Source organism: Dendrobates tinctorius, unplaced genomic scaffold (assembly GCF_039654945.1).
Source record: "Dendrobates tinctorius isolate UK_male_01 unplaced genomic scaffold, ASM3965494v1 ptg000014l, whole genome shotgun sequence".
Classification (NCBI taxonomy): Eukaryota; Metazoa; Chordata; class Amphibia; order Anura; family Dendrobatidae; genus Dendrobates; species Dendrobates tinctorius.
This window is the reverse complement of record NW_027361682.1, coordinates 30,102,522-30,348,983: the sequence shown is the minus strand read 5'-3', so window position 1 is coordinate 30,348,983 and position 246,462 is coordinate 30,102,522. Positions and strand designations below refer to the sequence as shown.

The 246,462-nt window shown below is 44.5% G+C and overlaps 4 protein-coding genes and 1 long non-coding RNA gene across 6 annotated transcripts; 3 read left to right on the top strand and 2 right to left on the bottom strand.

Annotated features, from left to right (window-relative positions):
* Nucleotides 1–45,661: 45,661 nt before the first annotated feature.
* On the top strand, nt 45,662–55,380 carry BTBD17 (BTB domain containing 17). Its single transcript, XM_073560434.1, has 3 exons — nt 45,662–45,799; nt 52,380–52,656; nt 53,130–55,380. The coding sequence occupies exons 1-3, from the start codon at nt 45,673–45,675 to the stop codon at nt 54,208–54,210; spliced, it is 1,485 nt and encodes a 494-aa protein (XP_073416535.1). The 5' UTR covers nt 45,662–45,672; the 3' UTR covers nt 54,211–55,380.
* On the bottom strand, nt 55,144–158,110 carry KIF19 (kinesin family member 19). The gene is made up of 20 exons (XM_073560421.1): nt 157,859–158,110; nt 153,113–153,193; nt 146,907–147,017; nt 115,778–115,865; nt 114,705–114,841; nt 103,295–103,420; nt 102,358–102,552; nt 68,981–69,127; nt 68,748–68,870; nt 66,239–66,395; nt 65,979–66,153; nt 65,626–65,824; nt 64,282–64,552; nt 63,820–63,941; nt 63,450–63,619; nt 62,349–62,454; nt 61,124–61,208; nt 60,194–60,594; nt 59,713–59,863; nt 55,144–57,859 (listed from the first exon to the last, which is right to left on the bottom strand). Exons 1-20 carry the CDS (start codon nt 157,895–157,897, stop codon nt 57,705–57,707), a joined length of 3,039 nt encoding a protein of 1,012 aa, XP_073416522.1. The 5' UTR covers nt 157,898–158,110; the 3' UTR covers nt 55,144–57,704.
* LOC141073079 (uncharacterized) lies at nt 89,280–93,686 on the top strand. Its single transcript, XM_073560409.1, has 2 exons — nt 89,280–89,432; nt 89,764–93,686. Exon 2 carries the CDS (start codon nt 90,916–90,918, stop codon nt 93,334–93,336), a length of 2,421 nt encoding a protein of 806 aa, XP_073416510.1. The 5' UTR covers nt 89,280–89,432; nt 89,764–90,915; the 3' UTR covers nt 93,337–93,686.
* Nucleotides 158,111–175,992: 17,882 nt separating the features above from the next.
* LOC141073072 (uncharacterized) lies at nt 175,993–177,161 on the top strand. The gene is made up of 3 exons (XR_012226939.1): nt 175,993–176,363; nt 176,457–176,557; nt 177,058–177,161. It is a non-coding gene; the product is annotated as an uncharacterized lncRNA (long non-coding RNA).
* A 36,217-nt stretch (nt 177,162–213,378) lies between these two features.
* DNAI2 (dynein axonemal intermediate chain 2) lies at nt 213,379–244,337 on the bottom strand. 2 transcript variants are annotated; one of them, XM_073560391.1, is made up of 14 exons: nt 244,215–244,337; nt 239,744–239,931; nt 233,849–234,010; nt 231,181–231,302; nt 230,577–230,719; nt 230,365–230,478; nt 219,322–219,461; nt 218,880–219,002; nt 218,374–218,597; nt 217,710–217,845; nt 215,955–216,101; nt 214,866–215,102; nt 213,714–213,752; nt 213,379–213,508 (listed from the first exon to the last, which is right to left on the bottom strand). In XM_073560391.1, exons 2-14 carry the CDS (start codon nt 239,924–239,926, stop codon nt 213,503–213,505), a joined length of 1,776 nt encoding a protein of 591 aa, XP_073416492.1. In that variant the 5' UTR covers nt 239,927–239,931; nt 244,215–244,337; the 3' UTR covers nt 213,379–213,502. The 2 variants fall into 2 exon arrangements, with proteins under 2 accessions (XP_073416492.1, XP_073416482.1); XM_073560381.1 differs by lacking the exon at nt 213,379–213,508 and having other exon boundaries at nt 213,696–213,752.
* Nucleotides 244,338–246,462: the final 2,125 nt, after the last annotated feature.

Here is a 246,462-nt window from a genome sequence, read left to right as displayed (position 1 = left end):
TTGGCACTGTTATGGACATCGTTGACTGGCTGACACTGTTACGGGCATCGCTGGCTGGCACTGTTATGGGCATCGCTGGCTGGCTGGCACTGTTATGGGCTTCTCTGGCTGGCTGGCTGGCTGGCATTGTTATGGGCATCACTGTGTCTCAGGAATTGTAATGGGGGAGTCACTGTGTGGATGGCACCATTCTGGGCATTGATCTGTGGTTGGCAATGTAATGGGTGTCACTGTGCAGCTTGTATTATTATGGGGCGTCACTGGTGTTATAAAGGGGCACTGTGTGGTTGCCAACATTCTGGGCTTCGTAGCTTGGCTAGCACTGTTATTTTTGGGCTTGCTGTGTGTCTACTGACCAACTACTGAGAAGCGAAACCGGAGAGATTCTGAAGGTATAAAGAGGCATGCAAAACTTTTGTTTCTGCCTAATAGCCTTCATGTTTGGAATTCAAAATAGTGCATAGAACTCACTTTATGACCCTCCTAAAATTAAAATGTCCTGCCTAAATAAATACAGGCCCTTTAATAAATGGAGACTCTAGACCAGACCAAGAAATAAATAGAGTCCCTAAACTAATACAGACCCCATATTGTACTCCCCTCAATAAAAGCCCCAGACCAGACTACCCTTTAATAATGCTATATTTTACCCCTGGTTCTTTAGCTACCCCAGTCTCCTTCGCACACTCATCATTCAGGCCTTACCGCTGATGACATCACCAGTAGACCTACCCCCAGATTATAACATTATGGCGCTGTGTGACTTCACAGCGCCATGCCCAGCGTTCTGTGTTGGGGAGCTCTGGAGTCATTTGAGGCTTAGTTGTTCAAAATTATGGTGGGACGAAGGATGATTTTGGATCATACCTTTATCTCTGGCTGAGAAAGTCAAAGAGACAATGGCAGTCAATTGATATGGTTATACACCCTTGACTATGTTCGACAATCGGATTTCCCAGTCTAGTTACAGCCACCTCTTGTGTATCAGCTGTATACAGTCAGGACCATTAAGAGCTGATAAGACTCAGACTGATAGGCACGGCGATGGCAGATGTCCGGCACCTTATCTGCCACCATCTGTACAAAAAATATTTAGGTCATATTAGACTTAAGAGCATTTTTCATACTACTTTCTGTTTAGACCTTTAACTGCGCTATCAATATACGTGTTTCTAACTGACAACCTTTAGGGCTTGGATTACAGCTCCTATGGGGTTGTCACCGGGTTTTCACAGACTCTAGAATGCCCTTAGTTATATACTTAAACATTAGAGTGGGATAATGGCCACACTAGGCAGGAGAATTGGGTGACAACTCATGTGGTGGTCACATTAGTTGTCACCCAGATTTCTAAGAAACGGATTTATTTCTTCCCCAAAAAATAAAAAAACAAACTCCTTTCAGCCAATATTTACTTAAAGGGGACTTATCACTCGTAATTAATGTGTAATTTTTTTTGATGTGTAAATACATCTGTTCTCCGTTTCGAAGATATGGCCCTGTCTTCCCTGTTTATAAATCTACTGATTTTAGTAAGCTGGACGTGGCTTGAAGAAGATTCCCATATATGAGTTGGAGACCACGCCCACTTAGAAAAAAAAGACTAAATTTGCAAACAGAGAATAGGAGGCCATATCTCAGGAAAAGAGAGGCACAGGAGCAAAAGGAAAACAGCGCCAGATTCAGGAGAACAGCTGCATTTACATCTGGTTAAAAAAGTACATATTAACGTCGAGTGATAGGTCCCCTTTAAGTAAATATTTTGCTGATTGGAATTTAAAAAAAATTGAGCAAGGAGACTTTTGCTTTGGAAATTGCCACCAAAGTGGACATGCCCTTTAAATTAATGCTAAGTAGATAAGACCTGACACCCAGCTTTTTACTGCTCCAAAATGACGAAAATACCCCAGAATGCAATGATTCGTCCACTGCTCATGACTTTGGTTGTCATGAAAGCCCTGATGTCCTAATTTGCTCAGTATAATGAATGCACAACCCCATTACCTGCTTAGTATTTTCATGCTGTTTTGATACACCCCACCCGCCCACTGGATCATATTCTACATCTGTGTGTTGACATTGGGTTGATAATTGCCTTGATGACCGTGTGCTTAACACAGAATCATCTGTAATTACTTTTCTTCTACCAATAGTTCCCAGATGAAGTGCTCATCTCCTGAATTCACATATTAGCAAACTGGAAAATGAATCAACTTTGCAAATAGTTTTCATATGTCTTCTGTTTTGTGTCTGGCACTTCCATGCAGATCTAGACATCTCCCTTGTTACAGGCTACACACAAAGCTTTTGTAGTCTGATACCAAATATATGTAATAAGCAACTTTGCATACTTTAATACAGCACTTCCAGGCTATTTTGTCTTACAACATAGCACCCACTCCTAAAAGGAGCTTGTCAGCAGGATTGTGCACAGTAACGTCAACAAAGGGCGGCGCTGTTATACTGATTACAATGATACCTTGGTTGATGAAATCCATCTTATGGTTGTAGTTTAATCTTTATTTTTGTGGAAATGAAATTTCCACAATCAGTGATGGTTTGGGGAGCCATGTCATCTGCTAGTGTAGGTCCACTGTGTTTTATCAAGACCATAGAATCATAGAATCGTAGAGTTGGAAGGGACCTCCTGGGCCATCTGGTCCAACCCCCTGCTCAAAGCAGGATTCGCTAAATCATCCCAGTCAGATGTCTGTCCAGCCTCTGTTTGAAGACTTCCATTGAAGGAGAACTCACCACTTCTCGTGGCAGCCTGTTCCACTCATTGATCACTCTAACTGTCAAAAAGTTTTTTCTAATATCTAATCTGTGTCTCCTCCCATTCAGTTTCATCCCATTGCTTCTAGTCTTTCCTTGTGCAAATGAGAATAAAGTTGAGCCTTCTACAATGTAACAGCCCTTTAGATATTTGTAGACAGCAATTAAGTCTCCTCTCAGTCTTCTCTTTTGCAAACTAAACATTCCCAAATCCTGCAACCTTTCCTCATAAGACAGGGTTTGCAGACCGGTCACCATTCTGGTCGCTCTTTTCTGAACTTGCTCCAGTTTGTTGATGTCTTTTTTAAAATGTGGTGCCCAAAACTGGACACAATATTCCAGATGAGGTCTGACCAAAGAGGAGTAGAGGGAAATAATGACTTCACGTGATCTAGACTGTATGCTTCTGTTAATACATCCTAGAACTGCATTTGCCTTTTTTGCTGCTGCATCACACTGTTGACTCATATTCAGTCTGTGATCTATTAGTATACCCAAGTCTTTTTCACATGTGCTGTCATTTAGCCCTATTCCTCCCATTCTATATATGCTTTTTTCATTTTTATTGCCCAGATGTAGTACTTTGCATTTCTCCCTGTTAAAAACCATTATGTTAGTTACTGCCCACTTCTCCAGTTTATTTAAATCTTTTTGAATCCTATCTCTCTCTTCTCTAGTATTAGCTATCCCTCCTAGCTTTGTGTCATCAGCAAATTTAATCAGTTTACCCTCAATTCCTTCATCTAAATCGTTGATAAAGATGTTGAACAATACAGGGCCCAGGACAGAGCCCTGTGGTACCCCACTTGAGACATTCTTCCAACTGGATGTGCAGCCATTTACGACCACTCTTTGGGTCCGATCACTAAGCCAGCTATGAATCCACCTAACAGTTGCCTTGTCCATTCCATACTTAGTCATTTTTTCAATAAGGATTGTATGAGAGACTTTGTCAAATGCTTTGCTGAAGTCAAGATATACTATATCTACAGCATTTCCTTGATCCACCCAATCAGTGATACCGTCATAGAAGGAAATTAAGTTAGTCTGACATGACTTATTAGTTACAAACCCATGCTGACTCTGTTTGATCACTTCATTCTTATCCAGGTATTGACTTACATGTTGTTTAATAATTTGTTCAAAGATCTTTCCTGGTATAGAAGTCAGACTCACCGGCCTATAGTTGCCTGGGTCCACCTTCTTCCCCTTTTTGAAGATAGGAACAACATTTGCTCTTCTCCAGTCTTCTGGCACTTCTCCTGTTCTCCAAGAATTTTCAAAGATTATGGAGAGTGGTTCAGAAATTTCTTCTGCTATCTCCTTCAGTACTCTGGGGTGTAATTCATCTGGACCTGGAGACTTGAATTCATTTAGGTTAGCTAAGTGTTTCCTCACTATCTTTCTGTTTATAGATATCCTGGATTCTTCTATTCCCTTAATAGGACAGTGAATAACAGTTGGTGTTACATTTCCTTTCTGAGAGAAAACAGATGCAAAATAGGAATTTAAAAGTTCAGCCTTCTCAACATCCTGTCTTACCATTTCATCATTTTCATCCTGTAAAAATCCTATAGCATCTTTGACTTTTCTTTTACTTTTGACATATCCCCAAAATCCTTTATTATTGCTTTTGACATCTCTTGCAAGCCTCAATTCATTTTCAGCTTTAGCTAATCTGATTTGTGCCCTGCAGATTCTGCAGACAGCATTATATTCTTCTTTAGATATGCCTCCCTCTTTCCATTTTATAAACATTTTTTTCTTCCTTTTTAGCATGTGCTTAAGTTCTGTGTTCACCCATCCTGGTTTCCTTAAATGCTTCCTATTCTTCCCTCTTTTCGGAATTGTTAACAACTGTGCTTTGAGAATTTCATTTTTCAAGATTTCCCATCCTTCCTGGACATTTTTGTCTTTAAGGATATCCAGCCATTGGATTCCTCCAATTATCTTTCTGAATCCCTTAAAATCTGCCTTTCTGAAATCTAACCTTGACGTCTGAGTCTTCACAGGTCTTCCGCCTCTAGTTATCCAAAATTCTAAAATAGCATGGTCGCTACCTCCTAGGGTTCCAGCCACTTTTACCTCCTCAACCATTTCCTCCCTGTTTATAAGGATTAGATCCAAGGTAGCAGTTCCCCTTGTTTTCTCCCCTACCTTTTGGAAGATAAAGTTGTCAGCAAGAGAGGATAAGAATTTCCTTGACCTGTTAGTTTTGCCTGAGAGAGATTCCCAACAAATGTCTGGATAGTTGAAATCTCCCATGACAACTATGTCATATTTTTTGGAGAACTTGGCCATTTGATGCATAAAGAGTTCATCCATATCTTCAGCTTGCACAGGCGGCCTGTAGTAAATGCCTACAATGGTGTCCTTTCCATTGTTCTGTCCTTGTATTCTTACCCAAACAGTTTCCACAGAACTCCCAGTCTCTGAAGCTTCAATCTCTGTGCAGATATATGCGTTTCTAACATACAATGCAACACCCCCTCCTCGTTTATCAAGTCTGTTTCTTGCAAATAAGTTGTATCCTTCTAGTCTTGTATTCCAATCATGTGTATCGTCCCACCAAGTTTCAGTGATTCCAATGACATCATATTTCTTTTCCTGTGTTAGTAGTTCCAATTCTCCTTGTTTGTTGCCCATGCTTTGTGCATTAGTATAGAAACATTTTAGTTTGTGATTGGTTTCTCTTTCTCCAATATTTTTATTAATTAGATTCTTTCGTCTTTGTTCTTCCTTTCCACTTCTATTAGCAGAGTTCTCAATAGCATTTGTCAGGTGTATGGCTTTTTCTGGTCTTTTGCTTCCCTTCCCATGTTGTTCTAGTTTAAAGCTCTCCTGATGAGTGTAGCAAGGCGACTTCCAAATACATGCTTTCCAGTCTTCGTAAGGTGCACCCCATCTCTAGCAAGTAGTCCATCGTATAAGTAGTTCACTCCGTGATCCAGAAATCCAAATCGTTGCTGACGGCACCATCGACGTAGCCAGTTGTTCACCTGCAGAATCTTATTCCACCTCCTTGTTCCATGGCCATCCACTGGGAGGATGGAAGAGAAGACCACCTGCGCTCCCAGTTCTTTCACTTTCTTGCCTAAGTCTTCAAAGTCTCTGCAGATGGTTTCCAGGTCGTTTCTTGCGGTGTCATTTGTCCCCACATGTAGTAGCAGGAATGGGTAGTCATCTGTAGGTCTGAAGAGTCCTGATATCCTGTCAGACACATCTTTAATTTTTGCACCTGGAAGACAGCACATTTCTCTTGAAGTTATATCCGGTCTGCAGATAGCGGCCTCTGTTCCTCTCAACAGGGAATCCCCCATGACCACCACTCTCCGTTTCTTCTTCACAACATTTTTCTTTCTCCATCCAGGAGGACTCTGAAGGCGTACAAGGTTGCTGTTTGTTGGCAAAGTCTTATCCTGATGTATTTCTTCATCATTTTCCTGCGTGAGAGCCTGGTACTGGTTCCTGAGCAGTATGGGTGCTGACTGCCTCCTGATCCTCCTGCTTCTCTGGGTCACATGTCTCCATTCCTCTGTTTCTTCAGGTGCACTTCGAATTTCTTCTCTTTCTGTAACATGAAGAGATAATTCTGCTCTGTCCAAGAACTCTTCACCTTCCTTAATGATCTTCAACGTAGCTAACCTCTCTTCGAGATTTTGCAACTTTTCCTCCAACAGGGACACAAGCTTGCATTTGTGGCATGTGAAGTTTGGCTTTTCCACTGGTAAGTCTGTGAACATGTAGCAAGAAATGCAGCTCACCAAATGGCTCCTGGCCTCTTCCATCTTGAGATTTCTTAAAAACGATGAAATATGAGCCAAAATTATATATATATATATCGGCGCGCGGTTTTTCCGATTTCCTCTTTTCAGCTGCAACGGCCAAAACCCAGTGATCGTTGAGCTCGCGGAGACTCTTCACTTATCCCAGAAGGCACTGGGAATATGCAAATGATCTCCTCAAGACTCTTCCCCTGGTTTTCCGATTTCCTCTTTTCAGCTGCAACGGCCAAAACCCAGTGATCGTTGAGCTCGCGGAGACTCTTCACTTATCCCAGAAGGCACTGGGAATATGCAAATGATCTCCTCAAGACTCTTCCCCTGGTTTTCCGATTTCCTCTTTTCAGCTGCAACGGCCAAAACCCAGTGATCGTTGAGCTCGCGGAGACTCTTCACTTATCCCAGAAGGCACTGGGAATATGCAAATGATCTCCTCAAGACTCTTCCCCTGGTTTTCCGATTTCCTCTTTTCAGCTGCAACGGCCAAAACCCAGTGATCGTTGAGCTCGCGGAGACTCTTCACTTATCCCAGAAGGCACTGGGAATATGCAAATGATCTCCTCAAGACTCTTCCCCTGGTTTTCCGATTTCCTCTTTTCAGCTGCAACGGCCAAAACCCAGTGATCGTTGAGCTCGCGGAGACTCTTCACTTATCCCAGAAGGCACTGGGAATATGCAAATGATCTCCTCAAGACTCTTCCCCTGGTTTTCCGATTTCCTCTTTTCAGCTGCAACGGCCAAAACCCAGTGATCGTTGAGCTCGCGGAGACTCTTCACTTATCCCAGAAGGCACTGGGAATATGCAAATGATCTCCTCAAGACTCTTCCCCTGGTTTTCCGATTTCCTCTTTTCAGCTGCAACGGCCAAAACCCAGTGATCGTTGAGCTCTCGGAGACTCTTCACTTATCCCAGAAGGCACTGGGAATATGCAAATGATCTCCTCAAGACTCTTCCCCTGACCAAAGTCAGCGCAGCCGTCTACCAGGAAATTTTAGAGCACTTCATGCTTCCCTCTGCCGACAAGCTTTTTAGAGATGGAAATTTCATTCTCTAGCAGGACTTGGCACCTGTCCACACTGCCAAACGTACCAATACCTGGTTTAATAACAACAGTATCACTGTGCTTGATTGGCCAGCAAACTCACCTGACCTTAACCCCATAGAGAATCTATAGGGTATTGTCAAGAGGAATATGAGAGACACCAGACCCAACAATGCAGACGAGCTGAAGGCTGCTATCAAAGCAACCTGGGCTTCCATAACACCTCAGCAGTGCCACAGGCTGATCGCCTCCATGCTACGCTGCATTGATGCAGTAAATGATGCAAAAAGAGCCCCAACCAAGTATTGAGTGCATTTACTGAACATACATTTCAGTAGGCCAACATTTCGGATTTTAAAAATAATTTTTCAAGCTGGTGTTATAAAGTATTCTAATTTACTGAGATAATGACTTTTGGGTTTTCATTGGCTGTAAGCCATAATCAACATTAACAGAAATAACCACTTGAATTACATCACTCTCTCTGTAATGACTCTAGCTAATATATGACTTTTACTTTTTGTATTGAAGAACTGAAATAAATTAACTTTTTGATGATATTCTATTTTTGTGAGAAGCAGCTGTATATATAATATTTATTATGTAAACTAGGGGGCAGGTCAGTGAGGGATCAGTGACCTGTCAGAAACCATACTGATGAATACCTAACCAGAGCACCACATGACTCAAAGCTGAAAATAAACATTAAACAACAACCACAAGACGGATTTCATCATCCAGGTATCATTGTAATCAGTATAACAGTGCGAATCTGACAGTTTCTGTAGGTTACTCTGCACACTCCTGCTGACAGGTTCCCTTTAATTGTTTATCACACTCTGCACTTCTTTTATATACAAAGTACTTATTTTCATGCAATTCCACTTCCAGTTTTCTTATCTACAGCCTCCATCTTGAGCCTTAGTTTTCATCACACACTTTATTCCTCTATGTACAGCAGTGTTCAAAATTATAGTAGTGTCTTCAAAAACCTGAGTTATTCACTAAATCTTTATACTAGTTCTTATTTCCATGCATTGGGAACATTGCACACTGTTTTCTGATTCAAAACATGAAGAGAAATATATATTATTTTTAACTATTTTATGGAAAATAATAAAAAATGAGCATTGGTCTATTAAAAAAAAATAGCAGTATCTGCATTTGTCTTTACAAACTCACATTATGTACTATTTTTGATGACTATTTAGAATTCCTGTGTATCACTAACCTAATATTTAGTTGTATACCCTCAGTTCTTTAGAACTGCTTTACATCTATGTTGCATAGAGGCAATCCACAATAGACTACCTCAAAAGTCGCAAGCTGAAGGTTTTACAATGGCCCTCACAGTCCCTTAATCTGAACATCATTGAAAATCTGTGGCTAGACCTCAAAATAGCAGTGCATGGAAGACAGCCCAGGAATCTCACAGAACTGGAAGAATTTTCCAAGGAAGAATGGATGAAAATCCCTCAAACAAGAAATAATCTTGTCTTGGCTACCAAAAGCGTTTAAAAGCTGTGATACTTTCAAAAGGGATGCTACTAGGGACTAACCATGCAGGGTGCCCAAACTTTTTCATCAGCCCATTTTCCTTTTTGTAATTTTTAAAATGTAAAAGATGAGGTGTGCACTTTTTATTCAGTTTCTAGCATAATTAGGGTTACACACAAATATATGCATCATGGCACTATTTATCTGGGTTTTGCATGGAACTATGAATCTGGATAATGTTTAATTTTAATTATGCAGATAATTTATAATTTATTATTTATCTGGATGTTGCACCCACTATGTGCCTGGATTCTTTTTATGATATTTATCCAACTACACATGGATATCTCTATGTATAATTTATCTGGCCAATGTGTTGTGTGCACTATTTATCTGGGTATGAGCCATGTATCTGATCTTTGCATATACTAATTTATCCAGATGCCTGAATGTACTGTAGACTTTACTACTGTGTGTGTTACTTTTCCCTAGCTGGTTTATGTATTTTACTGGATACTGTTTGTGCACTTTATCTGATCACTGTATTATCTGATTTGTGTATACTATTTATCTGATCTTAGCAAGATGTTGTATAATGCAATTCATCTGGATGTGATAGGAGCTGTGTCACGAATACCACCCACTCGCCGCACACGTGACTCGGATGCGACTGTAAACGGGGAACTCTGCTTTTTACACTCACTGGCCCACTCACCTAAAAGGCTGATAATGAACTAGGCACACTACATAGCCAATTCACACCATCATCACATTTCTTGCTGTTGCCACTCACTGTTTGGTTAGGCCAGCAAGACGCCTGCCCTGACTAACACATGCACAACGGGTACTGATATTTAACCGTCATCTTGTTAAGGGAACGCAATACACGGTCTTATTGAACCATCTTTCTTGCCCACAAAAAACCCCCCAGCACCTAAAGGTGACGAGGATGGTCTAATATGACCCTTCTCCAATGACTCCTTAATATAGGATCGCATAGCATCATGTTCGGGTACTGATAAGTTGAAAAGCCGAACCTTGGGAAATTTACACCCAGGCATCAACTCAATTGCACAGTCATAACTCCTATGAGGAGGCAAAGACGCAGACTTGCTCTCACTAAATACATCAGAAAAATCGGCTAGATAATCAGGAATATCATGAGACTGAGGAGAGGTGGAGAAAACAGGAGCGTCCCTAAGAACACACTGACAACCCCAACTCACCACAGACCCAGATTTCCAATCCAAAACTGGATTATGACTTTGCAACCAAGGAAAACCCAGAACAATAGTATCATGCAAATTATGCAGTACCAAAAATTTACAATTTTCTTGGTGGTCTGGGGCGACCCGGATTATCACCTGGGTCCAAAACTGAGGTTTATTCTCAGCCAAAGGAGAAGCATCAATACTCCTCAAAGGAATAGGTGTCCGCAGAGGTATCATGGGAAAACCACAACGCTTAACAAAATCCAAATCCATCAGATTCAAAGCCGCTCCTGAATCCACAAAAGCCTTGGCGGAAAAGGTGGATAAGGAACAGATCAGAGTAATTGCCAAAAGAAACTTAGGTTGTACGCCACCCACAGCAAATGTGTGTGCAAAACGTTTCTCTCATTTAGGGCAGACAGAAATAATATGAGAGGCATCTCCACAAAAAAAACACAGCTTATTACGCCTTCTATACTCCTGACGTTGCACCCTAGACAAAACTCTATCACATTGCATAGGTTCAGACATTTGTCCAAAAGGTGTCAGCGCCTCCCGTGTAGTTTTGCGTTCACGTAAATGCCGATCAATTTGAATGGCTAATGACATAGAATCGTCAAGACCAGAGGGAACAGGAAATCCCACCATAGTATCTTTTATGGTTTCTGACAGACCATTCCGAAAGAGAGCTGCCAAGGCACCATCATTCCAGGTAGTAAGGACTGCCCACTTTTGGAATTTTTGACAGTATAACTCTGCAGAATCCTGACCCTGGTTCAATGCCAATAGGGCTTTCTCAGCTTGATCAATAGCATTAGGTTCATCATACAACAACCCCAAGGCTTGAAAAAATGCATCCACATTAGTCAGAATGGGATCTTCAGGTGTCAAAGAAAACGCCCAATCCTGGGGATCGCCGCTTCCAAGCGGAGGACCGCCATATCGGGACACCCAGGTGATGAGTGTCTCAATATGGAAACTGCTGCTGGTACCAACCTATTGCGCGGAACCACCAGCGTAACACTGTTGCATCACGCACACACTCCATACGCCGTATGCACCACACACACACACACTCACACACACACTCACACACTCAGGCTGGGGTCACACTTGTGTTGTGAGTTCATTCTCCCCTTCACCTTTGATGTCTGATGAACTCCCTCTGCTGGTGAAGAGAGGTAGTGAAATTGATTGGGATGGGAAGAACCTGTCATCTGAACAGGCGGAGTGTGATTGGACATCTGGAGTTTCTGAGTGGATATAAGGCAGCCGACGCCCTGCAGGGCTGCTGGTGATCCTTTCTGCTCTGAGCTCTTGCATCCAGCTTAGTTCCTGTCTACTAAAAGCTAAGTTTTTGCCTTGCTATTATTCCATGAGATTTTGTCTGGTTTCCTTAGTGTTTGTATTCAGCCAGTCCTGGTTGGGACTGGCTGAATTCCATTTTTGTCTCTGATCAGTTGATCTCTTTGCTCTGTTTTCAGAATATGCCTGAGTGCTGATATAGTGATTTTGAAGTCTAGCGACTTCAGGGCCTTTTTTCCTATCAGACGGTTGGGACATTTTTGGTAGGGTTTTTTGTGGATTGCAGCCAGCATCTTTTCTGTCCTGCCCTATCTAGTTAGTTGGGCCCCATCATTTGCTCAGCCTGTCTTTCTGTCTGTGTTTGTGTTTTCATCTGTTTTTCACCAACAATACATGTTGGGGGCTGTCTATTGCTTTGGGGTCTGCTCTGGGGCAGTTTAGATTTCCCCTTTCCATCTTTAGGCTTATGTAGTTCTCCGGCTGTGACGAGGGGTCTAGGGCACCATAGGAACCCCCCACGGCTACTGTTAGTTGTGGTGTATAGGATCAGGGGTCTGCAATCCGATAGCTACCAACCTCTCCGGTTTTCTGGACTTAGCTTGTATTTTTGTTTTCTCCTCCTCCGGTGACTCATTCATAACACACTTGCAAGTGTGATGCGAGAATCTCGCGCATCAATACCCAGCACTGCCGCCAGCACTCGGGACCAGAGAGTGTAGGAGGAGGAGTCCCCGCTGTGTAGCCAGGCCGGAACCAAGGGGACTGTCACCAAGGTTCCTAGGGGGACTGTTTCTGGGGGACATAATTAGAGGATGGATCAGAGAGAGTTCTAGAAGGGATGGGGGCGGAGCAAGTATAAAAGGGGCTGAGGACGCCAGCAAGGGGCATTCGGCCGAGCAGGAGAGAAGGAGCAGGAAGGCTAGAGAGAAAATAGAGAAAATAGGCTGAGCAAATGATGGGGCCCAAACTAACTAGACAGGAAAGGAAAGGCAAGTCACTCTGCAACCTGCAAAAAAACCTACAAAAATAATGTCCAACACTTCTGATAGCAAAATTAACCCTGAAGTCACTAGACTTCTCCCACTATATCAGCACTCTGGAATATTCTGAGACAGAGCAAAAAGAGACCGAACTAGTAAGGGACAAAAAGCCAATTGGCAAAATACTGATAAATAAGAGAGGAAATTCAGCTCAGCCCCCAGCCGGGGCTGGTAGACCACACAAAAAACTGAATAGACCAACAAAATCAAGTGTGAACATTAGCAGAAAAACTTAGCTTTAGATGACTGGAACAGAGCTGAAAACCAAGAGCTGACAAGCCAGAAGGAATCACCAGCAACTGAATAGGGCGTCGGCTGTCTTAAATCCAATCTGAGAATCCCGAGATCCAATCATTATCCTCGTTCTCAGGTGGCAGATTTCCACCGATCAAACCATCCGCACCACCTCCCGTCACCACCAGGGGGAGTCCAGAAGGGGAACTCACAACTGGCGAGCATGAACTCACAACAGGTAACCTTTTTTTTTTCTTAAGCTGTGCTTAAGTTTGGTTTTTGCCCCCGGTGGCAATTAGGATTATTGTACTGTGGTGTCTTTTGTTCTAAGTTTGCCCCCGGTGGTGGTGAGCGTCATTGCACTCTGGTTTCTTTAGTTAAGTGCACATGATTATAATGCAGGTGTGATTGCTCTGGCTGCTATAAAAGCGTCATAGGTGTTGCAATCAGTGTTGGTGATAGTGTTCATTTCAACCATCCTTGGTGGAGGAAGGAGCTGTGAGCGTTCCTTGCAGCACTGTCTTAGCCCTGGTGTGGAAGGAGTCATAGGGGATTTCCTTGTAGCTCTGACAGAGCTTGATGGCAGCGATTCAGGAGGAGAGCTGCATTCTGTTGGTGGACTCTGTTGCCAGGAGCAAATGCAACAGAGTAAAGCTAAGTGGTGTTTCCCTGTTTGTGTTTTTCCTTAGTGTGTATTAGTACAGCGGTGGGGCCAGTGCCTGCGCCACCCAGCTCCCTAGCAAGGGATAGGTGTAGGGTGTGCTAGGGAGACAGGTTCGTGATCGGCGCCCGGTGCGGAACCGGCATAGGGAACGTTAGAAGCATTGGGGACACTGACTCAGGGGAGTGCAGGAGGTCTCCACGTCCCCTTTCCCTATCGCAGGGCCCACCATTGTAACTGTTTCCCCTTTCCCCGTGTCTTGTTGTTTTAGTTACCGGCATGCGGGCCGTGTCACACAGGACAGTATCACGTGCCGCGTCTTGTTGTTTTAGTTACCGGCCTGCGGGTCGTATCACACAGGACGGGTCATCGTGACAACTCCTTGCTAATTTAATTTTCTACTCAAGGAGGTGCTGCCAGGTGTTCAGTGTTAAATTTCTATTTATGAGACCTGTAAAACAATCCATAACAAGCTATTTATATTATCCCAATACATAATAATTATCTAATGTTATACAGTATTTATGTGTTTACTGTATACACTTTTGATCTAATTAAATTTATCTGAATGCAGTATGATCTATTTACTGTATATGGCCACTTTACGACCCATAAACTTCTCTGGACTATAAATACAAATTATCTGTGCATATAAAATGCATATCTGTACAGTGAATGCAGACTCTGCCTAGTACCACATAATTAGATTTGTGGCACTGTGTAGCATTATATTTTACTATATAGAATTTGTAGCAATTTGAATGGAAATTTATATTTGACTTATCTATTTATATAATTGCCTTGTAATGTTTTCATTTCCTGTTCTCTTTAGATGTCACCGTATCCCATAATTCCAAGCGGAGGACCGCCATATCGGGACACCCAGGTGATGAGTGTCTCAATATGGAAACTGCTGCTGGTACCAACCTATTGCGCGGAACCACCAGCGGAACACCGTTGCATCACGCACACACTCCATACGCCGTATGCACCACACACACACACACTCACACACACACTCACACACTCAGGCTGGGGTCACACTTGTGTTGTGAGTTCATTCTCCCCTTCACCTTTGATGTCTGATGAACTCCCTCTGCTGGTGAAGAGAGGTAGTGAAATTGATTGGGATGGGAAGAACCTGTCATCTGAACAGGCGGAGTGTGATTGGACATCTGGAGTTTCTGAGTGGATATAAGGCAGCCGACGCCCTGCAGGGCTGCTGGTGATCCTTTCTGCTCTGAGCTCTTGCATCCAGCTTAGTTCCTGTCTACTAAAAGCTAAGTTTTTGCCTTGCTATTATTCCATGAGATTTTGTCTGGTTTCCTTAGTGTTTGTATTCAGCCAGTCCTGGTTGGGACTGGCTGAATTCCATTTTTGTCTCTGATCAGTTGATCTCTTTGCTCTGTTTTCAGAATATGCCTGAGTGCTGATATAGTGATTTTGAAGTCTAGCGACTTCAGGGCCTTTTTTCCTATCAGACGGTTGGGACATTTTTGGTAGGGTTTTTTGCGGATTGCAGCCAGCATCTTTTCTGTCCTGCCCTATCTAGTTAGTTGGGCCCCATCGTTTGCTCAGCCTGTCTTTCTGTCTGTGTTTGTGTTTTCATCTGTTTTTCACCAACAATACATGTTGGGGGCTGTCTATTGCTTTGGGGTCTGCTCTGGGGCAGTTTAGATTTCCCCTTTCCATCTTTAGGCTTATGTAGTTCTCCGGCTGTGACGAGGGGTCTAGGGCACCGTAGGAACCCCCCACGGCTACTGTTAGTTGTGGTGTATAGGATCAGGGGTCTGCAATCCGATAGCTACCAACCTCTCCGGTTTTCTGGACTTAGCTTGTATTTTTGTTTTCTCCTCCTCCGGTGACTCATTCATAACACACTTGCAAGTGTGATGCGAGAATCTCGCGCATCAATACCCAGCACTGCCGCCAGCACTCGGGACCAGAGAGTGTAGGAGGAGGAGTCCCCGCTGTGTAGCCAGGCCGGAACCAAGGGGACTGTCACCAAGGTTCCTAGGGGGACTGTTTCTGGGGGACATAATTAGAGGATGGATCAGAGAGAGTTCTAGAAGGGATGGGGGCGGAGCAAGTATAAAAGGGGCTGAGGACGCCAGCAAGGGGCATTCGGCCGAGCAGGAGAGAAGGAGCAGGAAGGCTAGAGGGCGCCAGAGAGCCAGAGCAAGAGCCAGAGCCAGAAGAAGAGAGCAGCAACTGGAGGGACTGGAGAGAGACTCCCCGCAGACAGGAGAGGGATGGCACCGAGCCGTCCAGCAGAGAGTCACCGACCGCCCGACCGCGCTCCTCGCAGCCACCACCGCCTGACTCCAGCCCGCGGCTGCGGCCTGCCTTCGGCTGCGGCCTGCCCGCTGCCACCCGTGGCTGCCGCTGCTCCACTCAAGCCCGCAGCTGTGGCCTGCCTGCTGCCACATGCGGCCGCCACAGCTGGGAGGCGCAACGCAGAGGAACTCTTCAGGGGCCTGCTGATCCCCCGCTTCGCCTGGGCGTAGGAACGCCCGAAGTCTCCGCCAGATCCTTGTCGGCTGGGCCCAGCGGCTGAAACGCCGAAGCAGCACCAACCAACACTCTGCCGGACGTAAGAGAGGATAACGTTGTAGTTAATACCCTGGACCCATAGTCGGCCATACCGCGGACCTATAGTGATTGGTCTTGACCGGGTAGTCCTGTTCATGTTACCAGTGTATTCTTGTTTTGATCCCTGCGAGGATAACTGTTGCTAGCTTGTTGGTTACTCAAGATAGCCCCTATAGGTATACATATATATAAAAGTTACATCTTAAGTTCATCCCGTCTCCCGTCTTGTCACTGAATCCCGCGTACCTGCGATTACTACATTTGGCGTAGTTGGCAAGATGCAGTCTCTGAGTGTGAGCGGAGATGCTGCAGACCAAGGAGGAGCCGTGGACTCGGGGGGGGCCACGGTGGCCCCCGGTACAGTATATCCTTGAGGGCTATACTGAGCAACCTGCCTAGGTTCTCCGGCACCAATACCATGCTGTGGAGCTGGACGGAAAGGATGCGAGGGCTATTTAGAATGCATCCGATAACCCCCGATTTGGAAGCAGAGGTAGCCCTTATGGCATTGGACGGGGAGGCCCAGGATTCCGTAATGTTGAGACCCCCAGGACAGCGCAACACCTTTGTTAGGGTCTTATAGATATTGGAGGAGACTCATGGGGACCCGATGAATGTGGGGGAGCTGAGAACCCGGTTGTTCAGTCGTATGCAAGCGGAAGAGGAGACGGTCACCCAGTACATGAACGTCCTTCAGGAATTTTACATGGCCAACGAACGGAAGGATGGCATAGGTGTGGGACCCATCGACATCACCCTGCGTGACCTTTTTGTGACTGGCATTACGGGAGCAAGTCCTGGTAAACCCGCGTATGGCTTTCTCTGAGGTAGGGAGTCAGGCACACGCGCGGGAGCAGGAACAGGGGCTGACAGTCCCCGTGGGGAAGGTCCGGAGCATGGAAGTCTCTGTGAATGCCATTGGAGAGCCCCAATGGGTGGAAGAAATGAAACGAGAACTGAAGAACATCAGAGGTGAACTGGCCGAAGTGGAAGGAAGGTCCGAGGCCACGAGTGAATGGCCTGGTGCAAGCCCGGGTCCGTAGGATCCTCGCAATCCCAGGGTCGGTCAGCCCCCGCGGCCTTGGGATTGCTATGAATGTGGAGAACCTGGCCACATCGCCCGAGAGTGCCCGCGGCGTGGGAGATACCCACCCCGGCGGCCATTAACTAGAGGTCTCTGAGCTGGGGGGACGCTGCTCGGAGCCAGAAACCACGAAGTGGGGTGGTGGAAGTCCCGAATATCTGATTGCGAAGTGTCCAGTGATATGGGCAGAGTTCGAAGGCAGTGCCGTACGATCCCCGCGCACCAGGGGTATGAACACTGTCTCGTCATGGTGGCATGGTGGAACCATTTCACACCAAATTCGCCATGGTGACCCCTACCCGAGATCAAACCGTGGAGTCGGCCGCCTACGAGATTTGTAAAAACTTTATCCAAGTATACGGCTGCCCCCAACAGATCCATTCAGACCAGGGTGCGTGCTTCCTGGGAAAAGTAATGCAAGAACTACACCCAGTGGCGGATTATAATGAGGTCAATCTGGGCGGTAGCCCAGGGCCCAGTGGTGTGGGGGGGACCCAGAAGCCCAGGGAAAATTGCCCCATTATAATCCGCCACCATAGCACCACGCACCCCCCATGTACTGACCCTTTCCTCCCCCTCTCAGACCCACCGACCACCGCAGCGCCAGCCCCTCACTGATAAATCCCTGCTTTGTGCGCACAGGACCTGTGATGAGGTCACAGGAGGGGAGGAGTCAGGGGTTACATGATCAGGGGTTTCAGGTAGAGGCCCCTGATCATGTGACCCCTGACTCCTCCCCTCCTGTGACCTCATCACAGGTCCTGTGCACACAGCCATCAATGTATTGTATGCGGGACTCTGCTGTACTCATTGTAATGGTGCTGGAATCTGGATGAGGGAAGTATGTGTGAGGTCAGGAGGGGTTTACAGGATGGATGTAGCTGCGTGTGTGTGCGAGGTGTACAGAGCAGAGCTGCGAATGTGTGAGGTGTATGGAGTGGAGCCGTGTGTGTACGAGGTGTACGGAGCGGAGCTGCGAATGTGCGAAGTGTACGGAGAGGAGCCGCGAATGTGCGAGGTGTACAGAGCGGAGCTGTGAATGTGCAAGGTGTACGGAGCGGAGCTGTGTGTGTACGAGGTGTGTGGAGCGGAGCCGTGTGTGTACGAGGTGTACGGAGTGGAGCCGCGTGTGTACGAGGTGTACGGAGCGGAGCCGCATGTGTGTATTGAGCGAGGCCGCATGTGTGTGTACGAGGTGTACGGAGCGAAGCCGCGTGTGTGTACGAGGTGTACGGAGCGGAGCTGTGTGTGTACGAGGTGTGTGGAGCGGAGCCGTGTGTGTACGAGGTGTACGGAGCGGAGTCGCGCGCGGTGTATGGAGCGGAGCCATGCACGCGAGAGGTGTACGGAGTGGAGCCGCACGCGCAAGGTTTACGAGTTGTACGGAGCGGAGCCCTGTGTGTGCGAGGTGTACGGAGCGGAGCCGCATGTGTGTACAAGGTATACGGAGTGGAGCTGCATGTGTCTACGTAGCGAAGCCGTGTGTGTGTACGCGGTGTATGGAACGGAGCCCTGTGTGTACAGAGCTGAGCTACACGTGTGCGAGGTGTACGGAGCGGGGCTGCACGTGTGCGAGGTGTACGGAGCGGAGCCGCGTGTGTGTACGAGGTGTAAGGAGTGGAGCCACGTGTGTACGAGGTGTACTGAGCGAGGCCGCGTGTGTGTGTACTGAGCGAGGCCGCGTGTGTGTGTACTGAGCGAGGCCGCGTGTGTGTACGAGGTGTACAGAACGGAGCACTGTGTGTACAGAGCAGAGCTGCACGTGTGCGAGGTGTACGGAGCGGAGCCGCGTGTGTGTACGAGGTGTACGGAGGGGAGCCATGTGTGTATGAGGTGTACGGAGTGGAGCCGCGTGTGTACGAGGTGTACGGAGCGGAGCCATGTTTGTACGGAGCGGAGCCGCGTGTGTGTACGAGGGGTACGGAGCGAAGCCGCGTGTGTGTACGGAGCGGTGCCGCATATGTACGAGGTGTACAGAACAGAGCCCTGTGTGTACAAAGTGTACAAAGCTGAGCCATGTGTTTACGGAGTGGAGCCGCGTGTGTACGAGGTGTATGGAGCAAAGCCGCATGTGTACAAGGTATACAGAGCAGAGCCATGTGTGTACAAGGTGTACAGAGCGTGGCCGCGTGTGTATAAGGTGTACGGAGCAGAGCCGCATGTGTACGAGGTTTACGGATTGGAGCCATGATTGTACTGAGTGGAGCCGTGTGTGTGCGAGATGTACGGAGCGAAGCCGTGTGTACGAGGCATACAAAACGGAACAGTGTGTGGATGAGGTGTGCAGAGCCATGCGTGTACAAGGTGTATGATGTGGAGCATTCATACCTCCCAACCGTCCCAGATTTTGAGTGTCTGCCTCACTGCCCCGACCGGGAGCTTACTTTTCCAGCGGACACAGGAGTATACGGCAGAGCCCCGAGGAGCACTAGAAAACTTGCACGTGACATTCCATCGGAAGTGACGTGCTGGAAGCTGACCAGAGGAGATTGTTATGGAACCATGGAGGCACTTCAGGGAATGCTTCAGATCATCACATCCTCCTCCGACAACGCGGACAGCGGGATCGCCTTCGACTCGGGGATGTCGGCCATGTTAGTGGATCATAATATGTCCTGCACCAGGAGGCTCAGGTGGACACTACAATGTGAGCCGGGCTGGTATAGTATCTTTATAGAATCTTTCTTTCCCCTCTTTCCTTGTCTTTCTTTCTTTCTTTCATTCACTTTCTGTTCTTTCTTTCCCCTCTTTGTTTCTCTCTCCCTTTCTGTTCTTTCTTTCCCATTTCTTTCTTTTTTTTCTCTCTCTGTTATTTCTTTCCCTTTCTTTCTTTCTTTCTTTCTTTCTTTCTTTCTCTCTCTGCTCTTTCTTTCTCCTCTTTCTTTCTCTCTCCCTCTGTTCTTTCTTTCTTTCTTCTCTTTATTTTTTCTCTCTCTGTTCTTTTTTTTCTGTCCCCTCTTTCTTGCTCTCTGTTCTTTTTTCCTTTCTCTCTCTGTTTCTTCTTTCTTTCTCTCTGTTCTTTCTTTCTCTCTCCTTTTTTTCTCTCTTTTTCTTTTTTCTCTCTCCCTGTTGTTTCTTTCTTTTCCTCAGTACCAGTCAATATGCCCACAGTACCAGCCACTGTGCCCATAATGCTAGCCACTGTGCCCTCAGTACCAGTCAGTGTGATCAGCAGTGCTAAATGGGTGTGGTTGGGGCATGGACATGGGTGTGACTAATTGTGAAATGGGTGTGGTCGGGCGGCCGGTAACCAATCATCATAGTGGCTGTCATGTTTCCATCAACTTTGTTATATGTGGGCAGCGGGCACCTCTAGTAAGGTGGGCACGAGATGGCGGGTCTTGTCGCCTCTGACTCACACATAAGTTACTATGAGGTGTACTTTATTCCTGCCACATTTCTTTCTTGGCCTACTGAGAGAAATGTTTTGACCAGTTGAAAGTTATACAACCTGAGGATTGTGCATGTGTACGCTGCCCGCATGTAGTAATATGTGTCTGTATATATATATATATATATATATATATATATATACTTACTCCGATCCCTATATAAACCCTGCCCCTCCGACCGCCATCCACTTTCCCATGCTCCTGTTCCAATCCTGGGGTCTTTTTTGTCCCCCCTTGGTCCTCCACATGCTGAACATCTGGGACATGACTAACATTGCGCATTGTGCGCTTGTTTGTCACCAGATGCAGCGTCGTGTCCAGTGTGTGAGGAGACGGCGACTTTTCTGTGGCATTAACCTCTTTGCTGCCATGTTGGGCACAGCCTGTGACGAGGAGCGTCTCTTCCTGTGTATCCGGCCACAGGCTGCACATTGGAGGCTGCTTCTTCTATCTGGGAAAGTTCATGAAGCAGAAGCCTCTGTGTGACTCATGTGAAGTAACTTGTCTGACAGGTCATGGGTCCAGGTCAGTAGGTGATTGCAGACTATTAGCTGGTTTCGATGTTAGGTACAGGTGAGTCAGGACTAGATGTTGGGTGGAAGCCTTCCAGTATTTGTAAGGCCTCGTGCACATGCTGAGTATTTGGTGAGTTTTTACCTCAGTATTTATAAGGCCTCGTGCACACGCTGAGTATTTGGTGAGTTTTTACTTCAGTATTTATAAGGCCTTGTGCACATGCTGAGTATTTGGTGAGGTTTTACCTTAGTATTTATAAGGCCTCGTGCACATGCTGAGTATTTGGTGAGTTTTTACCTCAGTGTTTATAAGGCCTCGTGCACACGCTGAGTATTTGTTGAGTTTTTCACTCAGTATTTGTAAGGCCTCATGGACACACTGAGCATTTGTTGTTTTTTACCTCAGTATTTGTGAGGCCTCGTGCACACGTTGCGTATTTGCAAAGTTTTTTTACCTCAGTATTTAACCCCTTCCCTCCCCTTGACGCACCGTATGCGTCATGAAAACTAGTGACTTCCCGACCCCGTCACATGATCGGGGGCCCACAGAGTCTGAACAGCCCGGGGCCCTGACTACCCTTAATCCACCCCTGACTACACCGCCTATATGGTATCGATAAATCCCGAACCACTCTGTACCACCCTCAAGGAAATGGGGCCTGCGAACGATTTAATTGGACATTGATCCAAATGCTACGCACCCTGGAAAGTGACTGAAAGGCCCGCTGGCACGAATACATCCCTGAACTGGTGTGGGTTTATAACAACCGGGTACATTGAGTCGCCGGCTACACTCCATACTCGCTGCTATTCGGCCGGGAAGGCAAGGGAATCACAGAGGTGGAGTTAAATCCGGAGGAGAAACAACCATGGACGGGGGTCTCCTTGTGGGTCCGGAATCACCGGTATCGGCTGCAAACCCTGCACCGAATCGTCCACACAAAACTTCAGGACCTGGAACACCCGGGGGGACTCCGCCTCGATCCATCGACCTCCAGGCAGGAGATCGGGTACTCATACGAGATCAGCGCCCCCAAAGCAAGTTGGAACCCTGCTGGGAAGAAAGGCTCTGTGGTGTTGCGCCAAGTAATCCCTGATGGACAAGTGTACGAAATACAATCTGAAAAGATGGGGACCACCCTACCCGTACCGTACACCGCAATATGTTACGACCCTGTACTTCCACCGACCCCGCACGACCCGAGGCCCCTCCTCAGGTCTCAGAACCTCAGCCAGCAGTATGGGATGAGGACGACGAGGAAGACCCTCCAGTGGTACAGACAGACACTTCAAGAAATAATATTCCAGTGGACCCAGTTGACCCACCACCTTCCACCACCCCAGAGGACTCAACCACAGTCGAACCACGACGCTCCGAGCGGTCAACAGCTTGCAAACCCCCGAACGCTACGAACAGGATCAGTTCGTGTGGCAGAAAAAACTTTCATCTTAAGAAACCGGTCCAGGACTATCCAAGCCCTCGCCCGAGGACTGGCGAGCATACAGGAAGGAGGAGTGTAGGAGGAGGAGTCACCGCTGTGTAGCCGGGCCCGAACCAAGGGGACTGTCACCAAGGTTCCTAGGGGGACTGTTTCCGGGAGACATAATTAGAGTTCAGACCAGAGAGACTTCTAGAAGGGATGGGGGCGGAGCAAATATAAAAGGGGCTGAGGACGTCAGCAGGGGGCACTCGACCAAGCAGGAGAGAAGGAGCAGGAAGGCTAGAGGGCGTCAGAGAGCCAGAGTAAGAGCCATTGCTAGAAGAAGAGAGCAGCGACTGGCCGCCACCGCCTGACTCCAACCCGTGGCCACTTGCGGCCGCCACAGCCCAACTCCGGCCCATGGCTGCAGCCTGCCCGCTGCCGCCCGCGGCCGCCGCAGCTCCTCTCCAGCCCCCGGCTGAGGCCTGCCCGCTGCCGCTTTCAGCCGCCACAGCCCGACTCCAGCCCGCGGCTGCGGCCTGCCCGCTGCCACCCGCGGCCGCCGATGCCCGTCCCCAGCTTGTGGCTGTGGCCTACACCCCCTGTCCCCGGGCAACGCCGTCCCGCCTCTGCCGGGAGGTGCAACGCAGAAGAACTGTTTAGGGGCCTGCTGTGCCCCGCTTCGCCTGGGCGTAGAAACGCCCAAAGTCTCCGCCAGATCCTCGTCGCCTGGACCCAGTGGCTGAAACGCCAAAGAAGCACCGACCACCACTCTGCCGGACGTCAGAGAGAATAATTGACACGTTGTAGTTAATACCCTGGACCTGTAGTCGGCCATACCACGGCCCTATAGTGACCGGTCTTGACCGGGTAGTCGTGTTCGTGTTACCAGTGTATTCTTGTTTTGATCCCTGCGAGGATAACTGTTGTTAGCTTGTTGGTTACTCAAGATAGCCCCTATAGGTATACATATATATAAAAGTTACATCTTAAGTTCATCCCATCTCCTGTCTCGTCACTGCATCCCGCGTACCTGCGATTACATTTGTGCGGCTGCATAGAAATACATGCAGCCACACCCTCCGGTCCGAGTGCCGGCAGCAGTGTCGGGCATTGATGCGGGAGACTCGCGAGAGATTCTCGCGTTGCAGTTGCAAGTGTGTCCCCGGCCTCACACACTCACACTCACACACTCACAAACTCGCACTATCACACTCACACACGCAACCACTTGCGCGGTACCACCAGCGGAACACTGTTGCACTGAGCCTGCACGAATTCTGCGCAGGCGCAGTGAATCATTCAGCTGATCCCGGCGGCAGATGTGCGACGTGTCAACAAGCAGAGGTAGCTGGTCACATTAAAGGTGTTTTTCCACAAACAAAAGTTCATTTTCAAAATTGTCTGTGTCTTATCGTTTACTGAGCATACCACATCTCCTGGGAAGGGGAGGAAGCAAAAAACAATACTGACATTACAGCAGGGGATCACAGAGGATTCATTTTGTGAGGTAAAATATTTTACTGACTGTTTTTAAACAATATTTTACCTCACAAAATGTATCCTCTGCGATCTCCTGCTGTGATGTCAGTATTGTCTTTTGCTTCCTCCCCTGCCTAGGATCTGTGGTATATTCTGTGCATGGTCAGACACAAGGGTGAGAGAGTCAGAGCACAGGGGGGAGACAGCTCAAACGGGACAGCACATGAGGGGAGAACACAGCACAGGAAGGAGAGAGACAGCAGACAAGGGGGATAGCACATGGGGTGGACAGGTCAAATAATAGAGCACAGACGGGAGAAGTCAGCACATGGGGAAAGAGAGAGTGGATAGGTGGGTGAGCACATGGGGGGGGATTCTCAATGCTGCCCCCATCGTGACTTTACCGCCCACCCGATGCGATAGCACCGGACCTCCATCTAGTTATTCATATTTAAAGAAGTTGTCACACAAAGCAATATTATTGTGTTAGAATCATTTATTAAAAAAAATAAAATGTCCCTGTTTCTAGATGTTGCAGTTATACGATTGTTTATGGCTCCCCAGCTGTTCTTTCAATTCCCACTTTGGTCCCTCGTTGGTCTCTGTACTTACTGGTCTGTCCAGAATTGTGAACACTGCAGCCAATCAGTGTTTTGTCGTTCACCACTGCACTTAGTGATTGACTAGAGCGGTCATATGTCTGCATGGGTCATACAGGAAGTGCAGAGACTGTGGGGGGCTCGGATAACATTTGAACATTAGGGCGTTCGTTAGGTATAAATTATTTTATTACTGTAAAACCCCTTAAAATGGATGCTCTTAGAGGAATTGGAAAGAAAAGGAGGGAAAACTAATACAGTATGTATCTGCACACAGGCAAATTGGTTTAATCATTCCCATAAAAAAACAAATTGTGTGGATGATCTACTCAATAAGAACAATCTTTTAATGGGACAACCACTTTACCATTTTATAGTACTGTACACCACACATAGAATAATGACTAAACTTGTCACAGTTCTGATTAGATGTTAGGATACAATTGTGGCGCCCCCAGGAGTACGGTTGCCACAGTGACCTTACCTCCCTCCTAGGGAGAGTGGTGTCATGCTTGGAAGCAACGAAAGGATCTCTTTATCAGGTAGTTCCAGCACACAACACAGTTCCCACTCCAGGACAGCAGAGTGAGCTCTGAACCTAACTGCAGAGGAGCTGCTCTCTGTGGACAGGAATAGGAAGTTAGCTTTTGTTAGAGCATAGACAGGGAAGAATGAGGACGTGGGAAAAGAGCTGGGGGCTTGGAGCTATAGAGGAGCTCGCCCCTAAGATGAAGCGCAGAGGCCGGACGCCAGAGTCCGAGGCTGTGTGGATACTAAGGGTCCCACAGCTGAAACCGGAGGAATAGAGGCTGTAAATGCTCTGTTCCCAACTGAGACTTGACGACACAGCAGCACGTGTGAGCCAGAGACGCCAATAAGGGCAGTTCATGAAGAAGGCTACAGCTACCTGTCATGCGAGTGGAGTTCTAAGTAACAGACACAAAGAGGAACTTGAGTGGAGTTCAGAACCGCAAGTACTTCAGAAAAGCGCTAGAAAAGGAGACCTCACAACCCACCTGTATAGAGAGAATCCTAAATTGCTTCCAGGCTGATCAACTACTGTACCATCTGTAATCTGAATCCTGGACTGTACCTACAAAGCACAGTAAAAGGTAAAGACTGCACTCTGTTGTGTCCTTTGAATTCTTCCTGCATCACCTTCTCAACACTGCTACATCTCTTGCTACCTACTACTTCCCCATCTATTCCTCAACATCTTCCACCTGCCCTGGGACTCAGCTCTGCCTGTGGAGAGTTATTCCAACACTGCTGCATCACACCATCAGTCCCAGACGATCTGCACTGCAGCGCTGGTCACTATTGATCAGATACCAGAGGTGGCGTCACAAACACTTACCATGGTACAAAAACTCTTTATTTTATTATCCCCTGTAAATACACCCCTTTTATTGGACACCCAGGGCCACAGGCTGGGTCACCGCTGCTGTGACACTGCCCCTTTAAGAAGCGGCCCGGTACTGAGTACACCACTGCCCTTCCGGGTGCTCTGCAATGATCCAGCCATTCAGGGCTCAAATAATACTAACATACAATGCCTAAATAATGCCTCAATACATTTTCCATATACTACCATATAGTTCCATATAATACTGCTATATGTTGCCCAGATAATACTGTCTTTTTGATCTCTAATAAAACAATGTCATGCAAAACCTAAATATTACTCCCATATAATGTCTACATAATAGTGCATACATACCCCACATAATATCGCCAGTTAATTCCAAAATAATACTTCCATAGACAGAACATATAATTCTATGGTATTGTTAAAATATAATATGCAGCATCCAAAAAATATAACCATATAACGTAATTCTTAAATAATACTATGATTGGAATCCTAAATAATACCGCCATGCAATACAATACATAGAATCATAGAGTTGGAAGGGACCTCCTGGGCCATCTGGTCCAACCCCCTGCTCAAAGCAGGATTCGCTAAATCATCCCAGTCAGATGTCTGTCCAGCCTCTGTTTGAAGACTTCCATTGAAGGAGAACTCACAACTTCTCTTGGCAGCCTGTTCCACTCATTGATCACTCTAACTGTCAAAAAGTTTTTTCTAATATCTAATCTGTGTCTCCTCCCATTCAGTTTCATCCCATTACTTCTAGTCTTTCCTTGTGCAAATGAGAATAACGATGATCCTTCTACAATGTGACAGCCCTTTAGATATTTGTAGACAGCTATTAAGTCTCCTCTCAGTCTTCTCTTTTGCAAACTAAACATTCCCAAATCCTGCAACCTTTCCTCATAAGACAGGGTTTGCAGACCGGTCACCATTCTGGTCGCTCTTTTCTGAACTTGCTCCAGTTTGTTGATGTCTTTTTTAAAATGTGGTGCCCAAAACTGGACACAATATTCCAGATGAGGACTGACAAAAGAGGAGTAGAGGGCAATAATGACTTCACGTGATCTAGACTGTATGCTTCTGTTAATACATCCTAGAATTGCATTTGTCTTTTTTGCTGCTGCATCACACTGTTGACTCATATTCAGTCTGTGATCTATTAGTATACCCAAGTCTTTTTCACATGTGCTGTTGCTTAGCCCTATTCCTCCCATTCTGTATATGCTTTTTTCATTTTTATTGCCCAGATGTAGTACTTTGCATTTCTCCCTGTTAAAAACCATTCTGTTAGTTGCTGCCCACTGCTCCAGTTTATTTATATCTTTTTGAATCCTCTCTCTCTCTTCTCTAGTATTAGCTATCCCACCTAGCTTTGTGTCATCAGCAAATTTAATCAGTTTACCCTCAATTCCTTCATCTAAATCGTTGATAAAGATGTTGAATAATACAGGGCCCAGGACAGAGCCCTGTGGTACCCCACTTGAGACATTCTTCCAACTGGATGTGCAGCCATTTACGACCACTCTTTGGGTCCGATCACTAAACCAGTTATGAATCCACCTAACAGTTGCCTTGTCCATTCCATACTTAGTCATTTTTTCAATAAGGATTGTATGAGATACTTTGTCAAATGCTTTGCTGAAGTCAAGATATACTATATCTACAGCATTTCCTTGATCCACCCAATCAGTGATTCCATCATAGAAGGAAATTAAGTTAGTCTGACATGACTTATTAGTTACAAACCCATGCTGACTCTTTTTAATCACTTCATTCTTATCTAGGTACTGACATACATGTTGTTTAATAATTTGTTCAAAGATCTTTCCTGGTATAGAAGTCAGGCTCACCGGCCTATAGTTACCAGGGTCCACCTTCTTCCCCTTTTTGAAGATAGGAACAACATTTGCTCTTCTCCAGTCTTCTGGGACTTCTCCTGTTCTCCAAGAATTTTCAAAGATTATGGAGAGGGTTTCAAAAATTTCTTCTGCTATCTCCTTCAGTACTCTGGGGTGTAATTCATCTGGACCTGGAGACTTGAATTCATTTAGGTTAGCTAAGTGTTTCCTCACTATCTTTCTGTTTATAGATATCCTGGATTCTTCTATTCCCTTAATAGGACAGTGAAGAACAGCTGAGGTTACATTTCCTTTCTGAGAGAAAACAGATGCAAAATAGGAATTTAAAAGTTCGGCCTTCTCAACATCCTGTCTTACCATTTCATCATTTTCATCCTGTAAAAATCCTATAGCATCTTTGACTTTTCTTTTACTTTTGACATATCCCCAAAATCCTTTATGATTGCTTTTGACATCTCTTGCAAGCCTCAATTCATTGTCAGCTTTAGATAATCTGACTTGTGCCCTGCAGGTTCTGCAGACAGCATTATATTCTTCTTTAGATATGCCTCCCTCTTTCCATTTTATAAACATTTCTTTCTTCCTTTTTAGCATGTGCTTAAGTTCTGTGTTCATCCATCCTGGCTTCCTTAAATGCTTCCTATTCTTCCCTCTTTTTGGAATTGTTAACAATTGTGCTTTGAGAATTTCATTTTTCAAGATTTCCCATCCTTCCTGGACATTTTTGTCTTTCAGGAAGGATGGGAAATCTTGAAAAATGAAATTCTCAAAGCACAATTGTTAACTATTGAATTTAATAGTTGTTACTATTGAATTCATAAATAATACTGTCATTCAAAATCTAAATATGTCCACATAGTAGTGCAAGTATATCATTTGACACTCACATAACAACTTAATATTGTAATAATATAATATGCAGCATCCAAATACTGGGTCCATAAAGTTAGCACATAGTACTACAATTAAAATCCTAAATAAATAATACCACCATACAATACAATTGAATTCTTTAATAATACTGCCATACAATATCTAAATAATATCCCAGTTCGGTTTCTACATGATAGTATATAATAGCGCCATTTATAGACAATATAATACTACCATATACATAATGCCTTCATATTGTAATAATATGATATGCAGCATCCAAATACTAGGGCCATATAGTTCCCTTCCCACATAATGAAACAAATGAAATCCTAAATAATACCGCCATACAATAAAATCATACTCCCTCATAATACACATAGCCTAAATAGTTATAATAATTGTATTATATTTTATCAAAATAATAAAATAATGTAATATAATGAATAATGTAGTAATAGAATAAAAATAATACTGCCATACAGTTCCACATAGTAACGATTTATTTCCCACCCCGGACCATCTGACCTGTGATCTTCCAATTACAGATTATAAAAGATGTTTACTCAAGTTAAACACAAGATCATGTTCTTCCCCCAAAGATTTAATAACTTACCAAGGATCCAGTGCGGCATCAACGGAAAGGTCTCCAAAATGATGGAAGCAATATTTACTTGCCATTGTGTTAATTCTGAACCTCCATTCTGGTCACATATTAGGGTCATCAGGGCTGTAGGAAGCTCTAATGTACCTAAGCCTCATATACAGCCTCCAGCATATTTTAGTAATTCACATCTGGCTCTGCAGTCCCCAAATCTGGCATCTCTGGGCATGAGGCACATATGTGACATCATGGTGGTATGATTGGCAGCTGTGCCCGGCATCAGATAAATGCTTCTGGCAGTTCATTTACATTCCATTCCCTTTAGGCAAATATTATTGCTTAGCACAACAATGCTGAATATGGAAAGTTTTACTGGAAATTAATGCGATGATAAAAATAATGATATTTTACTACTGCAAAAATCACATTACCTACAGTACAATATAAGGCCCCTCTCACAAACCATGGTGATTCTGGTACTGGAAAAACCAGTACTGGTGAGATCCATGGTCTGTTTGCTATCCGTGTGTACGTAAGTGACATCCGTGTGTCCGTGTGCTGTCAGTGTGACACGTATGGAATTAAATGCAGCATAGAAATTAAAAAGTGCAATGTATTAAAGATTCTCAAAGACAGAGATAGTGATGAGGAACATGATAGATAGAAATATGTCAGTGTGATATATAATCAGTGCTTTGCGTTTGTAGTTTTCTGTACTTGTATTTATTGAATAAATAAATAAATAAGTACATTTAAAAAAAAATGGCATGGGGTCCTCCTTATTTTTATTAACCAGCTGAGGGAAAGCAGACAGCTGGGGGCTGGAGTCATTATTCTGGGAAGGGGGCAATAAATATGGAGCTTCCCCGGCTAGTAATATCAGTTCACAGCATCTGTCTAGCCTTTACTGGTTATTAAAAAGGAGGGACCCCCCAAAAAATTATGTGGGGTACCACCTATTTTTAGTAACCAGCAAAGGCTAAACAGACAGTTGCAAGCTGATCTTAATAGGCTGGGAAGGAGCCATGAATATAGTCCACCTCCCAGAATAATAACACCAGTCCTCAGCCGCCCATTCATTCATTAGATGATGCTTAGCCTCGGCTCTTCCCGATTGCCCTGGTGTGTTGGCTAGCGGGGTAATGGTTTTGCAGTTGAAGTCAGCTGTGTAATTGTGAGGGAGGGCAAGGGCTGTAGTCATGGCCGAGGACACTGGGGCTTCTAGGCCCTGGCCTCCCATCACATGAAAATAATGTCCATTAGTCAGCATACCTGTGACTTCAGGTCCACCATCATCAGGATCTCTTCTGCGCCACTGAAGACCGTCTGCAAGCGATTTAGCATGAATTGAAACACAGTCCATTTCAACTTGAAACTGAACAACTTTACTGTTTTCATTTCTCAACACATCCAAGTATTTCACAGCATTAATCACATGTTCAAAGTTACACTTTTCTTCCTCTTTCCCTGTACTTCTCTCACTGTCACACAGCAAGTTCCCGGGTTGGACCGTATCATACAGTTCCTCAGTCTGTTTCGCCCCAGACATCAGATCATCTGTTCCTGGAGTCAGTTGCCACATGGCAAGTGACCTGCCCTTCTGCACTGTCATAGCTTCTCCTGTGGTACTTCCTATGGCCTGCTGCACATTACAGGGACCTACCACCTTTAACGGTAACGTAGCATTCTTGCTGCTTACACTCACTGTGGTTGGGGATTCCCTCGGTCGTTTCACACCGGATCTGAGAGCATCAGCCCATGCAATGACCTGCCACATATTGGACAACCTGCGCCCTGTAATCTTCTTGGACCGCTTTCTTCCTTCTCCAAAGTTCTGCAACAATGCTGCTTAATACTCTTCTTCTGTCCTAAGGACCCTGAATGGCTGGACTTCACTGCTTTACTAATGTTACGTGACTGCTGCGGTGTCCTGGGCTTATAACACTTGTGGATGGTTTGGGTGCCTGGGCCCTTCTGACTCTACCTACACTATGCTACCCCTTCCCACTCAGCAGCCCCTCCTTCAGTTAACTATATGCTATGCTAAAGCTATATACGCTATGATGCCCCCATCTATTGGTCAAACTTATGACTGCACTTACCCTATCACTATACATAGTAGCACCAAGGTTTATAACGTTAAATATAATACATGGACATACATACTCATATAACGTGCGGTACCGGGGTGAGCAAGAAAACGGCGAGAGCAGCAAAGACATATCATACCCCCTATCCGCTGACATCAAACCCAGGGGTTACTAATGGAGAGTTGTCTGTCAGATACCCACATTACTAATCCTACAGTCAAAAGTAATAAACAGTTCCTTAATTGTAAAAATCACTCCCTGACAATTACCCATTTAATCTCATAAATGTAAAAGTAATCCAGTAATTTATTTATTTAATGTCCACTATTCCCAGACCACTTTTGCTGACTACAACTGTCATCACCGTCGCCTTGTCTTGCTGATCACAGGAAGACCAGGCGAGGATGATGATAGTTGTAATCAGCAACCAGTTGACTGGGAAAAGCGCTAACTGTACTGCTTCCCCAGCCGCCGAAGGATTTCATACGGATATGTGTCACACAGATGTCGCATGGACGTCATCCGTGTGTCATCAGTGTGCTATCAGTGTGCACGTGTGTGGCAAGCATTTGTTCCGTGGTGCCTGAAAAAAAGGATATGCCTGCGGGTTTTTCACACGGACACACGGTATGTGTGAAAAACCTGACAATGTGCGCACCACCAATTAGTACAATGGACATGTGTGTGTCCATGTTTTCGGTCCATAAAAAGTGAACTTGTGAAGCAGGCCTAAAACTCACAAAGGTCCAGGAAGCTGAGACATATGGAGCGGTTTGATGGGGTCCTCATGCTGTGGGGCTCCTCTAATCTGCCCATGTGCTGCCTTTAATTGCAAAATGGTATCAGACATAGAAATATACTGTTATAAAAGGCACTGTATGGCGGTATTATATAAGCACTATATGGCGGTATTTACTCAGAAATTGTATGGAAATGTTATTTCTCTGTTTTTATTGTGCACTATGCAATTAATTAGACCTTTATGGCACAATTATATTGTACGCCAGTGTAAAAATATTTTTTTTGCTGGTGTTATTCTTTGCAGATTTGCTGCCATTTTTCCCTATTGCTGTTTATGGAAATCTCTGCAGCCTTAAATAAAAAAGTGCCTTCATGACACAAATTTCTTTAGAATCAATTTTAGGTAATAAAGCAGTCTTATTGTTTAGATATTATAATTTTAGGATACTTCACCTTTAAGTTTCTGCTGCAACTGGGCAGAATATTTTTTTTCATGCAGTTATTGCCATCTAGTGGTCACATGTGTATTAACTCATTTTTAGATCATAACATAGTTTTGAAGGCTGAAGGAAGACCTTATGTCCATCTAGTTCAGCCTATTTTTAGTGCAGCTGTTCTGCATTGTTGATCCTGGGGAAGGCAAAAAAACCCACAGAGTAGAAGCCAATTTTCTCCATAGGGAAAAAAATTCCTTCCCCTAAGCTGGGTCAATCATCTACCTATAATATTCTGTTATTCGTAACCTTCTATACTGTTACTCACAAGAAAAGTATCCATTCCTTTCTTAAATTCATTCAGTGAGTTGGCCATCACCACTTCCTCAGTAAGAGAATTCCAGAGCCTCACTGCTCTTACCGTGAAGAACCCTCTTCTATGCTGGTGCAGAAATTGTCTTTCCTCCAAACGAAGAGAATGCCCCCTTGTTCTTGTCACAGTCCTTGGTACAAACAGTTCATTGGAGAGATCTCTGTATTGCTCTCTGATATACTTGTACATATATATTAAGTCTCCCCTAAGTCTTCTCTTTTCTAGAGTAAATAGACCTAATTTTGATAACCTTTCTGGGTATTGTAGTGAACCAACTCCATTTATCATTTTAGCAGCCCGCCTTTGAACCCTTTCAAGTTCAGTAATGTCTTTCTTGAGCACCGGCGTCCAAAATTGCACACAATACTCCAAGTGTGGTCTGACGAGTGATTTGTACAGAGGGAGAATTATGTTTTCATCTCGTGTCCCCAGACCTCTTCTAATGCATCCCATGACCCTATTTGCTTTGGTGGCAGCTGCCTGACACTGGGCACTCCAATTTAGCTTCTTATTGACTAAGATGCCTAAGTCTTTTTCCATGTCTGATTTCCCCAGCAGTTTCCCATTTAGTAAGTAATTATAGCATCTGTTTCTCCTTCCCATGTGCATAACCTTACACTTATCTGTGTTAAACTTCATTTGCCATTTTTCAGCCCAATTCTTAAAATTCACTCAAATCAGATCATGAAGTGGTGTAGTTAGGGATTGTCCAGTGAAAACAATTACCTATCCAGTAGTATAGCTAGAGTCAGATGGGCCTGGGACAAAATATGGACCTGCCACCCCCACCTCATCCCCAACATGTTTGTCAGATGTATGGGTCCTTGTTGCATTCTGAATCCTATAAAGACACACGTGATGCCCCCCCCCCCTTCATTATGTAGTAATGTTCCCCATCCTGGGCCCCTTACAGTTATTATTATTATTATTATTATTTATTGTTATAGCGCCATTTATTCCATGGCGCTTTACATGTGAGGAGGGGTATACATAAAAACAAGTACAATAATCTTAAACAATACAAGTCATAACTGGTACAGGAGGAGAGAGGACCCTGCCCGCGAGGGCTCACAATCTTCAAGGGATGGGTGATAATACAGTAGGCGAGGGTAGAGCTGGTCGTGCAGCGGTTTGGTCGATCGGTGGTTACTGCAGGTTATAGGCTTGTCGGAAGAGGTGGGTCTTCAGGCTCTTTTTGAAGGTTTCGATGGTAGGTGAGAGTCTGATATGTTGTGGTAGAGAGTTCCAGAGTAGGGGTGATGCGCGAGAGAAATCTTGTATGCGATTGTGGGAAGAGGAGTTATATATGTCACCCTTTCTGGACACCTTCCTGAAACATATGTCCCCTATCCTGGCCCCCTCCCTGGTATATATGTCCCCCATACTGATATACAGTTGTGTGAAAAAAGTGTTTGCCCCCTTCCTGACTTCCAATTCTTTTGCATGTTTCTCATAGAATCATAGAAACATAGAATGGTAGAATTGGAAGGGACCTTCTGAGCCATCTGGTCCAACCCCCTGCTCAAAGCAGGATTCACTAAATCATCCCAGACAGATGTCTGTCCAGCCTCTGTTTGAAGACTTCCATTGAAGGAGAACTCACCACCTCTCGTGGCAGCCTGTTCCACTCATTGATCACCCTCACGATCAAAAAGTTTTTTCTAATATCTAATCTGTGTCTCCTCCCATTCAGTTTCATCCCGTTACTTCTAGTCTTTCCTTATGCAAATGAAAATAAAGATGATCCTTCTACAGTGTGACAGCCCTTGAGATATTTGTAGACAGCTATTAAGTCTCCTCTCAGTCTTCTCTTATGCAAGCTAAACATTCCCAAATCCTGCAACCTTTCCTCATAAGACAGGGTTTGCAGACCGGTCACCATTCTGGTCGCTCTTCTCTGAACTTGCTCCAATTTGTTGATGTCTTTTTTAAAATGTGGCACCCAAAACTGGACACAGCATTCCAGATGAGGTCTGACCAAAGAGGAGTAGAGGGGGATAGTGACTTCACGTTATCTAGACTGTATGCTTCTGTTAATACATCCTAAAATTATATTTGCCTTTTTTGCTGCTGCATCACACTTGCTGACTCATATTCAGTCTGTGATCTATTAGTATACCCAAGTCTTTTTCACATGTGCTGTTTCTTAGCCCTATTCCTCCCATTCTGTATATGCTTTTTTTCATTTTTATTGCCCAGATGTAGTACTTTGCATTTTTCCCTGTTAAAAACCATTCTGTTAGTTGCTGCCCACTGCTCCAGTTTATTTATATCTTTTTGAATCCTCTCTCTCTTCTCTAGTATTAGCTATCCCTCCTAGCTTTGTGTCATCAGCAAATGTACATCAGTTTACCCTCAATTCCTTCATCTACATCATTGATAAAGATGATGAACAATACAGGGCCCAGGACAGAGCCCTGTGGTACCCCACTTGAGACATTCTTCCAACTGGATGTGCAGCCATTTACGACCACTCTTTGGGTCCGATCACTAAGCCAGTTATGAATCCACCTAACAGTTGCCTTGTCCATTCCATACTTAGTCATTTTTTCAATAAGGATTGTGTGAGATACTTTGTCAAATGCTTTGCTGAAGTCAAGATATATCTACAGCATTACCCCAATCCACCCAGTCAGTGATACTGTCATAGAAGGAAATTAAGTTCTCACACTTAAATGTTTTAGATCACCAAACAAATATAAATATTAGACAAAGGTAACACAAGTAACACAAAATGGCTTGGATTTCTTTTTCCCTTAACCCCTTCCCGCCATGCGCCGGACATATACTGCTCTGCGGGAGCTGCGTTCAGCAGTACAGGTATGGCGCCCGATTGTGTGGCCTCACGCTGAGCTCCGTGGCAATCGGGTGCGGGTGTCAGCTCTGTGTCAAAGCTGACACACCGCAGTTACGCCCACGATCAGCGCTAGCACCGATTGCTGGCATTTAACCCCTCTGATGCCGCTGTTAGTAGTGACAGCGACATAAAGGGGCTTCGCGCAGGGGGGGGCTCACTGAGCGCTTCCATCAGGACAACATGATGCGATCGCGTTATTCTGATGGTCTCCATGGAGACCCCCGGCCGCAAGATGGCCGCATCCTTCAAGGAAGGTGGCATGTCAGTGCCTGCAGAGAGCAGAATCTGAGACGCCTCCTTCCCTGCCTGTCAGATGCTGCTCCGATGTTCTGCATTGCACAACATCAGATCAGTAATTTGATGTAATACAGTAATGTCCCATCCTGAGACAATGTAAAAAAGTTTAAAAAATATATTAGAAAGTGTAAAAATATATATATATATATATATATATATAAAATCCCAAATAAAGAAAAAAAAGAAACAAATATTTTTCCAAAAAATACATTTATTTAAATAAAAAAATAAACAATAAAAGTACACATATTTGGTATAGCCGCATCCGCAATGACCCGCTCTATAAAACTGTCCCACTAGTTAACCCTTTCAGTGAACACCGTAAAAAACCCCAGAAAGAGCAAGGCTAAAAACAATGCTTTATCGTCATACCGCCGAACAAAAAGTGCAATAAAACGCGATCAAAAAGATAGATATAAATAAAAATGGTACCACTGAAAACGTCATCTTGTCCCGCAAAAAAAGCAGTAAAATAAAAAAGTTATAGCTCTCAGAATAAAGCGATGCAACAAATAATTATTTTTTCTATAAAATAGTTTTTATTGTGTAATAGCGCCAAAGCAAAAAAATGATATAAATTGGGTATCGCTGTAATCGTACTGACCCAAAGAATAAAGCTGTCTTACCAATTTTACCACACGCGGAATGGTATAAAAAAAAAACAAAAAGCAATTCCTAAATTGCTGGTTTTTGTTCACTCTGTCTCCCAAAAATCGGAAGAGAAAGCTATAAAAAAATGTCATGTGCCTGAAAATGGTACCAATAGAAACGTCAGCACGTCCCGCAAAAAACAAGCCATAAAATGACTATGTTGAATGAAATATGGAAAAATTATAGCTCTCAAAATATGATGATGCAAAAACTGGTTTTCGCAATAAAAAGTGTGTGACAGCAAACAAACATAAAAACCTGATATGAATCCGGTATCACTGTAATCGCACTGACCCGAAGAATAAAGTCACCATATCACTTATACCGCATGAGGAATGGCGTAAAAAATAAAACCAATTCTTCACATGCTGTTGATTTTTTAATTTTGCCTCCCAAAGATCGTAGTAAGGCTCAGCACACTTTTATCCTGCTCTCTGTGCTGAGCGCTTACAAAAGGGTTTCTGTGTAAATCTCTGACATTTGTGATTCAGATGGAACTCGCAGTGGAGGATTCCCTATAATGAGGCAGGCTGTCCATGTGGTACTGATGCGGCACATGGGTGGCACACAGTTGCCACACGTGTGCCACACGTAGTACACACACATACACGGTACCATAAATATACGGACGTGTGAAAGAGGCCTTACTCTGCTGCCTCAGTATAGTGAATGGATCCATCAGGGGTTTCATTTGTCACGTCACTTAGAGATTTAGATGGAAACCCTAATGTAAGTGCTCAGCGTAGAGCGCCAGATAAATGTGATCATAAATGTTATGTAAAATGTTCCCAGTAAAAGATAACACACAAATGGTAAAAATGTAAATTATTTTACCTTCACTGCTCAATGGTATAAAAGTTTGCGACACCCCTGTGGTGTCAATATAATCAATGCACCTCTAAATGTATTCATTGAGAGCTTTATTTTCTAAAATGTGTTCACTTATGGGGGTTTCTGCAATGTTGGCACCTCAGGGGCTCTGCCAATGTAACATGGCACCCTCAAACAAGTGCAGCAAAATCAGCACTGTAATATAGCGTTTCTTCCCTTCTGAGCATTGCTTGTGCCTCAAAACTAGTTCTCGATGACATATTGGCTATTAGTGAACTCAGGAGAAATTGGCACAACAAATTTTGGGGTCCATTTTCTCCTGTTACCCTTGTGAAAATACAAAATTTGGAGCTAAAAAATTATTTGAGGGAAAAATTTGACTTTTTTTTCACGGCTTAACGTCATAAACTTCTGTGAAGCACCTGGGGATTCAAGGTGCTTAATACACATCTACATAAGTTCCCTAAGGGGTCTAGTTTCCAAAATGGTGTCACTAGTTGGGGTTTTCCACAGTTTAGGCACATCAGGGACTTTCCAAGCATTACATGGTGTCTGCTAATTATGCCAGCAAATTTTACATTCAAAAAGTGAAATGGCGCTCCTTCCCTTCAAAGCCCTGCAGTGCACCCAAACAGTAGATTTCTACCACATATGGGGTATTGGCATGCTTATAAAAAATTGCACAACAAAATGTATGGTCCATTTTCTCCTTTTACCTTTGCGAAACTAAATAAAATTAGGTCTAAAGGAAAGTTTTTGTGAAAGAAAAATAAATGTGTATTTTTTCCTTCCACATTCCAAAAATTCCTATGAAGCACCTGAAGGGTTAATAAACTTCATGAATGTGGTTTTGAGTATCTTGAGGGGTGCAGTTTTTAGAATGGTGTCACTTTTTCATATAAGGCCCCTCAAAGTCACCTCAAATGTGGGGTGGTCCCTAAAAAAGTGGTTTTGTAAATTTTGTTGGAAAAATGATAAATCGCTGGTCAACTTTTAACCCTTATAACTTCCTAACCCAAAAAAATGTTTCCAAAATTGTGCTGATGTAAAGTAGACATGTGTGAAATGCTATTTATGAACTATTTTGTGAGATACGACTCTAAGGTTTAAGGGTATACAAAATTAAAAGTTGGAAAATTGCGAAGTTTTCAAAATTTTCGCCAAATTTTCATTTTTTCACAAATAAACACAAGTCATGTCAAAGAAATTTTACCACTAACATGAAGTACAATATGTCACGAAAACACAGTCTCAGAATCAGTGGGATCAGCGTTCCGGAGCTATAACCTCATAAAGGGACAGTGGTCAGAATTGTAAAAATTGGCCTGGTCAGGAAGGTGAAAACAGGCTGGGGGGCAAAGGGGTTAATAATAAAAACCTTCATGTAAAAACTGCATTTTGTGATTACTTCTGTTATCTTTGTCTAATATTTACATATGATTGGTGATCTGAAACATTCAAATGTGACAAATATGCATAAATAGAAATCAGGAAGGGGCAAACACTTTTTCACACCATTCTATATATCCTCCATCCTGGGCCCCTTCCTGGTATACAGTGTATGCCCCCCATTCTGCCTCTGCGTAAAAAAAAACCATATTCTACTCACCTTCCTCTGCTCCCACGTCGTACATCCTGACATTGGCATGGCTGCCACGGTGACGCATGATGTCACTCCCATGCAACGTCAATGCCTGGCACACCAACGTCAGCTGCCGGCTTCTGATTGGGTGGCTGCGTGTATTGCAGTGCAGGGACCCGATGGTTCTCTGCACCACAATACATTTCAGCTGAATGTGTGTCCTTGGATGACTGACAGAACAGGGAACTTGTATTCCCGTTAGAATGGATCGACCGTGCACACGTTTGGCATGTGCTACATCCATTCTCTATGGGGCTGCTTTTTCTTTCAGCCCTATAGAGAATGAATGGAGTGGTGGTTGGACATCCAACCTGCTGTGCCATATTCTGTCCGTCAGGGATTAAAGTTCCTCGATCTACCGATTGATGCGGGTCCCCACGGTGGGACACCCACTGATTAGCAAGTTATCACCTCTGCACACAGATGATAATATGTTTTCACTGAACATCCCTTTTTAATCCCAATATCTCAACCATTTGACACCAATGATCATCTAGGAAGTTGAGATACTGGATTCTGTTTTATATCATACCGACATTTTAATGATAAAATTGGGCTGATCCCATTCTGCTGAGTACGTACACCGCCAAAATGTCTAGTAATTTGTTATTTTCAGACAAAGTAAAATTCTCCCCATACAATTATTGGATCATTTCACTGGACAGTCTTGTGAAAATTGGGATTATGGACAAGTACATTATGCAGTTTCTGCACCAATTGTGGGGGCCCTAACACCCCCAGCTACTAAAGCTATGAGTTAGCACCCAAGTGGCAGATAGTTTTAGCCACAAAAATTCTGACTTTTCAGGGTAAGGACCACAATTTCTGACTCTTTCAGGAGTCTGGTAGGTCTCCCTTTTTTTCAGTCTCTTGGATGTTCAAGGAGAGTTTGGTATCTATCCTGATTCTTAAAGGAGTCAAAAGCCCCTCTGCTACATAAAGTGACACAAAGATTAAAATATGGGCCTGCCAACTTTGCTCTGTTTTAGGTAAATGGCTGTCACTGTCATACATGGACTCCTTTAAGGGTGATTGGTCACTTGTCATAAATATCTATTTTTTTTTACCCTCTATAAATGCCGCTGTTCTCCTGAGTCCAGTGATGTTTTTCTTTTCTTCTTGCGCCTCTCCATTCCTGAGATATGGCCTCCTCTTCACGGTATGTAAATCTAGTCTTTTTTACAAAAGGGGTGTGGTCCTGAAAACACTCCCACAGACAAGAGCTGAGGACCACACCCACTTGGCTTAAAAGAAGAGATTTTTATACAGTGAAGAAGGGGCCATATCTCAGGAATGGAGAGGCGCAGGAAGAAAAGAAAAACAATGCCGGAATCAGGAGAACAGCAGCATTTACACCATGTAAAAAAGTACATATTTGTGATGAGTGATAAATCATTTTTAATCCAGCTCTTCAGTGTGACGGGAAAAAAGCTCCCCATATCTTAGCTTTCCTGATCACTTTGAGTATATTAGTGTATTAGGTGAGTCCCACAGGCCAGAAGCATTACCTTGTCTCTCCCTATCTGACACTGTGCAGGATACCCGGCTCGCCAGCTGGCATCTAGTAAAGCCCTTACATATAGGCACAGAGAGCAGCTGTCTGCTATGGGCTGCGCTGCTGCTGGCATAGCAAACACTGCCCGCAGGATGGCCACATCTGACAGCGCCTGATCAATGGAAAGCTGGATGCTGAGAGTTTGAGGGCAGCAGAGGACACAGCCGTTAATATTTTATGCAAGACAGGAACTGGAACAGAGAATTTAAGGATGTGGGGTTAAATATGAAACATCATCTTCATGCTCTTCAAGTCATTTTTAAAATTGATTGTGGGAGATATTTTTCTTTCCTAAACGGTCCAATTCTTGTATACTGGCAGCTCTGGAGTACAATACAGGATGTAACTCAGGATCAGTACAAGTAATGTGTGTACACAGTGACTCCACCAGCAGAATAGTGAGTGCAGCTCTGGAGTATAATACAGGATGTAACTCAGGATCAGTACAAGTAATGTAATGTATGTACGCAGTGACTGCACTAGCAGAATAGTGAGTGCAGCTCCAGGGTATAATACAGGATGTAACTCAGGATCAGTACAGGATCAGTAATGTAATGTATGTACACAGTGACTGCACCAGCAGAATAGTGAGTGCAGCTCTGGGGTATAATACAGGATGTAACTCAGGATCAGTACAGGATCAGTAATGTAATGTATGTACACAGTGACTGCACCAGCAGAATAGTGAGTGCAGCTCTGGAGTATAATACAGGATGTAACTCAGGATCAGTACAGGATAAGTAATGTAATGTATGTACACAGTGACTGCACCAGCAGAATAGTGAGTGCCGCTCTGGGGTATAATACAGAATGTAACTCAGGATCAGTACAGGATAAGTAATGTATGTATGTGGCGCCCCCAGGAGTATAGTCGCCACAGTGGCATTACCTTCCTCCTAGGGAGTGTGATGTCATGCTTGGAAGCAATGAAGGATCTCTCTGTCAGGTAAAACCAGCACACAGCACAGTTCCCACTCCAGGCCAGCAGAGGGAGCTCTGAACCAAACGGGGGAGGAGCTGCTCTCTGGGGCCAGGAAAGGGAAGTTGGAGGTGTTCTATGGAGAGGGAAAAGAGTGCAGACGTGGAGAGAGGAGCTAGAGGATTGAGCAGAATTCAGGCTCACTTCTAGCTGTAGCGCATGTTCCGGAGTCCGGTATCCAAGGTTGTATGGATGCTGATGGTCCTGCAGCAGAAACCGGAGGAACAAGAGGCTGTAAATGCTCTGTTCCCAGCTAAGACTCGGAGGCACAGCAGCAACTTGTGTGAGCCAGAATTAGGAGGCTACGGCTGTCTGCCATACGAGGGGAGTTCTAAAGAGAGCAAGGGGAACTTCAGTGTAACTCAGTACTGCAAGTGCCTCAGATAAGCGCTAGAAAGGAGACTACACAACCCGTCTGCATAGAGAGATTCCTAAGTTGCTCTCACGCTGATCAACTCCTGTTCCATCTGTAAACTGGATCCTGGACTGCAATTACAAAGCAAAGTAAAAAGGTAAAGGAAACTGCACCCTGTTGTGTCATTGCCTTCTTCCTGCAACTCCTTCAGCACTGCTACATCTCTGTGCCCAACACTGCATCCTCTTCCTCAACACCTATTACTACTGCCCTGGGACTACAGCTCTACCTGTGGGGAGCTCTTACATCTTGCTGCCTTATATCATCTGTCTCAGAGGATCTGCCTGCAGCGTCGGCTTAACCCCTTCATTGCCGAGCACCACAGGTGGCGTCATGTATCATCCACCTATAAACTTTATTCAGCTACGTTTCACCCCTTTTGCATGGACGCCCAGTGCCACGGACCAGGTCACCGCCACTGTAACACCTTCCTCTGAGACACTGGCCCGGTACCGAGTAACCCCACTGCCCTGGCGGGCGATCCATGTACACAGTGACTGCACCAGCAGAATAGTGAGTGCAGCTCTGGAGTATAATACAGGATGTAACTCAGGATCAGTATAGGATCAGTAATGTAATGTATGAACACAGTGACTGCACCAGCAGAATAGTGAGTGCAGCGCTGGCGTATAATACAGGATGTAATTCTGGATTAGTACTATGAAGTTATATTACAGTATGAATGTACATAATATATTTATGTGGCGCCCCTGAGGCTCAGTCGCCACAGAGGTACTGCACCTTCTCCTAAGGTGTAGTGCCCCACCAACTAGATAAGTTGGGAACTCCTTTCCATACTCCAACACCTGCATCCCACACACAGGATAGTTCAGTAGGTCCGCCTAGCAGCTTCAGGCTGGGGGTAGCAGAACACCCTTCGTGGAACCCTGCTTCGTAACACGAGATGTGCCGGGAGGTGGGTGGAGTTAGTATAAAAGAAGGGGAAAGTAGAGAATAGTAGGTCAGTCTGACAGATGGTCAGTCTGGGGTGAGTCCCAGAGAAGTTCAGTTCTGAAGTTCAGTTTTGAGTTCAGTTTGAGTTCAGTTTAGAAAGAGAGTGCTGCAGCTGCCTCAGTGATCTGAGCCAGCTGGCACGGGAAAGAGAAGAGAAGGACGTAGACCTGCAACCTCAGCTTCCATAAGAGAGAGAAGGAACAGCGCGGAACGAAGGAGTAGGAGAACAGAGAGGAGTTGTGGGTTGGAAGAGGAACCCTGCATATAGGTTCTCAGCGCAAGGCCGGGGCCCGGTCCCCGAGGTTGTATGGACACTTATGGTTCTGCAGCAGACACCGGTGGAGTAGTTGGCTGTAAATGCACTACTGCCATCAAAGACTTGGGACACAACAGCAACTGGATAGAGAGCCAGGACTTCTGAGAGGGAGTCCTCGATAGAGGCTACAGCTGTCTGTCATGTTCTAGGAACATCTGACAGGAGGAATTCCAGAGAACTACGGTACTGGAGTTCTTCACACTAAAAGGCGCAATATTGGAGTCGTTCAGGAAAGGCACATGTTGGTGGAGTGTTGGAGAGGAGAACCCTGACTTGCCCGGGAGGTTGAATGAGTCTCTACCCCGGAGGACACGTCACGGAGGCAGGCACCAGTGGGTACCACGAACTGTGAGTAAAGCTTTGAAACTGCAAGCCCTGGTGTCCTCCATTCATTCGCCGTTAACACCTTCAGCACCGCTACGTCTGGGTACCAGCATCTATACCATTCTGCGCCTCTCCTCATCCATTGCACCTACACTGCCCTGGGACTACAGCTCCACCTGTGGGGAGCTACACCATCTTTGCTGCACCACACCATCGGTCCCAGCGGATCTGCACGCATTGGCTCAACATCTTACTTGCCAAATACCACGGGTGGGGTCACAAACTATTCAAATAAACTTTAACACCATTAACATCACCGCCATTGATATTGGGCACCCAGGGCCACAGACCAGGTCACTGCTGCTGTGACACCTTCCCCCCTGACACCGGCCCGCTACCCGGTACCCTGCTGCCCTGGGTGTGAGGGCGACCCATTTACAAAGTGGATAAACTTTCATTCAGATTAATTATATACATAATCTCTTAAAGAGAATTAGATGTGCAGAACATTTGCTATAATGTGATATTTCCAATTCAGAGCTTTTTGGCAAATCCATAGAACAGGGGTGCCTGTTGTGTCACAGTTGGGGCCTCTACGCCTCAGACATTTCTAGCTAGGGACTTTATGGCAAACATTTGAGCCTCCATTGCAAGTTGTAAACATCAGCTTGTGAAGGTTGAAGGACACTGCAGCACTAAAGTTGGGATATCCCTTGAAGGATGGAATATTAACCGTATACTATACCGACATATGAATGGTCCTCCAGTGATTTCTCTCTCTCTTTACATTACTAGTCCTGCTCATGTAGGGGAAATTGATTAAATCTTCACGCCCTGCTGGAGAGCAGAATTAATGGCAGAGCAAATATCTGTCGTTCAGTAACATTGCCCCTGGCTAGAGACATGGGACGCGGCGGCACCCCTGAGCACACTGTCCGCTCAGTCCCAGGAGACAGTGATCCTAAACTGACCCAGACTGTCCCCCTGGGGTGTGGGCTCCATCTGCTGTAGGCTCCTATGTGCAGCTGCGCCTCACTATACGCATCCGGCCACTGTGGCATTATGCCAAATTCCATCCACCATTCATGTAGGGTGAGCCCGCACCATACAGCGCACAGCATGACCTTGTGATACAGCCGGTACCGAGTCTAAGTGCGGCCATGTCTGCACCCGAGACTGGACTCCATAGGAGATTGCAGTATTGCAGTATATTGTAAAGGCGATTAAGTGATCGCAGGTTCAAATCCCCTAAAGACACCAGATAAAAAATATATATATATTTTTTTAAAAAGTTCATCTTATCCCACCCTTCTTTAACAAGACGTAAATAAAATCTAAAACAATTTGAAAAAATGTACATATTTGATATCGCTGTCCGAACCAATAATCTGTAGAGTATGTTCACACTATGCGTTTTTGCAGCGATTTTTATGCAATTAATTTTTTTTTTTTACATGACAAGTAACAGTTATGAGATTTCAGAATAGTCTCTTTGCTGACTGAATTGGAAAACTGCAGCATGTCAATTTTGACAGCATTTTTACAGCATTATGTCACCATAGAAGGCAATGAGAAAAAAATGCAACAATGTGAAAAGTTACATACATAGGTTTAAATGATTCGGGTTACTACGCCTTTAAATGGACTCTCTTGGGACTGTCTCTTTAATTGCAAATAGGTCTTAATCTCCCCAAAGGGAAGGGTGAGCTTCTGCTCCATCCATTATATCCCATTAGTGGATGTGAGAATGGAACTTTCATGGCATTCTGAACACAAACACTGGTTCCCATGACAACGGGAAGATGCGCACCAATGACTGTGACTGACAACTGACAACCCGAGAGGACCAGCGCCCAGTATAAATAGGGAATGCCCAATTCACTGCCAGAAAATGAGCAGAGAAGAGGTGTCAGGATGGAGAGGGGGAATCGCCTTGTCCTAGGAGGGCGGCGGTGGCTGGTCCTGGTGCCTCTGCTTTTCATCACTGCAGAAGGAGGTAAGAGGATTCTACTCCACTCATATGTTATGCCCTGGGGGGACTACAAGTCACAGCAATCCAAAACAATAGGTCTACCTACGTTAAAAGACATTTCGCCCGGATCCCTTGTTTATAATCACATGGCAGGCATTTTATTAAAAAAAAGGATGATTTTATTTAGCAAAAAAAAAATTGCGCATTTCTTGCATGTGATTTTTCTTTTCATGATTATTTTTCACTTTTCTATTTTAGTTTAATTTATATAAATAACAGGAAAAAAAATGTACCGTTAGATCGTGTTTAATGGGCTTTTTTTATTTTTTAGATTTTTTTTTCCTTTACACAGGTCGAGTCACTTTTATTAAGATAAGAAAAAGTGGTAGAATTTTTGTGTTAATATTTGTATTATTATATTATAATATATGATAGTGATTAAATTATTATTATTATATATTTTTATTATTAGTTTGGTTGTTTATTTTTGCTTTTAGAAGAAAGTTGAGGTTGTGGAAGTTCTTTTATAAACCCTGACTAATTATATTTTTTTTCTTCTGGACTACAAAAAAAATATTTAACAGAATGCCCATTTTGTTATATATATATATCTTGGTTTTGCTGTTTTAAACTGTAGTTTATTTGGAGAAGGAGGAGGAAGATTTTACTTTTTTCTCTTTTTCATTTTTTTAAATCTTTTTTTTAAGTTATATTTTAAATGATATTTTATCATTGTTTATTCTTTTTATTTAAGATATACAGCTCTAACAAAAATTAAGAGACCACTGCAACATTTTCACTTTGTCTGATTTTTCTCTTTATAGATATATTTTTGAGTAAAATGTAAATTGCTTTTATATTCTATAAACTACTGACAACATGTCTTCGAATTTCCAAGCACTAAATTTTGTATTTATTTTCAGAAAATAAGAAAAGGTCAAAATAACAAAAAAATGCAGTCCTTGCAGACCTCAAATAATGCTAAGAAAACAAGTTCGTTTAGAAACAGCAATACTAATGTTTTAACTCAGGAAGAGTTCAGAAATCAATATTTTGTGGAATAACCATGATTTTTAATCACAGCTTTCATGCGTCTTGGCATGCTTTCCACCAGTCTTTCACACTGCTTTTGGGTGACCTTATGCCACTTCTGGTACAAAATGTAAGCAGTTCTTCTTTGTTTGATGGCTTGTGACTATCCATCTTCCTCTTGATTACATGCCAGAGGTTTTCAATGGGGTTCAGGTCTAGAGATTGGGCTGGCCATGACAGAGATTTGATGTGGTGGTCCTTCTTCCACACACTGATTGATCTAGCTGTGTGGCATGGCGCATTGTCCTGCTAGAAAAACCTGTCCTCAGAGTTGGGGAACATTGCCTGAGCAGAAGGAATCAACTGTTTTTCCAGGATAACCTTGTAATCGGCTTGATTCATACGTCCTTCGCAACGATTAACCTGCCCAATTCCAGCCTTGCTGAAGCATCCCCAGATCATCACCCATCCTCCACCAAATTTCACAGTGGGTCAGTAGCGTAGCTACTGGGGGGGCAGAGGGGGCGGTGGCCCGTGGCCCCATGCTCTGAAGGGCCCACCCAGAGCTACGCTACTGTAACTCTATCGGCGTGCGCAGCGAAAAATACATTGCGCAATAGGATGCATTGAGGGTGTGCTGGCCAGCCTTCCTAATCGAATAGTAGGAGCGTGACTAATAGGCTGTGAACCAGGCACTGTGCAGTACCCTTATGTGAACAGCGCCCTATGCGGGCATTCATTGTGCAAATGTATACTAAGCAGTCGCCCCCTCCAGGAATGGGTAGGTGGAGAGTGGCTGTTAATTTAGTATTTTGCACCTGTGTTGATAACATCTTGCTACATGGGCTTGCTGCACCTGTAGTGCATTTGTTCTAAGATCTGGGCAGGTAAGCAGTGCTGCCTTTTTTTCTGCTGTGTAATTTAAATTTTTGGAGGCTTTAGTCTTCTTTTGTGTCTTTGCTACTAGTTTAAAGCTGAAAATTAGACTCATCAGAGAAGATTACATCACTTCAGTCCTCTATGGTCCAATCCTTATGGTCTTTGGCAAACTTCAGCCTGGCTCTCTTTTGCTTCTCATTGATGAAAGGCTTTTTTTCTAGCTTTACATGACTTGAGCCCTGCCTCTAGGAGCTTGTTATGAACTGCTCTTGCTGTGCACATCAACCCAGCTGCCATTTGCCATTCCTTTTAAAGGTCACTTGATGTCATCCTGCAGTTGCTGAGTGACATTCGAATAAGATGACGGTCATCCCGGTCAGTGGAGCTTCGTTTTCGCCCTCTGCTGGTCTGTTGCTTTGTTGTCCTCAATATTTGTTGCTTGACCTTGTTGTAATGGACTGCCGATTTAGAAATTTTATGGATGGAGGCAACATGAGACTCACTGTATCCCTCTGCTAGTAAAGCCAGCATTGAGCCCTTCTTTTCCTCACTCAAGACTTTTCTTTTCAACTCCTGTGGCATGGTTAAAAGTTATTTTTTCATTCCTATTACTTTTGGGATATTACTAGCACTTGTTTTGCCATCCAGCTTGTCCTATTGCAAGAGGATTGTGAACACCACAGCAGGGTTTTTATACTTCCCTTCGTTAAATAAGATTTGGTTCAGATGATCACCTAATCAGAAGCACATTAAGTAGAATGAGATGTACTCTGATTGGAATTCAACTGACACTAGAATGGAATGGCTGTCAGACATGTAGACATGAACACACACTCAGCATACTACATACACATATATGTACACACAGCATACATACACATATATGAACACACAACATACACATACGTACACATGCACAGCATACATACACATATATGTACACACAGCATACATACACATATATGTACACACAGCATACATACACATATATGTACACAGCATACATACACACATATATACACACAGCATACATACTCATATATGTACACACAGCACACATACACATATGTACACACACAGCATACATATACATATGTACACACAACATACATACACATATATGTAAACACAACATACATACACACATATATACACACACAGCATACATACACATATGTACACACACAGTATACATACACATATGTACACACAGCATACATACACATACAGTGGGGCAAAAAAGTATTTAGTCAGTCAGCAATAGTGCAAGTTCCACCACTTAAAAAGATGAGAGGCGTCTGTAATTTACATCATAGGTAGACCTCAACTATGGGAGACAAACTGAGAAAAAAAAATCCAGAAAATCACATTGTCTGTTTTTTTTCATTTTATTTGCATATTATGGTGGAAAATAAGTATTTGGTCAGAAACAAAATTTCATCTCAATACTTTGTGATATATCCTTTGTTGGCAATGACAGAGGTCAAACGTTTTCTGTAAGTCTTCACAAGGTTGCCACACACTGTTGTTGGTATGTTGGCCCATTCCTCCATGCAGATCTCCTCTAGAGCAGTGATGTTTTTGGCTTTTCGCTTGGCAACACGGACTTTCAACTCCCTCCAAAGGTTTTCTATAGGGTTGAGATCTGGAGACTGGCTAGGCCACTCCAGGACCTTGAAATGCTTCTTACGAAGCCACTCCTTCGTTGCCCTGGCGGTGTGCTTTGGATCATTGTCATGTTGAAAGACCCAGCCACGTTTCATATTCAATGCCCTTGCTGATGGAAGGAGGTTTGCACTCAAAATCTCACGATACATGGCCCCATTCATTCTTTCATGTACCCGGATCAGTCGTCCTGGCCCCTTTGCAGAGAAACAGCCCCAAAGCATGATGTTTCCACCACCATGCTTTACAGTAGGTATGGTGTTTGATGGATGCAACTCAGTATTCTTTTTCGTCCAAACACGACAAGTTGTGTTTCTACCAAACAGTTCCAGTTTGGTTTCATCAGACCATAGGACATTCTCCCAAAACTCCTCTGGATCATCAAAATGCTCTCTAGCAAACTTCAGACGGGCCCGGACATGTACAGGCTTAAGCAGTGGGACACGTCTGGCACTGCAGGATCTGAGTCCATGGTGGCGTAGTGTGTTACTTATGGTAGGCCTTGTTACATTGGTCCCAGCTCTCTGCAGTTCATTCACTAGGTCCCCCCGCGTGGTTCTGGGATTTTTGCTCACCGTTCTTGTGATCCTTCTGACCCCACGGGGTGGGATTTTGCGTGGAGCACCAGATCGAGGAAGATTATCAGTGGTCTTGTATGTCTTCCATTTTCTAATTATTGCTCCCACAGTTGATTTCTTCACTCCAAGCTGGTTGGCTATTGCAGATTCAGTCTTCCCAGCCTGGTGCAGGGCTACAATTTTGTTTCTGGTGTCCTCTGACAGCTCTTTGGTCTTCACCATAGTGGAGTTTGGAGTCAGACTGTTTGAGGGTGTGCACAGGTGTCTTTTTATACTGATAACAAGTTTAAACAGGTGCCATTACTACAGGTAATGAGTGGAGGAAAGAGGAGACTCTTAAAGAAGAAGTTACAGGTCCGTGAGAGCCAGAAATCTTGATTGCTTGTTTCTGACCAAATACTTATTTTCCACCATAATATGCAAATAAAATGAAAAAAAAAACAGACAATGTGATTTTCTGGATTTTTTTTTCTCAGTTTGTCTCCCATAGTTGAGGTCTACCTATGATGTAAATTACAGACGCCTCTCATCTTTTTAAGTGGTGGAACTTGCACTATTGCTGACTGACTAAATACTTTTTTGCCCCACTGTATGTACACACAGCATATATACACATATATGTACACACACAGCATACATACACATATATATACACACACAGCATACATACACATATATGTACGCCCCCAGCATACATACACATATATATACGCACACAGCATACATACACATATATGTACACACACAGCATACATACACATATATGTACACACACAGCATACATACACATATATGTACGCACACAACATACATACACATATATATACACACACAGCATACATACACATATGTACACACATAGCATACATACACATACTGTATATGTACACACACAGCATACATACACATAAATGTACATACACATATATATATACACACACAGCATACATACACATATATGTACACACACAGCATACATACACATATATGTACACACACAGCATACATACACATATACACACACAGCATGCATACACATATATGTACACACACAGCATACATACACATATATGTACACAGCATACATACACACATATATACACACACATCATACATACATATACAGTATATACATATATTCCACTCTTCTGATAACATGGCATTTGAAGGGCTCCCATATGGTGTTTGTTTTAATGGGTGACTGTTTCCACTCTTTATGGAAAGAGAAGAGTTAAGAGGGGGTAATCCCTTCGGTAGCCATTGTGCCATCTGTCCTCCGGTCTGAATGGGATGTGGGACAGGCTGGCTGGGCCGCTCCGGAGTTTGTGCTGCCGCATGTGAATAGAACGTCAATGAGCTTTTGTACGTTGTCCAGTTGACTCTTAAAGCCAAATTGTGAGGGAGCGGAACAAGGCCAGGGGTGGTGGGCAAGAGGGAGGGTGCCCGTTCCTCCGCTGTTGCTGTGGTGGACTCATTCTGTGCAATGGGTTACTGGGTTGGGAACCTCTTTTGTGCTGTCACGAGATGTAAATGAGTTTCTGGCAGAGACCGAGCTGAAGAGCGGACTGTGCTGCCTGGAATATTGTCCAGCCATCAAAATAAGTATTCAATCCCCTGGGAACATGTGGTCATGGGGCAGCTTCCTCCTTATTTTAGATGGCAGTATAAAGGGAATGGAGTTCTAATTTTACTGTGTTTTTTACGTTGTTGAATGCTATCTGCTGTTCTCTGTTATCAGCTATCAGTTTGTGGAGAGCCTGACTGTAATGGTTGTCAGTGAGATGATTAACAGTAAGTCAGTGATCGACTGTAGGAATCAGTCACATCGACCATCTTGTATCACTCGACCATGTTTAATTATGTACTACTACTCACTATAGCCAACAAATGTAATATCTACCATCACCCTCAGAAATAAATAATAAAAAACAACTGCTACCTGGAAACCATTAACAAGTAGGTCGGCTGCCGCTTACAGATCTTAATATGTCTTTATATCAATTGCATGTCAGCTTAGCACAATATCACATGGATGCTGTTGGTCCTTCACATTGTATTCAGAGGTTAATAATGCATACACAAAAAAGCAAACCATTACATCCACTGTAAATAATATTTGTCTGACAAATAAAAATCTGACAACAGCAGCTTAATGATGGTTTGCTGGAAACTTTTGCTGGGTACATCCTGCGATACCTACAAGAGAGAGCAAGACAGGGATTCTCTTGTTGATGTTCCTTGATTCCGTTTATCATGCCCCATCCCTTGGATATAAATGCACTGTAATACTTTATTTTTCCTGCGGGTGTGCTGTAGGGAAACTCTGCATCTCAAAAGTTGCAAAAAGGTCCATTTCGAGCATCTTTTTTTATCAGATGGTATATTAATAGGGGTCACTAGAGTGTCACAGAACTTGTTAACATGCATTTCCTATTGTCTTCTTCTTGCAGCTCACAAATCTGATTTGGGGGGTGATGCCGCAGCCACTCTCATTAATCACTCCTCCATGGTCATCCAACGGCTGCAGGAGCTGCTACAGAATGGCAACGGCAGTGACAGCACGCTGCGCATACACACCACCAACTCTGATGAAGTGAAGATCATCCACACTCATCAGCTGCTGCTTGTCCTCCAAAGTGACGTCTTTGAAGGACTCCTAGAGAACAAGAGCGTGGTGACGCTTCTGGAGGCCCCGGAGTGCGCTGTTCTGTTTGAGAAATTCATAAGGTAAATTAAATAGCACTTCAGTAAAACGTATACCGCATATATTATGTGGTAGAGTGCTAAAGTTATACTTTTGTAAGTGTAAATCAATGGAAACCATCAACAAGTTGCTATTGATGAATATTATTCACCTGGCAGTCATTCAGTTGTATGACTGTCCATGTAATACATAGAATTCTCAGATATTTCATAGTCAGCCAGAATTGCAACTGCTCTTACAGTTCTCATAGAGAGGGCTCCTTTAACAGGTCACTTCTCCTCTATGACAGTCCCATTAATAACCCCATAGCCTGAATCTCACATATACCTAAATATGAATGTTCATGTGCAGTGAACCAGGCTGTCATGATATGTAGTCAAACTGAACACAAAAAGATCCATCAACAGTATCCACCATGCTTGTTGATGGTTTCCAGGGACAGACTGACTGAGGTCTGTCACTAGTAAAACTTTCCATATGCTTACTATTCTTGCAGGTACTTCTATTGTGGGGAGATCTCGGTCCAGTTAAATCAAGCCATACCCCTTCACCGATTGGCCAGCAAGTACCATGTTTTGGCGCTACAGAAAGGCGTTGCCGATTATATGAAGACCCATTTAGCCAGTGAGTCAACTCAAGGCCATGTAGTGAGCTGGTACCATTACGCTTTAGGGATTGGTGATGAAACCTTGCAGGAAAGTTGTCTGAAGTTTTTAGCCTGGAACCTTTCCACCGTGATGAGTAGCAATGAGTGGGCAACTGTGAGTGAAGACCTAATGGTCTCTCTTCTACAACGATCTGACTTGGTGTTGCAGAGCGAGCTAGAACTGTTCAGTTCGGTTGAAGAATGGGTGAATCGGAACAACCCAAATGTGTCCATCGTTGAGAAAATCCTGAGGTCTATCAGGTACCCCATGATTCCTCCGAGTCATCTTTTTCAAATCCAGAAGCAGTCCATGTTATTGGTGTCCTACCAACATTTTCTCCAGGATCTCCTGTTCCAAGCCTTCCAGTTTCACTCTGCTTCTCCCCTTCACCTCGCAAAGTATTTTGATGTCAACTGCAGCATGTTCATTCCTCGGAATTATCTTTCTTCATCATGGGGGTCCCAGTGGATCATCAATAACCCTGCCAGAGATGATCGAAGCCTCAGCTTTCAAACTCAACTTGGCCCAAGTAACTTTGACTCCACTAAGAAGATCACTTGGAACGCAATCTTTTCTCCACGTTGGCTTCCCGTCAGTCTCCGTCCTGTCTACTCAGAGTCCGTGTCTGGTGGTTCCCCATCGAATCGTCTTGAAGAAGGAAGGCCACGACTGGTGGTCACTTCGGCCATGAGTGGTCTAGATTTCGCAGGAGTCACATTCCAGAAGACCGTACTGGTTGGAGTGAGGAGACAGCAAGGCAAGGTGTTTGTGAAGCACGTCTACAGCGTCCACCAGAGCACGGATGAAGTGTCTGACTTCTTGGCCCAGGCCGATCTGCAGAAACGAACCTCAGAGTATCTGATCGATAACTCCCTTCATCTACATATTATTATCAAGCCTATCTACCATTCTCTAATCAAGGCCAAGTGATATGGATTCTCCATAGCAGTCAGCTACTCTTGGGCCGTCATGCTCAGTGCAGACATTACTGTGGACGCACTTTTCTACAAAAAGTTGGATATTTTACTATAACGGTTGCTTAAGATCTAGTAGTTTTAATCAAGATCACATGAACAGTTGTCAGGGTATGTAGACCCTTGAAATATCTGCTGGTGCGCTCCACGGATATTCTGGGTCAAAGGCAGAAAGCTGAGACCTTCATCAATTTATTCGTCGGCATTGGCTTCATTGAGGTTTTCATGGGTGAAGCTGATGGTGTTTGTAGCCCCGCTAATTTTATTGGGCGCATAGTTGCCTTCATTTAGGGACAAGACACCCAGCAGTAGTTTAGGTCTCAGCTTCTAGGCCTACATGAATGTCAGATATTGTAGAAAACTTGTACATTCTCTTCAAGACAAAGGACATAGGTTTGGTCTGTAGATCAGTGGTTTCCAACCTGTGGTTCCCCAGTGGTTGTGAAACTACAACTGCCAGCATGCTCTGATAACGTGGGAGTTATACAGCAGAAATACCACAGGATGGACACCAGTGTGATAGTTTTTAATTTTTTTTACATTATTTTTCACCATACAGACACTGAACTTGCAGGGACTGCCATGAAGAAAGCTAGCAGAGTTTCAATAGTTCAGCAAAGATGAGTATTTTAAGGTAAGGCATTAAAGAGGGAAAAAGAAAATGACTTTTGTCTTCCAAAAACAGCGCCACACCTTTCTGCAGGCTGGGTGTGGTATTGCAGATCAGCTCCATTCACTTCAACAGACCTGAGCTGTAAAACCTTGACCCACGGCATGGATCACTGTGGGAGTGCTTTTTCTGGAAGGAAGCAGCCATGTTATTTTAAACCAGGACAACACTTTTAAGGAATGTAGAGTTAAGAATTAAAAAAAAATGTTCCGTCCAGTCTTGTGACCGAGATTATTTTATTCCAATTTAATTTACCATATATAAAAACAGTCAACAGAAAAATAATCAGTACAAAGTTTACAAAGTTCTGATCCAGACGCAGAAGAAAAACCTTTATTTCCCTCCCGACTAGAAAGGATAATAAAAGTGCTAGAACTGTAAGAATTTCTGGCCTTGAATAATATAGATCCTGATTATGATTTTTTTTAGTTGTTTATAATAAAATACATTGATTTATGATGGTGTCAAATTCTTTAGCAATTTTTACTAATCGAGTCTTATTTTAATGAATATTATCCCAGGTGGTCTAGTGGGGCCTGGAGGTAATAATTAATAGAATGTATGGTCTAAATGTGATGGAGATGTTAATTTCAAAAGAAATTAAGAAAATCTCTTTTGTGCCAGCTCAGTCCATCCATTTATACAGCCGGACTACTCATTTTAATGAGTACCATGTAATACGTCATTGAAGGTTATCTGTGTAGGGATCCAGCCTCAAGGCTAAACTCAACAACATCTTTGTATGGTTCTTTAAGTGATTTAGGCTAATTCTGGTGTTTATTTTGCTACTTCAGGTAGTGTAGGACATTTTAGGAGCTACGGTAATTCAGAAAATCCTTGGTGGTATGGGGTGATTTTTGGTGTTTATATTCATACTTGTAGTGGCATTGGGTGGTATAACTGCTTTGCTATATTATCCCTTGTTATCTAGGGTGGTTTTCGTGTTAGTTGTCATACTTCTGGTGGCATGGGGTGGTTTAAAGCCAATCCAGAAAAACCCTGGTGGCATAGAGTTGTTTAGGTATTAATATTCATACTCCAGGTGGGATTGGGTGGATTGGATGTTACATTATATTATTTCTGCTGATATAGGATGGAGTAAAGGTTAATCCAGACAATTTATGGTGATATAGAGTGGTTTAGGTATTGATATTAATACTCCTGGTGGTATAGAGTGTTAAAGGAACTAAGCCAAGAAATCCCTGGTAGTATAGGTAATAATATTAATAGGTAGTTTACAGCTAAAACACAAAATCCCATGAAATCCCTTGTGGTATAAGGTGGTTTGGTGATAATATTAATACTTATGGTGGCATAAAATGGTTTAGGGCTAAACTAAAAAACATCCTGGTGGTATAGAGTAGTTTAGGTATCAATATTAATACTCTTAGGTATAGGTTGATATAAGGGCTAATCCAGGAAATCCCTGGTGGTATAGTGTAGTTCATATATTAATACTCCTAGTCATATAGGGTGGTTTTGAAGCTAATCCAGGAATTCCTTGTGGTATAGAGTGCTTTTTAAGATACCATAACAGTTGCATTATATACCACCATACTTTTGATGTTTGTCCCCCTCCCATACCAAGATCAATACTGACCAACTCTCCACCTAAATACTTTCACTCCTAGATATTAATGTAAGGTGGTTTAGGGGTTAATCCAGAATATCTATGGTGGTATAGAGTGGTTTAGTCTTAAATATTAATATCCCTGGTAGTCTAGGGTAGTGTAGGCCTGATAAATGCTCCAAGCATTGTCATTGTCATAGTCATACTCAAGTACTCATTGCCAAACCATACCAACTGAAGTACATGCTGCCATATTGGGGGCTTTCGCCCCTTGGCCCCTTCCCTCCTGGGCCAATATTTCCACTTAAGTAGCTTCAAAATTTGTGTGTAAAAAAAAAAAAAGACCACATATAATTATATACCAGCAAATTGGGTCAAAATGAGCATAATCCTATACCGGACCACCCGACTGGTATTGTGATCTATTATTTCAGCGTCTGCCTAAAGAAACTTTGCTCTAAAAAGTAAACGTTTCACAGACAAGTTCTAGTAAATTTGCATAGTACCAAGGTTTAATAGACCCTGTGGAGGTATGAGGCCCATGATTGCCCGCACCTTACCCAACGGTTCAATCGTCATCTCCTTTGGACATTAGTCCATTGCATAAGTAAGATGCTCCGTGGCATCATCTTGGGATCGCATGCTCTCCGACTCGGAGGAAGGCACAAGTTCCTTTGCGTAGTAATACCAATAATGCCCATTGTGTCCAATATTTAAGGTCAATGCCATGGCCCTTGTCAGGTCTAGGGCTGGCGGAAATACAACAGTCGAGAATAATCCAGTGATAATACAAACAGGCGCACAAGTTTTATGAGACATCTACAAGAATTTGATACAATTTTTCGAAGGTGTTTGGATAAATTATCCACCTTGCCTGGAGATTATTGAGAAATCCCATGAGGCGCAGGCACTCTATGGAACAGAACGGTATGTCAATTCTACATAGCAGCGAGGAAGAGTCTCCACCGGTACCCAAGTGATAATTGGTATCCCCATAGCAGAAGACAAGAGACGTAATACAGTTCTGTCTGGGGAAGTAACGATGAAAATACCTTCCAGAATCCAAAAAAAAGTCTGTACTGGTGACAAAATGCCCTTTTGACACTTTTTTTCAACACTTCCATAAAATTCTGTGGTCAAAAATGTCCAGAGATTCCATGTCTTTATAATGGGATAGCTTGTTTGGCTTTATAGGATCATTCCAAACCCACTAATATTTCCGCACCCGAATCTCCTTTCCATTGATGCCACCAGCGTTTCCAGTGTTGTAGTTGAATCGTGGTCGCTGATTGGTGGAAATTTGTTTCTTGGCATTGCCAGGTTGGGATCCTGCCCCTTGATGGTCTCCGACTTTGGCCAAGTTTCCTGTGTAGATTGGAATGAGCGTTAAAGGGGGTTTTCATGCTATGGCATATTGTCTGATCCAGGACAAGCAAACAGCTGAACCCAAAAATGGGGTTACCCATACTAGCCACAATTATACAGCCGGTATAATAATCATGCCCCACCTAGTGCCCTAATTAATGTAGACTGCAAAAATTGTGACAGGGCAACTTAACACGACGTCTTCTTCCCTGGTGCAAAGCCCCCCTTGGGCAGCTGGGCTGGGGTGCAACTGTGAGTTGTACACCCCTAGAGCTTTGCGTTTATGTTCCCCTTTCTGCAAAGTCTCCTTATTACTCATGTTGTATTAGCAATATAGGATTGGGGTGTCAAGGGTCCTCCACTAACCTATTCCAGGGCCCCACTTTTCACCTATAAACAAATGTGACATTATCCTCAATCACAAATTTCTATAACAATGAACTGGGTAGATTGGTAAATGAATAAGATGCTGGCTTTTTCTGTACACAGTGATTCAAGTATATTGTGCCAAGTACTGCTGATATAAGAGGGTGGCGGCCCACCGGAGGATTCTCCTGTTCTCCTATGGGCCAGTCCAAGCCTGTGTATTAGACAGTCATAATGCTGGAGGAGTAAAGTGCCTGTTACAGGATCTGCAGGTCCTGGATCCTGCACACACAACTAGTGCTCCATTTACTCAGATAATACATCTTCTTTCTTCCCAATTAGTATAGGGATCCTGATCCTGTCCATGTTTACCTTTCTCCAGGGTTTGAAACAGGCAGGAAACTAATCTGACGCCCCCTTAAAAGTGAAATTCTCCTTTTTACCCCATTCCCGAACAGACACATTTTCAGGGTTTTTTTGTACATGCGGTTTAAACAGCTGTAAAAAATGTTTTCTCGTTCAGATAGACAAATAATTTTTGCATCTTTTTTATGTCATGACTTGTGGAGTCTAATTTTTATGTTACTTTCATACTCTTTTTTTTAAGTAAGAAAATAAAGGAAATACGTGTCTGTTTTTCACTTTTTTATGACCACAAAGAACCACTAAAAAAAGTTTTAAATTTTGTTAAATTATTTTTATATATTGTCACATGTTATTTTTTCCAAAGGGGCAGGGCTAGTAACATCGATTTCAATTGGCTTCAGCTTTTATTTATTTATCCTGCTTTTTATTTATTTTTCATTTGTGCCACCCTATAAGATCATAAAACCTTTGTGGGGCATTTCAACATTTCAATAATTTTTTATCTGATTTCCCCTGTAACTGGGGATAGTATATTAGCTCCAGTTATAGAGGAAATTCAGCCTCATTTATAGCAGAGCTGACTGGGTCTCTTAGGACCCAGCAGGTCCTGCTCCCTCCCTACACCCAGTGATTACATGATCATTGGGTCCAGAAGAGGATGCGCCAGTAGTGCTTCCTATACTGTATACAGCGATCGGGAAGGCAGAGACGTTAAATAACAATTGTTGCCTTTTCTATAGGGAGTCTTGCTGTGTCTGACAGCTGGCTCCCCGCTCCCACTATGCAATGATGTTTTAGAATGTCACTGCAGAGAAGAACATGGACCGCCTGGACGTTTAGTTTATAGTGTATGGGCGGTCCGTAAGGATTTAACCTAGGCACCAAAATGTGCAAGTACAGTTACATGACCTTACAAGTCAATCAACAGGATCTCGGCATACACCAACATAGTGGAAGGGGTCCAAAGCTTGCCCTCTCACCCATGGAAAAGATGAGGACCCACTTTTGAATTAGTTAACAAAGCATATTACTCATCTGTGAATTCTGGCTTAAAGAAGGGGGTTCTAGGGTCCACTGTATGGCAGCCATATATCTGTACCTGGCCTTTACATGAAACCTACCAGCTTGATTCTGAGGAAGCTTGACCTGTGCTATAGGTAGCACAATTTTTCCGCGGCTGTTGACGTTCTGAGGGATGCTACTCTGGATCTTGTGATCCGAGTTACTCTCAAGAGCTCTGTTACGAGAAAGATGGTTCTTTGGTCGTCCAAGCTAAATGAAAAGGAATAAGAAATAAAAGAGTAATTTCCAATTTCATCTTCATGTTTGGACCCCTTAGCTGTAGTCAATCATTTAGATACTATGTGTTAAATAGGGCTGGTTAGTGACAAACTAGGAAATTAGTCAGGGTCCCGATCACTTCATAGCATGGAATCATGAGAACATGTCCAATTTATCACTGATTTCTTTAGTGCCCTAGACCATTAGGGCAATTATCAATAAACTTCTCTACTCTAGACACCAGGGATTTTGAAATTCTGAAAAAAACAGGGGTTGGGTTACTTTGTAATTTTATATAAAACTGGCCCTGTTATATCTTACCCCTTGGCCAGTGACTTCAAAAGACCTTGACCTCGTCTTTCTGCGCTTAACTTCTAAAGACTCCTCTCTTTTTTCCAACTTCTGGGCTCCTTTCTTTTGTGCTTGGTTCCAAAATCCCGGGGAGTCTCTCTGCTGGTTACCTCCTCTGACTAGGGTGGCCAACATCTCACCGGTGCTGGTGGAAAGGTTGTCTTCACTGGCTGCATGGTGGAGTGGAGAGCTTGTTATTGGTTGATCTCTAAAAGGATTGTCCTCACTCTCGCTCAGAGAATGGACCGACATGTTACTTCTCTCTTTCATAGGTTGAAGTAGCTGTAGACGATCACCCTCTACAACACGGGAACGTCTTCGGGCTGCTTTTACCGAAATACTTTTAATGCTGCTTAGAATTTCTTTTTTCTCTGAATGGAAAAACAAACAAAAGTTTTCTCAATAGGTGACCACCAACGTGTGCCTATTACCCAAATCTCCCAGAGACTGCCAATTGCACCTTATTCACATATTGCAAACTCCATCCAAACCTCAGAACATCCATTTTTGGTAGATCTTTAGCTATCGCTAACATCATTGGAGTTTTTCTTATTGGTTATACTTAAATTTCGAGCTTTCTCCCATATCGACCAACTGAAAGTGACCATAATTGTAATAATTACAAGTTCCTTGGGTCAAGATGGTCCTGAGTAATCATGTTTTTGGTTTTACAGCGGGGTACAAAATGTGCAGGTGCTGCACCATGTACTAATGTAGGTGGCTTTCTGGTGAAGTTGAGGGTTCAGGTGGTGAGATGATAATTTAGAGGAAATGTTATTGAGGGTGTAAGGAATTGAAGGCAGGAACATGTACCTTTATCATAGGTATTGTACAGAGAGTAAATACTGTATGTATACTGGAGTTTTTCTAAAACTCAATTCGCCATCTAATGCCACTCACCTTTCCGTGTTAATGCAACCTTGTCGCTGTTGTCAGGAGAGGAGTTGATGTAGCTGGTCCTTACTCTATTGTCACGTGGAAAAGACTGTAGAAAAACACCTTTTTTTTAGAATGGTTTCTCAATAACAAGATAATCATACTGTTGAGATCACCAGTGATCAGCTCTGATCAGCAAGTGTTACATTTCGCTGCAGCGCCACCACAGGAGAAATTGAGCATTACATGATTCTTATTAAAATCAATGGCTTGTTCTTGTCCGGTACTGAAGTTCTAGGACCTCTAGAATGAGGGAAACGTCTTGCGGCCACTTGCCTGTGTGGCTATTAAATAAGGGTCCTAAATGAAAGACCTCACTAACTCAAAGTTCCCTTCCCAAGTTAGTATATGGGCGGCACGGTGGCTGGGGTCCTGGGTTCGTATCCCACCAAGGACAACATCTGCAAGGAGTTTGTATGTTCTCCCCGTGTTTGCGTGGGTTTCCTCCGGGTACTCCGGTTTCCTCCCACATTCTAAAGACATACTAATAGGGAATTTAGATTGTGAGCCCCATTGGGACAGTGATGATAATGTGTGTGCAAAACTGTAAAGCGCTGCGGAATATGTTAGCGCTATATAAAAATAAAGATTATTATTATTAGTATGAAAGGAGTATTCCTATCAGAAGAATTTACGGACCAACTTTGTGGAACAATTATAAAAAAGGAGGTCTTTCACCCTCCATGTGAACCACCCTCTTCATTGTAGTCTTTGGTAGTAGAACAAAAAGCTTTCCATGGAAGTCACTGCATATGACGGTCGCTTTGCTTTGGAGTCCCGTGTTTATGCCGTAAAAGCTGTAAATGGCAAAATCCTTTAAAATGGGTTGCCAGCAAGACAACCCCTGTCCTTATGTCTTCAGGGGGACTTCTCTGCTCAGGACCTTCAGAGAGATATTGAGTAAAAGAGGCTCTCAGACAAGCAGACCTGTCCACTCCTTGTACAAGATGGTCAGCAAAACATAATGGACACCTGATCATTCACTAATCTCATCATGAGCATTGATAGAGGTGTATATGAGATGCTTTTCCTGACTACTGAAATAACAAGTTAATTGTTTGGCTGGGACAACTTTGCGATGTGATGGGAGAAGGAGTTGTGTAGTTATCTAAAATCTATGGTCAGCTAGGAAAATAAACCCTGATGTCTCTCTAACATACAGAAGCAGAGGTAAAACCTTCCTACCTACCTCTTTGCTGACCATCCCATTCACATGTATTGGAGGTGGGGTCACCACTGTGGAGTTTTTAAAGTGCCGGGCACGGGGACTGGTTTTAAATACTTTGTTTACATCACTGGTGAAAAAAAGAGAAGACATAACATAAAGGGTTAAATCTCGTCATTTCCAATATGAATCAGTGGCAGATCCTGCAAATACAAAAAATAAAATTATTGGGTTTCTCAAAACTACAAATATCAAACAAAAAAAATATTAACTGTTACTTTAAAAGGATTGGCCTCTACTTGGACAACCCCTTCTTACTATATTCCACAGGGTAAAATAAAAATAGGAGATACCCACCTATCGCACCGGTACCATTCCAGCAACATCGACGTCGGACCTCTCAGGGCTTGTGTGACAGTGTTATGCCACACTTTCCTCTGACATCTATTGGTGGCCTCTGATTGTTATCCATATGAGCACAGCCGCCAATGTCACGCAAGTCCTAGGAGATCTAGCGCCAACGTAGCTGGAATGGCACCGATTGCTGGAGGTGAGCATTGGTTGTTTTTATTTTACACTGAGGTAGATAGTATTGGAGAATGGATTGTCCGAGAGTAGTGAACAACTCTTTTAAGAGGGGCCCCTTAATGTGAAATATTCTTAAAAGGGTTCTACAAAATAAAAAAAAAAGTTTGCTTTCTTTCAAAAATAGTGCCACACCTGTCCACAGGTTGTGTGTGGTATTGAAGCTCATCTCCATTTACCTGAACAATACAACCCAGTGACAGGTGTGCTGCTGTTTCTAGACGAAGGCAGCAATGTTTTTCTAACCTTCCTTAAAACATAACAGAAGGAAAGGAGGACTTCATAGATTCATAGACATTACTTATCCCCCCTCCCCCTCTAATAACCTATTGGTATATTAGAAGAGTCAGAGCATCAGGTGGGTGCGCGGTGGGAAGCAGTGATATTAAACATCAAGTGAGAACTTCAAGATCCGAATAACTTGGTCCATCTCCTACATGATGAAGATCTCAGAGAGGTCTTAGTTACTGGTCCCTCAGGGAATACTACACTGTACTAGAACCTTATTATTATGGTTAGGGCAAATTTTGAGTCTTCAACCTTTCCGACTCTGAGAGTAGTCGTGGAAGGATTGTTCTGTAGGACTCTATTTGGTTCAGATTCTTGTTATCTGATCCAAACGTACGGACGCTCTCTTGGTCTGAGTCTGGTTCCTGGGACGTCTCTTCTGCTGTGATTTGAAGGATTTTAGGCAATGAGTTCTGGCTGTCCTGCAAAATATCAACAAACTGAATTAGAGTCGAGAAGAAACATCGAACATCTTACAAATAGAGCTTTTCATAAGATGAAGAACTTCACATCTCTTCACTAATGGTGGATAGACAAGCTAGGAAGAAAGGAAGGAGCTGGTGCCCTTGGGGTTTTACCCAATTAATGTCCTATGGGAAATACAGGCGTTAACTTTACTTACTTTTAGGGCTAAAACAGAAGTTTTGTCAATAATAGTTATTCGGTCCAATGTGCCATCTTCCAGCTCTCGAAGGTAGAGCTCGTACAAATCCTCCAGGCAGGGAGGGACAGTCAGGTTGTGGTCTACAAACAGAGGAACCATGTAAGAGAAACCATGACCCCAACATGGACTCATCATCTATGAACTATAGGACTACTAGCATTGCTCAGAAAAATTAATTTAGTCAACCTGTTCATTGCCTTCAAAATTTCTCAACCATTTGCTCAAAGTTTCCCATTCTTGAGCCAACTAGATGCACCATCACTTCCATTTGTCAAATGAGATTGTCCAGCCTAGATAGACGATCCACCCACCACAAAGAGTCCTCAATAGTCCCTACTTAGCTCTGGTTGACCAAAGGAGAACCTACACAATGAGGAAATGGTTCTTCGTTTGTATTTCGACCCCAATATTAATACTTACCGGCGATGATGCGTCTCTGCTGCTTGATGATCTCATCACACAGACACCGATGTTGCACAAACTTCTGCACCATGTAATTCTTCTGCCTGATCATATTGTCTTTGAGCAATGCGTGAGACTGCATCTCTGTATTTTCTATCTCCAGTTCATGGACTTTACACAAGAGGCTTAAGACCTCTCTCTGTTCCTCTGAGCTGATTCGTTTTGGTAAAATCTCTTCCAGTCTTCTTGCTCGCTGCCGTATTTCTTTAAATCGCTTCTCCAATTCCATCTGAAGAAAAGATGACAGAGAGTGAAGGACTAACTTGATCATGACATACTCATAATATTACTCCACCTGCTGGCAGTGTAAATCTTCACAGAGCGGGGTTGTCTTATGAAAACAACCCCTGTCTATATGTCCTATTGTACACTCCATGGAGGGGATCCTCAGGTTGGGTCGCCTTCTGATCAGAGGGAAGGGCTTCCATAAGTGCAGCTCTCACTAAGATGGATACAAGCCGCCCATGTATTCCATATATTTATCTGAATGGCAGCCACTACATTTCCTGTGGAACAGATGATGCATTGGAAGTGTCTTGTGCAACCACTTTTAAGTGCATTAAACAGAAATAGTCAACTTAGCAGATCTTAAGGGGGTAGTCCATGGAAGTGAATGAGAGTTACGGATACAGAGTATTATAGCGAGCTTTGGGTCCTTTGGGATCACATTATTGTCACAGGACCTCCAATTGTATGAAGTAGCCAAACCCTGTTCATCAGGTGGGTCAAATACTTAGCTTTACTTTTGTGCTGTTTTTGACACATATTGGGTATCTGTTGCACTCTAGCTAATATAGTGCACTGTTGTTAACTCTCAGGTTCTCTTTCACTTCATCTCAGATCGTATTCTGGGCAATGCCCCTCTACGGTACATTGTGGAATATGTACAAGCAATGCATAGGGTTAGACGTGTCTGTCAGCAAACTGCAGACAGATTCCAGGTAGAACCACCAGTTTCAGTGCATCTTCAGATGTGACTGGAGTTGGGCAAAGTTGGTGCAAATCGACATCAGTAATCTATCTCCACTGGACGGGAGCTGTGAGAATCGCCTTTTACCTGGCGACATCTGCGGCTCTAGTTATGATTAGCCGGCCTGGCTCAATATCATGACAAACATGTGATGTCACTCCAGGCTGGCTAATCAAAAGAAGAGAACTGGAAGCAGTTGTAATTGACAGTTCCCTTTGCTCCTGTACAGTGGCCAAAGATTACTGACGTGGCTGATGGCCTGGGTCATGTGAATTGAGTTGTACCAACTCTAGGGTCGGGTCAAGTTACTAAATTCATGTTTCTACTGATACCTTTTGGCGGCGCAGCTTGCTTTGATCTACTACCAGGGCGTGAACGTTCTCTCTGGCCGCTGTCACTTCCGACGGTTCCACAATGTCGGACTGGTCATCTCCAGTGTCCGAGTCCTTTTCGCTATCATCTTTGCCATAAGATTCTCTCCTCAGCTCTTCTTGCCACTTGCGGACTCGACGAGTTTTTTCTTGCTCCCAGCTGTAATCATAAGGAGGAAAAAAGTGATTGCTAGTGGCCTGTAGAGCTAGATCACTAACATCCCGCAGTTGGTCAAAGCTGTTGAAATGCTGGTTGCGAACAAGGAACCTCACAATGTTACCCGACCAATGTGATGGTATAGTTCTCCACCTACTCGGCAATGATGAGGAAGTGACGAGAAGTCTCCATCTGTATCTCCATGTGGTTGTTCTCCAGGTCCATCAGCTGTTTGCGGATGTCCATCTGTTCTCTAAAAGCCTTTATTAGCTGCTCCCGGAGCTGGTCCATCTCCCGTTTGTCATAGGGTAATGTATGGAGCTGGACCTCAGCTGTTGGTCAGAGTATTGTAGGTATTAGGGTGTATATTACTTGGGAGTCTATGGGATTTGCCTATCAAAAGATGTCAAATATCACCTTGGATGTTGCGAATATCGCTCTTCTCATTCCTCATCTGCTTCAAACCTTGCTCGTCAATCTTCTCCTTGAGTCTCTGTATCTCGTTTCTTAGGTCTGAAATTATACTGGTGTACTGGGCGATGTGGTAAGAGACATTGAGAAGGTTTCGCTTCACCTGGAGGATAGAAGAAGAACTGATGTAATGGAAAGGAATGGCATGGAATGATTTTGAATTGCATTGTAAGGTGTGGTTCACACTGCATTAGGGGCCATGCGTTGAGCGCATCTGTTACATAGCGGCACCCATTGGCCGCAATTAGAGTAACACATCCTAACGCATGCCAAAATCGGCATGCGTTAGCGATGATGCGTTACTTTGATGCACCCTCGAACGCGGTCTACCGCGTTTTTGGGTGCGTCGGGTATAGCGCACAGCGAACGGACGCGTTCGCTGTGCATAGACCTGTATGGCTAACGCATGGTAGTGCATGGTAACAAACTGCTACCATGCGTTTGCACATACGTTACCGCTATGGGCAAAAATGATATAAAAAATTACATCTGCGTTAGAGCATCCGTTTAACGGATCCATTAAATGGACGCCCCTAACGCAATGTGAACCTAGCCTTAGATACAGTTGAAACTAGAAGTTTACATACACTATATAAAAAACCACATATGCATGTTTTTCTCAATATCTGACAAGAAATCAGTATAAACCTTTCCCGTTTTAGGTCAGTTAGGATTACCATAATTATTAATGTTTGCCAAATGCCAGAATAATGAGAGAGACAGGAAGTTTTAAGGCATTTTATAACTTACTGAAAAGTCAAAAGTTTACATACATTTCATTAGTATTTGGTATCATTGCCCTTAAACGGAATGACTTGGGTCAAACATTTGTGATATCCTTCCACAAACTTCTCACAATAGTTGGTCGGAATTTGGGCCCATTCCTCCTGACAAAACTGGTGTAACTGATCCAGGTTTGTAGGTCGCCTTGCTCGCACCGGCCTTTTCAGCTTTGCAAATAAATTTTCAATAGGATTGGGATCAGTACTTTGTGATGGCCACTCCAAAACATTGACTTTGTTATCCTTAAACCACTTTATTACCATTTTGGCAGTATGCTTCGGGTCATTGTCCATATGGAAGACCCATTTATGCCCAAGCTTTAACTTCCTGGCTGATGTCTTCAGCTGTTGCTTCAGTATTGCCACATAATCGTCTTTTCTCAAGATGCCATCCATTTTGTGAAGTGCACCAGTCCATCCTGCAGCAAAACAACCCCACAACATGATGCCACCCCCGTGTTTCACAGTCGGGATGGTGTTCTTAGGCCTCCAAGCTTCTCCCTTTTTCCTCCAAACGTAACGATGGTCATTATGCCCAAAAAGTTCAATTTTAGTTTCATCAGACCACAGGACATGTTTCCAAAAATTAAGGTCTGTGTTCCTGTGTGCATTTGCAAACATTAATCTGTCTTTTTTATGTTTATTTTGGAGTAATGGCTTAGTCCTGGCAGAGTGGTCTTTCAAGTATCTTAAAATTGTACCCAATTATGAGCCAGAATTGTTAAACTCCACAATTTTCTTGATAATAACTTGGCTGATTTCTTTAGACTTTCCCATGATGCTGCACAAAGAATTAGTGTGTTTTAGGTGTTCATTAAAATACATCCAGAGGTGTGTCTCCAGTTAACTCAGACGTTGGCAGAAGCTTTCAAACACATGACATCATCATATGGGCAGTGCAGAACTGTTTAATGGCATAGTAATCTTAGTGTATGTAAACTTTTGACTTTGCAGTTAGTAATAAAAATACCTTAAAACATTCTCTCTCTCAATATTCTGACATTTGGCAAATATTGATAATTGTGGTAATCCTACTTGACCTAAAACGGGAAAGGTTTATTCTGATATCATGTCAGATATTGAGAAAATCATGCATATGTGTCTTTTTATATACTGTATGTAAACTTATGGTTTCAACTTTATTACCTAAAAACCACCCTTTTCCTTAGAAATTGGTGACCGTGATCCTTACCTGTCCCTGATCCAGTTGGAAGTCAATTTTCACGTCTTCTGCAGCAAATGTAAGTGTCAGGCAATGCCATCTAGCATACTACCTGCTGAAACACCACACCAGTCTGTAGGTGCTACCCTATAGTGCCAACCACTGTGTCCACCACACTTTGCTTCAGCTCTTACTCATCATTAATCCTTGAGTGCCATTCAAGAGTGCCAGCCGCTGCCACCTGTGATTCTCTCTACATTGCAGCTAGTATGTCTTACCAGTCTGCGAGTGACACTCTTGAGTGCCCAATTTGCTGTCTGTCTCTTACAATACGAACTTGGTACATAGTACTACAGACTTAGCCCTACCTCTGGTAGATCTTACTAGTAGTCACTACCTGAGTGGGTACATAGGAATTTCCATCTGTCAGTGACTAAATCCTGGTAAAACAAAGCAGCAATTCTGAGAATCGGTAATAGCAGTTATCCTTACGGGAGGGCAGTGCACATACCCGGGTCTTGATATTTTTGGCACGGTCAGCGTAGGTGAGGGTATTTCGGGATTCCTCAAAGGCACTGCTGGCCGGACTTATGTGAGCGATCATCACAGTGCGACTATTCCCACCCAATGAGTCCTGATGATACAAACGAGGGTAAGTAAAGCCATATTTGGACCACAGAGCTGACAATCTGAGAAAACACTGGAGGTCAGTGGAATGTGTTTGTATTATTGGGTTAACGGTACCTTCAGGAGTCTGGTCAGCTTGCTGTCTCGGTAGTTGACGTACTTATTGCCTCCTCTTTCACTGAGGGCATTAATACAGTTGCCCAGCGCTAGCAGGGAGCGATTGATGTGTGCCCCTTCCTTCATCCTCTGACCTCGGTTCTGAGTCTACAGCGAGGATAAAAAGGTCACTTGTTAAAGAAAATGGCAAAATTGTGGGTGCACTATGGCTGTCACTGATAACAACACTGCCGTGGGGGCACTATGGCTGTCACTTATAACAACACTGCCACGGGGAACTATGGCTGTCACTAATAATAACACTGCCATGGGGGAAATATGGCTGTCACTGATAACACTGCCATGGGGGAACTATGGCTGTCACTAACAATAGTACTACCACGGGGGCATTATGGCTGCCACTGATAACAGCACTGTCATGGGGGCACTATGGCTGTCACTGATAATAACAGTGGCAAGGGAGCACTATGTAAAAAGTAGGAAGCCAGCTCACCTGCTGCGGCATGTGGTGTGGGGAAGCATGGAACTTGTGTAGTCTCACGTGCAATAGAGCAAAGCTTTGAGAAAGAACGTTTAATTAAAACTGTTAAAATTGTTAACCCTTGCTCTGCCTCCTGTCTGTCACTGCATCCCGCAACCTGCTCACACTTGATTTAGTTGATAGGATGCAGTGTACAGACACAGAGGTGGCAGACCAAGCGGTTAGGGGAGCTCCAAGGGCCAGAATCTCATTGGGGACAATATTGAGTAACCTCCCAAAATTTACAGGGAACTTTGCCCTACTATGGGACTGGACTGAACGGGTCAGGGGTATGTTGAGGATGCACCCCATGACCCCCGCAATGGAGGCAGAGATTGCCATGATGTCCCTGGATGGAGAAGCAAGTTGCTCCGTCATGCTACGGCCGTAGCATGAGCGAAACACCTTTACCAAGGTGCTACAAATCCTAGAAGAGAAGCACGGGGACCCCACAGACGTTGGGGAGTTACGCATGCGCTTGTTTAGTCATGTTCAAAGGAGACTGTGACCCAATACATGAACGCGCTGCAAGAAATCCACGCTGCGATTGTGAGGCGGGATGATGTAGGCGTAGGACCCCTTGACCTAATTCTAATAGACCAGTTTGTGGCTGGCCTCAGAGATGTGCCGCTTAAGCAAGCTTTGTAGGAGCGCCTGTGTGCTAGGCCACATATGACTTTTGTAGAAGTTGGGGCGGAAACATGCTAAAGGGAAAAGGAGCAGGGGACCGCAGACTTGGCAGGGATGGTCCGGAGCCGCGAAGTAGCTACCCCGATGGAGGAAGAGCCGGAGTGGTCCCACGAATTACGGCAGGGAATGCAAAAAATTAGGGCAGAAATCGAGAGCCTAAAGGAAGCCTTTGATGCTGCCATGGAGTTCGATCCCATACCTTGGGGTAACTCACGGCAAGAGTTAAGAGAAGTCAGAGGAGAGAAACGGAGCGTAAGAGCAACCCCAGCAACAGCCCCAGAATCTAATTCGATATCCTGGGATGAAAAGTAATTACAGAGGGGGAATACCTCTCGTGGAGGACAGCAATTCTGACGGACGCACCCAACAGATAGGTGCAGAAGTGAGTGTTGGACGTGTGGAAGAATGGGACACCTGTCAAGAAGTTGCCCTACAAGAGATAGCCGACGGCGAAGATTCGTTCACCCTTCCGAAGGTCATGCCCATTGGAGAGAGAGCTGCCCCTGGAAGAAGTGGTACGGTGAGAGGAGGGAAACCTCACTCAGAGCAAGGCAGAGCCCTGGCGTCGGACACTGAGAAGAGAGGGAGAAGATGTTGACTGTCTACAGTGAGATGTCTGCACTGCTCAGTCGCGTGGAGGCGAATCAGGTGGAATGACCCAGCCTGACTTTACCACTCAACCTGAGCAAATTCAAGAGGAGTCTCAAAGTACTCAGTGTGAGCACGCTTGTGTTCCGCCTCTGCGGTATGCGCAGAACAATTTTCTTCAGCAAAATGTAGGGCAAAGAAAGGCAGAAAAGGGTGCAAAAATTGTGGGCATGTGAAGAACATAAAGGAGCACAAAGAGTTCTTGCCTGTGCAATGGCGAGCTAAAGGAGAGGAGGAGTGTAAGGAGGAAGACCATGCTGCAAGTACCTGCATTGAGCCGGGTCCGGAACTGCTGAGGCTGCATCCCCTGTTTCGTGGGGGAAGGCATAGGGGACAGGACAGGCCCCATGACCCACGAAGAGGGGGCGTGTTTAAAGGGGAAACCCAGCCGGAAGCTGAGGGAGAAAGCGCGCAAAGCTGCAGAGAGGCCCCCGCCGTCAGCGTGCAAGCAGCAAGGCAGGCAGCGTGCTCCGCACCCGACCCGTCGGTGCTGAGACAGACTGCAGCAGACAGACCCGGTGGCCTAAAGAGAGCTTGGCGGGAACAGACAGCGCGCAGCTGGGACCAGTGAGTGCTTCGGCCCCGGAGCATTCGTACAGCGCAGGCCTGCGACCAAGCACCGCCACCGCTGACAGAAACTTTGAGGAGAGACGTGCAGTGTGCCCGTTGGTCACCATGGAGCGAGGTGTTGAACGTTCCGGGCTAGTGAGTACTGCGTGCATGCTGCCAGAGAGCCATAGGGTGTGCAGGACTGCCATCTGCTCCCCGATTAACCAGGGTATATCTGCCGGGCCACGCTGGGCTCAGACAGTGCCGTGGCCCACGCTCCTCTGGCCACATCAGTATAAGGACTAGGGGCCCAGTGGAAGGTACCGGACACCGATCACTGCCGCCAGAAGACAAGACCACCGTTACCAGCAGGAACTTCTTGGACAAGCACCGTGCCAGCTGTTGTCGGCGCTACAGACTTTCAAGGAGCAACTACAGTCGGAGAAACTTCTGTATCCAGATGATGGATTTTAATCCGAAACGCGCGTCGGGGCGCGTTTTTAGTCCACATCGCCATTCTTTCCAGGTAATTTCATGATCAGTGCCCTGTACAATATTAACTATGTGTGGTCCAGTGCTTGTATATGTCATACTGTGACCCAGATACAGGGTATATGGCACAAGCTTAAACATTGTCCTGATTCAATATTACTTTTCACAAGATAAAAATTATATTTTCGATATATCATTAACTTTTTGGTCACTATTTATTATTATTTATTTATATATAGTCACCTTGTGCAGTAGTATTTATTATGTGTGGTCCAGCACTTTTATGCATTAGGCTGTGACCCAGATATAGGTTATGTGCACCAGATCTATTATTTATTTATAATTATTAATCTAATATATAAAGCTCAATGTGGGTGTGTATGTATGTATGTATGTATGTGTATGTGTGTATGTCCAGGATAGGCATCCGCACCGCCGCAGCTACAGCCATAAAATTTGGCACAGTCACACGTCTGGACCCCAAGAGCGTCCTAAGCTATGTTGTGAAGTGAAATTTCAACCCCGCGCGTTCCAATTCACCAAACAATTTTGCCCCTATCTACATAATGGGGAAAAAGTGTGTGTGTATCAAGCCCCGCCCCTTATTATGATGTCACAATGGTTGCCATGGCAACGCTGATGTCATCATAGGTTGCAAGCCCCGCCGCTCATTATGATGTCATAATGGTTGACTATGGGTTAGAGGATGTGTGATGGGTATATAGGCATGGGACTATGGGGTGGAGGATGTGTGATGGGTATATGGGCACTCGACTATGGGATGGAGGATATGTATGATGGGTATATGGGCACGGGCCTATGGGATCGTGGATATGTATGATGGGTATATGGGCACGGGACTATGGGATGGAGGATATGTATGATGGGTATATGGGCATGGGACTATGAGATGAAGGATGTGTGATGGGTATATGGGCACTTGACTATGGGATGGCGAATATGTATGATGGGTATATGGGCATGGGACTATGGGATGGAGAATATGTATGATGGGTATATGGACATGGGACTATGGGATGGAGGATGTGTGAAGGGAATATGGGCACTCGACTATGGGATGGAGGATAGGTATGTTGGGTATATGGGCACGGGTCTATGGGATGGAGGATAATTATAATCTATTATATAAAGCTCAAGTGTGTGTGTGTGTGTATGTCCGGGATTGGCATCCGCACCGTCGCAGCTACAGTCACAAAATTTGGTACAGTCACACGTCTGGACCCCGAGAGTGTACTAGGCTATGTTGTGAGGCGAAGTTTTAACCCCGCTCGTTCCAATTCACCAAACAATTTTGCCCCTATCTACATAATGGGGAAAAAGCGTGTGTGCATCAAGCCCCGCTCTTCATTATGATGTCACAATGGTTGCCATGGCGACGCTGATTCATCATAGGTTGCAATGGTGACGGTTATGTCATAACGGTTGCCATGGTGATGATAATGTCATAATGGGTATATGGGCACGGGACTATGGGATGGAGGATGTGTGATGGGTATATGGGCACTGGACTATGGGATAGAGGATATGTACAACGGGTATATGGGCACGGGACTATGGGATGGCGGATATGTATGATGGGTATATGGACACGGGACTATGGGATGGAGGATGTGTGATGGGTATATGGGCATGGGACTATGGGATGGAGGATGTGTGATGGGTATATGGGCACTCGACTATGGGATCGTGGATATGCATGATGGGTATATGGGCACGGGACTATGGGATGGAGGATAATTATAATTTGCTATAACTAACCACAGTTAGTTACTATGCCCTGGCAGCGCCGGGCTCTTCAGCTAGTATTTATATAAAATGAGAACTAATTTATTATGTATTTTTTATACGCTAGTATTTTTCAGGTCACATTATTATTATTTATATAAAATGAGAACTAATTTATTATATATTTTTGATGCACCTGTATTTTCAAGCCACATTATTGATTATTACATATACTTACCTGGTTGTATTATCAATAATATATATTGCCATATTTATTCATTTTTATATGCCACTACAAGATATATTGATTTTTTTTCTGCATATTTTTATGACGCTATATTGAGCGTTGCATATTTATATATTTATATTTGGCTGTATTTTATATCAGTTGTTATGTGTTTTTATGCATGTGTGATTTATGGATTTATATCTAATATATTAAGCTCAATATGTGTGTGTGTATGTCCGGGATTGGCATCCGCACCGTCGTAGCTACAGCCACAAAATTTGGCAGAGTCACACATCTGGACCCTGAGAGCGTCATAGGCTATGTTGTGAGGCGAAATTTTAACCCCGCGCGTTCCAATTCACCAATCAATTTTGCCCCTATCTACATAATGGGGCAAAAGTGTACCGTATATATATTGACATCTGCACCGTTGTAGCTACAGCCACAAAATTTTGCACAGTCACACGTCTGGATCCCGAGAGCGTCATAGGCTATGTTGTGAGGCGAAATTTTAAACCCGCGTGTTGCAATTCACCAAACAATTTTGCCCCTATCTACATAATGGGGAAAAAGTGTACCGTATATATATTGGCATCTGCACCGTCGCAGCTACAGCCACAAAATTTTGCACAGTCACACGTCTGGACCCCGAGAACGTCATAGGCTATGTTTTGAGGCGAAATTTTAACCCCGCGCATTCCAATTCAAACAATTTTGCCCCTATCTACATAATGGGGAAAAAGTGAAAGGAAAAGTGTTGGAGGCAAATTGACAGCTGCCAGATGTGAACAAGGGGGACTTAAAGAATGAGAGCGATGGCGCCAAGAGTATATACCATACAGTTGCTAAGTTGGGGCCTGACATGGGATACTCACCACACACGGGGATATGAACACACACACAAAATGCACCACACACTACCACGTGCTTCAACACATATACCACCATCAGCACACATATCACCACACATACACCACCCTCGTCACATAAAAGTCGAAACAAAAAAATCGCCACTCAAAACTCGCCACGCTGTCCCAGAGCTGTTTAAAAGATGAAAAATGAGCAACAGTTTTCTTTGTAGACAGTTGTGGTAACTGAGGCCTATTATTCTTATCATTTCTATGGTGTTATCGTCTATTAGATACATGGCTCAACAGACAGTATCACACAGAATAGGCTTAGATACACAACTCAGCAGACAGTATCACACAGGATAGGATTAGATACACGGCTCAGCAGTCAGTATCACACAGGATAGGATTAGATACACGGCTCAGCAGACAGTATCACACAGAATAGGATTATATACACGGCTCAGCAGTCAGTATCACACAGGATAGGGTTAGATACACGGCTCAGCAGACGGTATCACACAGGATAGCATTAGATACACTGCTCAGCAGTCAGTATCACACACGATAGGATTAGATACACAGCTCAGCAGAAAGTATCACACAGGAGAGGATACTTGGGTAATCATTTAGTTAATTTGTGTTGCAAATCTGTAGTGTTGAATATATGATGTGAAATGTTTTTATGTGCAAAATAATCATTATAATTTGTTATAACTAACCACAGTTGGTTACTATGCCCAGGCAATGCCGGGCTCTTCAGCTAGTCTATATATATAAGACTGAATGTATGTATGTGTGTATCACCAACCAATCGCGAAGCATCTTTCATTTCACCAGAGCTGTTCAAAAGAATCTGAGCTGTGAATGGATGCTATGAGCAACAGTTTTCCTTGCAACAAATCACTAAGCACCTCTCATTTCACCAGAGCTGGTTAAAAGTAGCTCAGCTGTGATTGGTTGCTATGAGCAAGATGTCCCACTTGACAACACCTCAGCAGACACTGACATGGTGGGAGAAAGCTCCCAGCCATTGTCTGCCCCCCAGAAAGGAGCAGAGAGCACATGAAAGAAATGAATCCCCCCCTGCCCATATCCCCATCACACATCCTCCATCCATAGGCACATCTTCCCTCTTAAAGGGATCATTGGTATGGAAGTCAGAGCAAATCCATCCAGCGCTGTGGTTTTGACCCCAGGCCTTTCTTAAAAGGATCTCCGGTATGGAAGTCAGGACTGTTCCACTCAGCTATGTGGTTCTGACCCCAGGGTCTCTTAAAGGGATCATTGGTATGGAAGTTAGGGCAAATCCACTCAGCGCTCTGGTACTGACCCCAGGCCCCTCTTAAAGGGATCTCCAGTATGGAAGTCAGGGAAAATCCACTCAGCACTCAGGTTCTGACCCCAGGCCTCTTTTAAAGGGATCTCCGGTATGGAAGTTAGGGCAAATCCACTCTGTGCTTTGGTACTGACCCCAGGCTCTCTTGAAGGGATCTCCTGCATGGAAGTTAGGGCAAATCCCTTAGCACTTTGATTCTGACCACAGGGTTCTATTAAAGGGATCATTGGTATGGAAGTGAGGGCAAATCCACTCTGTGTTCTGATTCTGACCCCAGGCCTCTCTTAAAGGGATCTCCAGTATGGAAGTTCGGGCAAATCCACTTTGCGCTTTGGTAGTGACCCCAGGCCTCTCTTAAAGGAGCATTGGGCAGCAACTAACAGAATGGTTTTTAACAGGGAAAAATGCAAAGTACTACATCTGGGCAATAAAAATGAAAAAAGCATATACAGAATGGGAGGAATAGGGCTAAGCAACAGCACATGTGAAAAAGACTTGGGTATACTAATAGATCACAGACTGAATATGAGTCAACAGTGTGATGCAGCAGCAAAAAAAGGCAAATGCAATTCTAGGATGTATTAACAGAAGCATACAGTCTAGATCACGTGAAGTCATTATTGGCCTCTACTCCTCTTTGGTCAGACCTTATCTGGAAAACTGTGCTATTTGCCTCCTGGAGCGCAGATTTTCCTAGAATAGTTTGCAGACTCCATAAATGCTAGAAGAGCAGAATCCCCCTTCAAGTGACCCCATTTTGGAAATTATACCCCTTTGGTAATTTATCTACAAATTGCAAACTGCCGTTGTAGTGACCAGCACTTAGTAGTCACCAATAAGTTGCAGTGACCAGTGCATTGTAGTGCTCAGTACGTTGTAGTCCCCAGTACGTTGTAGTGACCAGTATGTGGTAAAGTAAATTATGCGAACACTCATTGCTACAGAAATGCCAAACATGTGGACACTAAATGTGGTTTAGGTATACTGGGGCTCAGAAGGGAGGGGGGCAATTGTATTTAAGAGCGCAGAACTTGATGAATTTCTAATGAAGGCGACAAGCCTTTAAGCTTTCCCAGAGCCTTTATGCTACCAGTATCGTGGAAGATGGCGGACCTGAGTGGGGACTTGCTCTTTTTGTGTATTGAGTTGAAGCTTTTATTGGGAAAATTTTACATAACATTTTTGATCATGATTATTTTGTGTTCTACGCTGACCACTTACATTGGAGTTTACATCTAAATCTCTAAGTGACGTGATTCTGATGAAACCCCCGATGGATCCATTCACTATTGTGAGGCAGCAGAGCTACTCTGGACTCTGTCTGGCCTCTGTTCTTTTCAGACGGACACCACCGGATCACAAGTCAGACGGCATCCATAGTGCCTCCATTTGCCTCATTTTAGGGAATTTTCCACCGGGTCTTCTGTCTGAGTCACGTAATTTAGAGATTTACACGGAAGCCCCGGTGTAAGCGATCAGCGCAAAGCGCAGGATAAATGTGTGCTGAGCCTTACTGCGATCTTTGGGAGCCAGAATGAAAAAATCAACAGCATGTGAAGAATTGGTTTTATTTTTTTTATGCCGTTCCTCATGCAGTATATGTGATTCAAAAACATTATTCCTCGGGTCGCTGCGATTACAGAGATACCAGATTTATATATTTTTTATGTTTAGCTTCTGTCACACACTAAAAGACCCTTTTTTTTTGCAAAAATTAGTTTTTGCATCACCATATTTTGTTAGGTATAATTTTTTTCATATTTTGGCCCACAGAGTCATGTTATGGCTTGATTTTTGCGGGACGAGCTGACGATTTTATTGGTAGCATTTTCGGCAACATGACATTTTTTAATCGCTTTCTATTCCGATTTTTGGGAGGCAGAATGAACAAAAAACAACAATTAAGAACTTGTCTTTTTTAAGCCATTCCACATGTGGTAAAATTGATAAGGCAGCTTTATTTTTCAGGTCAGCACGATTGCCGCGATACCCAATTTATATATTTTTTTATTATTTGGCACTTTCACACTTTTACACAATAAAAACTATTTTATAGAAAAACATTTTTTTGCATCACTTTATTCTGAGAGCTGTAACTTTTTTATTTTTTGGCTGATGGAGCTGCATGGTGGGGTTTTTTTGCAGCACAAGATGACTTTTTCAGAAATACCATTTTTATTTACATTCGTCTTTTTGATCGCGCTTTATTATACTTTTTGTTCAGCGGTACAGTTTTTTGCCTCTTTTTTTTTAATGGTGTTTACTGAAGGAGTTAACTAGTGTGACATTTTTATAGGGCCGGAGCCTGTTTAGCTCACAGAGCCCGGCCAAAAGAGCGCACAGTGTATGGCCACAGAACTCTACCCCAAGGACACAGGGTTAGAGTCCCTCTAGGCCCACTGAGTGCGCAGCGTCGCTGCCACGGGCGCCGCTATAGGCGCTGGCTATGGAGTGTGGAGCACATGCACAGAGGCGTGCGGAGTCACTGGTGAGGACTGATGCCGGACTCAACCTCTGGCCTACCTACGCCTAAGCCTGGGCGCTAGCAGGCTAGGCTGCACAACACATGCGTACCAAGGGTAGGGGTTTCTTAATGAGTCATTCACCAGAGACATTCATACGTGCATACATCACTCACTCCACATAGTCTGTAAATACAGTCTATCCTAGCGCATAGCCGAGCGGCCATGCAAACCTTTTATAGCCGCGAGCATCCAGGACCTTCCTGGCTTCTCGGATGGGCCAATCCGAACAGGAGCAGGACCTGAGCATGTGACCTTCGATCTCCAATGGGAGATCTCTCCACGGGCATGCTTAGTGGCCCGACATGGGGACTTAGTCCCTGGAGAATCTTGCTGCTGAGCAGCATGTATTGCCATAGCTGTGCTAGAGGTGGAAGCAGCAAACAAACCCACGGAGCTGGTCTGGGCAGAGCACCTGGACTGACGAGTTTGCTGAGCAACCTCCTCTGTGGCTGGAGAGGAATGGGAGACTGCTGGAAGTAAGGCTCGGGATTCTCGCTCTGCAGCGACAGAAATCCAACGCCTAACATTACCCCCCCTCTCTGAGCCTCACTCTGCTCAAATTCCACAATGAGAAGAGGCACGTGGATGTTCTCCACATGTCCGCGCCTCTGGACCATGACCCTTCCAATCCATCAAGCAAATTGTTTTGCCCCGCACTATCTTGCATCCCACGATGGCATTGACCTCAAACTCGTCTGACGACAGGTCTGATGTCCCGGCAGATGGCTCAGAAAACCGGGACATGTGCACCGGCTTAAGGAGAGACACATGAAACGTGTCCGAGATTGCCAAGTGTGGTGGAAGAGCCAGGCGGTACACCACAGGGTTGATCTGCTCGAGGACCATGAAAGGGCCAATATAGCGTGGTGCAAACTTTGCAGACTCCACCCGCAGCCTGATGTTCGCCAGGGGCGAAGGTCAGAGCCGGGCGCCAGTGAGTGTCAGCGGAGGACCTCATTCTCTGCTCTGAATCCACTCCTGTGTCTCCATTCAATGTCAGCAAGCAGTTAATCCTGAATGCTATCTCTGTGTTTTCAACTCTGCAAGCTTATATCTGGTATATAGTTTTTTCAACTTACTCTGCTTGTCCCCTTATGTTGTGAGGTCAAGAAACTTTATGATCCATGTAGTGCTGGACATGTGTTTATTTGACCACAACATTTTATTGGGTCCTGGTGTCTCAATTTAGTGTGATTGATTAACGAGAAGAGAGAGAGACAAAAAAAAACAAACTTAGCCTTAACCTCCTATATATTCAGACCTAGCTAGGGGGAGCATTTATGCAGGGGTGACATTTATGCACATGTAATCGAAATACATGTATCAAAGTACTACTGGCAGTTATAACATGGATGAATGTGACACGCATCTCTATTCTCTTCATACAGGTAACCAGCTTTTCCAATCTCTGCTCTGAATCCACTCCTGTGTCTCCATTCAATGTCAGCAAGCAGTTAATCCTGAATGCTATCTCTGTGTTTTCAACTCTGCAAGCTTATATCTGGTATATAGTTTTTTCAACTTACTCTGCTTGTCCCCTTATGTTGTGAGGTCAAGAAACTTTATGATCCATGTAGTGCTGGACATGTGTTTATTTGACCACAACATTTTATTGGGTCCTGGTGTCTCAATTTAGTGTGATTGATTAACGAGAAGAGAGAGAGACAAAAAAAAAAACTTAGCCTTAACCTCCTATATATTCAGACCTAGCTAGGGGGAGCATTTATGCAGGGGTGGCATTTATGCACATGTAATCGAAGTACATGTATCAAAGTACTACTGGCAGTTATAACATGGATGAATGTGACACGCCTCTCTATTCTCTTCATACAGGTAACCAGCTTTTCCAATCTCTGCTCTGAATCCACTCCTGTGTCTCCATTCAATGTCAGCAAGCAGTTAATCCTGAATGCTATCTCTGTGTTTTCAACTCTGCAAGCTTATATCTGATATATAGTTTTTTCAACTTACTCTGCTTGTCCCCTTATGTTGTGAGGTCAAGAAACTTTATGATCCATGTAGTGCTGGACATGTGTTTATTTGACCACAACATTTTATTGGGTCCTGGTGTCTCAATTTAGTGTGATTGATTAACGAGAAGAGAGACAAAAAACAAACAAACTTAGCCTTAACCTCCTATATATTCAGACCTAGCTAGGGGGAGCATTTATGCAGGGGTGGCATTTATGCACATGTAATCGAAGTACATGTATCAAAGTACTACTGGCAGTTATAACATGGATGAATGTGACACGCATCTCTATTCTCTTCATACAGGTAACCAGCTTTTCCAATCTCTGCTCTGAATCCACTCCTGTGTCTCCATTCAATGTCAGCAAGCAGTTAATCCTGAATGCTATCTCTGTGTTTTCAACTCTGCAAGCTTATATCTGGTATATAGTTTTTTCAACTTACTCTGCTTGTCCCCTTATGTTGTGAGGTCAAGAAACTTTATGATCCATGTAGTGCTGGACATGTGTTTATTTGACCACAACATTTTATTGGGTCCTGGTGTCTCAATTTAGTGTGATTGATTAACGAGAAGAGAGAGAGACAAAAAAAAAAAACTTAGCCTTAACCTCCTATATATTCAGACCTAGCTAGGGGGAGCATTTATGCAGGGGTGGCATTTATGCACATGTAATCGAAGTACATGTATCAAAGTACTGCTGGCAGTTATAACATGGATGAATGTGACACGCCTCTCTATTCTCTTCATACAGGTAACCAGCTTTTCCAATCTCTGCTCTGAATCCACTCCTGTGTCTCCATTCAATGTCAGCAAGCAGTTAATCCTGAATGCTATCTCTGTGTTTTCAACTCTGCAAGCTTATATCTGGTATATAGTTTTTTCAACTTACTCTGCTTGTCCCCTTATGTTGTGAGGTCAAGAAACTTTATGATCCATGTAGTGCTGGACATGTGTTTATTTGACCACAACATTTTATTGGGTCCTGGTGTCTCAATTTAGTGTGATTGATTAACGAGAAGAGAGACAAAAAACAAACAAACTTAGCCTTAACCTCCTATATATTCAGACCTAGCTAGGGGGAGCATTTATGCAGGGGTGGCATTTATGCACATGTAATCGAAGTACATGTATCAAAGTACTACTGGCAGTTATAACATGGATGAATGTGACACGCATCTCTATTCTCTTCATACAGGTAACCAGCTTTTCCAATCTCTGCTCTGAATCCACTCCTGTGTCTCCATTCAATGTCAGCAAGCAGTTAATCCTGAATGCTATCTCTGTGTTTTCAACTCTGCAAGCTTATATCTGGTATATAGTTTTTTCAACTTATTCTGCTTGTCCCCTTATGTTGTGAGGTCAAGAAACTTTATGATCCATGTAGTGCTGGACATGTGTTTATTTGACCACAACATTTTATTGGGTCCTGGTGTCTCAATTTAGTGTGATTGATTAACGAGAAGAGAGAGAGACAAAAAAAAACAAACTTAGCCTTAACCTCCTATATATTCAGACCTAGCTAGGGGGAGCATTTATGCAGGGGTGGCATTTATGCACATGTAATCAAAGTACATGTATCAAAGTACTACTGGCAATTATAACATGGATGAATGTGACACGCCTCTCTATTCTCTTCATACAGGTAACCAGCTTTTCCAATCTCTGCTCTGAATCCACTCCTGTGTCTCCATTCAATGTCAGCAAGCAGTTAATCCTGAATGCTATCTCTGTGTTTTCAACTCTGCAAGCTTATATCTGGTATATAGTTTTTTCAACTTACTCTGCTTGTCCCCTTATGTTGTGAGGTCAAGAAACTTTATGATCCATGTAGTGCTGGACATGTGTTTATTTGACCACAACATTTTATTGGGTCCTGGTGTCTCAATTTAGTGTGATTGATTAACGAGAAGAGAGAGAGACAAAAAAAAAAACAAACTTAGCCTTAACCTCCTATATATTCAGACCTAGCTAGGGGGAGCATTTATGCAGGGGTGGCATTTATGCACATGTAATCGAAGTACATGTATCAAAGTACTACTGGCAGTTATAACATGGATGAATGTGACACGCATCTCTATTCTCTTCATACAGGTAACCAGCTTTTCCAATCTCTGCTCTGAATCCACTCCTGTGTCTCCATTCAATGTCAGCAAGCAGTTAATCCTGAATGCTATCTCTGTGTTTTCAACTCTGCAAGCTTATATCTGGTATATAGTTTTTTCAACTTACTCTGCTTGTCCCCTTATGTTGTGAGGTCAAGAAACTTTATGATCCATGTAGTGCTGGACGTGTTTATTTCACCACAACATTTTATTGGGTCCTGGTGTCTCAACTTAGTGTGATTGATTAACGAGAAGAGAGAGAGACAAAAAAAAACAAACTTAGCCTTAACCTCCTATATATTCAGACCTAGCTAGGGGGAGCATTTATGCAGGGGTGGCATTTATGCACATGTAATCGAAGTACATGTATGAAAGTACTACTGGCAGTTATAACATGGATGAATGTGACACGCCTCTCTATTCTCTTCATACAGGTAACCAGCTTTTCCAATCTCTGCTCTGAATCCACTCCTGTGTCTCCATTCAATGTCAGCAAGCAGTTAATCCTGAATGCTATCTCTGTGTTTTCAACTCTGCAAGCTTATATCTGGTATATAGTTTTTTCAACTTACTCTGCTTGTCCCCTTATGTTGTGAGGTCAAGAAACTTTATGATCCATGTAGTGCTGGACATGTGTTTATTTGACCACAACATTTTATTGGGTCCTGGTGTCTCAATTTAGTGTGATTGATTAACGAGAAGAGAGAGAGACAAAAAAAAACAAACTTAGCCTTAACCTCCTATATATTCAGACCTAGCTAGGGGGAACATTTATGCAGGGGTGACATTTATGCACATGTAATCGAAGTACATGTTTCAAAGTACTACTGGCAGTTATAACATGGATGAATGTGACACGCATCTCTATTCTCTTCATACAGGTAACCAGCTTTTCCAATCTCTGCTCTGAATCCACTCCTGTGTCTCCATTCAATGTCAGCAAGCAGTTAATCCTGAATGCTATCTCTGTGTTTTCAACTCTGCAAGCTTATATCTGGTATATAGTTTTTTCAACTTACTCTGCTTGTCCCCTTATGTTGTGAGGTCAAGAAACTTTATGATCCATGTAGTGCTGGACATGTGTTTATTTGACCACAACATTTTATTGGGTCCTGGTGTCTCAATTTAGTGTGATTGATTAACGAGAAGAGAGAGAGACAAAAAAAAAAAACTTAGCCTTAACCTCCTATATATTCAGACCTAGCTAGGGGGAGCATTTATGCAGGGGTGGCATTTATACACATGTAATCGAAGTACATGTATCAAAGTACTACTGGCAGTTATAACATGGATGAATGTGACACGCCTCTCTATTCTCTTCATACAGGTAACCAGCTTTTCCAATCTCTGCTCTGAATCCACTCCTGTGTCTCCATTCAATGTCAGCAAGCAGTTAATCCTGAATGCTATCTCTGTGTTTTCAACTCTGCAAGCTTATATCTGATATATAGTTTTTTCAACTTACTCTGCTTGTCCCCTTATGTTGTGAGGTCAAGAAACTTTATGATCCATGTAGTGCTGGACATGTGTTTATTTGACCACAACATTTTATTGGGTCGTGGTGTCTCAATTTAGTGTGATTGATTAACGAGAAGAGAGACAAAAAACAAACAAACTTAGCCTTAACCTCCTATATATTCAGACCTAGCTAGGGGGAGCATTTATGCAGGGGTGGCATTTATGCACATGTAATCGAAGTACATGTTTCAAAGTACTACTGGCAGTTATAACATGGATGAATGTGACACGCATCTCTATTCTCTTCATACAGGTAACCAGCTTTTCCAATCTCTGCTCTGAATCCACTCCTGTGTCTCCATTCAATGTCAGCAAGCAGTTAATCCTGAATGCTATCTCTGTGTTTTCAACTCTGCAAGCTTATATCTGGTATATAGTTTTTTCAACTTACTCTGCTTGTCCCCTTATGTTGTGAGGTCAAGAAACTTTATGATCCATGTAGTGCTGGACATGTGTTTATTTGACCACAACATTTTATTGGGTCCTGGTGTCTCAATTTAGTGTGATTGATTAACGAGAAGAGAGAGAGACAAAAAAAAAAAACTTAGCCTTAACCTCCTATATATTCAGACCTAGCTAGGGGGAGCATTTATGCAGGGGTGGCATTTATACACATGTAATCGAAGTACATGTATCAAAGTACTACTGGCAGTTATAACATGGATGAATGTGACACGCCTCTCTATTCTCTTCATACAGGTAACCAGCTTTTCCAATCTCTGCTCTGAATCCACTCCTGTGTCTCCATTCAATGTCAGCAAGCAGTTAATCCTGAATGCTATCTCTGTGTTTTCAACTCTGCAAGCTTATATCTGATATATAGTTTTTTCAACTTACTCTGCTTGTCCCCTTATGTTGTGAGGTCAAGAAACTTTATGATCCATGTAGTGCTGGACATGTGTTTATTTGACCACAACATTTTATTGGGTCGTGGTGTCTCAATTTAGTGTGATTGATTAACGAGAAGAGAGACAAAAAACAAACAAACTTAGCCTTAACCTCCTATATATTCAGACCTAGCTAGGGGGAGCATTTATGCAGGGGTGGCATTTATGCACATGTAATCGAAGTACATGTATCAAAGTACTACTGGCAGTTATAACATGGATGAATGTGACACGCATCTCTATTCTCTTCATACAGGTAACCAGCTTTTCCAATCTCTGCTCTGAATCCACTCCTGTGTCTCCATTCAATGTCAGCAAGCAGTTAATCCTGAATGCTATCTCTGTGTTTTCAACTCTGCAAGCTTATATCTGGTATATAGTTTTTTCAACTTACTCTGCTTGTCCCCTTATGTTGTGAGGTCAAGAAACTTTATGATCCATGTAGTGCTGGACATGTGTTTATTTGACCACAACATTTTATTGGGTCCTGGTGTCTCAATTTAGTGTGATTGATTAACGAGAAGAGAGAGAGACAAAAAAAAAAAACTTAGCCTTAACCTCCTATATATTCAGACCTAGCTAGGGGGAGCATTTATGCAGGGGTGGCATTTATGCACATGTAATCGAAGTACATGTATCAAAGTATTGCTGGCAGTTATAACATGGATGAATGTGACACGCCTCTCTATTCTCTTCATACAGGTAACCAGCTTTTCCAATCTCTGCTCTGAATCCACTCCTGTGTCTCCATTCAATGTCAGCAAGCAGTTAATCCTGAATGCTATCTCTGTGTTTTCAACTCTGCAAGCTTATATCTGGTATATAGTTTTTTCAACTTACTCTGCTTGTCCCCTTATGTTGTGAGGTCAAGAAACTTTATGATCCATGTAGTGCTGGACATGTGTTTATTTGACCACAACATTTTATTGGGTCCTGGTGTCTCAATTTAGTGTGATTGATTAACGAGAAGAGAGACAAAAAACAAACAAACTTAGCCTTAACCTCCTATATATTCAGACCTAGCTAGGGGGAGCATTTATGCAGGGGTGGCATTTATGCACATGTAATCGAAGTACATGTATCAAAGTACTACTGGCAGTTATAACATGGATGAATGTGACACGCATCTCTATTCTCTTCATACAGGTAACCAGCTTTTCCAATCTCTGCTCTGAATCCACTCCTGTGTCTCCATTCAATGTCAGCAAGCAGTTAATCCTGAATGCTATCTCTGTGTTTTCAACTCTGCAAGCTTATATCTGGTATATAGTTTTTTCAACTTATTCTGCTTGTCCCCTTATGTTGTGAGGTCAAGAAACTTTATGATCCATGTAGTGCTGGACATGTGTTTATTTGACCACAACATTTTATTGGGTCCTGGTGTCTCAATTTAGTGTGATTGATTAACGAGAAGAGAGAGAGACAAAAAAAAACAAACTTAGCCTTAACCTCCTATATATTCAGACCTAGCTAGGGGGAGCATTTATGCAGGGGTGGCATTTATGCACATGTAATCAAAGTACATGTATCAAAGTACTACTGGCAGTTATAACATGGATGAATGTGACACGCCTCTCTATTCTCTTCATACAGGTAACCAGCTTTTCCAATCTCTGCTCTGAATCCACTCCTGTGTCTCCATTCAATGTCAGCAAGCAGTTAATCCTGAATGCTATCTCTGTGTTTTCAACTCTGCAAGCTTATATCTGGTATATAGTTTTTTCAACTTACTCTGCTTGTCCCCTTATGTTGTGAGGTCAAGAAACTTTATGATCCATGTAGTGCTGGACATGTGTTTATTTGACCACAACATTTTATTGGGTCCTGGTGTCTCAATTTAGTGTGATTGATTAACGAGAAGAGAGAGAGACAAAAAAAAAAACAAACTTAGCCTTAACCTCCTATATATTCAGACCTAGCTAGGGGGAGCATTTATGCAGGGGTGGCATTTATGCACATGTAATCGAAGTACATGTATCAAAGTACTACTGGCAGTTATAACATGGATGAATGTGACACGCATCTCTATTCTCTTCATACAGGTAACCAGCTTTTCCAATCTCTGCTCTGAATCCACTCCTGTGTCTCCATTCAATGTCAGCAAGCAGTTAATCCTGAATGCTATCTCTGTGTTTTCAACTCTGCAAGCTTATATCTGGTATATAGTTTTTTCAACTTACTCTGCTTGTCCCCTTATGTTGTGAGGTCAAGAAACTTTATGATCCATGTAGTGCTGGACATGTGTTTATTTGACCACATTTTATTGGGTCCTGGTGTCTCAATTTAGTGTGATTGATTAACGAGAAGAGAGAGAGACAAAAAAAAACAAACTTAGCCTTAGCCTCCTATATATTCAGACCTAGCTAGGGGGAACATTTATGCAGGGGTGACATTTATGCACATGTAATCGAAGTACATGTTTCAAAGTACTACTGGCAGTTATAACATGGATGAATGTGACACGCATCTCTATTCTCTTCATACAGGTAACCAGCTTTTCCAATCTCTGCTCTGAATCCACTCCTGTGTCTCCATTCAATGTCAGCAAGCAGTTAATCCTGAATGCTATCTCTGTGTTTTCAACTCTGCAAGCTTATATCTGATATATAGTTTTTTCAACTTACTCTGCTTGTCCCCTTATGTTGTGAGGTCAAGAAACTTTATGATCCATGTAGTGCTGGACATGTGTTTATTTGACCACAACATTTTATTGGGTCCTGGTGTCTCAATTTAGTGTGATTGATTAACGAGAAGAGAGAGACAAAAAAAAACAAACTTAGCCTTAACCTCCTATATATTCAGACCTAGCTAGGGGGAGCATTTATGCAGGGGTGGCATTTATGCACATGTAATCGAAGTACATGTATCAAAGTACTACTGGCAGTTATAACATGGATGAATGTGACACGCCTCTCTATTCTCTTCATACAGGTAACCAGCTTTTCCAATCTCTGCTCTGAATCCACTCCTGTGTCTCCATTCAATGTCAGCAAGCAGTTAATCCTGAATGCTATCTCTGTGTTTTCAACTCTGCAAGCTTATATCTGGTATATAGTTTTTTCAACTTACTCTGCTTGTCCCCTTATGTTGTGAGGTCAAGAAACTTTATGATCCATGTAGTGCTGGACATGTGTTTATTTGACCACAACATTTTATTGGGTCCTGGTGTCTCAATTTAGTGTGATTGATTAACGAGAAGAGAGAGAGACAAAAAAAAACAACTTAGCCTTAACCTCCTATATATTCAGACCTAGCTAGGGGGAGCATTTATGCAGGGGTGGCATTTATACACATGTAATCGAAGTACATGTATCAAAGTACTACTGGCAGTTATAACATGGATGAATGTGACACGCCTCTCTATTCTCTTCATACAGGTAACCAGCTTTTCCAATCTCTGCTCTGAATCCACTCCTGTGTCTCCATTCAATGTCAGCAAGCAGTTAATCCTGAATGCTATCTCTGTGTTTTCAACTCTGCAAGCTTATATCTGATATATAGTTTTTTCAACTTACTCTGCTTGTCCCCTTATGTTGTGAGGTCAAGAAACTTTATGATCCATGTAGTGCTGGACATGTGTTTATTTGACCACAACATTTTATTGGGTCCCGGTGTCTCAATTTAGTGTGATTGATTAACGAGAAGAGAGACAAAAAACAAACAAACTTAGCCTTAACCTCCTATATATTCAGACCTAGCTAGGGGGAGCATTTATGCAGGGGTGGCATTTATGCACATGTAATCGAAGTACATGTATCAAAGTACTACTGGCAGTTATAACATGGATGAATGTGACACGCATCTCTATTCTCTTCATACAGGTAACCAGCTTTTCCAATCTCTGCTCTGAATCCACTCCTGTGTCTCCATTCAATGTCAGCAAGCAGTTAATCCTGAATGCTATCTCTGTGTTTTCAACTCTGCAAGCTTATATCTGGTATATAGTTTTTTCAACTTACTCTGCTTGTCCCCTTATGTTGTGAGGTCAAGAAACTTTATGATCCATGTAGTGCTGGACATGTGTTTATTTGACCACAACATTTTATTGGGTCCTGGTGTCTCAATTTAGTGTGTTTGATTAACGAGAAGAGAGAGAGACAAAAAAAAAAAAACTTAGCCTTAACCTCCTATATATTCAGACCTAGCTAGGGGGAGCATTTATGCAGGGGTGGCATTTATGCACATGTAATCGAAGTACATGTTTCAAAGTACTACTGGCAGTTATAACATGGATGAATGTGACACGCATCTCTATTCTCTTCATACAGGTAACCAGCTTTTCCAATCTCTGCTCTGAATCCACTCCTGTGTCTCCATTCAATGTCAGCAAGCAGTTAATCCTGAATGCTATCTCTGTGTTTTCAACTCTGCAAGCTTATATCTGGTATATAGTTTTTTCAACTTACTCTGCTTGTCCCCTTATGTTGTGAGGTCAAGAAACTTTATGATCCATGTAGTGCTGGACATGTGTTTATTTGACCACAACATTTTATTGGGTCCTGGTGTCTCAATTTAGTGTGATTGATTAACGAGAAGAGAGAGAGACAAAAAAAAACAAACTTAGCCTTAACCTCCTATATATTCAGACCTAGCTAGGGGGAACATTTATGCAGGGGTGACATTTATGCACATGTAATCGAAGTACATGTTTCAAAGTACTACTGGCAGTTATAACATGGATGAATGTGACACTCATCTCTATTCTCTTCATACAGGTAACCAGCTTTTCCAATCTCTGCTCTGAATCCACCCCTGTGTCTCCATTCAATGTCAGCAAGCAGTTAATCCTGAATGCTATCTCTGTGTTTTCAACTCTGCAAGCTTATATCTGGTATATAGTTTTTCCAACTTACTCTGCTTGTCCCCTTATGTTGTGAGGTCAAGAAACTTTATGATCCATGTAGTGCTGGACATGTGTTTATTTGACCACAACATTTTATTGGGTCCTGGTGTCTCAATTTAGTGTGATTGATTAACGAGAAGAGAGAGAGACAAAAAAAAACAACTTAGCCTTAACCTCCTATATATTCAGACCTAGCTAGGGGGAGCATTTATGCAGGGGTGGCATTTATGCACATGTAATCGAAGTACATGTATCAAAGTACTACTGGCAGTTATAACATGGCAGTTAGACAGGTAAGACATTTATATACATCTACTCCCTGTACATTAGGAGTACAACAAATATATACCATATGCATTTGTGTAATTTTAATCCTGGCCACTGCATTCACACACATCCACCGCCCTGGCATTAACTCTCTACACTCCATCCATATCGGCCCCTCGCTCCTTTCCTCTCCTATGTATAGCACTCATGCTCTTTTCACATTGTTAAATTGCACAGATCCAGTCTGTCCCACCATTCAACATCAGAGACGCTCTCACAAATCACTTAACCATCTGCTCACTCTTTCTATCCTCCTTCTCCTAGTCACAGGAGACATTGCTCCCAACCCTGGTCCCCCATTTTATAGAAAGTCAACCCCCCGACTGTTACACTTAGAAACCCCTCTAATCTTATTAATATTCCCTGCCTGCCATCTGTCTCTCTTAATTGTGCACTTTGGAATTCTCGCTCAGTGTGTAACAAACTCTCCTTCATCCATGACTTCTTCCTTTCTAATTCTCTTAACCTCCTGGCTCTTACTGAAACCTGGATCCAGCAGTCAGACACTACCGCTGCTGCTGCTCTTTCATACGGGGGGCTACACTTCTCTCATACCCCAAGATCAGACAGTAGAGCTGGTGGAGGTGTTGGTCTGCTCCTATCACCAAAATGTACCTTTCAGGTTATCCCTCAAGTACCCTCACTTGTCTTCCCTTCTTTTGATGTCCATGCCGTCAGACTCTACACCCCCTTCTCCATGCGAGTGGCGGTGGTGTATCGTCCTCCCGGCCCCTCCCATCAGTTCCTGGATCATTTTGCCACTTGGCTTCCACATTTTCTCTCCTGTGACATCCCTACCCTCATCATGGGAGATTTCAACATCCCCATTGCTCTTCCCCTCTCACCATCTGCTACTCACCTTTTATCTCTAACCTTCTCGTTTGGCCTTTCGCAGCTTACTAATTCTCCAACGCATGAAGACGGAAACTCCCTCAACTTGGTCTTCTCTCGGCTTTGTGCAGTGGATGATTTTGCAAACTCCCCTCTCCCGCTCTCTGACCACAATCTTCTTTCATTCTCTATAAAGAACTGCCAGGCCGCTCAGGTCACCCCCACTGTCCAGACTTATAGAAACATACAGGCCACTAACACCCAGAAACTTATGAAGAACTTGCAGTCTTCATTGGCCCCTATCTCCTCCCTCTCATGTTCTGATTCTGCATTGAAGCATTACAATGAAACACTTCAAAGTGCCCTGGATGAATTTGCACCCCCTATAAATAGAACACCACAACGCAGACGGCGACAACCCTGGCACACGGTGCAAACACATTTCCTGCAGCGGTGCTCCAGGTGCGCCGAACGTCTGTGGAGAAAATCCAATCTACACGAAGATTTCATCCATTTTAAGTTTATGCTTAGAACATACAACACTGCCCTTCACCTCTCCAAACAAACCTATTTCAACACCCTCATCACCTCACTGTCCAATAACCCGAAACGTCTCTTTGACACTTTTCATTCTCTACTCAATCCAAGAGTACAGGCCCCAACCACGGAGCTCCGAGCTGACGATCTGGCCAATTACTTCAAAGAAAAAATTGACCAGATTCGACAGGAAATTATCTCCCAATCACCTCATACCATGCACTGTCCTCCCTCCCCCACTGCATCTAGCTCACTCTCTGATTTTGAACCAGTCACAGAAGAAGAAGTAAGCAGGCTCCTTGCATCTTCTCGCCCAACTACTTGCACCAGTGACCCATTTCTGTCACATCTCCTCCAGTCCCTTTCCCCTGCTGTCACCCCTCACCTAACTAAAATATTTAACCTCTCTCTCTCTTCTGGTATTTTTCCCTCTTCATTTAAGCATGCCATCATACATCCACTACTTAAAAAACCATCCCTCGACCAAAACTGTGCCGCTAACTATAGACCTGTCTCTAATCTTCCCTTCATCTCTAAACTCCTGGAACGTCTGGTCCACTCCCGTCTTATCCGCTATCTCTCAGAAAACTCTGTTCTCGACCCTCTCCAATCCGGTTTCCGCTCTTTACACTCCACTGAAACTGCCCTCACTAAAGTCTCTAATGATCTGCTAACAGCTAAATCAAATGGTCATTACTCCATGCTAATTCTCTTGGATCTCTCTGCAGCATTCGACACTGTGGATCATCAGCTCCTCCTCACTATGCTCCGTTCCATTGGCCTCAAACACACCGTTCTCTCCTGGTTCTCCTCCTATCTCTCCGACCGCTCCTTTACTGTATCTTTTGCCGGTTCCTCCTCCTCTCACCTTCCCCTTACTGTTGGGGTCCCTCAAGGATCGGTTCTAGGCCCCCTCCTCTTCTCCTTGTACACTGCCCCTATTGGTCAAACAATCAGTAGATTTGGTTTCCAGTACCATCTCTATGCTGATGACACCCAATTATACGCTTCTTCTCCTGAAATCACGCCAGCCTTTCTAGAAAACACCGGCGATTGTCTAAACGCTGTGTCTAATATCATGTCCTCACTATATCTGAAACTGAACCTGTCAAAGACTGAACTCCTGGTGTTTCCTCCCTCTACTAATGTACCTATACCCGACATTGCTATTTCTGTGTGTGGTTCCACTATTACTCCCCAGCAACAGGCCCGCTGTCTTGGAGTCATACTTGATTCCGAGCTTTCCTTTGCCCCCCACATTCGATCAGTGGCTCGCTCTTGTCATCTGCACCTCAAAAACATTTCTAGAATTCGACCTTTTCTTACTTTTGACTCCGCAAAAACTCTTACTGTTTCTCTTATTCATTCTCGTCTCGACTATTGTAACTCTCTTCTAATCGGTTTCCCTCTTACCAAACTCTCCCCTCTCCAATCTGTCTTGAATGCTGCAGCCAGGATCATATTCCTCACCAATCGTTACACCGATGCCTCTACCTTGTGCCAGTCATTACACTGGCTACCCATCCACTCCAGAATTCAGTATAAACTTATTACCCTCACCCACAAAGCCCTCCATGGCTCAGCACCACCCTACATCTCCTCCCTTGTTTCAGTATACCACCCTACCCGCGCCCTCCGTTCTGCTGATGACCTGAGGTTAGCATCCTCAGAACCTCCCACTCCCGTCTCCAAGACTTTACACGTGCCACGCCAATTCTTTGGAATGCACTTCCCAGGTCAATACGACTAGTCCCCAATCCCAACAAATTTAAGCGTGCCCTAAAAACGCATTTATTCAGACTGGCCTATCGCCTCAACACATTAACCTAATCTATCCCTGTGTGGCACAGCCAAAAGTTTTACCATAACCAGATTTCCCGCATCATGTTCCCACATGCTTTATGCATCCATTAGCCCTCTGTGTCTGTACTGTCACACACTTAACATTACGGCTGGTACATACAATCAGGGCAACTGTTACCAACCACCTTTCGTGTCTATCTCTTTCCTCATAGACTGTAAGCTTGCGAGCAGGGCCCTCTTTCCTCTTGGTATTTGTTATAATCTACTGTATGTGATTATTGTTATGCTGTAATGTCTATTGTCTGTACAAATCCCCTCTGAAATGTAAAGTGCTGCGGAATATGTCGGCGCTATAAAAATAAAATTTATTATTATTATTATTATTATTATTATTATTATCCGGCATGCCATGCAGGCGGAAAACATGTTTAATAAACAACGCTGCCAGGCCCCGTGCCGAAGGTAGCCGAGAGAGTGGTACCAGATGCACCATCTTGGAGAAATGATCGGTGACCACCCAAATGACGGTGCTGCCACTGGACTTGGGCAGACCCACCATAAAGTCCATACCAACCATCTCCCAGGGCCTGTCAGCAACCGGCAGAGGATAGAGTAACCCAGCGGGCTGCTGCCGAGAGGGCCGATTCTGGGCGCAAGAAACACACGCCCGTATATAGTCCCCGACGTCACGGGCTATATGCGGCCACCAGTACGTCCTCGCCAGAAGCTCAGAGGTCCGTTTGGTCCCAAAATGTCCACCCAGCCTGGACGAATGAGCCCAAGAGAGGACCTCAGGTCGCATATGGGCAGGGACAAAAGTCTTGCCCGGAGGTACAGACTCGAGGGCAACCGGAGCCATGGTCCTCAGGCTCTCAGACGGGACTATCAGCCGAGGCTCCTCCTCCTCCGATGACACCACGGAGCGGGAGAGAGCATCGGCCCGGACGTTCTTCTCCCCGGAGAGAAAATGCAAGGTGAAGTGGAATTGGGAGAAGAACAAGGACCATCTGGCCTGGCGAGAATTCAGCCGCTGGGCTGTTTGTAAATAGACCAAATTCTTGTTGTCGTTGAACACCTGGAAAGGGTGGCGAGCCCCCTCCAGGAGGTGTCTCCACTCTGAAAAGGCCAACTTCATTGCTAGTAACTCCCTGTCCCCGATGGAATAATTCCTCTCTGCCGGTGTGAAGGTCTTGGAGAAGAAGAAGCATGGGTGCTTCCGACCTTGCGAGTCCTTCTGGAACAGGACCACTCCAGCACCGACGGAAGAGGCATCCACCTCCAGAATTAAGGGTTTATCCACATCGGGGCGATGTAGAATGGGAGCGCTAGCGAAATGGGATTTAATAGAGAAGGCCTTGGAGACAGGTTCTGACCACAACTTGGAATTTGTACCCGTCTTGGTGAGGGCAACCAAAGGCGCTACCAAAGTTGAGAAGTGGGGAATGAATTGGCGATAGTAATTAATGAACCCCATAAAGCGCTGCACCGCTTTGAGAGAATGGGGTTCCTGCCAATCCATCACCTCCTGTAGCTTGGCAGGATCCATGGCCAAACCCTGGGCAGAGATGATATAGCCCAAGAAAGGCAAGGACTCCTGCTCAAACACACACTTCTACAACTTGGCATAGAGGGAATTTGCCCGCAGGAGGTCGAAAACTTTGCAAACATCTCTCCGGTGGGAGTCAATATCTGGAGAGTAGATGAGAATATCATCCAGATAGACTACTACCGAGGTGGTAAGCATATCCTGGAAGATATCGTTCACAAAGTCTTGGAAGACGGCTGGGGCATTACAGAGCCCGAAGGGCATCACCAGATATTCATAGTGCCCGTCTCTGGTGTTAAATGCCGTTTTCCATTCGTCCCCATCACGGATGCGAATCAGGTTGTAGAGGATACTTATTCTTAACGGTGATGGCGTTAAGACCCCTGTAATCGATGCAAGGACGTAGTTCCCCACTCTTCTTCAGGACGAAGAAGAATCCCGATCCCGCTGGTGACACTGACTTCCTAATGAATCCTCTTGCCAGATTCTCCCTGATGTATTGAGACATGTCCTCTGTCTCCGGGAGAGATAGGGGATAGACTCGACCCCGAGGAGGCTCAGCACCAGGCAAGAGGTCAATAGGACAGTCATAGAGGCGATGCGGTGGAAGTGTCTCCCCCGCCTTTTTGGAGAACACGTCCGCATACTGTCGATAGTGTTTGGGAAGCGAGGAAAGATCTGCGGGGACCTCGGTGGAGGCAACCTGGACGCATTCCCTCAGACATCTACCCTCACATGACTTACTCCAACCAAGAATTCTCCCCGAGGACCACTCTATATGGGGAGAGTGATACCGCAACCAGGGTACCCCTAGAAGGACCTGGTCGATACCCTCGGGCATGACGAGGATGGATATCGTCTCCTGATGAGATGGAGACATCGAGAGTAACAGTGGAGCGGTTTGGTGGGTAATCTGTGAGGGCAGAGTCACGCCATTCACTACGCTGACTGGTTTGGACATCATAAGCAGTGGTATCGCGTGCCTTTGAGCGAAGCCAGATGACATAAAATTGCCCTCCGCTCCGGAATACACGCAAACCTCCACCGCCAGAGTGGAAGAAACAAACGCAAGAGTCCCCTTAAAGGACAGCTAGGAGGAAAACGCCGCTGATTCTAGTGAGCCGCCTCCTACGGCCACTAGAGGCGAGCGTCTTCCCAGCCGCTGTGGGCACTGGTTGGCAAAGTGACCGGACTGCTGGCAACCATGACAGATCACAGGGGCTCGAGCGGGCCGGGGCCTGGATCCCTCGCGGGAAGCCCCCTGACACTCGGACGCCCGATCGAGAGATTCCAGAGGTTTAGCAAAACTGGGTGCCAACCTAAACCTCTGCCTACACTGGGACTGCTCCAACCCTCGCTCGGCAAAGCGAAGGTCTATACGGGTGGAGACGGTGATAAGCTTCTCCAGTGTAGCAGGAATCTCCCTGGTGGCCAGAGCGTCCTTCACATGGCCAGCCAAACCTCTCCAGAATGCCGGAATGAGGACCTTATCTGGCCACTCTAACTCCGAGGCCAGTGTCCGGAACTGGATGGCAAAGTGGCTGACCATGGATGAACCCTGTGACAATGCCAGCAGCCGGAGCGCGGTGTCATGGGTGACTCGCGGTCCCAGGAAGACATGCGTCAGAGTGTCCAAGAACCGAGAGGCACTCTGCACCACATGATCACCACGCTCCCACAGCGGTGTGGCCCACTCCAAAGCCCTGCCCGACAAGAGGGAAATAATAAATCCCACTTTGGCCCACTCGGAGGGGAATCGTGCTGCCAGCAGCTCCAGCTGTATCGAGCACTGGCTCACAAAACCCCTACAAGAGGCACTATCACCCGAGAACTTCTCGGGCAGTGGGAGGCGGGACAAAGTCGGGGCAGGGATGGCAGTGGTCACACGGGAGACAGCCTCTGTGGCTGCCTGAACAGCGACCGCAGTAACATCCGCAGCTGAGACTGGACGCTCGAGAGCCGCCAACCTGCCCTGCAGCTGCCGGATGTACTGCAGAAGTCACTGTTCGTCCGCCATTACTAGCCAGACCCTGGCGCTAGGATAATGTTAGGACTGGCGGAACGCACCAAATTATAAAATAATAGTAGGTGCGTTCGCAGCCTGGGGTCCACCGTGCAGAGGTGGTACACTGCCGCTAGGTAATGGCGGAAGAATTAAGCGGTGTGAAAACAGTCACATGTGGGTTACGTCACCCAGTGTGAACAGAAGCGAACTCTGTTAATGCACAGAGCCGCACAACCGCTGAACGTAGATGCCGGAGCCTGTTTAGCTCACAGAGCTCGGCCAAAAGAGCGCACAGTGTACGACAACAGAACTCTACCCCAAGGACACGGGGTTAGAGTCCCTCTAGGCCCACTGAGTGCGCTGCGTCGCTGCCGCGGGTGCCGCTATAGGCGCTGGCTATGGAGTGTGGAGCACATGCACAGAGGCGTGCGGAGACACTGGTGAGGACTGATGCCTGACTCAACCTCTGGCCTACCTACGCCTATGCCTGGGCGCTAGCAGGCTAGGCTGCACAACACATGTGTACCAAGGGTATAGGTTTCTTAATGTCATTCACCAGAGACATTCATACGTGCATACATCACTCACTCCACATAGTCTGTAAATACAGTCTATCCTAGCGCATGGCCGAGTGGCCATGCGAACCTTTTATAGCCGCGAGCGTCCGGGACCTTCCTGGCTTCTCTGATGGGCCAATCCGAACAGGAGCAGGACCTGAGCACGTGACCTTCGATCTCCAATGGGCGATCTCTCCATGGGCATGCTCAGTGGCCCGACATGAGGACTTAGTCCCTGGAGAATCTCGCTGCTGAGCAGCATGTATTGCCATAGCTGTGCCAGAGGTGGCGGCAGCAGCAAGCAGACCCACAGAGCTGGTCTGGGCAGAGTGCCTGGAATGACAAGTTTGCTGAGTAACCTCCTCTGCGGCTGCAGAGGAATGGGAGACCGCTGGAAGTAAGGCTCGGGATTCTCGCTGTGCAGCGACAGAAATCTGACGCCCAACAATATGTATCCGTTTATATAATTGCCTTGTAATGTTTTCATTTCCTGTTCTGTCCAGATGTCACCGTATCCCAGAATTCCAAGCGGAGTAAGTTCACTGACCTCCATAGTGGGACACCCAAGTGATGGGAGTCTCAATATGGAAACTGCTGCTGGTACCAACCTAATGCGCGGTATGGGTCGCCCCTCACACCCAGGGCTGTGGAGTACTCGTTACCGGGCCGGTGTCAGGGAGAATGTGTCACAGCAGCGGTGACCCGGTCTGTGGCCCTGGGTGCCCAATATCAATGGTGGTGGTGTTAAAGTTTATTGGAATAGTTTGTGACGCCACCCGTGGTGTTTGGCAAGATGTTGAGCCAACGCTGCATGCAGATCTGCTGGGACTGATGGTGTGGTGCAGCAAAGATGGTGTAGCTCCCCACAGGTGGAGCTGTAGTCCCAGGGCAGTGTAGGTGCAATGGATGAGGAGAGGCGCAGAATGGGATAGAGGCTGGTACCCAGGTGTAGCGCTGCTGGAATAATTGGAGGACACCCAGAGTATGCGGTTCCAAAGCTTTACTCACTGTTTGCAGTTCACACAAAGGCCTTCCTCCACACTGTGTTCTTCAGGTCAGGGCCCCAGTCAACCTCCAGGCAGGATAGGATTCTCCTCTCCACACTCCGCCAATATGTACCTCACTGAACGACTCCTCCAATGCGCCTTTAGGTGCGAAGCACTCCAGTACTTAGTTACCCTGGAATGCCTCTTTCTAGGTGTTCCTAGTCTCTACTTGTATGACAGACAGCTGTAGCCTGCTTCGGGGACTCCTCTATGCGTCCCGGCTCACTATCCAGTTGCTGTTGTGTCCCAAGTCTATAATGGGAGTAAGGCGTTAGTGGCTCACTACTCCTCCGGTGTCTGTTGCCGGACATAAAGATCCAATCAACCTCGGGGACCGGGCCCCGGCCTTTGCGCTCTGGACTGGAAGGATTCTCTCTTTCTCAACCTGCTTCCCACCGTCCTTCTATTCTCCTTCGTTCCGATCTGTTCTATCGCTCTTATAGAATCTGTAGTCTCCCGTCTACGTCTCTTTCTCCTTCTCTTCCTTCCCGTGCCAGCTGGCTCAGGTCACTGAGGCAGCTGCAGCACTCCTTCCTCCATCCCTCTTCCAGGGATCCTCACTCCTCACTCCTGTCTGAGTGACTTCCTTTCTCTCTCCCTCTGTCAGACTGACCTGAAATCCTACACCTTCTCTCTCTTTTATAGCTAACTCCACCCGCCTCCCCAGCACCTCTCATGTTACGAAGCCAGGGACCACAAAAGACACCCTATGATCTTTCCAGCATAAAGCATGGATGGGTCCCTGCTGAACTATTCTGTATGTGGGGTGCAGGTGTTGGAATGTTAAAGGGAGTTCCCACCCTACCTGGATGTTGGGGTACCACACCTTAGGAGAAGGTGCAGTACCTCTGTGGCGACTGAAGCCTCAGGGGCGCCACACGGTACCACCAGCGGAACACCGTCGCACCACACTCTATACGCCGTACGCACCACACACACTCACACTCCCACACACTCACACTCAAACACATTCTTACTATCACACTCTCACTCGTTCACAGACATTCACATACTCAGACTCACACACTCACGCAGCCTCTTGCACGGTACCACCAGCGGAACACTGTCAAACTGCACCGGCGCGAATTCCGCGCAGGCGCAGTGAATCATTCGGCTGATCTCGACGGCAGATGCGCGGAGAAGCAAAAGACAATACTAACATTACAGCAAGTAATCACAGAGGATTCATTTTGGGAGGTAAAATATTTCACTGACTGTTTTAAAACAATATTTTACCTCACAAAATGTATCGTCTGCGATCTCCTGCTGTAATGTCGGTATTGTCTTTTGCTTCCTCCCCTGTCCAGGAGCTGTGGTATGTTCAGCACACAGTCAGATACAGGGTTGAGAGAGACAGAGCACAGGGGGGAGACAGCTCAAACCGGACAGCACATGAGGGGAGAACACAGCACAGGAAGGAGAGAGACAGCATACAAGGGGGATAGCACATGGGGTAGAAAGATCAAAGTAGAGAGCACAGACGAGAGAAGTCAGCACATGGGGAAAGAGAGAGTGGATAGGTGGGTGAGCACATGGGGGGGAGAGAATCTCAACCCTGCAAAGCCTGCCCCCATCGTGACATTACCGCTTTCCCGATTGCGATAGCATGGCAACATGACACTCACTGTATCCCTCTGCTATTAGAGCCGGAATTGAGCCCTTCTTTTCCTCACTCAAGACTTTTCTTTTCAACTCCTTTGGCATGGTTAAAAGTTATTTTTTCTTTCCTATTACCTTTTGTGATATTACTAGCACTTGTTTTGCCATCCAGCTTGTCCTATTGCAAGAGGATTGTGAACACCACAGCAGGGTTTTTACACTTTCCTTCGTTAAGTAAGATTTGGTTCAGGTGATCACCTAATCAGAAGCACATTAAGTAGAATGAGGTGTACTCTAGTTAGAATTCAACTGACACTGGAATGGAATTGCTGTCAGACAAGCTGATTTTCATAAAACTGTGATGTGGTCTCTTAATTTTTGCCAAAGCTGTGTGTATATATATATATATATATATATATATATACATACATTATTCTTATTTTTTGATTTTTTTAAAAATATTTTTACAACTTTTTTTTCACTTTTTTACTTGGTCCCACTATGGGACTGGTACTTTCACTTTCTGCAGTCTGATCGCAGTTATAAAGCATAGCAGTGCAGGTGCACTGCTATGCTTCATAAGCTGTCAGTGCTGCAGACACAAGTTAGGCAGGGGTTAGACTTGCGAGAACCTCGCACGAGTCTTGCGCCTCAATACCCGGCACTGCCGCCGGCACTTGGGACCGGAGTGTGTGGCTGCATCTATTTCTATGCAGCTGAGCGCTCCGGTCCCAGTGCTGGCGGCAGTGCCGGTTATTGAGATGCGAGACTCATGCGAGTTTCTCTTTAAGTGTGACCCCGGCCTTAGTTATATCATGCACTGTGCATGATCTAACTAACTTGCTAGAGTCTGGTGACATCAGGTCACCATGGCAACGACATGGCTTCAACAATAGAACCTGAGGCCTTTAGTATTTAGTGACCTCGACGTTTGGATACGTCAAAGGTCGCGAATGGCTTAAAGAGGTCGTTTCACCATTTTGACATACTAGACTATATATATATATATATATATATGTTTTAATTTCTACTCTCCATTGTGCGGATGCTACCTTACATCTCAATCCCCACACATGGGCCTCATTCAGATGTCAGTGATTTTTCACGTACTCAAATATGGTCCGAGTTTAATCCGTGTTTCAGTTTTTACCATCAATCTTTTATTAGTGATTTTCTCAGATCTGTGATTTTTTTGGGGGGTGACACTGTCTGCAAAAAATCACTGGCATATGAACAGCACCAGAGACTGTAATGGACAAGAAATCATGAAAATCACATATATGTGAGAAACAGACGTCTGGATGAGACCTGAGTGTCATTACATGTGCCAGGAGTAGGATATGACGACGCGCAGCCGCAGTTGTAGGCTCCCCGGGTCGTTATAACATGGAAATCACCACCGATCAGCTAGATACAGTTAGTCAGCGTCATATACGGCCTATTAACTTCTCCGTGCACATATGGTCTGTGTACACAGAATGTCATGTTCTCCATGTCCTGTGAACCGGGAGAAATTTGCTACCAAGAACCATAATTTTTAAGCCAGCTAAAAATGGTCGTACACGACTAATAATCATTTTGCTTTTACATCAGATAATTACTGACCTATTGAAATGACACAATAACTAGGAAGGTGCGCTCCTACACACATTTCATGATTATTGGCTCACCTAAATTGGTCATAATTCAGTGTCCGGTAGCTATGCAGGTCCGCAGCACAAACCAGTTTCATTGTATGGTAGTGACCTGTAGTTAGACTGCAGAGAGCATCAAGTGGGTCAGTGTTCTTAAAACTGCCAGTGATGAATTTCAGTTAGTCCCTGTCCGGCCTTGCATTCTGTGCACGGTATGGCGGTATATTATTACTAATACACTCATACAACTCAAAGAAATACCATCTAGACCCAGCAGGTGGCGCTGTTAGTCAGCATAAATCACATCTCTGGGTTGCGGATTACACTGAGCCTGGAGAGAGGCTTTGTCCTCAGGAAGGTGTCAGGTTACAAATAAAAGGGCACGATCATTAAAAGCCTCGAAGAACACACGTAACAAATTCTCTAAAGCCTTTTGTCCATCCAAGACAACTATTTTATTAGAAGTCATCTGGTCGGGTTTTTGCTCCCTACTGGACTTCATTCTACCATACGTATGACTGTTTATGATTTTATTATATTGGTTTGAAATTAATACCATAATCTTGGGTTACATGAATTACCTGGGAGGCCCGTTCTGACCCGGCCAGGTCTATCATGAAGAGTCGTCCCACGCGGACCTCCTGTGTGATGTTCTTGACGCGGCTCTTCTGCCGTACCGTGACCTGGAGGATGGCGTGAGAGCGGGAAGAGGTCTTATTGGCCGCCGTGGGCTCCTGGGTCCTCTGCTTGTTTCCTTTCATTAGCAGTTGCATGATCTATAAGTGGCCATAGATCAGTATAGCAGGGTTAAAGGGGCACACATAATTGGGACATTATGAGAAAATTACAGGTCTCTAAAACACATTCTATACAGCACTTTTTTTTGGGCACCGTATGGCGGTATTATTAAATACACAGCATTTTGATCACATTAGACAATTTCCCTAAAATAACATATTGTGTATATCAATACAATATGTCCTATCTGGGTACACACTCAGGAGGGGGTGAAATAGGCACAAAATAGCAGTACTGGTGTAAAGTATTTGCAACAGTTGTAAAGTGAAACAGTGGGGCAGATGCAAATTATGGTATATGCGTCCCCTGCAAGTCAAAAATATTCATTTGAAAATGAGAAAATTAAGGCTGTGTTCACACACAGCGTTTTTTTAGCGGTTTTTACAGCGGTTTTCACTATAAAACCACTATAAAACCGCTAAAAATAAGGTGCACAGTCATTTCTATGCATTTTGCACTTTTTGTGCACATTGATGCGTTTTTTACAGCGAAAAAACCACATCGCGGTAAAAACCGCAGCATGCACATTAATTTTGCGTTTTTTTCCGCGGTTTAGGCTTCTACCATGCTTTTAGAAACCGCTACGGTAAAAAACGCATCAAAAACGCGCAAAAAACGCACAAAAACCGCCGCGGAAAAATAGGTGCGGTTTCTGAGAAGGGATTCAGGTTTTTGTGCAGAAATTTTCTGCAACGTGTGCACTTAGCCTTATACTGTCACCTCTTTGGCGTTAATGGTGGACACCTCCGTTATCCCAGCTACTTGAATCACCCCCTTTGAGTCTTCTCGTAGATCCAGGTAGCCCAGGGCCGGATTCAATAAGTCTCGGATCATTTCATTGTATATCTGTAAAATGAAGAAGATAGTTTAGATATGACTATGACTAAACACGGAGATGTCATCTGATTGTGTGTATGTCTATAGATGCATATGAATATCTGCTTTGTATGAACACGTGTCTGTACTTGTGCTGAGTATGTGTGCGCATGTATGAATGACTATGCCTGTTCAATTCAATTCAATTCAAAGAAGCTTTATTGGCAGGACCAAATAAATATTAGTTTTGCCAAAGCATTTGTCCACTAGGGAAAAGGGAGTAGGGACTTTGGGGATAATGGAGGGGACTGTAGGAACGATGGATGGGCTACAGGGTGGGGGTCAGGAAGTCCATGGCATATCATGGTTGTCTTTCTCGCAGCCTATGGCATGTGCTCACATATTGCGCTGCTATCTCCACCGTGCTTTCTTCTTCCCCCAGCAGGATATATGTTTTCTCTTACTCCTTCATGGAGCTGAAATCCTGGAAAAGATTGGATAGTCTCCTGAGGAGAGTGTCCCTCACTGCTGAGAATTTGGTGCAGTGTAGCAGGAAGTGGGTCTCATCCTCCAGGGCCTCCAGGTCACAGTGTAGGCACAGTCTGTGTTCCCTGGGCTTGTAGCTCTGTCTGTACCGGCCAACCTCGATGGCCAGATTGTGGGCACTGAGTCTATACCGGCTCAGGATCTGTTGGTCTCTGGGGTCTGAGAGTTTCTCCAGATATGGAGCCAGTCTGTAGTCTCTCTGTAGACTCCGGTAAATGGTCAGTTTCTGAGAGCTGCTGATCTCGTACTTCCAGTCACTTACGTACCTCTCCTGGCCCTCATCTACCATCTTCCTGATTCTGGCTTTTGTCAGGTTCCTATGGTTGAACGTTCGGTCAGGTTGGGTTTGGGTGAGCTGTTCCAGGGGTCCTGGTTTGTGGAGACCACCTATATGTAGCATGGCTTTATGGTGATGGGAGCTTGGGTTGCTACTCTGTAGGTGAGCCTGGAAGGACAGTGCCCTCTTCAGAACCGCTAGGTGCAGTGGGAATCTGCCCAGCTCAGCCCGGCAGGCACTGTTGGAGGTGCTCTGATGGACCTGGAGAAGGTGTTTACAGAATTCCAGGTGGAATATTTCTGTTGGACTGGAATCCCACTTTGACCAGTCTGGGTATGTGTGAGGGCCCCTGTTTATGTATGTATGTGCATGTATATGAATGACTGGGTGCATGTTTGTTTATGTGCATGTATGACTGTGCGTATTAAATACTAAATGATGTCTTATGTATGTATAAATCTGTATACATATGTGTGTGCACGGCTATATTTGTATATGAATGCATGTATGTGCATTTGAGTGTGCAAATGCTTACTAGTGTTAAGTATTGTATGTATATACATGTACGTATGAATGCATTTCTGCTTGTGTATGTACATGCATATATGAATTATGTATTCTATATCTGTATATGAATAAGTGTATGTTTTTATGTTTACTTGGGTGTATGTGTATTTGGGTATGTATTTCTGTGTATGGACGAATGTACTGTATATATATGAACACTGTACATACATATGTGAGTATATATTCTATATCTGTGTATGAATATGTGTATGTTTTTATGTGTATTTGGGTGTGTACATCTAAATGCATGAATGTACAGTGGGGAAAAAAAGTATTTAGTCAGTCAGCAATAGTGCAAGTTCCACCACTTAAAAAGATGAGAGGCGTCTGTAATTTACATCATAGGTAGACCTCAACTATGGGAGACAAACTGAGAAAAAAAAATCCAGAAAATCACATTGTCTGTTTTTTTTTCATTTTATTTGCATATTATGGTGGAAAATAAGTATTTGGTCAGAAACAAGCAATCAAGATTTCTGGCTCTCACAGACCTGTAACTTCTTCTTTAAGAGTCTCCTCTTTCCTCCACTCATTACCTGTAGTAATGGCACCTGTTTAAACTTGTTATCAGTATAAAAAGACACCTGTGCACACCCTCAAACAGTCTGACTCCAAACTCCACTATGGTGAAGACCAAAGAGCTGTCAAAGGACACCAGAAACAAAATTGTAGCCCTGCACCAGGCTGGGAAGACTGAATCTGCAATAGGCAACCAGCTTGGAGTGAAGAAATCAACTGTGGGAGCAATAATTAGAAAATGGAAGACATACAAGACCACTGATGATCTCCCTCGATCTGGTGCTCCACGCAAAATCCCACCCCGTGGGGTCAGAATGATCACAAGAACGGTGAGCAAAATCCCAGAACCACGCGGGGGGACCTAGTGAATGAACTGCAGAGAGCTGGGACCAATGTAACAAGGCCTACCATAAGTAACACACTACGCCACCATGGACTCAGATCCTGCAGTGCCAGACGTGTCCCACTGCTTAAGCCTGTACATGTCCGGGCCCGTCTGAAGTTTGCTAGAGAGCATTTGGATGATCCAGAGGAGTTTTGGGAGAATGTCCTATGGTCTGATGAAACCAAACTGGAACTGTTTGGTAGAAACACAACTTGTCGTGTTTGGAGGAAAAAGAATACTGAGTTGCATCCATCAAACACCATACCTACTGTAAAGCATGGTGGTGGAAACATCATGCTTTGGGGCTGTTTCTCTGCAAAGGGGCCAGGACAACTGATCCGGGTACATGAAAGAATGAATGGGGCCATGTATCGTGAGATTTTGAGTGCAAACCTCCTTCCATCAGCAAGGGCATTGAAGATGAAACGTGGCTGGGTCTTTCAACATGACAATGATCCAAAGCACACCGCCAGGGCAATGAAGGAGTGGCTTCGTAAGAAGCATTTCAAGGTCCTGGAGTGGCCTAGCCAGTCTCCAGATCTCAACCCTATAGAAAACCTTTGGAGGGAGTTGAAAGTCCGTGTTGCCAAGCGAAAAGCCAAAAACATCACTGCTCTAGAGGAGATCTGCATGGAGGAATGGGCCAACATACCAACAACAGTGTGTGGCAACCTTGTGAAGACTTACAGAAAACGTTTGACCTCTGTCATTGCCAACAAAGGATATATCACAAAGTATTGAGTATTTTCCACCATAATATGCAAATAAAATGAAAAAAAAAACAGACAATGTGATTTTCTGGATTTTTTTTTCTCAGTTTGTCTCCCATAGTTGAGGTCTATCTATGATGTAAATTACAGATGCCTCTCATCTTTTTAAGTGGTGGAACTTGCACTATTGCTGACTGACTAAATACTTTTTTTCCCCACTGTATATATATATAGATGTGTATATGTATATGGGCATGTGCAGTATGTATATCTGTGCATGGATACATGATGTGACAAAGTAGTGATATGTGTCACTACACTTAATGGAGTGAGCCGATACATCACAATTCACATATGGGTATGTATATATATATATATATATATATATATATATATATGTGTATGAATACATTGTAAGATGGCCGCTGGACTAGTCCTTAAGAGGAGATATGTGTCATCGCGGCTGTTAGCTGTGGTGATATGAGCTCAGAAGCATGCTCCAGCACTTATAGTGCTGAGAGGGTTATTTGGCCACCCGTTAACCGCCCGTTGCCCTATGACCACCGAGAAACTGGACTGCAGCCTAGGATGGCGCTGCTCATATTTTTCATACCCCGCCTGCAGTGCTGTTCCTCAACCAGGTGAGGGACCGCAGGCATGCCCCGTGACAGTAAACGGGGTGCAAGTGACTGGTCTGCTGGACTCAAGAAGTTTGGTAACATTAGTGAGGGCCACAATTCCTCATCGGCTGATTCCTGGAAAGAGGGTGGGATTCCGCTGTATCCATGGCGACGCAAAGAACTACCCTGTGGCCCAAGTGGTCATCAACACAAATTGTGGCACCGAGTCCTATGAGGTTGGCGTGGTCAAGGACCTATTGCACCCTATTATAATAGGGAAGGACTTTGTGTTATTTTGGGACTTGTGGGGAAAAGGGAGGACGTCTGGTTGACCGGACAACAGCCAGGTTGCTCCCGAAGAAACCTTGTCGCAGGCTGCGGATGACAGGTTTCCATTTTGTGTACTTGCTGGCGATGGGGATGAGGCAGCATCCCCTTAGGCCAACGACCCTGAGCTGGAGGTGTCCTGGGAAACGTTGGAACCGCCCAACTCAGGGACCTAACTCTTAAAGGGGCATTTAACAATGTAACTGTGTTAAATGGTGTGCCTGAGGAGCCGGAAGCCGACAGTCGGTTCCCTCATTTTGCTGTGATTGGAGATCTGTTGTATAGGGTAACCAAGCCAAAAGGGGAGGTAATAGAGCAACTATTGGTACCAGGGCCCTATAGACGCAGGGTGGGGACAGAGAAGACCCAGGAACGCATTCTACAGAGATTCTACTGGCCTGGGTGTTACAGAGAAATTGTGAACTATTGTCATTCCTGCCCCCTGTGCCAGCTGACCTCCCCAGTAGCCCACGTCCGCATTCCTCTGGTACTGTTGCCCATCATCGAGGTGCCATTTGAGCGAATAGCGATGGACCTGGTGGGATCCCTGGTAAAATCCACAAGAAGGCCTCAATATATATTGGTGGTCCTGGATTATGCTACCCGGTAGCCAGAGGCGGTATCCTTAAGAAATGCATCTGCCAAGTCTATCTCTAAAGGGGGCTTTACAAATAGCGATATCGCTAGCAATATCGCTAAAGCGTCACCGATTTTGTGACGCAGCAGCGATATTGCTAGCGATATCGCTACATGTGACACTTACCTCCGACCGGTTCCCCCGCTGGCTATTGCTGATGGCGCGAGATCGGCCTGGTCCATTTCTCGTCGTCGGCTTCCTGCTGGCGCCGACGAGCGAGCCATGGACGCAGGCGGAAGACTGACACTCTCGCCGCGTCTGAAAGGTAAGTGCGACGGCCGACCGCTGCTGCATCGCTAGTGAGATCTGCCTGTTTGGCAGCTCACTAGCGACCATTTAGCAATGCACCTGGGTCGCCCTCCCAGGGCTGTGGGGTACTCGGTACCGGGCCGGTGTCAGGGGGAATGTGTCACAGCAGCGGTGACCCGGTCTGCGGCCCTGGGCGTCCAATATCAATGGCGCTGATATTGCAGCCTAGATGGTGTAGCTCCCCACAGGTGAAGCTGTAGCCCCAGGGCAGCGTGGATGCAATGGAAGAGGAGAGGTGCAGCCGGTGTGGAGAATGGTACCCAGCTATAGCGGTGCTGAATGTGTTAGCGCACAAATGAATAGAGGATACCGGGGCTTGTAGTTCCAAAGCTTTACTCACAGTCCATTGTACACACACACAGGTGCCTGCCTCCGGGCCGTGTCCTCCGGGTCAGAAACTCAATCAACCTCCGGGCAAGTTAGGATTCTCCTCTCCAACACTCCGCGAACATGTACCTTTCTGAACGACTCCTCTATAGCGCCTTAAAGTGTGAAGATCTCCTACTACTAAGTTACACTGGAGATCCTCCTGTCAGATGTTCCCAAGAACTCTACTTGTACGGCAGACAGCTGTAGCCTACTTCGGGGACTCCCTTCTCCTGAGTCCCGGCTCTCTATCCAATAGCTGTTGTGCCCCAAGTCTTAAATGGGAGTAGTGCATTTACAGCCTCCTACTCCACCGGTGTCTGCTGCAGAACCATAAGTGTCCATACAACCTCGGGGACCGGGCCCCGGCCTTGCGCTGAGAACCTATAGGCAGGGTTCCTCCTCTAACCTACGTCCTCTCTGTTCTCTCTACTCCTTTGTTCCGTACTTGTCTTTCTTTCTTATGGAAGCTTAGATTTCAGTTCTACGTCTTTCTCCTTCTTTTCCTTTCCCGTGCCAGCTGGCTCAGATCATTGAGGCAGCTGCAGCACTCCTTCCTCCATCCCTTCTTCCAGGGATCCTCATTCCTGTCTGAGTGACTTCCTACCTGACTGACCTTCTGTCAGACTGACCTGTCCTCCTACACTTTCCCACTCTTTTATGTATCTTAACTCCACCCACCTCCCAGCTTGTCCAGTGTTCCAAGCAGGGAACCACCAAAGGTGCTCTGCTACCCTCTGAGTTAGGAGCCGCAATGTGGTTGTGCAAAACTACCCTGTTGTGTGGGGTGCGAGTGTTGGAGCGTGGAAAGGAGTTCCCACCTTACCCGGATGGTGGGGCACTACACCTTAGGAGAAGGTGCAGTACCTCTGTGGCGACTGAGCCTCAGGGACGCCACACACCAGCGATCCTGACCGGGTCGTATAAGGAGCTGATCCATATCTTCTCCCGAACCGGGCTGCCGAAGGAGATACTAATGGACCAAGGGACGCCCTTCATGTCGAAGGTCATGAGTGAGCTGTGCAAGTCCCTGCAAATTTTCCACTTCAGAACCTCAGTATACCATCCTCAGACGGATGGACTGGTGGAGAGGTTTAACAAAACCTTGAAGGCAATGCTAAAAAAAGCAGTGGAGAAGGACAGCCGAGACTGGGACTGTCTGCTGCCTTACCTGTTGATCTCCCACAGGGAAGTTCCCCAAGCAAGAGTGGCTGGTCCAGTCCAATAGTCTTCATGCCGAAACCAGATGGAGAATGGTGGTTTTGCAATGATTATAGAAAGCTGAACGAAGTTTCTAAGTGTGACACATACCAGATGCCATGCGTCGATGAATTTATTGAGAGGCTAGAGCCAGCTAGCTCATTGCTACCCTTGACATCACAAAAGGGTACTGGCAAATCCCCATGTCCCAAGACGCCAAAGAGAAGACTGCCTTTTCCACGCCAGATGGATGCTTCCATTACACAGGGATGTCGTTTGGGTTACAAGGCGCACCAGCAACATTCCAGAGAGGCATGGACCGAATTTTAGCTCCCCACAAGAGTTAAGCAGCGACCTACCTGGACGATATTGTGATCTTCAGCCAGGATTGGGGAAGCTACCAAGGTCAGGGCAATATTTGAGGTTCTACGGAAGGCGGGGTTTCCATAAACCCGAAGAAGTGTGCCTTGGGCATGGATGAAGTGAGTTATTTAGGTTATGTTGTAGGCAGGGGCGAAATAAAACTCCAGATAAATGAGGTTGAGGCAATCCAGGGCTGGCCACAACCCCTCTCAAAGAAGCAGGTCAGGGCATTCCTAGGCATTGTGGGCTATTATCACCGGTTTATCCCAAACCTCGCCATGGTAGCTGCCTCTCTGACAGACTTCCTTAAAGGGACAAAGTCGGCTATGGCTAAGTGGTCTCCAGAAGCTGAGACGGCCTTCCAGGAACTGAAGCTGGCCCTGTGCAAACAGCCGGAAGCGTCGGATGTCGGGCTTGGCGCTTTCTTATCTGAAGATGTAAACGGGAATGAGCAGCCCATAATGTACCTTAGCCAGAAGTTATCATTGTGAGAAAAACTATTCTGCAGTGGAGAAGGAATATTTAGCCATCAAGTGGGTGTTAGACTCCCTAAGGTACTATCTCTTAAGCCCCCGTTACACACTGCGATATCGCTAGCAATATCACTGTAAAGTCACCGATTTTGTGACGTAGCAGCGATATTGCTAGCGATATCGCTACATGTGATACTTACCTCCGACCCGCTCCCCCGCTGCTCATCGTTGGTCGCGCGAGAAGCTCCTGGACCATTTCTCGTCGTCAGCTTCCTGCTGGGCTTCCTGTGGCGCCGACGAGCGAGGCGTGGACGCGGCGGGAGGACGTCAGGATCGCCTCGTCTGACAGGTAAGTAGCGACCCCCGACCGCTGCGATGCCGCTGGTCAGATCTGCCTGTGTGGCAGCTCACTAGCGACCACTTAGTGATGCACCAGCGATCCATATCGTTGTCGGGATCGCTGGTGCATCGCTACGTGTAACGGTACCCTTAGGCAGGAGGGTCAGACTAGTGTCAGACCATGCCCCCACTGAAGTGAATGAGGGAGAAGAAAGGGAACAATGCGCACATGACCAGGTGGTTCCTGGCACTTCAGGATTTTATCTTCCATGTGAAGCATAGGCTAGGGAAACTGCATGGCAATGCTGATGCTCTGTCGAGTATCCACTGCCTGGTGCCAAGCCTCTTCACAGAGGAGGAAGGTATGTAAGATGGCCGCCGGACGAGTCCTTGAGGGGAGATATGTGTCATCTCGGCTGTTAGCTGCGGTGATGTGAGCTTGGAAGCATGCTCCAGCACATACAGTGCTGAGAGAGTTATTTGGCCATTCCAGGGCCGGGTTTTACGAGCGATCATAAGAGATGGGTGGGAATGACCGCTCACATATCCCAACCCCAGGGCCGTGGTTTGGTAGATAAAATGGAGGCCGAGTCTCTCATTCAGTGTCGGTGGCTGGACGTGAGGAGACCTCCAGTGTGTGTTGTTAAAGACACTGACATGAGTGGGTGGACCCACAGGGCTATATGGATTATTTACTTTCAGTTCGTGTTAACCTTCAGTGTGTGATGCTAAAGGCACTGACCTGAGCGGGCAGATCCGCAATACCATAGGGACTAATTGTATTCAGTTTCTTTTCACTTCGTGCCAGAAAAGGCTCTGTCTTGTTTTGCCACCCGGCGTGGTTTATGAAGTTAAATAAACTTGCCTGGACTATTACATGGAAACCGCTTCCTGTGCCTACCTCAAGAGCTGAGTGAGCACCGATCCCTACAACATGTACGCATGCATGTGTGTCTGTAAAAATGTGTATACTAAGGAGCATCATTTCTGCGTTTTCATTTTATTTTATATAATCCCCATCTAAGGCCGGTTTCACATTAGTGCTTTTTCAGCGCGCGCACGGCCGGGGGTAGCTCCGCCCCCGATCCGGCTCTCTGCCCGGCGTGCCCGCCCCTTCCTTGTAGCGCCGCCTCCTAGCGGACAGCGGCGCCTGCGATCGGCGCACCCTATCTTTAGCATAGGGTGCGCCGATCGTGCGCAGGCCGTGCGCTAGTTGCGCTTTGACCTGCGCTGCGCACTTTTGACGGTGTGCCGTGCGCGCCAAAATCCGAAAAGTTTGATTTTGGCGCGCACGGCGCACCGTCAAAAGTGCGCAGCGCAGGTCAAAGCGCAACTAGCGCACGGCCTGCGCACGATCGGCGCACCCTATGCTAAAGATAGGGTGCGCCGATCGCAGGCGCCGCTGTCCGCTAGGAGGCGGCACTACAAGGAAGGGGCGGGCACGCCGGGCAGAGAGCCGGATCGGGGGCGGAGCTACCCCCGGCCGTGCGCGCGCTGAAAAAGCGCTAATGTGAAACCGGCCTTAGATGGCAAAAAGCAGAGATAGAGACCATCATGGCCTTCAGGAAAGAGTGTTTGTATGTTGTCGCTCATGCCTCGCTTAGCGTCCATACTTAAGTGTCAGCCACTGAAGTGGTAACAGGATCCGCCATCTATGTCATTTACTTCTCACTTTACACTAATTTCTTGCGGTTTCACAGACCCGTGTTTGTCTTCTTGGTTGCTGCAGACAATGTAATGTGCAAATATTGCGCAGGCCATAAAGTCATCTCTGCCACAGGAGATGGAGCACAAATGCAGGCCGGGCCCATCCATCACCATGGGAATTATCTGTCCTCCTCACAGGGAGGATACAGACAAACAAGCAGCAAATGTTATCAGCGCTTCTTGTGTAATAAGAGCAGCAGAAGGCGCAGGAAGGAGGCAGATAGCAGCTTCATGAGCCATGGGGATGGCTGTTTATCTAGTAAATCTGATCTTGTGTTCTTACTACTACAGTACATTATGTTATGTGCTTAGCACACATCCTGATATAGCAAGTGCCCTGCCTTAAAGAGGAACTGTCACTAGGTCAGCACAGGGCAAGATTGGCTCTCATTTTATTCCCGCTGCTCCCCTGAGAATTGCGTTCTTTTTTTTGTGTTAAATCTGCCATACGGTTCAAGAGATAATGGACCTTTATATTATGAGCTCATTTTTATGGTATTTACTCATGGGCGGAGCTTACAGGTTAATTCGCAAGCTACCGACACGCCCCCAGGGAACCCGATGAGACACATCCACCTGATAAAGACTAAAAAAATAGTACTAGGTAATAAGGCCCATATTCCTGCAACCTGATGACGGATGTAAAAAAAAAAACTGGAATACTCAGTGGAGTAAAAGGAATGAAATTAGAAACTAGCCACTTTTCATGGTGACAGATCCTCTTTAAAGAAGTCACAATATGTCAAAATATGGCAATATATTATTTTTACCATAAACTACAGCTTTGTTCACATGAGTCGAATATGACACAGATTTTGCTGCAGATTCCGCACCGAAATCCGAACGAAATTTGACGAGATTCAACTCATGTGAATGGGTGTCGAGGTAGCTATTTTGGGAGGGCTAAATTAACCCTTCACGGTTGAGCCAGTGATTTCCAAATTATTCCAGTGTTGCTAGCAACTCAAATGACCACACGGAGACGGGGATCTCTGCACGGGAGGATCGAGGCAGATCACTAAGCCCCTTTATTTTAGTCACATCTTTTATAATCTTTTGCTTAATTATGCAAGGTTCTCAAGTACCAATAGCATCATTTCACTTTGTAAGCCAATAATATTGCAAGAAAACCAGAAAACTACATATATGTCCGTACCTAGATAGCGTAGAAAGTAGTATAATGGCATATTCTTCAGAGTTTTACACCCCCGCCTCCCTTATCTTTGTACCTGATGACAACAGTCTGGTTTCATGACAGCCCATGCCAATTATAAAAATCTATCTTACAACAACAAAAATTAAGAAACAAAACCTACAGAGGAATGGAGAAGTGAAACTTAAGCTCTGATTTTAGTATTAACCCTTCACATGGGAATTCCGAAAATCTTTTCACATGGAGAAAAAATTGGTCATGAAAATAAGTACTAATTTTGGGCAGCTTGAATGATAATGTCCTTGTGATATTGACCCGGAGATCCATCCTTGTATTGATCCCAGGGTCAGCCTCAGATTTCTGCCACAGAAATACACATTTAAATTTTATTCCATAGCGAGATGTTCTGGAAAAATCTGTGGATTTACCACAAATACACAAGATATCTACAGCCATTCCACCCCCCAAACCGTAACATGCACATAATTTCTCCCCTATTCCTTATACACAGGGCAGAGGTTAATTTACTATCTATGGTAGCCGACAGATTAGATCCCAGTAATCCAAACAAGGGGGCTCTACAAAGTCCCGTATTGAATAATATGGTTGTGTGCATGTTCGACTTCTGATAAATTCATTGTCTGAGAATGCTGGAGAAAGCTGAGTACCGAGCTCTAGAGCCCCATTTTTTGGGATCACTGTGGGTCCTTAATGAGATCGCATCTATGGGGCCCCAATCCCATCCATACATGTAATTTGCCAGCTGTTCCAAATTTTACATTTTTTTTTATTTTTATTTGATCAGTCACTACTGACCTCTAAGTAGGACATGAGGACTTCATACTCCATATCATCACTGGTCTCCTCAATAGCTTTAAAGAGATCATTCAAGGTCCTGATGTATATCCCAGGCTCCCGGTCCGTGCCCAGCATAGTGTATGTCTTGCCACATCCTTATGATAAAGGAATTGAACAGCAAATATGAGCTTTGGCAAGTGTATGGCAAGAATAAAAAATACATCAGGAACATAAAAACATGGTCCTCGCTGAAGCTGTTCGTATCCACGAGATAGCTGTCTGCTGAACGATCGTTCTGCCATCACCATTCTCTCCCAACTCCACCATAGACACCAAAGCTCAGCCAAACTTTCCTGTGTTTTCAATGAGGAAAGAGTAGTCTGACAGAGCCTTATCTTCCCTAAATTGTCTTCACATGCATTTAAGTAAGAAGAGGACAACCCAGGCTGTTATGCATATCAGATTATGGTTTGCGGGATTGGCCAACCATCTAATGTGTATAGGGCTTCTCCACTCAGCACCCCCTCTTCAAAAAGGGTATTTGGAGGGCATTCCTTGGTTGTCATGAAGTTGAGCTTAAATGTACCAAACATTGTGGTGTAATTGCACTCGGATGTGACAGATCATTTAAGGATCGGGCATGTGGCATTTCAATGCCCAATCGTTTTGTTTCCTTGGAGATAAATTTTAGAATATGTGTTTTGGAACTTCATGCAGATCCTTCAATCTGTCTCTAGGACCCCATTTTAAATTTTTTCCCCAGGGATCTCCCTACTCCTCTAGCTAAGAATATTTGATGACTACTTGGTTTTTGTAGTGGACTGCAGAATAAGATCCTCAGTTTCCTCTTTGTTTAGTCCCCAAAAAATAGAACCTTCGGGAATTGTCTTTTTTGTTGCCTTAGTAACAGAACTCTCAGGTAATCTGAGGGAGAACACAACCTGATCACACATGAATGAGCTTCTTGGTTAACCTCTGCTGTTCCAGCCGAGCAGCGATCCAGCCAGTACACCCCCACTGAGGCCTAAATGTAGCACCAAAAACTTTTTTACCCATAAGAAATTAGGTATCGTTAAATTCATGAAACTCACCAGTGGGGCCATAGGCGAACACGGTGGCATTATAACCAGAGATGACTCCTTCAATCAACCCTTTGGTGGTGAGGCGGTACACTGTGTCCTATCAGAAAGCAAAATAATAGACATATAGTGGATCATGATATAATTAAAATGCATTTTCCACAAAAAAATTGTTTTCAAAGTTGACCAAAGGAAATGTCAGTATTAGAAGAAGATGTCCCAAAAAACTCCAAAATGGCCAATGTGTCCAATAAGAAAGAGAGAAAAATAAAGCCCTGACCATAATTGCCTGGCTAGCATCGGTCTACTAGGGCCCGTGTTCCTACCTTGTGCTTACTCCCTGCAGGACTGAGGCCGATTGGGGTAGCTTTTTCATTGCTCCAACCAGTGGCATCATTGGTGGCACTATCTGTGGGACACTTTACCCTTTTGGGGGTACTATTTATGTCTTCTTAGGTAAATGTTGGGAACTAAGGGCCCGATTCATCATTGCTTTTGGGCATTTCTTTTAACCACTCTTGTGTATTTTGATCCTCTTCATTTGTTTGCGCCACATTCACCTTTCCATTTGCACCTTTTTTGTCTTTTATTTCATGCGTGGGCAAAGTTTATGGTTTCCACATATTTTCGCCTGACCTGATAACTTGGGAATTTTTTTTGAAAAGTCACAAGCCTTGTCACAAATGTGCTCCAGTCCCCCTCTTCTCTTCTTCCCCTGGAGTGATTTAATACCTGAAATGTTGGCACAAATTTTTGTGATATTTTAGTGGAACGGTTGTGCAGAATTCATGAACCGTGTGCGCCATTTTGATGAATTTGACGCAAGAAACATCAGCAAATACCACAAGATTAATAAAAAGAAAAGTTACGGTACTTCCAAAAAATAGCAAATTATGATTCGGACAATTTGATGGGTACTATATTCCTTTTTGGTGCACTTTATAGCTATTAGAATGAATAAGACGCACTCTCTGCCATTTGGAGGACACTTTATATGGGACTCTATTTTTGAGGAACTATACTTTGGGTACTATAACCCTTTTAGGAGCACTGTATAGCTTGGGGGATAAATTAGAGGCACTATATCTCTTTTGGAGGCAACATCTGTTAGGTACTCTACTGTATTTCTATAAGGCTATGTGCACACAATATCTTTTTCAGGTGGATTCTGCCTGGAACCCACCTGATAAAGCACCCAAACCACTCCTTCCCCAAAACAAATATAATGAGTAGTAATCTAATAACGACATTGATGTGTTCATGTTCAGTCTTCAGTCACTTCTTTTAACCGATTTATGGTTTGGAAACCTTCGAGCAGTTAAAAGAAGCAGAATGTTCATTCTTCGGTTCATTAGTTATAGTATAAATTACAGAAAAAAGATGCCGGCGGAGATTTGCTTCAAGAACGATGGCAAGACTGTCGGCTATTTCCTGAAGTGGCTTCATCTAGGAAAATCTCGGCAGATGTGTCAGCGTCTTAAAGATATTGTGTGTACAGACTCTTATATAAGGTGCTATGTATACAGCTTCAGTGGGAGGCACTATATCCCTTTTATGGGACCCCGTTGGTCACTTTTTGGAGGGCACTATCTGTGAGGCATAAAATCTTATTTTCAGAAAACATTTTCTATAGAGGCACTACCTGTGATACATTGTAGCCATTTTAAAAAGGACCTGCCACTTGCTATTAATATGTAATTTTTTCACCCAGTGTAAATGCCACTGTTCTTCTGAATCCGGCGTTCTTTTTCTTTTGTCCCTACGCCTCTCTGTTCTTGAGATATGTCCTCCTCTTTCCTGCATGTCTCAGTCTAGTCTGTTTAGCCAATTGGGCGTAGCCCTTAAGAAGACTCCCATGAAGACCACACCCATTTGCTAACAAGACTAGATTTACATACAGGGAAGCGCAGGTCATATCTCAGGATTGGAGAGGCGCAGGAACAAAAGAAAAACATCGCCGGATTCAGGAGAATAGTAGCATTTACGCCTGGGAATTACATATTTATGAGAAATGACAGATTCCCTTTAAGTATAATATATCTTTTTGGAGCACTGTATAACGCTCATTGAGGCTACAATGTTCATTATTCAGCATTTTCAGAAGAGCATTTTCAACAAGAAAGGAATAGCTTCATTTGGTACAATGGCATTACGTCCATTAGCAGCTCAGTCCACGTATGAGAATTTTTCAGTGTAAGATTACACTTCAGACACACGGCATAAGGAAGCAATCTCATGGCAATTATGTACTTAAGATATTATTATAGCTTGTTCAGTTTGTATGTAAGGGCCATTAACGCTCACTAGAGTGTTGATGAGTAATATTTACTACAGGTTTCCAATTACAATGTTTTAGTAAAATCATACAAATGTCAGGAACCTATTGATTTTACTAAATATTAATTTCCCCAAAAAATTCAAAATCAGGTTTTTCATGATTTTACCTCCTTCATGCAAATTTGGCCACTAGAGGGCAAACACATGAGAAATATGTCCCACTGAAATGATAGAGGATCAAAAGCCCTACATTTATCTGAAAGCCAGGGCTGCCAATCATTCTGTATGAAAATCCCATTTGTACTGTAATATTGTACTGTATTAAAGATCGGGGAGGAAATAATAAAGGGGTTGTTCATTTTTGACAATCCCTTTTGGCTTGAAGGATAACATGATCATAGATTTCTGCACCCTCCAGTAATCAGTGGTGTGCCGATGCATGACATCATGTTTTTGTCTATATTTTTTAAGGTGGTCTAATAAAAGTTATTTTTTAGTCACCTCCGCCCATAGCTTCCTGGTTCATGTTCATTGTGGCGACTCACCACGATCCGTGCTGGGCGTTGGTTGGCTCGGAGGAATTACACACACATCGGTAAGCTGACTTTCCTTCATTTTTCTCCTGTAATCAGTTCTAACATTGCAAAATAACCTGTGTCCAATTTTTTGGCACCGTCCCCACAGGATAAATGAAGCATTACCCAGTTTCTGCACTGTCTAGTCCAGGGAATAAAATTATTTTCTAGCCCTCAAGAGATGGAGACACTCTTATAGGCAGCATTGAAGGAAAGGCCAATTTTTCTTTTATTAGAAATGGGTTTTCAAAACTAGAAATCCTCTTTTAGGTCAATGCCCACTTTTTAAACAGGAACTGCGAGTAGACAAAGAGGTTAGATCAAGATCCGTGTAGATTCTTGGCCATATATAAGATGGACCCTCTAGCATTTTAGTACCTATATAATTGTAATCATCCAAAGAGCACATTACACTGCCGTGTAAAGCCAATATATACAGTGGCATGTAGAAATTTGGGAACCCCTGGTCAAAACTACTGTTATTGTGAACAATTAAGCAAGCTGAAGATGAAATGATCTCTAAATGGGCTAAAAATAAAGATGATACATTTCCATTGTATTTTAGGCAAAAAAAAAAAATATGTATTTTCATATTTTACATTTTAAAAATTACAAAAAGGAAAATGGGCCAACACAAAAGTTTGGGCACCCTGCATGGTGAGTACCTAGTAGCACTCCCTTTTGCAAGTATCACATCTTGTAAACGTTTTCAATTCTTGTTTGAGGGATTTTTATCCATTCGTTCTTCCAAAATTCTTCCAGTTCTGGGAGATTCCTGGATCGCCTTCCATGCACTGCTATTTTGAGGTCTAGCCACAGATTTTCAATGATGTTCAGACCAGGGGACTGTGAGGGCCATTGTAAAACCTTCAGCTTGCGCCTTTTCAGGTAGTCTATTGTGGATTTTGCCGGGTGTTTCGGATCATTATCCATTTGTAGAAGCCATCCTCTTTTCAACTTCAGCTTTTTTACAGATGGTGTTATGTTTGCATCAAGAATTTGTTGAAATGTAATTAAATCCATTCTTCCTTTTAACCATGAAATGTTCCCCGTGCCACTGGCTGCAACACAACCCCAAATGTTTTTGCGAGATGCTTTTTTCTTGAAATTCTGTGCCCTTTTTTCTCCACGCATACCTTTGATCATTGTGGCCAAAGAGTTCTATTTTAACCTTATCACTTAACAGGACTTGTTTCCAAAATGCATGAGGAATGTTTAGATATTCTTTTGCATACTTTTGACTCTGAATTTTATGGTGAGGATGCAGGAGAGGTTTTCTTCTGATGTCTCTTCCATGAAGGCCATATTTGTGAAAGTGTCTCTGAACACTAGGACAGTGTATCACAACTCCAGAGTCTGGTAAATCTTTCTGAAGGTCTTTTGCAGTCAACGATGGTTCTGCTATCTTCTTATAGCCTTCTCCTGCTTTGTGGGCTTCCACTATTTTCATTTTCAGAGTGCTAGGCAGCTGCTTCTATGGCTGCTGTTTTTTTGGCACAAGGTTAGAGGAGGCTGGGTTTTTATAAAGCTGAGAATTTTGCACAAAAATGATAGTGAACAAGCCATAACCCTAACAGGTTAAATAAGGTCTGAAACCTTGGTAAAATTTATATGAGCACACAAACCTCCAAGGGTCCCCAACTTTTGCATAGACCGATCTTCCTTTTTGTAATTTTTAAAATGTAAAACATGTCTAATATATATACAGTGTATATATATATATATATATTTACTATGTACAGTGTATATATACTCTATACAATTTTTTTGCCTAAAATACAAGGGAAATATGTCATCTTTAACCTTAGGTTTTTCAGAGATAATTTCATTTTCAAGTTGCTTAGTTGTTCACAATAACAGTCATTTTGGCCAGAGGAGCCCAAATGTTTACACGCCACTGTATATATATTTATATTTTTTATGGCCTTTGGCTTGATCGATCTTGTGCAAGCCTATATAGGTCCACCAGGGTCTTCTCCGCTGTTATCCTGTTATCTTGGTGTTTTTGATCTTCCTCTTTGCCTTGTTCCTTTTATTCATCTGACCATAATGTCCTTGTCCAGTGATTGCTCTCTTCATATGATGTGTCCAAAGAAGGCATGTAATATAGCTTGGTGACCCTTGCGTCAAGTGACATGTCTGGTTTGATTTGTTTCAAGATTGATTTGTTTTGTTTTTCTTACCATCTATGGTATTGATAAAATCCTTCTCCAGCACCATATTTCAAAGGTGTCAATTCTTCCTCTGCCTTGTTTCTTTATAGTCAAGGTTTCGCATCTGTATGTTACTACAGAACAGACCAAACTATGTAAGAACTGTGTCTTCGTTGCCAGTGAAATGTTCCTTGATTTGAGGAACATACTATGCCAAAATAATTCCATGACCATCAGCCTGTCATGCATTTTCAACAAGATGTTAGGGAGGAAATTTACAATGATGATAAGTGGTGAGGGAATTGGTGAAGGCCCAGTGGCAATTGCCTCTTTTGCTCAAATATTCCAGGCATGGCAAGAAAACCAAGTTGGTGATCTAAGCATTAGAAGCTACTAATGATAGCTTGGTCTACGAAAACTTGCTTGCTTGGAGGGAGCAGTAAAAGTAATGGCGTCACAGCAGTAATCTTAGGACTAACAGATTTGTTTGCATTCTTAGTTAACCATTAATACTCAATACGAAACTCGGGAGTCACACATACTGTACATCAAGGAGAAGAGGTAACACAACCCAAAGCACAAAGAGGCAACATGATCCCATCAAGGAGGTAACATTATCTCCGAGCGGTCTTGTATTTCCACTGTCCTTATTCTTTGTTTAGAGGCTTCTATTAAGGGCAAAAATGCCTCGAGAAGACGGCTAGGAAAGCAAAAGTGTAACAGAATAGGAAGCGAAGTTAAAAAATGAGAGTAGACAGGAATGAAGGAAAGCTGGGCAAGCCAGTACTAGAAAGACAAAAAATAATAAGAAGAGGACAATGACCAACCAGGGGGTGCTAGGGGAATGTGTAACTTTACATAAGACAACAGGAGGTAAAGCTATAACTCAATACATCCCCTCCACACATGAATGAGAGAACAGAAAAACAAATGAAACCTCTAGATTACAAGCAGACCTCTTTAGAGATTCTTTACACGTTCAGTCATTTATGAGATTCTCCCAACGCTCGTAAAGGTGACTTTAGAAGGACTCAATATAAGTTTGAGAGAGACAAAAATATATATATATTTTTTTTCCAAATTGCCTACAGTAACTCAGGGTCAACTGACGATACAATATTTGCAACAATTTTCCAAGTTTACATTAGAGGAATGACCAAAAAGATCTGTTATCTGCAAGCTAAAACATCTATAATCCTTCACATTCCATCAAAACAAAAGGAGTTAGCTCGTGCGGAATGTGAAGGCTGCAGCAGAAGTCGTTGATTGGCTGCAGTGGTCATGTGTTGTCTTCTTTGGAAGTTGGTGACCACAGACCATCAAATGGCACTGTAGTAAGTGTGGAGGAGTAGTGTCATTTCAGGAGGGGAGTGTTCTTCAAGAGGAGGTCTTTTGTAGAGGTATCATTGAACTTGGTCTACAAGACTCTGATGATGAATTTCATTGATATCAATGTCTGATTGGTGCCAGTGCAACTATTGTGTCAGGAAAGTGCCAGGGCTATTGAGTTTCTGTTGGCTCAATTTGCCTTTCTTTATAGGCTTCATAGCTGGTCATGCGTAATGTTTGGTCAATTATGTAGCCTCCAAGAAAATTAGGGCAATTAAATTAATCACAATTTAGAACTTATATCAGCAATTTTGGGCTATTCTGTGGATGATCCAGAACAGTGTTCCCCAACTCCAGTCTTCAAGGCCCACCAACAGGTCATGTTTTCAGGATTTCCTTTGTATTGCACAGGTGACGGAATTATCACCTTGGCAATTCTAAGGAAATCCTGAAAACATGACCTGTTGTTGGGTCTTGAGGACTGGAGTTGGGAACCCTGATCTAGAAGACAGAAGCATTGATTTCCAGGCTTCATTATGATAAGGAGTGAATTGATTAGTGCTCACATGACCAGGTAGAGCCGCCCTCGCATGCTTGTGTGTTGCCTCATGCTGAGTGAGTATAATGCTCCCAAAAAGAAGAAATCGCAACCCACAGCATCATCACTTAATAAAATATATTAAAATACAGGGTAAATGCGATGCACAAACGTATGTCCTTAATCATTGCATACTAAAAAGTGAACCAACTGCTTTTGGTAGTGTGCTGCTATGAATTGTTCTTTTAGGAATTTTTTCTCAAATAAAATTTAGAATTTTATGGAAGAACTTGATGTTAGATTATTCATCTCTATTATAATACTGCCCCTATGTACAAGAATATAACTACTGTAATACCGTTCTTATGGACAAGAATATAACTGCTAGAATACTGTCCCCTATGCACTAAAATATATCTACTATACATATACATCTCAATATGTCTAAAAATATAACCACTATAATACTGCCCCAATGTACAATAATACAACTACCATAATACTTCTCCTATGTACAAGAATATAATTACTATAATACTGTCCCCTATGTATAAGAATATAAATACTATAATACTTACTGCCCCTATGTCCAAGAATATAACTACTATAATACTTCCCCTATGTACAAGAATGTAACTACTATAATACTGTCCCTATGTACAATAATACAACTACTATAATACTTTTCATATGTACAAGAATATAACTACTATAATACTGTTCCTATGCACAAGAATATAGCTACTATAATACTGCTCCTATGTACAAGAATATAACTACTATAGTACTGCTCCTTATGTACAAGAATATAACTACTATAATACCGCTCCTATGTACAAGAATATAACTACTATAATACTGCTCCAATGTACAAGAATATAACTACTATAATACTGCTCCAATGTACAATATAACTACAGTGCTGTGCAAATTAATTGGGACAAAGCATTTTTTTAAGTAAAATCGTAAGTTGGTTACCAGTCAGTGGTTCAAACCAGTTTTAACTGCTTTGAACAGGTGTGAGTGCCTGTTCAAAGCAGTTAAAACTGGTTTGAATCACAGACTGGTAACCAACTTATGATTTTACTTAAAAAAATGCTTTGTCCCAATTAATTTGCACAGCACTGTACTATAATACTGCTCCTATGTACAAGAATATAGCTACTATAATACTGCTCCTATGTATACAAATATAACTACTATAATACTGCCCCCTATGTGCAAGAATATAACTACTATAATAGTGCCCCTATGTACAAGAATATAGCTACTATAATACTGCTACTATGTATACAAATATAACTACTATAATACTGACTCCTATGTGCAAGAATATAACTACTATACTACTGCTCCTATGTACAAGAATATAATTACTATAATTCTGCCCTATGTATAAGAATATAACTACTATAATACTGCCCTCTATCTGCAAGAATATAACTATTATAATGCTGCTCCTATGTACATGAACATAACTACTATACACTGCTCCTATGTACACTGTACTATAATACTGCTCCTATGTACAAGAATATAACTACTATAATACTGCTCATATGTATACAAATATAACTACTATAATACTGACTCCTTTGTGCAAGAATATAACTACTACAATACTGCCCCTATGTACAAGAATATAATTACTATAATTCTGCCCTATGTACAAGAATATAACTACTATAATACTGCCCTCTATCTGCAAGAATATAACTATTATAATGCTGCTCCTATGTACATGAACATACTTACTATACACTGCTCCTATGTACACTGTACTATACACTACTCCTATGTACGCTGTGCTATAATACTGCTCCTATGTACAAGAATATAACTACTATACTACTGCTCCTATGTATACAAATATAACTACTATAACACTGACTCCTATGTGCAAGAAAATAACTACTATAATACTGCCCCTATGTACAAGAATATAACTACTGTGAGGTGCCAAGGGGAGAGGTACTAGAAAACAGGTATGTTTCTCCCCGTTTCATTTCATATGTCTCCCTGTACTGATGATGAAGCCAGTTTATTTCACTGTAATCCAGTCCTGGTTTCCTTAGTGATCAGCATGGAAATGACTGGTAGTTCCCCCTCCACTAATTCAATCCAGGTTTTGGTTTCCTGACTGGTCCAGCTGATGTAATCAGGAGGAGCTGGGATCTCTCAGTCTATCTCGTCTGCTGAGCTGGGAGCTGACACAGTAAGATTACATGGACTTCTTTGCTGTTATATAGGTTTATTTTGTAGTTAGCCTGCTATTGTTAGTTAGTGGCCAGACGGCCTTAGACGTTTTATTTCATGTTTGGCATGTGTAACATTGGATAACAAGTGTGCACAATAAATATGCCGTGTCCATATTGCTAGTCTGCTGAAGTGACTTCATAGCCACACGCTTGTGCCAAAGCAAAGATCCTAGCTGAGCTATCTATTCCCCACAAATGGTGTTTCGAATGCGGGTACTTGTGGCTGCTGGACTGTGACTGCAGAGAAAACGCTGTGTATGTCCTGGCTGAAAGCTTCTGCGCTTTTGAAGAGCCAAGAGTCCAGTAATATGGAGGAACTAGTGAAGCAGTTATTGCAAGCAAATGTGCAACAACAGCAGACTAATACTTGCTTCCAGAAGGCTCTGGAGCAGCAACACCAGATGCAGCAAGAGCAGTTGGAGGCAATAAAACGGGCCTTGGTTCGGCAACCCCGAGATGAGGGAGACCGTGCACAAAGCGCTGCTAGTGCGCAGAAAGCCGTACAGAAGACTTTGCTTAAAATGACCGCAGACGATGATGTGGAAGCATACCTCACCGTGTTTGAACGTATTGCAGAACGTGAGCACTTACCACTGGACAGATGGGCTGAGGTAGTGGCTCCATTTCTGAGCGGAGATCCACAAAAAGCCTATTACGATCTGAGTGGAGCGGATGCTATGGACTATATCAAACTCAAAGGCGAAATCCTGGCAAGGCTGGGAGTAAACATGTATGTACGTGCACAGAGGGTGCATTTATGGAATTTTGTGGAGCATCAGCCAGCCCGCTCACAAATGCATGATCTCATCCATCTAGTAAAAAAATGGCTGCAACCGGAGGCTTTGACGTCCGCACAGATGGTGGAGCGTGTTGTTCTAGACAAGTACCTGCGGTCCTTATCCGCTAAGATCCAGAGGTGGGTTGGACAGGGTGACCCAACTACCGCTGACCAGTTGGTGAATATGGTCGAACGCTACAATGCTTCTGAAAGCCTACTCCAAGGGACGTTAGCACCCCACTGGCCCCCCAAGAAATCGCTGGAGAGTCCTGCGAAACCTACTCCATCTTCAAAAGAAGAGAACGTCACAATGAAGGGTAGCAGACCTACAAAGGACTATGGAGGTGGTACGGGCTCACATCAAGCCAGCAGACCTCGTCTGGGATCTCCATCGAGGAGACAAGGGCCTATACAATGTTGGCGATGTCGCGGGCTTGGCCATGTAGCAGCTAACTGCCCAATGACTACAGAGCCAATGGACTGTAATGCTATGAGGCGTCTTTCATTATATGTGCAGTCAGTCTGTGTGGCGGAGACCCTCACGGGAAATGAACAACACGTGTGCCATGTCGAGGTTGATGGTTATAGTGTGAATGCCGTCTTGGATTCCGGCAGTCAAGTAACTTTGGTACATGCCAGTTTGGTGGACTCTAGCGCCCTAACGAACTTAACCGTGGGCATTAGTTGCATCCATGGGGATACTAAGAACTACCCCACTGCCTGGGTTACTCTTGCCACGCCAGTAGGGACCAAAAGACATCAGGCGGCAGTCATAAAGTCTATGGGACACAGTGTAATCCTGGGGAGAGACTTTTTTGGGACTTGTGGAACTTCAAAAGTGGCATGAACCCTCTAGTTGAAGACGGTGCTCCGGAGCTAGCCCCTGAACCATTGCAGCAAGACGACGGAGAACTCATCTCAGAGGAAGTACTAGAATCTGTGGACTCTCCTCTGGCTGTGTATGCAGGCGAGGCAGACCAGCTAGAGGATGTTTTAGAAATGCCTGACCTTGAGGTGGCCCGTGGTAAGTTCGGGACCGCTCAGCACCAGGATCCTACTCTAGCAAGGGCGTGGGAAAACATAAAGGTCTCCGAGGGAAGACCATTGTACCCAGGGGCTCAAAACGAGTTCCCACACGTGGCGGTGCAGCAGGATATGTTGTATCACATAGACAAGGTGCGAGGGGTGGTGGTAGAACAACTAGTGGTACCTAAGTCCTTTCGCCAGGTAGTTTTGGAGTTGGCACATAAACATCCCTTGGGAGGACACCTGGCGGTAGAAAAGACAAAACACCGTATTCTGCAACGTTTCTTTTGGCCGGGTCTAGTGGGAGACGTGACCCAGTACTGTCGGTCATGTCCTACGTGTCAATTGACCACACCTATGTCACATTTTAGAAGCCCCTTAGTGCCCTTACCAATAATAGAGGTGCCCTTCGAGAGGATAGCAATGGATATAGTCGGTCCATTAGTTAAATCTGCCAGGGGTCATCAGTACATTTTGGTAGTATTGGATTACGCCACGCGTTATCCCGAAGCAGTGCCCTTGCGGAATGCCAATGCGAAATCAATTTCAAAGGAGCTGGTTAATATGTTTTCCCGCACCGGCATTCCGAAAGAGATACTTACGGATCAAGGGACCCCCTTTATGTCTCGTATACGTAAGGATTTATGTAAACTGCTAAAAATCTCCCATTTGCGTACCTCAGTATATCACCCTCAGACTGATGGTTTGGTGGAGCGCTTTAACAAAACCCTAAAGGGAATGTTGAAAAGGGTGGTGGATAAGGACGGGAGAGATTGGGATGCCCTACTACCATACCTCCTGTTCGCTATACGTGAGGTACCCCAATCCTCCACAGGCTTTTCACCTTTTGAGTTGGTTTATGGGCGGTGTCCTAGAGGCCTGTTAGATATTGCCAAGGAGACTTGGGAACAAGAGGTGACTCCTTATCGCAGTGTAATTGAACACATAACACTTATGCAGGACCGAATTGCAGCAGTTATGCCAATAGTTAAAGAGTGTTTAGAGCGCGCACAACATGCCCAAAGCACGGTATACAACCGAGCGGCAAAAACACGAGTCTTTCAACCCGGAGACAGGGTGTTGGTATTGGTGCCTACCATAGAGAATAAATTTCTTGCGAAATGGCAGGGACCATACGAAGTGCTGGAACGAGTAGGTGAAGTAAATTATAAGATACACCAACCAGACAAGAGAAAGCCCGAACAAATATACCACATAAACTTGCTTAAGGCCTGGCGGGACAGGGAGAGTCTGGTGGCAGGAGCTGCCCTTGAGGATGGGCCTCGAGGGGCACCACCTTCTAAGGTAAAGGACCCCCAGGTAGCTCCGCCAGAAGTGGGTATTGCAGACACGCTATCTGAAAGCCAAAAACGAGAGACCAGGGAGTTCATACAGAGGAACACAGATATTTTCTCGGAACTTCCTGGCCGGACTCACCTAATTAAACATGACATTATTACTGATCCACAGGCGCGGGTACGGCTTAAACCATATCGAATTCCGGAGGCTCGGAGACAAGCCATTGCCCAGGAAGTGAAGAAGATGTTAGAGCTCGGGGTCATTGAGGAGTCCCGGAGTGATTGGGCTAACCCTATCGTACTGGTGCCCAAACCCGATGGGACTATCCGATTTTGTAACGATTTTTGGAAAGTAAACGAAGTATCGAAATTCGATGCCTACCCGATGCCAAGAGTCGATGAACTGATAGAGAGACTGGGTTCGGCTAGGTACATATCCACTATTGACTTAACAAAAGGTTATTGGCAGATTCCCCTCACGGAATCAGCCAAAGAGAAAACTGCCTTTGTTACACCCCAGGGATTATTCCAGTACCGAGATATGCCATTTGGGTTGCATGGTGCCGCAGCCACCTTCCAACGTCTAATGGATATTGTCCTAAAACCCCATGGCCAGTATGCATCTGCGTACTTGGACGACATTATTATCTTTAGCAATGACTGGGACACGCATTTGTCAAAAGTACAAGCCGTCTTAGACTCCTTAAAAACAGCTGGGTTGACTGCCAATCCCAAGAAATGTACGTTGGGATTGGAAGAGGCTCGCTATCTGGGATATAGCATAGGGAGAGGCGTCGTGAAGCCTCAAGCCAATAAAGTGGATGCTATTCAAAATTGGCCACGACCGGTAACCAAAAAACAGGTTGGAGCTTTTTTAGGGATCGTTGGTTATTATAGGCGGTTCATCAAACATTTTGCGACCATCGCAGCTCCTCTCACAGATCTTACTAAGGGGTCAAAATCTGTCACAATAAAGTGGAACGCAGAAGCAGAGGAGGCCTTTCTGTGATTGAAAACAGTCCTCTGTGACCAACCAGTGTTGGTTGCACCAGACTTTAAACGGGAGTTTATTGTCCAAACAGACGCCTCTGGGGTGGGCCTCGGCGCGGTTTTGTCTCAAGAAGTAAATGGCGAGGAACACCCAGTGGCCTATCTAAGCAGAAAGCTTACGAGAGCAGAAAAGAACTACAGTGTAGTTGAGCGGGAAGCCCTGGCTGTGAAATGGGCCCTGTGCACCTTGCGCTATTATTTACTAGGTCGCCAGTTTAGGCTAGTGACGGACCATTCGCTCCTAACATGGATGTCCCGGGCAAAAGAAGGCAATGCACGGGTGACACGATGGTTCTTAGCATTACAAGGGTTTAAATTTTCCGTTGAGCACAGGGCGGGCACAGCGCACAGAAATGCAGATGCGTTGTCTAGAACGCACTGCTTGGTGACTCGTCGTGTCCGACCCCACGGGCTCGAACAGAGGAGGGGGGTGTGTGAGGTGCCAAGGGGAGAGGTACTAGAAAACAGGTATGTTTCTCCCCGTTTCATTTCATATGTCTCCCTGTACTGATGATGAAGCCAGTTTATTTCACTGTAATCCAGTCCTGGTTTCCTTAGTGATCAGCATGGAAAGGACTGGTAGTTCCCCCTCCACTAATTCAATCCAGGTTTTGGTTTCCTGACTGGTCCAGCTGATATAATCAGGAGGAGCTGGAATCTCTCAGTCTATCGTCTGCTGAGCTGGGAGCTGACACAGTAAGATAACATGGACTTTTTTGCTGTTATATAGGTTTATTTTGTAGTTAGCCTGCTATTGTTAGTTAGTGGCCAGACGGCCTTAGACGTTTTATTTCATGTTTGGCATGTGTAACATTGGATAACAAGTGTGCACAATAAATATGCCGTGTCCATATTGCTAGTCTGCTGAAGTGACTTCATAGCCACACGCTTGTGCCAAAGCAAAGATCCTAGCTGAGCTATCTATTCCCCACACTACTATAATACTGCCCTTTATCTGCAAGAATATAACTATTATAATGCTGCTCCTATGTACATGAACATAACTACCATACACTGCTCCTATGTACACTGTACTATACACTGCTCCTATGTACACTGTACTATAATACTGCTCCTATGTACAAAAATATAACTACTATAATACTGCTCATATGTATACAAATATTACTACTATAATACTGACTCCTTTGTGCAAGAATATAACAACTACAATACTGCCCCTATGTACAAGAATATAATTACTATAATTCTGCCCTATGTACAAGAATATAACTACTATAATACTGCCCTCTATCTGCAAGAATATAACTATTATAATGCTGCTCCTATGTACATGAACATACTTACTATACACTGCTCCTATGTACACTGTACTATACACTACTCCTAAGTACACTGTACTATAATACTGCTCCTATGTACAAGAATATAACTGCTATAATACTGCTCCTATGTAAACAAATATAACTACTATAATACTGCCCGTATGTACAAGAATATAATTAATATAATTCTGCCCTATGTACAAGAATATAACTACTATAATACTGCCCATTATCTGCAAGAATATTTCTATTATAATGCTGCTCCTATGTACATGAACATAACTACTATACACTGCTCCTATGTACAAGAATATACAGTTGTGGCCAAAAGTATTGACACCCCTGCAATTTTGTCAGATAATACTCAGTTTCTTCCCGAAAATGATTGCAAACACAAATTCTTTGGTATTATTATGTTCACTTAATTTGTCTTAAATGAAAAAACACAAAAGAGAATGAAGCAAAAAGCAAAACATTGATCATTTCACACAAAACTCCAAAAATGGGCCAGACAAAAGTATTGACACCCTCAGCCTAATACTTGGTTGCACAACCTTTAGCCAAAATAACTGCGACCAACCGCTTCCGGTAACCATCAATGAGTTTCTTACAATGCTCTGCTGGAATTTTAGACCATTCTTCTTTGGCAAACTGCTCCAGGTCCCTGATATTTGAAGGGTGCCTTCTCCAAACTGCCATTTTTAGATCTCTCCACAGTTGTTCTATGGGATTCAGGTCTGGACTCATTGCTGGCCACCTTAGAAGTCTCCAGTGCTTTCTCTCAAACCATTTTCTAGTGCTTTTTAAAGTGTGTTTTGGGTCATTGTCCTGCTGGAAGACCCATGACCTCTGAGGGAGACCTAGCTTTCTCACACTGGGCTCTACATTATGCTGCAAAATTTGCTGGTAGTCTTCAGACTTCATAATGCCATGCACACGGTCATGCAGTAAAGTGCCAGAGGCAGCAAAGCAACCCCAAAACATCAGGGAACCTCCGCCATCTTTGACTGTAGGGACCGTGTTTTTTTCTTTGAATGCCTCTTTTTTCCTCCTGTAAACTCTATGTTGATGCCTTTGCCCAAAAAGCTCTACTTTTGTCTCATCTGACCAGAGAACATTCTTCCAAAACGTTTTAGGCTTTTTCAGGTAAGTTTTGGTAAACTCCAGCCTGGCTTTTTTATGTCTCGGGGTAAGAAGTGGGGTCTTCCTGGGTCTCCTACCATACAGTCCCTTTTCATTCAGACGCTGATGGATAGTACGGGTTGACACTGTTGTACCCTCAGACTGCAGAGCAGCTTGAACTTGTTTGGATGTTAGTCGAGGTTCTTTATCCAACATCCGCACAATCTTGCGTTGAAATCTTGTCAATTTTTCTTTTCCGTCCACATCTAGGGAGGTTAGCCACAGTGCCATGGGCTTTAAACTTCTTGATGACACTGCGCACAGTAGACACAGGAACATTCAGGTCTTTGGAGATGGACTTGTAGCCTTGAGATTGCTCATGCTTCCTCACAATTTGGTTTCTCAAGTCCTCAGACAGTTCTTTGGTCTTCTTTCTTTTCTCCATGCTCAATGTGGTACACACAAGGACACAGGACAGAGGTTGAGTCAACTTTAATCCATGTCAACTGGCTGCAAGTGTGATTTAGTTATTGCCAACACCTGTTAGGTGCCACAGGTAAGTTACAGGTGCTGTTATTTACACAAATTAGAGAAGCATCACGTGATTTTTCGAACAGTGCCAATACTTTTGTCCACCCTCTTTTTTATGTTTGGTATGGAATTATATCCAATTTGGCTTTAGGACAATTCTTTTTGTGTTTTTTCATTTAAGACAAATTAAATGAAGATAATAATACCAAAGAATTTGTGTTTGCAATCATTTTCAGGAAGAAACTGAGTATTATCTGACAAAATTGCAGGGGTGTCAATACTTTTGGCCACAACTGTAACTACTATAATACTGCTCCTATGTATACAAATATAACTACTATACACTGCTCCTATGTGCAGAAATATAACTACTATAATACTACCCCCCTATCTACAAGAATATAACTACTATAATACTGCTCCTATGTATCCAAATATAACTACTATAATACTGACTCCTATGTGCAAGAATATAACTACCATAATACTGCCCCTATGTACAAGAATATAATTACTACTAGATGGTGGCCCGATTCTATTGCATCGGATATTCTAGAGTCTCTGTTAAAATAAAAAATAGTGATATACTCACTTCCCGACGGCCCCCGGACTCTTTCTCTCCTTTCACCACGCTCCCGGCATCTTCCGGTCCCAGTAATGCTTAGTGCGAAACACCGCTGATGACGTCGCGCTCTCGCGAGAGTGACGTCATCTCTGGCCCTTCTCGCTAAGCATTACTGGGACCGGAAGATGCCGGGAGCGTGGTGAGAGGAGGGACAGAGTCCGGGGGTCGTCGGAAGGTGAGTATATAACTATTTTTTATTTTAATAGAGACTCTAGAATACCCGATGCGATAGAATCAGGCCACCATCTAGTGTGTTATACTCCTGTTACATCCAGAGCTGCTGTCACTGTTCTGTTGTTACCTAATATATTGTACTCCAGTTACAGCCAGAGCTGCAGTCACTGTTCTGCTGTTACCTAAAGTATTGTACTCCAGTTACACCCAGATCTGCAGTCACTGTTCTGCTGTTATCTAATGTATTGTACTCCAGTTACTCCCAGAGCTGCAGTCACTGTTCTGCTGTTACCTAATGTACTCCTGTTGCACCCAGAGCTGCAGTCACTGTTCTGTTGTTGCCTAATGTATTGTAGTCCAGTTACACCCAGAGCTGCAGTCACCGTACTGATCTTACCTAATGTATTATACTCCTGTTACAGCCAGAGCTGCAGTCACTGTTCAGATCTTACCAAATGTATTGTACTCAAGATACACCCAGAGCTGCAGTCACTGTTCAAATCTTTCCTAATGTATTGTACTCCAGTTACACCCAGAGCTGCAGTCATTGGTCAGATCTTACCTAATGTATTGTACTCCAGTTACACCCAGAGCTGCATTCACTTTTCTGCTGTCACCTAATGTATTGTACGCAAGTTAGACCCAGAGCTGCAGTCACTGTTCTGCTGTTACCTAATGTATTATACTCCAGTTACACCCAGAGCTGCTATCACTGTTCTGCTGTTACCTAATGTATTGTACTCCAGTTACACCCAGATCTGCAGTCACTGTTCTGCTGTTATCTAATGTATTGTACTCCAGTTACTCCCAGAGCTGCAGTCACTGTTCTGCTGTTACCTAATGTACTCCTGTTACACCCAGAGCTGCAGTCACTGTTCAGATCTTACCTAATGTATTGTACTCCAGTTACACCCAGAGCTGCATTCACTTTTCTGCTGTCACCTAATGTATTGTATGCAAGTTACACCCAGAGCTGCAGTCACTGTTCTGCTGTCACCTAATGTATTGTACTCCAGTTGTGCTCTCTGGAAAAAACTCTATCGCATTGCATAAGTTCAGACATTTGTTCAACAGGTGGCAACACCTCTCGTGCAGCTCTGCGTTCGCGCAAACGCCGATCAACCTGAATGGCTAATGACATAGAATCGTCAAGACCAGAGAGAACAGGAAATCCCACCATAGTATCTTTTACGGCTTCTGACAACCCCTTCTGAAAGAGAGCAGCCAAGGCATTATCATTCCAGGTAGTAAGTACTGCCCACTTTCGGAATTTTTGACAGTACAATTCTGCAGAATCACGACCCTGGCTCAATGCCAGCAGGGTCTTTTCAGCCTGATCAATGGCATTAGGTTCGTCATACAACAACCCCAAGGCCTGAAAAAATGCGTCCACATTAGTCAGAATAGGATCATCTGGTTTCAAAGAAAACGCCCAATCCTGGGGATCGCCACACAGCAAAGAGATGACAATTTTAACCTGCTGCGTGGAGCTCCCTGACGAGTTAGGCTTCAAGGCAAAAAATAATTTACAATTATTTTTGAAATTCAAAAATTTAGACCTATCCCCAAAAAATACATCAGGTGTAGGAATCTTTGGTTCAGCAGCATGTGAATGAGCAAGGTAGGCGGAAATTCCCCGCACTTCCGCAGCGAGCTGCTCCACACGATCAGACAATTGCTTTAGAGATATAGAGGAAAAAATATACACACTTTTTTTTTTTTTTTTTTTTTTTACAATTCTTTCCTGCTATTGAGTACCCTAGGATCTGCGGTATGGCGGGTGATTCTGTTATGAGTGAGTCACCGTAGGAGGCAAAAGCAGAAATACAAGCTAAGTCCAGAAAACCAGAGAAGTTGGCAACTATCAGATTGCAGACCCCTGAACCTATCAACACAACTAGCAGTAGCTGTGGGGGGTTCCTACGATACCCTAGACCCCTCGATCACAGCCGGAGAATTAAATAGGCCTAAAGAAAGAAAGGGGAAATCTAAACTGCCCCAGAGCAGACCCCAAAGCAATAGGCAGCCCCCAACATATAATGACGGTGAAGCAAGATGAAAACACTAACACAGACAGAAAGATAGAGTGAGCAAAGACGGGGCCCAAAACTACCTAGATAGGAAAGGACAGGAAGGCTGCTGTCTGCAATCTGCCAAAACCCTATCAAAGACATAAGCCAACAAGCTGATATGAAAAAGGCCCTGAAGCAGCTAGGCTTCAAAAACTAAATCAGCACTCAGGTATTTTCAGAAGACAGAGCTAAAGGAATTCAGCACACCCCAGCAGGGAATGGCAGAAATCCAGAAAAACAAAGCAAAACAAAGTCAAAGCACCAATGCAAAAGGCCGAGCAGCAAACTTAGCTTTAGAGGAGCAGGAATTCAGACTGGTCTCCAAGGATCCCACAGAGAAATCACCCGCAGGGCAGAAGGGCGTCGGCAGCCTTATATCCAGTCAGTAACTCCACTCAGCCAGTCATCATCATCAGCCTCAGGTGCCTGATAATCAGGCTCACTACCTTTCTTTACCAGAAGAGGGAGTTCCTCGGGCCTCAGTAATGAAGGGGAAAATGAACTCACAACAGTACCTCCCCCTTGAGGAGGGGTCACCGAACCCTCAACTACGCCACCAGGGCGATCAGGGTGAGCCCGATGAAAGGCACGCACCAATCTTTTGGCATGAATATCAGAGGCAGAGACCCAGGAATTATCCTCCTGACCATAACCCTTCCACTTAACCAAATACTGGAGTCTCCGTCTAGCCAGACGGGAATCCAGTACTTAATCTACCTCATATTCCATGTTACCTTCAACCAATACAGGGTCTGGAGGTGCCACCCCCGGAACAACAGGTTCAACAAACCTCTTCAACAAAGATTTATGGAACGCATTATGGATTTTAAATGTGACAGGAAGAGCCAAACGAAAAGAGACCGGATTAATAATCTCCATAATCTTGTAAGGTCCAATAAATCTAGGCTTAAACTTAGGAGAAGCCACCTTCATAGCAATATTTTTTGATGATAACCACACCATATCACCAACCTTAAACTGGGGACCAATGGTCCTATGTCGGTTGGAAAACCGCTGGGCCTTTTCCTGGGAGAGAGATAACTTATCCACCACTTGGTCCCAGATCTGGTGCATTCTCTCCACCACAGTGTCAACACCTGGGCAGGCAGAGGGCTCCACCTGCCCTGAAGAAAATCGAGGATGAAACCCAAAGTTACAAAAAAAAGGTGACATCAAAGTGGCAGAACTAGCTCTATTACCAGGGGAAGAGTCTTGAGGAGATTATTTGCATATTCCCAGTGCCTTCTGGGATAAGTGAAGAGTCTCCGCGAGCTCAACGATCACTGGGTTTTGGCCGTTGCAGCTGAAAAGAGGAAATCGGAAAACCAGGGGAAGAGTCTTGAGGAGGTCATTTGCATATTCCCAGTGCCTTCTGGGATAAGTGAAGAGTCTCCGCGAGCTCAACGATCACTGGGTTTTGGCCGTTGCAGCTGAAAAGAGGAAATCGGAAAACCAGGGGAAGAGTCTTGAGGAGATCATTTGCATATTCCCAGTGCCTTCTGGGATAAGTGAAGAGTCTCCGCGAGCTCAACGATCACTGGGTTTTGGCCGTTGCAGCTGAAAAGAGGAAATCGGAAAAACCGCGCGCCGACATTTTGGCTCATCTTTCATCGTTTTTAAGAAATCTCAAGATGGAAGAGGCCAGGAGCCATTTGGTGAGCTGCATTTCTTGCTACATGTTCACAGATTTACCAGTGGAAAAGCCAAACTTCACATGCCACAAATGCAAGCTTGTGTCCCTGTTGGAGGAAAAGTTGCAAAATCTCGAAGAGAGGTTAGCTACGTTGAAGATCATTAAGGAAGGTGAAGAGTTCTTGGACAGAGCAGAATTATCTCTTCATGTTACAGAAAGAGAAGAAATTCGAAGTGCACCTGAAGAAACAGAGGAATGGAGACATGTGACCCAGAGAAGCAGGAGGATCAGGAGGCAGTCAGCACCCATACTGCTCAGGAACCAGTACCAGGCTCTCACGCAGGAAAACGATGAAGAAATACATCAGGATAAGACTTGCCAACAAACAGCAACCTTGTAAGCCTTCGGAGTCCTCCTGGATGGAGAAAGAAAAATGTTGTGAAGAAGAAACGGAGAGTGGTGGTCATGGGGGATTCCCTGTTGAGAGGAACAGAGGCCGCTATCTGCAGACCGGATATAACTTCAAGAGAAATGTGCTGTCTTCCAGGTGCAAAAATTAAAGATATGTCTGACAGGATATCAGGACTCTTCAGACCTACAGATGACTACCCATTCCTGCTACTACATGTGGGGACAAATGACACCGCAAGAAACGACCTGGAAACCATCTGCAGAGACTATGAAGACTTAGGTAAGAAAGTGAAAGAACTGGGAGCGCAGGTGGTCTTCTCTTCCATCCTCCCAGTGGATGGCCATGGAACAAGGAGGTGGAATAAGATTCTGCAGGTGAACAACTGGCTACGTCAATGGTGCCGTCAGCAACGATTTGGATTTCTGGATCACGGCGTGAACTACTTATACGATGGACTACTTGCTAGAGATGGGGTGCACCTTACGAAGACTGGAAAGCATGTATTTGGAAGTTGCCTTGCTACACTTGTAAGGAGAGCTTTAAACTAGAACAACATGGGAAGGGAAGCAAAAGACCAGAAAAAGCCATACACCTGACAAATGCTATTGAGAACTCTGCTATTAGAAGTGGAAAGGAAGAACAAAGACGAAAGAATCTAATTAATAAAAATATTGGAGAAAGAGAAACCAATCACAAACTAAAGTGTTTCTATACTAATACACCAAGCATGGGCAACAAACAAGGAGAATTGGAACTACTAACACAGGAAAAGAAATATGATGTCATTGGAATCACTGAAACTTGGTGGGACAATACACATGATTGGAATACAAGACTAGAAGGATACAACTTATTTGCAAGAAACAGACTTGATAAACGAGGAGGGGGTGTCGCATTGTATGTTAGAAACGCGTATATCTGCACAGAGATTGAAGCTTCAGAGACTGGGAGTTCTGTGGAAACTGTTTGGGTAAGAATACAAGGACAGAACAATGGAAAGGACACCATTGTAGGCATTTACTACAGGCCGCCTGTGCAAGCTGAAGATATGGATGAACTCTTTATGCATCAAATGGCCAAGTTCTCCAAAAAATATGACATAGTTGTCATGGGAGATTTCAACTATCCAGACATTTGTTGGGAATCTCTCTCAGGCAAAACTAACAGGTCAAGGAAATTCTTATCCTCTCTTGCTGACAACTTTATCTTCCAAAAGGTAAGGGAGAAAACAAGGGGAACTGCTACCTTGGATCTAATCCTTATAAACAGGGAGGAAATGGTTGAGGAGGTAAAAGTGGCTGGGACCCTAGGAGGTAGCGACCATGCTATTTTAGAATTTTGGATAACTAGAGGCGGAAGACCTGTGAAGACTCAGACGTCAAGGTTAGATTTCAGAAAGGCAGATTTTAAGGGATTCAGAAAGAGAATTGGAGGGATCCAATGGCTGGATATCCTTAAAGACAAAAATGTCCAGGAAGGATGGGAAATCTTGAAAAATGAAATTCTCAAAGCACAGTTGTTAACAATTCCAAAAAGAGGGAAGAATAGGAAGCATTTAAGGAAACCAGGATGGATGAACACAGAACTTAAACATATGCTAAAAAGGAAGAAAAAAATGTTTATAAAATGGAAAGAGGGAGGCATATCTAAAGAAGAATATAATGCTGTCTGCAGAACCTGCAGGGCACAAATCAGATTATCTAAAGCTGAAAATGAATTGAGGCTTGCAAGAGATGTCAAAAGCAATAATAAAGGATTTTGGGGATATGTCAAAAGTAAAAGAAAAATCAAAGATGCTATAGGATTTTTACAGGATGAAAATGATGAAATGGTAAGACAGGATGTTGAGAAGGCTGAACTTTTAAATTCCTATTTTGCATCTGTTTTCTCTCAGAAAGGAAATGTAACATCAACTGTTATTCACTGTCCTATTAAGGGAATAGAAGAATCCAGGATATCTATAAACAGAAAGATAGTGAGGAAACACTTAGCTAACCTAAATGAATTCAAGTCTCCAGGTCCAGATGAATTACACCCCAGAGTACTGAAGGAGATAGCAGAATAAATTTTTGAACCCCTCTCCATAATCTTTGAAAATTCTTGGAGAACAGGAGAAGTGCCAGAAGAGCAAATGTTGTTCCTATCTTCAAAAAGGGGAAGAAGGTGGACCCAGGCAACTATAGGCCGGTGAGTCTGACTTCAATACCAGGAAAGATCTTTGAACAAATTATTAAACAACATGTATGTCAATACCTGGATAAGAATGAAGTGATTAAACAGAGTCAGCATGGGTTTGTAACTAATAAGTCATGTCACACTAACTTAATTTCCTTCTATGACGGTATCACTGATTGGGTGGATCAAGGAAATGCTGTAGATAAAGTATATCTTGACTTCAGCAAAGCATTTGACAAAGTCTCTCATACAATCCTTATTGAAAAAATGACTAAGTATGGAATGGACAAGGCAACTGTTAGGTGGATTCATAACTGGCTTAGTGATCGGACCCAAAGAGTGGTCGTAAATGGCTGCACATCCAGTTGGAAGAATGTCTCAAGTGGGGTACCACAGGGCTCTGTCCTGGGCCCTGTATTGTTCAACATCTTTATCAACGATTTAGATGAAGGAATTGAGGGTAGACTGATTAAATTTGCTGATGACACAAAGCTAGGAGGGATAGCTAATACTAGAGAAGAGAGAGAGAGGATTCAAAAAGATTTAAATAAACTGGAGAAGTGGGCAGCAACTAACAGAATGGTTTTTAACAGGGAGAAATGCAAAGTACTACATCTGGGCAATAAAAATGAAAAAAGCATATATAGAATGGGAGGAATAGGGCTAAGTGACAGCACATGTGAAAAAGACTTGGGTATACTAATAGATCACAGACTGCAGCAAAAAAGGCAAATGCAATTCTAGGATGTATTAACAGAAGTATACAGTCTAGATCACGTGAAGTCATTATTTTCCTCTACTCCTCTTTGGTCAGACCTCATCTGGAATATTGTGTCCAGTTTTGGGCACCACATTTTAAAAAAGACATCAACAAACTGGAGCAAGTTCAGAAAAGAGCGACCAGAATGGTGACCGGTCTGCAAACCCTGTCTTATGAGGAAAGGTTGCAGGATTTGGGAATGTTTAGTTTGCAAAAGAGAAGACTGAGAGGAGACTTAATAGCTGTCTACAAATATCTAAAGGGCTGTCACATTGTAGAAGGATCAACTTTATTCTCATTTGCACAAGGAAAGACTAGAAGCAATGGGATGAAACTGAATGGGAGGAGACACAAATTAGATATTAGAAAAAACTTTTTGACAGTTAGAGTGATCAATGAGTGGAACAGGCTGCCACGAGAAGTGGTGAGTTCTCCTTTAATGGAAGTCTTCAAACAGAGGCTGGACAGACATCTGACTGGGATGATTTAGCGAATCCTGCCTTGAGCAGGGGGTTGGACCAGATGGCCCAGGAGGTCCCTTCCAACTCTACGGTTCTATGATTCTATGATTATTTAAAGCAAATTCGGCCAAGGGCAAAAATGAAACCCAATCATCCTGATCAGCAGAAATAAAACCTCAAATATGACTCCAAGGTCTGGTTTGTTCTCTCTGTCTGCCCATTGGTCTGAGGGTGAAAAGCAGAGGAGAAGGACAACTGAATTCCCAGCCTGGAACAGAAAGTTCTCCAAAATCTAGACACAAACTGGACTCCTCTGTCAGATACAATGTTCTCAGGAATCCCGTGCAAACGAACCACCTGTTGTAAAAACAGGGGCACCAACTCAGAGGAAGACGGCAACTTAGGGAGTGGTACAAGATGAACCATCTTAGAGAACCTATCACAAATCACCCAAATAACAGTCATCCTTTGAGAGACAGGCATATCAGAGATGAAATCCATTGAAATATGGGTCCATGGCCTCTTGGGGACAGGCAAAGGCATCAACAACCCACTAGAGCGAGAACACGATTTAGACCGGGAGCACGTCCCACAGGACTGCACAAAATTCCTGCCATCACGAGACAAGGAGGGCCACCAAAAAAACCGACTCACCAGATCTCTAGTACCAAAAATACCAGGATGACCAGCCAAAGCAGAGCAATGAACTTCAGACATCACTCTCTTCTTCCACTGGTCAGGAACATACAACTTTCCACTGGGACAACGCTCAGGTTTGTCCTACTGGAACTCTTCCAGAGCACGTCTCAAATCGGGCGAGATGGCAGAAAGAACTACCCCTTCGCCTAAGATGGTAGCAGGCTTGGTCACCACAGGAGAATCAGCAAAGAAGCTTCTAGAGAGGGCGTCTGCCTTGACATTCTTCGTTCCAGGAAGAAAAGAAACCACAAAATCAAAACGTGTAAAAAACAAGGCCCACCTAGCCTGTCTAGGGTTCAAGCGCTTAGCCGACTCTAGGTAAATCAAATTCTTGTGGTCAGTGAGGACCACGACTTGATGCTTAGCTCCCTCCAACCAATGTCTCCACTCCTCAAATGCCCATTTCATGGCCAACAGTTCCCTATTCCCCACATCATAGTTACGTTCAGATGGAGAGAACTTTCGGGAAAAGAAAGCACAGGGATTCATTTTAGATGTTACAGGATCCTTTTGGGACAAAACAGCTCCTGCACCAATCTCAGAAGCATCCACCTCTACCTGGAAAGGAAGTGAGACATCAGGTTGCCGCAAAACCAGGGCGGAGGTGAATCTTCGCTTCAGCTCCTGAAAGGAAGAAACAGCCTCCGGAGACCAATTTAACACATCAGCACTAAGAGTCAAATCAGTCAATGGCTTGGCAATACTAGAAAATTTTGCTTTAAATTTCCGATAAAAATTAGCAAAACCCAAAAACTTCTGGAGGGCCTTCAAAGACGTGGGCTGAACCCAATCGTAAATGGCCTGTACCTTGGCCGGGTCCATTTCAATAGTTGACGGGGACAAAATAAATCCCAAAAAAGAAATCCTCTGTACTCCAAAAAGGCATTTAGATCCTTTGACATACAGGGAATTCTCCCTCAAGATCCGGAACACAGTCCGAATATGTTCCACATGAGAATCCCAATCCTTGGAGAAGATCAAAATATCATCCAGATAGATAATCAAAAATTTATCGACAAAATCTCGGAAAATATCGTTCATGAAGCACTGGAAGACAGAAGGGGCATTAGTGAGCCCAAAAGGCATCACCAGGTACTCAAAATGTCCCTCCGGAGTATTAAACACCGTCTTCCATTCATCCCCATGCTTAATGCGAATAAGATTATACGCCCCCCTGAGGTCAAGCTTGGTAAACCAGCAAGCACCTTTAACTCTGGAGAATAGATCAGAAATCAGGGGTAATGGATACTGATATTTAACAGTAATTTTGTTGAGGGCACGATAATCAATACAAGGTCTTAATGATCCATCCTTTTTGGCTACAAAAAAAAACGGGCACCTAAGGGTGACGAGGATGGTCTAATATGACCCTTCTCCAACGCCTCCTTAATATAGGATCGCATAGCCTCGTGCTCGGGTACAGATAAATTGAAGAGCCGACCCTTGGGAAATTTACACCCCGGGCTCAGTTCAATTGCACAGTCATAACTCCTATGAGGAGGCAGAGACGCAGACTCATTCTCACTAAATACATCATAAAAGTCCGCCAAATAATCAGGAACATCATGCGACTGAGGAGAGGTGGAAAACACCGGAGCCTCACTAAAGGCACACTGACAACCCCACCTCACCACAGACACAGATTTCCAATCCAAAACTGGATTATGAATTTGTAACCAGGGAAACCCCAGAACAATAGTATCATGCAGATTATGCAACACCAAAAATCTGTAATTTTCTTGATGGTCTGGGGCGACCCGCATTACCACCTGGGTCCAAAACTGAGGTTTATTTTTAGCCAAAGGAGTAGCATCAATCCCCCTCAAAGGGATAGGCGTCTGCAGAGGTGTCATCGGAAATCCACAACGTTTAGCAAAATCCAAGTCCATTAGGTTTAGGGCTGCTCCCGAATCCACAAAAGCCTTGGCGGAAAATGTGGACAGGGAGCAGATCAGAGTAATAGCCAGAAGAAACTTAGGTTGAACACCCCCAACAGAAAACGTGTGTGCAAAGCGTTTCTCTCATTTAGGACAGACAGAAATAATATGCGAGGCATCTCCACAGAAAAAACACAACTTATTACGCCTTCTGAACTCCTGACGATGCTCTCTGGAAAAAACTCTATCGCATTGCATAAGTTCAGACATTTGTTCAACAGGTGGCAACACCTCTTGTGCAGCTCTGTGTTCGCGCAAACGTCGATCAACCTGAATGGCTAATGACATAGAATCGTCAAGACCAGAGGGAACAGGAAATCGCACCATAGTATCTTTTACGGCTTCTGACAACCCCTTCCGAAAGAGAGCAGCCAAGGCATTATCATTCCAGGTAGTAAGTACTGCCCACTTTCGGAATTTTTGACAGTACAATTCTGCAGAATCACGACCCTGGCTCAATGCCAGCAGGGTCTTTTCAGCCTGATCAATGGCATTAGGTTCGTCATACAACAACCCCAAGGCCTGAAAAAATGCATCCACAATAGTCAGAATAGGATCATCTGGTTTCAAAGAAAACGCCCAATCCTGGGGATCGCCACGCAGCAAAGAGATGACAATTTTAACCTGCTGCATGGAGCTCCCTGACGAGTTAGGCTTCAAGGCAAAAATTAATTTACAATTATTTTTGAAATTCAAAAATTTAGACCGATCCCCAAAAAATACATCAGGTGTAGGAATCTTTGGTTCAGCAGCATGTGAATGAGCAAGGTAGGCGGAAATTCCCCGCACTTCCGCAGCGAGCTGCTCCACACGATCAGACAATTGCATTAGAGATATAGAGGAAAAAATATACACACTTTTTTTTTTTTTTTTTTTTTACAATTCTTTCCTGCTATTGAGTACCCTAGGATCTGCGGTATGGCGGGTGATTCTGTTATGAGTGAGTCACCGTAGGAGGCAAAAGCAGAAATACAAGCTAAGTCCAGAAAACCAGAGAAGTTGGCAACTATCAGATTGCAGACCCCTGAACCTATCAACACAACTAGCAGTAGCCGTGGGGGGTTCCTACGATGCCCTAGACCCCTCGATCACAGCCGGAGAATTAAATAGGCCTAAAGAAAGAAAAGGGAAATCTAAACTGCCCCAGAGCAGACCCCAAAGCAATAGGCAGCCCCCAACATATAATGACGGTGAAGCAAGATGAAAACACTAACACAGACAGAAAGATAGACTGAGCAAAGACGGGGCCCAAAACTACCTAGATACGAAAGGACAGGAAGGCTGCTGTCTGCAATCTGCCAAAACCCTATCAAAGACAAGTCAACAAGCTGATATGAAAAAGGCCCTGAAGCAGCTAGGACAGGACCGGACAGGAAGGCTGCTGTCTGCAATCTGCCAAAACCCTATCAAAGACAAGCCAACAAGCTGATATGAAAAAGGCCCTGAAGCAGCTAGGCTTCAAAAACTAAATCAGCACTCAGGTATTTTCAGAAGACAGAGCTAAAGGAATTCAGCACACCCCAGCAGGGAATGGCAGAAATCCAGAAAAACAAAGCAAAACAAAGTCAAAGCACCAATGCAAAAGGCCGAGCAGCAAACTTAGCTTTAGAGGAGCAGGAATTCAGACTGGTCTCCAAGGATCCCACAGAGAAATCACCCGCAGGGCAGAAGGGCGTCGGCAGCCTTATATCCAGTCAGTAACTCCACTCAGCCAGTCATCATCATCAGCCTCAGGTGTCTGATAATCAGGCTCACTACCTTTCTTTACCAGAAGAGGGAGTTCCTCGGGCCTCAGTAATGAAGGGGAAAATGAACTCACAACACCCAGAGCTGCTATCACTGTTCTACTGTTACCTAATGTATTGTACTCCAGTTACTCCCAGAGCTGCAGTCACTGTTCTGCTGTTACCTAATGTACTCCTGTTGCACCCAGAGCTGCAGTCACTGTTCTGCTGTTACCTAATGTATTGTAGTCCAGTTACACCCAGAGCTGCAGTCACCGTACTGCTCTTACCTAATGTATTATACTCCGGTTACAGCCAGAGGTGCAGTCACTGTTCAGATCTTACCAAATGTATTGTACTCAAGTTACACCCAGAGCTGCTGGCACTGTTCTGCTGTTATCTAATGTATTGTACTCCTGTTACAGCCAGAGCTGCAGTCACTGTTCAAATCTTACCTAATGTATTGTACTCAAGTTACACCCAGAGCTGCAGTCACTGTTCAGATCTTACCTAATGTATTGTACTCCAGTTACACCCAGAGCTGCGTTCACTTTTCTGCTGTCACCTAATGTATTGTACGCAAGTTACACCCAGAGCTGCAGTCACTGTTCTACTGTTACCTAATTACCTAATGTATTGTACTCCAGAATATGTACAGGACTGTGCCTGTGTAATGAGCAATGCAGCAGTGATGCCTTTAACGGCTGTAATGTGCCTGTACAATAAGCAATGCGGCCGTGTTGCCACGACGACTAAGCAACTGTCGCTGATTGGTCGCTGCCTAATTGCTGCGACCAATCAGCGAGGTGGGATTTCCATTACAGACAGACAGACAGAATTAGACAATTATACAGTAGATAATTCTGACCCTATGTACAAGAATATAACTACTATAATACTGCCCTCTATCTGCAAGAATATAACTATTATAATGCTGCTCCTCTGTACATTAACATAACTACTATACACTGCTCCTATGTACACTGTACTATACACTGCTCCTATGTACACTGTACTATAATACTGCTCCTATGTACAAGAATATAACTACTATAATACTGCTCCTATGTATACAAATATAACTACTATAATACTACCCCCTTATGTACAAGAATATAACTACTATAATACTGCTCCTATGTACACAAATATAACTACTATAATACTGCGCCTATGTACACATATATAACTGCTATAATACTGCCCCCAATACATATGACACTATATAATGTTATTATGGGTCTGGTAGACAAACTAGTTCAGCACAAACCATTAAGCAGTTAAATAATAGACAGCTGTGGAGACATGTGAGGAATCGTTCCTGAAAGACTCCCAATGTGCACTCTCTCTAGAGATGCCACCTGAGCCCCATGCTCTCTAGATACATTGCAGTATGTAGCAGAGAAAGGTTTGGCACCTTCATAGTTATACTTGTAGAGAAGACGTTGAAGGTCACCTACTCCTTTGGAAATAAATGCAGATTTTTTCCCAGATCCATCATCATTAGCACCAACACATTTTGTTATTATTATTATTATTATGCATTTATATAGCGCCATTCATTCCATGGTGCTTTACATGTGAAAAGGGGAAATATAGACAGGTACAATAAACATGTGTAAGACATTGTGTAAGACATTTAGATACAAGGACATACAAATCACAATGGCTGATTATAAAGTTCCTATTAGAGCCTTGGACAACAGGGATCCAGCCCCGTAGGTCATAGAATCATAGAATCGTAGAGTTGGAAGGGACCTCCTGGGCCATCTGGTCCAACCCCCTGCTCAAAGTCTTTCCTCTGTTATTGGGTGCTGAAACTTCCCTCCCCTGAGAAACTTCCATTGTTAGCATGGTGGGATTGAAATAGGCAAAGGTTTACAGAAAACGATAAAAGAAACAACTGGATCACCTATTGTGGGTGTCCAAACCTGAATGTTGGGGGATTTTGCTCTTTATTCTTTAGGGCCCTCTATCATTGATGGTTACCAATATTTATAATGTGCCTGCAGGGCTCACAGTATTCAGATTTGAAGTCCGGAGCCATGTAAAAAGAAAAAACTGAAAATAGCCCCAAGTATCCAAGGAAGACCCAAGGAAGATACTTAATGTTTGGTTATTTGCCCTTAGTCATTGGTTTGTCATGTTACTAATGATACCTAAATGCTACCGCATAGTTCAGTTTTTTTATGTATTTTTACATCGACATGTCTTCCAAACTTTCATTATAGAGACCAAAGCACAGTACCTGGGTAGCAGAGTAGTCAAATGCCACGTCAAACATGTAGGACTTCTCACGGGAACGGTTGGCTCTCAAAATGTCATCAGGGTCTTCCATTGGATCCATAAGAACCACCATCTGCAAGGATTTATTACACAGATTCATAACTTTCAGTAACTGGATCATGAAAAACCTTCTGAAGAATTATATATACCCCATGGTTCATCTCTCCTAAGAGAAGACAATACTTACTGTATATTGTTTGATAGACCCTGTTTTCTTACTCTTCAGTTTTACATAATGTTGTATTGTCTGCTCAATAATCTACTATACCCATTGGTGTATTAGCCATGCAGCTACTATGGATCTCACGTGATGGGTTGTCTAATGGTCAACCATGCTACCAAGCACATTTCTTAAATCTGTCCTTGATTGAGTGGATTTTCATAATCTCCAAATCTACAATCAAGTGGTAACGATGGGCTATGTACTGATGTCATGAATGGGAAGAGGGACTGAAGCTACACAAAATCTTTACATAACTGTTCGATATTTCCTTCAAACGCTCTTCAAAGCTTGCACGCCTTGCCAAGAAGGTTATCTCTCATGTTGACAAGGGCCCAGGTTAGAGAAATCCAAAAAAGTCTGATTCTGTTTTCCACTGACATCTACCATTAGGGCAGAGTTGTGCCATGCCTGTACACATTGCACAATTGACTAGTCCCAGCAAAATTGTCCTGGTCATTTAATGCATATGGGCACCATAAGAAGCAAATCCAGTGCCTGATATTTTTGCATATATTTCCTAATTGACCCTTTTCACAGAATTACTTAAGTGTTCCATACAGAATAGATAATGATGGTTCAGCTGATCGTTCAGCCAGCATCTATCTCTCCTGACTCCTCCATACAACGGATTACTCTACTGAGTGTTGCTATATTCTCTATGAGAGAGCCACTGCTGGACTCCTCTGATGGCAGCTTATCTTACAAAGAACTAAAGGGTTGGCAGTCCAAATTTGGACATGCCGGATCATTATCTTCCCCAACATCATATTTTGGGGAGATTAAGTATGCCCCCATACCCTTTCGACTGTTGGCTAAGCCATCAGATATTGGTCAGTTTTTCCAACGTTAGCCTATAGAGTATGGGGCCATTGGTCTTCTTCCATACTGGCCCAACTTTACTACAGCCACCCACAGTAGGAGGCAAGTTCCATGTGTTTCTTACATTCTTTGGCCTTTTTCACTACAATTTTGTTGCTCCTCATTCATTGTCAAGATTCCTCCTCTTTTGAAATTTGCATACACCAGACAGTCCATCTGTTTGTACCAGTGACATTCGGCACCCATTTTGCTAAGAGGTCGTGTTCCTCAAGGAGTAACATCTATGATATTATTCAGAGGAAACCTTCACATCAGTAAATGAGTGGGGACTTTGTGAGCTGATGGTATTAAGCAGCATTGTCTCTAAATTATTCTAAGTCAGATAAGAGATTATTCCAGAAATGATGCCAAGCTGAACAGACACTACACTGTGCCAGACTCCAAACTGGTACACCTGAGCATATGTAACCAGACAATGGCCACTTTCACTCCTCCACCAGATGGTGTTACCTCAGCGCTACCTGGAACAAAGACAACTATTTAGTCTGACCCCAGCTGTTACTGGAGGACATACAAAGAGGAATTTATGGAAGATTTTCCTGACAGTGACGATTTTCTGGCTATGCCATGTTGATGTATAAAATATACAACCACAGGTTAAGTACCCTACAGGTAGGTAGACATTGGATTGAAGGGGTGTAAAATCAGACTTTTTATGGAATTTGGACATCAGTCTACTGGTCAATTTTTGCTTACAGAGGGTAACTCAACTAGAGAGCAATTGGGGAATCTGACAAGTCCATGCCCCCTTGTGAAGGTTAAAGTTGAGGAACACATACCAGTTACAGATTGTCAACCTTACTGAGTCAAAAAGGTTCACATCCAACTCCAACCCAATAGAGACACATCAAACTTCGAATATACAACTAACACTAATTCTTTAGAGAAACAAGAGATCCACATTTAACCCCAACCCAATAGAGACACAAAAGGTCCAAACAAGACTCCAGCCTATAGAGACAGAAAAGGTCTACATCTAACATCGACCATATAGAGACAGAGTCCACATCTAATTGTAACCTTTTGAACCACATGGAATACCACCTATATACTATCCACATCCAAAGTCAATCCATTCTCCAAATCTAACCACATAGAGACAAAGCGGGTCCAACCTGACAGAAATACAAAGTGTCTACATCCAACGACAGCCCACTAGAGATACAAAGATTCTACATCCAGGATCAACCTTTAGAGTCTTGAAGAGTCCCCATCTAATGCTATCCCTATTAGGATACAGTGTCCATATCCAAGCCAACCTTTAGAAGTACAAAGGGTCCACAATCAACTCTTACCCTATAGAGACAGAAAGGGACCAATTCCAGCACCAACACTATAGACAAACAATATGGCCACATCCAACATGAACCCTATACACATACAATGGATCCAAACATAATACCAACCAAATGGAGATACAAACAGTCCAGATTCATGTCAACCAATAGCGCTCTAAAGGGCGCACATCCGATTCTCACCCTACACAGACACAAGCTAACACTAATCCTGTAGACATATAAATTGTTCATATCCAACTCTAACCATACAGAGTCAAGAGGATCCAAACTTAGCATACCCTATAGATGAACCAATGTCAAAGTCAGCCCTATAGAGATACAAACATCCCCATCTAATGTCAACTTACACAAGGGGTCCACATCTAACTCCAACCATATGGAGATAGAGGGCCCAAACCCAGCATACTCTATGAAGGAACCAAGGTCAAGGTCAGGCCTATAAAGATACAAGGATCTACATCCAACGTCAACCTATACACAAGATCCACATTGATTCGACCCCTGTAGAGATACAAGGGGTCCACATCTGATCTTAGCTTATACAGGATAACGGGTTCACATCCAACTCTAACTATTTAAAGACACAAAGAGTCCCATGTCTACAGAGAAACAATGGGTCCACATTAGTGATGAGCGAGTATACTTGTTGCTCGGGTTTTCCCTAGCATGCTTGGGTGACCTCCGAGTATTTTGGCGTGTTCGGAGATTTCGTTTGTGTGGAAGCATCTGCATGATCTGCGGCTGCTGGACAGGCTGAATACATGTGGAGATTCCCTAACAAACAGGCATTTCTCACAAGTATTCAGCCTGTCCATCATTCGCAAATCATGCAGCTGAGACGACACAAACTAAATCTCAGAGAACGCCAAAATACACAGTATACACAAGTATACTCGCTCATCACTAGTCCACATACATCAACCTATAGAGAAACCAAGACTCCAAAGTCAAAGTCAACCCTATAGAGATACAAATGGTTCACATCAATCCTCATCTTATACAAAGGGTCCACATCCAACTCTAAACATATCTTGACACAGAGGGTCAAAACCCTGCATACTTTAGAGATACAATGGGTCCACATACAACGTCAATCTATAAAGGTACAAAGAGTCCAAATCCACACCCTGTTACTTTGAACGTAGGACCGACCCTCCCTGGCAACATAATGCTATTGTTATACACTTTCTTTATTTCATCCCCCACTTAGTATCTTAATTGTCCCCTCTGGTAAAATGCTATCGCCTTAATTATCCTTTGCAGATCACAAGAAGCCATGGCTATAAGATGTCTCAAGGAGCCATCTGGTTGTTACATGGGAAGTTGTGTAATCCCAGTCTCGTGTCTTACTCCTTAAGGGTCTTACATCTGCCATATGTTATGGAAGGGTGCTGGGGCACCAGAGCATGGCGGCGAAGACAGAAGGAGGCTGATCTGCGCACATATACACACACCTCGTCATTGTATGAGGAAAGCAGAGCTAGGCTTAAATTCACAAAGATGATGAAAAATTTATTTTACATGACAGCAGTTGCCTATATTGGCTACTCCCTAGCCACGAATATATGTATGTATATACTCCGGATAGGGAAACGTAGGGAAAGCCAAGAAGCAGGTGATGGCTGAGAGAGGTCATTAATGCTGCTAAGCGTTATATACTAACTCTAATCACAATATATGGTAGTATAGGTGGTAGAATATCTCTAAAGGGCATCTCTCTACCAGAATGTCTAGAAGACCCCTTGAGAAAAGGAAAGACCCCTTAGAGACCTGGGTGAACTCTTCTTATCCCTTCAGTCCTCTTCACTCCCAGCTGGTGCCTCAGACAATTAGACGGTCTGGTTAGGGAGCCAGTATTTTTTTTTCTTTTGGGGGGGGGGGGGTTTGATGTCTGTATGTTGTGGGGTCTACATTAGTTTAGGTGATATGGGTCTGTATTTAGGGAGTCAGTGATCTGTCTCATTTGAGGTTTGTATCTGTTTAGGGGGTTCTGGTCTGAAAACTATTGATTTCGGGGGTCTGTATTTGTTTAGGAAATCAGTATTTATTTAGAGGGTCTGGTCTGGAGTCTATATTAATTTGGGGTATGGTCTTAGCTTTGCATTTCTTTAGATGGTCTGATCTGGAGTTTGTCTTATCTGGCCTGGGGACTATTAGTTTAGAGTGTCTAGGGTTTTCAATAATTTAGGAGACTGGTCTGGGATCTGAATTAGTTTAGGGAGTCTGGTCTGGGTTCTATATTAATTTAGGACGTCTGGGTTCAGTAATAATTTAAGGGATCTGGCCTGGGGTCTATACTAGTTTAAGAAAAATGATCTTGGATCTGTACTAGTTTATGGGGTCTGGTCTGGTGCCTCTATTAGATTTGGAGCTCTGAAATCTGTATTAATTTAGAGGGTCTAGTCAGGGATCTTTATTAGTTTAGAGGCTCTGATCTGGGGTCCGCATTAGTTTTAGGGGTCTGTTCTGTGTTCTGTATTAGTTTAGGAGGTGTAGTCTGGGATCTGTATTATTTTAGTTGGTCTGATCTGAGTATTGTATTAATTTAAGGGGTTTGTATAAGCGCCCACCAGTAATAGCGCCCACCAGGAATAGTGTCCATCAGGAATATTGTCTACCCATAATAGTACCCACCAGGAATAGTGTCCATCAGGAATAGCGTCCACCCGTAATAGCGCCCACCAGGAACACTGCCCACCAGGAATATTATCCACCAGTAATAGTGCCCACCAGGAATATTATCGACCAGTAATAGTGCCCACCAGGAATAGTGTCTACCCATAATAGTTAGTGCCAACTAGTCATAGTGTCCACCCGTAAAAGTGCCCACCAGGAATCAAGAAGGCAGCCTTCTCAATCTAACTATGCACCAGTAATAGCGCCCACCAGGAATAGTGCCCATCAGTAACAGAGCCCACCAGTAATAGTGTCCACCAGGAATAGTATACACCAGGAATAGTATACACCAGGAATAGTGCCCACCAGGAATAGTGTCCACCCGTAATAGTGCCCACCCGTTATAGTGTCCACCAGGAATAGCATTCACCAGTAATAGTGCCCACTAGGAATAGCGCCCACCAGGAATAGTATCCACCAGGAATAGTGTCCACCTGTAATAGTGCCCACCAGTAATAGTGCCTACCCGTAATAGTGCCCACCAGGAATAGTGTCCACCCGTAATAGTGCCCACCAGTAATAGTGCCCACCAGGAATAGCGTCCACCAGGAATAGCGTCCACCAGGAATAGTGTCCACCAGGAATAGTGCCTACCAGGAATAGTGTCCACCCGTAAAAGTGCCCACCAGGAATAGTGTCCACACATAATAGTGCCCACCAGAGAATAGTGTCCACCCGTAATAGTGTCCACCATGAATAGTGCCCACCAGTAATAGTGCAGACCAGTAATCGTGTCCATCAGGAATAGTGTCCACCAGGAATAATGTCCACCTGTAATAGTGCCCACCAGTAATGGCGCCCAACTTTAATAGTGCATGCTTGTAACAGTGCCCGCCATTAATAGTGCCCATCTGTAATAGTGGTTGTTTGTAATCGTGCCCGCCTGTAATAATGCCCAACTCTAATAATTCTCACCAGTAATATTGGCCATCTGTAACAGTGCCCACTTCTATTAGTGCTCATCCCTAGTAGCGCTGCAGGTGGAAGCCGTAGCGTGCAAGTCATGAACTGACAGCCATGAATATCGTACAGATATGACCAGCAATTACTGGAGTTGTTGGTTTTGGTCTCCAGTAACACGATCGGCCTCACCTGTTCATCCACCTTGTGGGCGATGATGGTGGCTCCTTCCACCAACTCCGTCTCATTGATGGGCCGGACACGGAGAGCGACCTGTTGTGGTAAAAAAAGGAGACAATTGCCAGTGTCATCATAACCATAATATATTATGTGTATAGAGGACGACAACTCCCAACATAGCATAATACATTACGTTATAGTCTGTATATAGAGGACTACAACTCCCAACATAGCATAATACATTACGTTATATTCTGTATATAGAGGACTACAACTCCCAACATAGCATAATACATTACGTTATATTCTGTATATAGAGGACTACAACTCCCAACATAGCATAATACATTACGTTATATTCTGTATATAGAGGACTACAACTCCCAACATAGCATAATACATTACGTTATATTCTGTATATAGAGGACTACAACTCCCAACATAGCATAATACATTACGTTATATTCTGTATATAGAGGACTACAACTCCCAACATAGCATAATACATTACGTTATATTCTGTATATAGAGGACTACAACTCCCAACATAGCATAATACATTACGTTATAGTCTGTATATAGAGGACTACAACTCCCAACATAGCATAATACATTACGTTATAGTCTGTATATAGAGGACTACAACTCCCAACATAGCATAATACATTACGTTATATTCTGTATATAGAGGACTACAACTCCCAACATAGCATAATACATTACGTTATAGTCTGTATATAGAGGACTACAACTCCCAACATAGCATAATACATTACGTTATATTCTGTATATAGAGGACTACAACTCCCAACATAGCATAATACATTACGTTATATTCTGTATATAGAGGACTACAACTCCCAACATAGCATAATACATTACGTTATATTCTGTATATAGAGGACTACAACTCCCAACATAGCATAATACATTACGTTATATTCTGTATATAGAGGACTACAACTCCCAACATAGCATAATACATTACGTTATATTCTGTATGTAGAGGACTACAACTCCCAACATAGCATAATACAATCTTAATATGGCTCTGTACACACAGCACTACAACTCCCAGCATACCCTGACCACTGGACATGACCATGATGCGTACTGTGAGGTCGGGAGGAACAGTGAACAGTAATAAAGTTATACAAATTTCTAATTTCCTTCCTGCATCAATTCCTTATCCCATAAGACCTCTGCTTGCTGTCACTGAATTGGACGCTTCATTGTCACTTCTACTGGACAGAACTGAGCCCTGACCATGTGATGGCCGCCCGGTTGTGTGATCCATTACCGGCCACAGCTCCGATCACATGATCGGGATGGTTTCCTACATAGTGGAAGAAAAAATGAAATAAAATGAAGGTTTCCATTTAAAACCAGCAAGCAGAGGTCTTGAAAATTGTGAGGAATTAATATAGAAAGTAAATTAGAAAATTGAATATATATATATATATATATATATATATATATATATATATCTTTTTTTACACTACAAAGAATAATATATATTTGCTGTAACGGGAATCTTCCCCTATAAAACCAACAGATTAGACAATCGCTGTTCTAGTAACTCCCTAATAAACTAACCTGTGCTGTTTTCCCGCCAGGTAAGTGGTTTGGTAATTACCTCTCGGGCAGTTTGATGTCAGACTTAATTACAAGTCATTACTGTCCTAATCCTGCAGTGAGACCCCCAGCGAGGGATTAATATGCGCACAACGACTGAGCAGAGCCCAGCGAGCGCACACCACATCCACGCCAGGGAGGAGAGCAGGGTATGCCAGGACTGTCAGCGACATTAACTCGCAAAGCGCTGGGCCCAGCTCCTGAATAGCTACAGGCAGTGGATGGGACAATGGCATGTGGAGCAATTCCTACATATATGTATGTATATATTAGGAAATTGCTCCATGCGCGATTGTCCCATCCACTGCCTGTAGCTATTCAGGAGATGGCGCCGTTATTGGGCCTAAGAGATCAACTCTCCATCCCTGGGTCAGTGACCCGGCCATGTTGTGTCAGTCTGCGGAGGATGTGGGCTTATCAGGGAGATTGCAGGATCGCTGCTCAGGGCATTTTATGATAATACCACAAATTGAAAGTAAGAAATTAAAAATAAGCAATCAAATAAAAATTGTAGATTCACATAGAGATGGGCAGAGCTGATAAGAAAGCCGCCCCATGTATGTTAGCGCCACATATGGTGGTCATACTGGGGTCTCTCAACTATTGAAAATTGCTCACTGTGGATATGTGTGTGTGTGTATATAGGCAAAATATGAGTATGCATGTATATAAAATGGATAAATAGGTACAGTGGGGCAAAAAAGTATTTAGCCAGTCAGCAATAGTGCAAGTTCCACCACTTAAAAAGATCAGAGGCGTCTGTAATTTACATCATAGGTAGACCTCAACTATGGGAGACAAACTGAGAAAAAAAAATCCAGAAAATCACATTGTCTGTTTTTTTTTCATTTTATTTGCATATTATGGTGGAAAATAAGTATTTGGTCAGAAACAAAATTTCATCTCAATACTTTGTGATATATCCTTTGTTGGCAATGACAGAGGTCAAACGTTTTCTGTAAGTCTTCACAAGGTTGCCACACACTGTTGTTGGTATGTTGGCCCATTCCTCCATGCAGATCTCCTCTAGAGCAGTGATGTTTTTGGCTTTTCGCTTGGCAACACGGACTTTCAACTCCCTCCAAAGGTTTTCTATAGGGTTGAGATCTGGAGACTGGCTAGGCCACTCCAGGACCTTGAAATGCTTCTTACGAAGCCACTCCTTCGTTGCCCTGGCGGTGTGCTTTGGATCATTGTCATGTTGAAAGACCCAGCCACGTTTCATCATCAATGCCCTTGCTGATGGAAGGAGGTTTGCACTCAAAATCTCACGATACATGGCCCCATTCATTCTTTCATGTACCCGGATCAGTCGTCCTGGCCCCTTTGCAGAGAAACAGCCCCAAAGCATGATGTTTCCACCACCATGCTTTACAGTAGGTATGGTGTTTGATGGATGCAACTCAGTATTCTTTTTCCTCCAAACACAACAAGTTGTGTTTCTACCAAACAGTTCCAGTTTGGTTTCATCAGACCATAGGACATTCTCCCAAAACTCCTCTGGATCATCCAAATGCTCTCTAGCAAACTTCAGACGGGCCCGGACATGTACAGGCTTAAGCAGTGGGACACGTCTGGCACTGCAGGATCTGAGTCCATGGTGGCGTAGTGTGTTACTTATGGTAGGCCTTGTTACATTGGTCCCAGCTCTCTGCAGTTCATTCACTAGGTCCCCCCGCGTGGTTCTGGGATTTTTGCTCACCGTTCTTGTGATCATTCTGACCCCACGGGGTGGGATTTTGCGTGGAGCACCAGATCGAGGGAGATTATCAGTGGTCTTGTATGTCTTCCATTTTCTAATTATTGCTCCCACAGTTGATTTCTTCACTCCAAGCTGGTTGGCTATTGCAGATTCAGTCTTCCCAGCCTGGTGCAGGGCTACAATTTTGTTTCTGGTGTCCTTTGACAGCTCTTTGGTCTTCACCATAGTGGAGTTTGGAGTCAGACTGTTTGAGGGTGTGCACAGGTGTCTTTTTATACTGATAACAAGTTTAAACAGGTGCCATTACTACAGGTAATGAGTGGAGGAAAGAGGAGACTCTTAAAGAAGAAGTTACAGGTCTGTGAGAGCCAGAAATCTTGATTGCTTGTTTCTGACCAAATACTTATTTTCCACCATAATATGCAAATAAAATGAAAAAAAAACAGACAATGTGATTTTCTGGATTTTTTTTTCTCAGTTTGTCTCCCATAGTTGAGGTCTACCTATGATGTAAATTACAGACGCCTCTCATCTTTTTAAGTTTTGGAACTTGCACTATTGCTGACTGACTAAATACTTTTTTGCCCCACTGTATATAATATGACATAGATAGACAGATAGATAGATAGATAGATAGATAGATAGATAGATAGATAGATACGGGATAGATAGATAGATAGATAGATAGATAGATGATAGACAGATAGATAGATAGATAGATAGATATAGGATAGATAGATAGATATGGGATAGATGGATATGGGATAGATAGATAGATAGAGTATAGATAAACAGACAGACAGATAGATAGATAGATAGATAGATAGATATAGGATAGATAGATAGATAGATGTGGTATAGATAGATAGATAGATAGATAGATATAGGATAGATAGATAGATAGATGTGGTATAGATAGATAGATAGATAGATATGGGATAGATAGATAGATAGATAGATGATAGATAGACAGATAGATAGATAGATAGATAGATATAGGATAGATAGATATGGGATAGATAGATATAGGATAGATAGATATGGGATAGATAGATAGATAGATATGGGATAGATGGATATGGGATAGATAGAGAGATAGATAGATAGATATGGGATAGATAGATAGATAGATAGATATGGGATAGATGGATATGGGATAGATAGATAGAGTATAGATAAACAGACAGACAGATAGATAGATAGATATAGGATAGATAGATAGATAGATATAGGATAGATAGATAGATAGATAGATAGATAACACATGATAAATAACAGAACCCCATATATTTGGGTGCCAGTTACCAGCTGTTCCCTTCCGTCAGTCCCAATTCTGCCCCACATGCCATAGGCAGTGGGTCTCCTCGCAGTATATATAGGGGGCACCAATAAATGGAAGGGTTCGGGGGTCGTGTGGTTACCGTCAGCTGCTGGTCCTTGGACTCGCCTCCGTCCTTCATGGCTGATGGAAGGTGCAGCGCCTTTATCCGTACATGTCAGCAGCAGATCCTACAAGCGGCAGCTCCTATAGAATAAAGCATGTGTGATCAGAAGGACATGGTGGGTGAGGGGGGCAGTCATGTGGGTGCAGAGAGGCAGGGGCAGGGCAGGCAGTGGGGAGTTCACCAGGTTCCTCTCACTCCTTCATCTCATGGATTCCCTGGAGATTTGGAAACCCAACACAACAAACCAACCCCAGCTGTCACTGCAGTGCTCACATGCTCCTCCTTGTGGCTGCTGCGGATACTGCAGCTCAGGAGAATTGTATTTTTTCTATTCACCAAAGGCAGGAATTTTCATAGGCCATCCTAACTATATGTGTACACCGCTAGAAACCCCCCAATGCCAACCATGCCTGAAAGAAGCTTGGACTTGCTAGATGTGCTTAAAATATGGGAAAAGTTTTTGTAAAGTGGACATTCCCTTTAAGGGTTCTCAATATGTGTTCTTATATAAGTGCAAGACAAGAAAAGCCCTCTGGGAGCTGAGAAACAGGATACTATATGTATGTTACACGCAATAGGGAACAGCTTTACATGGAAGGAAGTGAGAAGTCACTAGTGATTTTCTTTCAAAGTCAACCAGTCTCTTAATACAGCAGCCTGGATCTCAGCTTCCTGGTTCCCCCTAAAAAAGCGACTTGGTGGGATAGTATACTGAGTTCATGTTAAGGGGACATGGAGTTACAGGATTTTATTTAAGAATTAAGAGAAATATGGCTTGCAATGCCAGACACGGCCATGAACAAGAGTGGCTCTGTTTCTGGAAAAAAAAACAGGCCCTTTCTATCATTTCATGTAAGCTGTTATTATCAAACAGATTCCAATTAAGTTGCAAGATTCTGTTTGGCTTCGCCTTGTAAAATGATTTATATTCTGCCAAAAAAAGATATTAGTGTAACAGCAAAGGAGGCCAGATGGGTCACCGGCGTCATACAAAGACGTGGGCGTGTAACAAAACTGAAGGGGGGCTTACACAGGACTGCACCAGATCCTCAGAATCCAGATAAAGATCTACAGTAGCATCATACAACAGAATACAACTCAACGATTAGAGGGAATCTGGAAATGTCCATATCTTAGTTGGCCTATCTTCTTCTCTCTAGGGGATAGTATTATAGAACGCCAGGTGATAATCCAGCTCAGACCTCGGACATATGGCAGCCGACCCCCAAAGGGGCAGGCAGGTGGAACAGCCAAGACTGGATGGACTTGATAAGTACAGGCAGGCACGACAGGAATACTGGGAAACACAGCAGGTGTAGACAGGTATGGCTGGTATACAGACTGGCACGGCAAGTGCAGGCAGGTACAGCTGTTATATAGACTGACATGCCAGGGCCGGGACAGCTGATGTACAGGCAGGCAGGTGCTGGCAGGCAAAGCTGATATACAAGCAGGCTGGTGCAGGCGGGCAGGTGCTGGCAGGCAAAGCTGATATACAAGCAGGCTGGTGTAGGCAGGCAGGTGCTGGCAGGCAAAGCTGATATACAAGCAGGCTGGTGTAGGCAGGCAGATGCTGGCAGGCAAAGCTGATATACAAGCAGGCTGGTGTAGGCGGGCACAGCTGATATACAGGCAGGCAGATGCTGGCAGGCAAAGCTGATATACAATTAGGCTGGTGTAGGCGGGCACAGCTGATATACAGGCAGGCAGATGCTGGCAGGCAAAGCTGATATACAAGCAGGCTGGTGCAGGCAGGCAGGTGCTGGCAGGCAAAGCTGATATACAAGCAGGCTGGTGTAGGCAGGCAGATGCTGGCAGGCAAAGCTGATATACAAGCAGGCTGGTGCAGGCAGGCAGGTGCTGGCAGGCAAAGCTGATATACAAGCAGGCTGGTGTAGGCGGGCACAGCTGATATACAGGCAGGCAGATGCTGGCAGGCAAAGCTGATATACAAGCAGGCTGGTGCAGGCAGGCAGGTGCTGGCAGGCAAAGCTGATATACAAGCAGGCAGGTGCTGGCAGGCAAAACTGATATACAAGCAGGCTGGTGCAGGCGGGCACAGCTGATATACAGGCAGGCAGATGCTGGCAGGCAAAGCTGATATACAAGCAGGCTGGTGCAGGCAGGCAGGTGCTGGCAGGCAAAGCTGATATACAAGCAGGCAGGTGCTGGCAGGCAAAACTGATATACAAGCAGGCTGGTGCAGGCGGGCACAGCTGATATACAGGCAGGCAGATGCTGGCAGGCAAAGCTGATATACAAGCAGGCTGGTGCAGGCAGGCACAGCTGATATACAGGCAGGCAGGTGCTGGCAGGCAAAGCTGATATACAAGCAGGCTGGTGCAGGCAGGCAGGTGCTGGCAGGCACAGCTGATATACAGGCAGGCAGGTGCTGGCAGGCAAAGCTGATATACAGGCAGGCTGGTGCAGGCGTGCACAGCTGATATACAGGCAGGCAGGTGCTGACAGGCAAAGCTGATATACAAGCAGGCTGGTGCAGGCAGGCACAGCTGATATACAGGCAGGCAGGTGCTGGCAGGCAAAGCTGATATACAAGCAGGCTGGTGCAGGTGGGCACAGCTGATATACAGGCAGGCAGGTGCTGGCAGGCAAAGCTGATATACAAGCAGGCTGGTGCAGGCGGGCACATCTGATATACAGGCAGGCAGGTGCTGGCAGGCAAAGCTGATATACAGGCAGGCTGTTGCAGGCGTGCACGGCTGTATAGTCAGGCTGATGCTGGTGGGCACAGCTAGAATATAGGGACACAAGGCAAGCACAGGCAGACAGGTACAGGACTGGTAAACTGACTGGCGGGTATTGGGGACCTGAAAACTAGCAAGCATGCAGACAACTCAGGTTGAAGTGTCTTCCAGCCATTGGCTAGGGACACTTTAGAACGGCGTGCATTGTCCCTTTAAGATGCCGGAAGCGCGTGAGCAGGGATCTACGAACCATGCACTGACCACGGGCATAATGATACACCAGAGAAACGCAGGAGCTTTTGTCAATAAAAAATATATATCAATTCTTTATTGCCGTATTAACAAAAAGACACCAAAAAATTCAGACATGTGCCACCAAGTATTGGTAATAAATCCAAAAAGTAAGAGAAAAGTTATTACAATAACAAGTATCTCCACTATATATCACTCATCCATTATTTTGCATAACCCGAGATAATCATGTGATAGCAAATAATTCAGCAGGACCTGCATGAAGGTTCATGCTCCATAATGTCCCCCATCACATGTAGTGCAATATAACAGGGCAAATCCCGAGGGTTTGAAGGAGGAGAGAGGGGATACTTACAACAAAATAACTAGGCAGCCACGTCCTAAAAACCCCGACGCGCGTTTTGCTACTCTGTTTCGCTTTCTCGAGGGGAGTATGTGTGGTAAGTAAAGCATAGGACCTTATGTATCTATGGTAATTGGTCATATGACCATCAGCTGATTCTCCTGAGCCGCGCCATTTTGATAATTTAACATATAAGCAAAGACAGGGGTTACGGGAGTTACAATCCCTAAATGATGTGGTCTTTAAGGCGTCTGACAAATGGGGAAATATCATGATTTGGCCTGTGGCAAAATATGAACGGGAAGCTTATCGCCAGCTTCGTGATAACGAAGTATATAATAAATTGAGCCATAACCCAGTGGTCTCCTTCTCAGTAGCTCTTCAAAAAATCCTTCATAAAGCTTTTGATTTAGGGATCATCAATAAAAAAGTGTTGGATGGTCTGACTGTTGCCATTCCAAAAGTGCCTACATTCTATTTACTTCCTAAGGTACATAAAGACTCCGTCAACCCTCCAGGGCATTCGATCGTATCTGGAATAGATGGATTGTGTGATCCAATTTGTAAATTAATAGATTACTATCTCAAGGGGTTGGTGGAGACATTGCCATCCTTTGTAAAAGATACGACGGACATCTTTTTTGCAAGGGTTGACGGAGTCAGTGTTGAGGCAGGGACACTACTAGTAACCGCGGATGTGGAGACGTTGTATACCTGCATCAGCCATGAAGATGGTCTGCGAGCTGTCCGTTTCTTCCTCGAGGCCTCCGACCTGGACGGCCCTCTTTGTGAGCTGATCCTCGAACTGCTGCACTTTGTCCTGACGCATAATTATTTTACTTTTAAAGATCAGTTTTACCAGCAGAGACGCGGTGCGGCCATGGGTGCGGCCTGTGAACCCGCGTACGCCAACCTCTTTTTGGGTTATTGGGAAAGGTTGGTGTTTGGGGACGCGGGTGTGGAGGCCGCCGACCATGTGCTGTAGTGGTTGCGTTATATTGATGATGTTTTGTTATTTTGGCGGGGAATGGTGCAGCAGTTGGAGGATTTCATGGCTATGTTGAATACCAACTGTTTTAATATACGATTGACATATAAATATGATTCCACTAAAATGGATTTTCTGGACATCAGTCTGGAGGTGGACGCTTTGTCCTTGGTTCAGACTGATGTGTTCAGAAAAACAACTTCAGTTAATGCGTTGTTACATGCAGAGTCTGCACATAGCCTAGCCACGGTGAGGGCCGTCCCGGTCGGACAGTCCTTGAGGATGCGACGGATATGCTCAACTGACCAGAAATTCGAAAGTCAGGCCTTGGATTTAAGAGAAAGATTTAGGCAGCGGGGCTACAGTAGGAGATGCATAAGGAGAGGGTGTAATAGGGCAAAATCAACAACACGTGACCAGTTATTATATTCCAAAAGGAAGCCGAAAAAAGATGATGTAACAATACGCTTTATTTCGGAATATAACCATGAATAGTATGAGAGAAATTCTCCATAAGCACTGGCCCATTCTATGTATGGAACCCTCCCTGAGATCTTTTCTAACTGATCGACCACAGATGACTCCACGTAGATCCAAAAATCTGAAGGATTTATTGGTAAAAAGTCATTATGTACCTCTGCTTATTTAGACATACTAAACAGATAAAGGGATGTTTCAAATGTGGCCATTGTCTGGCCTGCGATAATATTCTCCGAACTTGCTCTTTGTCTTCAGCCGATAATACTAAAAATTATACTATCAAAGAATATATATCCTGCAGTAGTGTAAACGTAATTTATTACGCTACGTGTAGTTGTTCCCTTATTTATATAGGATTACCGTAACTTCTAGGGAGCTGAGAGTATGTGTGAGAGAGCACGTTCGAGATATTGTCGCGGCTAGGAAGGCTGATAATGACTTGGATCTAAAAACAATCCCACGACACTTTAAGGCAGTGCACAACTGTGACCCTTCTGGGTTTATGGTGCGTGGGATTGACATTGTACATACAGGGATAAGGGGGGGCAATGTTAAAAAACTGCTCGCCCAGTGAGAATTAAAGTGGATTGTGACATTGGGTACGATGAAGCCTGTAGGCTTGAATGATTCTCTTAGTTTTGGCCCTTTTTTGTAAGTATCCTCCTTTTTGTATTTTTAAAGTGTGGCGTTCTTGATTTTTAACTGTATATATGTTTTTTCTATTTAGTTATATTTCCAAGTATTTCTAAGCATGAAGGCGTTCTAATGATGAAAAAGTGAATCCTTATGGAATTACACCGGATGACCGGAGATTTGTGGAAACTTATCATTACATCCCTGGAAGATTCTTCTCTGGATGGATCTAATCAGCGATTATGTGTATAGGATTGTTTTTTCATGTTGTGCACAGGACTTGGCATTGCTGTAGTGCACCTGCGCAGTTGGCCTTACTCCCCGCTTGCTTGCTGGCAGGGCACCGCCAGGTGGGCGGGGTTTGCGGGGGTGGGGGAACTGCGCATGCGCCGTCTACACACAGCGCGGCTCGGGAGAATCAGCTGATGGTCATATGACCAATTACCATAGATACATAAGATCCTATGCTTTACTTACCACACATACTCCCCTTGAGAAAGCGAAACAGAGTAGCAAAACGCGCGTCGGGTTTTTAGGACGTGGCTGCCTAGTTATTTTGTTGTAAGTATCCCCTCTCTCCTCCTTCTAACCCTTGGGATGTGCCTTGTTATATTGCACTACATGTGATGGGGGACATTATGGAGCATGAACTTTCATGCAGGTCCTGCTGAATTATTTGCTATTACATGATTCTCTCGGGTTATGCAAAATAATGGATGAGTGATATATAGTGGAGGTACTTGTTATTGTAATAACTTTTCTCTTACTTTTTGGATTTATTACCAATACTTGGTGGCACATGTCTGAATTTTTTGGTGTCTTTTTGTTAATACATTGTCTAAATTGTTCATGTTTTTAACTTTGTATACGGCAATAAAGAATTGATATATATTTTTTATTGAAAAAAGCTCCTGCGTTTCTCTGGTGTATCATTATGCTATAAGCAGTTGAGTATTTGGTTGCAACTTCAAGGGTGTTTTGCACACCTCGTGCCTTTGATTATGAGTCTGGTGTTCAAATTACTAACTGACCACGGGCAGCAGCAGCAGGAGAAGAAGGGAATGTGGGATGGGGGCTGCGGTGGTGAGTAGGTCGGTGTCCCTGTCGGGGGAGTACGAAAACATGCAGGGACGCCGGCGCTACAGTAACCCCCCTTTACGCCCTCTCTTCTTCAGGCCCTTAAGAAATCTCTCCAGGAGGAGAGGGGCATGGATGATCTTCCTGGGCTCTCACGACCTCTCCTCAGGACCAATCTCCTTCCAATCAACAAGAAACAAGGTTTTTCCTCTTAGTGGCTAGAATATCCTCTACTTGGAAAACATCTTCCATGCTGACAGGAGCAGGAGTGGCACCTGGATCCTTGAAGAAGTGGCTGAAGACGACAGGCTTGAGGAGAGACGTGTGAAAAGAATTTGAGATTCATAGAGAGTGTAATGACCGGAGGTCCGAATAAGATGCAGTGGGTCACAAACTGAGGCTGAGGCAGAAATCCCAAAAGAATATTTACTCAAACAGCAGATAAAGTAAAACTCAGTATATGGAAGAAACAGAATGAAATACCCTTATACAGTAGTCTCACTCAGCCGGAGCTGAAATCACTATGCCAATCCAAGGTTCCCTGAAGAGTGTATTACACAGGGATTTGAAATAAATTTATGTGGCGCCCCTGAGGCTCAGTCGCCACAGAGGTACTGCACCTTCTCCTAAGGTGTAGTGCCCCACCACCTAGGTAAGTTGGGGGAACTCCTTTCCGCACTCCAACACCTGCATCCCACACACAGGATAGTTCAGCACTGATCACATTGCGGCTCATGCTTGGAGGGTAGCAGAGCACCTTTCGTGGTCCCTTGCTTCGTAACACGAGATGTGCTGGGAGGTGGGTGGAGTTGAGATCCATGTAAAAGAGTGGGAAGGTTTAGAATTACAGTTCAGTCAGTCTGATAGAAGGTCAGTCTGGGGTGAGTCCCAGAAGAGGGGAGGTCAGGCGGAGGAAAGACAGTCAGTCAGGAGAGACTGAGGACTGGTCTGAGTGGAACGAGCTCCCTAGAAGAGGAAGGAAAAGAAGGAGTGCTGCAGCTGCCTCAGTGATCTGAGCCAGCTGGCACGGGAAAGAGAAGAGAAGGTGAAAGACGTAGAACTGCAACCTAAGCTTCCATAGAGAGTAAGACAAGTACAGAACGAAGGAGTAGGAGAACAGAGAGGAGTTGTGGGTTGAAAGAGGAACCCTGTCTATAGGTTCTCAGCGCAAGGCCAGGGCCCGGTCCCCGAGGTTGTATGAAAAATATTCAGAATTGAGAGTCCTCAATGGTTGATACCTTTTAATGGCTAACTGAAAAGATGGTAACACACTGCAAGCTTTCGAGACTACTCAGGTCTCTTCTTCAGGCTAGACTAATACAAAATCTGAAGAGTCACATATTTATGCACAGTACAACACAGAAAAAATGCAATGGATAAGACAAGTGACGTGAAGCAGAACTATCAGTATGGGAGAGGGAGAAACATAAATATTGGACCAGTACATAGATAAGGAGTCCGGATGTTTTATAGTCCTCTGATTGGGGTCCCCTAATGTGTTGTGATGCCCCCACCAGGTCTTGAAAGCAAATTCCTTAATTGATGTAAAAAGACATAAATCCATGCGACACATTCATTCCAGCACTGAGAGTGTCAAAGGTCGTCATAAATTTATACTCCCAAACACGTCTCTCTCTGTGAGATGTGAAGTTACCTTTCAATACCAGTAATTTCATATCCATGTTGCTGTGATCAGGGATACAAAAATGTTTTGCCACAGGTAGATCCATTCTTTTTTCTCTTATTGTGTGACGATGAGCACTTATGGTTCTGCAGCAGACACCGGTGGAGTAGTTGGCTGTAAATGCACTACTCCCATCTAAGACTTGGGACACAACAGCAACACGGATAGAGAGCCGGGATCCAGGAGGTCCCTGATCAGGCTACAGCTGTCTGTCATACAAGTAGAGTTGTTAGGAACATCTGACAGAAGGAACTTCAGAGAACCACGGTACTGGAGCTCTTCACACTAAATGGTGCAATAGAGGAGTCGTTCAGGAAAGGCACATGATGGCGGAGTGTTGGAGAGGAGAATCCTGACTTGCCCGGGAGGTTGATTGAGTCTTTCGCCGTTAACACCTTCAGCACCGCTACATCTGGGTACCAGCATCTATACCATTCTGCGCCTCTCCTCATCCATTGCACCTACACTGCCCTGGGGTTACAGCTTCACCTGTGGGAAGCTACACCATCTAAGCTGCAACACACCATCAGCCCCAGAGGATCTGCATGCAGCATTGGCTAACACCTCACTTGCCAAACACCACAGGTGGCGTCACAAACTTTCCATATAAACTACATTACAAACATCATACGCCATTGACTTGGGCGCCCAGGGCCACGGACCGGGTCACCGCTGCTGTGACACATCCCTCTGACACCGGCCCGGTACTGAGTACCCCACAGCCCTGGGTGTGAGGGCGACCCATTTACCTACCAGAAGGGTCAATTCAGGTACTCAGAGAACAGGTGTAAATCAGATGTAGTGATATCAAGGGACCCACTGGAAAGGCACACTGAGTATAACCTATACAAACCTACCATAACAATACATATAAATATAATGCAAAGGTCCTTAAGCGCTTCAACTAGGGATACCCGGGTATCTATGACTATGGTACCTTTAACCTGAGGTGAATCTCCTCACAGACAAATAGATTGCATAGGCTGCAGCCAGTCCCAAATCTTCGGCGCCAATCAGTTGCAGCAACATAAGGTTCCTCGTCTTGTCAGCCGGTGCCGAACCCAAACGCTGGGGACTTATAGTTCTGTAGCCTCAAGATGCTGTCTCTCCTCCTGTAGTCCTCACGAATTTTCCTAGAAGCAATACACCTGTTTCTGTATAAACTGTCTGTCTAATATTGCTTCTCAGCTCATCACAATAGGGACTCCACAGAGCTCCACAGTCACACAGCTCTCAGGAACGTGCTGTCTTTGTTCCACAGCAAGGTCTCAGGCTCCCAAGATGAAGGGTTACAGTACACAGTCTCTTAAACAGCGTTTAATCTCTTTGCTTCTCACAAGCTGATCCACACACACAGTGTCTCTCAGGGCAGTCTCTCTTCCTCTTCTGGAAGCTTCCCTTTCAGCTCTAGACAGTTGACATTAGGCCCCACCCCCCAGCACACACAGACTCCTGGGCACTCGCAGCACCTGCTCTTAGCTGCAGCAGGCAAACACCACAGGGTCCTAGTGCTCTCCTGGTGTAATCACAGTTCACCCTCTTACAGAGAGGCCAAGAATTTGCGCTTATAAAATACGGCATTAATCTGTTTGAAAACTTGGAACGGACCGATGAAGTGAGGATCCAATTTGTACAAGGGCAGCTTGAGATGGATACATTTTGACAAAAGCCAAACCTTTTACCCAGAACAAAAGAGAGGCGGGTCCAGTTGTCTCTTGTTCGCGTGTCTCTTCATCCGTTCCTAAGATTTCTTTAAAAAGATCTTGGTGTCTTCCAAATTCTTAGAGAAGCCCTTTAGGAGATTTTCAGTGGCAGGAATGTCGGTGGTAGCAGACACAGGAAATGTAATATTGCGGTGTTAACTATACACAATGAAAAAAGGGGATTTAGCTGAGGATTCACGCAGAGGCGTTCGGCCCAATCACTGTTGTGAGCATTTACAAAGTGCCATAGGTAGTTGGTCATGATCTGATTAACCCGCTCTACCTGGCCTTTGGACTGCGGATGGTAGGCAGAAGAGAGGTATAAGGTGACAGTCAGTCTTGTAGTCCGTGTATATAATTATGGGATAAACCGCTCCTTCAAATAGAAAACGTCACTCCTCTAGAGCCAGTTTTATCGCCAAAAGTTCTCGATCGCCTATCGAGTAGTTGTGTTCTGGTGCCGAAAAGGCCTTAGAGAAGAAACCGCAGGTCACCATATGGCCAGAAGAAGACTTCTGGGTTAGGATGGCTCTGGAGGAAGAGTCATCCATTTCCAAATTGAATTACTTATTGTTTTCTGGATGTTGCAGCACAGGAGTGTAGGTGAAGGCCTGTTTTAAGTAGACAAAAGCGCTTTCAGCCACACTCTGAGGTTAGCACCTTAGAGGTTCAGGGCATATATTGGAGCAGTCTGAGAGGAGAAATGATGTATGAACTGGCGATAGTAATTGGCAAATCTTAGGAAGCGCTGGATTGCCTTCAGACCGTCAGGGCAAGGTCACTTCGAGACAGTGGATACCTTCTCGGCATTCATCCTTAGGCCCATCTCAGAGATGATGTACCCAAGGAACGGATGAGAGGTTTGCTCAAATAGACATTTTTCAAACTTGGGGTACAAACGATTCTTCCTCAGTCTCTGCAGAACCTGGCGAACATCCCTCCTGTCTGTGAGCAGATCGGGAGAGAACACCAATATGTCGTTATGTTGTCCAGGTAGACCACTACACATGAATAAAGAAGGTCCAAGAAGATATCGTTCCCCTGTTCTTGGAAGACTGCTGGGGCATTACAGAGCCCAAATGGTATTATACGATATTCATAATTGCCATCCCAAGTGTTAAAGGCAGACTTCTATAAGTTCCTCTGGCATATTCTAATCAGGTTGTATGCGCCCAAGTATGCAGGTCAAGTTTGGTAAAGTTTCTGGAACCTTTGAGACGATCAAAGAACTTTGATATGAGAGGCAGAAGACATTTATTTTTGACCATTATCAGATTGAGCCCCCTATAGTCTAAACAGGTATGAAATGAGCCATCCTTTTACTTTACAAAGAAGAATCCTTCTCCAGCTGGGGAGGAAGACTTCCGGATAAATCCCCTGGCTACATTCTCTTTGATATATTCGGACATGGCTCGGGTCTCAGCCTAGGACAGAGTGTAGATATGGCCTTGTGGAGGAGAAGAGCCATAAAGGAGGTCTATAAGGCAGTCGTACGGCCTGTGTGGTGGTAGTGTCTCCACCTCCTTTTTATCAAAGATATCTGCATTATGCATAAGTCCATTAAGCGGGAGGCAGGCCAGGTAAATTAGATGGAGTAGGCGGAGGACTAGCAGGATGAATGGAGACAAGGCACCTCTCGTAACAGACCTGGCCCCATGGAAATACTTCTCCGGATCTCCAGTCTAAGACAAGCTTGTGCTTTCGTAGCCATGGTAGGCTCAGGAGCAGGGGATGGGACAGATCAGAAAGTACATAAAGAGAGATTCTCTCAGACTGTAACATTCTGATCTGAAGTTCCACAGGTTCAGAAACGAAAAGAACGGCCTCTGAAAGAGGTTTTCCATCCACTGATGATACCAAGAATGGATCCTGTAAATGTTGGATTGGGATTTCATACTACTCCACAACAGTCTGTTGAATAAAATTTCCTTCGGAATCAGAGTCCAGATAGGCCAATTTGATGAAACGTATGTTGCCGTAGGAAACGGATAAAGACAGAGTCAGTGAAGGAGAGGAGTGATGCTTGCCCAGAGTAGCTGTCATGCCCGTCATGCCGGCCATGCTGCTTGCTCTGCATGATCCCCATTGTCATGCCTGTCATGCCTCATTGTCCCCAGGTCCGGGTCCCTGCGGGCGCCCCGCGGGTCTCGCAGTTTGCACATGCACCTCATGACTGTTTTGCTGCAAGATCTCTGGAACAGTGTGCACACGCACTTCGTGACTGTTGTGCTGCAAGATGCCTGGAGCAGTGTGCACGCGCACCGAACTATCATGCCTGCCATGTCTGGTATGCCGCATGACTCCTGGAGCAGTGTGCACGTGCACGGAACTATCATACCTGTTATGTCTTATGCAGCAAGACCCCTGGAAGCAGTGTGCACACGCACCTCGTGACTGTTATGCTGCAAGATTCCTGGAGCAGTGTGCACGCGCACCTCATCTCATGGCTGCCTGCCATTGCCAGAGCGCATGTTCATTTTACCTCATGGCTACACGCCGTTGCTGTGTGACCAGCCGTCTCTGCTCTACCTGCATCAATCCTTCCTATGGTCCTGGACTCTCTGATCATGTGACCCTCTCTATGTCCAGCAGTATTTGATCCAGTAATCCTTTCAATGGTCCTGGACTCCCTGATCATATGACCTTTCCTATGTTCCAGTACAGTCTGATCCAGCAATCCTTCCTATGGTCCTGGACTCCCTGATCATGTGACCCTCTCTATGGCCCAGCAGAATCTGATCTAGCTAGCCTCTCTATGATCCTGGAGGATCTGAACCAGAAGTCCTCTCCTGGTCCTGACCCGGAAGTGCAGGTGCTAATGCCCTATATCAGACCGCCCCTTCCTATGGTTGGGGCCTGAGTATCGTGTTGCTTCCCTGCATGGCTGCTTGGTCTGCTCGGTCGCTCCCTGTATTCTGTGCCCCTGCACTATGCCCTGTCGTGCGTCTCTGCACACGCTCTGTGCTTGTATTCTGCCTCTTGTCCTGTGCCTTGTCTTGTGTTGTCTCTTGTGCTGTGTTTGTCCTTGCTATGTTTAGACTTCTAGTACTTCCTCTGTTCTCTACCTTAGCCTGTTTCGCTATGTCTTGCCTAAGCTCTTCTTTGCCTTGTTGTTCGTTCTATGTTCCGTGTCTAGTCTCAAGGCTCTGCCTTGACCCGGCTCTGGGCTTCGGCCTACGCTCCGCTGCTAGTTCTATGTCTCTGTCCCTGACTAGTCTCAAGGCTCTGCCTTGACCCGGCTCTGGGCTTTGGCCTACGCTCCGCTGCTAGTTCTATGTCTCTGTCCCTGACTAGTCTCAAGGCTCTGCCTTGACCCGGCTCTGGGCTTAGACCTACACTCCGCTGCTAGTTCTATGTCTCTGTACCCGGCTCTGGGCTCTAGCATACGCTCCACTTCTCTTCTCTTGTACCCGGCTCTGTGCTACTGCCTACGTTCCGCTCTCTATGTGCCCTGTCTCATACCCTGACCCTGGCATGCCCTCTGCACGCGCAGGACCATGCCTTGAACTCTGCCCCTGGCATGCCCTCTGCACGCGCAGGACCTTGCCTTGAACTCTGCCCCTGGCATGCCCTCTGCATGCGCAGGACCATATCTTGAACTCTGTGTCTTGCCTCCGTTTTTCGTGCGCCCTTGCACCTCTCGTACTAGGCTTCGCCGTGCCGTCTCACACGGGTCTCTGTCCTGTACCTTTGCCTAGCCCTGCCTTGTGACTGCGTGCCCTCTTGCACGTGCCTGGTCGTCCCATGCCCGCCTGTTTGTGCCTCAGCCGTGCCGCTCTAGTCGTGCCCGCCTGTTTGTGCCTCAGCCGTGCCGCTCTAGTCGTGTCCGTCTGTCTGTGCCTCAGCTGTGCTCGCCATCCAGTGCTATTGTGGTTTCCGCCTGTCCGTGCCTCAGCCATGCCACCTCTAGTCGTGCCCGCCTGTCTGTGCCTCCAGCCGGTACTGCCTGCCGGTGCCCCAGTCGTGTTTTCCATGCTCCCTTGCACTCACGCTGTTTCTCGCACTGTGCGTTTTTGTGCTACTCTTGCACAAGTCTTTTGCTTTCCTTGCTCTGTCCTGAACCTAGTCTCTCTGTCGAGTTCTGAGTTCCATGACCTGTCTTGAATCTTTGTCTTGCTTGTACCATGCTCTGCTCTTTTGTCTTGAACCCTGACCCTGGCGTGCCCCTCTGCACGCACAGGACATCTGTCCTGAACTTCAAAGCCCAACGTGTTCTCTAACATGTGTGGGACCTGCCACTAACCATGTACCCTGGCGTGCCTCCTAGCATGGCCAGGACCATTCTTTGTACTGTGCCCCTGGCGTGCCTCTAGCACGCGCAGGACCTTGAATCCTGGTGGCTTCCTTAGCGTGCCCAGGACCTTGGACCTTAAACCCTGGCGTGTCCCTACACACGCACCCTGTCTTGAACTTTGTACCTTGGCGTGTCCTCTACACACGCACCCTGCCTTGAACTTTGCCTTGGACGCTGGCGCGTTCCCTAACACGCACCATGTCTTGAACACTGTCGTGCCTCCTTGTCTGAATCCTGGTTTGCCTGCCGGATGCCCGGAACCTGCCGATCGCTGCCAGAGATCCTAAGCCTGATGCCTGCGGCCTGATGTCCGGAGCTGATGTCCGCAGCCTGATGCTCTGATCCTGTCGATCGTTGCCTGCTGTCCGGAGTCCGACGTCATCGTGCCTTTGCCTGTACCCAGGCATGCCATCTAGCGCGTACCATGCCATGGACCTTGGCGTGCCCTCGCACGCACCTTGCTGTGTTTTCCCTGTGTTTTCACGTCTTGCACCTGATGTTACCCTGAAGTTTTCCTTAATGAAAATACCTTGAACTCACGTCTAGTCTTGTCTTGTTTCCTGCACATCCCTTGTCGTCAGACACTCACATTGTGTCTTCCCTGAGCCGGCCGTCTGGTCCCAGTAGTCGTGGTGGCTCAACCCCTTGGTCTTGACCCTGACACTCCCTGTATGGGGGGGTGGTTCCTCACAAGGTCAGCTCGCTCTCGGAGGGTGGGTGCCACGACCCAGAGGGTCCACTCTAAAGAAAAAGTCGACTCAGCTGAAGCTGACTCATCTCAGTAGCCTCTCCAACAGACCCTATGCTCTGGAGTTTCCTGATTTTTTAGGGCAGAAGCAGATTAAATGCTTGGGACTGTCGCAATAGAAGCACCTTCCCTCGGCACGACGGGCCTCCTAGCGATCCTAGGCCATCTTCACCTGGTCGATTTGCATGGACTCTGGGGAGGGTGCCGAAGCTGAGGTTTGCTGCATGATCGACCTTTGAAAGGTAGAAGCCAAGCAAACAGGTCTTCTCTCACAGGTCACCTTCTTAGAATGCTCCTGAATTCTGATGTCGATTCGAGTTGCCAGGGACACCAGAATGTCCAAAGTGGTAGGTATATCACGACCGGCCAGCTCGTCCTTGATTCTACCGGAAAGGCCCTTTCAGAAGGCCAGCACCAGCGCCTTAATATTCCAGCCGAGCTCAGAGGACAGGGTACGGAATCGGACAGCATACCTGGCCACTGTAATGTTTCCCTGGCGCAGTGTGAGGAGAGAAGTTGCTGTGTTGGAAACGAGGTCAGGCTCATCAAAAACCTTTGCAGAACACTTCTAAGAAAGTCTGAAGGTTGGAGACAAAAGGAGGGCCAAGCCAGGACCTCACCAGTGAGATGGGATATGATGAAAGCCACTTTGGTTGAATCTGAAATGAACTGATGGGCCAAGAGTTAAAAGTACATTGTGCACTGATTGATTAAACCCTGACATAGGACAGGATCACCGCCATAACATGGAGAAGCTGACAGATGGGGTCACAAAGAACATAGCTGGCAGACTGATGGGTCACGGCCGGAGGTTGCCTCAGCTTGGGGAGGTGCAGATGCAACCGCAGATGTCAGCTTATCCAGGTGGGTGGATTAGCTTATCCTGCTGGTCTTTCTTGTGGGAAAGTTCCTGGTACAGGTGTGAGATAGAGGAAGCTTGGGAGCCAGCGGATTACATGGCCTGAGCAAACTGTAACGGGGATGATTGAACCACTTCGCTTTATTCTGAGAAGAGCCTGGAGGGGCGTGACTAGGGGGACATCTGACTTTTCACTATAGCCTCTGATGGTGGAGTTAGACTTGGCTCCAGATGGACAACAGGTGCTACTCCAGGACAGACCTCGGATGCACGGCAGATGACCTTCAAAGGTGCAGGCAGATTGAATGGCCAAGATTGGATGGATTTGATAAGTAAAGCAGGCAGGGCCGGATTATAGGAGGGGCAGGCGGGGCTTCAGCCCCGGGGCCCCCACCACAAGAGCTTCTAAGGGGGCCCCCACCACTGGGCAGCGACCGCCAACGCAGCGCGAGGATAAATAGACGCCGTCAGTGAATAGCAGGAACGGAGCGGCCGGCAAGGGTCCGTCCTGCTTCCTGCCCGGAGGCCGTGCTTCCTGTTTTCACATGTCATCATTCAGCGGCCGCTGCTGTGTGAGGGAGGAAGCGCTGGCGATGCTGCGGAGGACAGGTGAGAGGAGAGAGGTGGTGTCTTGTATGTGTATGTATGTGTGTATCAGTGTACGTATGTATGTATGTATGTCTGTGTCTGTGTGTGTGTATATCTGTGTGTATGATGGAGCAGGCAGAGGCAGTGATGGGACATGGGAGTGATGGTCTAGAAGGCAATGATGGGGGTGATGGAGCAGGCAGTGATGGGGGTGATGGAGCAGGCAGTGATGGGGGTGATGGAGCAGGCAGTGATGGGGTGATGGAGCAGGCAGTGATGGGGTGATGGAGCAGACAATGATGGGGGTGATGGAGAAGGCAGTGATGGGGTGATGGAGCAGGCAATGATGGGGGTGATGGAGCAGGCAGTGATGGGGTGATGGAGCAGACAATGATGGGGGTGATGGAGAAGGAAGTGATGGGGTGATGGAGCAGGCAATGAGGGGAGTGATGGGGGTGATGGAGCAGGCAATGATGGGGTGATGGAGCAGACAATTATGGGAGTGATGGAGCAGGCAGTGATGGGGTGATGGAGCAGACAATGATGGGAGTTATGGGGTGATGGAGCAGGCAATGATGGGGGTGATTGAGCAGGCAGTGATGGGGTGATGGAGAAGGCAGTGATGGGGTGATGGAGCAGGCAATGATGGGGGTGATGGAGCAGGCAATGATGGGGTGATGGAGCAGACAATGATGGGAGTGATGGGGTGATGGAGCAGGCAATTATGGGGTGATGGAGCAGACAATGATGGGGTGATGGAGCAGACAATGATGGGGGTGATGGAGCAGGCAGTGATGGGGTGATGGAGCAGGCAATGATGGGGTGATGGAGCAGGCAATGATGGGAGTGATGGAGCAGGCAATGATGGGAGTGATGGGGGAAGGCATTGATGGGGTGATGGAGAACGCAGTGATGGGGTGATGGAGAAGGCAATGATGGGAGTGATGGCGTGATGGAGCAGGCAATGATGGGGGTGATGGAGCAGACAATGATGGGAGTGATGGGGTGATGGAGCAGGCAATGATGGGAGTGATGGGGAGAAAGCAGTGATGGGGTGATGGAGAAGGCAGTGATGGGGAGAAGACAATGATGGGGTGATGGTCGAGAGGGCAATGATGGGGTGGTGGGTGAGAATGCAATGATGGTGGTGGTGGAGGAGGAGGAAATGATGGAGGTGGTGGAATGGGCAATGATGGGAGTGGTGGGGGAGAAAGCAAAGATAGTGGTGGAGAAGAAAATGATGGAGGTGGGGGAGAGGACAATAATGGGATGCGAGGGGAGGAGGACAATGAGGGGTGTGGGGGATTGGGATGGGAGGAAGGGGGACTCCCGGACTTATAATGGCCTTAGGAACAGGGGGAGGTGGAGGAAGACATTATCGCTTATTATGTCTAACACAGTCCCTTAGTATATAGTGTACTCACTAATTCTGTATAACACCATCCTTAGTTACATAGTTTCCTCTTTTATTATGTATAACACCATCCCTTATTACGTACCATCCTCTCTAGTTATATATGATGCCGTCCCTGTATAAAATGGTGCTAAAGGACCCTTTCAAGAGTACATTCCCAAATATTGAAATTCTTTTGAGAATGTATTTGGTCTTGATGGTAACCAATTGCAGTGGAGCGAGATCATTCTCCAAAATGAAGCTAATTAAAAACAGACTTCGCAGTACAATGGGCCAGGAACGTCTATCCCACCTTTGCTTGTTAAGTATTGAACATGACATTCTTGAAGAGCTAGACTTTTCAGATCTGATTCAAGAATTTGCTATGAAAAAATCAAGAAAAGTTCACCTCTAAGTTTCCAGTACTTTGGCCTTCCTAAATGTTCCAAAAGGTTTGTAAAACTATGCTCACATTGTGATCAAATATGATATGTACATCCTTAAAAGCTCAGATATGGTATGCTGTAGAGCAGTCAGAAGCAGGGGAGACAGCACAACCCCTTTAATCACTTTAACATAAGTAAAAACATGCGTTTAACCCCTTCTTTTTTTTTCAGTTCCGTTTATGTTTAATACATTATGGGTGTTCTGTTCGTGGCATCAAATCTGTTATCATACATCTTGGATTACCTGGATATATACATCTTAAATTATACATGGAGAATAACTGTTAGGTAAGCAAAGCTGCAAAGTTCTAGTCTGCTCATATATCCATTCCATTCTAATGATGATTATTTTAACTTTTTATAATTTTCATTTCCTTATAGCATACAAGTTGTGTTTTGAGGTTACTACAAGAATCATTGGATGTTTGATGGATAGAGTTCATATGATCCTTCTCAACGTACTCTATTTCATTATATGATGGGTAAGTGAAATTTTTAAGGCACATATAAAAATTTTTGCATTTAATGCTGGTACTAATGTTGACATTTTACTTATTCTTTGTGTTAATTTTCCCCTGGAGCTCTGCAATCTGATGACAGACATGTGTTGGATACAGAGATTTGACAGGGGGGTGGTAAAACTTAGTTGTCAATTTATTCACGACTTTCTAAGAGGTATTACAGAAAAAGTACAATTCAGAGTTATGGGAAAAGATGCTTTGAAATTGTTATATTATGTGGAAAGCAAGAGAGCCAGACAAAATCATACATCATTGTGGGAAAAAATACAGTAAAGCTTGTAATGTATACATTTATTTAAGCTTTTATCTGTACACACTTTTATATAAAGCATGTTTTCGATCGCTAACACCTCCCCCTTGTACTTGGAGATGCTCACAGGCACATTAAGACAGGTGATATATCCTCCTTCAGCCAACAGACCTGTATTCAAAGAATGCTTCTTTTTCTTCTCTTACGATAGGAGAGCAAGCCACTACTCCGGAGATAATACAATAGAGAGCATATTGTTATACAGTAGTTAGCAACAATTGCTGCCGGTGAAAACTTTCCCTTTCTGCATTTTTATTATTCTTTGGCTGTCTTAACATTGGGTTCAATAAAAAAAAATGTGAATAACTCTTTCTGTCTATAATTGGACTGCTTTGAGTTATCCTGGACTGTATCTCTATTGTAGTACTGTAAATCTGAATGTGGCAGAACAAGAGGATAAGATTAGATTGTACATCTAAGTGCTACAGTTCGCGCTCTACTGTTATGGCTAAAATGTTAATGATATGGGGGCCCCCACCAGATTTTCTGCCCAGGGGCCCCCACCAACCTTAATCCGGCCCTGAAAGCAGGCATAGCAAAAATACTGGGAAATATGTTAGCTGTAGACAGGCACTGCTGGTATGCAGACTGGCACGTCAGGAGTAGGCTGGTACGGCTGATATACAGGCAGGCTGGTGCATGCGGGCATCGCTGATGTGCAGGCAGGCACGGCTGATGTGCAGGCAGGCTGGTGTTGGCAGGCACGGCTGAGATTTGGGCAGGCAGGTGCTGGCAGGCATGGCTGGAATACAGCGACACAAGGCAAGTACGAACAGACAGGTACAGGACAGGGAAACTGACTGGTGAGTACTGGCAATCTGACAAATAGCAAACGTGCAGACAACTGACTTTACAGTTTGCATTTGACATGACATGCGAATGCGATCTCATTAAATGCGATTTTAATATGAGCTTTTACATAGAGTAGTTCTCTATGTCATTTAACCCCTTTACCCCCAAGGGTGGTTTGCACGTTAATGACTGGGCCAATTTTTACAATTCTGACCACTGTCCCTTTATGAGGTAATAACTCTGGAACGCTTCCATGGATCCCGGTGATTCTGACATTGTTTTTCTCATGACATACTGTACTTCATGTTAGTGGTAAAATTTCATTCATATAGCTTGCGTTTATTTGTGAAAAAAATGGAAATTTGGTGGCAATTTTGAAAATTTTGCAATTTTCCAACTTTGAATTTTTATGCCCTTAAATCACAGAGATATGGCACACAAAAAACTTAATAAGTAACATTTCCCACATGTTTACTTTACATCAGCACAATTTTGGAACCAAACTTTTTTTTGTTAGGAAGTTATAAGGGTTAAAAGTTGACCAGCGATTTCTCATTTTTACAACACCATTTTTTTTTTAGGGACCACATTACATTTGAAGTCACTTTGAGGGATCTCTATGATAGAAAATACCCAAAAGTGACACCATTCTAAAAACTGCACACCTGACGGTACTCAAAACCACATTCAAGAAGTTCATTAACCCTTCAGGTGCTTCACAGGAATATTTTGAATGTTTAGAAAAAAATGAACATTTAACTTTTTTTCACAAAAAAATTATTTCAGGTCCCATTTTTTTTATTTTACCAAGGGTAACAGGAGAAATTGGACTGCAAAAGTTATTGTGAAATTTGTCCTGAGTACGCTGATACCTGATATGTGGGGGGGACCACTGTTTCGGCACCTGGCAGAGCTTGAAAGGGAAGGAGCGCCGTTTGACTTTTCAACGCAAAATTGGCTGGAATTGAGATCGGACACTATGTCACGTTTGGAGAGCCCCTGATGTGCCTAAACAGTGGAAACCTCCCACAAGTGACACCATTTTGGGAACTAGACCCCCCAAAGAACTTATCTAGATATGTGGTGAGAACTTTGAACCCCTAAGGGCTTCACAGAAGTTTATAACGTACAGCTGTAAAGTTAAAAAATCATATTTTTTCCACAAAAATGATCTTTTCACCCCCAATTGTTATTTTCCCAAGGGAAACAGGACCCCAAAAGTTATTGTGCAATTTGTTCTGAGTACGCTGATACCCCATATGTGGGGGCAAACCACTGTTTGGGCGTATGGCAGAGCTCGGAAGGGATGGAGCACCGTTTAACTTTTTCAACGCAGAATTGGCTTGACGCCATATTGCATTTGGAGAACCCCTGATGTGCCTAAACAGTGGAAACCCTCCACAAATGACACCATTTTTGAAACAAGACCACCCAAGGAACTTATCTAGATGTGTGGTGAGAACTTTGAACCCCCATGGGCTTCACATAAGTTTATAACGTACAGTCGTAAAATTAAAAAATCATATTTTTTCCACAAAAATGATCTTTTCACCCCCAATTGTTATTTTCCCAAGGGAAACAGGACTCCAAAAGTTATTGTGCAATTTGTTCTGAGTACGCTGATACCCCATATGTGGGGGCAAAGCACTGTTTGGGTGTATGGCAGAGCTCGGAAGGGATGGAGCACCGTTTGACTTTTTCAACGCAGAATTGGCTTGACGCCATATTGCATTTGGAGAGCCCCTGATGTGCCTAAACAGTGGAAACCCTCCACAAATGACACCATTTTTGAAACAAGACCACCCAAGGAACTTATCTAGATGTGTGGTGAGAACTTTGCACCCCCATGGGCTTTACATAAGTTTATAACGTACAGCCGTAAAATTAAAAAATCATATTTTTTCCACAAAAATGATCTTTTCACCCCCAATTGTTATTTTCCCAAGGGAAACAGAATCCCAAAAGTTATTTTGCAATTTGCCCTGAGTGCGCTGATACCCCATATGTGAACAAACCACTGTTTGGGCGTATGGCAGAGTTCGGAAGGGATGGAGCACCGTTTGAAGCAAAATTGGCTGGAATTGAGATCGGGCGCCATGTTGCGTTTGGAGAGCCCCTGATGTGCCTGAACAGTGGAAACCCCCCACAAGTGACCCCATTTTGGAAACTAGACCCCCCCAAGGAACTTATCTAGATGTGTGGTGAGCACTTTGAACCCCCAAGTGCTTCACAGAAGTTTATAACACCCGAGCGTGAAAATAAAAAAATCATTTTTTCCACAAACATGATCTTTTAGTCCCCAATTTTTTTTATTTTCCCAAGGGTAACAGGAGAAATTAGACCCCAAAAGTTGTTGTCCAATTTGCACTGACTACGCTGATACCCCATATGTGGGAGAAAACTACTGTATGAGCACGTCAGGGCTCGGAAGGGAAGTAGTGATGTTTTGGAATGTAGACTTTGATGGAATGGTCTGCGTGTGTCATGTCACGTTTGGAGAGCCCCTGATATGCCTAAACTGTTGAAACCTCCCACAAGTGACCCCATTTTGGAAACTAGACCGCCCCAAAGAAACTTATCTAGATGTGTGGTGAGCACTTTGAACCCCCAAGTGCTTCACAGAAGTTTATAACGCCCGGGCGTGAAAATAAAAAAATCATATTTTTTCCACAAACATGATTTTTTAGTCCCCAATTTTTTTATTTTCCCAAGGATAACAGGAAAAGTTAGACCCCAAAAGTTGTTGTTCAATTTGTTCTGAGTATGTTGATACCCCATATGTGGGAGAAAACTACTGTATGGGCACACTTCGGGGATCGGAAGGGAAGTAGTGACGTTTACTCGTTATTAAAATGTGGGATCCCCTCACCAAATGACATAGGGTTCCCCTATAGTTAATAACCAGCAAAAGCTAGGCAGATAGCTGTGGGCTGATATTAATAGGCTAGGAAGGGGCCATGGATGTTGGTCCCGTCGCAGACTAAAAACATCAGCTCTCAGCCACACCAGAAAAGGCGCATCCATCAGATGTGCCAAATCTGGAACTTAGCCTCACTCTTCCTACTTGTCCTGGGGTGTTGACAAGTGGGGTGATAGTATTGGGGTTGATGTCAGCTTTGTATTGGCAGCTGACATCAAGCCCAGAGGTTAGTAATGCAGAGGCGTCTATAATGCCCCCATTAGTAACCCCATAGTCAAATAAATAACACCCAGAGTCCTTTATTTGAAAAAAAATGACAGACTCCTTTATTGAATTAAGGAATTATTATTTATTAAATTATTAAGAACCAAAATTGTTGAAAAATATCAACAATCTCAAGGTTACAAGTCCATCTTCACAGATCTTGATGTTCCTTTGACCCCGGTGCACAACATAATCAAGAAGTTTACAACCCATGGCACTGTAGCTAATCTTCCTGGATGTTGTGTAGAAAAATTGATAAAAGGTTGCAGCGCAGGATAGTCCGGATGGTGGATAAGCAGCCCCAATCAAGTTCCAAAGAAATCCAAACTGTCCTGCAGGATCAGGGTGCATTAGTGTCAGCGTGAACTATCTGTCGACATTTGAATGTAATGAAATGCTATGGCAGCAGACCCAAAAGGACCCCACTGCTAACTCTGAGACATTAAAAAACATGACTGCAGTTTGGCAAAATATTCGTGAGTAAGCCAAAATCCTTCTGGGAAAGTGTCTTGTGGACAGATAAAACCAAGATAGAGCTTTTTGGTAAAGCACATCATTCTACTGTTTACCAAAAACAGAATGAGACCTAGAAAGAAAAGAACACAGTACCTACAGTTAAATATGGTGGAGGTTTAAAGATATTTTGGGGTTGTTTTGCTGCCCTTGGCACTGAGTGCCTTGCTGTGTGCAAAGCATCATGAAATCTGAAGACTACCAAAGGTTTTTGGGTCACAATGTAGTGCCCAGTGTCATAAAGTTAGGTTTGCGTCCTAGGTAATGAGTCTTCCAGGAGGACAATGACTTCAAACATACTACAAGCATGAAGAAATGAATGGAAACAAAGTACGGGAGAGTCCTGAAGTGTCCAGTAATAAGTCGGGATCTAAATCCCATTGAACACCTGTGGAGAAATCTTGGGAGAAGGCACCCTTCAAATATGAGACCTGAAGCAGTTTGCAGAAGAAGAGTGGTCCAAAATTCTAGTTGAGAGGTGTAAGAAGCTTGTTGGTGGTTATAAGAAGCGATTGATTGCAATTATTTATTCCAAAGGGTGTGCAACCAAATATTAAGTTGAGGTTAGCAACAATGTTCTGGCCAATTTCTGCGGTTTTGTATGAAATTATGTCCAATTTGCCTCTTTTTGATGCTTTTTTTTTCTGTTGTTCCAATACACACAAAGGAAACCAACAAACCATGTAATTACAATCATTTTCTGGGAGAAATACTTCATTTACTGGAACAATTTCAAGGGTGGCAACACTTTTGGCAGTGATTACGGTATATATCTGGTTAAGTCCCGCTATAAAATGAGCTTCCCACCGTATGAAATAATATTTTAAATCTGAAATTGTATTGATTTTCTAGAAAGAATTATTGAAAAGGTCACACTTCATGAGATACCTGGAGCATTGACGAATGATTTGTCAGGTTTACCTGAACTATGGCTCTACCTGGTTCAAGTTTTTAGACTGTCAGGCTATGTTCTCATGTTGTATTTTTGCAGCGTTTATTTTTAATGCAAAGTTTAAGCTGCTTACAAAAAGAAGGTTTTGTTTAGTTTTTGCTGCATTTTTGCTGAGAGAAGTCGCTGCATTTTTCAAAAACGCTGCTCTTTGACAAAACAGTTAAGAAAAAAAACAATGTGTGTGCATGAGATTTCTAAAATCTCACAGACTTTGCTGGCACTGTGAAATGCAGCTTACAATTTGAATAAAAAAAACAGAGCAAAAAAGCGCTTTAAAAATGTATCGTTTGAACATAGCCTTAGTTGGGAACTATTCTTGATCTTTGCCAATAATCATATCAGGTTGGATCTGTCTAGACCATGGATTTGCCATGTTGGGTCTGTCTGGACCATGTATCTAAATGGCTGGATTGCATAGCCTGTTCATTAACCCTTGACTGTTCATAGCTCTGCCAAAAGCCAATAATCTCTTAGTTTGGATCTGCTAAGGCACTGAAATTGCCAGTATGGCTCTACCTGCACTTCTAAGAGCTTCTATTTTTGGATTGATACCCCATATGTGAGGGCAAACCACTGTTTGGGCGTATGGCAGAGTTCGGAAGGGATGGAGCACCGTTTGAAGCAAAATTGGCTGGAATTGAGATCGGGCGCCATGTTGCGTTTGGAGAGCCCCTGATGTGCCTGAACAGTGGAAACCCCCCACAAGTGACCCCATTTTGGAAACTAGACCCCCCAAGGAACTTATCTAGATGTGTGGTGAGCACTTTCAACCCCCAAGTGCTTCACAGAAGTTTATAATGCTCGGGCGTGAAAATAAAAAAATCATTTTTTCCACAAACATGATCTTTTAGTCCCCAATTTTTTTATTTTCCCAAGGGTAACAGGAGAAATTAGACCCCAAAAATTGTTGTCCAATTTGCACTGAGTACGCTGATACCCCATATGTGGGAGAAAACTACTGTATGGGCACATTTCGGGGCTCGGAAGGGAAGTAGTGATCTTTTGGAATGTAGACTTTGATGGAATGGTCTGCGTGTGTCATGTCACGTTTGGAGAGCCCCTGATGTGCCTAAACTGTTGAAACCTCCCACAAGTGACCCCATTTTGGAAACTAGACCGCCCCAAAGAAACTTATCTAGATGTGTGGTGAGCACTTTGAACCCCCAAGTGCTTCACAGAAGTTTATAACGCCCGGGCGTGAAAATAAAAGAATCATATTTTTTCCACAAACATGATTTTTTAGTCCCCAATTTTTTTATTTTCTCAAGGATAACAGGAAAAGTTAGACCCCAAAAGTTGTTGTTCAATTTGTTCTGAGTATGTTGATACCCCATATGTGGGAGAAAACTACTGTATGGGCACACGTCGGGGCTCGGAAGTGTCGGGATCCCTCAGATACTTCTTTCATCCAAAGGACCGATGTTCTTGGGTGTAGGACACCATATGTCTCTAATTGATTGCCCCGTCGAGAAGAATTACACAGACACAAGCTGTATGATACAACTCGGGATGCCTGCTGAGCGCCTCTGCCCCCTCAGTCAAGCTTTCCCCTTTTATGATAAGGAATTTAGATATTTACAGACATGCGCAATAAAGAAAAGAAAAATAGTTACACAACTTGTTCTTCTACAACAGCTTTGCCATTTAAGCAGGAAATATTTGACCTTGGTTCACAAGGGAAAAGGAAAATGGCTGAGTCATATCCCTGAAGAAAAAATAATGTCCAGCAGATTTTATTTAACTCATTCAGTTCTTATCAGAAGGGAAGTAGTGACGCTTACTGGTTATTAAAATGTGGGATCCCCTCACCAAATGACATAGGGTTCCCCTATAGTTAATAACCAGCAAAAGCTAGGCAGATAGCTGTGGGATGACATTAATAGGCTAGGAAGGGGCCATGGATATTGGTCCCGTCGCAGACTAAAAACATCAGCTCTCAGCCACACCAGAAAAGGCGCATCCATCAGATGTACCAAATCTGGCGCTTAGCCTCACTCTTCCTACTTGTCCTGGGGCGTTGACAAGTGGGGTGATAGTATTGGGGTTGATGTCAGCTTTGTATTGGCAGCTGACATCAAGCCCAGAGGTTAGTAATGCAGAGGCATCTATAATGCCCCGATTAGTAACCCCATAGTCAAATAAATAACACCCAGAGTCCTTTATTTGAAAAAAAAAATGACAGACTCCTTTATTGAATTAAGGAATTATTATTTATTGAATTATTAAGAACCAAAATTGTTGAAAAATATCAACAATCTCAAGGTTTCAAGTCCATCTTCACAGATCTTGATGTTCCTTTGACCCCGGTGCACAACATAATCAAGAAGTTTACAACCCATGGCACTGTAGCTAATCTTCCTGGATGTTGTGTAGAAAAATTGTTAAAAGGTTGCAGGGCAGGATAGTCTGGATGGTGGATAAGCAGCTCCAATCAAGTTCCAAAGAAATCCAAACTGTCCTGCAGGCTCAGGGTGCATTAGTGTCAGCGCGAACTATCTGTCGACATTTGAATGTAATGAAATGCTATGGCAGCAGACCCAAAAGGACCCCACTGCTAACACTGAGACATTAAAAAACATGACTGCAGTTTGGCAAAATATTCGTGAGTAAGCCAAAATCCTTCTGGGAAAGTGTCTTGTGGACAGATAAAACTAAGATAGAGCTTTTTGGTAAAGCACATCATTCTACTGTTTACCAAAAACGGAATGAGACCTAGAAAGAAAAGAACACAGTACCTACAGTTAAATATGGTGGAGGTTTAAAGATATTTTGGGGTTGTTTTGCTGCCCTTGGCATTGAGTGCCTTGCTGTGTGCAAAGCATCATGAAATCTGAAGACTACCAAAGGTTTTTGGGTCACAATGTAGTGCCCAGTGTCAGAAAGTTAGGTTTGCGTCCTAGGTAATGAGTCTTCCAGGAGGACAATGACTGCAAACATACTACAAGCATGAAGAAATGAATGGAAACAAAGCATGGGAGAGTTCTGAAGTGTCCAGTAATGAGTCGGGATCTAAATCCCATTGAACACCTGTGGAGAAATCTTGGGAGAAGGCACCCTTCAAATATAAGAGACCTGAAGCAGTTTGCAGAAGAAGAGTGGTCCAAAATTCTAGTTGAGAGGTGTAAGAAGCTTGTTGGTGGTTATAAGAAGCGATTGATTGCAATTATTTATTCCAAAGGGTGTGCAACCAAATATTAAGTTGAGGTTAGCAACAATGTTCTGGCCAATTTCTGCGGTTTTGTATGAAATTATGTCCAATTTGCCTCTTTTTGATGCTTTTTTTTTCTGTTGTTCCAATACACACAAAGGAAACCAACAAACCATGTAATTACAATCATTTTCTGGGAGAAATACTTCATTTACTGGAACAATTTCAAGGGTGGCAACACTTTTGGCAGTGATTACGGTATATATCTGGTTAAGTCCCGCTATAAAATGAGCTTCCCACCGTATGAAATAATATTTTAAATCTGAAATTGTATTGATTTTCTAGAAAGAATTATTGAAAAGGTCACACTTCATGAGATACCTGGAGCATTGACGAATGATTTGTCAGGTTTACCTGAACTATGGCTCTACCTGGTTCAAGTTTTTAGACTGTCAGGCTATGTTCTCATGTTGTATTTTTGCAGCGTTTATTTTTAATGCAAAGTTTAAGCTGCTTACAAAAAGAAGGTTTTGTTTAGTTTTTGCTGCATTTTTGCTGAGAGAAGTCGCTGCATTTTTCAAAAACGCTACTCTTTGACAAAACAGTTAAGAAAAAAAACAATGTGTGTGCATGAGATTTCTAAAATCTCACAGACTTTGCTGGCACTGTGAAATGCAGCTTACAATTTGAATAAAAAAACAGAGCAAAAAAGCGCTTTAAAAATGTATCGTGTGAACATAGCCTTAGTTGGGAACTATTCTTGATCTTTGCCAATAATCATATCAGGTTGGATCTGTCTAGACCATGGATTTGCCATGTTGGGTCTGTCTGGACCATGTATCTAAATGGCTGGATTGCATAGCCTGTTCATTAACCCTTGACTGTTCATAGCTCTGCCAAAAGCCAATAATCTCTTAGTTTGGATCTGCTAAGGCACTGAAATTGCCAGTATGGCTCTTCCTGCACTTCTAAGAGCTTCTATTTTTGGATTGATACCCCATATGTGAGGGCAAACCACTGTTTGGGCGTATGGCAGAGTTCGGAAGGGATGGAGCACCGTTTGAAGCAAAATTGGCTGGAATTGAGATCGGGCGCCATGTTGCGTTTGGAGAGCCCCTGATGTGCCTGAACAGTGGAAACCCCCCACAAGTGACCCCATTTTGGAAACTAGACCCCCCAAGGAACTTATCTAGATGTGTGGTGAGCACTTTCAACCCCCAAGTGCTTCACAGAAGTTTATAATGCCCGGGCGTGAAAATAAAAAAATCATTTTTTCCACAAACATGATCTTTTAGTCCCCAATTTTTTTATTTTCCCAAGGGTAACAGGAGAAATTAGACCCCAAAAATTGTTGTCCAATTTGCACTGAGTACGCTGATACCCCATATGTGGGAGAAAACTACTGTATGGGCACATTTCGGGGCTCGGAAGGGAAGTAGTGATCTTTTGGAATGTAGACTTTGATGGAATGGTCTGCGTGTGTCATGTCACGTTTGGAGAGCCCCTGATGTGCCTAAACTGTTGAAACCTCCCACAAGTGACCCCATTTTGGAAACTAGACCGCCCCAAAGAAACTTATCTAGATGTGTGGTGAGCACTTTGAACCCCCAAATGCTTCACAGAAGTTTATAACGCCCGGGCGTGAAAATAAAAGAATCATATTTTTTCCACAAACATGATTTTTTAGTCCCCAATTTTTTTATTTTCCCAAGGATAACAGGAAAAGTTAGACCCCAAAAGTTGTTGTTCAATTTGTTCTGAGTATGTTGATACCCCATATGTGGGAGAAAACTACTGTATGGGCACACGTCGGGGCTCGGAAGTGTCGGGATCCCTCAGATATTTCTTTCATCCAAAGGACCGATGTTCTTGGGTGTAGGACACCATATGTCTCTAATTGATTGCCCCGTCGAGAAGAATTACACAGACACAAGCTGTATGATACAACTCGGGATGCCTGCTGAGCGCCTCTGCCCCCTCAGTCAAGCTTTCCCCTTTTATGATAAGGAATTTAGATATTTACAGACATGCGCAATAAAGAAAAGAAAAATAGTTACACAACTTGTTCTTCTACAACAGCTTTGCCATGTAAGCAGGAAATATTTGACCTTGGTTCACAAGGGAAAAGGAAAATGGCTGAGTCATATCCCTGAAGAAAAAATAATGTCCAGCAGATTTTATTTAACTCATTCAGTTCTTATCAGAAGGGAAGTAGTGACGCTTACTGGTTATTAAAATGTGGGATCCCCTCACCAAATGACATAGGGTTCCCCTATAGTTAATAACCAGCAAAAGCTAGGCAGATAGCTGTGGGATGACATTAATAGGCTAGGAAGGGGCCATGGATATTGGTCCCGTCGCAGACTAAAAACATCAGCTCTCAGCCACACCAGAAAAGGCGCATCCATCAGATGTGCCAAATCTGGCGCTTAGCCTCACTCTTCCTACTTGTCCTGGGGCGTTGACAAGTGGGGTGATAGTATTGGGGTTGATGTCAGCTTTGTATTGGCAGCTGACATCAAGCCCAGAGGTTAGTAATGCAGAGGCATCTATAATGCCCCCATTAGTAACCCCATAGTCAAATAAATAACACCCAGAGTCCTTTATTTGAAAAAAAAATGACAGACTCCTTTATTGAATTAAGGAATTATTATTTATTGAATTATTAAGAACCAAAATTGTTGAAAAATATCAACAATCTCAAGGTTTCAAGTCCATCTTCACAGATCTTGATGTTCCTTTGACCCCGGTGCACAACATAATCAAGAAGTTTACAACCCATGGCACTGTAGCTAATCTTCCTGGATGTTGTGTAGAAAAATTGTTAAAAGGTTGCAGGGCAGGATAGTCCGGATGGTGGATAAGCAGCCCCAATCAAGTTCCAAAGAAATCCAAACTGTCCTGCAGGCTCAGGGTGCATTAGTGTCAGCGCGAACTATCTGTCGACATTTGAATGTAATGAAATGCTATGGCAGCAGACCCAAAAGGACCCCACTGCTAACACTGAGACATTAAAAAACATGACTGCAGTTTGGCAAAATATTCGTGAGTAAGCCAAAATCCTTCTGGGAAAGTGTCTTGTGGACAGATAAAACTAAGATAGAGCTTTTTGGTAAAGCACATCATTCTACTGTTTACCAAAAACGGAATGAGACCTAGAAAGAAAAGAACACAGTACCTACAGTTAAATATGGTGGAGGTTTAAAGATATTTTGGAGTTGTTTTGCTGCCCTTGGCATTGAGTGCCTTGCTGTGTGCAAAGCATCATGAAATCTGAAGACTACCAAAGGTTTTTGGGTCACAATGTAGTGCCCAGTGTCAGAAAGTTAGGTTTGCGTCCTAGGTAATGAGTCTTCCAGGAGGACAATGACTGCAAACATACTACAAGCATGAAGAAATGAATGGAAACAAAGCATGGGAGAGTTCTGAAGTGTCCAGTAATGAGTCGGGATCTAAATCCCATTGAACACCTGTGGAGAAATCTTGGGAGAAGGCACCCTTCAAATATAAGAGACCTGAAGCAGTTTGCAGAAGAAGAGTGGTTCAAAATTCTAGTTGAGAGGTGTAAGAAGCTTGTTGGTGGTTATAAGAAGCGATTGATTGCAATTATTTATTCCAAAGGGTGTGCAACCAAATATTAAGTTGAGGTTAGCAACAATGTTTCTGGCCAATTTCTGTGGTTTTGTTTGAAATTATGTCCAATTTGCCTCTTTTTGATGCTTTTTTTTTCTGTTGTTCCAATACACACAAAGGAAACAAACAAACCGTGTAATTACAATCATTTTCTGGGAGAAATACTTCATTTACTGGAACAATTTCAAGGGTGGCAACACTTTCGGCAGTGATTACGGTATATATCTGGTTAAGTCCCGCTATAAAATGAGCATCCCACTGTATGAAATAATATTTTAAATCTGAAATTGTATTGATTTTCTAGAAAGAATTATTGAAAAGGTCACACTTCATGAGATACCTGGAGCATTGACGAATGATTTGTCAGGTTTACCTGAACTATGGCTCTACCTGGTTCAAGTTTTTAGACTGTCAGGCTATGTTCTCATGTTGTATTTTTGCAGCGTTTATTTTTAATGCAAAGTTTAAAAGCTGCTTACAAAAAGAAGGTTTTGTTTAGTTTTTGCTGCATTTTTGCTGAAAGAAGTCACGCTGCATTTTTCAAAAATGCTGCTCTTTGACAAAACAGTTAAGTAAAAAACAATGTGTGTGCATGAGATTTCTAAAATCTCACAGACTTTGCTGGCACTGTGAAATGCAGCTGAAAATTTGAATAAAAAAACTGAGCAAAAAACGCTGTAAAAATGTATATTGTGAACATAGCCTTAGTTGGGAACTATTCTTGATCTTTGCCAATAATCATATCAGGTTGGATCTGTCTAGACCATTGATTTGCCATGTTGGGTCTGTCTGGACCATGTATCTAAATGGCTGGATTGTATAGCCTGTTCATTAACCCTTGACTGTTCATAGCTCTGCCAAAAGCCAATAACCTCTTAGTTTGGATCTGCTAAGGCACTGAAATTGCCAGTATGGATCTACCTGCACTTCTAAGAGCTTCTATTTTTGGACATTTTTTTTTTCAGGACAATAAGGCCGGGGTCACACTAGAGTGAAATATGGACGAGTGAGAGGCGTTAAAAGCACGCATTACACACGGACAAATGATTCTCTATGGGGCAGCTCCCAACCGCCGTATATTTCTCGTCCGTATTCTACGGTCTGTGCCAATCGCAGCATGCTGCGATTGTCAGCGTACTACGCCAGTAGTACAGTACGCCAATGCAAGTCTATGAGTGTGCAAAAATACGGATTACACACGGATCACACGTGTGACTTGCGAGAAATACGCAGGTCTTTTGGCAGGTGACAGGAAATGGGCCAATCCATCATCAGGAAGCGTAGACATGCTAATTAGCTCAAAAGCGCTCCAGACATCCAGGAAGTACGCCTCCACGGAGTACAGCAGCATCATGGCGCAATATTTCCTCAATGTGGAGATGCTGATTGTATTAGTGCAGGAGTGGCCGGAAATCTGGGACCAAAGTGATGCCCATTATGCCAACATGTCATGGAGGCGCATATGTTGCCAGATGTTCCACTATTTTGGTGATCAGCCACGTGAGGAGCAGCAGCAAATGAGTAAGTACAACCCAAAAACTGTTTAAAATTACCTGGCATCAACAAAGGCATTTAGAATCAGGCCCCCCCCCTTCCTGTGCTTGGACTTTTTGCCTCATGAGGTGGGTAGATTTTCATGTGACCCATGGTTATACACTGACATACTTTGGCCCAGGCCACAAGCTCCTCATCCTCCTAGCCAACCAAGTTATTAAGTGTAGTTATTTGATACCTGAACTGTTGTGACCCTGTGTATATGGCCTGGATGCCCCAATTATATATGCCACCCTGGGTAGAAAGCACACCCTAGAACTCCACATGCCTAGGCTACTTGTAGCAAATTTGACCTAGTAAATATGTGAAATTGAGAATATTTCCTGTCACATTGCAGTGGAAGATGTGATGAGACGCTGGCGTAGCATCCGCGACCAATACAGGCGGGAACGTCAGCAGCGTACCAGGACCGTCTGCTGCTGTACCATCAGCCATACATGAGGAGCAGGGCAACATCAGCAGCAGCCCAACTGCCCAGATCCAGGGCTCCCCACAGCCTGCTGGGCGATCCCGGCGAGGAAGAAGAAGGCGCCAGATCCCTGCCCAAGATACCCGTACCAATGTTGACACAGGGGTACTGAACTATCTGGCTAGAGTCAATAATGATGATGGTGAGGAGGCGTACTCACGCAGCCTGGCCCGTTTTCTTAGGGCCCTTTCCCGTGAGGTGAGGCTACGTATTCGAGGATGTTTTCAGATCCTGCTTGATGCAAGCATACACCTCAATACCCCATATGAGTTATTTGAATATCTGGAGAGGTGGCAGCTTTCCCCCAGGAATCTGATGCGCCTTAGACACCCCACACACATGCTTGCTCAAGCAGGCTCTGAGGATCCTCAAATACGTGGGACTACACCTCACCCCCCTTCCTCCCCCTACCCAACCTTTCCAACACCAGCCACATATGTCTGGCTCTAGCCAACCTCACCAATATGGCCACTTGTTGGTGACGACATGGCTATTTTGGTGGGTATGAGCCACGGGCCTACCAGCCCCAACAAGAGGCCCCTCTCCAGTATCAGTCTGCCCAGTACCAACCACAATCACAGGAGGCAGTACACTACCCACATCATGGGCAACAGTATGCCCCCACACAGGGCGATGGCCAAGTTGGGCAAAGTAGCCAGCAGCAAACACAGGCTGGTCTTCCTCCTTCTCCCCCCCCGACCTACCAAAATGTATAATGTTGCCATTTTGGTATTGCCTAATTGTTTTATGGTTGTTTTGTTTGTCAGAAAATGTTTTTTGTTCACAATTTTCACATCTGCACAAAGGCCAATTTGGCCCATTGCCACATTTATCATACGTGTCAGGAACACCGCACTGTACTTGCTCACTGAGCCAGTGCGCGTGTCCTGAGTGTCAGCGCCGGCGTGCAGCCTCCGCTGAGCAGTGACTCACCCGCAATGTAGGGGTACCGGGGTCAGGTACAGCCAGAAAGTACCGATGCACAGGACCTGTGGATGCTGAAGTTTAGGAAGCCAGCATAGGACCTATGGTCATGTGACTGCAAGGGGGCGGGGCTTAGCGTCCTGCACACAGAGAAGGAAGAGAACTCAGAGTCCAAGCAAAGCAGAGGTTATGCACAGTACAGACCAGCGAGGTACAGGAGAGATAAACAGATGGGAGGTCAGACAAAGCCAAAGGTCATACACAGGATCACAGTACAGTACCAGGGAGGAGACAGAGCGGATAATCAGGGCCAAGCAGAGATCAAAACCAAACAGACATAGGAGGTACCAGGCAGAATCCAAAGCGATATCCAGGGAACAGACCGAGTCATACACAGAGAATCAAGTAACCAGAACACAGCACAAACACACTCAGGGGTCACCACACAATGCCAAGGGCAAAAGTATAACTGACAGGGATGGGAGCATCCTGAGGCTATAAGAAGCCTCCCCCAGAACCAGGGAGAGGCCACAATCATAGCCCCAGGTGTGCAGGTAAGCCTGCACCGGGATCACAACCTTTAACCCCAGAAATGCCAGTCATCAGCACTGGTTCCAAACATTAACCCCACGTGTGCGAGTCAAACCCGCACGGAGATCATGACAGTACCCCCCTCTCAACGGGGGGCCTCTGGACCCCCAGGCTTGCCTGGGTACTTAGCATGGAAAGCCCGCACCAGACGATCAGCATGCATCAACCGGGCTGGTACCCAGGACCTGTCCTCCGGTCCATACCCTTTCCAATGAACCAGGTACTGTACCGACCGCCGTACCAACCTGGAATCTACGATATGACCAACCTCGTACTCCACCTGCCCCTCGACCAAAACCGGAGGAGCTGCAGACTCGGAGTCTCCCCGTACTGCTTCAAAAGGTTTCAGTAGAGATTTGTGGAAGACGTTAGGGAACTTGAAAGAGGGTGGAAGGCACAGCCTATACGCCACTGGATTGATTTTTTCCACAATCTTGTACGGGCCAATGAATTTGGGTCCCAACTTGGCTGACGGAATCTTTAACTTAATGTTTCGCGTGGAGAGCCAAACTTTCTCTCCCACCCGAAACATAGGACCAGGTGTTCGTTTCCTGTCCGCGAAAAACTTATACCTGCCTTGAGACCTAGATATACGCCGCTGGACTTCTGCCCATGTATCTTTTAACCGCTGAACAGAATCCTCAGCCCCGGGACACCCCGAATCCAGACGAGAAAACTCACCAAAATGAGGACTGAACCCATAGTTAATCAAGAAAGGGGACCTACCAGTGGATTGACTCACCCGACTATTGAAGGCAAATTCAGCCAACGGCAGTGCATCGCACCAGTCATTCTGTCTAGCAGAGGTTAGACACCTGAGGATCTGTTCCAGGGACTGGTTAGTGCGCTCCGTCTGCCCATTGCTCTCAGGATGGTATGCAGACGAAAAGGACCGAGACATACCTAATTTTTTGCAGAAAGCACGCCAAAACTTAGCCACAAACTGCACACCACGATCAGACACCACATTCAGGGGTACCCCATGCAACCGGATCACATGCTGCACAAACAACCTGGACAACGTCTCAGCTGACGGTAGTGCGGACAGGGGTACGAAATGAGCCTGCTTAGAAAACCTGTCCACCACTACCCATACCACTGTATTACCCTTAGATGGAGGGAGATTGGTAACAAAATCCATGGATAAATGAGTCCATGGCCTTTCGGGCACTGCCAAGGGTATCAGCTCCCCTGCCGGCCGGCTATGAGAGCTTTTAGAACGAGCGCAGACCCCACAACCAGCAATGAATTTTTTTATGTCCGAACCAAGGGTAGGCCACCAAAAGATCCAAGCCACCGCCAGACGTGTGGCTGAAATACCAGGGTGAGCACTCAGCTTGGATTCATGGAACTCCTGCAAGAGTTTCAGGCGAAGTTGCTCTGGGACAAACAACTTCCCCTCCGGCTTGGCCGCCGAGGCCTGCGACTGGGCCCCCAGAATCTCCCGTTCCAATTCAGATGAGACCTCTGCTATCACAACCCCAGGGTGAAGAATGGAGGACGGTGGCTCAGGGGGCGACACCGGCTGAAAACTGCGTGATAAGGCGTCAGCCTTGACATTCTTAGACCCTGGACGAAATGTAATCGTAAACTGAAAATGGGAAAAAAAAAGTGACCAACGGGCCTGTCTGGGCGTTAGTCTTTTAGCAGACTCAATGTACGACAGATTTTTGTGATCCGTGATCACCGTAACCGGGTGACTGGCCCCCTCCAAAAAGTGCCTCCATTCTTCAAACGCCAATTTGACCGCAAGAAGCTCTCTATTGCCTACGTCGTAATTTCTTTCCGCAGCAGAGAACTTCTTGGAAAAGAAAGCACATGGCCTGAGGTTGGTTAGAGTGGCAGGCCCTTGGGACAACACCGCCCCCACCCCCACCTCAGAGGCGTCCACTTCCACGACGAATGGTTTGGACGGATCTGGCTGCACTAACACAGGAGCAGACATAAAACATTTTTTCAGCGTTGCAAAGGCCTCTTTTGCGAGCGAGGACCAATTTCTCACATCCGCACCTTTGCATGTTAGATCCGTGAGAGGTTTGACCACTTGCGAAAACCCCCGGATAAATTTGCGGTAATAATTGGCGAACCCCAAGAAGCGCTGAAGACCCTTAAGATCTCGGGGTTGCACCCAATCCGCAATGGCCTGCACCTTCTTGGGGTCCATGCGAAAACCCTCACCGGATACAATTAACCCCAAAAAGGACAACTCTTGTACACAGAATACACATTTCTCCAATTTGGCATACAAATGATTTTCTCTAAGCCTTTGGAGCACAGTTCGTACATGTTCCAAATGAGAATACTTGTCGGGGGAATATATCAAAATATCATCTAAGTAGATAACGACAAAACGACCAATGAGATCCGAGAATACCACGTTGATGAAATTCTGAAATATGGCAGGGGCGTTGGTAAGACCAAACGGCATGACTAAATTTTCAAATAGTCCCTCGGTCGTGAGGAACGCGGTTTTCCATTCATCCCCCTCCCAGACCCTTATCAAATTATATGCCCCCCCGAAGGTCAAGTTTAGAAAACCACTTTGCCCCTGATAGCTGGTTACATAAATCAGGAATCAACGGAAGGGGGTACGTATTCCGTACAGTAATTTGATTAAGCTCCCGGAAGTCGAGACAGGGACGTAACCCGCCATCTTTTTTCTTTACAAAAAAGAAACCTGCCGCTACAGGTGAGACTGAAGGACGTATGTGTCCTTTGCGCAGACTTTCAGTAATGTACTCCTTCATAGCCAAGCGCTCAGGACCAGACAAATTAAACAGACGGGCTTTGGGTAATTTAGCCCCCGGGACCAGCTCAATAGCGCAGTCAAAGGGTCTATGTGGCGGTAACGTCTCGGCCTCGCTTTCGGAGAATACATCTTCGAAGTCCTTCAGGCATTCCGGAATACCTTCCAGCTCGACAGATGATACAGACACAGATTTAACTGGTTCAACCAGCAGTGCGGATTTATCACATAACTCAAAATCATTAAACCCCCATTGAACAATCTCCCATGTTTTCCAGTTAATAACTGGGTTATGGCGTTGTAACCAGGGCATGCCCAACACCAACCCTGCAGGTAGATTGTCCAGCACAAAACAACTTATGTTTTCCACATGAATAGCGCCCACTCTGAGCGAAAACACATCAGACATAAAGCGAATTCCCTCCTTAGTGAGGGGAGATGAGTCAATGGCCATCACCTTGATCGGAACCTTGAGCCTAACTGTCCCTATCTTGCAGTGTGTGACCAATTGGGAGTCAATGAGGTTAATAGATGATCCGCAGTCGACGAAGGCTGTAGAGGAAAAAGAACTACCGTCCACAAATAGTTCCACAGGCAGTAATACTTTAGAAAACGAGGAAAATGGTACCTGAGGGTCTGAGCAGCCTCCCCGTTGACTACCCAGACCTAGTCGTTTCCCACCGACCGGGTTTGAAGACGGGCAATTCGGGCACTCCCTTTTCCAATGTCCCGTTTTACCGCAGTAAAAGCATAACTGCTTGTCCTTCCGGCGTTTCCTCTCCGTATCCTTCAGGGAGATGGCGCCTACATCCATGGGCTCAGGGGCAGTCTCTTTTTCACTGGGGAATAATGGAGTATCCACCTGCATCACCCCTCTGGCCCGCAGCCTGCGGTCCATCCGGACGGCCTGGGTCATGGCGTCCTCGAGAGAGTTAGGTGGGGGATGTAACGCCAAGGCATCCTGCAGCCGCTCGGACAAGCCTCTGCGAAAGAGTCCTCGGAGTGCGGCGTCGCTCCAAGAGACCTCTGCCGCCCAGCGGCGGAACTCAGAACAAAACCACTCAGCTGAATGTTTCCCCTGACAGACACTCATCAACATATCCTCTGCCAATCGCACTCGGTCAGGTTCATCATAAATGTGCCCGAGGGCCTCAAAGAATGCGTTCACTGACATACGTTCAGGAGCAGAGGAAGACAGAGAGAAAGCCCATGCTTGCGGAGCCCCCCCGAAGTAGGGAAATAATGACCCCCACCCTCTGGAACTCATCCCCGGAGGAGCGGGGCCTTAGAGAAAAAAAAAGCTTGCATCCTTCTCTGAAAGACCTGAACTCCTTTTTGTCCCCTGAGAAAAAGTCTGGCAATTTGACCGGAGATTCGGGGGACGCTAATGACACATCCCTACCCCCAGAACTAGAAGCCCCTGCATCGACAGCCCCCTGCACAGTAACCACCAACTGTTGCTGGGTCTGGGCCATCGTGCGTTGTTCCACATTGAGCTTATGGAACATTTGGGTCAGGTGCTTGACCTGATCAGACAAGGCTTGTATGGGATCCATGAGGATAACACACACTTTTTTTTTTTTTTTTTCTGAAGAAAAAAAAACTGAAATGATCAGTTATAATGTCAGGAACACCGCACTGTACTTGCTCACTGAGCCAGTGCGCGTGTCCTGAGTGTCAGCGCCGGCGTGCAGCCTCCGCTGAGCAGTGACTCACCCGCAATGTAGGGGTACCGGGGTCAGGTACAGCCAGAAAGTACCGATGCACAGGACCTGTGGATGCTGAAGTTTAGGAAGCCAGCATAGGACCTATGGTCATGTGACTGCAAGGGGGCGGGGCTTAGCGTCCTGCACACAGAGAAGGAAGAGAACTCAGAGTCAAACCCGCACTGAAATCATGACAATACGGCAATAATGTTTTTCAAAAAAAAAAAAAAAATAAGGCAAAAGTAAACATTTGTCTACTACATTTTACGTCTCTGTCTCAATTATAAAAAAAAGGTGTCAGCATACTAACATACGCTTACCAATGCAATTAAACAGTCATAGAATCATAAGGGGTTTAAATATATATATTTAGACAGACATAAACCAAAAATTTATAACATAGACACAGCATGCTCTTGCCAAGAAGTTTCCCCCTCAGGTGACATAAAGTAATTTGTGAAAATATCACGCACTTTGAGACCAGAGAGCGGTCTACATTGAGGGTTGATAGGTGGTCTCGCCCTACGTACATTGTCTGACCCACGCACAACACCTGCAGAGGAGGAACAATCATGTATCCTGGTGAAGTTATGAAGAACGACACATGCTTTAATTACTTCATTTACATTTTGTTCACTCAGCTGAATGGCAGACTGTAGGACCCGCCATTTGGCACAAAGAATGCCAAAGGAACACTCCACCAGTCGCCGAGCACGTGATAGGCGCAAGTTAAAAATTCTGCGCCGGTGGTCCAGGTTGCGCCGGGGATATGGCCTCATGACATTGCGCGTTAACTGAAACGCCTCATCTGCCACAAGGACATAAGGGACTGATTCTTGAGTGGAGCCTGGTAGGTGGCGTGGTGGTGTAGATCCAACTGGTTGGTGCGTAGCCGCCGACCCATAATGGAAATATTGAAGACTCTAGAGTCTCCCGTCCTTCCATAGGCCCCAATGTCAACAATTATAAATTTGTATTGAGGGTCGGCCAGAGCCAACCATACAACAGAAAAGTTTTGTTTATAATTGAAGAATTGGGAGCCAGAGTTCTGCGGCTTACGCACCCGGATATGTTTGCCATCAAGGGCCCCAATACAATTAGGAAACTGGCATTCCTCCTCAAAGTCCCTTGATATCCTCAACCAGTCTTCCATCCTGGGCTTGGGCATGATAAGTTGATGTAGTCTTGACCATATTTGACTACATGTCGACCTGACTATGCCAGAAATGGTTGATCTTCCAATGAGAAACTCACGGTGGAGGGCGGCATAAGACAGGCCAGTGGACAGGAAGCTGAAGAACAACAGAAATGGAACATTTTAGAATGCACAAATTAACAAAACACCAGGTCCATACATACCAAACTTGTTAGTGATTCATATCTACTAACACACATATATTTGGTCGCACAATCACTACGTGATATTCAGTACATATTACACATAACGTTCTGGTCTGTAAGTTTAAATATATCTGGAATAAGATGAGGGCATTAAACTTAGTACAAAAATAAAAAAAAAAACTTTGGGCAACACAGCATGAACATAGAGAATGTGGTTGTGTAGTACATACAGTAATGTGAGTCGAAGTCGCTCCTCTGCAGATATAGCTTTGCGCATCCTTGTGTCCTGAAAGGTTATCCCAGGATCCCAGGGCGCACTGTCTCCAAGAGTAGATCAAATGTTGCAAGGCTCATGCGACAGTACTGGTAAAATTTTTCCAGATGATCCCGCAGAGAAGAATAGAGGCAGTGAAAATGACCTCTTGTGAGTCGTTGCCTCAAAAGTGGATGGTCCCACATGCGTCTCCTTCTCCGCGGATCCACTATCACTGGGTATGGGTGACCACAGCGGCGTGACAAAAGCCAGTTGAAGAGAACCTGTTCAGTTGTGTTGAAACTCAGACTGTCTGCCATGTTGCACATACAACAGCAACACACCTAGTGAAGGCAAGGTCACAAATGGACAGAATGGAGGCAGTCACCTGTTCCTGAGCCAGTAAATAGGGTGTAGGCTAATTATTTAAATAGTTAGCAGGCCTCAAAACTGTTAAATGTCCATTTTGCAAGCCTGCAACAAAATCTCGCCATACGGATTACATACAGATGCTGACATGCGCAAAATACGCGACCACACCTTGCTTACGGATGACATATGGAGCACTATTTAGGGGTCATTCGTCCGTATTACGCATGTAAAATACGGACCGTATTTTGCGTCGGTTAGTGTGACCCCGGCCTAAGGACATCTTAGGTCATCTCATCTCCAATGTTGTTGCACCTCTTTGTTGCATTTCTCTACGACCAGCAAGTAGTGGTGACTTAGGCTGGTTTCACATTTGCGTTTGGAGGCGCAGCGGACGCTCACCGTGAAACTTCGCCCCCTGCCGCGCCTCCTCCGGTCAGCTCCGCCTATGGGTGTATGCTGCTGCATGCGAACTGCGTACCCTATCTTTAGCATTGGGTATGCAGGCCGTAAGCAGGTATGCTTTTGCCGCCGCATGCGTCCTTTTGACGGTGCGGTGATCTGCGCCAAACGCAACGTGTTTCATTTTGGTGCAGTCGCCGCACCGTCAAAAGGACGCATACGGGGGCAAAAGCATACCTGCGCACGGCCTGCGTACCCAATGCTAAAGATAGGGTATGCAGGCCTCATGCAGCGGCATGCGCACATAGGCGGAGCTGACCGGAGGAGGCGCAGCAGGGGGTGGAGCTTCACGGCGAGCGTCTGCTGCACCTCCAAAAGCAAATGTGAAACTAGGCTTATTCCTCAGTGTTTCAGGACTCAACCAAAGCTCCCATTTCTTCCCAGTATTCACATTGGCATTCAGTTGGTTGCTACAACTATCAGGAACAATGCTTGAGCCGCTGCCCAATTCTTCACCAATTGCTGAAATATCAGACCTGGTAACCTGGACCTGGGGATAAATGACTTTCTGTTGGTGAACCCTTCAGATGAACCATAAATCAGGAACAGTCTTTATACTGTGTACACATATCATACAATAGTCCTGACCTTCTCTAAGCCTCTACACACAGAGTTGGCATCAACTTGAAGAAAAGTAATCTTGTGAGCCTTTTGACCGCTGAGTTGGATATTTCAAAACCTATTCTACTGGAACCAGAGGGACCTCACCGGAAAAAATTTTCTTTCCCTGGCAAACTTTACGCTCAGGAACCAGAGCTCAAAGTGGGTAGAAATAGAGCAACACTACAGGAACATCTCTGATCAAAAATGTATCGGGAAGAAGTGTCCATTTCTAGAGCTTCTTTCCACCATATCCCTGAAACACTCTAAAGGTTCCCAGAAAAATGGGAGACATCCTAAATTTGAAATAAATTGGCAAAAGTTCACCCAGGATACCTAACCTGGAAGGCAGAGAGTCTAGCATTGAGCCACAGGCTGCATTGATACAGTATGTGTACACAAATTTTCTCTGCCTAAAGATCTAAATGGTATTCTTCTTCTTTACATGTACATTGTACTGGTACCTTCAAATATATGTTTATATGCATAACACAATAGTACATTATAAATTTAAGTGCAAAGTAATAATCAGAGATTTTTTTTCCCATAAAATTACTAAAAATAATTACTATAATGACATTGACATGTTTGGTATTCCTGTAATCATAACAACCTGGCCAGCAGGGGGAGCTCTGACCCAGGATTGTGGGGAGGAGGGCTCTCTGTGGGCCAGAAGGAAGGGGGAGTGAGTTAGTCTGCGGAGGATGAAGTGTGCGGACGTGGAGAGAGAAGCTGGAGGTTCAGCTGCGGAAGGCGAGCTCCCACAGCTTGAGAGCGCAAGAACTGGAGTCTGGTCTCCACGGTGGTATGGATACTAACTGTCCTGCCACAGATACCAGAGGAGTAGGAGGCTGTAAATGCCCTACTCCCATCTAAGACTTGAGGCACAACAGCAAACCAGATAGAGAGCCGGGGATTCAGAGAGAGAGGCTACAGCTGTCTGCCATGCAAGTGGAGTTCTAGGAACATCTGACAGGAGGAACTTCAGAGTAACTAAGTACTGGAGTGCTTCACACCACACAAGCGCTAGGAAGGAGACTGCACAGCCCATCTGTGAGAGAGAATCCCTGAGTTGCTTCCAGGCTAGCCTGCTCTGTTACCACCTGTAATCAGGACCCTGGACTGCAGTTTTCAAGTAAAGGTAGAGAAATTGCACCCCGCTGTGTCTTGTCTGCTTCCTACCCTGTCGGCACTGCTACATCCCCGTGCCAACCACCATACACAGCCCTGGGGTTATAGCTTCACCTGTGGGGAGCTACACCATCTAAGCTGCGACACACCATCAGCCCCAGAGGATCTGCACGCAGCGTTGGCTAACACCTCACTTGCCAAACACCACAGGTGGCGTCACAAACTTTCCATATAAACTCCATTACAAACATCTCAGCCATTGATATTGGGCACCCAGGGCCACGGACCGGGTCGCCGCTGCTGTGACACATCATCCCCCTGACACCGGCCCGGTACCGAGTACCCCACAGCCCTGGGTGAAGCGAGGGCGACCCAATTTTGGCGTCACGAACAGGATCACGGAGCCCGGTACCCCCAGGTCCTGTGTGCCACAGACTGTGTTTAAAGACTGTGTGTGAATTTGGTGCCAGTTGCCGCCATTGGCGCGCGCGGGAAGAAAGAGGCCGGCCTTTGTGGGCAGAGCCTGCCACAGAGCGCAAAGCAGTGAAGTGCCACGCGGGAAGAGAGAAGAGCGAGCGAGAGGAGGAGGAGCTGAGGCCTACAGCCGGAGCATCGGGCCTGTGAAGCGGCTGCTGGTGAGCTCACACAACCCCCCGGCCCTAGCTAACGTTAACTAGGGGGGAAGAAGATGTCCACGCCACAAGGCGATGCAGCGGCGGACACTGCCACCAACCCCGCGGTCCTGCCAGGAGGAGCGCCTGCAGCGGTGGTCCCCATCATGCCGCTGTCTATGCCCTACATACCGGGAGCGGCCTGGCTACCACAGTACTCGGGTGAGTCACATACCCTGAGTGAATTTAAAGAGAGACTGTGCAGCTTCTTTAAAGTTTATTCCCTGTCTGAAAGCCAGAAAGTAAATATCCTGATTGGACAGCTGACGGGTGCAGCGCTGAGAGAAGTGAAAGCCTGGCAGGACACTGATAAAGAGACTGTTGTAAAGGTCCTGGCCAAGCTGAAGAGCACCTTTGACACTCGCACTGCAGCTGAAATCAAGATGAGGTTCTTTGGCTGTAAACAGAAAGCGCAGGACAGTATCAGGGACTATGCTCTCAACCTGCAGGAGGCGCTGCGAGCAGTTAAGCAAGTTGATCCTGACAGCGTAAAGGAAGAAGATAAACTGTTGAAGGAGCAGTTCATTGAACGACTCCTGTCCAGTACCCACCGAGGACAGTTGCGTATAATAACCCTGCAAAACCCTGATCTGGACTTTGCTGTATTTAAGGACAGGGCTATCCGGGTACTGCAGGAATCCACTGACAGCCGTCCAGCGCCCCCTAGACGCCCAGCGATCACCTATCATCAGGAAGCAACATCCTTTCCTTCCATCCCTGTGGAGGCTGATGCACAGATTTTGGACAAGGATCCCACTGAGGAGCTGTGTCTACAGGTCCAGGAGTTGACCAAAGGAATGGCTGCACTCACTAAAACCATGCAGTCCCTGCAGGTGTCCTCCAAAGACAAGATCCAGCTTGCTTCCAATCCAGAGGATGTCCCGTGGCTCCGGAGGAGGAGAGCCCCGCCACTTCGAGGAATGAACAACGATCGCTATGACCAGGACGGATGCCCCATCTGTCGTCGCTGTCACAAGGCAGGTCATCTTGCAAGGTACTGTCCTTTAAACGAGCAACCCCTGGGGCAGAGGGCCAACCCCCAGGAGTAAGATCCCCAGGCCCAAGGAACTGCAGGGCCAAGTATGTGGGAGGGAGACCAATCCTTCCTGTGGTGATTGATGGTATCCCCATGAACGCTTTGCTGGACACTGGCTCCCAGGTGACCACCATGCCCTATATTCTGTACAAGAGGTATTGCACTGATTCTGAACTCACCCGTGGTCCCACTGATGAACTGACAGTAGTTGCGAGTAATGGTCAGACTTTACCGCAGATTGGATGTAAGGAGATTACTGTTAAAGTGGGGAGGATGGAATTAAAGTCTCAAGGTCTGATAATTGTTCATATTGATAGACGTGAATGTAACCCTATGATGACTCTTGGTACAAATGTAATTGAAAACTGTCTATCCGAGGTTATTGTCTTGTTGCAACAGGTGGCTGAGACTGCTGGTTCCGGAGAACAAAGAGTCCTGCAGAAGGAGATCCGAGCCCTGATGCAAAGACAACAGGTGGAACTCTCTGGCGGAGAGATTGGCAGCGTCAGAGTGAGTGATGCCTTCCCCATTGCAATACCCCCCAGATGTGAAATGTTGGTATGGTGTCAGGCAGCCATAGGTCTTAGAGGGAGAGATTACCAGGCATTGGTAGAACCAGTATACTCCGAAAGCAGGCCCACTGTCCTGACAGCCAGAGGGGTGGTTGATGTCAAAAAAGGGAGAGTACCTGTACGACTTTTGAATTGTGGGGAAGAGGAGGCCACAATACCTCGGTACGCCACAGTTGCTAAGCTGCTCACTGTTAATAACAACTCTTTGCAGGCAGCAGAACCCTTGGTCCCATCCGATCAGGTGGAGGACAATGGTTCTGTGAAACAGCCAGAGTAGTGGTGCCAGCAACTGCAGGTGGGAACTGACTCTACACCTTCATACCAGAGAAATGGGGTCTACAGAGTGACACAACAGTATGAGCAGGTATTCAGCAAACACCCACTAGATATTGGGCAGGTAAAAGGGGTCCAACATCATATCCCCACGGGGGACCATCCACCCATAAAGGAGAGGTACAGACCAATATTCCCAACACAGTACCAGTGTGCTAAGAGTATGTTGAGGGAGATGAAGGAGGCTGGGGTTATCAGAGACAGTTGTAGCCCATGGGCAGCTCCAATAGTGTTTGTAAAGAAAAAGGATGGTACCATGAGAATGTGTGTTGATTACTGGAAAATTAACAGCATTACACATAAAGATGACTACCCATTACCTAGGATTGAGGAATCCTTAGCTGCACTTAAAACTGCTAATTACTTTTCCACCTTGGATCTCACCAGTGGGTACTGGCAGGTTCCCGTGGCAGAGGCAGATAAGGAGAAAACCGCATTTACCACTCCAATGGGTCTCTGTGAGTTCAACTATATGCCATTTGGGCTCTGCACTGCCCCAGGAACATTTCAACGGCTGATGGAGTGCTGCCTGGGACACATGAACTTTGAAATGGTCCTGCTGTACCTGGATGATGTCATTGTTTTCTCCAAAGCCTATGAAGAGCATCTGGAACACCTGGCTGAAGTGTTTGAAGCTTTGTCCAATTTTGGCCTGAAGGTGAAGCCCTCCAAATGCCACCTCCTGAAGCCCAAGGTACAATACCTCGGTCATGTGGTCAGTGCAGAAGGTGTGGCACCAGATCCTGACAAGATCACAGTCATCCGGGACTGGCCGAAGCCCAGCAACCTTCATGAAGTACGCCAATTCCTTGGACTGGTAGGCTACTACCGAAGATTCATCAAGGGCTTTACTGAAATAGCTACCCCTATGCAAAACCTTCTGGTGGGGCAGTCCAAGAAGAACAAGCAGAAGAATTCCACCATTGAATGGACTGAAGAGTTGGAGAGGTCCTTCACCAGATTGAAGATGGCTCTCACAGGTGACGAAGTTTTGGCCTATCCAGATTATGAGAAACCCTTTGTGCTGTACACAGATGCCAGCAATGTGGGACTAGGAGCGGTAGTGTCTCAGGTACAGAATGGAAAAGAAAGAGTGATCTCCTACGCCAGCAGGAAGTTGCGTCCCACCGAAAGGAACACTGATAACTACAGTTCTTTCAAGTTGGAGTTCCTTGCTATAGTTTGGGCTGTCACCGAAAGATTCAAGCACTACCTAGCCTCTGCCAAGTTTACTATCTTCACGGACAACAATCCGTTGACCCACTTGGACACTGCAAAGCTGGGCGCACTGGAACAGCGATGGATGGCTCGGCTCTCGAACTATGAGTTTACCATCAAGTACCGGGCAGGGCACAAGAATGCCAATGCTGATGCGCTGTCCAGGATGCCGAACCTACCAGATGCAGGAGAAGACCCTGAGGCTCTGGAAGAGATCGAACTACCTCCCTTCCACCGGCCACTTGCGGCCCAACGTGCTCAAGGAGTGAGAGACAGATGGTCTGGCTTGAAGGAGGTCACCCTGAATCCTTTGCCCCATCATGACTGGGCAGAAACGCAAGATAGTGACCCTGCAGTTCGCCTGGTGAAGGAGCTGTTGATACGAGCTGACTCACGTCCGGAGTTGGATGCTCCCGAAGAAACTCAGCAGTTGTGGAAGGAGAGAGGCCGGCTGTTTATCTACGAAGGGAAGCTGTGTCGGAGGAGTATCAATGCCCGCACACATGAACTGGTCTGGCAGGTAATAGTCCCAAAGAGGAAGGCATCAATGGTCCTGGAAGCATACCACCAAGGAGCTGGACACTTCGGATGGAAGAAGTTGGAAGCATTGTTCTGAGAGAGGTTCTACTGGGCTGGTATGAGGAAAGCCATTGAGAGGTGGTGCCGGGAGTGTCGACAATGTAACCTGTGCAGAAAGGATCGAGACAGCCAGAGAGCTCCCCTGCAACCAATCATCACCAAACAGCCCCTCGAGTTGGTAGCCCTGGACCATGTGAAGCTGGTTCCAAGCCAGTCGGGCTACATCTATGCTCTTACCATTGTGGACCACTACTCAAGATTCCTGGTAGTTGTGCCGGTCAAAGATCTAACTGCCAGGACAGCAGCCAGAGCCCTCCAACAGCACTTCTGTAGGCCACTTGGGTATCCTGAAAGAGTACTCACAGATCAAGGTCCAACTTTCGAGGCCGAAGTGTTCTATGAGTTCTGGAACTTGTATGGTTGTAAGAAGATCTGGACAACACCTTATCACCCACAGACCAATGGCATGTGCAAGAAGATGAACCAGGTAGTGATTGACCTACTGAAGACATTGCCCTTGGAGGAGAGGAATCTGTGGCCTGAGAAGTTGCCAGATCTGGTAGACCTCTACAACCATATTACAGTGAACTCTGCCAACTGTACTCCAGCATACCTGATGAGAGCAAGACCGGGTAGGCTGCCTATGGATTTGGACATGGGAGTCCTCACGCCGGAGGCCACGTCGCCAGATGCTGACTGGGACAAGGAGAGGCAGCAGCAGTACAGAAGAGTACAGGAGTGTGTGGAGAAGAGTCTGGCCCAGGCAAGGCAAAGGCAGGAGAAGCTTTACAATCAGAATGCACCTGCTGTCCCCTTTTCGCCGGGAGAACTAGTCCTCAAAAGGAAGAGGAGGTTGCACAAGCTGGATGATCAATGGGAGGCTGAACCTTATACCATTCTGCCCTCAAACTTTGATAATGCTAAAGTATGCCTTGTTAGTAAAGATGGAGGAGAGACCTCAGCAGCGGTATCCAGGGATCATGTGAAGTTATGCCCTGACCAGTTAAAAGAGAGAAAAGAAGAATCCGATAACCTCCAACCCGTAGAGGCCGAAGAGAAGGTCAGCACAGTGCTTGGAGAATTCCCTGCGAATTGGACTAGAATTAATGATGCAATAGTGGTACCAGTGTTGTTATTTCCCCAAGTGGAAGCACAGGAGGACATGACTCGAGAGGATAAGGAGAATCAGGTAGCAGAAGCCACACCAGCAGCGGAGCCAGAGAACCTTCGCCCTGCCAGTGGTGAACCTGTTGTGCCCCTGGTGAGTCCAAGAGTTCACAGACAATCACATATCCCTGTGCCATGTAGAATCCCTAGTAGTGTACCCAGTACCTCACACACTACAGCACCAGTGTTACGCAGATCTACTCGTACCACACAGGGAATACTACCAGTTAGGTTCCGCATATAAAGTAAATGTGAATATTGAAATTGAATATAAATATGTAACTGTTTTCCACGTTTTGTGCCTACAGGTAACCTGTAAGAGTTCCCTTTGGATTTTTATAGACACTGAACCACAGGACTTGTGTGTGGTCAAAAACTTTCTTTATAAATAGTTACCATTTGCCCAGGAATGGACCATGGACATTGATGCTGGACTTATCATCATAGGACCATTTTTGGAACCACTTGGTTTTTGAACATTTTTCCCTTTTTCAATCGTGTACAAATTATTATTGTTTAAGTATTTGTGTATTATTCATGTTTTCTTTGTTCATCCCAGGAGTGCTGACTTTCACTAGGGGGGAATGTGGCACCCCCAGGAGTATGGTCACCACACTGGCTTTGCCTTCCTCCAGGGGAGGGTAATGCCAGGCTTGGAGGCAATGATGGGTCTCTCTCACAGTCAATCCATACATACAACACAGTTCCACTCCTGGCCAGCAGGGGGAGCTCTGACCCAGGATTGTGGGGAGGAGGGCTCTCTGTGGGCCAGGAGGAAGGGGGAGTGAGTTAGTCTGCGGAGGGTGAAGTGTGCGGACGTGGAGAGAGAAGCTGGAGGTTGAGCTGCGGAAGGCGAGCTCCCTCAGCTTGAGAGCGCAAGAACTGGAGTCTGGTCTCCACGGTGGTACGGACACTAACGGTCCTGCCACAGATACCAGAGGAGTAGGAGGCTGTAAATGCCCTACTCCCATCTAAGACTTGAGGCACAACAGCAAACCGGATAGAGAGCCGGGGATTCAGAGAGAGAGTCCCAGAGAGAGAGGCTACAGCTGTCTGCCATGCAAGTGGAGTTCTAGGAACATCTGACAGGAGGAACTTCAGAGTAACTAAGTACTGGAGTGCTTCACACCACACAAGCGCTAGGAAGGAGACTGCACAGCCCATCTGTGAGAGAGAATCCCTGAGTTGCTTCCAGGCTAGCCTGCTCTGTTACCACCTGTAATCAGGACCCTGGACTGCAGTTATCAAGTAAAGGTACAGAAATTGCACCCCGCTGTGTCTTGTCTGCTTCCTACCCTGTCGGCACTGCTACATCCCCGTGCCAACCACCATACACAGCCCTGGGGTTATAGCTTCACCTGTGGGGAGCTACACCATCTAAGCTGCGACACACCATCAGCCCCAGAGGATCTGCACGCAGCGTTGGCTAACACCTCACTTGCCAAACACCGCAGGTGGCTTCACGAACTTTCCATATAAACTACATTACAAACATCTCAGCCATTGATATTGGGCGCCCAGGGCCTCGGATCGGGTCGCCGCTGCTGTGACACATCATCCCCCTGACACCAGCCCGGTACCGAGTACCCCACAGCCCTGGGTGAAGCAAGGGCGACCCATAACACAATCAACATTTTACATTTTTATGGTCATCTGAACAAAAATCAACATTTCCATCGATAAAGAAGTTAAATTACAAACATTGTGTTTAGGCTGCTGCCTCGCTTCTTTTGTAGAGTATGTTCATACATAGTGTTTGTTTTATAGTTATTTCCTGGTCTTACAGGAAAATATGTAGTAATGCATATATAATACTTTAACAAGTGCAATATTTCTATATGTGTACATAATGGGAATGTTCATTTGTATATATGAGTGGGGCATCATGGAGGGTGGCCCAAACACACGTTCTCGCACAGGGATCCTCTGCAGTCTACCACTGCCTTTTAGGTGTCCTTAAGGGTGTCTGTGGCTATCAGATTCCATACCCCTTGTAAACCCTTGAAGGAGGTGCAGATCTAAACTAACCTCTCAGTACCACTGGGGTGCATGATGTACTCTCCCTAAACTTCAGTTGATCCTTGCTGTGGCCTACTAGTCCAGAAGGAGGGGGAAAGGTCTATTAGGCTTCCCCCCTATCGGGCTTGCGATGGACAATATCCTCTTGCACTTCTTTGTGCACTTACTTATGTAAAGCACAACCTCAGGCTTTGAAATAAAGGATTTTGTTAATATGGTACACGCTAATTTTTCCATCATTCTTTTTCAAAATGTTATTTGTCCTAAAATATATATATATATATATATATATATATATACACATATATATATATATATATATATATATGATATAATATATGAAGCTCAATGTGGGTGTGTATGTATGTATGTATGTATGTATGTATGTGTATGTCCGGGATTGGCATCCGTACCGTTGCAGCTACAGCCACAAAATTTGGTACAGTCACACGTCTGGACCCCGAGAGCGTCCTAAGCTATGTTGTGAGGCGAAATATTAACCCCGCTCGTTCCAATTCACCAAACAATTTTGCCCCTATCTACATAATGGGGAAAAAGTGTGTGTGTATCAAGCCCCGCCCCTCATTATGTCATAATGGTTGACTATGGGATGGAGGATGTGTGATGGGTATATGGGAACTGGACTATGGGATGGAGGATATGTATGACGGGTATATGGGCACGGGACTATGGGATGGAGGATGTGTGATGGGTATACGGGCACTGGACTATGGGATGGAGGATATGTATGATGGGTATGTGGGCACACGACTATGGGATGGAGGATATGTATGATGGGTATAGGGGCACGGGACTATGAGATGAAGGATGTGTGATGGGTATATGGGCACTCGACTATAGGATGGCGAATATGTATGATGGGTATATGGGCATGGGACTATGGGATGGAGAATATGTGTGATGGGTATATGGGCATGGGACTATGGGATGGAGGATATGTATGATGGTTATATGGGCACGGGACTATGGGAGGGTGGATATGTATGATGGGTATATGGGCACGGGACTATGGGATGGAGGATATGTATTATGGGTATATGGGCACGGGACCATGGGATGGAGGATATGTATGATGGGTATATGGGCACTGGACTATGGGATGGAGGATATGTATGACGGGTATATGGGCACGGGACTATGGGATGGAGGATATGTATGATGGGTATATGGGCACGGGACTATGGGATGGGGGATGTGTGATAGGTATATGGGCACTGGACTATGGGATGGAGGATATGTATGACGGGTATATGGGCACGGGACTATGGGATGGCGGATATGTATGATGGGTATATGGGCACAGGACTATGGGATGGAGGATATGTATGATGGGTATATGGGCATGGGACTATGAGATGAAGGATGTGTGATGGGTATATGGGCACTCGACTATGGGATGGCGAATATGTATGATGGGTATATGGGCATGGGACTATGGAATGGAGGATGTGTGATGGATATATGGGCATGGGAGTATGGGATGGAGGATGTGTGATGGGTATATGGGCACTCGACTATGGGATGAAGGATATGTATGATGGGTATATGGGCACGGGCCTATGGGATCGTGGATATGTATGATGGGTACATGGGCACGGGACTATGGGATGGAGGATAATTATAATTTGCTTTAACTAACCACAGTTAGTTACTATGCCCTGGCAGCGCCGGGCTCTTCAGCTAGTATATACACTCACTGGCCACTTTATTAGGTACACCATGCTAGTAACGGGTTGGACCCCCTTTTGCCTTCAGAACTGCCTCAATTCTTCGTGGCAGAGATTCAACAAGGTGCTGGAAGCATTCCTCAGAGATTTTGGACCATATTGACATGATGGCATCACACAGTTGGCGCAGATTTGTCGGCTGCACATCCCTGATGCGAATCTCCCGTTCCACCACATCCCAAAGATGCTCTATTGGATTGAGATCTGGTGACTGAGGAGGCCATTTGAGTACAGTGAACTCATTGTCATGTTCAAGAAACCAATCTGAGATGATTCGAGCTTTATGACATGGAGCATTATCCTGCTGAAAGTAGCCATCAGATGCCTGTTCTTAGCTGAGAGGAGTGGTACCCAGTGTGGTCTTCTGCTGCTGTAGCCCATCTGCCTCAAAGTTCGACGCACTGTGCGTTCAGAGATGCTCTTCTGCCTACCTTGGTTGTAACGGGTGGCAATTTGAGTCACTGTTGCCTTTCTATCAGCTCGAACCAGTATGCCCATTCTCCTCTGACCTCTGGCATCAACAAGGCATTTCCGGCCACAGAACTGCCGCTCACTGGATTTTTTTTCTTTTTCGGACCATTCTCTGTAAACCCTAGAGATGGTTGTGCGTGAAAATCCCAGTAGATCAGCAGTTTCTGAAATACTCAGACCAGCCCTTCTGGCACCAACAATCTTGCCACGTTCAAAGGCACTCAAATCACCTTTCTTCCCCATACTGATGCTCGGTTTGAACTGCAGGAGATTGTCTTGACCATGTCTACATGCCTAAATGCACTGAGTTGCCGCCATGTGATTGGCTGATTAGAAATTAAGTCTTAACACACAGTTGGACAGGTGTACCTAATAAAGTGGCCAGTGAGTGTATATATATATATATATATATATATATATATATATATAAAAAGTAGAAAGCTGGTCAACCACAATCTCTTACATTTTGCATGAGTTGGTTGAGTGATGGCCAGGAGAGACCCAGATGGTACGGAGTGGAAGGGGCACCCGGGACCATGCAGATGGCAGGAAACAAGCTGCCACCATGTTATTGTTTATCTTGTGAATGGAGCCAGGATTAGCAGGTTAAGAGGAGCCGGGGTAGATTGCTTGCAGAAGGTTAAGAGCCTTGTGTCAGTGTCAAGTGCAGTAGTGCAGATTTTCTCAGAATAGTATCTAACATGTCACACAAAGGTCATGTTTGGATGGAGCCAGAGTCGTAATGAGGAGCTTTGCTTCTAATTTGCGTTCAGCTGCCTGAAATAGAACAGCTTAAAGGCGATGTTCGGGTTTAGATCAACATGGCCGCTATGTTCCAAAAATAGCGCCTCACCTATGCACAGATTATATGTGGTATTGCAGATTAGTCCTACATGCTTAAATAGAGCAAAGCTGCAATACCAGACAGAGCCTGTTGGCCATGGGAATTTGGGCATTGCCCTAAGGCTGGCATCACACATGCGAGAAACTCGGACGAGTCTCGCATCTTAATACCCGGCACTGCCACCAGCACTCGGATCGGAGCATGCGGCCGCATAGCAATACATGGAGCTGAACGCTCCGGTCCCGAGTGCCGACGGCAGTGCCGGGTATTAAGATGCGAGACTCGTCCGAGTTTCTTGCATGTGTGATCCCGGCCTAATGGTCAGTTTGTCACCAAGGGCGAAGTTCATTGACACCTAAAATCAGAGTACTGCCAATAAAATGTATCAATCGGGGGACAGGATTACCTAGACCGGATCAGAGGTTGTAATTTAAAGGGGTTGTCCAGGTTTGGCAACAACCCTTTTAAAGCTTTGGGTCCCCATCTATCGAATGTAACAACTTCTGGACTAATTGGACTGGATACAATTGGTAGAAACCCTCAGCTGTGAGAAGTATAAGGTTCGTACAGGTTTTTAACCTCAGGATGTAAAGAAATATGTTTCCATTTACTGACAATCTTGCAGTTGGTGATACTTTTAAACACAAAGTATACCCCAAAAATGTAACCAGCAGAATTATAAATGCAGCTCTGGATGTGAACAGTTTTATTTAGATTGTGAGCCCCATGGGGGACAGCAATGATAATGTGTGCAAACTGTAAAGCGCTGCGGAATATGTTAGCGCTATATAAAAAGAAATATTATTATTATTATTATTATTAAAAAGGAGTTGTTTTTCATAAAACTGGGGGTTTCACATCACCAGCAGGGGGCAGCAGAGATAAACGTAAAGTACTGTAGAGTTAGGAGAATTCTGGATGCAGCTTTGGATGTGAATGGTGTAAAACACATAATTTAACCCCTTCATGATGTGTGACGCACGCAAACGTCGGTGTATGCAACTGGCTCAGGAGCTGAACAAACTCTATACATGGTGGGTGTCAGCTGTGTTATACAGCCAGCACCTTCCTCTAAAAGCTCTGATCGCTGTTGTTTAACCACTTAACTGTCGCTGTTAATCTCTGACACTGGCGTGCCGATTCTGGTGCCTCCCGATCTGTCTCCAAAGACGCAAATGTGTGGTGTTGGTGTTGATGGCACCCGACGTCCTTCTGTTGTAGATGGTTAATATTGGTTGTGGAAGGCTGACTTTTTGCTTTCTATTTCCCTGTACAGACACTGAACCAGCAGGGGGCGGTAAAGAGATACAAAGAAACCATATGAACGTAGCTTTGAATGTGGATGGAGTATAGCTAAGATGTAATGTAACTGATGATCTTTTGTCATGTCAGGGCACAGGTTTACAATAAGTCTGCACTAATAATAATGATGGATAAGATCACAAATATTGCAATAAGTTATTTATTCCCTCATTGAAAATTTAAAAAAAAACAAAGAAAATAAAAAGAAAAATAATAAGCTCATATCGTCGCAATCTTCAATGGTTTGGCTGTGGCACCGTCCGCAGGGTCAGGCCTGTAGAGAAGATAGCAAGAGGGTTTAATGTGGGCACTGGAGACGGGCACAGAACACGTGGGTAAAGCACGCCCGCTACGTTGTTACACCTCGCAGGGTCTGCGACCCAGCTTTTCCTGAATTTGCTACTCAGGAGCTTGGGAAAGCTGAGTAAGTGACCATATTGGCAGCTTTCGCGTACATAGCATCAGTACACGGGACTGACCTGTGAGAGTATCTCCTTTTCTTCCGACACTTCCTTTTCCTGTGGAAGATATAAGCGATTTAAGGAGATACAACGACCGCTCACAAGTCTAATGAGGCTGATAACAGAGATCAATAACAGCCTTCAAGCCACAGGTATGCACATTAGGGCGATAGCTGAATACCATTCCAAAGCTTACTACTATAGGGCGGTATTTTTTTTTTAGTGGGATTGATTGGCCATGTCTGGTCTGTCATATGTCCCGACACTCTAGTAAGGTCTGGAACCACTGTCAAATTTCCTGGGAGCTGTGTCTTTAAATCACCTCTCACGCCTTTAATGTGGAAAATGTCTTGATACCTGGTCTGGGGTCTTTAACAGGGTTCAGTCTTCTTTACTAGGGGGGTCTGTACTTGATGTCTCCTTAAGCCCCATACAATTAATGGAGCGGCAGGGCACATATGTGACCACCACGCTATTGAAACTTCTCATCACTGTGCTGCAAAGACGAAAGGGGGGCCCAGAACCCCCATTCCAACAATCCAAGGGGTCTCAGAGGTGGGACCCTCAGCAATCAGTCATTTTTCACCTATCTGGTCTGTATATTTTCAGGGAATCTACTCTGGGCTTTGTATTTTTTTAAGGGGTCTGTATTGAGTTTGGGGGTCTGGCTTGGGGTCTCTATTAGTTTAAATAGCTATAAGGGATCTGTTTGTAACTCGGGGGTCTCAATTGAGGTTTGCATTTTTCTATTGGGTGTAGGATTAGTATAAAAGGGGCCTGGTCTGATGTTTTTATTTATTTAGGGGTCTACTCTGGTCTGTATTTATTTTGACGGGCTGCTTTAAGGGGTCTATTCTGGGGGTTTATATTAATTTTGGGGATCTGAGCTGGGCTCTGTATTTATTTAGCGGCCTGGGGTCTGTTTCTGTTTAGGGGGTCTTGTCTTGGCTCTGTAGTAGTTTGAGGAGTCTGCACATATTTTGGGGGTGCAATAAAGGGGTCAGATTTACTATTTGAGATTCAAATGCCTTGAATTGGGGGCATGCCCTACATAAATGGGCGAGGCATACTGAGCAGAGATGACCAATCACTTCTGAAGTTTCACTGGTGTTTGCCAGCAGATGACGCTCTTTTAACCAAACGGTGCCTAGAAACACCTGCTGACAATACCTGGTCCTCCTTAATTTCCTGTTTCTTCACTTCCTGTTCTCGTCGCTTGCGCTCAGCCTCGATTATCTCGAAGAATTCCTTCTCGGCCTTGGAGATCAGTTCCTCCATGTTGTCCTCGGGTTTATCATCCTTGGTTTCCTCCTCTTTGCCTGGCTCAGCTTTGCTTCGCTCCTTCAGACGCATCTCTCGATGTCGTGCCTCCAGGATCTTTTCTCGTTTCGTCTCTCGCTCAAACATCTATGACACCAGAAGGAAGGGCGAAGTGCTCCTTTAAGGTCACATTCACACCATCAGTATTTGGTCAGTATTTTGCATCAGTATGTGTAAGCCAAAACCAGGTAAGGAACAATCAGAGGAAAAGTATAATAGAAATATGTCACCACTTCTGCATTTATCACCCACTCCTGGTTTTGACTTACAAAGACTGATGTGAAATACTGACCAAATACGGGACAATTAGCTTTCACTATGGCTAGTTTCACAATAGCGTTTATTCCACGCAGCACATGTCGCCGCTAAGCCCCGCCCCCTGCCGGCTCCCTGCCCGTCCCATCCGGTCATCGCCGCCTACTATCGCACATGGACGATTGCGATCTACGCACCCTATCTTTAGCATAGGGTGTGCAGATCGTGCGCTGGCCGTGCGCTAGTAGGATTTTGGCGTGCGCTGCGCACTTTTGAAGGTGCTCCGGGCGCGCCGAAATGCAACATGCTGCGTTCGGCGCACACTGGCGCACCTTCAAAAGTGCGCAGCGCACGCCAAAATCCTACTAGCGCACGGCCAGCGCACGATCTGCGCACCCTATGCTAAAGATAGGGTGCGCAGATCGCAAGCGTCCATGTGCGATAGTAGGCGGCGATGACCGGATGGGGCGGGCAGGGAGCCGGCAGGGGGCGGGGCTTAGCGGCGCTGTGCGCTGTGTGGAATAAATGCTAGTGTGAAACTAGCCAACTTTAGGTAATTATATACTTTCCAGAATGCAAATCACCAAAACAAGTAGTGAAATTTCAGCTCTTAAACCTGCAGAATTGAGAATCCAGCTCTGAAGTATTATAATAAGCTGTAACCCAGGATATGACTGGTCTTACCGCAGTGGCAATGTTCTTCTCATTTCTCTGTAAAGTGCACAGTCCAGGGGACAGCTCCAGCAGAGTTGTCAGGCCCATCTTAGAGCCGCAAGATACGAAACGGCCATTATCTTGTAAGCGGAGGCTGTAGAGCGCCTCATCACACACCTGCGGGAGGAAGAAACATTCATCGTGAGGAAGAAACATTCACTAGAGTCGGAAAAAGAAACATTCACTGGAGCGGGAGGAAGAAACGTTCAACGGAGCAGGAGGAAGAAACGTTCAACGGACCGGGAGGAAAAAACGTTCAACAGAGCAGGAGGAAGAAACGTTCAACGGACCGGGAGGAAAAAATGTTCAACAGAGCAGGAGGAAGAAACGTTCAACGGACCGGGAGGAACAAACGTTAACCGGTGCGGGAGGAAGAAACGTTCACCGGAGCGGGAAGAAGAAACGTTCACCAGAGCGGGAGGAAGAAACGTTCATAGGAGCGGGAGGAAGAAATATTCACAGAAGCGGGAGAAATAAACGTTCATAGGAGTGAGAGGAAGAAACATTCTTAGGAGTGGGAATAATAATAATAAATTTTATTTCTATAGCGCCGACATATTCCACAGCACTTTACATTTCAGAGGGGACTTGTACAGACAATAGACATTACAGCATAACAATAATCACATAGATCATAACAGATATCAAGAGGAATGAGGTCCCTGCTCACAAGCTTACAATCTATGAGGAAAAAGGTAGACACGAAAGGTGGGTGGTAACAATTGCCCTGATTGTATGGACCAGCCATAATGTTAAGTTTGTAACAGTACAGACACTGAGGGCTAATGGATGCATAAAGCATGTGGGAACATGATGCGGGGAACCTGGTTATGGTAATAAATGTTCACAGCTGTGGACTTCCTGACCAAAGAGACCCAGCTCATTCAATAGTCAGTATGCCCCAACTATAGGTGGTGTTAGTAGTAATTGTAGTAATTTACAGGGATAGTATTAGTAGTAGTGTTGGTGGTAGTACAAGTATAGTAGAGATCGTAGTAATAGTGATGGTAGTTGTAGGGGTAGAGGTAGTAGTAATGGTAGTCGAAGCAGAGATTATCAGTAGTCTTGGTACACGTAGTAGGGATAGTAGTAGTAGTAATGGTAGTAGTAGAAATAGTCTAGTACAAATAGTAACAGAGGTACAAGTAGCGTTGAGGATAGAAGTAGTGGTTATAATACAAGTAGTAGTGGTGAAGTGGGTGGTAAAGATAATTGTACAAGTAGTAATTATAAGTAGTCTTTCTTGGTACTGGTAGTAGTGATGATAGTAATATAGATACTAGTGACGGTAGGATTAGAAGAAGTGGTTATAGGAGAAGTAGTAGTAGAGATATCAGTAGTAGTAGAGTTATCATAGGTAGTACTAATGCTCGTGGTAGCAGAAGTAGTGAGAGTAGTAGTGGTGGTAAAGGTACTGGTAATAGTTGTAGTAGTAGTGATCAAGTTTGGACTGGCCCACAGGAGAACAGGTGAATCCCCCCGGTGGGCTCATACATGAGCAGTGCTTGGCAAAGTACACTTGATACAGCACACAGTATCTTGTTTATTAGTCTATGGAAGCCTAGCCTGAAATTACATAAAACTGCTGCAGAAAAGCAAATAGTATCCTCCATCTCTGACCAATAAAATTTTCATGCAACTGAAGACAGTGCTCCCAGAATCAATGTTACTGCTGGGCACTGTGTACTCTAGTATCGTATCATATAACCAACACCTAGACAGTACCTTCAGGCTCAGGGAGGGGTTGTTTTGCTTGAATAAATAGTCCCAAACATCCAAGGTCCCATCCATCTTGGTGGTCAGGAACACAGATGGGCGTACTGGACTCCAGGCAGCATCTGTTAAGTAACTGGTGTGATACCTGGAGGAGAAAGATATGCTGGGTATGTGCCATGTGGCTGTGGGCACTGTGACATTTACTGGGGGACACTGTGAGACTTACTGGAAAAACTATCTATTATGGGGGCGAAGTGGCTCTTCTAGTGACACTGTGGCATTATTTTGGGACATTCTGGCTTCTACTAGGAGTGATGTGGCTTATACTAGGGGCACTGTTGTAGGTACTTGGTTTACTTTGGCTTATTATTGGGGGCACTTTGGCTTCTATTGGGTGGATGTGGCTTCTATATGGGACACTGCTATAGCAGCTATTTGGGAAAAAACTGTGGACCGTTATTGTTCAGCCTCTTCTCGACTGTTGGTACCCCAACAGGAAGAGTGCTGCAGCTAGAGCTGGCACTGTCATTAGGGGGTGGAGTTTACACGTTGCCTGTGACATGCACGCTGCTGCACACTGCACAGCCTGCTGCCTCTCCTGTGCCTCTTCTTAATCCTGCTACCAGTGCAGAACTCTCAGCATCACAACTGCTAGCTACTTGTAGTTTCTTACTTAGTCCACATGATGGAGGACTCCCGAGAGTCCTCTGACCAAATTCGAGCTGTCCAGTCTCCAACTGTTAGGAAATTTTTGGGGAAAAAAGGATTCCTCTGTACAGAGTAGATAGGGCCATGATGACCACTGTAGGTGCATACAATCTTTTCAGCAGGGGTCTTTGCCTTTCGGTTGCAGGATACCACCATGCCTTGTTCTGTCCCCACCATGAACTTGGTTGGCTATCATAATAAACAGAAAAAGCAAAACTAACAAACTGGTTTATTTCTAACCAATCTCCTCAGCCCCTGGCTGCAGTGGCGGAGTTTACCCACTGCCTGTGACACAGGAGCTGCTGCACACTGCACGGCCTGCTACCTCTCCTGTGACTTTTCCTAATCCTGCTCCCAATTTAGATTGATCTACTGTTTATGACTAAAGCTTCTGACAGATGTGATCACCAATTGTTGTCATGCCTGAGTAAGGTGTCAAGGGGCAAGTAGGTACTAGTTCTACACACTTACTATGGTGGGCTCAAACTCTAGGGAGATGCCACCTAAAGCCAAGCCAAGGTTTCCTTTCTTTGTGATGTCCAGGATCAGCTTTTCTGTTGGTTCGCTCATCTTCCGTATGTCCCACCATAAGACCTGCAGCCAAAATTCACAAAAAGAATAGAAAAAGTTATATTCATTTCTACACACGGGATGTTTTATGACAATGCAGTCACCTTAGATGAGGTTCTAAAGGAAGTATTTGTTTATCATAGCCCTTTCCACGTAGCAGGTCCATGTGGTCATAGACTGGGGGAGAGGCACTGCTGTTATAACAGGGTAATGATACTACCAAGCTAAAGGGAAGTTAGATCCAAGGCCAACTTTGGTGAGAAATTATGCAAGGCCCCATCAGAAACTGAATCAAGATGGAAGCAAAATCCAGAGGGTCACGTTCTCACGTTCTACTGGTCACCTGTCCATCTGTGGAAGTTGAGAAACACTCTGTGCCGGTTTTTGACTGAAGCCATATGACCTTATACACAGGATCACGGTGGCTATGTTCGATGACAGACAGCTCCACCGGTTGCCCTCCTTTCCTCGTGTCCCAGTAGGCTGGAGGACAAGAGCAGGACATTATGCAGTTAAGAAAGGCCACTTTTACTGACTCAGTTTTACACCCGATTGCCCCCCAAAAGTAGAGAGCAGAGGCAGTGACCCTAAAAACCTTCACTTCTGACTATTTACCTCCAGTTTTACACTGTACTATACTAAGTGGAAACCATAAACAAGCATCTACTATATAATCGTCTAATTCTATCTGTCTGTAACGGAAATCCCGTGTCGCTGATTGGTCGCGCCCGGCCGGCCGCGACCAATCAGCGACAGGCCACATAGTTCAGTCATGTTTACTGGACAAGTTCTGTTAGCCACAGTGCCACATAGTTCAGTCAGGTTTACTGAACAAGTTCTGTCAGTCACAGTGCCACATAGTTCAGTCACGTTTACTGGACAAGTTCTGTCAGCCACAGTGCCACATAGTTCAGTCACGTTTACTGGACAAGTTCTGTCAGTCACAGTGCCACATAGTTCAGTCACGTTTACTGGACAAGTTCTGTCAGTCACAGTGCCACATAGTTCAGTCACACTTACTGGACAAGTTCTGTCAGTCACAGTGCCACATAGTTCAGTCACGTTTACTGGACAAGTTCTGTCAGTCACAGTGCCACATAGTTCAGTCACGTTTACTGGACAAGTTCTGTTAGCCACAGTGCCACATAGTTCAGTCACGTTTACTGAACAAGTTCTGTCAGTCACAGTGCCACATAGTTCAGTCACGTTTACTGGACAAGTTCTGTCAGTCACAATGCCACATAGCTCAGTCACGTTTACTGGACAAGTTCTGTTAGCCACAGTGCCACATAGTTCAGTCACGTTTACTGAACAAGTTCTGTCAGTCACAGTGCCACATAGTTCAGTCACGTTTACTGGACAAGTTCTGTCAGTCACAGTGCCACATAGTTCAGTCACGTTTACTGGACAAGTTCTGTCAGTCACAGTGCCACATAGTTTAGTCATGTTTCCTGGACAAGTTCTGTTAGGCTATGTGCACACGCTGCGGTTTTGGCCGCTGCGGATCTGCAGCAGTTCTGCAGACAGTGTACAGTAGCGTGTAAATCTATGTGATTTACAATCTGCTGTACAAATGCTGTGGACTTTTAACTGCGGAAAAGCTGCAGTTTTGAATCCGCAGAAAGAAATGACATGTCACTTCATTTCTGCGGATTCTGCTGCGGTTTACCATCTCCTCCATTGTAGAGGTGATAAACCGCAGGGGAAAACCGCAGGCCAATCCGCAGGTCATTTTACCTGTGGTTTTACCTGCGGTTCCGCAGATACAAATCCGCAGACCAATCCTCAGCGTGTGCACATAGCATTGTCACGTTTCAGTCACGTTTACTGGACAAGTTCTGTCAGTCACAGTGCCACATAGTTCAGTCACGTTTACTGGACAAGTTCTGTCAGTCATAGTGCCACATAGTTCAGTCACGTTTACTGGACAAGTTCTGTCAGTCACAGTGCCACATAGTTCAGTCACGTTTAACTGGACAAGTTCTGTCAGTCACAGTGCCACATAGTTCAGTCACATTTACTGGACAAGTTCTGTCAGCCACAGTGCCACATAGTTCAGTCACGTCTACTGGACAAGTTCTGTCAGCCACAGTGCCACATAGTTCAGTCACGTTTACTGGACAAGTTCTGTCAGTCACAGTGCCACATAGTTCAGTCACGTTTACTGGAAAAGTTCTGTCAGTCACAGTGCCACATAGTTCAATCACGTTTACTGGACAAGTTCTGTCAGTCACAGTGCCACATAGTTCAGTCACGTTTCCTGGACAAGTTTTGTCAGTCACAGTGCCACATAGTTCAGTCACGTTTACTGAACAAGTTCTGTCAGTCACAGTGCCACGTAGTTCAGTCACGTTTACTGGACAAGTTCTGTCAGTCACAGTGCCACATAGTTCAGTCACGTTTACTGGACAAGTTCTGTCAGTCACAGTGCCACATAGTTCAGTCACATTTACTGGACAAGTTCTGTCAGTCACAGTGCCACATAGTTCAGTCACGTTTACTGGACAAGTTCTGTCAGTCACAGTGCCACATAGTTCAGTCACGTTTACTGGACAAGTTCTGTCAGTCACAGTGCCACATAGTTCAGTCACGTTTACTGGACAAGTTCTGTCAGTCACAGTGCCACATAGTTCAGTCACGTTTACTGGACAAGTTCTGTCAGTCACAGTGCCACATAGTTCAGTCACGTTTACTGGACAAGTTCTGTCAGTCACAGTGCCACATAGTTCAGTCACGTTTACTGGACAAGTTCTGTCAGTCACAGTGCCACATAGTTCAGTCACATTTACTGGACAAGTTCTGTCAGTCACAGTGCCACATAGCTCAGTCACGTTTACTGGACAAGTTCTGTTAGCCACAGTGCCACATAGTTCAGTCACGTTTACTGGACAAGTTCTGTCAGTCACAGTGCCACATAGTTCAGTCACGTTTACTGGACAAGTTCTGTCAGTCACAGTGCCACATAGTTCAGTCACGTTTACTGGACAAGTTCTGTCAGTCACAGTGCCACATAGTTCAGTCACGTTTACTGGACAAGTTCTGTCAGTCACAGTGCCACATAGTTCAGTCACATTTACTGGACAAGTTCTGTCAGTCACAGTGCCACATAGTTCAGTCACGTTTACTGGACAAGTTCTGTCAGTCACAGTGCCACATAGTTCAGTCACGTTTACTGGACAAGTTCTGTCAGTCACAGTGCCACATAGTTCAGTCACGTTTAATGGACAAGTTCTGTCAGTCACAGTGCCACATAGTTCAGTCACGTTTACTGGACAAGTTCTGTCAGTCACAGTGCCACATAGTTCAGTCACGTTTACTGGACAAGTTCTGTCAGTCACAGTGCCACATAGTTCAGTCATGTTTACTGGACAAGTTCTGTCAGTCACAGTGCCACATAGTTCAGTCACATTTACTGGACAAGTTCTGTCAGTCACAGTGCCACATAGCTCAGTCACGTTTACTGGACAAGTTCTGTTAGCCACAGTGCCACATAGTTCAGTCACGTTTACTGAACAAGTTCTGTCAGTCACAGTGCCACATAGTTCAGTCACGTTTACTGGACAAGTTCTGTCAGTCACAGTGCCACATAGTTCAGTCACGTTTACTGGACAAGTTCTGTCAGCCACATAGTTCAGTCACGTTTACTGGACAAGTTCTGTCAGTCACAATGCCACATAGCTCAGTCACGTTTACTGGACAAGTTCTGTCAGTCACAGTGCCCCATAGTTCAGTCACGTTTACTGGACAAGTTCTGTTAGCCACAGTGCCACATAGTTCAGTCACGTTTACTGAACAAGTTCTGTCAGTCACAGTGCCACATAGTTCAGTCACGTTTACTGGACAAGTTCTGTCAGTCACAGTGCCACATAGTTCAGTCACGTTTACTGGACAAGTTCTGTCAGCCACATAGTTCAGTCACGTTTACTGGACAAGTTCTGTTAGCCACAGTGCCACATAGCTCAGTCACGTTTACTGGACAAGTTCTGTTAGCCACAGTGCCACATAGTTCAGTCACGTTTACTGAACAAGTTCTGTCAGTCACAGTGCCACATAGTTCAGTCACGTTTACTGGACAAGTTCTGTCAGTCACAGTGCCACATAGTTCAGTCACGTTTACTGGACAAGTTCTGTCAGCCACATAGTTCAGTCACGTTTACTGGACAAGTTCTGTTAGCCACAGTGCCACATAGCTCAGTCACGTTTACTGGACAAGTTCTGTCAGTCACAGTGCCACATAGTTCAGTCACGTTTACTGAACAAGTTCTGTCAGTCACAGTGCCACATAGTTCAGTCACGTTTACTGGACAAGTTCTGTCAGTCACAGTGCCACATAGTTCAGTCACGTTTACTGGACAAGTTCTGTCAGTCACAGTGCCACATAGTTCAGTCACGTTTACTGGACAAGTTCTGTCAGCCACATAGTTCAGTCACGTTTACTGGACAAGTTCTGTCAGTCACAATGCCACATAGCTCAGTCACGTTTACTGGACAAGTTCTGTCAGCCACATAGTTCAGTCACGTTTACTGGACAAGTTCTGTCAGTCACAATGCCACATAGCTCAGTCACGTTTACTGGACAAGTTCTGTTAGCCACAGTGCCACATAGTTCAGTCACATTTACTGAACAAGTTCTGTCAGTCACAGTGCCACATAGTTCAGTCACGTTTACTGGACAAGTTCTGTCAGTCACAGTGCCACATAGTTCAGTCATGTTTACTGGACAAGTTCTGTCAGTCACAGTGCCACATAGTTCAGTCACGTTTACTGGACAAGTTCTGTCAGCCACATAGTTCAGTCACGTTTACTGGACAAGTTCTGTCAGTCACAATGCCACATAGCTCAGTCACGTTTACTGGACAAGTTCTGTTAGCCACAGTGCCACATAGTTCAGTCACGTTTACTGAACAAGTTCTGTCAGTCACAGTGCCACATAGTTCAGTCACGTTTACTGGACAAGTTCTGTCAGTCACAGTGCCACATAGTTCAGTCACGTTTACTGGACAAGTTCTGTCAGTCACAGTGCCACATAGTTCAGTCACGTTTACTGGACAAGTTCTGTCAGCCACATAGTTCAGTCACGTTTACTGGACAAGTTCTGTTAGCCACAGTGCCACATAGCTCAGTCACGTTTACTGGACAAGTTCTGTTAGCCACAGTGCCACATAGTTCAGTCACGTTTACTGAACAAGTTCTGTCAGTCACAGTGCCACATAGTTCAGTCACGTTTACTGGACAAGTTCTGTCAGTCACAGTGCCACATAGTTCAGTCACGTTTACTGGACAAGTTCTGTCAGCCACATAGTTCAGTCACGTTTACTGGACAAGTTCTGTTAGCCACAGTGCCACATAGCTCAGTCACGTTTACTGGACAAGTTCTGTTAGCCACAGTGCCACATAGTTCAGTCACGTTTACTGAACAAGTTCTGTCAGTCACAGTGCCACATAGTTCAGTCACGTTTACTGGACAAGTTCTGTCAGTCACAGTGCCACATAGTTCAGTCACGTTTACTGGACAAGTTCTGTCAGTCACAGTGCCACATAGTTCAGTCACGTTTACTGGACAAGTTCTGTCAGCCACATAGTTCAGTCACGTTTACTGGACAAGTTCTGTCAGTCACAATGCCACATAGCTCAGTCACGTTTACTGGACAAGTTCTGTCAGCCACATAGTTCAGTCACGTTTACTGGACAAGTTCTGTCAGTCACAATGCCACATAGCTCAGTCACGTTTACTGGACAAGTTCTGTTAGCCACAGTGCCACATAGTTCAGTCACGTTTACTGAACAAGTTCTGTCAGTCACAGTGCCACATAGTTCAGTCACGTTTACTGGACAAGTTCTGTCAGTCACAGTGCCACATAGTTCAGTCACGTTTACTGGACAAGTTCTGTCAGTCACAGTGCCACATAGTTCAGTCACGTTTACTGGACAAGTTCTGTCAGTCACAGTGCCACATAGTTCAGTCACGTTTACTGGACAAGTTCTGTCAGTCACAATGCCACATAGCTCAGTCACGTTTACTGAACAAGTTCTGTCAGTCACAGTGCCACATAGTTCAGTCACGTTTACTGGACAAGTTCTGTCAGTCACAGTGCCACATAGTTCAGTCACGTTTACTGGACAAGTTCTGTCAGTCACAGTGCCACATAGTTCAGTCACGTTTACTGGACAAGTTCTGTCAGCCACATAGTTCAGTCACGTTTACTGGACAAGTTCTGTTAGCCACAGTGCCACATAGCTCAGTCACTTTTACTGGACAAGTTCTGTCAGCCACAGTGCCACATAGTTCAGTCACGTTTACTGGACAAGTTCTGTCAGTCACAGTGCCACATAGTTCAGTCACGTTTACTGGACAAGTTCTGTCAGTCACAGTGCCACATAGTTCAGTCACGTTTACTGAACAAGTTCTGTCAGTCACAGTGCCACATAGTTCAGTCACGTTTACTGGACAAGTTCTGTCAGTCACAGTGCCACATAGTTCAGTCACGTTTACTGGACAAGTTCTGTCAGCCACATAGTTCAGTCACGTTTACTGGACAAGTTCTGTCAGTCACAATGCCACATAGCTCAGTCACGTTTACTGGACAAGTTCTGTCAGCCACATAGTTCAGTCACGTTTACTGGACAAGTTCTGTCAGTCACAATGCCACATAGCTCAGTCACGTTTACTGGACAAGTTCTGTTAGCCACAGTGCCACATAGTTCAGTCACGTTTACTGAACAAGTTCTGTCAGTCACAGTGCCACATAGTTCAGTCACGTTTACTGGACAAGTTCTGTCAGTCACAGTGCCACATAGTTCAGTCACGTTTACTGGACAAGTTCTGTCAGTCACAGTGCCACATAGTTCAGTCACGTTTACTGGACAAGTTCTGTCAGCCACATAGTTCAGTCACGTTTACTGGACAAGTTCTGTCAGTCACAATGCCACATAGCTCAGTCACGTTTACTGGACAAGTTCTGTCAGCCACATAGTTCAGTCACGTTTACTAGACAAGTTCTGTCAGTCACAATGCCACATAGCTCAGTCACGTTTACTGGACAAGTTCTGTTAGCCACAGTGCCACATAGTTCAGTCACGTTTACTGAACAAGTTCTGTCAGTCACAGTGCCACATAGTTCAGTCACGTTTACTGGACAAGTTCTGTCAGTCACAGTGCCACATAGTTCAGTCACGTTTACTGGACAAGTTCTGTCAGTCACAGTGCCACATAGTTCAGTCACGTTTACTGGACAAGTTCTGTCAGTCACAGTGCCACATAGTTCAGTCACGTTTACTGGACAAGTTCTGTCAGTCACAATGCCACATAGCTCAGTCACGTTTACTGAACAAGTTCTGTCAGTCACAGTGCCACATAGTTCAGTCACGTTTACTGGACAAGTTCTGTCAGTCACAGTGCCACATAGTTCAGTCACGTTTACTGGACAAGTTCTGTCAGTCACAGTGCCACATAGTTCAGTCACGTTTACTGGACAAGTTCTGTCAGTCACAGTGCCACATAGTTCAGTCACGTTTACTGGACAAGTTCTGTCAGCCACATAGTTCAGTCACGTTTACTGGACAAGTTCTGTCAGTCACAATGCCACATAGCTCAGTCACGTTTACTGGACAAGTTCTGTTAGCCACAGTGCCACATAGTTCAGTCACGTTTACTGAACAAGTTCTGTCAGTCACAGTGCCACATAGTTCAGTCACGTTTACTGGACAAGTTCTGTCAGTCACAGTGCCACATAGTTCAGTCACGTTTACTGGACAAGTTCTGTCAGTCACAGTGCCACATAGTTCAGTCACGTTTACTGGACAAGTTCTGTCAGTCACAGTGCCACATAGTTCAGTCACGTTTACTGGACAAGTTCTGTCAGTCACAATGCCACATAGCTCAGTCACGTTTACTGAACAAGTTCTGTCAGTCACAGTGCCACATAGTTCAGTCACGTTTACTGGACAAGTTCTGTCAGTCACAGTGCCACATAGCTCAGTCACGTTTACTGGACAAGTTCTGTCAGTCACAATGCCACATAGCTCAGTCACGTTTACTGGACAAGTTCTGTCAGTCACAGTGCCACATAGTTCAGTCACGTTTACTGGACAAGTTCTGTCAGTCACAGTGCCACATAGTTCAGTCACGTTTACTGAACAAGTTCTGTCAGTCACAGTGCCACATAGTTCAGTCACGTTTACTGGACAAGTTCTGTCAGTCACAGTGCCACATAGTTCAGTCACGTTTACTGGACAAGTTCTGTCAGCCACATAGTTCAGTCACGTTTACTGGACAAGTTCTGTCAGTCACAATGCCACATAGCTCAGTCACGTTTACTGGACAAGTTCTGTCAGCCACATAGTTCAGTCACGTTTACTGGACAAGTTCTGTCAGTCACAATGCCACATAGCTCAGTCACGTTTACTGGACAAGTTCTGTTAGCCACAGTGCCACATAGTTCAGTCACGTTTACTGAACAAGTTCTGTCAGTCACAGTGCCACATAGTTCAGTCACGTTTACTGGACAAGTTCTGTCAGTCACAGTGCCACATAGTTCAGTCACGTTTACTGGACAAGTTCTGTCAGTCACAGTGCCACATAGTTCAGTCACGTTTACTGGACAAGTTCTGTCAGCCACATAGTTCAGTCACGTTTACTGGACAAGTTCTGTCAGTCACAATGCCACATAGCTCAGTCACGTTTACTGGACAAGTTCTGTTAGCCACAGTGCCACATAGTTCAGTCACGTTTACTGAACAAGTTCTGTCAGTCACAGTGCCACATAGTTCAGTCACGTTTACTGGACAAGTTCTGTCAGTCACAGTGCCACATAGTTCAGTCACGTTTACTGGACAAGTTCTGTCAGTCACAGTGCCACATAGTTCAGTCACGTTTACTGGACAAGTTCTGTCAGTCACAGTGCCACATAGTTCAGTCACGTTTACTGGACAAGTTCTGTCAGTCACAATGCCACATAGCTCAGTCACGTTTACTGAACAAGTTCTGTCAGTCACAGTGCCACATAGTTCAGTCACGTTTACTGGACAAGTTCTGTCAGTCACATTGCCACATAGTTCAGTCACGTTTACTGGACAAGTTCTGTCAGTCACAGTGCCACATAGTTCAGTCACGTTTACTGGACAAGTTCTGTCAGCCACATAGTTCAGTCACGTTTACTGGACAAGTTCTGTTAGCCACAGTGCCACATAGCTCAGTCACTTTTACTGGACAAGTTCTGTCAGCCACAGTGCCACATAGTTCAGTCACGTTTACTGGACAAGTTCTGTCAGTCACAGTGCCACATAGTTCAGTCACGTTTACTGAACAAGTTCTGTCAGTCACAGTGCCACATAGTTCAGTCACGTTTACTGGACAAGTTCTGTCAGTCACAGTGCCACATAGTTCAGTCACGTTTACTGGACAAGTTCTGTCAGCCACATAGTTCAGTCACGTTTACTGGACAAGTTCTGTCAGTCACAATGCCACATAGCTCAGTCACGTTTACTGGACAAGTTCTGTCAGCCACATAGTTCAGTCACGTTTACTGGACAAGTTCTGTCAGTCACAATGCCACATAGCTCAGTCACGTTTACTGGACAAGTTCTGTTAGCCACAGTGCCACATAGTTCAGTCACGTTTACTGAACAAGTTCTGTCAGTCACAGTGCCACATAGTTCAGTCACGTTTACTGGACAAGTTCTGTCAGTCACAGTGCCACATAGTTCAGTCACGTTTACTGGACAAGTTCTGTCAGTCACAGTGCCACATAGTTCAGTCACGTTTACTGGACAAGTTCTGTCAGCCACATAGTTCAGTCACGTTTACTGGACAAGTTCTGTCAGTCACAATGCCACATAGCTCAGTCACGTTTACTGGACAAGTTCTGTCAGCCACATAGTTCAGTCACGTTTACTGGACAAGTTCTGTCAGTCACAATGCCACATAGCTCAGTCACGTTTACTGGACAAGTTCTGTTAGCCACAGTGCCACATAGTTCAGTCACGTTTACTGAACAAGTTCTGTCAGTCACAGTGCCACATAGTTCAGTCACGTTTACTGGACAAGTTCTGTCAGTCACAGTGCCACATAGTTCAGTCACGTTTACTGGACAAGTTCTGTCAGTCACAGTGCCACATAGTTCAGTCACGTTTACTGGACAAGTTCTGTCAGTCACAGTGCCACATAGTTCAGTCACGTTTACTGGACAAGTTCTGTCAGTCACAATGCCACATAGCTCAGTCACGTTTACTGAACAAGTTCTGTCAGTCACAGTGCCACATAGTTCAGTCACGTTTACTGGACAAGTTCTGTCAGTCACAGTGCCACATAGTTCAGTCATGTTTACTGGACAAGTTCTGTCAGTCACAGTGCCACATAGTTCAGTCACGTTTACTGGACAAGTTCTGTCAGTCACAGTGCCACATAGTTCAGTCACGTTTACTGGACAAGTTCTGTCAGTCACAGTGCCACATAGTTCAGTCACGTTTACTGGACAAGTTCTGTCAGTCACAGTACCACATAGTTCAGTCACGTTTACTGGACAAGTTCTGTCAGTCACAATGCCACATAGCTCAGTCACGTTTACTGAACAAGTTCTGTCAGTCACAATGCCACATAGCTCAGTCACGTTTACTGAACAAGTTCTGTCAGTCACAGTGCCACATAGTTCAGTCACGTTTACTGGACAAGTTCTGTCAGTCACAGTGCCACATAGTTCAGTCACGTTTACTGGACAAGTTCTGTCAGTCACAGTGCCACATAGTTCAGTCACGTTTACTGGACAAGTTCTGTCAGTCACAGTGCCACATAGTTCAGTCACGTTTACTGGACAAGTTCTGTCAGTCACAGTACCACATAGTTCAGTCACGTTTACTGGACAAGTTCTGTCAGTCACAGTGCCACATAGTTTAGTCACATTTACTGGACAAGTTCTGTCAGTCACAGTGCCACATAGTTCAGTCACGTTTACTGAACAAGTTTTACCTGGAAAATCCTGTGTATTCATTGCATTATTCTTAAATCTTCAAAAATAAACTACATACATATTCTAGAATACCTGATGCCTTAGAATTGGGCCACCATCTTGTTATATATAAAAGCGATCAAAGGCTTATTATGGTACTATGAGCTGATTGGTGCCACGGACAGAGAATAGTATACAAAGTACTAAATATATAATAACATCAGCAGCATCTATCCTGCTTGTCAGTGGTTTTCACTTTTTCTCTAAACTGTAAATTAGAAATGGAGTGCACTGGATAAATCGTGAAGTCAGGGACTTCCCACTGAAAACCTCAATCAGCTTCTCCCTAGATTGAGCTGGCTGATAACAGGGAGCAATTTATAGACTGTCTATTGCTAGTCTTCTTGCCACCACTAGAGGGCAGTAATTACAATGATACATACTGATCTGTCCATTGTAGCAGCCCCCGACCAGGATGTGGGAGTCCTTGGGGTTGTATTCCAGGCTGACCAGCGGTGATACGGGCTTCAGGGTCAGCTCCGGCTTGTTTGGGTTCTCTGCACGATAGGGGGGGCATGAGCAGATATGAGAAGCGTGTTCAGTTGGCATTACAGGCTGTTGATCTACTCATCTGTATGAATGAAACTTTCCTCACCGATGTCCCAGATATACGAGTCGTAGCTCATGTCTTTGGGGGCTCTCTGGAACTCCAGACAGGAGTATGCCACCGCCAGCTTCCTGCCGCCATCAGGGTGCCAGGAGAGATGTGTGGCCGTACGCTTGATCTCATTGGGGTCTCTGTAGAATGATCAATTATATCAGTCATATATATTTTGTATATATTGATGATCTACAGCAGTGGTCTCCAACCTGTGACTACAACCCCCAGCATGCTCTCACTGCTGCAGGCCAGGTATTGTAGTTTCACCACTGATAAAGAGCTGCAGATCAATGATCAGGAGAAGAAAAACTGTCCAGGATTAGGAAAAAACACAGCTGCTTTCTAACAGAAACAGCGCCGCCCCTGTCCACAGGTTTTGTCTGGTATTGCAGCCCAGCTCCATTGACATGAACTGCAATACCAAACATAACCTGTAAACTGCTAGGGGCAGTCACAGAAGTAATTTTCTATGGCCCCCATTCTAATGTATCCACTCCCTAATACTAATGGCTTCGCTGATCAGAGTGGTCTGCAGCCCAATGGGTTAAGACTTCCTTGCCCCAGCCCCCTCCACCTCGTCTATTAGCGGAGCTAATACCTGAACACATTAATGGTCTTGGCAGAAGGCGCCTCGTCCATCCCTTCCAGCTCCTCCTCTTCTTCGAAGTACTCCTCGTAAATATTGATGGCGTTGTTCTGCTTGATGCAGTGCTCCATCACCTGGGACGACAAGATAACACCAGCCGAGCCATAAATCAGGACCCGTGGCTCTCCGGCCCACCGCTCCTCATAACCACAGAGCCAGATGATTAGAGGTGGATTTCTTGTTATGTCAGCTACAACAATAGTGTTTTTGGGAAACGCCTCACTTACTCTAAAAGTATCAGTTTTATGGGACCACTTAAATGGGCTTCCTGCTTACATGAACAGTTAGCTATCCACCGGACCCCCATTAATCCCTTGTGTCCTTCGTTCATTCCTGGCCAGGAGAAGCTGAGTGGAGCAGCTGTCGCGCACGCCCATTAGTCAGTGCCATAGACTTTGTATGGAGAGGCACAGTGCTATGGTAACCCCCCATAATGCTTGCGGACTGAGGGGGGGGCATGTAACAAGGAGGAAGCCCAGTGGTGGAACCCCCATCAATCTAGAAAAATATCACCTTATAGAAGCCAAAGCACTTGCCCAAAAGTGGTCCACCCATATCGATGTGTCATATTAGTGGGGTCACCTCTGTTACTCATCGCCTAGACAGCATGATTGTAGGGTACCGATGGGTTATCATGGCTGCCTGGAGCCCAATGAACGACTTAGGCCGGGGTCACACTAATCGACGCAAAATACGGTCCGTAGTTTACATGCGTAATACGGATGAATGACCCCTAAATAGTGATCCGTATGTCATCCGTAAGCAAGGTGTGGTCGCGTATTTTGCGCATGTCTGCATCCGTATGTAATCTGTATGGCATCCGTATGCAATCCGTATGGCGAGATTTTCTCGCCGCCTTGCAAAATGGACATATAATGGAGCCCTATGATAGGGTTTCTAACAGAAACTAAATAATAGATATACACACATAGAATGCATATATATATATATATATATATATATATATACACACACACACAAGTCATTGAGACAAACATATATATATATATATATATATATATATATATGTATATATATATATATATATATATATATATATATATTTATTTATATTTCACAGAGTTCTTCATAGCAGAATAGCCGCTAATTAAATTTCCGGCTTCTATCAAATCATTCCCCAACCCGACATGAAATGACACATGGTTTACATTCAGTAAAGCATTTCATTTCATGTGTTTGTATATGTCCCTGACTAATAATTAGATGAGGGTTTGAGTGCAATATTTGGGAGTTGTAGTTGTTATTTTAAGGGGTTAATTCGTTGTAAAAAAAAATGCGTGGGCTTCCCATTGCCCTGTAGCGGTGGCGAATGGGTTAATCTAACAAAGGGTTAATGTCATTTTACAATCGAATGGTGACATTAACCCTTTGTTAGATTAACCCACTCGCCACCACTATAGGGCAATGGGAAGCCCATGCATTTTTTAACAACGAATTAACCCCATAAAATAACAACTACAACTCCCAAATTTTGCACACAAACCCTCATCTAATTATTAGTCAGAGACATATTAAAAAACATGAAATGAAATGCTTTACTGAATGTAAACCATGTGTCATTTCATGTCGGGTTGGGGAATGATTTGATAGAAGCCGGAAATTTAATTAGCGGCTATTCTGCTATGAAGAACTCTGTGAAATATATATATGTTTGTCACAATGACATGTATATATATATATGTATGCATTCTATGTGTATATATCTATTCTTTCGTTTATTAAACCTGTCAGTGTGAGTTTACTGTATAGCGCACTGAATTGCCGGCTTTTCTAAAAGACACCGGGTGCGTATTTCTCGCAAGTCACACATGTGGCCTGTGTGTAATACGTATTTTTAGCGCACCCATAGACTTTCATTGGCGTACTACGGCCGTAGTACGCTGACAATCGCAGCATGCTGCGATTGGCACGGACCGTAGAATACGCCCGAGAAATATACGGCTGTTGGGAGCAAACCCATAGAGAATAATTTGTCCGTGTCTAATGCGTGCTTTTAACGCCTCTCACTCGTCCGTATTCCTCGCCAGTGTGACCCCGGCCTTAATAGGAGAATAGGAGAACGCTGACAGCAAGATAAACTGCAAGTCAACGACGGGACTAAAAAAAAAAAAGAAAAAAGTTATAAAAAGAAATGCTAAAATAAAAAAACAAAACAAAAAAATATATATACATATACTGTATATACTAAAACATGAAAAGCCAAAGAATAAAAAAAAATAATCTATCATTAGTATTTCAATGATCAAAACTATTAAAATAATGTATTATTTATCCGACACAGAACATGGTATAAAAAAAATATTCCGTAATTGTGGATGTTTCCTGTTCTAACAACAATGGAATAAAGGGTGACCACACTGACATTAGTAAAAAAAAAAAGTGAACATAAAAACAACAAAAAGATCTGTTAAGTGTTTAAGCTTGAAAAAGAAGATAAACATAAAAAACCTATTCAGGTGGAAAAATAAGAGTTCTGGCTACTGGAAGGTGGAGAATGGAAACAAAAAGATAAAACCTAAAAGAGGCTGTAGCAGATGAGCCCTCATTAAAGGGGTTCTCCTGGAACAGGAAGAAAGAAGTAACGGAAGGATCTCCTTACACTGCCCAGCTGAGTGATGGTGGTGACATAATGGTCGTCCTTCTCCACTTTCTTCCTGTAACGGGTGGTCTGTTCCATTTCTTGGGGGTTAATATCTTTTGGCCAGCCGCCTTCCATGTGGTTAACCCCTCGCGTCTCCATCTCAAACCTTTCTGTGTTCACCTATGGATAGTGATAGAGAAAGAAGGTCAGTCTGGTCCATCTGGAGGTCTTCATCCAATATCCACCATAGTTCAGAAGGCGAAGATGTTACAAGTGGGGATCGCTGAGAGGACTGCGGCGCTCCTCTACATAATAATCCCATGGATATTACTGGGAAAAGGTCATGATGGGACTTGCAGTCCACTCCACTCCTTCCACAGACTCCTTTCACTTCTATAAGCGAGGTAATGAGCATGCAAGACCATCCCTCCATTCACTTCTATGCGAGTGATAGTGTGCATATGTGACCACCCCTTCCATCCACCTCTATGGCAGTGATAGTGCACATGTGCGACCACCTCCTCCATTCACTTGTAAGGGAGTGAGAATGTGCATGTGTGATTACCCCTTCCATTCACTTCTATGGGAGTGATAGTGCGCATGTGCGACCATCCCTTCCATTCACTTCTATGGGAGTGACAGTGCGCATGTGCAACCATCCCCTCCATTCACTTCTATGGGAGTGACAGTGTGCATATGCGACCACCCCTTCACTCACCTCTATGGGAATGAGAGTGCGCTCATGTGACCACCCCTCATTCCCTTCTATGGAAGTGATTGTGTGCATGTGCGACAACCACTCTATTTATTCTATAGGAGTGATAGAGTGCATGTGCAACCACCCCCTCCACTCACTTCCATGGGAGTAATAGTGTGCATGCGCAACCACGTCCTCCATTCACTTCTAAGGAAGTGATTGTGCACATGTGTGACCACCCCATCCATTTACTTCTATGGGAGTGATAGTGCACGTGTGATTACCTCCTCCATTCCATTCTATGGAAGTGATAGTGTGCATGTGCAACCACCTCCTCCATTCACTTCTATGGGAGTGATAGTGCGTCTGTGTGACCACCCCCTCCATTTACTTCTATGGGAGTCATAGTGCACATGTGTGACCACCCCCTCCATTTACTTCTATGTGAGACATGTGACCCCCATTGTCAGAACTGTTGTGACCCCCCCCCGATCATACATTTATCAACTATCTTGTGATAAATGTTATACCCCTTTAAGACCTCTCAATAGTTGAGTGATGACCTGATCCCTTTCTGTACGAAAATGCAAATGTGCTCTCCTCCAGAAGCCAACAGTCTAGTGCGCCACCTACAGGTAGCAGCTCCTTAAAGACTCCTGGATCCACAAGGTGGATCGGACCTGTCTGGAGCCTAAAAGAAGATGAAGGACGTGTCGAGGGATGACGCTTCTCCTGGAGACCCCCTCATGACCACTGCATGTTGGGGTCCTTCTTTATTAATTAAACCTATCTATATATTAGAGGGACCAAAAACTTTGAAAGAAAACCCCCAAGAACCTAAGAGGAACATGCAAATGTGGCCCCTGGTTGGGTTTGGACCTCCATGCTTAGCTGCTGTGTCTTTACTAGGGGTCCAGCCTGCCTTCACCATAGAAGTGACTGCACCGCCCCACAATAATCTCAGTGTGGGCAAACAGAAAAATGATCGCTCGGAGAGATCTGCCAACTACGGGAAGTGTCGGCAGCGTAATTAGTGGCAACTACTTAATAAGAGGGACATGATTAACCTATTAGCATTGCTAATGAGCGTTTAGTGGGATTATTTTTGCCAATGAATTACGTTGCGCTCGGCTTGATTTATGCCCGTCACGCTGTAATCTCATCCCCCTGGCATTGGATGAAGTAAGGCGGCCAGCTGCTGTGGTGGCATCCAGGGGAAACTGCGCTGATGTATGGTGGCTGGGGTTAGTTATGTGTGTATCTGGCAGAAGTCATATACTCTGTGATCTGATCCTGGCATAACACTGAGCACCTACAGCCCATCTGTGGCACGTCACATCTCCTTGTAGTCTTCAGATGGGCACAAGAAGGGGGTGACAAAAGTGAGGAGCGGAGGGTGAAGCATGGGAGCAGAGAAGTGTGGGTACATTAGGTATCATGGCTCACACTGATATGGCTTCCACCACATAGAGGCTGGCACTACTATACTGACACCAAGTCTGGACCTAGAACAAAGCCACCAGGCTAGCAATAATATACCGGGATAAAGGCACTATATAGGCAATGGGGATGGCAGTATTATATAAACACTATAGCTGGCATTAAAGATAGTACTGTTATCTAGTCCCTAGGGCTGACACTATTGTATGAGCACCAGGGCTGAGACCTTAACACACACACTGAGCAGTATTATTATATGGGCACTATGGTTGTTACTATTATATGGGCACTACAGTGGTATTATTATATGAGCACTATAGCGGTATTATTATATGAGCAATATAGTGGTATTATTACACACATGGTCAAAATTGTTGGCACCCCTCGTTTACTGTCAGAAAAACCCACAATGGTGACAGAAATGACTTGAATCTGACAAATGTAATAATAAATCAAAAATCGATGACAATGAACAAATGAAAGTCAGACATTGCTTTTCAACCATGCTTCCACAGAATAGAAAAAAAAAAAAATAAAACTCATGATATAGGCCTGGACAGAAATGATGGAACCCTTAACTTAGTATTTTGTTGCACAACCTTTTGAGGCAATCACTGCAATCAAACAATTCCTGTAACTATCAATGAGACTTCTGCGCCTCTTGACACGTATTTTGGCCCACTCCTCAAGAGCAAACTGCTCCAGTTGTCTCGTGTTTGAAGGTTGCCTTTTCCAGATGGCATGTTTCAGCTCTTTCCAAAGATGTTCAATAGGATTTAGGTCAGGGCTCATAGAAGGCCACTTCAGAATAGTCCCATGTTTTCCTCTTAGCCATTTTTGGGTGTTTTTAGCTGTATGTTTTGGGTCATTATCCTGTTGCAAGACCCATGACCTGAGACTGAGACCAAGCTTTCTGACACTGGGAAGCACATTTCTCTCTAGAATCCTTTGATAGTCTTCAGATTTCATTGTACCCTGCACAGATTGTAGACATCCTGTGCCAAATGCAGCAAAGCATCTCCAGAACATAACAGAGCCTCCTCCATGTTTCACAGTAGAGACAGTGTTCTTTTCTTGATATACTTCATTTTTCCGTCTGTGAACATAGAGCTGATGTGCCTTGCCAAAAAGTCACATTTTTGTCTCATCTGTCTATAGAACATTCTCCCAGAAGCTTTGTGGTTTGTCAACATATAGTTTGGCAAATTCCAGTCTGGCTTTTTATGATTTTTTTCAGCAATGGTGTCCTCCATGGTCGTCTTCCATGAAGTCCACTTTGGCTCATACAACGACGGATGGTGCGATCTGACACTGATGTTCCTTGAGCTTGAAGTTCACCTTTAATCTGTTTAGAAGTTTTTCTGGGCTTTTTTGATACCAATCGTATTATCCGTCTCTTTGATTTGTCATCAATTTTCCTCCTGCTGCCACGTCCAGGGAGGTCGGCTACAGTCCCATGGAGCTTACATTTCTGAATAATATGTGCAACTGTAGTCACAGGAACATCAAGCTGCTTGGAGATGGTCTTATAACTTTTACCTTTAACATGTTTGTCTATAATTTTCTATCTAATCTCCTGAGACAACTCTTTCCTTCGCTTCCTCTGGTCCATGTTGAGTGTGATACACACCATGTCACCAAACAGCCCAGTGAGTATCTGTAGCCCTCTATACAGGCCCACTCACTGATTCCAAGACTGTAGACACCTGTGATGCTAATTAGTGGACACACCTTGATTTAACATGTCCCTTTTGTCACATTATTTTCAGGGGTATCATCATTTCTGTCCAGGCCTATTTCATGAGTTTTATATTTTTTTTTACATTCTGTGGAAGCCTGGTTGAAAAGCAATGTCTGACTTTCAATTGTTCCAATTGTTTATTTTTATATATTTTTTTTATTTATTATTACTTTTGTCAGATTCAAGTTATTTTTGTCACCATTGTGGGGTTTTCTGTCATTAAACGAGGGGTACCAACAATTTTGACCACGTATGTATATGGGCGCTATTGTGGTATCATATGGGCACTATAGTGGTATTACTTTATGGGCACTATAGCAGTATTATTATATTGACACTATAGCGATATTATTATATTGGCACTATAGCGGTATTATATGGGCACTTGGGAAGGCAATATTATATGGGCATTATGGCTGGTACTGCTATATGGCACTATGGTTATCGCTAAATTGGCACACTGGCTGGTACTATTATTTGGTAATCACTATATGGTAATCACTAAATCTCCGTTTACACCTTCGGCCTCGGACAGCTCATAGAATCTCATGGCTTTCAGTATCATCTCTATGCTGATGACACACAGATCTACATCTCTGGACCAGATATCACCTCCCTACTAAACAGAATCCCTCAATGTCTGTCTGCTTTTTCATCCTTCTTCTCCGCTAGATTTCTAAAACTTAATATGGACAAAACAGAATTAATCATCTTTCACCCATCTCACGTGACCCCCCCAACGGACCTATCCATTAAAGTAAATGGCTGCCCACTCTCTCCAGTCCCACAAGCTCGCTGCCTCGGGGTTATCCTTGACACTGATCTCTCTTTCAAACCACATATCCAAGCCCTTTCCGCTTCCTGCCGATTTCACGGATCCATACATTCCTCAACCAAAAATCTGCAAAAACCCTAGTCCATGCCCTCATCATCTCCCGCCTTGACTACTGCAACCTCCTGCTCTGTGGCCTCCCCTCTAACACTCTCGCACCCCTCCAATCTATTCTTAACTCTGCTGCCCGACTAATCCACCTGTCCCCCCGCTATTCCCCGGCCTCTCCCCTCTGTCAATCCCTGCACTGGCTCCCCATTACCCAAAAACTCCAGTTCAAAACCCTAACCATGACATACAAAGCCATCCACAACCTGAGTCGTCCGTACATCTGTGACCTAGTCTCCCGGTACTTACCTGCACGAAACCTCCGATCCTCACAAGGTCTCTTTCTCTACTCCCCTCTTATCTCCTCTTCCCACAATCGCATACAAGATTTCTCCCGCGCATCCCCTCTACTCTGGAACTCTCTACCACAACACATCAGACTCTTGCCTACCATGGAAACCTTCAAAAAGAACTTGAAGACCTACCTCTTCCGACAAGCCTACAACTTGCAGTAACCACAGATCCACCAAACCGCTGCACGACCAGCTCTACCCTCACCTACTGTATCCTCACACATCCCGTTGTAGATTGTGAGCCCTCGCGAGCAGGGTCCTCTCTCATCCTGTGCCAGTCGTGACTTGTAGTGTTTAAGAGTACTGTACTTGTATGTATTATGTATACCCCTCCTCACATGTAAAGTGCCATGGAATAAATTGCGCAATAATAATAAATAATAATAATAATATGGGCACTTAGGATAGGAATATTATAAAGGCCCTGATGCTTCATTATTACATAGGCTCTAGGGCTGTGGGTACTAATACTATTACAGTGGCACCATGGTGGGAATATTATAGGATTGCTTTGTCTGGTACTAATATGTCTGTGACTCGGATGCTGTTGCCAATTTGATTAATTATGTACAATTATTTTTTTACGCCGACTCCTAAGTTCATACGTCCCATGGCACCAGGGATGACTCCAAGGACTCCTGTAGGTAGGTCCTCTGATGTGTACTAAATGTAAGAGTGTCCTGCACATACTGAAGGGATGTAGAGATGTATCACGTATCAGCAGTGACACCTGCTGGCTTACAGTAGTATGACACCATGTAAATCAGAAACGCTCAGTCTTTGGATCCCACTCCTACGTTACCTCGTGTTCAGACATGTCGTGGGCGCACTGGATGCCTATGTCACATGGGTTCCTCTCTATAAAGTTCAGAGCCTGCGAGGGGTCGGGCAGTATATCCACGTGCAGTTCTGCTGGGCGATCTGAAAAGTTGCATTGCCGGCCAAATTCACTGCGTTTCCGCGTGTAGACGTATACGATCTCCATAGTGCCTGGAAGGAAGGAAAGCAGATATACAGGTGCTTCTCACAAAATTAGAATATCATCAAAGAGTTAATTTATTTCAGTTCATAAATACAAAAAGTAAAACTCATATTATATAGAGTCATTACAAGCAGAGTGATCTATTTCATGTGTTTATTTCTGATGATTATGGCTTATAGCCAATGAAAACCCAAAAGTCATTATCTCAGTAAATTAGAATAATTTATAATAGCAGCTTAAAAAATGCTTTAATAATCCAAAATGTTGGCCTACTGAAATGTATGTCGGGGCTCCTTTTGCATCAATGCGGCGTGGCATGGAGACGATCAGCCTGTGGCACTGCTGAGGGGTTATGGAAGCCCAGGTTGCTTTGATAGCAGCCTTCAGCTCATCTGCATTGTTGGGTCTGGTGTCTCATCTTCCTCTTGACAATACTCCATAGATTCTCTATGGATTTAAGGTCAGGCGAGATTGCTGGCCAATCAAGCACAGTGATACTGTTGTTTGTAAACCAGGTATTGGTACTTTTGGGAGTGTGGACAGGTGCCAAGTCCTGCTGGAGAATGATATTTCCATCTCCAAAAGCTTGTCGGCAGAGGGAAGCATTAAGTGCTCTAAAATTTCCTGGTAGGAGGCTGTGCTGACTTTGGTCTTGATAAAACACAGTGGACCTACACCAGCAGATGACTTGGCTCCCCAAACCATCACGGATTGTGGAAACTTCACACTAGACCTCAAGCAGCTTGGATTGTGGCCTCTCCACTCTTCCTTCAGACTCTGGGACCTTGATTTCCAAATGAAATGCAAAATTTACATTCATCTGAAAACAACACCTTGGACCATTGAGCAACAGTCCAGTTCTTTTTCTCCTTGGCCCGGATAAGACGCTTCTGGCGTTGTCTATTGGTCATGAGTGGCTTGACACAAGGAATGCGACACTTGTAGCCCATGTCCTGGATACGTCTGCGTGTGGTGGCTCTTGAAGCAATGACCCCAGCAGCAGTCCACGCCTTGTGACTTTCCCCCAAATTTTTGAATGGCCTTTTCTTAACAATCCTTTCAAGGCTGTGGTTATCCCGGTTGCTTGTGCACCTTTTTCTACCACACTCTTTCCTTCCACTCAACTTTCCATTAATATGCTTGGATACAGCTCTCTGTGAACAGCCAGCTTCTTTAGCAATGACCTTTTGTGGCTTACCCTCCTTGTGGTGTGTGTCAATGACTGCCTTCTGGACATCTGCCAAGTCTGCAGTCTTCCCCATGATTGTGGAGCCTACTGAAACAGACTAGGGGACCTTTTCAACCCCTTTCTGACCTTGGATGCAATAGTACGTCCAAGGTCAGATCCCCCGCTTTGATGAGGGCTCCAGCGGTGAGCCCGCATCAAAGCTGGGACATGTCAGCTGTCTTAAAAAGCTGACATGTGCCCGCAATAGGCGCAGGTGGAATCGTGATCCACCGACGCCTACTAACTAGTTAAATGCTGCTCTCAAACGTTGACAGCGGCATTTAACAAGCTCATCCAGCTGTTGGGTCGTAAATACGCGCATTGTTGACCCCCGTCACGTGATCGGGGGTCAGCGATGTGTTGGCATAAAAACCAGAGGTCTCCTTGAGACCTCTATGGTTGTTGAAGCCGGATTGCTATGAGAGCCACCAGATGGTCGGCGCTCATAGCAATGCAGTAATTCTGCTACATATAGGCGATCTAATCATGGCCTATATAGAACACCACACATAAAGGAAAACAGGGGAAAACCAGCAGCAGCAATCACACAGTGATATCTGCAGACCCAGTGGTATCTACAGCTGATAACCCCACAGACTATATAATTATAATTGTTAGGACAGTCAAATCACTGAACACAGCACAACACACAAGAACACATTGATAAGTCCTGAATGTAAAAATATATATATACTTTATTTTATAAATAAAGGTACTTGAGGTATTTTAAAAGTAGCAAAGCATCAGTGTTTTATAATATAAAAATATACATAAGAGGGCAGTACTATCCATTTCATAAGGGCATATTATTGCAGTAAATGGTGCTGAAACACGTGTTGGGGAGGGCGGCTGTCCAGAGCAGGTGCAGTGTAGCTTGTAAGTTATACCTTATACTTACCATACTCTGATGTCTACTGCTGTTTTCAGAAATTTTCCTGGTCCATGACATAAACTATGCATATACTGACACCTATTGGTGCTATTGGGTATTATTCATGTGGTATATCTATGCAGTGACACATATGGTGTTCACTATTTTTGCACTAATATTGCACTTTAATACCTATATATTTTTTGCACTTTATATTTTTTGCACCTATATATTTTTTGCACTTTATATACGTTTTCTTATTTGAATAATTATGATGTACACCTATAGGGAATTGATATACAATTTTTACTAATTTGTATGCACCTTACTTATGAATATATATTATTATTTTGGTTTTTAAAAAATTTTTTTTTTTTCACTGTTGAGATATACAGTATATATTTGTTAGCACCATTTACTGCAATAATATGCCCTTATGAAATGGATAGTACTGCCCTCTTATGTATATTTTTATATTATAAAACACTGATGCTTTGCTACTTTTAAAATACCTCAAGTACCTTTATTTATAAAATAATAAAGTATATATATATATTTTTACATTCAGGACTTATGGCCAATGTGTTCTTGTGTGCTGTGCTGTCATCGCCTATATGTAGCAGAGGCGATTGAGTTATGAGGCTATTGAAGCATGCCAAAAGTAAAAAAAAAATGTTTAAAAATATGAAAAAAATAAAAAAATAAAAGTTTAAATCACCCCCTTTCAAAATAAAACAATAAAAAAAAATCACAGATACACATATTATGTATCGCCGCGTTCAGAATCGCCCAATCAATACAAAAAAAGGATTAACCCGATCGCTAAACAACGTAGTGGTAAAAGAAAAATCAAAACGCCAGAATTACTGTTTTTTGGTTGCCGCGACATTGCATTAAAATGCAATAACGGGCGATCAAAAGATTGTATCTGCACATAAATGGTATCCTTAAATATGTCAGCTCAGCACGCAAAAAATAAGCCCTCACCCAACCCCACATCACGAAAAATGGAGATGGTACGAGTATCGGAAAATGCTGCATTGTTTTGTTTTTTTTTCTATTTTGTTTTTTGGCAAACTTTAGAATTTTTTTCCACCACTTACATAAAAGAGAACCTAGTGATGTTTGGTGTCTATGAACTCGTAATGACCTGGAGAATCATAATAGCAGGTCAGATTTAGCATTTAGTGAACCTAGCAAAAAAGCCAAACAAAAAACAAGTGTGGGATGGCACTTTTTTTTGCAATTTCAACACTCTTGGAATTTTTTTTCCCGTTTTCGAGTACATGACATGTTAAAACCAATGATGTCTTTCTAAAATAAAACTCGTCCCGCAAAAAATAAGCCCTCACACGGCCATATTGATGGAAAAATAATAAAGTTATGGCTCTGCGAAGAAGGGGAGCGGAAAATGAAAACGCAAAGCCGAAAAAAGCTGGGGTCATTAAGGGGTTAAACGCCAAGGAAGCCTTTGCAGGTGTTTTTGTTAATTATTATAATTTACTGAGACAATGACGTTTGGGTTTTCATTGGCTGTAAGCCATAATCAGCAACACGTGAAATAGATCACTCTGTCTGTAATGACCCTATATAATATATGAGTTTCACTTGTTGTAGTGAAGAACTGAAATAAATTAACTCTTTGATGATATTCTAATTTGGGGGGAAGCACGTGTACATCACCACCGTGAGAAAAATCCACATATACAACAGCACCACCGCGTTATAAAAACATACATATGGTGACAATAAAAACTACAGTCAGTACTGGAAAAAAACACAAGCCCAGATATCACGCTATGAGCCAAAAAATAAAAAATTGAAGTGAAGATGGGAACATGGCGCGTGTATAAATCTTGAGGCAGCCCCCCTTCCCCCCAATTTAATGACTAAGATCACAGCACGGTGGGATCTGCACAGGAGCCGATCATACGATCGATGGGTCTGGCAGTGACCGTGTGATTGTCGCAATCATTTCCCAGTTGCCGCCTATGTCACCATGTTTCTACCTATAGAGCATGACCCTCCAAACACAAGAAGTAGCCAGAGGCTAACAACTACATCAACCAGCATAAAGGGCTTGCTGCGACTTCTAGTTCCACAATGCAAAACGCATTTTGCAGAGGTTCTGACCCCAGAAATCAGCAGCTAATTAGATAAACGAGTCATTAATACTCCGCAATAGCCATTACCTCCGCTCTACTAGGTATTATGTTCCCAGGGCGACCCACGAAGTAGTTGTTTACGGTCTCCTAGCAACGGAAACACCGGAATTAGCTTTAGACCGAATGGCGCATGCTCACAATACACTTCCGCTCTCATAAGCGCCATTTTGAAGGAGGGCCGTCGGGAATGTGTACTTTTCAAAACGGAAGCAAAACGTAAAGAATAACCCAAAAAATTGGCAGGGAATAGAGGCGTTATAGAATGGGATTTATGAGTTACAACTTTGTTGCGTCTTCAACGTGTGGGGTTTTTGCAGGTGTAGTTCTACATATAAACGCTAGATGGCAACAGATCTGCATTCATTTTTGGGGATTACTTTAAAATGGAAGGATTATCAGATTTGGGGACAGTTTTATTTTGGGAATAGATTTAGGAGACGTTTTAAAATAATTGCCAGGAATAGTAAAGGATTAGATCATTCTGTATAATATGAGCATGCTGCGACGTCTCAAAGTGTCTCATTATAAATACTGTATCTGCAAAGGTAGCTCCGATGTTAAGACACAGAGCACCACAGCTCTGATAGAAAAGTGTCAGTACACGCAGACCATCACAGCTATTATAGGACGGTGTTAGGACAAGCAGAGCATCACAGCTACGATAGAAAGGTGTCAGGACACAGAGAGCATCACAGCTATGATAGATAGGTGTCAGAACACACAGAGCGTCACAGCTATGATAGGAAGGTGTCAGAAAACACAGAGCGTCACAGCTGTGATAGAAAGTTGTCAGGCCACAAAATATCGAAGCTATGATAGTGAGTTGTCAGGACGCAAAACATCGCAGATTTGAAAGAAAGGCATCAGGACACAGAGCTTCGCAGCTATGATAGAAAGGTGTCAGAACACAGAGCATCGCAGCTATGATAGAAAGGTGTCAGAACACAGAGCATCGCAGCTATAATAGAAAGGTGTCAGACACAGAGAATCGCAGCTATGACAGAAAGGTGTCATCACACGCAGAGCATCACAGCTATGATAGGATGGTGTTAGGACACGCAGAGCATCGCAGCTATAATAGAAAGGTGTCAGAATACAGAGAATCGCAGCTATGACAGAAAGGTGTCATCACACGCAGAGCATCACAGCTATGATAGGATGGTGTTAGGACACGCAGAGCATCGCAGCCATGATAGAAAGCTGTCAGAATACAGAGCATCACAGCTATGATAGAAAGGTGTCAGGACACAAAATATCGAAGCTATGATAGTGTTGTCAGGGCACAAAACATCGCAGATTTGACAGAAAGGCATCAGGACACAGAGCATCGCAAATAAGATAGGAAGGTGTCAAAACACACATCACAGCTATGGTAGAAAAGTATCAGGACACGCAGGGCATCACAGCTATGATAGAAAGGTGTCAGAACAGGCAGAGCATCACAGCAATGACAGACCTCCAGAATTTGAGGGTCTGCCTTCCCCTCTATATCCGTCCCCCCTGCCATTTATCTGCTCCCTAGTTGATGACTTGGTTCTTCATTTTGCCTCCAGTCCCACAGCCTGTCACAACCAATTAGCTCTCTCTTATGATGAGACGCCGCTGCCCCCGGGCACTCGGGTCCTGGGTCTATTTGCTTTGGTTCACTCCCATTTTCTTCTGTTGTTCTTGCTGCAGAATTGGTAGAACTGGAGACATACAGAGAAGAGTCTGCTAATGGAAGGTTTAGAAATACTCGGTAATTAAAGACAAGCAAGGTGGAGGTGTGCTGAAAGAATGAAAGTCTTTATTGTATCGTAGAGTAGAATTTGTGATTTACATATACACTACTCACAAAGTTAGGGATATTTGGCTTTCGGGTGAAATTTATGGAAAACTTAAAAAGTTGACACTACAGCGATATTATATCACGACAGTAGGGCATTTAAGTAGAGGCACGTAATGGTGATTTCATCATTTAAATCAATTTACTGAAGCAAAATCCAGCAGTGGTGGGTACAACCCCCAAAAAAACGACAATGTCTCAATAACTTGTCCTGTGCCTTGAGCATTAATTACAGCCTGACGAGTACGTCTCATGCCGGTCACAATTGGGTTATTTCAGTTGTGGCCAAAAGTATTGACACCCCTGCAATTCTGTCAGATAATACTCAGCTTCTTCCTGAAAATGATTGCAAACACAAATTCTTTGGTATTATCTTCATTTAATTTGTCTTAAATGAAAAAACACAAAAAGAATTGTCCTAAAGCCAAATTGGATATAATTCCACACCAA

Excerpts from the sequence above, each read along its gene's own strand:
- LOC141073079 (XM_073560409.1), top strand. The coding sequence starts at position 90,916 with ATGCGAGTGGCGGTGGTGTATCGTCCTCCCGGCCCCTCCCATCAGTTC.
- KIF19 (XM_073560421.1), bottom strand. The coding sequence starts at position 157,897 with ATGAAGGACGGAGGCGAGTCCAAGGACCAGCAGCTGACG. Across the intron at positions 103,421-114,704 it reads TCCTCATGTCCTACTTAGAG|ATATACAATGAAATGATCCG; the intron begins GTCAGTAGTGAC and ends TTCATTTTACAG. Across the intron at positions 59,864-60,193 it reads TTGAAGTCACTGGCCAAGGG|CTTGGACGACCAAAGAACCA; the intron begins GTAAGATATAAC and ends CTTTTCATTTAG.
- DNAI2 (XM_073560381.1), bottom strand. The coding sequence starts at position 239,926 with ATGGAGATCGTATACGTCTACACGCGGAAACGCAGTGAATTTGGCCGG. Across the intron at positions 230,720-231,180 it reads AAGACCATTAATGTGTTCAG|AGACCCCAATGAGATCAAGC; the intron begins GTATTAGCTCCG and ends ATCATTCTACAG. Across the intron at positions 215,103-215,954 it reads AGAAGAACATTGCCACTGCG|ATGTTTGAGCGAGAGACGAA; the intron begins GTAAGACCAGTC and ends CTGGTGTCATAG.
- BTBD17 (XM_073560434.1), top strand. The coding sequence starts at position 45,673 with ATGCCCAATTCACTGCCAGAAAATGAGCAGAGAAGAGGTGTCAGGATG. Across the intron at positions 45,800-52,379 it reads TTTCATCACTGCAGAAGGAG|CTCACAAATCTGATTTGGGG; the intron begins GTAAGAGGATTC and ends TTCTTCTTGCAG. Across the intron at positions 52,657-53,129 it reads CTGTTTGAGAAATTCATAAG|GTACTTCTATTGTGGGGAGA; the intron begins GTAAATTAAATA and ends CTATTCTTGCAG.